This window comes from Siphateles boraxobius, unplaced genomic scaffold, assembly GCF_051911475.1.
Source record: "Siphateles boraxobius isolate OS27281-9 unplaced genomic scaffold, OSU_SipBor_1 31, whole genome shotgun sequence".
NCBI classification, from domain to species: domain Eukaryota; kingdom Metazoa; phylum Chordata; class Actinopteri; order Cypriniformes; family Leuciscidae; genus Siphateles; species Siphateles boraxobius.
Window position 1 is genome coordinate 5,280,781 of NW_027508931.1, and position 288,358 is coordinate 5,569,138.

The following is a 288,358-nucleotide window of genomic DNA, read 5'->3' on the forward strand; positions in this document are numbered from 1 at the left end:
AACCATACGCGCCAACCCGTTTGACTAAGGCTGTCGAGCCCCACTGGTGCGTTAATATGCAGTTTCAGTGGCAACGGTTCCGTATGGCATACCACCTACCGCAAATCACAATATCTGCCCAACCACCCGTCATTCACGCAATATACAGAGGAACGTAATGACTGTAAATACTATACAACCTCTACAAATAAACCAACAGTGCTGCTGAGACCTAACCACAATCTCACAATCTATCCGCAACCCAACCATACGCGCCAACCCGTTTGACTAAGGCTGTCGAGCCCCACTGGTGCGTTAATATGCAGTTTCAGTGGCAACGGTTCCGTATGGCATACAACCTACCGCAAAACACAATATCTGCCCAACATCCCGTCATTCACGCAATATACACAGGAACGTAATGACTGTAAATACTATACAACCTATACAAATAAACCAACACCCTTCAAGTTTTCAAGAATTCTACGAAACCGTAGCATGGTGGCCTGTCCTCAGCCAGCTAGAATCTTTCCGTCTCAACCACAGCCAGTTGCTGCCCCTTTCTGCTGCTTCAGATAAGTTCTTTACTGTGCGACGCAACTCTTGACCACTGAATCCGACGTCTCTGAGGAACCGGGTTGTAGAGTGTGCCACAAAACCTCGACAACCCACTACCACTGGATAAACCTGGACTCTCCATCCTCGCTGTTCTGCTTCAGTGGCCAGATGAGCATACCGGAATTTCTTCCTCTCATATGCCTCATCTACCGCATCCTCCCATGGCACTGTTAACTCTATCAGTTGAACAATGCGTGCTGATCCAGACCACAAAACAATATCTGGTCGTAGGTTAGTGGTGGCAATCTGAGGTGGAAAAATAAGCTGTTGATCAAGATCAGCCAGCATCTTCCAGTCCCCAGCAGCTTCCAGTTGTCCTGGGCGAGAATTGGTGTTAGCACCTTTTCTTGGTGGTTGCTCGCCTGGGCGGAGGAATATTGTGTAATGTTTTGCTAGAACAGGCGGCAACTTATTGGTCATACTACGCTTGCCTTCCAATGCTAAAGCCAAACATCGCAATACTTGGTCATGGCGCCAAGTAAACCGACCTTGGCTAAGAGCCACCTTACATCCTGTCAAAATGTGCCTTAATGTGGCAGGTGATGAACACAAAGGACAAGAGGGATCCTCTCCTACCCAGAGGTTTAGGTTCTGCGGTGATGGGAGAACCTCATATGTTGACCTAATAAGGAAACTGATCCTACTCTCTTCCATTGACCAAAGGTCTTGCCAGCCCATTTTTCGTTGTTCCACACTCTCCCATCTCATCCACTCTCCCTGCTTGGCCTGGGAAATGGCCTTTATACATCTCATCCTCTCCTCCTGCTTTCGCACCTCGTTGACTACCACCTTCCTCCTTTGAGCTGGGCCTGCCTTGTGCCATTTAGGAGGAGCTAAACTGAGCCCAAAACCCCCTCTTCCATGCTGTACCTGTCCCACGATATCCCCAATTTGAAGGTCAGCCTTTGCCTCTACTACAGATTTCTTTGCTGACCACTTTCTACCAGTTTTTACCACAGGGGCTGCCTCCCTTACACATTTGTCGCGTGACTCTGCTAAAGTCATTTCCAGTCTGACCTTGGCACACTTAAACTCCTTGGTTAAAGCAGAGACTGGCAGCTGCAATACTCCTTTACTATAAAGTCCCACTCTGCTGAGGCAGCGTGGAACTCCCAACCATTTCCTGATGTATGAACTTATTAACGCTTCCAGCTTATCCACTGTTGTCAAAGAAACCTCGTACACAGTCAGTGGCCACAGCAACCTTGGCAGTAGACCAAACTGAAAGCACCAGAGTTTTAGTTTGCCTGGTAGAGCACAGCTGTTTATGCTCTTCAACCCTTCCACTGCTTGTCGTCTAACTTCTCCCACTCGAACTGTGTCCTTTAGATCCCCATCGTACCATCTCCCTAGACCCTTCACTGGCTTCTGAGAAACTGTTGGTATTGCCTCACCATTAATGAAGAATATTTTATCTACTACCTTGCCTTTAACTATTGAGATGCTCCTTGATTTAGAGGGCTTAAATTGCATTCGTGCCCATTCAATATTATCTGTTAACTTCCCCAATAACCGATTAGTGCAGGCTACCGTTGTAGTCATGGTTGTCATGTCATCCATGTATGCTCTGATTGGTGGTAGTCGCATCCCAGAAGCCAAGCGCTCTCCTCCTACTACCCATTTTGATGCCCTAATGATTACTTCCATTGCCATGGTAAAAGCCAGTGGAGAAATGGTGCATCCTGCCATTATTCCAACCTCTAAGCATTGCCATGTAGTGCTGAATTCTGGAGTTGAGAAACTAAATTGCAAATCTCCAAAATAGGCTTTCACTAAATTTGTTATCGACATCGGTACCCTGAAAAAATCAAATGATGCCCAAAGAAGCTCATGTGGCACTGAACCATATGCATTAGCCAAATCCAGGAATGTCATGTGGAGCTCCTTCCTCTCCTTTTTAGCTGATTGTATTCGTTGCCAGATAACACTGATATGTTCTAAGCATCCTGAGAATCCTGGAATGCCCGCTTTTTGAACTGAAGTGTCAATGAAGCCATTCTTTAATAGGTAGGTTGACAATCTCTGAGTAATAATGCTGAAGAAAATTTTGCCTTCGACGTTTAATAGTGAAATAGGGCGAAACTGACTGATGCTTGTAGCATCTTTTTCTTTGGGTATAAAGACTCCCCCTGCTCGGCGCCATGATCTAGGTACAACCTGCTTTTCCCAAGCCACTTTTATCAATTTCCACAGAATCCTTAGAACTCCTGAAGCACTCTTGTACACTCTGTACGGAACTCCATTAGGCCCTGGAGATGATGAAGCCCTTGCCTTTCTCACAACCTGCTCTCTCTCTTTCCACTTAGGTGCACAGACCTCCATTTGGTATTCTGGTGGATTGACAGGTGGGATGTCTGACGGAATTGACATAGGCTCATGCCTTTTTGCATCTGTATGCGTTTCCTCCAAATATCTCTCTAGCTCAACCCTAGATGCTTTTAAAGTGCCATTCTTCTCACTGGTGAATAACTTCTTTATGAATTTGAATGGATCTTTATAGAAATTAGCCCTCGCACGTTCCTTATTTTTGTAGCGTTTCCGTAGGCGCTCAGCTCTGCGTAATGTTGCAAGCTTATCTTTTATGGCCCTTTGTAAGAGATTGAGTCCCTCCTTCTGACTTTGTTCCGCTCTTTTCCATTGCTTCCTCAGCTGTCTCCTTTCTCTAACTAACCCTTCAATTTTCTGCTGCCGTCTAGACAATCCAGGAGTAGTTTGTACTTTTTCCTTCCTTTTTTCCACACCAAACCTCTCACTTCCATATGCGTAAATGATGTCCCCAAATTTATCCAGCTTCTTTTCAACTGTACCAGTTAATCTTTCCAATGCAAAGCATAGATCTGTGTTTACCGTGTCCCATGCAGTTTTCTCACTAGCTCTTGGCCATCTAACTCCAGGCCTATGCCCGTTGAGGTTCTTTTCTCTCTTATGCTGGTTAGTCTGACCGGGTTCACAAGGATCAATGTGTTCATCACTAACTGTGCAAACCCTCATCTCCTCTATGACAGGGGTGCTGATATCCTGCGAACTGTGGTTTGCTTCCTGTCGCTGGATTTCATTCGACTGACTTGACTGACTCCGTAAGAAGTACTGATCAATGCGAGGCCCTTGTCCCTTCTCCCTCAAGCATTTCATTTTCCCTTGATGAATCTTCAAACCCCTGACCGTTGTCGCCTTGCTCCAGCCACAGACACAAGCTTGGAGTTCAATGGCTTTGCTAACTGCTGAACCTGAACTAGTCTTTTGTGAAGTACTCTCCATACTCATATCCGTTTCCATTCCAAAGTCGTTAACCATGTTGTCCACCATTGAGTCATCTTCCGCCCCTGCTCTCGCAGACTCTAGGGGTATTTTCCTCTTTAATTTTTCAGAAGCCTTGGGCGGGTGTCTCCAGCATCCTGTAAACACAGAGCTGGATACTGCCGACAAGGGTAGCTAACCCTTACTGTCTCTCCAGGCTGTCACAAGGTCTTTCCCTTGTTGCCAGCAGCACTATTCACCGCAGTCACTGGACGTATCCAGATCTTCATGATTTCCATTATTGGGGGTTTTATGCGCGGATACCTCTTGGGGAAAGAAGCAGAAGGAGAAGAGAGCGGTGGTTCAGGTGGGAGATACTGTACCGGGGCCTCTGGGTACTGCTGTAGGGGAAGAGAGCTCTCTAGAGAGATCTATTCTCTCTGAGCGCGATGATTTTCCCCTAGAGCAGTCCCAGGATGAAACGCTAAAACATGCATTTGATAAGGTCCGTTCTATCGACGGTCAGGTACTCCACCCGAATCAACCGCTCTCTTACCCCTATTTTTGCGTGATTAAAGACAGGTTGTATTGGGTGACCCAAGATGCCCAGTCAAAAGAAGATACAACACAGTTGTTAGTTCCTAAGAGCCGCCGGGAAATGCTTTTTCAGGCGGCTCATTGTAATCCAATGTCCGGACATTTAGGGCAAACGGCGACACTAAACCGTCTCATGGCCCGATTCTTTTGGCCGGGCATTCACGAGAATGTGCGCAGGTGGTGCGCGTCTTGTCGTGAATGTCAGTTGGTTAATCCACCGGCCAACCCAAAAGCACCTTTGTGCCCCCTTCCGCTGATGCAGGTCCCCTTCGAACGAATTGGCATGGACCTCATCGGGCCATTAGAACGGTCGGCACGAGGGCATCGTTTTGCGTTAGTCTTAGTGGATTACGCAATACGATACCCGGAAGCAGTCCCGCTTCGCAATATCTCGGCTAAGAGTGTGGCGAGCGCGCTGTTTTCATTAATCTCCCGGGTGGGGATCCCTAAGGAGATCCTCACCTTTCAAGGCACGACGTTTATGTCACGAATAGTTCGCGAACTTTATGAGTTACTGGGCATTAAATCGATTCGCACCAGCGTCTATCACTCACAAACGGACGGACTGGTGGACTGGTTTAATCGTACGTTAAAAGCCATGATTCGTAAGTTCGTTCATGAAGACGCCAAAAATTGGGATAAATGGCTAGAACCCCTGGTATTTGCTGTACGCGAGGTCCCCCAAGCCTCCATGGGGTTTTCCCCCTTCGAGCTTCTCTTCGGTCATCAGCCCCGCGGGGTGTTAGACGTACTGAGGGAGACTTGGGAGGACGGACCGTCCGTTAGTAAAAATGAAATTCAGTATGTCCTGGACCTGAGAACAAAACTCCACACATTGGGGCGGCTATCCTTGGAGAATTTGTTACAGGCCCAGGACAGACAGAGACAGTATAAAAGGGGGGCTAGACTTCGTCAATTCTCACCGGGAGATAAGGTACTTGTATTACTCCCCACGTCCAGCTCGAAATTACTCGCAAAGTGGCAAGGGCCCTTTGAGGTCACACGGCGGGTTGGTGATCTCAGCTATGAGGTAATTCGAACAGATCGGGGAGGGGGAAGTCAGATTTATCACATCAACCTTCTTAAAAAATGGGTTGAGGCTGAAGCAGTGATGCTGGCGACGGTCGTGAGCGGAGAGGAGGATCTCGGGCCAGAAGCGAATATAAAACCTCAATCACTCGCTCTGGCTCCTGCTGGAGATCACCTCTCACCCTCCCAGCTCACTGATATTAAGAAGTTACAAGCAGAATTTGCAGATGTGTTCTCGCCCCTGCCTGGTCGAACGAATCTCATTCAGCACCACGTTGAGACGGATCCGGGGGTCGTTGTGCGTTGCCGCCCATATCGTTTACCTGAACACAAAAAGAAAACGGTTCAGACCGAATTAGAGACAATGCTCGACATGGGGGTAATAGAAGAGTCCAACAGTGACTGGGCGAGCCCGATAGTTTTAGTTCCTAAACCTGACGGCTCGATTCGTTTCTGTGTGGACTATAGGAAGGTGAACGCGGTGTCTAAATTCGATGCTTATCCAATGCCGAGGATTGATGAATTGCTTGATCGGCTTGGTTCTGCTCGCTTTTATTCGATACTGTACTTAACGAAGGGGTATTGGCAGATCCCCTTATCTCCAATGTCCAAAGAAAAAACAGCTTTCACCACGCCGTTCGGATTACACCAGTTCGTCACTCTTCCTTTCGGTTTGTTCGGGGCACCTGCCACTTTTCAGCGTCTGATGGACAGTATTCTCCGGCCGCATGCTGCATATGCAGCTGCTTATCTGGATGACATTATCATCTATAGCAATGATTGGCAGAGGCATATGCAGTATTTGTGTGCTGTCCTAAAGACGCTGAGAAGAGCAGGACTCACGGCCAACCCGAAGAAGTGCGCAATTGGGCGGGTGGAGGTAAAGTATCTGGGCTTCCACTTAGGTCACGGACAGGTGCGTCCCCAAATTGATAAGACAGCAGCCGTTGCAACCTGTCCGAGTCCTAAGACCAAGAAGGGGGTTAGACAGTTCCTGGGGCTAGCGGGATATTATAGGAGGTTTGTGCGTAATTATTCGGACCTCGCTAGCCCGCTGACTGATCTAACTAAAAAGGGCGCTCCAGATACGGTCCAGTGGACAGAACAGTGCCAGCAGGCTTTTACCCAAATAAAGGCTGCTCTGTGCGGTGGACCGCTTTTGCATGCTCCTGACTTTTCTCTCCCTTTCATCCTACAGACGGACGCTTCGAACAGGGGTCTGGGCGCGGTACTGTCCCAGGAGGTGGAGGGAGAGGAACGGCCGGTGCTGTACATCAGTCGGAAGCTTTCTAAGAGGGAGACGATGTACAGCACCATTCAAAAGGAGTGTTTGGCCATCCGATGGGCTGTCCTCACCCTTCGCTACTACCTCCTGGGCCGGGAGTTCACCCTGTGTTCGGACCACGCTCCCCTTCAATGGCTCCACCGCATGAAAGATACCAACGCGTGGATCACCCGTTGGTATCTCGCTTTACAACCTTTTAAGTTTCAGGTGGTCCACAGGCCGGGGGCGCAGATGGCGGTGGCCGACTTCCTCTCCAGGAGTTGGGGGGGTGGCTGCAGGCCGGACGGCTCCCCGGCCTGAGTCGGGCGGTGGGGGTATGTGGTGAGGGGGGCGTGGTTCTCGCGGCGACTGTAGTGAGAGACGAGTCAATGAGCTGTGCGGTGAGTAAGTAGGTCAAGTGCAGATGATGAACACCTGTGTCTGATTGCAGTGATTGGCGTGGGGAGACCGATAAAAGCCACACAGTGGGAGAATGCCGGAGAGAGAGAAGGGACTGGAACTCGTGCGAGAGCTGTTCAGGAGAGAAGCTGATCGATACCGACGTGGAGAGAATTTTGTGGACTGAGTTGTGCTGTAGTCACGCTATGGTGAATGCGCTGTGTGCGCGCCTTTTTTTTGTTTTGTATGTTTCTGAATAATAAAAGCCGTACGAGTTCCAGTTTCGCCGACCCCGTCTTCTTCTTCCCACCACACTACTCTGAACCTTATTACAATGATGTAATAATATACTCTGCACATTTCCTACTGTATAAAAATTTTTTTTGTATTTATTTATTCCAGATATGTACAAATATGACCTACATACATTGCTGTTATTCGGTACAACCAGTAGGTCATTCGGTATAACCAAATTTTCGGTATTACCGAATGACACTTTTGGTAAAACCGAATGACAATATTTTCAAACAATGCTACAGCCTGATATCTAGCTAGCTATCTAGTTAGCTGACTAGCTAGCTAGCAAAAAGACAATCAAACATTTTATATTTAGTACAAGTTTTTAAAATATTACTAAATTTTCAATGTTTAATAGCGGTTGAACCGAATGACCTGATATTTCGGGACATGCGTATGAGCAAGTGAAAACATGATTTTTTCAAATAGTTAAGAGTGAGTTACTTACTTTGTTTGACCATGGGGTCCTTTGCAGGTGTCTGAATGATATCACATCCTGTCACATGATATTGACCACATGACTTTATCCAAAATGGTGCCTTTAAATTGGTTACTCCGAATGACATCAATAAAATTCATTTTTCCGGACATTCTTTCTCATAACAAAGCAATGACTTCTACACATAATTTTAATACCATTTTGCACTATGTTGCTATATAATGTTATAAAATCATGCCAGAATATAAACTATATAAATGTATTACATTTTAAGATATTTTAATCACAAATGAAATGGCTGTATTGGCCTTCGCATGGTTAAATCGAATGACCTTTTGACACTTCAAAATCTTTAAAATACCTTTAGATGTAGTAAAATATATATATATTTTTTGGTGATCAATTATTTATTCATTTTCTTACAATCATTATTTACATTATTTACACTAGAGAAATAGACTGATTACATCATCATTAAAAATATAACAGAGGCACAAAATGTTGCTTATTCTGATGCCAGTTTCTCTTCTCCTCCCCATATCATACCCAGCCCAAAACTGCATTTGCTCAAGGTATTGAACAGAAAAAAAAGAAGAAAAAAACCCTCACACACACACATACACCTCTCAACCCTTTCCCATTGCCACCCGTCCATTCTTCCTCCATCATTATGATATTCACAGAGATCCGCATAACATCATAGAACACAGAGCAGGACATTGGACAGTGAAAATATCAGGCACATCCTGACTTCTTCCTTCATATATACATTAGATGCAAATTCTAAAAGAAAAAGTCTGACCTTTTCTACATTTCATTTATTTTAGCTCTGACCAACAGTCAATATTAGCGGTTTTGGCATAATGTAAACGTGCTGTAGAGAGCTCTAATTGAGCAATTTCCCGGTAAGAAGAGGGACCTAAGTAGGACCTATGGATTAATCTATAATGTATCATTTGATTATCAGGGTTTCCAGATGATAAAGAAATGTTTGACCAAACCAGGCACCAATCTTGGTCCTGGGAGACGTTGTTATGTCTTCCAGAGTCTGATAAATGTGAAAGGCTTATATAAGGCTGTAGTTATAAACGGTGAACGTGATTTCACCAAGTACCACATGTTCCTGGATCAACATCGTTGTTGATCCTGGATCAACTTTCCAATTAACCAATCAGATTTGAGGGATAAGTTTACAGTTTATGTCAAGTTTAGGCTTACAACCAAGGTGAAGTACTTAAACATCAGTGTCATTCACCTATCATTACCCTCTGATTTTAGGGAAAAGTTATGGGTAGGGGTAGGTTTAGGGGTAGGGATTGGGTAAGGACTACATTTTGGGACAGGAATGTTGATCCAGGATCAACAAAATATGTTGATCCAGGACCATGTCTTTCTTGGCAAAATCCCAGTGACCAGTTATAAACTTAAATAACTCTAAGACAATACCTTTAATTTTACCCTTAGTGTCAAATATAATTAAAACCTTTTGGATTCAATAAAAGAGATAAAGTTGTACTACCTTAAATACTTTGGATGTCATATCTTTTTTCTTTATTATTATTATTAAGGCCTTTGGACAAAAAAAAATGGCCCGTCACATCATTGACCTCTCTCTCTCTATCTCTATCTCTATCTCTATCTCTATCTATATCTCTATCTATATCTCTATCTATATCTCTATCTATATCTCTATCTATATCTATATCTCTATCTATATCTCTATCTATATAGTGGGTACGGAAAGTATTCAGACCCCCTTCAATTTTTCACTCTTTGTTTAAATCATTTAAGTTCAGAGCACTCTGGAGAAGGTTTTCGGCCAGGATATCCCTGTACTCTGCCGCATTCATCTTTCCCTCGATTGCAACCAGTCGTCCTGTCCCTGCAGCAGAAAAACACCCCCCCAGCATGATGCTGCCACCACCATGCTTCACTGTTGAGACTGTATTGGACAGTTGATGAGCAGTGCCTGGTTTTCTCCACACATACCGCTTAGAATTAAGGCCAAAAAGTTCTATCTTGGTCTCATCAGACCAGAGAATCTTATTTATAACCATCTTGGAGTTCTTCAGGTGTTTTTTTTAGCAAACACCATGCGGGCTTTCATGTGTCTTGCACTGAGGAGAGGCTTCCGTCGGGCTACTCTGCCATAAAGCCCCGACTGGTGGATGGCTGCAGTGATGGTTGACTTATTATAACTTTCTCCAATCTCCCGACTGCATCTCTGGAGCTCAGCCACAGTGATCTTTGGGTTCTTATTTTCCTCTCTCACCAAGGCTCTTCTCCCCTGATAGCTCAGTTTGGCCGGACGGCCAGCTCTAAGAAGGGTTCTGGTCATCCCAACCATCTTCCATTTATGGATTATGGAGGCCACTGTGCTCTTAGGAACCTTAAGTGCTGCAGAATTTTTTTTGTAACCTTGGCCAAATCTGTGCCTTGCCACAATTCTGTCTCTGAGCTCTTCAGGCAGTTCCTTTAACCTCATGATTCTCATTTGCTCTGACATGCACTGTGAGCTGTAAGGTCTTATATAGAGGAGTGGCTTCTCGTGGCGGAAGACACGGCGGTGGCGGTTTGTTTGTATCTCCAAGAGATATTTTCTTTGCTTTTTTCTTTTGTTGTTTGTTTTGGTTTGTTTTGTTTATTTTTATTTGGCGGTTTGGCATAATCTGATTTGTGACTGGGTCTGGATAGTATAATGGAGGAAGATGATGAGAGTGGGGATTGGTTAAAAGGTCAAGAAGATTGGAAAAATCAAGGTTATGTAATCGGTAGAGGGAGAGGAGGAAATTATACTAGGTCTAATGGGGCTGAGGGAATGGGGAAAGGACCATCGAAGAGGAGTATTGAAGATGTATCTGATGAAGTAGGTAGAGATGTGAGAAGGAAGGTAAGTCAGGAAGATGATTTGAAAGTAATCGTTAAATTTAAAGAGGGGCATGATATAAACGAAATTGGTTTGTTTACATTGACGAGTGGATTGAAAAAGGTAGTAGGAGACATAGAAATGGCAAAAGTGTTACGAGATGGCAGATTACTAATTAAATGCAGGAACATTGAGCAAAGAGAGAAGGCTGAGAGATTACAGTCGGTGTGTAAGAAAGAAGTGAGTGAAGTACGAAGGTTTGTAGGTATAAGAACAAAGGGAGTGATCACAGGTATACCGATTGGGGAAAAATTAGACGATCTTAAAAAGAACATTAAGGGAGGAACTGTAGTGGACATAAAAAGACTTAAAGCAAACCGTAATGGAGAGAAAGTAGATAGCACTACAGTACTTTTGGAGTTCAAGGAGCAAGTGTTGCCAGATAAAGTGATGGTGGGCTATTTGAGTTTCAGGGTGCGGGAGTACATCCCTCCACCAACTCGATGCTATAAATGCCAAAGGTTTGGTCATATAGCAAATGTATGCAAAGGGAAATTAAGATGTGGGAAGTGCGGAGGAGAGCATGAATATGGGAAATGTGGAGAGGGGGTTGAGAGGAGATGTTGTAACTGTGGTGGGGATCATACAGCTGCGTATGGGGGATGTCCTGTAAGCAAAAGGGCAGTGGTGGTACAACAGATACGGACAACAAAAAAAATTACATATGCTGAGGCGGTAAAGGTCGTCAATATGGAAAGGAAAGAGACACAGGAGATAAATGCAACACAAGGTGGTGCTGAATGCAGAAGGCCAAAAGAGGATGTGTTAAGCTCAGAGAAATTGATACTGTTCATTGCGTACGTGGTTAATTGTTCTGATCAAGCTAAAACGAGAACTGAGAAAATAAAAATAATTGTTAAAGCTGCTGCAAAGTTCTTGAATGTGGATAATTTATCGTGGGAAAAAATACAAGCTGATCTTATGCAGGGTGAAACAAATGATCCATCATTAACACCTCTAAGAACTTATTGATTTTACAGTGGAATGCAAGAAGTCTTATAGCAAATGGGCAGGAGTTAAAAGGTTTTATTAATAATTTAGAGGTTAAGCCAGATGTAATTTGCATTCAGGAGACATGGCTTAAACAGTCATTAGATTTTGTTATAAAGGGGTACATAAGTATAAGAAGGGATAGAGTGGAGGGAAGTGGTGGAGGGTGTGCAACATTTGTTAAAAGAGGGATGCAGTTTAGAGAGGTTAAGAAGGGTGTGGATTTAGAATATATTGTAATAGAAATATGGACAGATAGTGGTAGTATGGGTATCATTAATTTTTACAATCCATGCAGACAACTAGAAGATGAGAATCTGGATGAAATGTGGGATAACTTAAATGGTAAAGGTATTTGGTGTGGTGATTTTAATGCGCATAGTACTCTTTGGGGGGATAGGGATGATTCTAATGGAAAAGTTATTGAGGAATATTTGGGTGAGAAGGGGCTAGTATGCTTGAATGATGGATCAGGTACGAGAATAGATATAGCTAGGGGATATGAATCTGCAATAGATCTGACTTTGGTTACAAAGACAGTAGCTGATAAATGTAGCTGGGAAGTATTGAGGGAAAGTAATATAGGCAGTGATCATTTTTTAATTACAATTAAGGTAGGAGTGGAGGTGATAAGAGAGAGTGTAATGAGGGAAGGTAGGTGGATGTTAGAAAGAGCTGATTGGGACACATTTAGAGAGTTGAGTGAATACAGATTGGTAGGTGTAAATAAGGATCAAAGTGTTGAGAATTTATGTAGGGAAATCAGCAGCAGTGTAATAGAAGCAGCAGAAGTAGCTGTACCTAAAACAAAGAATAAAAATGTCATCAAAATTGTTCCTTGGTGGACTAAGGATTGCAGTGAGAGTATAAAGCATAGAAATAGAGCCTTTAGAATTTTGAAAAGATCACACAACTTTCAGAAAATGATTGAATATAAAAGATTGCAAGCAATAGTGAGACAGACAATAAGGAAGGCAAAAAAAATATACTGGGAAAAGTTTTGTGAATCTATTGGTAGAACTACACCAATACAACAAGTGTGGGGTATGATAAAGAAAATGAGGGGTAATGGGAGAGAATATGAATATCCAATAATGTTAGATGATAATAGGATTATTACTAATAGCAGGGACAAGGCTGAAGTTATAGCAAAGACATTAGTAAAGGTACATAGTGAAGCAAATTTAGATCAGATAGAAAGGGAAGGAAGAGAAGCTACTAAACTAAGATATAGTGCTGAGTTGGGTAATGATAAGGAGGAAGGTGGTGTGATGGAGGTTCTATTTACAATGAAGGAACTGAATTGTGCTTTGAAGAAGGTGGGGAAATCTACACCAGGGAATGACAAGGTTTGCTATGCAATGATAGGAAATCTAACTGATAAAAGTAAGGAAGTAATATTGGCTCTTTTTAATAAAATATGGGTAGAAGGGGTAATCCCTTGCACTTGGAAGGAGTCAATTATTATTCCTATTAGGAAACCTGGTAAAGACGCTAAATTGCCTAGTAGTTATAGGCCTATTGCACTGACATCTCAGTTGGGTAAGACCATGGAACGAATGGTAAATTATAGATTAGCATTCTATTTAGAAACTAAAAATGCATTGAGGAATTACCAGAGTGGTTTTAGGAAAGGTAGGGGGACTATGGACCCAACTGTGTTACTTGAAGATGACATCAGAAAAGCTCAGGTAAACAAAGAAACAGTTTTAGCTTTATTTTTTGATATAGAGAAAGCATACGACATGATGTGGAAGGAGGGGCTTCTTATCAAATTATATCAGTTGGGAGTAAAGGGGAGAGTGTTAGTGTGGGTAAAATCCTTTTTATCTGGGAGGAAAATTAGAGTTAAAGTAAATGGGGTTTTGAGTGAAGTGTATGAGGTAGACAATGGTACTCCTCAAGGGAGTATTATTAGCCCATTATTTTTTTTCAGTAATGATAAATGAGATATTTATAAATGTAGAAAGGTCTATTGGTGTAGCTTTATTTGCAGATGATGGAGCAATGTGGAAAAGGGGAAGAAATATCAATCACATTGTAAATAAGATACAACAAGCAGTGGATACAGTACACACATGGACAATTGAATGGGGATTTAGGATATCTGTGGAAAAAACTAAGGTCATTTTCTTCACAAGGAAGAAAATAAGTCAGGAGTTACAGATTCAAATATCAGGTAAGGAATTGGAAAGAGTAGAGAGCTTTAAATATCTAGGTATATGGTTTGACAAAAGATTAACATGGGCAGTTCATATTCAGAAGATGGTAGAAAAGTGTAAAAAGGTATTGAATGTAATGAGGTGTTTGCATGGGGTGGAATGGGGTGCAACTAGGAGTGCTATGCATACAATATATACTGGACTGATTAGATCAGTTTTTGATTATGGGTGTGTTGTATATGGGTCTGCTGCTAAGACAGCTTTAAATAAATTAGACAGAGTGCAGAGTCGAGGTTTAAGATTATGTTGTGGAGCCATGAAGACAACTCCAGTGGCAGCCATCCAAGTAGAGATGGGGGAGTTGCCTTTAGATCTCAGAAGAGACCAGCTTAGCCTGGTTTTTTGGGCAAACCTTAAAGGTCATAGGGAAGACCATTTGAGTCAATCTACATTGGTAGAGTGTCAAGAGAGACAGAATGGTAGAAAAAGTAGTTTTGGGTGGACTATTGGACAGAAAATAAATGAGATGGAAATAGCCTTGTTGGATATAAGTCCCACAGTAGTATTTTCAAGAGTTCCTTTATGGATTCTTGAAGATCTTTCAGTTGATCTCAGTCTTTTGGAGGAAACTAAGAATGGGGATATAGATAGTAATATGGTGCAGGGGTATTTAGTTGAAAGATATGGGGATAGGATTATAATGTACACAGATGGGTCCAAAAGGGATGGGAGAGTGGGGGTGGCTTTTGTTATTCCAAAATTAAAAGTAGCAACACAAAAAAGAATTAATGATAATTTAGCAGTCTATACAGCAGAACTAATTGCTATTTTAATGGCACTCTCTTGGGCTGTGAGTAACAGGCCAAGAAGTTTAGTAATTGCTTCAGACTCAGCGTCAGCTCTGATGAGTATTCAGAACATAAATTCACAATCTAGACAAGACATTGTTGTAGAAATTGTCCAAATGGCTAGTACATTAATTAAAACTGGAGTCAATGTTGGACTTGTATGGGTTCCTGCCCACAAATGAGTAATAGGGAATGAGTTGGCTGATAAGTATGCAAAAAAAGGCAACAGAAATGGAGTATATAAGTTTAAGCATTAAGTATAGTAAAGAAGAGGTGAAATCAATCATTAAAAGAAAGATAAAGGAGAAGTGGCAAGTGTTGTGGGATAATGGTCAGACTGGTAGGAGACTATATAATATCCAAAAAAGAGTGGGGGTGAGTAGAAGTACTTGCAGAAATACACAGGAGGAGAACATCATTTCAAGAATGAGACTTGGGCATACAGGCTTAAACAGTACATTATTTTTAATGGAAAAACATGCTGATGGGAGGTGTAGTGTATGTAACACACAGGATACCATAGAACATGCTATTGAAGAATGTACTAGATATAGTAATGAGAGACAACAGTTAATCCAGCAGCTAGAAGATGAAGAGATACCTTTGAAAGTAAGAGATATTTTGCTAAGGAATTCGGGAGATTTTTGTTTTGGGTTTTTATTTTCCTTTTTTAGAAGAACAGGTTTAATAAAGATAATTTAAGTGTAGGGAAATAATTTATCCAGACCTACACTCCATTTCAGAAGGTGGCGGTAATGCAACCAGACGTTATTTGCCAACCGCCATAAAAACAAGAAGAAGAAGAAGAAGAAGAAGGTCTTATATAGACAGGTGTGTGGCTTTCCTAATTAAGTCCAATCAGTATAATCAAAAACAGCTGGACTCAAATGAAGGTGTAGAACCATCTTAAGGATGATCAGAAGAAATGGACAGCACCTGAGTTAAATATATGAGTGTCACAGCAAAGGGTCTGAATACTTAGGACCATGTGATATTTCAGTTTTTCTTTTTTAACAAATGTGCAAAAATGTCAACAATTCTGTGTTTTTCTGTCAATATGGGGTGCTGTCTGTACAATAATGAGGGAAAAAATGAACTTAAATGATTTTAGCAAATGGCTGCAATTTAACAAAGAGTGAAAAATTTAAGGGGGTCTGAATACTTTCCGTATACCCACTATATATATATATATATATATATATATATATATATATATATATATACACACACACATACACACTGAATAAAATTATCAACGCAACACTTTGCTGAAGTCAAAGATCTTAGACGTTTTCTATGCACACAAAAGGCCTATTTCCCTCAAATATTGTTCATAAATCGGTCTAAATCTGTGTTAGTGAGCACTTCTTCTTTGTCAAGATAATCCATCCACCTCACAGGTGTGGCATATCAAAATGCTGATTAGACAGCATGATTATTGCACAGGTGCTTAGGCTGGCCACAATAAAAGGCCACTCTAAAATGTGCAGTTTTATCACACAGTACAATGCCACAAGTTTTGAGGGAACGCACAATTGGCATGCTGACAGCAGGAATGTCCACCAGAGCTGTTGCCCGTGAATTGAATGTTAATTTCTCTACCATAAGCTGTCTCCAAAGGTGTTTCAAATGCTCACATTCAATGGCGTCCGGCACTTTGGGGAGGTGTCCTCAGTATGAATCCCGGTTTTCACTGTACAGGGCAGATGGCAGACAGCGTGTATGGCGTCGTGTGGGCGAGTGGTTTGCTGATGTCAACGTTGTGGATCGAGTGGCCCATGATGGCGGTGGGGATATGGTATGGGCAGGCGTATGTTATAGACAACAAACACAGGTGCATTTTATTGATGGCATTTTTAATGCACAGAGATACCGCGACGAGATCCTGAGGCCCATTGTTGTGCCATTCATCCACGACCATCACCTCATGTTGCAGCATGATAATGCACGGCCCCATGTTGCAAGGATTTATACGCAATGGAAGCTGAAAACATCCCAGTTCTTGCATGGCCAGCATACTCACCGGTCATGTCACCCATTGAGCATGTTTGGGATGCTCTGGGGCCTCATTTATAAAACTGTGCGTAGGATCCTTACTAAAAGTGTTCGTGCGCCAGAAAGCTAAAAAATGGCGTACGCAAAAACATATTCAGACTTATAAAACCGTACGTACGCAGAACCTGCGCAGAATTCACTTTATAAATCCCAGTTGGCGGAAGATTGTGCGGACATGCGTCTCCTCCCCAAACAACCATATGGAGCTTACAACGCCTAGTTTTACTATGCATATCCTCATCTGCATATCATTTGCATATGATTATTCATCCACGTGATAACTTGTTTAACGGTAGAAGACATTAGGAAAATATGAAATGCGGCTGTGCTGTCACATTAGTTAGCCTACATTAATAAAAACTAATAGGCTAGCCTATATCCTTGCCTTGTTTTTGAATAAATAAATCAAATAGTATAGAATACATTTCGGAGAAAGTTTTTCTTAATCTTTTCCACTGGCAAAAGAGTATTTTAATTGAATTATGTTTTTAATGGAAACAGATAGACCTTGTTGTGCATTATTTGCACGAAACCATTTTCTCAGACAATCTGCTATTATCATAAGCAATTATCTCTTAAGTTAAAACATTAAAACACAGCATGCAAGAGGAAAAGTGTTCGAAAGCATTGCATCCACAACAAATATTTCTATTTATTGAATATAAAAAAATGTTGTAACTTCTCAGTAATGATTTCATGTAATTTAAGTGTTTAACTACATTAATCATAATGGCATATTTAATCTAAATCTTTACAACAGAAGTAAAACAAAGTTTAAATCATTGTTTATTTAAACTGTTAATGTGAACATGAACTGTATTTATGATTAGGACTTATAATGAAGATTTACGGTTTTAGATGCGTTATGCTATGCGTCAGTTTCACTAAACAGCCAAACGCGCTCGCTGGCGCGGACATTTAAGATGGGACGGATGTTTGCTTCATGTGATAGGCTTGGTTTGTGAAATTGTATTATCTTTCTGTAGGCCTAGATGTATAATTTTCTTTAGATGTTCTGTCTAAAAGTGACCAAATAGACATTTAACTCCAGCTCACCATCGGTGTCGCCAAACTGCTCCATCTCCAATGTTCGTACGCATGGGTCAGAGTTTGCGTGCAGGTGCGCAAATTTTCCCGTCAAGCTTGTTTTTATAAATCACAACTTGTGCGTCGTAAGTGGCATATGCCTCTTTCAGGGCCTGTTATGTGCGTACGCAATGGTTATAAATGAGGCCCCTGGATCGGTGTATGCGACAGCGTGTTCCAGCAACTTCGCACAGCCATTGAAGACGAATGGACCAGCATTCCACACGCCACAATCAACAAACCTGATCAACTCAATGCGAAGGGGTTGTGTTGCACTGCGTGAGGCAAATATTACAGCAGATACTGACTGTTTTTCAGACTGTTTTCTTGAAAACAGAAAAAAATACATGAACAAAATGAGTACAATTCTATAATAGATTCTTGAAATGTACTTGTGCTAATGAAAAAAATAAAAATAATCTGGATCCATAAATAAATCCTTAAGTTTGTCCTGATAAAAAGTGCATTCTCATAACATTAAAGATTGGGCAGTCCAAATGAATATGTTTTACAGACAAGTTAGTACTACAGTATTGGCATTTCAACATTGATGTCAGCACATACCCAAAGATGTCAAACCTAAAATTTATAGACAGAAGACCAAACACAGAAGGTTTGGTAAAATTCTTTTTAATACGGTCTCAGCAGTTTATACAATGGGGGAAGAGGGGAAAATTTGCAGTCTCTGAAAACACTTCCTCACTGAGTCCACACACATACAGGGGAGGTATACTCTTAAGTGGCAAATTTCTTCTGTTTGATGGGTGCAGGCAACTGTTTGGATATGTCCACTAGAGGGCGCTCAACCACCACCAGAGACTGATCTGACATCAGCTCAACATGCAACATCTCCTAAAAGACAGAAAGAGAATAAGTAGTAATTAGTTATTCATCTAAAATTTCAGGAAAAGGAAAAAAAAAACATGTAAATGTTGCTCCCACACACCCTGAAGGTCTTGCAGACTTTGAAAGCATGGCTTTGAGATTTCCTCTTTTCCTTTGGGAGGCTCTTCAGAGTCAGCTGATTGAGGAATTGTGTCTTGACATCAGGCAGTGGCTAGAACAGACACATGCATTTTTGAAAATTCATAAAACAATTAATACTTTTAATACCATAAACTACCGGCATTAGAAACATTCAGTTCTCAACCATATAAAGATACATTATTCCAAAAATCGAAGATTCTAAAAATACAATAAATGAAAGTGTCAAAACAGAAAAGGAATTGAAGAATGAAAATGTTTAGTGCAAGGTTTCAAAATAATACCACTTGGTTTGATATACAGGTTAGACAATTACAGACATTAATGTGTGGAAAATGCTTTCTGAAGTCCCTAAATGTAATGATAGAGCATAAGTCGGTCTCACCAGGCTTTTATCAATGATGCAGAACATGTAGGTATCATGCAGGATGACATGGGAAGGATTTTGGGGATTAAACATCACGTTGAGGCACGGTGTGTCTCTTTCCAGCCAGATATAATGAAGGCCATTCCTCTGCACCGATCTGCTCCAGTCCGTGTATTGTTTCCGCTCTATGGAAAACTCAAACATCTGTGGTGAACAAAAACGCATCAAGAAAAACAATCTAAGCCACTTCAAATCATAGTTATGCAATTCAATGGAGGTCGCCATGAAAGCTCACTAATTACCCGTTGATCTGCATGCATCATGAATAGACAGTTTGTTGCTGGGTGGATGGCCATGGTGCTGACAGCAGAACTGTATATAGGGACTGTGCAATGCAGCTGAAACACATGAGGTCATCGTTAACCATCAATATATATGTGTGTGTGTGTCAATTCACCTTTATTTATATATAAATATATGTCAAGTCACCTTTATTTATATAAAACTATACAATACAGATTATTTCACAGCAACTTTAGTGTGATAAACAGAAAAATTACGATTCAATGACGCAAACAGAATTCAATTCTGCTGTAAAGCAGTCATTATTCAGTTGAAATCAGTTCAGTGTTCATTCAGTTTGGTTCAATAACTGTGTAAAGTAAAGTTAATCTATAAAGCAGCTTCAGAGAAAAAAAAGAGGTGTCATCTTCCAGCTCAGTTGTAAACAAACTGACATGTATGACGCAATACAGTCACTCCCCCAGATTCTCTTGCTCCAAATTAAAGGTAACTATAGATCTTTAGCGATGATTATTTATTATAATAATTTATAATACATTTTATTTAGTTATTATTATACCCTTAATCCATTACACATTAACAATTTTAGTTTAACAATTAAGCATTTAGTGTAAATGTATATAAATTGATAATATGTAATATAAATACACCTTAGAAAGAATAGATAAAGCTTTAAAAAGGACAACGTGGGAACCTTACATGTTCAAATCTCTGAATAATTAACTATATAAAGTCACTTCACAATTTTGACTTGCTCCAGTATAGCAACATATTTTAAGTAACTAGGACAGTAATGCATTATTTTTAAAATTACTCTTTCAAACAAGTAACACAAGTTACTATTTTTCCAATATATTGACCTACACTTCTCCTGTCCATGAGGCTTCGTGTGCTGTGTAAACTTGGTTATTGTAGTTCTAGACTAAATGTCAGGATTCAGTATTCCTTAAACTCGGAATATTACAAAAACCTGCAATAATTAAATATGTTAAAGAACACAAATAATTTATTAACCAATGTCTTTGCTGCTGACCTTAGATGATCCAATTCAACCATACTAATAAGAAAAAATGACTTTAGATAGATAAACATTGTTTTTATTGCTGAAGTGTGTTGAACATTCTTCTGTGTGCTATTCTTCTGCAATTCAGAATGGCAGCACAGCTAAAAGGTTAGTTTGAACTGCGCCCTCTACTGTACACATGTGAATTTGCATTTCCTTCAGCCTGAGGCTTGTTATATCACTTTTGATGTGAAAGGGTCCTTACATTAGCCGAAAACAGATCTTTTTTTGTTATTATAAAACAAACAAGCAAGCCCAGACCAGGTGAGGAAAAAGTAATGTAGTGAATTACTTTCCATAACTTTTTTAGGGGAGTAACACAATATTGTAAAGCATTTCTTTTAAAAGTAACTTTCCTCAACACTGAACACAAAACACACCTCCTTTGTATGCAGGTTGTAGACGTGAACCTCGTGGTCACTGTTCGCGGAAGCCAACCATTTGCCATCCTCGCTGGCTGCCAATAAGTGAATGGCCTGATGGGAACCTGGTAAAGGAGGATAATCTTGTTACATACACTTCTGTTTGTAGTTAAATTTTTTTTTAAAGGTTTTTACCCACCAAGGCTGCATTTATTTGATAAAAAATATAGTTAAACAATAATATTATTGTAATTTAAGGAAATCTTAATATACTTTAAAACACCATTTATTCCTGTGATGTAAAAGCTGAATTTTCAGCATCATTACTCCAGTCTTCAGTGTCACATGATCCATCAGAAATCATTTTAATTTGCTGATTTGATGCTCAAGAAATATTTCTTATTATCAACAATGTTGAAAACAGTTATGCTGCTTAATATTTTTGAGAGACCATAATGCAGGATTTTTTCAGGATTCTTTGATGAATATAACGTTTAAAAGAACATGATTTAAACTTTGTAAGTTTAATAACTTTTATAAATGTTTTTACTGTTACTTTTGATCAAAATGCATTCATTTGTGCATCAATTTTCACAGAGGCCTAAAGATAAATCCATATAGTCCTCACCTGATTTAGGTTTAAGGGTGCCCACAAGCTTGCAACCTGATTGGCTGAGCGAGACCAAATGCACTGATGACTGTGTGGAGGCGGAAAACAAATGGGAGGAGTCTGAGGAGAAGCAAAGCTTGGCTGAGCTGAGTACCTTTGGAATTTTGGATATCTGAATGAAGAAGAAAAACTACTATTTAATCAGTTTTCATGGGACCTTTATATAAGGCCATCAGACTTTACCATGCTTCAAATTGATGTAATGTGTTTTCATGCCGTTCTGTGGAAATCTACAGTACCTTGGTGATGCTAATGTTGCTAGTGTCGCAGTGTAGCCTGTAGAGCCCTAAACTGCTGGTTGTGGAATATGCAATCCATTCTCCACAGGGAGATACCGCACTGCAGCGGATGTGATCCTCTCCCTGCAGATAAACATCACAGTTCAATCACTTACTTCATTTCAGCAGCACTATGGATGTCAAAACTCTCACCACATACTGCAGAAAGTTATACAGATGACTATTCAATATGGAGGTTTTAATTTAAACCAATAGTAATGTATAAAAAATATTCACATCAAGCTTTAAAGAAAAAAAAAAAACATTGATTTTCAAAGCAAGAATTATACCTTCACTTTCAAATGAAGCAACTTCTCTGGACTTTTTTTTACAAGTAAACTGCTTCCTGGTATGCCTGAAAACAAAAGAAAAATAGATAATAAAACCGAGGAAAAAATCGACATTTCATGCCAAAGTCAAATAGAAATGATTTCATAGTACACTATCAGTCAAAAGTCTGGAGACGCTCGACTAAACTGCTTTCTCATTATTGTAAAATGTCTTTTCATCTAAAGGCTTAAGCCGGGGGTAGGCAAGTTCGGGCCTAGAGAGCCGTTGTCCTGCAGAGTTTGGCTCCAACACTGAAAAAAAAACCTCACCTGCCTATAGCCTTAGTAATACTGAAGACATTGATTAGCTTGTTCAGGTGTGTTTGATTAGGGTTGGAACTAAATTCTGCAGGACAGTGGCTGTCTAGGACCGAACTTGCCTAGTAGGGAGGTTAAGCCCAAAAAATAGGCCTTTGACTTCAAGTCATGATGCAAAGGTCTCCTTTGGTATGGAAGTACCTTAGGGTCATACAAATCAATTTATCCTAAGACACAAGTGAGATCACACTTTGTATCAGAAATAAACATGTTTTTTTCAAAAATGGCCGCCAATGCGCCGAAAATACTCTAGAGCCCATATCTTTGCTTCCGTTATCGCTATAATGACTCGTATGACTCATTAAATAGAAAAATGTTATTAATGTTAGATAACTAATAAATAGCTAGCTAGTTGACTATGGGAAAAAACCTTAGAGGGAAAACCTCTTTTCTCGAGAATACTGAAGCCAAAAATTATCCTTATAATTTTTATTAATTTAAAACACACTTGCTGCAGCTAGCAGACCTAGGCGAGGCAGCTCGCGCGTCTATTGGATGCTACGCGAGAGCAGCGTCCATGCACATCATAATATTCAGGATGCCAGGGACAGGCCGAACGGTAGGACTGTGTATTGATATGCCTGGCCCTCGAAGGCGAATCTCAAAAATCGCCTGTGACGAGAGAATGTCAGACTTGCTGTCAGATCCACAGAGACTTGTGCTCTGAAAGGAGTGGCAAGTACTTTGGGGACATAATCATGTCTTGGTTTGAGGATGACCTTGGAGTCATTAGGCCCAAACTCAAGGCACGACGCGCTAACAGAAAGTGCGTGTAAGTCACCCACCAGCTTGACTGAGGCGATAGCCACCAGAAAGGCTGTTTTCAATGAGAGATACTTAAGGTCCACAGACTGTAGAGGTTCGAAAGGGGCACCCTTCATGCACTCCAGGACCAAGGAAAGGTCCGAGGGGGGGGCGAGGAGGGTTCATCCTTCTAGCTCCCCTGAGGAAGCGGACTACAAGGTCGTTCCTACCCAGTGACTGGCCATGCGAATGTTTGACAAACGCAGCAATAGCCGCCACATATACCTTGAGCATGGATGGGGATCTACCCTTATCCAAGAGCTCCTGTGGGAAGGAGAGAACCTCCGACACCCCACAATCTTGTGGATCCAGGTTGCGAGCTGAGCACCAACCTGAGAACACTGACCACTTGGAAGCACAAAGCCGTCTAGTAGTGGGCGCTCTAGCTTGCGTAATCGTGTTTAACACTCCGTCGGGGAGACGTACGGGTACCCGTTGATGGCCCACACATGCAGAGCCCAAAGCTCGGGTCGTGGGTGCCAAATCGTACCCCCGGCCTATGAGAGGAGATCTCTCCTCAACGGGACAGGCCACGGAGGCAAGCTCTGAAGCTGCATCAGCTCCGGAAACCAAACTTGGTTCAGCCAGAACGGAACTACTAGAAGTACACAGGAACCGTTCTCCCTTATACGCTGGATTACCTGTGGTAACAGCATGATTGGAGGGAAAGCATAGAGAGGGCGGCTGGGCCAGTGACGGGCCAGCGCGTCCTTGTTCTTTGTAAAGCATATTGGACACTGAGTGTTGTCTTGAGACGCAAAGAGGTCGACTTCTGCTGTGCCAAAGGTGTCCCACAACAGCTGAACTGTCTGAGGGTGGAGGGACCATTCCCCTGGGGGAACGTTGTCCCTGGACAGCCTGTCTGGACGCACATTAAGATGGCCTGGCACATGCGCCGCTCTCAGCGAGAGTAGGTTGCGCTGAACCCATACAAGGATGCGTTCTGACAGTACATGAAGGTTCCGTGATCTCAGACTGCCCTGGCGATTTATGTAGGAAACCACCGACATATTGTCCGTGCGGACAAGGCCATTTAGAAGGGGAAGGAAGAACCGCAAGGCGTTCTCAACCGGCTTCATCTCTAGACAGTTTATGTGCAAGCTCTTTTCTTGGCTTGACCATAGGCCAAAAGTCGGTCTGCCTTCATAAAGGGCGCCCCAGCCATTATCAGTTTAGAGATTACTCCCAGGTTTACACCTGTCTGATACCAGTCGACCGCCTTCCAGGGCTCCAGAGCTGTGACACAGTTCTGAGTTACCTTGAGACGTAAACGACCGGATGCCCATGCTCGACGCAGGACCCGCGTCTTCAGCCAGTGCTGTAAAGGGCGCATGCGAAGCACACCTAAACGAAGAAATTATTAAGTTGTGAATTGGCATGCGTTTTTTAATAAAAAATTGCATACCTCACCTACAATTGTCATGTTAAGGACAACATTATTGTTGGAACCTATTTTATTGGACTCCTTGACCACAAAAATGTACCCGTTGATACCAAATTTGTCATTATAGCTATAATAGAAGCAAAGATATGGGCCTCTCAAGTATGGTCGGCGGACATTTTTAAAAAATGTGCGTATATAAGATACAAAATGTGATCTCACTTGTGTCTTAGGATAAATTTATTTCTATGGTCCTAAGGCACTTCCATACCAAAGGGGACCTTTGCATCTTGACTTGAAGTCAAAAGTCACTTAACCTCCCTACTACTACCCCTGGCTTAAGCTTACCTGCTTGATATTAGTTTTATAAAACGTGCCGACATTCAGTATACATGGGAACTCCTTCAATACTATATAAAATATCTTTGAATGCACCTCATGAAAGAATGAGCTTTAGACAGATGGCTACTTTGAAGCAGCTCAAATTTATGAATTTTTTACTTTTAACATTAGTCACTACACACTCTACCTTTCAAAGGTTTAGGGTTGGCATTATTTTATTTAATGTTTTTTAATAAATTCTCTTATGCTCATCAAGGCTGTGTTTGTTTGATCAAATTACAGTAAAACAGTAATAATGTGAAACAGTATTGCAATTTAAAAATATCCTTTTCTATTTTAATATATTTTAAAATGTCATTTATTCCTGTGATGGCAAAGCTGAATTTTTAGCATCATTACTTCAAGTTTTCAGTGTCACATGATCCTTCAGAAAACATACTAATTTGGTGCACAAATATTGAAAACGGTTGTGCAATTAATCTTTTTTTGGAAGCTATTTTCTTTCAGGATTCTTTGATAAATAGAAGGTTCAAAATTATTGTCAGCATTTATTAGAAAGGGAAAACATTTGTAACATTATAAATGTTTTACTGTCACTTTTGATCATTGCATCCTTGCTAGATAAAAAAAAAAAATCATCAAGCTTTTGATGACTTTACTATCATTCTAAAATGTGGGAAATAGTAATTGGAAAGAATGATTAGGTGTATCCAAACATCTAACTGGTAGTTATGATATGAATATCACATTGAGTAACATCTTCACCTTGTCCTTCACTCTCTCCTAGTCTCCAGAGCTCCAGATGACCAGGGTACTGGAAAAGCATCAGGCCTGCCTTTTTTGCACAGGACACCAGACTCCTCTGCAATGAAAAAGAGCAGAACAAGTCCCTCCCATTAAGAGTCAATTACAAACATGTATTCTATGTGTGTGTCACAATTTCACAATACTCACATGAGGAAAGATAATCTTCTGCAAGCTACAGGCCGATGACCTCACTTCGATCTTGTCTAATAAAGGTCTCACGACCAGCTGTGTGTCCATACCTGAGACGAGAAAGCTCTTTTAAACAAAAATACTTCAGTCATGTGATGGATTGTGTGATGAAGGCAGCTCTGTTCGAATCATCTAAGAGAAAAACAAAAACAAAAAAAAAACCTCACCCCCCGAAACCACAGCCGTTGTGATCTCCGCCACAGCTCTGACATCATGAGTGTGGTTCCTAAATGTTCTGGTTCTGACCCATTCTTTGTCACTCTTTTCCAGAACCGAAGAGATGAACTGGAACTGTACCACAAATCCTTCTGATGTCCCGGCCACAAAGCTGTCCTCATTCTGTCATTCAAGAGGGCACAATAAGAATTTTCCTATCTGTATTCTTGTAGTATGTTGTGTACTCTATATCTACACTAACCATTCAAAAGATTAGGGTCAGTAAGATTTTCGTTCTTTCTTTGAAACAAATTTATTTAGCAAGGATGCATTAAAATAATCGAAGCGACAGTAAATACATTAATAATGTTACCAAAGACGTCTATTTTAATACTGTTCTTTTGAACTTTAAATTCAGCAAATAATCCTGAAAAAAATGCATCATGGTTTCTACAAAAATATTAAAAGGCATAATTGTTTTCAACATTGAAAATAATGTTTGTTTTAAATTACAGTAATATTTTACAATATTACGCTTTTTGCTGCATTTTTGATCAAATAAATGCAGGCTTGGTAAAGACAAGAGACTTCTATAAAAACATTTTGAAAGCTAGTCTATAAAGTAATAAATGTGACTGCAGATTCGCAGCAATCTTCTCACCTGAGAGACTGATAAAGCCAGCACATCACATTTTGAGACATTATGGCTTTTGATTAGTGTACCAGTGTGATCATTCCACATTTTGACCATTCCCCCAGAGTCTCCACTGATGATGGTCCCATCTGAGAGGTAGACCACACACCACACCATGCACTCCTTACTGTGGGATGTCCCTCTGTCAGTCAGCATTCTGTGAATAGAATGGCCTAAAAAAAAAAAAAATTACACACGACTACATTAAAGTTCTCCAGCTCATGTACTCATTCTACATGACTGCAATAAGGTGTTTTAAAAGAAAGACAAGTTCTGTTGACCTGTCTCCAAATTGAAAATCTGGATCATATCTATCATTCCAGCAGCTATTTTGGAGCCTGATGGATGCCAGGACAGACTGATGATGCGACCTATGGAATTAGGTCGACAGATGTTCAGACGTTTTCTATTTTCTAATAAAGTAACAATTCAAGACATGCATCTGAAACTCACCTTTCTGCCTGTCCAGATTTCTCTCAAACTGTATTTTGTCTTCATTCACCGCAAACAATTTCACAGTTCCGTCTTCACAACCAACCTACAAAAGTTAAACCACAAAATCTGAACAAACTTCTTTTAATGAAATGTCTTGCATTATCTTTTCTTAAAATCACTATGAAATCAAAATTGACAATTGTTATTTATGGAATATAATATTTATTATACATTTACGTTTCATGTGCCCTCGTAGTTTTTAATAAAAAATAACTTCCCCTCCCTCTTGCACCAATAATTCTGATGATATGTTTACCAGCATAACGGCAGAACAATCGGTCACTCACATGAGATCACAGCAATAGCAAACCACAACCATCCAATCAATCAATTCATTGGGCAAAATCAAGTCCCGCCCTAAATTTTTTTCTTGTTTGAGAAGCCGTTTCACTCAGATATACGTCATAATAGGGAAGAAAAGATTATCGCAACTTCTACTTCATGCTGATTTTTATCACGTTTTAATCAGAATTATCGTAAATAAGAGTTACCTAGTTAAAAATTGGACATAAACATCCTCTCATGTAATATTTCTCTGGGATAATTTTGATACCCAAGTTCCCAAGATGGGCATTTAAACATGGCCAAGGGGAGAACGATTGCTGACTGCTATTTTTTATTCGTTTTTTTACCACAACAGCTACATGCCTTGTCTTGTCATTAAAGCAGTGGATTTTTAAATATAAGAATAATCATTTGAAGCATATTGTATGTTTTATACACAGCGAAAATAACCTGCGTTTGACATAAATTACAGAATTGTCAACAAGCTGATTATCTTGATAGCACAGTGAATGTTTATATGATTGTCAGTGAAGGGCACACTAAATGTCATTTTGGCTTCAATACGATTTTCCCAATAAATAGTGTCTTGTGTCCTTCTTTCCGACAACTAAGCACTTGAATGCAACAAGTGGGAAGTAGGAAATTTCCTATAGTACATGAAGGCAGCATAAAATAAATGCACTTGTTTTGATAATGAAATACAATGGCATTCATACATTAGGTGTGGGTGGTTTTTGGGTCACTGTATAAATGAAATGAAAATGAATAAAAATTATAAGGTTGCCCTACAAATAAAGCTTATCCGTCAGTTTGACTCAATGAGCTATCAGTTTTCTTTCACGTTTTATTGAAGAATTACATTCTTGGTATTTTAATGTTTTAATGTGACATGTTAACAAGAAAATCCATCCAAGAGCTCTTTTCAGTCACTGCATTCTTTTCATCTACTCGTGATTTTTTTCTTTTGGATTCCGCTAAAAAAGGTCAACATATACTGCACATTGTGGTCTGTTCTCCCGATTTAATTTACGATATATGCCATTAATAATTCACTGGAATGCACAAAGAATCTCTGCTTTTCTTCCCAAATCCTCACGTCTCTTTCCAGGATTGTTTTCACAGGTAAATACAATTTATCATCTGTCAAAATGACTGAAATCACTTTGAAATATTATCATGCAATGCTGAAGTAAATTATTTTTATTATTATTATTTTTTTAAATGAAGGCAACGTATGTTACATACAGATTTCCACAGTGATATTTAACAGTCCGATTTTGCTCTGGAAAGATTACGCTTTTGGGGTTATTCATGGTCTGTTGAAAGTACCTTGTTGATGCTTTTGCACTTTCAAATGTACTTTGAATGTTCAATAGTTGAAGGGAGGAGTAGAATAATGTAGTGTCATTGAACATCGTTTAATATATATATATATATATATATATATATATATACATATATACATATATATATATAAAATTGCGTCCATAGAGCTAGTCTTTCACTGATTGTTTACAGCTTAACAGAAGTTACACCCATAATTCGCACAAAGCGTCATGGGGCATAGGAATAATTTGGATACAACTAGGAGAAGGCTGGCTTGAGTAAATAATGGTATAATTTAAATTTTTGGGTGAACAAACCCTTTAAGGAAAGCAAACCTACCGCTAAGTGTGTTCCTTGTCGATTGCCTGTAATGGCCCAGATTGGCCCTCCATACGCATCTATGGTGTATTTCACTCTCTGGTTTGTCAGGTCATACTCAGTTATTTGACCGTTTAGTCCTGCACTGAACAGACGCTCACCAACCCATGTCAGGCCTTCAATCCCACACTGCTCTCTGCCAGGGATGATCTGTGGACATAGGAAACATAGTTAAGCATCTTTAACACACTTTGCTTGTCAAAAAACATTGCATCAACATAGCTCTGTAACCCAAACCTATGGACCAAACCCAAACATAAAGATGTCTATGATCACTGATTTAATAAACATGACAAAGCATTACTTAACGTGTACCTTTCCTTGGAAAAATCTGTCTGAACAGAGGAAAATCTCCACAGCTCCGTCCATCCTCGCCACTGCCATCGTTTCGTTCTGCTGGTTGAAAGCCAGGGCTCTGATTGCTGACGGCATGTAATCAAAGAACCGAACCCGGTGAACTTTAAACTCCCCCATCGCTGATCTGAAATATATGGACATCATAAGAACATTGTTTTTGTCAAGAAGAGTTAATATTTTGCTCAAGTAACGTTAGTTGACTCAGTGTGGACTCGTCACTCGTGATCAAAAACTATACGATGAGCCTATTAATATAACTATAAACGTACCTGTTTGAAGATCAATATTTGCTAAACCGTCTAATCGTAACGTTATTATGGCTTGTTTCCGAAATTGTCTTTCTGAAGTGACTTAGGTTAACCAACTTTTCTACTTATTTAGGTGGCACAGCCTTAATACCGTATGATCCGAGAAGAACGGAATACAATAACAAAATGACAATCTCTTTTCTTACCCTCTATTCGTATGTATTTTATTCTCTTTCAGATGTTTTTCCACTTAGAAGTAGTGCACACGTTGTGCGGCAGGATCCACCACGTTGGTTACTCTTGACCCCGGAACGGAAGCCCTGTCTGCACAAAACTAATTTCAAAATAAAGGCCCCGAAACAACATGAAACAAATTATAATAATTACAATAGGCTACAGGTTGATTCTATAATAAGAATATAATTACATGAATTAGATTATTAATGTTACAGGTTTAAAATATTTATTATATAATATGAACATTCAAGATTCAAGAGCTTACATCACAATGCATTCTTCAAGAAACAATAACATCACACTCTTTCATTCACTTGCAAATATTAAACATTATACAAATAAGTATGTATTAACCACTTATAAAAAAGTAAAGAAAGAAAGAAAAATTAGAATATAATAAATATTATATATACAGGCCATACTCTCTCTCTCTCTCTCTCTCTCTATATATATATATATATATATATAAGGTGCCAAGGAAGGACGGGAGATATAATAATTATTGCTTCACAAACTTTTATGTCTTTATAGCTTTCTTAGTCTCTTATACTGTCCTTGTACAACAGGGATGGACAACTCCAGTCCTGGAGGGCCACTGTCCTGAAGAGTTAAGCTCTAGTTAAGCTAAACCCTGCAGGACAGTGGCCCTCAGTTGCCCATCTCTGATGTAGCCTGCAACCCTACTCCAGTCAACAAAACCATAAAGTCGTATAAACTTGCCTTTATGAATGTGAAATTTGGTTAAAATATAAGTAACTTAATTAAAAGCACTTTTCATCTTCGTCATTATAATTAGTGAGGTAGCACTTTGTTTTGCAGTCCTGTTCCCCATGTAGATATACTGTATGTAGGCTACTTATAGTTATTACAATAACTGGGTAAGGTACCAATCCTGAATCTAGTACTAAGTACTAGGTACTAACCTTAACCCATGTAGACAGTTACCGTATATTAACCAGTACTTTTTAAAGTAAGCACACTGTAAATACACGTAGTGTAAGCGCACCTACTGTAAAATAAAATGTAACCATTAGTGAAGCTACAAAGTATATTTTCCCATAAAATTGAGAGAGGAAATGTGTATTTTACACCACAATATAACTAAAAAAGTATAACGGCAAAATAATGCAAGATGATTTCATTATAGTTATTACAGAAGATACTATTAATACTTATAGCTACCTTTTTAATTTTCTAAATAAAAATTTGCTGGATAAAATCTGTGAATAGAATTTGAAGAGGACATCTTTCTTCATTTCATTCAAACCCCGCTAGCACCATTTATAAAAACATTACACAACACAGATATATTTTGTCAAGTGTTTTATTTGGAATTACAATGGAGTAATATGCAGCATCAATTTAAATTTTTTTGATTTATTAAAAGCTGTGGTTTGTTCCACTTGTCAGACTCGTATAGCTTATCAGAGAGAAGTGGAGAAAACACAGACCTGGACAATGAGTCACAGGCTCAGTAAACAACAATAACCACAGTTATAGTTTGAAGCACCATATGAAAAACAAATATTTTACAGTGATGGAGCACAGCTAGAATTTAACTGTTGTTTTTGTTATGTTGAACTAGTCGAGACAATCACCGAAACACATGATTTAAAAAAAACAAGAGTTCAGACACAGCAGCATAAAAACGACACAAAGTATTATTCTCAAAACTCTCAAATAGTTAATTCTGAGGGAATGTGCTTTTTACCCAAAGTATATAAGACAGATATTATTGTATAAGCTCTTTGATCATTTCTGTGTTCTGTTTTTGGCTTTTGTAAGAGGTACGAAATGTTATTTTTCCATTTCTGTCTCCATATTAAGCAACCAAGAAAAATAGCACCGGATATGAACTGATCTCTGGTTTAAGCTGAAGAGAAAGGCTTGTCCAGTTGTTTTGAATTAGATGGGTGGGGTTCAAGTATAAGAGTCAGAGGTTACTGGTTACTACCGTCCCCTAAAATGGAACCCACATGTAGTCACCTAAATGAAAAAAATAAAATAATGCCTCTTGTAAAACAGAAATGACAAAAATTAGGATTCAAAAGTTGGGATTCATATGGATGCAATGGTTCAACCCAACTCACCTGTCTCAACCCAAGTGCTTGTGTGGATGTTTCTCATAGCTCACTGCATTGTTGGAGTTACTTCCTGATGAATAAAGATAAACTTATTGTCAGTCTATTATTAATGGCTGCTTTTATTCTCCCCTACTCCCCCTACAGCTGAAACACAAAATAAATTGGTGGTCATACTAACCTAAATAATCCTTGTAATCTTTGAAGGACTTGTGTCTCAGGCTACGTCCATCTAGAGGGAGAACAGTTAAATGTGTTTATTGTATGAATATTTGATTTAAATATATTAATTCTATCTGCTGTTGTATTTTGGATGTAATCTTGCTTAGGTGTTTACTGAAACAATGTTTATAACCACCATACTATAATGTAAAACACATGTTTGAGTGGACAGAGGGATGGATGTATGAATCAACAATTGGATGGAGGAGCCCTTTCAGACCTGAGTTTCCACGCTGTTTGATGCACTGGCCTCGGTTTGGGATCCCAGCAGAGGGGTTTCCTGGGTTGATGATGTGGCACTCGTAACCAGTTGGGCAGAGCAAAGGCTCATCTCCATCCTCTGTGGTGCTGCAGGCCTCAGCTACAGAAACACAGTCAAACAAGTCACTGGTTTGTGCATATCTGTGTTCAAACGAGTTAACAATGTATTTATGTTGCACAATAGGTCATTTGTATTATTATTGGAATATTAGTTTGAGCACTAAAATATTTTATCACAGGCAAAGTGTGCATGTAACCCCTGTTCTTTAATTTGTGATTTGGTAGTAGTGCCAGTAAACCACCTGCAGGTGGCAGTGCCACTGCTAGGGATGTATATATTGAGGGGTCAAGGTTTGGCTGGTTAGCATGATCCAGTTAGATAATCCTGGAGAGTTTTCTACAGGTATTATATATATTCTTAAAAAAAAAAAAAGTTAGCCAAACCCCTTTGACCCCCTAAAATTTTAAGTTAATATTTAAAAATATTTTACAAAACACAGTCATGTGATCAGGGTTCCAATGTCGGTTAATGGTCACATGACATGCAGATAAGCAAATACAATTTTTATATAACATAACATAAAATATTAAATCTAAAAAATGATTTTAAGAATAAATATAAAATAGTTTTATATAAAATAAATGTAGATATGTCAATAATATAAGATAAAATATATTATAAATTATATTTATATATTATAAAATTATATAAATATATATATATATATATATATGTATATAAGTAATTTATTATCATCATCATCATCATCATCATCCTCATCATCATCATCTTCTTCTTCTGCTTATCAGGGGCCGGGTCGTGGGGGCAGCAGTCTAAGCAGAGATGCCCAGACTTCCCTCTCCCTAGACACTTCCTCCAGCTCTTCTGGGGGGACACCGAGGCGTTCCCAGGCGAGCCGGGAGACATAATCCCTCCAGAGTGTCCTAGGTCTTCCCCGTGGGTCTCCACCCGGTGAGACGCACCCGGAACACCTCCCCGGGAAGGCATTCAGGGGGTATCCGGAACAGATGCCCGAGCCACCTCAGTTGGCTCCTCTTGATGTGGAGGAGCAGCGGCTCTACTCTGACATTCTCCTGAGTGACTGAGCTCCAGCCACCCTGCAGAGAAAGCTAATTTCGGCCGCCTGTATCCGGGATCTTGTCCTTTCGGTCATGACCCACAGCTCATGACCATTAGGTGAGAGTAGGAGTGTAGATTGACCGGTAAATCGAGAGCTTCGCCTTCGCCAGCTCATCTCCTTCATCACCAGGACAGACCTGTACATTGACCGCATTACAGCAGAAGCTGCACCGATCTGTCTATCAGTCTCCCGTTCCATCCTTCCCTCACTTGTGAACAAGACCCCAATATACTTGAACTCCTCCACTTGAGGCAAGAATTCTCCACCAACCTGAAGTGGGCAAGCCCCCCTTTTCCGACTGAGAACCATGGCCACGGATTTGGAGGTGCTGATTCTCATCCCAGCCGCTTCACACTCGGCTGCAAACCGTCCCAATGCATGCTGAAGGTCTGTTGGGACCAACACGACAACATAATCTGCAAAAAGCAGGCGAAATCATGCGGCCCCCAAACCTGACCCCCTCTGCCCCCTGGCAGCGCCAAGAAAAAATATAAACAGAACCGGTGATAAAGGGCAGCCCTGCCGAAGTCCAACATGCACGGGAACAAGTCTGACTTACTGCTGGCAATGCGAACCAAGCTCCTGCTCTGATCGTACAGGGACCGGACAGTCCTTAGCAAAGGGCCCCAGACCCTATACTCCCAGAGCACCCTCCACAGGACGCCGCGAGGGACACAGTTGAATGCTTTCTCCAAATCCACAAGGTACATGTGGATTGGTTGGACAAACTCCCATGAAACCTCCAGCACACTGAGGGTATAGAGCTGGTCCATTTTTCCATGACTGGGACGAAAACCGTACTGTTCCTCCTGAATCTGAGGTTCTACTATCGGCCGAATTGTCCTCTCCAGTATCCTGGCATAGACTTTCCCGGGGAGGCTGAGAAGTGTGATCCCCCTGTAGTTGTAACACACCCTCCTGTCCCCCTTCTTAAAAAGAGGGACCACCACCCCGGTCTGCCAGCCCAAAGGTACTGTCCTCGACCGCCACGCGATATTGCAGAGGCGTGTCAGCCAAGATAGCCCCACAACATCTAGAGACTTGAGGTACTCAGGGCGGATCTCATCCACCCCCGGTACCTTGCCACCAAGGAGCTTCTTGACTACCTCTGTGACTTCAGCTTGTGCGATGGACGACTCCATCTTCGAGCCGTCGGCCTCTGCTTCCTCAATGGAAGACGTGTCGGTGGGATTGAAGAGATCCTCAAAGTATTCCTTCCACCGTCCAATGTTGCTCGCCATGTTACAAGTTCGCTCGCTCTTCTTTCACGGTACGGATCCACTTTTGCGATACGACTGAAGCGTGGTGTTGCGTCGCCTCCCCTCATTTGTACGTTGATGGGCGTTTCTCAAGTTTACCGCTATGGGCGTGGTTTTTGTAGTAGGACGTCTAGAACAAATGGGACCCGCGAGAGACTTCCCCATGTGCTCTACTTCTCAATGTGCTCTACTTCTATTGGATAGACGTGTCGCGTTCAGCGGATTAATTTGCATAAAGATGGGCATCGGCCTGCTTTTTTGATGCGCAGAATTTTTCCAAATGCAGCGCCGCCTTCCCGGGATGTTTGTGGGTTCGTTAAAGTTGCTTGAGGTTTTCAAAGATTTTCATGCACTGCAAATACTTTTGTTATCAACGTCTTTATTTTTTGAGTTTAAAGAAGACTTTGTTTTTATTCTTTTAATTACAAAATAATTAGGTTTACTCTCAAACAAAGTATGTTTGGTTGAATAAAAAAGACACAAAGGAAACTCCATAGAACTTACCCCTAAACCTTACCTTAACCCGTTACCTTGTATTGCCTACTAATTTCTTAGGTAAGTACACTGTAAGTTTCCAACATGTAAGTGCACGTACTGTAAAATAAAGTGCAACCGGTTTTTGGATATGAATAGACCTTATTCAGGGTAGCGTTATATTAAATTGTTGACAAGAATGAAAACGAGGCTTTGAGGTAGAATTGTTCAGTTGATGAAACACCTTTCCAAAAAACTTTCAGTACACAAAAACTCCATAAAACAGGTTTGAAAGTTGTGAGTTGTGAAAATTACATGTGATCTAGGACCTTTATGCAGCACATGTACCTCGTTTTCTTTCACGTTAAATTCAATACTATTCAGTATTCTAATAAGATTTCTTAATATTGTTCCAAACAACAAATAATGGGGAGTCAGTCAGTGCACTGTGCACTAATTCATTGATTAATCGATACTCACCCTGCAGAACCTCCTCTGGTCCATCTAAAAGCCAGCCGTTCCCTCCTAACCACCGTGGTTTGGGCTGCACCAACCAGTCCAGCACTGACCAAAAAGAAATCAATACACATTATAAGCATGGCCAAAAGTACTCATGATTTACCGTACACACACCCTGCTCAGTAACTCACACCTCATGAGAGGATCAATTAATTGTAAAATCCATTTGCTCTATGCTAAAGCAAATGTGTGTGTCTGTGGGGTTGCTTGTAGTAATTACTGAGCATGCAGATCACAGTGTGTTTTCTCACCGGGTGGAGGTTGCACTGACTCCAGGCAGGCGTAGATGCAGCCGTTGTAACAGCACCGTTTGTGTCTCTCACACTCAGAATCTGACCGGCAACCCGGCACCTCACAGGCCCGCTCGGGCAGCATCTGGGGCGGCGGGGGACAGCGGTCGTTCTTCTGGTGCTGACTATTCTGGGGATGGTTGGGGTACTCATAGTCCTGATAGATAGACAACATATGTAAGAGATAATATGGAACAGGACCCATAAGAATTTTCTGAGAAATGCTGTTAAGAATGGATCGGACTGAGCACCATAACACACTTGTAGCCAATCAGCAGTAGGGAGCGTGTCCACTCATAATCGGGGAGGAGAGAGAGTGAGCAAGAGGGAGATTTGAAGACAGACTCTAGAGAGAGAGATGGCTGAGAGACATTACAATAGAGAAATATAACTGGAAAAAGAAGGGTTATGATCAGACGAGAGCTTTAAGACGCGCATTAATATTAGAAAAGCTTTCAAGCGCTGGAGAGACCTAAGCAGAAAGGCCAGAAAACGGACACAGAGTTTGGTTTGTTTCTGCTTCATACTGTCACGTTTCTGTTTGTGTTTGGACTTTCTCTGTGTTCATTGTTCAGTTTCTAGCCTTCATTAGTTCATTTGGTTCAGCTATGTCCTGTTAGTTACTATATGGTTACTGTCATTGTGTTCATTTGCCCCAGCTGTTCTCTGTGTATTTAAGCCCTCTGTTTCTCTCTGCTTATCTTGCATTATTTGAGCTCTATGTGGTATGTGGTTGTACTATTTCATGTTTATTCATGGATTAAAGTCTGTCAACCCAGCGGTGAACCATTGAAATTTCGAAGTGTTTCGAAACAGTTATAATGAAATTAAGCCTTGTTTACTGAAGTCACGTGACTCTGGCAGTTTGATACACGCTCCGAACCATTGATTCGGAACAAAAGATTCGTAAAGGCTTCTAAACTTCATGAAGCAGTGTTTTGAAACTGTCATCACTACCCATGACACATACGTGATAACATTGATTTTGCTATGTTTCACAGAACCAAAATATGCTGTTGTTGTAATGTCAGCTGTAGTAACAGGACAGTTTTGAGTGTCATTGTTTGTCTGGAGCTGGTGTCTGCTGCTGAATAAAAACAAACTCTTGCTTATATATACTCTTTGTGCGGTGTGTTCGTTTTTTGTTTTTCCTTGTCGTTCGTTAGGCATCTTTGCTTTATTTTTTGCAAAAGCATTATTTTGCTTCTTTTCAGCTAAGGAGACAACCACTTTTTAGATAATAACTAAAAAGAAAAAGAAAAAAACTTTGCAATTGGCCTAAGTGGTGTTCTAAGAGACACAAAAGTAGCACTGGTTTTAGTTCCCTGGAAGAGCTGTTGGAAATAAAATGTTTCCAAGGACAAAGTTTTATGTCTCTTATAACCGTGACACTGTTTTCTCTGATGTAGCACTGTTAATATAATGGGAACAATGTTCAGGAACATAATACCTCTCATACAGATGCTGGGTAAGAAAAAAGGGTTTTCATCCAAGTCTGGGCCTTTCTACTCTATAGTTTTCTTCCTCCCATGGGTTCTTCAATGGGCTCATAGATCTGCCTGAGCCAGGTTTCAGTTTGCACAAGAGGTACTCTTTAGGGGTGAACTCTATTCTCAGAGTCCTCCTCCATTATCTTGCACTTGCTTTTCTTTGTACACCCTTTCTTACCCTGGAAATGCTGCTGAAAATCCAGCCCAGAACTGTTTATAATGCAGACTTGTATGAGCTGCATGGCATTCAGAGCTTCATTCTTCTCCACAGTCTTTTATTACAGCCCAAATGTGCCTCTGATTTTGTTTGCTAATTAAATTATGGGTTTGTGAACTGCATGCAACTTAAAAACTCAGCATGTTCACTTGGCAAGTTTGGAGCTTTGCTTTCGAACAGACTTTTAAAATAAAAACAAATATCTGGCATGAGCCCATTGTGGTTGTTTTTGCAATTAGGTAAGATTGTCTTTTTGCAGAGTATAAGACCAATTACTGTACATGGGGTCAGTAAGATTACTTAATATTTTGAAAGAAGTCTCTTAAGCTCACCAAGGCTGCATTTATTTGATCAATAATGTGTGATATATTAAGACAATTTCAAATAGCCTAACTATTTTCTGTTTTAATATGGTTTAATATTTATTTAATTCCTGTGATGGTGGAGCTGCATTTTCAGCATCATTACTCGTGAACAGTGTGAACATGAACAGTTCAATTCTTATCATCAATGATAAAAACAACAGTTGTGCTTATATTTAGCAGTCACATTTATATGAAATATACGTAAAAGTAAAAGTCTTTACTCTCACATTTGATTCAGTTAATAATACATCCTGTTTAGAATCAGTCTGCCTTTGCTTATTTAATGTACAGATTATATTTCCTCAAGTGTCTCAGGATCAGGCAGAGAGGAAGTGGTAGTGTGCTCTTCCTGTCTGGAATAGGTCCCCCGATGCTATACTGTATATGTCTTTCTGCTTATCTCTCCCAAATTCTCTGTTCCTGCTTATGAGATATCACAACAGTTTGTTCCGGTCCTTGATCGGACAACAATGCTGATATTTCAATTAACAACACAGGATTTTTTTTACCATTTGATGCTGCTTTTGCTGGTGTTTTAACACAAATGCAAGCAAAATATTGTAAGAGAGGTGTGTACAGTAACAGTCTTTTATTTTAATGTCACCAATCTTGGGGTAAGCACTGCACAATTACACTCCCTCATCTCCCAGAGGCCCCAACATATCCTTAACTTCCCATTTAAATTGTAACTCCACCCTGTTACTGATCAACATCCTTCAGGTCCACTGAGTTGAGGCCCCTATTAGTATGGACAATAAGATTTGAACTAAATACATGTTTAGCACTCTGTAGTGTGGCCTTCTAAGGAATCATTAAGATAATTACGAGAAGAAAACTAAATAGCCCCCTTTCTTCTCTCTCCAAGTTGTTCCATTGTGCTGTGATTTAAGTCTAGACGTCTGCATGTTAATTTCCTGCTGAGTTCTGGGTATTTTACAGCGTCTTAGGTGCTTCGGAGGCTTGGCTCAGTCTTAGCTGAGCTGAGTGGAGTGAGCAGGATGGGGTCTGTATGATTGGCAGATCTGAAGATGGGAACCGAAAGCTTGATGAGAGAAAGGGTTAAGGTCACTGTTTCAGTGTTTAAACTCTTTTCCCGATAAACTCTTTCCCGATTATGGTGATCTCTAAGCTCTTTGAAAAAGTTTAGCAGTCCCTTTGTGATGTAGACTATTCTGGACTATCGACATGCCTTGAGGTTGGTTGAGGTAAATTGTAGATCAGCACGATTATTTTCCCTTCTCCTTAAACTTATTGTAATACTGTATGTATCATAATTAATGGTGATGTGCACCATAATGTCAATTGGAGTAGATTCTAGATCAAACATGGGTTTTGAACACCAGCTAAACATTCCTTGCTGTAAACATCCGCACCACATAAACTGCCTAACAACCACTCAAATCACCCTAGCAATGCCCTAGCAACCACCCAGAACACACTAGCAACTACCTATCGCAGCCACAAAGTAACTAACACCTTAGAACCAGCCACCCAGAACACTCCAGCAACCATATATCAATGCATAAGTAACAACCCAGAAAACTGCCTTGAACACCCTAGCAACAATTCCTTGTGCCGAGTTTTACCATGGCAAGCGCCACTCGCATTTTCTTCAGAAACTTGAGGTTTAATGACTATGGCCTGTTTGAAAATACACTGTAAAAATGATATTATCAATAAGTTATGACAAAAATGTTTTTATATTGCATCAACTCATCAAAATGTTAAGCAATTTTCTATTTGTTTTATGTTATACAAGATTCAACTCATTTTTATTCAGGCAGCATTTTTTTTTACAGTGTAATTGGTAGGTACAATTTAGAAATAAGCTCTTAATGAAAAGTTCGCGTATAGGCTATTTTATGGCCAGAAATATTTTATGGCCATGAGAATGTTTTTTACAAAGCCTCTGCATCTATAGATGTTTTTTTTTTTTTACTGTTAAACGTTTGTTTAATTTTCCAGTGTAACAGCTATTTCTATCTCAGCTGACTGGGATTACTGTTGAATGCTCTCTGCATCAGAACACATGACTGCTGTGCTTTAGCTTGAACTCATGTTGGGTATTAGCTGGAGTTGAAACACCACAACAGTCAAATTCTTCTTCAAGAACTTGTATACTTATAAAGATAACAATTCCTTAAATGATTGTCATGCAGTTAGCTTCTCTAACACTGGACAATGAAAAGCTTCCAAAAAGTTCCGGGGTGTTAATCAAATAGTTTAAGCTCCAAAAAAACTAAAAATGTATGATTACTCTTGCAAATGCTATTTATGGTGCAAAATATAACAGCTCCATCAAGTTTGAAATAACCTGCCATGCAAGCAGATACTGCACTGTTGATTTAGAGTCTACTGTGAGCAAATAGAACCTGAAAGAGGAAGACAGACACTTTGCATCTCCTGAGGACGTTGTTGACAGGTTGCTCTAAAACATCTGTCATCATCTCTGTCAGCTTTTGAAGCGTTCGCCCTTGGCTTGTTAATCGTCACTGTGGACCTCACATATTGATGGGGTTGTCAGGATACAGCAGAGTTGAGATGTGGTCATATGCCTTTTCATGTCCTACAGAGACACAGACTGAGCTCATATATGCTGTAAAAAGCTTTGATTCCTCATTATGTGATGGCTATCTTAGAAAAGATGAATGAGAAATGTTCAGCTTTATTATCATGCCATTTTACTTTAGCAATCCAACCCCTATGAAACAAGCTCATGGATTGATTACATTCTGATTCAGAGTAAAAGAAGCATTTTTAAGGACAAATGGTTTGAAAGGATAAATAGCCCATGGTTGTTCGCAGTCATGAGTGAGCTGGGAGCCAGCTGGACAAAGATGGCTTTTGGACTGCTTCAAGCCCACCCAGAAAATACAGAATGCTGGCTCAAACCCACTTTCCTCTACTCCAACAAAAAACAGCTCATGTACTTTTCTGACTCCTGTTATTTTTATTAAGAGAGGTCACATCAGTGGAATGATCTCAATTTCCCTCATTGTGAACCTAATTATGATTAATTGAACACTGTACTGTGTCTATACCCCTTCTTCATCAGTTCACACCAAGAAAGAGAAAGAGAGGACAGCTAGGGAAGATAGCAGATGTTACTTGTCATAGTGCCTAATAGAAAGATAAATTAGCAAATAAAAATGAATGAGCTCACGGTTAAAGACAAAATCAGAAAGAAGACCGCTCACATAACATGATACAAATATGAATCACTAGAAGGTTACTTTGAGCACGCTCCATTTGCTGTGGCATGTGAATGGATCCGTTTGTAAATCTTGTCAATCTTGAATTCCACAGAGGAGCCGTAATGAGAATAACTCTGGAATGCAGTAAGTTGGGAAGGGATATCTATCCACTGCAAATTCCATCTTGCCATCCCTTGTTAATTGTTATCAATCAAACACTTATCAGGACTAATAAGCAGAGGGCCAGAAACCTGCTGCCTAAAGTCCTTTTGTGCTTCTGTTGCACACACAATACATACTGTCTGCATTGGATCGTAAGCACAGCAACTCCACTGGAGTCACAGAAACACAGTGTATTCATACTGAATTACGGTCGGTACCAATCACTACCTTATCAAAATACTATACATGAAAATGGCAATCATGCAGTTATCACATTAGATTCCATATTGTATTTGAATTAATAAGAAAAAATACATAGAAAAATAAAAATATATTTTTCCTGCTCAGCATAATTTTTTTTCATTCCATTAAAAATGTACCAAAAAAAGTTACACTTTTGTAATGTTTTTGTAATGTACTTTTTGTAATTGTAATACCATGTTTTTTATGTTTACCATAGTGCCATGCAAATATCATAATAAATATGGTGAGTGAATAATGTCATTCAGTACCAGTATACCATTCAAATGTTTGTGGCAAGTTTTATGTTTATACTTTAAGACGCATTAAATTGATCAAAAGTAAAATACATTAATAATGTTACACATGATTTCTATTTCAAATAAATGCTGCTATTTTGAACTTTCTATTCATCAAAGATTCTGAAGCAAAATGTTTCACAGTTTCAACAAAAATAAGCAGCACAACTGTTTTCAACACTGATATTTATAAGAAATGTTTCTTCAGCACTAAATCAGCACATTAGAATGATTTCTGAAGGATCATGTGACTGAAGACTGGGGTAATGATGCTGAAAATTCAGCTTTGCCATCACAGGAATAAATTACATTTTAAAGTAGAAAACTAATATTGTGAAATAAATTTTGTTTCTGTAGTTTGATCAAATAAATGCAGCCTTGTTCAGCACAACTTCTTGACTTCTTTCAAAAACATTAAAAACATCTTAGTGTACATTAGTGTATATTTCTTTCACACACAGGAATCGATTTTAATTAATATTTTCAACAAGCGAACCGCTTATTAAAGGGTTAGTTCACCCAAAAATGAAAATTATGTCATTAATGACTCACCCTCATGTCGTTCCAAGCCCGTAAGACCTCCGTTCATCTTCGGAACACAGTTTAAGATATTTTAGATTTAGTCCCTCCATTGAAAATCTATGTACAGTATACTGTCCTTGTCCAGAAAGGCAATAAAGACATGATCAAAGTAGTCCATGTGACCTCAGTGGGTTAGTTAGAATTTTTTGAAGCATCTAAAATACATTTTGTTCCAAAAATAACAAAAACGACGACATTAATGACATAATTTTCATTTTTGGGTGAATTAACCCTTTAAATAAATGCAGCCTTGATGAGCATGAGAGGCCTCTAGTGTCCAACTCAAGTGCGTGCACACACACACACACACACACACACACACATTGAATCCTCACCTTTTGGTTGAGTCCCCTCTTCCTGATTATGCGTGCATTCCCTGAATCAGATGCCAACAGCAGAAAGAAAAAGATCAGCACAACCGGCACAAACCCAGTCCGGATCTGACAGCCCGGCATGGTCCCGCTCTTTCAGCCTGACGCTCCTTCTTCTCTCCCAGTAATCCTCAGACTTTTGAAGTTGCTCCCGCCGTTCAAAACTTCCTTGTTGGACGTGTTTATGTTGTGACTTCCTCCAGAGTTTCTGTGTGTTTAAGGTCTCTGTCCTGTTGTGGTTTACATAAATTCTTCTACAGAAGAGTTGCCATAAAGTGCCATAAAGAGGAAAAAAAAACCCTGCAGAGAATGAACACAAAGAACACCACAGCAGGAGTGAGCGAAGGAGAAGTCAAAGAAAAAGGAAGAGAAAAAGAGACAGCTGTCTGTGCATCGGTTATTCTGGGGAGGGGGTTAAATGTGTCTACTGACACGAAAAGCACATGGTTACACTGAGAGAGGGAGGGAACGAGAAAGAGAGGGAGGGTGAAAAGACAAAGTTGAGAGAAGAGTTTTTTCTTAGACTTTTCCTTTGGCCAGGCATCTTTATTAATATCATTTTATGAGCGTTTTCAGGCCTGATACACAAACTTGTGTCTGCTTCTGGAAAATACATCTGCAAAATATTCAACAAAGCAAAAGTACAGAAAGAACAAGCAGAGAGAATGAAAGCATGTGGTGAATTCGGAGCAAGGGGCCACTAGTCTTTGAAATTTCATGTTCCCTCCTAAAGTAGGACATCCCGCCTCCTGCCCCACACTCTCTGGCGTGTGTACCCCTGCTACAGGGGCTGGGGGGGGAAAAAAACTAAGGAATGCCAAGTCCATTTTAACCTTTTACACCACTGCTTTTACTGGATGCAGACACTTTTGATTATTTTAGGGTTTAGAAGACATATATGCTTACAGAATATTCCCAAAGTGGAAGAAAATGATTCCAGAAATGTCATTATATCTGCCAGGTAATCTGTTAAAAAACAACAACTAAAAAAAATCACAACTTGTCTGTTTATGCCATGTCTTAAATTTTAGGAGTATGTTGCTATATTAAAGGAACACAACAGCTTTAATACATAAAGTTGTTATTAAGAAGTTATTACAAGTGTTATTAGTCTAGTTAGGTATTTATGAACTTTACACAATGTACATTGTTTCATGTGCAGTCTTTTTCCAGTCCTTTTATGATATTTTTTTCCATACACAAATGAATTATTAAGCTATAAAGCTACTTAATTACTTTAATTACTTAAAATTAAAATTACTTGAATTAATTTCATTAATGTAAAAAACACTAGAATAGTATTAGCTGTCTGCTGACTAAATTTGTGTTGTTTACTTATGTTTGTGTTATTCATTTTTTTTTGTATATGTCTGTGTATGTTACTGTGATCTGTTTTTCTACATGTTTGTTTGGTAGGTGTGTAACCTGTTGGTTTGAATATTGGTCTGAATGCTTTATTTTATATGTGAAATTTGTGATAACTTCTTTTACTTTTATTTTAGACCGCCTTTTTTAATGAACTGGCAGGGACTGTTAAATTAATTAATGAAAAAAAAAATTCCCCAAAAAATTATTAAAAAGTTATCTCATGTAATTAACAGCATGTCAAAAAAAAAAAAATCGATTGATATGTTTTTAAATGTTCCATTCACAATTATTTGCTATGGTCCAGTCCCTTTACACTCAAGTTCATTTAAACTTGAAGGATTAAGGAATAACAAGCGTAAGAAAGAATGACTCGTGAAAAAAAAAAATCTGCATAAAAACACCTGCATGGCATGACAACAATAATTGAAGTGAATGCACAGTGTCATCTGATGCGCAGCTGTTCTGATTCTTTTGATCTATGATTTTTGTAAAGCTTTGATACAATCAGCAAAGATCATGAAGTCCAGGAACACAGCATGTTTATAATGATCATAGACTATAGATCTGAACTGCCCACCATCTTTCTCAGCATCTGTCGAGTAAACAACAACCACGGGACAGTAAAATTCAAGCTGTTGTGTGAGAAAAACCTAAGCAGTTTTCCGTGCTTTAATGTTGCTCGTACTTTAAACTTCCAATGTCCGTGGGGTTGTTGCCCTTTTATTATCTCTACAACATGATTGGCGTATTGTGGAAATAAGCTTTCATGATTTACGTGTGGATGAAAGAAAATAGGGGCCTGACCTCACTGTGCTCCGGAAAGAAAGAAGATAAATCTGGAAGAATGAATGCTATGTTTCTTTTTCTCTCTTTTTACGTCTCTCCCTTTGAAACAAATACCTTTTGATTCTTGCATGTTTGTGCATGTAAGTGATGTGGGCTTGAGTGTGTGTGTTGTCAGGCACTTGTAGACACTTGAGTGTCACACAACTCTCTAACAGAGTCATCCTGATTTAATATTTTCTCAAATATTTCAAAACTTTATTTCCTTATATATCTCCATTAGGGCCACATCAGTCTACTGGTTCTCATAGGAGTTCATACCAAACTTTCTACAGCTGTTCCTTTCACTCCTGTTTAGGACAGCCCCTCTCATTTGTCCCCATTATAGGCCCACCCAACAACCGAGAATGACAGAAAATGAGAGTTAGAGAGAGGTAAAGGAAAGAACTACATGCACCTCTTGGGTACTATCCTGTATAATCCCTCAAGCTTTCCAGATTTTTCTTCTCCAACTTTGATTTCTTGCTGCTTTGAAGTTCACACTCTCTGTCTCCCTTTGTCTGGCCTCACTGCATAGTACAACTGTTTCATTCATAATACATATAATATAACTTTCTATGAAACTTGAACTTCAAACGGTGAAGGTTGATAAAGCATAAGCATAAAAATTAGACACAGTGGCCTCAAAAGCCACACTTAAAGGATAGTTCCTCATGTATGACATTCTTTCCTCGGTGGAACATAAAAGAAGGCATTTGGGAAATGTAATTTTTTCCACATAATGGAATTCAATGGTCACCAAAATTGTTATACCAACATTTTTTTAAATATCTGTTTTTTTTATGTTCTATAGAATAAAGTATAGGTATTCAACGACATGAGGTTGAGTAAATAATGAGACTTTCATTTGTAACCTATCACTGAAATGCCTTTGCATTAGATACAAAACACATTGAATTCATCACCTTTACTTAATTTAATTGAAGTTTTTACACACAATTTAATTTAGTTCATTAAAAATAATTAAGAGAAGTTGTTAATATTTTATTTCATTCCATGGTGGAAAAAAGCTTCCATAAATATTTTATCTAATGAGGTACGGTATACAAGTTAAAATAAAAAAATTCTACCTCATAGTGTGTGCAGGAGCACAGCCTGTTCATTTTTAGTGCAGTATAATTTCATAAAAGTATTGTAAGCCTAAGTAGATTCTAAAAACCACTGGCTTATGATGCTTTTGGGAAATGCAGCCCAGGTCTGTCTGTGTTTGAAAGGTTGAGTTTGCTCAGTCTGTACAGTCTTTGTGTATTCTAGTTTCTTACTTTTCAAAAAGTTGGTACATTAATCAGGTGTTCTAATACTTTGAATTTTCTGTTCAGAGACAGGCAGAATTCCAATTTGTTGTAATTTCTGACCAATTTCTCAGGTATTTTCCTTCTGTCTTTGATATTAGATTCAGTCAAATTCAATTTTCATCCTGAGGCTCCACCGAACATTTCCATCAAGCAAGGTCAAACATGCATGATTCTAAATAGCTGTTTCTGGCGTTCCTGCCTAACCTGGACTACATGAAGGTCAAAGTGAAGAGGCCGGGATTTACAGGAAGGAGATATGTCTGGAGAAGTGGATCTGGGACCTGTTATTCCACTTTACTCCATCGACTGTTTCCAATTACAGACTTCAAAGGACTCATCGCCTCAACTGTGTTTAAAAGAAAGGATTGCTCAGGTCACATGAAAACAGCAAGAGTCCTATTTTCTCTCATTACAGCATTATTTCTTCTTCTCGTTGGGATTTACTGATGGGATCAAGTGTCAAAAACTATATACAGCATAACACCCTATTTCTACTTGAAGTAATACATCCACAGTGAATTTACAGTGAAATGTCGATATCATAAAGAAATATAAAATGATAAGATCAGTGTTTTTATTTGTTAATTAAAAATATAAAAAATCATTGTTTGGTATTTGAAAGAAAGACAAAATAAAATAAAATATAAATAAAAACATCCAAAATAAAACTAAAAGCAATCAACAAAAGTACAAAACTTAATTACTAAAACTGAAAATATAAAAATAAAAGCTCATTCAAAATACTAAATTACTCAATTTGACGATTATGACAAAAATATGAACTTATTTTGTCAATATCAGAATACACAGCTTATACTTTTCTTATTAAAACTAACATTAAGTCCATTGAGTGGCCTCTTTCTTTGTGTGCATGTATTTGGTTTACTGTTGGTATACATGTGTGAAATTAAAGGGAAATGAGGAAAAATAAAATATAACAAAATAATTGAATATGAGGGAAAGTGCAAACAGTGAGCCTGTGGATGTGGACAGACTAAAACGTCAACAACGTTTTCATTTGTATGCCGTTGAAGGCTCATTTTGTCTAGAGCATAATGTTTGCTTTCTCAGATTCATGGTAACAAGCATTGAAATTCATTGTTATTTTAAAAAACAAAACAAAAAAAAATCCCGATTTGGAAAGCCACTTGTCTGTGATACACACAGACCAGCATGCAGAAAACACATCAAAGTGCAGATGTTAGGAATAGATTATTGTGAAGGAAAGCATATGCTTTGATATGTTGTAAAGATGGTTTAGCTTTGAACGGTTGCCGTTTCATCACATTGTATAAACAGAAAAGATCTAGATAGTACTGTCTATCATGTGGTTTTCTTCAGCAGGATGTACCTCTGTTTTAGTCTATGCCTTTATATTTATCCCATATAAAATCGAGATTAAGGTATTTTAAAGCTTTTGCAAAACAAAACACACTTTAATATACTGTTTCCCCCTATTTTATGATCTATTAAACGGCTTTTAATAGGCCGTTTTAAAGCAGAACTAAGTAACTTTTTTACCTTAACCGAACAGCTTTGGAGTCATTGTAATGTTTATATTACTGATTTCGTGTTGAATGGTGGTCGTCTCGCACCCCCCTGGTGCCTGTGAGCCGCAAAACCACCCCTGCAACTTTGGGCCGGCGGACGAATTGCTTTACGGCACTTCACGCGTACACGCTCCCATCCAGGATACGGCTAGCTATAAGAACAACTATCGTCCCATGGCAAAGCTGGCATATAAGAAGCAAAAAGCTAGAAAAGCATTGTCGGAGGAACAGAGAAAGAGGAAATGGCAGACTGACCGAGCGAGGAGTCAAACACGAGTAAACATCGGACCTGCGTTTTCAGAATGGCGAAAAAAAACGAAGAAAGCGCGGTCGGAAGAGTCAAGAAAAAGGTAGCGCTAACAAGAATCTGGCAAACGAGGAACCGGACAAGAGTCCCACTCGCTCAGTCTTTCACTGTTAAAGTTGATTCCTGCGATTATCATGAGAACAGTTGTCAATATCTCACATAATTATCAGGACATAAATAAGCCTACATGTTGTAAATCGTGTAAATGAGCGCAAATTGCAAACTATTATGATAAATTGCAATACTCATGTCTAACAACATCATAACGGACGTTACGAAATCAGGGCTCTCAAGTGTCACGCATTGACCGTGACAGTCACTCATTTCTGTCTCATTTCGGTCTTTTGTCACGATCTCCCCCCACACATTGTATTTCTTACGCTGAAAAACTATTTGTAATATTTAATATGCCAAAACTCTGGCCGCGCCGCTCTCACTGTGGAACCAGCAGGAATCAAGCGCGTCTCCTCTGGTGTTGTTCGTCGAGCTACACAATAGCCAATCAGAAAATAGCCCTATTGTATCTGGGTAAGATTTAACGCAACAAACAATGACAAAAATGTATCTGTTGGCTGGATGTCACTCTTGCCTGTCTTCAATACTTGAGAGCCCTGCGAAATAATGCGACGTACATGATACACTTTATTGGTGTCATCTGGCATTTAGGCTCAGGTGAGCCTAACGCGGTAGGCTACTTTATTATGATGAAGTGCAGAGGCCGTGAGTGCAGATACGCTCTGCGTGAGTGGTGTTTACGACAGTAACGTTAAATACAAGTACTCTACAGCGACTCTAGGGATCGCTGTTTGACAAAAACAGAAATCCTGCATAGTGCCGCTTTAATTCCATGTGTCTAAGCATTTTTTAAACGCATGGTTTAAAAAATGTAAGGAGGAAAACAGGTATTTAAAAGAATTTCACTGTCAATCCAGCATTTCCCCTTTTCACTGTTAGAGGGCGATCAATGAGAATGTTTTCTGAAACTGTGGCACGTCCTGATTTTGCAGAGTTAGACGGGTTCCTTGAGTCAGCATATATTGTTGATCCTAAAACAAAATTCCTGCCTGAAAATGTAATCCTAACCCACTCATAATCTATCCCTGCACACCCCTAAACCTAACCCTACCCATACGTTATCCCTAAAATCACTGGGAAATGATAGGTGAACAACACTGACGTAGAAGCACCTAACCCTGGTTGTAAGCCTAAACTTGACATAACTGTAAAAATGTCCCTCAAATCTGATTGGTTTATTGGAATGTCGTTCCAGGATCAACAAAGATGATGATCCAGGAGCATGTTGAACTTGGCGAAATCAGGTTCTGCGAAACTGTGGGACGTATTTGACATCCAGACCAGTGGATGGAACTTTAACCTACATAAAATCTACGTTTCAAACCCAAATTTTAATTTGTGCAATTTTAAGCAGACAGACCAAAATACATTTTCATATTATTATTGCTGATATTGTTCTTGACTGTGAAAATATTTGGCTGTACCTAAACTATGAGTCAGCTTCCATTAGTCCATTAAGGCAGTGTCCATTTTCCAGACTTACTGGAGCAATAGATCTGATGAAATATTGCTTGCAATGGCATTATTATGACTACATGAGAAGACTTCCCAGAATGTTTCACTTAGGTGAGAAAGGTCTGTTCACTTTTCCTTCATAGAATGGACAGATCAGATCAGTTTACACCATCACTTACAGATCTCTAATTATTATCTCTGCTTAACCGCGACATGTGTGGTGAAACATGAATGCATCATATTTGTCCACAACATGACACTGCAAAATAAATGTGACCCTAAATGCACATTCCACTAAAGCCTCTTATTAACTTCTTCCAAAGTTGGAATACTTGTTTTCAAATCAGATCCTTGCATCCTTTCCCGTTGTCCAAGTTGATATCTTTTCCCTTTTCCATCCCTTTTTTGTTCATCTGATGTAATACAAGTAAAAACACGGCAGAGACGAGAAGAGCCACTCCTGCCATCAGGAAACCAGCACCATAGTCACTCATTTTGTCTATGAAGATTCCTGTGGAAACAGTAGGAAAAGTGATTTCATCATTGTCAATTATGAGTTTCACTTAGAATAAAGGAGAATGCACAAAATATAGCTTAAAAAGAAAAACAAAAAATTGAAATATAAAAATAATAAAAAATATAATCTAGATATGTAATATCTAATTGTTTTCTTTTTTAATAATGAGGAAAAATTGCACTGTTATCCATTCATCCATCCTGCATTTGCCCTTTCTTGCAATTAAAGGCAGATCAATGAAAATGTTTTCTGAAACTGTGACAACTGTGACATCAATATTTGACACCTAGACCAAACCCAAATTTCAGTTTGTGTAATTTTAGGCAGACAGACCAAAATTAATTCATAATATTGTTATACACGACAAACTGCAGTAGATATTGTTTTTGACTGCATGTGAACATCTTAATATATATATATATATATATATATATATATATATATATATATATATATATATATATATATATATATATAAATCTCAAATACATTAACAATGACAACAAAAACGTTATCACTAACGGCTTCCTTTTATCAAATTTTCTATGCACTCAAAAGTGATATCTTAAAATAATATCAAATCACATTTAGTTTCCCTGTAATACTGAAATCAAGGCTCCACATACTTGCCCATACAAAACTCACCTCATTCTAGGCTGTTGTAGGTGGTTGCAAGGGCATTTGTATGCGGTTTCTAGGGTATTCTGGGCGGTTGCTTGGGCACAATAGTGACGCTTGCCTAAGCACCACTAATTAGCCTGCAGTTGTTCGTTTATCACCCCACCTCCCATTTCTATGCCCAACCTGCTTTCTGAATGCACATTTTCCTGTACATTATTTTAAACAATCACTCAATTAAAGCACCAATGAACAGAGCCCCTATGAAGTCAGTGATGCAGTGATTATTTGAGTCATCTTTTATAATGCCACAGTAAAGGAGTTTTCCAACCCAATTAAAAGTCACTGAGAAAAACTGCAGCAGAGCTAATTTATGGTGTAATTACACCGCCGGTTATGGAGCCCAGCAGACTAACCTGTAGTGCCTAAAAAAAAGCGTTTCTCTCCTCCCAACCATTAGTCTGTGCTCTATTTAATGGACTAAAAACCCAAGAGATTCATATAAGGTACATTAGTCTTCCAGTATACAGATATGGACATGGTTTTGGCAGTTGACGCCTCTAAAAGGACAGATGAGGCTTTTCTGGCTGATTTAGTGTTGAACTGCCTATAGCGTGGGAGAGGTTTTTGGCTGCACAGGGGAGAACTCTTCCAACTTGTGCCATGTTTTGGCAGATGTTCTTAAGTGAAAAACTGTTAGGTAAGGGCAAAGTGTCATCATCTCCACATTACAATACAATCTATTTGAAGTTTCTTTCAGAGTTTATCATCTGGTAATCAATTACAGCTATTATATGTTGTTCTTGGCTGGTAGTTTGTTTGTTGATTCTTTGGCCCCTTTTGTAGCTCCGCTGATGTATTGTTGCACTACCGTTTGTGATGTGCTCTGAGCAGCGGGCACAGAAAATTACAGCCAATGAAAACAAATAAGCGGTTTAAATTTGGTCAGGGCAGTCAAAGCGAGGCTCGCTACTGAAAGGGGAAAATCCATTTATGTAGTGGCCAATAATCCATGAAATTAACACAATAGCCGAGTGCATTTCTTTGAAAGGCGATGCTTTATGAGAAGATAACAGTATTACTGTAAACTGAATCCTGTCAAGCATTAATGAGAAACCTCAAATATGATGAGGGAAGGGAAATGCATTAGGATGACTGATAAAGTGCTTTCTAAACAATAAAACAGGACATCTTAATGTTAGACTGTAGAGTAACTTCTGCAAGCAATCTGTAGATAGATGTCATAATAACCTACTCAGCATATAAAGAAACAAATAAATCCCAAATTTATCACAAATATAATATAATATAATAATATTTTTATATATATATATATATATATATATATATATATATATATATATATATATGTTTGTTGATTGTTTGTTTATAAATAACAAATATAACAATAACGAATACAAGTATTCATTATAATAATTATTAATAACAATTAATTACACATAATTTTAATAATATGTTACATTATATTTTTGATTTATTTAAATGACACAATCAACTAATAAAAAATCACAGATATAATATAATACAATAACATTATACATTATAAGAAAATACTATTATATTTTTGTTCTAAATATTTAGTTATGTGTCTTGAAAATATACAGTATATCTAACAAATATATATACATATACATACATATATATATATATATATATATATATATATATATATATATATATATACATATATATATACACACACACACAGTATATACGGTTTATAACTATTTAAATTATTTAAAAACAGGATAGTCTCTGCTCAGGATAGTCACTATTGATCAAATTCCTTTTAAACATCTCACCTGCTAAAGGTGGTCCAAGAAGCCCACCACTGCTGCGGATGAGCATGAAGAAACCCAGAGCACTCCCTAGCCTCTCCACCCCCACCACTTCCGCCAGTACCGTGATGTGAATGGCCACGGTCGCGCCGAACACCAGTCCGTAACACGCACTGAACAACGCTAGCTGGGTGAAAGTGGTAGCTAGTGGGCAGAGCAACAGAACAATGCCCAACAGAATCACTGTGACAGTCAGCTGGTGGACTGTCTTTACCAACCGCAGATTAGCCACCCACCCGAACAGCACCCGTCCTAACAGGTCCAGCACCGCAGAGATGGACATGAGAGCAGCTGCCTGGTACTCCTCCACTCCTTGACTGCGGGCGTACGGTACCAGAAAGAGAGCTGGAGCGAAGAAGCCAAGAGCAGCAAAGACACCAAACATTGAGTAGATCATGAAGCGAGCGTTAACAATAAGCGTGTAGTCCATGTAACTTATGATTTTGACCTTCAGTGGATTAGATTTTTTCGAGTCTGAACTGTTCTTTGAACTTTTAAAGTCTGTGTGAGTTTGTGATAACGGCTCCAGCTCATGATCGTCCTTCTCTACCAGCTCTTTAGAAGGAACATATCTGTTGAGTGGTCTTAGAAGAGCTCCGCACAAACACAAGTTGAGCTGCAGAGCTCCCAGGATCAGCATCGCTCCCCTCCAGGAATACCTATCCACCATGAACTGGAAGGATGGGGTCAGGACGAAAGTGAGGATGCATTCTCCTGCGCTGGCCAGAGCGTTGGCCACTGGTCGTCGCTTTTCAAAGTACCAGGCTAGCATGGTGACAGTAGGGGTCCAGGTCAGGGCGTAGCCGAATCCTGCAGAGGACAAAACGAAAAGGACATTCAGAGCAAGCATTTATTTCTTTGACAAATCATTCATTTTGTAGGGTAAAACGTTTTTTAAATGCCACTGGCTAAATGGACAGCAAGTATTGCAAGGTTATGTGTTTTATGAACATCTAGCAACACTTACTAACTGAATACACATTTTTTTTCAAAATATTGTGTTGCTAGCAGTCATGGAATATTTCTATCATTGAACTTGACCTGAAAGTTGTGCTGCTGCTGTAACTTGCACACTAGACCTTTAGCATGATATTGAGCCAGTGGCCGACTACAAGGCTTTTAAATTACCATTCAAAAATTTGGGGACAGTAAGATTTTTTTAATGTTTTTTTTTTTGTCTTTTATGCTCACCAAGGCTGCATTTATCTGATGAAAAATACATTAAAACAGTAAAATTGTGAAATATTATTACTATTTTATTTCTATTTTAATATATTTTAAAATGTAATTTATTCCTGTGAAGGGGAAACCCATTACTCCAGTCTTCAGTGTCACATGATCCTTCAGAAATCATTCTAATATGATGATTTGGAGGTCACAAAAATGTTCTTATTATCAATGTTGAAAACAGATGTGCAGCTAAATATTTTTTGTAGAAATTACTTTTTTTGATATAAGGATACTTTGATACTTTAAAAGATTATATTCTTTTGTAACAATGCAAAAGTCTGATCAATTTAATGCATCTTTTCCTGAAAAAAAGTATTAACTTTTTGTTAACATTTAGGGCCAGATATACTAACAGCTTGCTCCAGCGCAAACCCTCTTTTGGCGTAAAAAAACAACTACTGTCAGAATTTACTGAAGACACGCAGTGAAAAATTAGCGCTGAAAAGGCATCGACACATTTATTTTTTGCAGATGACCTAATTGCATATACATTTGTAGGAGTTTCACTTTCAGGCGCAAAATTTATGGGAGGAGAGTATTTAAATGAATTATGCAGGGTGATTTACTATGGTTTGCGCTCATCAATTTAATGGTGTTTACGCCATTGTTTAGTCCTACCGCCCGAAAAAAGCACGTATTAAACCAGACGCTACCTGCTAGATTCATAGACAGTAAAAGAAATGGACACAGCGACCCCCTTGATTTCAATGGAGAAAACTGAAGCCCACTAGAAGCACTCACTTCCTGATGGCTGAGCGTATTGCGCAGGCACAAACTGAGCTTGACGACAGTCTGACAGTTGTAAATCTTCTAGTAGCCGTGCCAAGACAAATCTGAATCACGTAATTCCTCAAAAACGTTGTTGAAATATTTTGTCCCATTGCTTTTATTGAGTCTTTATCTATGGGCTTCTCCCTTGACTTTATGCCTCTATTTCCCCCCGATTGCCTCATAGACAGTAAAAGATTGCCTGCGAGCTTCTCCTCCTGTCTATATGGTAATTTCTCTATTGTGCGACAGAAAGTCGCGTGGTTATGACGCAATCGTTAGCCTATTTTTACAAAAAACGGCTTCTACGGGGCCATAACGTAAGATACAAAGTAATGGAGCCTTTTATACGTTGTCGTGTTTCTTTAGAAATAAAAAAAGGACAAATGAAGTCTTTGGACGCCTCAGATGTAAAGTTATTCGCTGTCAAAGTGATGCCTAAATGAATGGGAGTCAATGGAAGGCTTACAGCAGGTGATGGTCTGCTAACATGGCGGCCCCCAGGGAGGCTTCAGTTTCCGGAGGATGGATTACCACCTTGGGTAGATTGCGTTGGTCATTATGGAAATGATCTGACTGTGTTTGTTCTTTAATTTGCGCATCGTCAGTAGATCACAAGAAGAACTTTTCACTCCAACGCTATCTCACGTCCAATTCGTACAAATTCATAATCCCAGTGATGGGTAGGTTTAGGAGCGGGGTCAGGGGTAAGTCATTCATACGAATTCATATGAATTGGGCAACTCGTAAAATATGTACGATTTACCCAAAATCTTACGAATTTCTACGAGTGAGGTAATATGAATTCGTACGAATTATCCACCTCGTAAAATACGCTGTTTTGGAATTACGTTATTTTTCACTGTCTAGTAAATCTGGCCCTTAGTGTTTTATTAATCTGACGAAACCAGTACATTTTTTGAGTTTGCAGCTTAGATTTTTTGCGCAAAATAATATAAGTGCATAATTAGTGCCTTATATTTAAATAGCCTAAATGTGATGACACACAGGGCAACTTTTTGAGCAATGTTGCTGGGCAATGTTGCCGTCAACGGCCAACCAGATGAAACACAGGGCCCATGACCAATCTAAATTATCTAGATAGAAATGTATTGCCCATTTTCAATGGGAAAGCGCCCAAGCAATAATCGCTCAGCAAGATTAACCAGCAATATTGCTCAAAAAATTGCCCTGTGTATCATCACCTTAATACTTAAGATTTAATTTAACTGATTAATAAATAAGAATAAAGCAAACCAAAATCAAAATAATTGTACATTAAATATATGTTAATACTTGTCACAGTCCTCGTCTGCACCTGTCTGTCCTTGTCTGCACTACACTTCCCAGAATCCTCCTTGTCTCCACACCTGAACTCACTCCCTCACTTACCAGCCTGTTCCTCGTTATCATCATCTGTGTCACCTGTCTTCACATCATTATGGTTCATTTGTCTCTGTATTTAGTTTCTTCTGTTCAGTCTGTCTTTGTCGGTTCTCGTCTATGTAAAGTTATAGTGTTTTGTGAGTGTACCCTCTGCCTGCCTGTACCTGTTTGTTGTTGCTTTTGAGTAAACCTTTGAATTGGAGCTTTTTTGCCTCAGCCTGTCTTCATCTACACCACAACCGTGACAGAAGAACCGACCTAAATATGGAGGACGCTATGGAGGCTTTGCTATTTAATCAGAATGGGAGTTCTCTGGAGGAATTTGTTGCAGTTTACCTGCATCTACATCAGGACGTTTACTGGGAGGAGGAGTTCTTAAAGCAGCGGTTCTGGAGAGGACTGGATGATCCGCTAACCCAGATACTGCTGCTAGAAGACTTAAATCTTTCTTTTGCTGAATTTATGGACAGAGCTCTGTGGGTTTGTGGATCCTCCCTCACTGTGGGCCCTGAGTCATGTTCTGCCGAGCCTGAGTCTGAGCTTTTTGACGACCTTCCTGAGCTTCTTCCGCCAGAGACCGTCCAGCCAGAGACCGTCCAGCCAGAGACCGTCCAGCCAGAGACCGTCCAGCCAGAGACCGTCCAGCCAGAGACCGTCCAGCCAGAGACCGTCCAGCCAGAGACCGTCCAGCCAGAGACCGTCCAGCCAGAGACCGTCCAGCCAGAGACCGTCCAGCCAGAGACCGTCCAGCCAGAGACCGTCCAGCCAGAGACCGTCCAGCCAGAGACCGTCCAGCCAGAGACCGTCCAGCCAGAGACCGTCCAGCCAGAGACCGTCCAGCCAGAGACCGTCCAGCCAGAGACCGTCCAGCCAGAGACCGTCCAGCCAGAGACCGTCCAGCCAGAGACCGTCCAGCCAGAGACCGTCCAGCCAGAGACCGTCCAGCCAGAGACCGTCCAGCCAGAGACCGTCCAGCCAGAGACCGTCCAGCCAGAGACCGTCCAGCCAGAGACCGTCCAGCCAGAGACCGTCCAGCCAGAGACCGTCCAGCCAGAGACCGTCCAGCCAGAGACCGTCCAGCCAGAGACCGTCCAGCCAGAGACCGTCCAGCCAGAGACCGTCCAGCCAGAGACCGTCCAGCCAGAGACCGTCCAGCCAGAGACCGTCCAGCCAGAGACCGTCCAGCCAGAGACCGTCCAGCCAGAGACCGTCCAGCCAGAGACCGTCCAGCCAGCTCTGGAGGAGGCAGTGCTCCTTGTGAGATCCATGGCTGTTTTGTGTGTGTGGGCAGCACACACATTCGTCACAGCCCATGAACCTAGCTCGAAGCCCTCTTCACCGCTGGTCCCGTCCAGCACAGAGCCTTCACCGCTGGTCCCGTCCAGCACAGAGCCTTCACCGCTGGTCCCGTCCAGCACAGAGCCTACACCGCTGGTCCCGTCCAGCACAGAGCCTACACCGCTGGTCCCGTCCAGCACAGAGCCTACACCGCTGGTCCCGTCCAGCACAGAGCCTACACCGCTGGTCCCGTCCAGCACAGAGCCTACACCGCTGGTCCCGTCCAGCACAGAGCCTACACCGCTGGTCCCGTCCAGCACAGAGCCTTCACCGCTGGTCCCGTCCAGCACAGAGCCTTCACCGCTGGTCCCGTCCAGCACAGAGCCTTCACCGCTGGTCCCGTCCAGCACAGAGCCTTCACCGCTGGTCCCGTCCAGCACAGAGCCTTCACCGCTGGTCCCGTCCAGCACAGAGCCTTCACCGCTGGTCCCGTCCAGCACAGAGCCTTCACCGCTGGTCCCGTCCAGCACAGAGCCTTCACCGCTGGTCCCGTCCAGCACAGAGCCTTCACCGCTGGTCCCGTCCAGCACAGAGCCTTCACCGCTGGTCCCGTCCAGCACAGAGCCTTCACCGCTGGTCCCGTCCAGCACAGAGCCTTCACCGCTGGTCCCGTCCAGCACAGAGCCTTCACCGCTGGTCCCGTCCAGCACAGAGCCTTCACCGCTGGTCCCGTCCAGCACAGAGCCTTCACCGCTGGTCCCGTCCAGCACAGAGCCTTCACCGCTGGTCCCGTCCAGCACAGAGCCTTCACCGCTGGTCCCGTCCAGCACAGAGCCTTCACCGCTGGTCCCGTCCAGCCCTTCTGAGCCTTCACCGCTGGTTCCGTCCAGCATAGCCGGGCCTTCACCGCTGGTTCCGTCCAGCCCAGAGACTTGTAATGACTCTGTCACTCTCCCCATAAATTTTTTTGGGGGGGGCCATAGGCCCTCGCCGTGGGTGCCCAAGGACCCACGGTCAACCGAAGGGGCTTCTCCGCCATGGCCGCCCGAAGGGTCCCCACCGCCATGGCCGCCCGAAGGGTCCCCACCGCCATGGCCGCCCGAAGGGTCCCCACCGCCATGGCCGCCCGAAGGGTCCCCACCGCCATGGCCGCCCGAAGGGTCCCCACCGCCATGGCCGCCCGAAGGGTCCCCACCGCCATGGCCGCCCGAAGGGTCCGCACCGCCATGGCCGCCCGAAGGGTCCGCACCGCCATGGCCGCCCGAAGGGTCCGCACCGCCATGGCCGCCCGAAGGGTCCGCACCGCCATGGCCGCCCGAAGGGTCCGCACCGCCATGGCCGCCCGAAGGGTCCGCACCGCCATGGCCGCCCGAAGGGTCCGCACCGCCATGGCCGCCCGAAGGGTCCGCACCGCCATGGCCGCCCGAAGGGTCCGCACCGCCATGGCCGCCCGAAGGGTCCGCACCGCCATGGCCGCCCGAAGGGTCCGCACCGCCATGGCCGCCCGAAGGGTCCGCACCGCCATGGCCGCCCGAAGGGTCCGCACCGCCATGGCCGCCCGAAGGGTCCGCACCGCCATGGCCGCCCGAAGGGTCCGCACCGCCATGGCCGCCCGAAGGGTCCGCACCGCCATGGCCGCCCGAAGGGTCCGCACCGCCATGGCCGCCCGAAGGGTCCGCACCGCCATGGCCGCCCGAAGGGTCCGCACCGCCATGGCCGCCCGAAGGGTCCGCACCGCCATGGCCGCCCGAAGGGTCCGCACCGCCATGGCCGCCCGAAGGGTCCGCACCGCCATGGCCGCCCGAAGGGTCCTCACCGCCCGGGATGCCCGAGGGTCCGACCGTTCCACCCTGGACGCCCGAGGGTTCGTCTGCTCCGCCATGGCCACGCCCACGTCCTGCTCCGCCATGGCCGCCTGGTCCATCCTGGAGTCCATCCTCCTGCACCCGGTCCGCCTTCCCGTTACAGACTCCAGGATGCCCACCCTCCCACCCCTGTTTTAAGGCGTGAGGTCACGCCTACCGGGAGGGGGGAGTAATGTCACAGTCCTCGTCTGCACCTGTCTGTCCTTGTCTGCACTACACTTCCCAGAATCCTCCTTGTCTCCACACCTGAACTCACTCCCTCACTTACCAGCCTGTTCCTCGTTATCATCATCTGTGTCACCTGTCTTCACATCATTATGGTTCATTTGTCTCTGTATTTAGTTTCTTCTGTTCAGTCTGTCTTTGTCGGTTCTCGTCTATGTAAAGTTATAGTGTTTTGTGAGTGTACCCTCTGCCTGCCTGTACCTGTTTGTTGTTGCTTTTGAGTAAACCTTTGAATTGGAGCTTTTTTGCCTCAGCCTGTCTTCATCTACACCACAACCGTGACAATACTAAACTAAGAAAGTGGCAATTAATGAATTTAACAAAATTAATAACTTACTTAAGCAAGTAATAAAGAATGACAAATTAGAGAGAAATAATTAGACAACATGTGCCAATAGTGATAATGAACAAAACAAATTTTCATTGTTTGTAACTAGTTTAACTTTAAATCCTAGTGGGCAAAATGTTTTTCTTTCTTTGCTCCTAAAACTTTCCTGTCTCATCATATGCTTTTCCCTCTCCCATACAGCTGCTATAATTGGCTTATGACCTTTTCAAGTTGTAAATCAACGATGAAACACAGGAAGCGTGAATGTGTGTGCGCTGGAGCACAGCCATATGCTCTACTGCTGGCTGTGCTTTTACCTGTAAGGAACCCCACAGTGATGTACAGCTGTAGCAGATCCTGGGCATACGACCCGGCCACCATCCCAATGCTACTCAGCAGACCCCCCGCCATGACCACTGTCCGATGGCCGAAGTACGCGCTCAATGCAGAGCCTACAGGGGCTGAATCAGACAAGCACACAGTTATGACATACTGTACCGCCAGTAGCCAAGTGCTCTGTCAGCCCATGTAAAGCTATCATTCTGGGAGACAGAAAAATGGAGGGTAACACAAACTCATATTTCTAGTCTCCTGCTCTGTTAGATATATTTCAGCCTCACAATGTTTAAAGGTCTGATGGTGCCGGAGAACATGAATGTGGCTCTAACAAATATTAAAACATTACAGTGAGCTTGTGTGTTGGCATGCATCTTAATTACAAATTAGATCAACAGTGAAGATCAAGTGTGACAAAGAGTTTTTACCACATCTTCATTTTGACATTTACAAACATATTAACATCAGCCAGTACATGTCTGCAGTTCAAAAGGCAAAGGTTACTGCGAGTGTAAGTGAAGGGAGCCCCCTGCTGGTTTAAACTGAACTTGGTACATACCCCCAAAATGTACCGTTGCCACAGAGATGGATGTGATCCATGAGCTTGCAGTCGCTGTGGTTGCAAAGTAGTACTGGATTTCTACAAAGAACACACCAAAGGACTTGATTACACCGAATGTCAGCCCAAAGACAAGGAAGGAGGAAAGCACAATGAACCAGCCATAGCCTCCATCCGGGGGATCTGCAGGCCGAACTATTCTTCTCTTCGCTTGTAGTTCCATTGGAAGCTCAGAAGATAAGTTCCTCATCTGCCATCTAAAAAAAGAAAAACACGTTTTTATAAAAATGGAAACGCATAAATTCACACTGCCCAGTCAGCACTGATGTTCTCTGAGCCCAGTAACACGAGACGAAAGTGATATAGTTCATCAATTATTATCTCTGTGTCAAAACAGCTGAAGAATGATTAACTACAACATGCCATAATCACATTGCACCAAACTGAACAAATGTTGTGTGCACATGTTTTTTTTTTGTATGAGGCAATGAATATGTAACCTCTGTCAATACCCCTACAAGAATATGAACACACTGTAAACTTGTTTTACTTGGCTGACCTGCAACCACAAACATTGAGATCAGTCAGTAAAAAAAAATGTTTTACTGCCAAAAGAAATGGTTAACATTCAGCCTCTAGCATCTGTAATATCAGGGCAGCTGACATATTTGTCCTGTTTAATAACCAATGTGTATATTGTAGGATGGTAGTTATCAGCAGTATTGTGTAAGATATAAAAAGTAATTAATTACTAGCCACAAATTACACCTTCAACAGTGTAATTAAATTACTGTACTATTTACTCAAAGTATTGCAATACATATTACTAATTACTTTCTAAATCAACCCTGACCAGTTGAACAATGCAAGGATAGACAGGAAACTGCGCTTTTCATTCTTTCAAATAAATAATAAAAATTGCGTAAATTATTGTTGAACTGACCAACGTATTTAAAGGGAGAAAGTTTTTTGTGGCCAGGTCTGTGGGGGTGTGCCCACTCGTTACGGAGCATGTAAAATACATCAATCAGCTCCTAACCGACACCTTCACGAAAGCACTGTAACTTCCCTGCCACCTCTGGTGATTCGGGGGGAGCGGTTTCCAGTGAAATGTTGGATATTCTGTCATTTCCTGTTTTCGCTGATTACACCCCAAGAACAGGAAGTAATTAAAATTGGTACCCCTTTAAAGAGACTTTGCCTGTGTGAAAGCTACTGCCGGGTATCTGTCCTTGGGTTCCGTGAAACCAGAGCAGAGCATCTGCTGTCACAGGAGAATCTCTTCTGGGGCCATAGAATATGTTCTATGAGAGAGAGTCAGGTACTTCCGGGTTCCCCCCAAAAAAAGAACAAAAAGGATGGGGGACTGTGTCCGGTTTTAGATCTCCATCAGAACGCTCAAGTTCAAGATTGTGATTGGTTTGTCACGTTCTATCGAAAAGACGCATATTTTCACATAGAAATATTGCAACAAAACAGGAAGTTCCTGAGGGGGGCCTAGGGGGGTATTTTTTTGTAAAATACAAACTAATTTTAAATAGATTAAGAAAGCCACCACTACTGGTCACATCTATAGTTAGATTGATTTGTTTAGATCCAGTGAAGTCCCACCACATTTTCTCAGGATCGATATTGTCCCCCGCCACTTTTTGAAAGATTGTGGCACGGATGTAGCTAATACAAACAAATAAAACATCTCCAGTTAAATAGCAGAACATTAATTTAGTTCACGGTTAAATAAGAGATCTGGCGCTAAAATGTTGTTTTTATTTAAATCATGCTGAGCGCTCGTTGCCGCGGCGATCGGCTGTCATGGATACAGTGTTCTCTTGTCTTCACTCGGATGCGCGCTTCAATCTATTGCTGTTGCGAAGACTCTCTACATCATTCCAGTGAAATCACAAAATAAAATGCAGTTAATGCACAAAACTTGTCCCTGCTTGATATAGACTGTAACCACTGATGAACATATTCAGTTTTGATGAGAGAAAAAAAAAACTTGTGGATTAGAACTCGTAACCTCTGACATGCTTGGCAAAATATCTACCACTAGACCATTTAAGAACTGAAAATGAATTTGCGGATCAATGCATTTATTTACGGGTTGAGCAGAGAGGCTGTACAGTTTGACCAGCGGGCAGCGGCCGCACACCAGGCCGTTGGATGGTGTTGCTTAGAAATTGCAATGTATAACTATTATCAGACCGGCCCTCGCGGCCTCGCAACACTACCGGCCCACCGGGAAAAGCCCCGACTCTCCCAATTGCCACTCCACCCCTGGAGCAGATCTACTGTCCAGACAGAGAAACTCCACCCCGAGGTAGTGAAACAAATCTGGGAAAGATTTTACGAAGCAGAGGTGGACCTCTTCGCCTCCCAAAAGACAGCGCAATGTACCATCTTTTTCTCTCTGAGTCACCCAGCCCCCCTGGGTCTGGATGCGATGGCTGCCAGTTAACTGCCAGATCGCTTCAATTTTGGGGTTCCTGCGGGAAAAATTATCAGCAGGCACATGCCCCGCCACTCTCAGGGTTTATGTGGCCGCTTTATCGGCTTGCCACACCTTGATTGACGGGGTGCCACTCTGGAAGCATCCTCTGCTCGCCAGCTTCGTTCGTGGGGCCAGGCGACTGAGGCCATCCGTTAAAACAAAGATCCCTTCATGGGACTTAGTTATAGTCCTTGAGGGTCTGGTTGAGACTCCCTTTGAACCTCTAGAGTCAGTGTCTGACAAGCTTCTCACTCTAAAGATGCTTTTTCTTATGGCTATCACTTCTTTGAAAAGAATTTGGGATTTGCTGGCTCTGTCTTTCTCGCCATCCTGCTTAGATTTTGCCCCAGGAATTGTGAAATCAATTTTGTATCCTCATCCTGACTAAGATTCCTTTCTCAACCGTACATCCATTTACTCTTGAGGCATCAGGGCTCATTCTACCAGGAGCGTTGGTTCTTCCCGAGCCTTGGCGGGGGGATGCCCCCCTGCAGCATGTTTGTGATGCGGCAGGCTAGTCCTCTCCACACAAATTCATAACCCTTAAGGTTTTACAGTTTGGATATTAATGCCACTTTGGGCTCACACATCCTTAAATCAACATCACAAGCACATGTCTGAGACCTTTTGAGCTTACACCATCGTGAGGGGTCCAGACACCCCCAGTGCGGCTTGGGTATTCTTATACCAATAGTGCTGAATCAAGCGTAGCATTGAGTGTAGCCTTTGAAAGGGAACGTCTCAGGTTGCTTGACAGGGTTGCAGTCAAGTAACCCGAGATGATTTTTTTTACACAATATTTTTTAATTAGCTTCAACCAATTAAAATATAATAAGGAACTATATTCTGAATCACAGCTGAAGAAGTTGCAGTGGTTCTAATTAGTATATTCACGATACAAATGTGATCTCACCTCTCATAATATTTGTTGGCTGAAAAGACTCCTCATTCCCATTTCCAAGTTCTGTCTAGCTCATCTTCAGTGACAATGCGTATCCAGACTACTGTACACAGAAATGCAAAGGTCAACACAGGGAAGACGCAGGAAGTGGGAGGTAACCTGCTTGGTTGTAAAGCGTTTTCATATGCATTATTGTACAATGCTTCCAGAATGTGAATAGATCTTTTCTCTTTATGCTGAAGGAGATACACAACTACTGTGGCCGAGCTTCACAGGTCCTTACTTGGATGATCTCTGGACCTGAATATAAAACCAGCTGTTTTGTAAATGGATTACCCGGGACAGAAATGTGTGTAGCACATCATTCTCTAGAGTGCATAATAACAAGATGTGCAGAAATGAACAATAATTATAGACTAAATCACCTTCATATCCTACCCTACTTTTAGGATAGTAAAATACATTTCACTAAAGTTAGCAACCACTTCAAGCAGAGAACCACAGCTTCTTTAATTATAGAATTTTAAACTTTCTTTATGATAAATAATGAGTCTTCTGGTGCATTCAGCATTGTAACGTTTTGTTAGATACACGGAAAATGTGCTTCATGTGATAGCATCTAAATTAACTGGTTTATACGAGTCAAACATATTATTTATGACTGAAAAATCCTGAATATATTAGCCAACAACAATAAAAAGCAATTTCTAAGGATCAGATAAAATAGAAATAGGTCACAACTGCACAAGAACAGGATGAGAAAAGAAAAGTACAGACATCAGCTTTTTTGATAGATTCCAATAGGATGTCACATAATTCCTTCTCATTTTAAGACCATGAGTTCCTTTAGTATATAATAATAGGAATTTGAAGATGAAATGGTAAAATAAACATTTGACCTCCAAGAATTTGTGCTGCTTGTAAGTTCAATACTCAGTAAACAAATCTATACATATTATGCTGCCTAACTGTGAATTAGCATTGTCCAAGGTCATCATATAGGATTTAAACTTTTTTTGGGAGAAAAAATCTTTTTTTATCAAGATGCAAACCTGTAATCTTGGGCTTGAACTACTGACACTCAACTAAAATTGAGGCATAAATAGTATTTTACCCCGAGAACCAAAACAGTTCAGTAATAGCCTGAATCTCATTTCTCAGCCACTGCTCTGAGTTCATTGATTAGCGAGGTCATTTAAGCTTCCTCTGATGTTTGATCTTCACTGCCTTGGAGTGTTTTGAAAAACAAATTAAAAGGAAGGAAAATTAAATAAGCTCAGGGGCCAATAAAAACCTTGCTTCATTTGATGTCCTCTTTCCCTTTATGCATGTAAAGTAGGAAGAGTTTCCTAAAAGGAAGGTTAAACTGTCAAATGTGCATAAAAACGGCAAACTTCAAATTCATTCAGCTGTAATTTTTGGCTCTTGGACAGGCACTAAACAATATTAATTATAAAATAGATGGCGAAAAGTATTACAGAAATACTATAAAATACAGTGTGCATTAAAAACAGGTTGTGGATACTAAAAACTGGACCAGACATGCATGTTCATAAGCATATAGAAGAATTACATCAACATTGTTTGCACTACAATACCTGTTAAACATATTAATGTGACACATAATGTAGATGATAGTCAAGGCTTGACATTAAATTTTTTCCTCACAAGCTACCGTGTCTAGTGGTTTTTCAAAGTTACTAGCCACTCACCATTTTCACTGGCCACAATTTTGACATCGATACCATGGGGAAAACCTGCCATGTAGGTATTTTTAATATGATCTCATAATTTGGCAGTAGGTATATTACGCTGCTGTCACTTTAAGACCTGACTCACAGATTCATAACACTATTACGGACGTGTTTTTTGTCTCAACTGTAACATAACTGTTTACGTGAATACTCGCCAAGATTACACAAGTATTTTGACATTATTTTGTGTGGATTTGTTGACTTTTTAAGTTCAATAAGCAGCGAAAAAGAACTCAATTTAGTACTGAGGGCAGCTTTATGTGCGTGCACTTTGGGCGTGAGCACAAAATCAGTGGAAATTAGTAAAATTATGCAAAATGCGTACAATCCCAAATTAGTTGACATGTAGTTGCAAAGTTACTTAGAGTTAGAAGAATGTCTAAAGTTGACCATCAAAATAAAGTATTACCAATCCTGTCTAGACTGGCAGTATACATTGGGAAAAAAAAGATGAGAACTCAGTTATTATGACATTGACACTAACATTATTGATTTCTACTAATGGTTAGGATTGAATTTATAATAGAATACTGAAAAGAATACATGCAGTGTAAAAGCATGAAAGCTTGATATTGTGAGTTATGAGTGAAAGTAATATTTATATTGCATAGATAAAATTACATATTGGCTTGGATCCCTTTACTTTACAATGCTTTTATCTACCAGAGCTTAATCTGATTTCAGCATTAAAAGTCTTAAAACACATGCATACGAAATTGAATCGTCATAATAAACTGCAATTAGACAGTATCCTAATAATCAATTTTACACACAAATTATTTTAGATACTGTAGAATTAGTAACGTGTGACAGAATAATGACATAAGTAGTCACTTATATCACTGACTCTTAAAATGAAAATCTGCAAAAGTCAAAAGTTGGTAAGAATTTTGAATGTATTCACCAAGGCTGCATTTATTTGATCCATATACAGCAAAAATGTATTAAAATTTTAAAATGTAATTTTGTCCTGTGATGGCAAATCTGAAGTTTCAGTAGCCATAACTCCAGCCGTCAGTGTCACATGATCCTTCAGAAATCATACTAATATGCTGACTTGGTGCTCAAGAAACATTTCTTATTATCAATGTTGAAAACAGTTGTACTGCTTAATATTTGTGTGAAACCATAATATGTATATATTTTTTAGGATTATAAGAACAGCATGTATATGAAATACAAATCTATTGTAACATCATACATTTCTTTAGTCTCCCTTCTGATCAATTGAATGTTTTTTTTCCGAAAAGAGATTTAGATTTAATTTCTTTAAAAAAATATTACTGACCCCAAACTTTTGAATGGTAATGTATTTCTATAGGATAACTTTAACTAGATAAACTGATCATTTTGGTTGAACAGCACTGAAAGAGAACATACATCAGCTTTAGGGTTAAATGTTGCATGTCCTGTTTAAAGCTTCATTGGTTGCATGTTCTCCAGTCTTGGATGAAATCCAATTAAAAAGGACCAACTGTCAGCTTGTTAGTTATCGAATATTGTGCAGTGCCTGATTAGCTGTGATCTTTTACTCTCTGGACACGCATCAGACTACCCATGTTCAACAGACCTTAGCATCTTGTTTAATGATTTCATCTTCCAGACATGAATCTGGACGTGTCTCATAATATAAAAACTGCAAGTATCTTAATAAGAATGATTTTCAACTTACTGGATATCACAGCAGGGATGAAATAATGCAGATTAATCTCTGTTTGGGTGCTGTGACCTGCAAGGTGTTAAACAGAAGGTTAGCATTAGCAGAGCAGGGGATCGTTCATCATAATGAGGTCTTTATGTTCAGGATCCCTCTGATAGGATGAAAATGTGAAGACACACTGAATTAAACCAATTAGATAATGTGGATGAACAGGATTAGATGCGTATTAATCCTCTGAATAGTTCAGACCAGTTGAGTTCTATGTTTTTACATTGTCATTGAAAGAAGGGCATCCTCTTCTGGCAGTCCTTCCACTCCAGTGGCTTTCACCCAAAAAGCACAGGTGTCTTTGCACTTACCCAGATGGCTTTGCTGTTGATTACAAAACCTGAGTATCACAAAAAGACGAGAAGCCAGCCACACAGGATTTCTTTGGAACATAAAGATCATCTAAATCACAATTTTACTGAAATTGCTTTGTTAGATTACTATCTCAGAAGCTTACGTTACAAGGCATATTCTTCCAAAATGAAGACATGATGTACATCCTTTTTTTTTTTTTTCGGATACAAAGTTGCTGGGATGTAATTTTGCAATTTTGGATATAAATCAATGTAATGTAAATTAAATTGAGGTGTTATTCTTCCAGGCAATACTTCTTTCTTTATTTTTGGATTCCTAGAGAGGAGCAAGTTTATCTTGAAATTAGTATTAGTATAAAACTGGTTTAGATATACATGCATACTCTTTTTTGGCAATTCAAATCATTCAAAATAATTTCTGTTTGTTGGAGTATGTTAGTTTTGATTTCAGAATTGAATTTAGAATTACTTTTAAATTGAATTCAATTCCTTAATTCAAATGGAATGTAAATAGCATTCCATAAAAAGTAACTAACACAATATTTTAAAAGTAACTTTCCCCAACACTGCTCATGTACTCATAAAAATTGGAAAAATCCAAGTCCAGGCACTCAGTAGGTTACAAAACTAAAAAAGCCTTTATTATTTAATCAAGGGCTAAACTATTAAAAAACACCAACGCATATTGGCCCACTGGCCTGCATCAGGGTGTTGGAGGCCATTAAATAATAAAGGCTTTTTTACTTTAGTAACCTACTGAGTGCCTGGACTTAATTTTTTATGAACATTTAACCCTTCCAAGAGCACCAGAGGATACAAGGGACACCAGCAGCGCTCAAGCTTCCTTTTGTTTACTGCTCATATACTGTTGCTTCTTGAAATGGACTTTGTGTCATTCAAAATAAAGTAATTCAAGTTGTCTTCTAAGAGATCTGAAGACTGTTGAGCGTGTCCTAATAATTATTATACTGCATATGTGTTTATGCTTCTAACACCAATTCTGTTCTGTTGTTTTCATCTGTATAAGGTGTGACCCCTCTGTTATCCTCATGGTTATGTTTTGGTGTCCATGGTGACCATCTGTGCTCCTCAAGAGGATTTGGTGTCACAGCACCAAAAACATCCCTTCCCCCTTAGGCCTATCTTAACAAAGCTTAGCATTACACACTGATGGAAAAATAATTTAAAGACTGAGCAAAGTTCTGGCCTAACATGTTATATATGCAGTATAAAATGTCTTACCTGTAACCATCAGGTGCGTTGTAGCACTAAGCCTCTGGTCTGCTGTGATAATGTCAAAACTCCATAGGTTAAACAAGATTATGAGAAAAGGGTGGAGCTTATGTAAATGAGACAGAACACGAAAGTTGGTGGGTTATTACATGGCTGTATATTCAGAGAACTGAGTGATGTGAGCGTTTGTTTTGCATGCGAGTGTGGCGAACAGGACGGCCGAGGGACGTGAGAGAACGGCGCGAGGCCGGTGGTGCGATTGCTAATGAGCAACACCTGTGAACAGGGGCGGATTAAGGTTGTCAGGGGCCCCTAGGCTGCTATTTGTGTGAGGCCCCCCCCCCACTAAAAATGTATTTAGTGCCATATATGGTCCATACGCAACTACGGTGAACTGGCATACACACACATTGAGACAGCTAACACTACAGTGTTTTCTTTACATTCCTTCAAGTGGTGGACCACAACAGTAAGATAATTACCACCACACCACGTAGGTAAAATGAAAAATTGAACATTACAAACAAACCACAAATACAAACAAGGCCCAGGGCTTAGAATCAACCATTTATGATCAAGAAACACTGGCAGTACAACCAAAACAGAGGTGTAAGTGGAAAGAATATCAGATATTATTATCTGCCACCACAGCCCTAAAACAAATGTAGGCTAACTATAAACATCAAAGCAACAAAATACCTTCACATTTCAACTCTCATCACTTGCTGTTGCTGTCTTGCACTTGACCTAACAAATTAGGTCTAGGCCTAATAGCATATCATTGTGCAAATTTACTTAATTTATACCTAGTCCTAGGTCAGACTCAGAGGTCATGAGGGCCAGAATACAACCAGCATCATCATCAAGAATGAAGCGGTGAACATAAAGATTGCGTCATTCACGTGCATATTAAATAGCCACAAAATCTGTTTGTTTTGGTCTTGTACATGCATAAATGTTCCAGCAGATGATGGATAGTTTAGCCAGCAGTTGATGATATTAATCATTGCTATATAAAACTAAATAAGCTATGTATTAATATTAATAATAAAAAAATAAAAAATTCTCACCATCGGCATTGGCGTGTTCCACCTCTTTAGGTGACGGCTTACAAAAGATATCTGTCAGCGTTCGTTTCATCTTCTTATGGAGACGATCACACGCGTTGTTCAGGTTCGATAACACAGAACTAGCAGTGCGCTGCGTTTTTTATGTTGCTATGCAACCACCGAAACAGCTGTCCTGTCAGTCAAGTAAACGTCAAATCAGCCTTTTAAATTTCGCGTAGTAGTCAGCGCCCAAATATATTTTTAGGTCGCACTGACTCGCACAGATTATATTTCAGGAGCATTTGCAACCAAAATGGCTTTGATTTCGAGCATTGATGTTAATTTCGAGCTTTGATGTTTCTTGTAATGTTAGCCATAGTTATTTATATCTTGATGTTGGTGTCTGCGTTTTTTAAAGCCATCTCCCGCGGACGCAGTGACGTTTTTAAGCACGAACCCGAATCGCCGTTGCTAGGAGGGCGCCAGCGCCTCTGCCTCTCAGCGCTTCTGCCTCGCGAGTGGATGATAGCCCTGAAGACGCCTAGCACCCGAATCGTCCCGCGAGCTGTTCGTTTAATAGTCGACTCGGAAGAAAGCGAACATTTTGACAAAAATAAAAAGCGAGGCGGAAGAAATTTTGCCATTGCGCACCGCCACAATAAAATAAACATAGAGGAAACACTGCATTGTGGAATAACTCCCCAAATTCCCTGAAATATTACCGAAAACATGATGAGCTAGCTGTAGGCGTTTCAGCTAGCTCCGTTCCGGCCAGTGGCGGTTCTAGAGGGGGGGCCACGGGGGCCCGTGCCCCTGTGACACCAAGCTTGGCCCCCCTTGTGGCCCCCCTAAATGTGGAGTGTGAAATAATTTTTTACAAAACTGTTTTTTGCTATCGTTGTATGCGTATTTTTTTTTTATTCTATCTTTGTGGATTTGCTTGTTCACGTGACAATTCGCATCACATTCGCGGGAATCGCGGCAGAATAACGTCTGTCTCATGCACGCGAGAGAGGAGAGAAGGAGAAAGCTGGTAAATGTCAGTTCAGTTGCAAGTTCATTCTTTATGTGCGTATCGGGTGTGCGATGTGTAGGCTATTGTCTATTATGATATTGTAGGCTAATCAATGTTTTAACTGTATACGAGGCACTGTGAGCTGACATCGCATTTGTCTCTCGTCCTTTCACTACTGTGTGCGGTTCATAGGTAGGCTATGTCCCCAAATTAGTTTATGCCTTATATTTATATCATATTATGTTCTTATATTAGAATATCAAATCAGCAAGAGTGCCGTTTTCCCGTGCACAACTGCAACTATGATATTGATGTTATACAACAGTTAAATTAACAATAAGTTAACATTGGGAGTTACTTTTTAGACACAATATTGTTTGTTTTCCCTTTATTTCGCCGACTGAATTTCAGAATACAACCAGCAGCTGATAGGATAACCAATTCTAGTCCACGGAGAGTGATCGCGGATAGGTCTGTCCTATGCACCGAAACCTTTTTACACTGCAACAAAATATTTAAAGAGCATCAAGCTATTAAAATCTATATTATGTATAGTCACAGATAATTTAACAGTATATTAGTCAGTAAATTTTATTAGGTTAAACAGTGATTAGATAACGTTTTTAATTTAACGTTCACAATTGGTCTGGGCGTCTGGCCTGTGAGGGGCGATGGGGGTATGTGGCGAACAGGACGGCCGTGGGACGTGAGAGACCGGCGCGAGGCCGGTGGTGCGATTGCTAATGAGCAACACCTGTGAAGCACACCGGTCTCGCATCTTTCACGGAGAAGCGGAAGCATAAAGGAGGAGCGACGACGTTGATGACCGAGAGAGGAACAGGCGTGTATTTTAGTTGAGTATCGTTTTTTGTATATGTGTTTTATTTTAGCCAGCAGTCGTCCGCAAGAGGCTACTGGCCGTTATGTTTATTTTGGGTGAGCCAGCAGTCGTCTGCGAGGGGCTGCTGGCGGTATTTTAGTTTGTTTGGTTTTATTTTAATAAAGTATGTTTAAATGTTCGCCGGTTCCCGCCTCCTTCTTCCCTGAACATTGCTACAGTGAGTTACTTACGTCATTTGTAATTCACAGTTTGAATTTATAATCTGATTAGAGGGTTTCTACATATTACGAAGGTATATGTTAGGCTACTAGAAGAAAGTACGTTTTGATGTAGGTATACATGCACAAAACATTATAACCCTCTCAGCAGCTAGTATCAAACTATATAGTTGTAATTGCTGTGTAAATGCATTTCTGCCACCTTTCTTTGTTTATAAATTTTTATATGAATTACATCAAATGAATCACTGTTCTTTGAAAAACTTTCAAGTGTGCTAAAAAGTTAATGACTGATGTCACAAAATATGATGTAAACAACACCATTTAAGGCTCAATCTTTTAGCGTTTACTTTGGTCTTATTTCAGACTTTGCAATCGCTGCACACTTGTGTGTTTTTCGATGTCACAAAAGAAACCAACAAAATTAACAAACCAAAAAACAATCTTGGTGCCCTCAATCAGATCTGTGTTTGTCCAACCTTTCTTTCATATTCAGATATACAGTATTCTCAAAAGAATGTAATTGATAACATCTCAGCCCAAAAACAAGACAATTTTTCTTTTTGCAAATATATATTGTAGTCACAAAAATATTTAAATTGAGCAATGATTTGACCCATGCTCCCAGTGCTTGCAGTTCATTGAATGTTCACAGCATCAAAGTCTATAAATGGTTTCCAGTTTGACTTGTTGCTGTGCACACAATGAACATGCCAGCACGGCTGTAGCTGTAGGGCCAAATGACTTCTAAAAGATCAGTAAGATAATAACAAGTCAGTCTGGACAAATTACTCAGTAGACCCCCTCCTTAGACCAGCAAATAAAATTATTTTTATTTTAATTTATAATATATAATCACATTGTAATATATATTATATATTATTAATCGCATGATGATTCAGAATTGGTTTAGAAGAGGAAAGGATGTTGAAGAAGAATAAAAAGAATCAGAATGTAGAAAGAAAGGTATGGAGCATGTATGGAGCAAGAAGGCAGGAACACTACTAGTGCTGAAATGGAGGGGAAAGAGACAACAGATTTTTAGAAAAAGAACTGCTAAGAAAGAAAACTGAATGGAAAAATGACTTCTTTACCTTCTATTTGTGCAAGAATCTTTAATGAGAAAAATCACAATGCCCATTATTTACCAAATAAAATGGTCAGCCGGATTGCCATATCTTGACTATCCATCCAAAGCCATAGGATGATTTAAATTTGATCTCATTGATCTGCAACCCAGTGACAAGGGGAGGTACAAGTTTTAATTTTCCCTTGCAACAAAACAAGTGGCGCAAGTGTTATACCTCTGGAAGGATCAGCTCACATGGGATTTGATCACGGAAGTTATTTTACTGGACATGTGAAAATGATTCCTTGACTTATGGAGATCTGACCTTCCCGTAAAACCAAACATTCAGCTTGAAGGTGACCGAGGACTTCTCAAAAGGTCAGTTAAACATCCTGGGGAGGACACAGATGTTTCTGCAAAGTGTAATGACACCTTTCACTGACACTTTCTGCTCATGCTGACCAACACAACAGACTTGGAACAACAAGTCATTCTACAAACTGAATACCACCATAACCAGGTGCAGGTGGAAGCAAACCCGACCAAGAGGATCACAGACATAATGTCCCGCTGCTGCAGCATCCACTCAGCACAGTACGCTGCAGGCACTGTGTGTCACAGAGGTGCATTTTGCAGAGCTTTCATCTTCAATGTTCAACCTGTCTTAATGCTGTTAGTACAGGTGAGTACTTGACTCCTGCACCCATCGACTAGCGCTGCTAACTACAGGTGTCAGCCCTATGAACACTCTGAAAATAACACCCAAAATGTGGAAACCGGAAATGTCCAAAAATGGCCCCTCAGGAACTGATCTGAATTTGTCCCAAGATGTTAGGGGAGGCCTGTGAGACTTGATTTTCCTGCTAAAAAAAAAGCTGAGATCAAACCTCCTACAATAAAACAGTAAAAGGCACACCTGGAGAGAAGAACTCAAAGAAAGAGCACAGGACATCGCCTTGCCCAAACGTATCTCCCTGTTTATATATGGATCCCCCATCTCCCTACTCCCTTCCTTTCCCCCTGATTCAAGTCACTAAACGTTCACTGAGAATGTCTATATGATGTATCTTGTGAATCTATTGTTTTTTCCATTACATGTTTGGTATGATTTTAAATGACTCAGTGTGATTGGTAAAATGGTCTCAATTTCATTGCAGTCATTGGTATTATGAGAAAGTTAGAAAACTTAGGATAATTCTGATAATTCTTTCCTCTCCCCCGTAAACAGGGGTAACCATTTATTTCTGAATTGGCTTCTAATTGTTTACTTGTGTAATTGGCATGGTACATTTTTACCAGACAAATAAAATGTTATATTCGATTTATTCTGGACTCTCCTGAAATCATTATGACCAGTAGATTATGACTGAGGCAGGTGCTACCGCGGATAGGTCAATACTAAAGGCGCTTGTATGAACGGAGCAGTAGAAACGTCATCTGAAGACCTTTTGATTTCTGTCTATAACTGACTTGGCAAGTTGTATGGAAGTGGCTAAATAAACTACACTTTTTTTGTACGAGTGAGCAGTAGGCAACCGACTAAAGAGGTATTAGCTAACCCTGCACACCAATATCAGACTGGAGAGTTTGTGACCATGAAATCCATGCAACACGGGCCGTGACTATGTGCGGCATTGGGTCCCGAATGAACAGATAATTGAAAGTATGGGATACCCAGAATAATCAAATATCTAAATGAATCAATAACCAATGTATATGATTAGTTTCTAATGAGAAGCACGATATAAATTTGATAATCATTTGAATTTGGAGTCAGATTAAACATGGAGCTAAAGTAAAATTGAAACTAAATTCTAATAAATTTATTGAACTTCACTGGAGCACGGAAAAGACATAAACACATCATACCTTCGCCCACGCCATTGGATTCCACAGTTAGGCTAATGGGTGGCCCTTACAGTTTACTCATGCAAACATTTTAAATTTGGGTAGTTTTTTATGATCGGTAGTTATAAATTTGAATGTTATATTCGTTTGAGCACCAAATTAGAGGTTATTTTAAGGGTGTTATTTTCACTACAGTCTGTGTGTTTCACTGATCTAAATTTGAAACCCTTGATTCATTACTCTGGAGTTCAACCTCACCATCTGCCTAGCGTCACAGATAGCACTCAAAGCCCCAAGCTTTCTAATTTACATGAGCAGAGAGATTTAGTCAACAAAAAACGTATACTATCTGTCCAATCAAAATGTCAGAGTGTGGACGTGCACACGGCATGCATATATGCGTGCACTGGGAGACTAACACAAGATGATGGTTTTCTGTGCATTTCCACCCATGCGAAATGAAGGGCCCATCAGGGGCTTATTCACAGTCTGTGCTGATAGTTGATGCTTAAGACTCAATCCAGCCTGGTCACAGCTGAGAGGACACAAAGTCTTCTTCTACCGCTTTTCCCTATCTCAGGATTGATCAAGAATTACACTGTATGTCTAATATAGGCATTTGGAAGGAGGGAGGGCCAATTTCAATCCAATTGGACTACTTTTTTTGTCCAACCATTGATATGTTTGAAGATAAATAGGGCAGTCATACTGGTGGCTTGATTGATTCTGTTGCACATGGAGATCCCTGTGGACAAGTTTTCTTGTTTTTTTTATTTGTGTTTCTTGAATGTGGTGTTCGATTTCTTGATTTTAGGCAAGCTAACATCTGGCAGTGATCCAGAGTGAGACTGATGATACTGATGATATCTCTGCTGGAGCTGCACATGAGAGATGAGAGAAAGGAAATGAAAGCCAGTTCTGCAAGCATGATATCAGACTAGTGACTAAAATTGAATGGAATGACAAGATAGCATGATGTATTATAGTTTATTAATATAAATTATTGTACAAACAGTTCCCAGACGTTATAATGATTTAACTCCATTTAAACATGTCTGACATAGGGCATAGAAACTCATTATATAGAAAGAAATAATAATAATAATAATGTGGTTAAACAGTATAAAAATAATATTATTGTTAAAAATAAATATAATATTTTAAATCATCATAAAGAAAGAAATACTGTTTTTTACTACAAAGAACAGTAATAAAATATTTTCTAGTTTGCCTCTAATCATGTCTTTTAAAACCAAAATGTCTCCTCATTACAGCCATTTTGCACAGTGCAGTTTTCCCATTCTCTTTTCTATGTGTGATTGACTTTCTCCAGTTCCAATGCACCTGCTGAAAATAAAAGGTAGGGAACTAGTGCGGAGTGTACAAACCCTTAGGCAAGGTGATTATAAATCATGAATGAAATCAGTCCATTTTTCTCTGGACATTTTATGGATTCACCACCATCCTTCATGAGGTCTCATGAAGCTCATTAATACATTACAGTCTCATAACTGATTCGGGGACATTTCTACATTCCCTGACATCACATCATTCTGGTCACCATGACCACTAGAATAGCTCATCCCTGTCTGTGGGCTATTTAGAGTGGGCTTTGATCTATTGGTTCTAGGATTTTAAAAGTTTGGACTAATTACCCATGGTGATGAAATGATTAACGTGGTCCTTTAATCTGCCCTTAAAGGCAATAATCATCAGTGTCCTGTGTCTTCTTACAATCGCGATATATGCTTCATCGAACCTTCACCTGTCTATCAGATCTTGTTCATCGTCGGCCCCTGTAGAACATAGAACAAGTTTTTTATAGCAAATACAGAATGTCAGTGCACTTCCACATACACCAGAAAAGCTATAGTTTATGAAGTATACACCTGTACTACCTAGCTTAAATGTGCAGTTTATAACAGAGGGAATATGGAATATATGTATGGGATTCAATGTAATGCACTCAACCTAACCTTCCATTCCAGGATGATGAATGACCTATACGTAATATCTTATTTAGAGATTATTTTAACATCTCTTTAAAAATGATTGGATGTCAAGTTATTTATTTTTTTACTCACATTCAAATAGCAAAACAACCATATTTATGTCAAGGGTCAAGAATTGTGAGGACTCAAGGGAGATTTGAAGGGCTTTATTTAATCAAAAAATAAACAAAACACAACTTAAAAACACAGTCCAGGGCAGCAGGCAGCAGGACTGGAGCAAGGCACGACAAACAGACAAGGCTTCCAAATGAGGAACATAGATGGCGATCTGGCACAGGACAGCGAACAACAGGAGAATAAAAAGAGAAGAAAATCAGAAGGGTAAACAAGAGAGAGCAGGTGAGGGAAATTAACCAATAATCAGGTAACAAGAGGGCGGAGCCAAGACTAGAGACTGACAAAAGAGCACATGCTACACAGAAACAAACAAAAATCGTTTGGATCATTTGACCGCAAAACAAACATGACAGAAGCAAAGTGTGCTCGCACAAACCCACATGACAGAAGAGACCATGGCAGACAAACACACTCGTCCTCAATGTGCCCAAACAGAAAACAAGACAGACAGAAGAGCACGGGGCATGGATGTCAGGACCCCGACACCGATCCAAGAATAGACCGATGTGTCAGAATCCATACACCATGCCCCGAACATGCAAGACACAGATATAAGAGCGCACGGCTTAGAGAACGCTCACACAAACAAATGAGAGTCAGGATTCGGTCACCAAACTAAGAACAAGACCAAATAAGGTGACAGGACCCTGACAATTTATTTATGAGAAGTCCACTACCTGAATTAAACATGCAACTTGGTGAGGTCATGTGACAACAATGTAGTATATTATTGTTTAAAATAATCATTTTATAATGCATAATGCTTCACATATGTTGTAGTGTTTTCAGTATATACTGTGCAGTAAGCCAATGCAGTAAGCTATTATTTCAATCTGAACATAGCCTTTGACATTCAATCTGTTTATGGGATAATATACTGAAATTCAATATCATAAATCACCCAGTTTAGCTATTTCAAGCACCAGAGTTGAGATTCAAAGCTTGCTATCAATGGTGCAATGCAGCGAAATTGTGATTTTGCAGTAATTATAGTCTCTATTCTATTCTGTTCATTTCAATGACTTAATCATTAGTATTTATTAGCATTATTCATTGACTCTCTTACTTCTGTCTCATATGTCAAAATACTTTTTTTCTTAAAGAGTATTGTAGAACAACAGATTTTGGTTTGCATCACCTAAAAGCAGTTTAGTATATTACAGTAAAAGAGTAAAAACGACTCATTTTTCACCTGTATATTACTTTGTCTGTAAGATGGAAAGCTTGTTACAGTTCGAAATCCAACAGTTTGTTGTAAATCTCTGATGGACACAAAAAGACACTTTGTACCAGAGCAGAACATCAAGCAGAACACCCGCTACACAAGTGGATCATTTGATGGCAGGATTAAGACAGCCACTATGCCCAAACACCTGCTTAAAAGAATAAGAAATTCCTTAATAAGAAAGAAAATGCACAAAGCATCATCAGCCTCTATAGAAATAGTAAATATATAAACAGTACTTTGCAGATAGTCCCTTTATTTGTGTGCAGTGCGAAAGTTACCAGGTTTATGTACATGTCAAGTAAAGTCAAATTTATTTGTATAGCGCTTTTCACAATATGCATTGTTTCAAAGCAAATCACAATGTTAATGTTTATAATATCTCCATGCCTTATGGTTGCAATTAGCAGATTCGAGCTGGGCGATATTTATATATTCACATTTTGCAAGGACACAAGCAATCAAGCATTTCAGATATGCTACATGAGTGTACTGTATGTATTCGAATAAAGTTGGACTTTATATAAAGAGTGATAATATAGATACATTTTTCAGTTAAGATTTGCTATACAGAATATTGCTTCACGTAAAACTGAATGTCTGGGGATAAAGTTGCAAACTGTATAATATAGCCTACATCCATCTTTATAGATAGAGCTGTGTGATAATGACATCACATAATTAAATCCAGCGAGTTTATTAACCTATAGCATATCATAGCACTCTTTAAATGAACTTGACTTATTCTGCATATGAATGATCATAGCATATGAATGCAGTGCTCAACCGGCCCTTCCTGCTCTTTCACTCAGGTTTGTGTGGTATATAAATAATACATGGATACTCACTGTGAAGTAAGCCTAGGAAAAAATGCTGAAAATGCCTCCTCCTAGAGTCTTTGATTCATTTTTAAAACTTTGCCTTTGTAGAAACACTAGGAATCAATCACAGCTGTCTGTCAAAAACTCTGAGGTCTCTGATGTTCAATAAAACATCCACCTAGACTGCAACTACTGCAATGACGACGCTTGTGATACAGAGAAGAGGAATGCTTTAACTTTCCAAGCCAGAGCCTTTCCAGAATTTCATTGCCACACTGCACTACATCTATGGTCAAGTTGTCAGCTAAGATTAATGGGAAGCTCACTGCCCCATTGAGGCTCTTACCATCATGACAGACAGAGGGGGAAAAATTACACCGCATCGTAGCCAGGAGCGATGCAATACGTCTGTCTACAGTGAAAGCAAAAAGAGCTATTTGAGGTCAATGAGGCTAAGTTTAGTTACATAACCATCTACCCTTTCTTTAATCCACTGTACGACTGTGTATTTGAAAAGTGTTTGTTAAAATCGGTGTACTGCTTAAGATGAGATTAGACAGTGCCATCTGGGTAATTCAGTTGCTGCAGTATATCTAGATTACTATAATGTCAGCCAAAGTTCACAAGATCAAACCTATTTACAAACAAAAAAGTCGGACAGACTGACTGACAAGCCAATGCCCAATTATAACAATTATTGATCAGATCAAAAAAGAACTGAATAGTGAGAGTGACTCAAACATCTGTTCACTTCTAGCACCTCTGCCAACAGGCAGCTAAGTGCAGTGATAAACCTAAATGTGATAAAGTGATAAAAAGTCACATTTAAGCCTGAAATATAATATGATGACAACAGCACAGATATGCTAATAGAAGCAGGGATGTGATGAGAAACTTTTCTTGATCCTTTGAAAATAGTATGTAAACATATTGGAACTTCAAGAACTGAAAACAGTTGCAAAAGGCCATGCAAAAAAACGTCTTGTTCCAAAAAATGTAAATGTCTGACATCAGAAACACACATTTATTAACATACAACCACCGACATTTTTGATAAAGTAATGAGGGGGAAGTATGCTAATACAAAACTAAAAGATAACATTCCAAACACCATAAGAACTAATGATATGAGTAATGTGTGCGGTTTCTGGCTTTCACTTTGCATATTATGACGTTAAAAACAAGTAACTGAATCTGAGTTAATTGATCATTTTAGACTGACCTTCAACAGTTTATGTGTCATATTTCAGTGTGGATTCCAAGTGGCTGTTATTAAAAGATTTGCTGTGCATAAGCACAGAAAAGTGCTGTTACTGACTGCTGAAATGCTCTGAAGTGTCAAAACCACACATGCACATGCATCATTGACCTATTGCTAAAATTGCACTGTAAATGGGTTTACTTGATGAGAGAACTAAATCTTAAATCTACCACAATTTGGAATCTCAAAAGCAACTTATTTATCGCACAGGAATCAATCTTACCATCATGTATATCTGATCGATGGCCTCTTAAACCCTTCTTGATGATTTCTACATCAATCACTGGTGCCAGCAGAAGACTGCCATCTAGATATGGCCTTCCTTGACAAATAATGGCATATGATACATCATTCAAGCCGTCCTTCAACAAGATTTCTCAATAAGCACTGCGGCTAAAAGCATCTTTATAGCTGAGCTGATAGCATATCTCACGAAACTTCCCCCATCTAATGCTGTTAAATGGTGCAGATGTTATTAAGTTCATATGAATTGTTATTGCAATAGAATACGTTCCATCAAAATAGTTAAGAATATGGTTTGCTCTTCCAGGTTGTTACATAACAGTTTAAGATCAGTATAACGGGAACACAAATTTAAGCACTGAACATTGAGATGCTGATGATTCAGTAAACTACAACACAATTTCAATCGTTCATTAAAATGTAGCTGGCATTTATTAACAACATCGCTGTGGAGAATGCCATGGTATCATTTGTTGGCTTTGTTTGTCTTCATTGAAGCTCTTTACAAGTACAGTACCATCATGAAATATATTCTTATCCTCCTTTTCGGATGACTTTAGAGATATAAGAACATATGATGTCATTTCTAGTAAGTAATATAGTGATTTTAACAGAAATTGTTGACTATCTGGGTAATGTACTTACTATGTAACTTGAGAGTGGACTAAGGGCTGATCCTGGCTCTGCTTGTGTCTATCATAAAATAAAAACAAGTGATAAACAGGTTTAACCTTTACATTAAGAACAAGCCGATGTCCATTTAATGATTCAACCAGCTGGTAAATACTGAGAAAAGATACACATGTAAGTTGATTGGTCCATCAAATTTGTTTCCTCTGTGCCTTTTCCGATTCATGACTCAACCATCTGGGTTTTCGGCACAGTAGCAATGCCATTTATGGAACAAATTTGTGATTTGTTGACAAAGCAAAGTCCGTCACAGAGTCTGACTCCAGAAGGACATTTTTATCTCTTAGTATTTATTGCATGTTTAATCCCCAGCATCATCAACATCCCCCATCAGCCCTGCAAGCACTGGGCAGTGGGACAATTTTGTGACCTTACAGAGAAGCTTTTCACCTGGAGGCATCAGACTTTCTTAGGGAGAAATCGGTAAGAAGAGGTGAAGATGACGAAAACGGAGTTGACCTCACTGAGGTCACGACATGTCTGAATCTCAACTCTAGCAATAAACACTAAAACAATCATAGATTTATTACTCCGTAACTGCTGCATGTCAGAGCTGGCAGATGGCAGGGGCACATATGTGCTGCTTCGTAAAACGAAGAGAAGAGAACAGGGTCACTGTGTCTAATGATTGAGCGTTTCAAATAAGAGGATTAGAAAATCCTTCTAGGAACCCTAAAAAACAGGACAAGACTCAGAGATTACTGCTGTTTTATTTGGAGCTGTTCAAGAGCCATTGCATGTTTTATAATATTAAGAAAATGATATGCATTATGCACATTTTCTGGAAGAGTAATTCTTGCATTTAAAACAGTCAACAAAAAAAGCACATCTTTGGATCTGTTCAAAAATTACTGATAATTAATTTGAGGAACGCAAATTTCTCTGCTGTATGTCTAACGGCGTGGAATAAGGCTCCAAAGGTAAACTATGTAGCCTATTTGTTTTATTTCTATTGCATGGATTTTCATAGAGTGCTAAATCTGGCATAAGTCCACAGTGTAAATATGAAGGAGATAGTACTTCAATTAGATGAAGTCAGCTTGTGGCTGATGGAAGACAAAATACTGTAGGTTCAAGGCCCTTTAACTCTTTAGACAGAGCCGTCCATGAAAATTCAACCAGTCCACTGCAAAAGGGTTCAGAATGAGGGCATGGAAGAACAGTTTTGATCTAGTGAACAGTACAGTGGTTGTGCGTCACTTAAAAGGCTCCAGCTGGTAACGGGTGCTTGTTATTCCCAGAAGTCTCTCCACCATTCCCGAGTAGAGAAAGGTCTTCAACAGAGCCTGGCGTCTCTGTGTCTGGGGTAAGAACTAGTCTAGGAGGAGGAAAGTCCACCCATCCTCCATCCTGCTCATCCTCGGCTCCTGTGGTAGCAGCTGCGGCTGCTGCACACTCCTCCTTAAAGAGCCTGTCGTGCTCCTGTTTCAGCTCCTGGTAGGAGCGGGAAAACATGTGGAATATTGAAGTGGCTGGGAAGGCCATGATTAGGATCCCGCTTAGAATGCTACTGAGCGCCACCACCTGACCGGGGATACTCCTGGGCACCATATCCCCATAACCCACTGTAGTCATAGATATTATTGCCCACCAGTAAGAGGCGGGAATGCTGCTGAAATCATGTACTCCGGTAAGCTCGCTCTCCGCCAGGTGCACCAGTGGGGAAAAGAGTGTCACGGCTACGCAGAGAAAGAGCAGAAGCAGGCCAAACTCGCGCATGCTCCGCCGCACCGTCAGCCCAAGCGTCTGCAAGCCCAGAGAGTGGCGTGCCAGCCGCATTACGTACAGGATCCGAAGGGCACGTAGGACCCGCAGTACCAACCCAAGCTTGTCCAAGTAGCCCTTCCCTCCAGAGGGTCGCTCATTTTCGTCAGTGGGGGTTTCTCCCACGACAAGAGACACGTAGTAGGGCAGGATGGCCATAACATCGATGATGTTCAAAGGTCCACGGAGGAACTCCAGCTTGCTGTGTGCCTGGACGAACCGTAGCAGAAACTCCATGGAGAACCAGCCCACACACACCGTCTCTATGATGAACATGTGGTGGCATTTCTGGGAGCACACACCCTGCGGAGAGAGAGAGAGAGAGAAGGAGAGAGAGAGAGAGAGAGAGAGAGAGGGAGAGAGATAGACAGAGGGAGAGAGAGAGAGAGAGAGAGAGAGAGAGAGAGAGAGAGAGAGAGAGAGAGAGAGAGAGAGAGAGAGAGAGAGAGAAAGAGAGAGAGAGAGAGAGAGAGACAAAGAGTGTAAGAAACAAATTTAATTCCCAATAAATTATTTTTAATAAAAAAGCTTTGGCTGTAAATTTAGCTTATTAGAAGTTAAAGTAGAAACAATTTTGTGAAAGGGAGATTTAAAATAAAACACCCCAGAGAGCAAAAGTTTGGTCAGTAAAAAAAGGAGGAAGGGAAATGGATAAGATAAGGAGAGTGCAGATAGCCACAACATTTTCAAGAAAATCTGTGTTACTTTTAGTATTCAAGTCACACTAACCGATAAGTCAAGCTGTATCAGTTAATTAGCCAGAGTCAGAGGTCAGATTGAGGCGGTGGGGGAGAAAGAGCTAACAGAAAAGAAAAACCAGACCACTTTGACCTTGAAATGCCTGAATTAAACACTCGATGTTCAGGCAACATGCTGGAAGAGACCCAAATTGGATTTTTCCCTTCATGTGACATGCCTCTAGATCTCCGACATGTTTGTTTGTAAATAGTTTTGATCTTGTGAACTTTGGCTGACATTGCAGTAATCTATAGATGTGAAACACTTAAAACTACCTGATGCAGTCAGATCTAAAATCACACATTCTATTGACATACGGTATGCATATCATCACATCGTTTTATCATGTTGTTATCATTCAAGCGCCTTGCTAAAATCTTAAAAACTGGGGGAGGAGCAAGCTGAGATACTGGAAAGATGCTGAGATAGCAGATTTAATTAATATTTGGTGAGATGCATTAGTTCAAGCAAAACTCAAGGGAATGTATCACAGTCGTTCCATGTTAGCAAATTAGCCGTTCAATTTGCAGTTGCTTGAAGACACTAGAAAATGTAATGGTTTTGTTGTTGTCATGTGCACAACACTGTATGCTAGTAAAGCATGTGATGTTATTGTTTCTGTATATGCTCACTCACAGGCACGTTAAGGTCAGCTGTCTGTAAACAATGATACATGTGTAATTTACAGTATAAACACAAATGTGAACAGTCAAAGAAAAAAAGATTACATCTCTCAGAAAATATTCAAAACAGTCCGGTAAGATCTATGATGTGAAACATAGCCTTAGAGAACAAGATATGCAATAAATAATTGATGATGGACTGCTAAACTTAGGGTGTACCACATGTATATGTCTTTATAATGTGTTTACCTCAAGACATCCAGTGGAAAAGTGAAAAATGGCAAATATTTCAACCTTAATATTTAACAGGCGGGAAATAAATATAATATATAAATATTTAATATATTGGAATAAATACTAGAACTACTAATAATGGTAAATAAAAATAGAATAATAATATATTTTGAATGTATAGTTTTTATTTTGTTGTAGTGTAATGATTATTAATTTATTGTTTCAAAAATAAAAATAAAACATTAATTTCATCAGTATTGGTAACATGAGAACAAAACAAGGGAGAAAGTGACAAGCTAATTGAATTCCCAATTCATTTATTATCAATAAAACCACTTTGCACCTAAATGTATTAAAATATTTTTAAGCCAGCTTAGCATATAGAAGTTAAAGTAGAAAAATTGTTTGCAAAAGGGAGATTTAAAATAACATATCCGTGAGAGCAAATGGTTCATCAGTAATAAAAAAAGAGGAAGGGGAAAAAGGAAAATATATCAACTAAACAAAACAACAAAAAAATCAGCCAATGTCTAGTTTCAAGTACAATCTGTGAAATACTTCATAGCAATGCAGTAGAAAACCCTCACCTTGAAACAGTCAGATCAAGAAACCAACTGAAATACTGCATACAAATGCTGCAAACCTTTCTCCACAAACATCCTGCCTTCCTATAAGAACGAATCACTCTGCCACACTTACATCTTTCAAAAACCTTTCAAAACTCATTCATGCTTTTGCTTGTCAAGTCTGAAAAGCCATTGTAAATTCTCAATCTTTCACTGGAGCCACAGACTCACAGTTAGAGTGGACATATTATCAAACTGCACTAGTGCTGTGTAAATTCAGCAATTTTAAATATTTAGCACAGAATTTGTCCTCCTCCATCCAGTACTTTGTCCCCTTTCCATCTCTCTCCCTTTCTGTCACTCTCCCCAGTTCTCAGTCATTCTCATTCCCTCCTTCTACTCCAACACCTTCCTCTCATCTCATTTCTCAGACTTTTGCTCCTCGACTCCCTGCGATGGAGAAGAATTGGCTGTGACTGCAGCTGCAGACATTATGCATGTAAAAGAAGCTGATTGTCAATTTCTCAGTGCTAATGCACTTAGGGTAACCTTATCCCTGTGCTGTCACTAGAAATGTCAATGATATCCCCCCTCTTTTGTGCCCAAAACCAATCAGCCGCAGTCCCAGCATCTACACAACCTGTACATTTAGAAATCACCTGCAGAGCGAACAAGCAGATTACCGAGGCTTATACCAGGGCTTTTGATTTCAGCATTCACAGCAGTAGGGCTGCACAATTAATCAAAATAAAACTGATATCATGAATCATCTTGTTCTTTAAACCTTAAAATCAAAGAAATATGAAATATTCATCATTTAACAATTCACAACACAATAGGATTTTCTGAAAATCAAATAAGATGGTTGGAATAGGTTTGGCTCAACCCAACTGCTGCAATCCCAGAGTAAAACAAAGAAACGAAACAACCAAACGCAGAACTACCATTGACATCTTGCCAGCATGCATCACAGTCACAGTCTTTGTTAGCACTAAACAGGTTATATGAACTGACAGCCATCGTTGTGGTATGCATCTCTGATTGAATGTTAGGTGGTCTGAATCTAGAGGGAGGGTCTGAGAATGCATAAATGGATGTATTGAAAATGAAATGCAGTTGGGATAATCTGTGGGAGCCGCTTAGTGAATGAGATATGTGGACCTAGGAGCGGGGATGTCAGGAAGAGACGAGGGGTTGGACAGAGAGTTGAATAATTGAAGCAGCACTACTGACACACACACACACACACACACACACACACACACACACACACACACACACACACACACACACACACACACACACACACACACACACACACACACACACACTCTTTTATCTGACTGTACACAATTAGAGGGTCTGATAAACAACTCCAAACACATTACCAGCATGTGCAGAACTCAACGCTTGTTATAGAGCAAATTCTCATTCATATATGTTAACATACAACACACAAACCCCCGGGGTCAGCTGTTTCCTAAAATTCCAATTTGAACCTCAAACATTTTCACATCTTATATTTTTTTGAAAATGCATCAGATATTCATCAAAAAAATATTATTCATGAGAAACTAAACCGCAGCAGGAGTCTAGCCCTAAATGCATAACTACGGCGCATATAGCAGAAGGCATGCTGGAAAACCATAAACTATATTACTCTCAATATCTAATATTAAAGCATTTATAAAAAGATTCAAATTAAGTTATGGAAAACACTTGCAACTAGGTTTCTACACTTTCAGATATTAGGACCCTGTAGGGCCTTGGGCAAATTCTTTTATTACTCAGAGTAAGAGCAACTGCATGATTGAATATTAAATGGACACAAGATGAAATGTCAGAAAATGTGAGGTATGGAGCTGTTCATAAAGTATAAACCGTGTTAAGCATGAAAAATCAAATCTTATTTCAGATTAATCAATGTTGTCACCCTTTTGTTTGGCACCAACTTCATGAGGTGCATCCTGGGATTATTTTCCAAAAGTATGGAAGGAGTTCCCATGTCTGGTAGGCACATTTGTTCACTCTCTAGTCTAGCTCATCCATTAGAAAAAAAGTTACCCATTTCAATAAATTACAATGTATCTTTGTAAAAAAAAAAAAGAAAAAAAAAAGAAAAGATAAATAAACAACCCATTGCTCCACCCTGAAACCTGCTGTTGTAAGTGAGTAACAGTGAGTAAGTGAGTCATCCAAGCTGATTCAATAAGACCAATTCACCAGTTGATTCATTAAACTGCACCAGCTAAGTAACTTGTTGGTTGTAACAATCTCAGGTAAAAGATGAAGGCGGCAGAAGAAGTATTTCCCAATAACAGCTAGATTTATTAAAACAGAACATGAAACAGTGTGCGACACACAAACAATAGACAATGAGTAATACAAACAGAAGAACTTAAATAGACAGAGATAATGAACTAAATGATAAGCAGCTGTGATGATTAAAGGTGCTCTAAGCGATGTCGGGTTGACGTCAATTCTTGTTGACGTTTAAAGTATTGTCAAACAAAACGGAGGCTAGCTAGACCCTCCTTCCTCCTCATCCGCACACTAACCCCCCAAATCCTTCTTGCCGGTTATTGGCTGGAACAGCTTGTTATGTTTCGTGGTGCGGGTTAGCCCAGTTTGTTTTTGTTGCCGTTTGTGGAGCCTGGGGTGTCTGCAGAAACCGTTTTTTGTTACAGAGTGTTCAGGGGACAGGCAGCTAGCGGATAGTGAGGAGATGTTTGCTGTATGTGACAAAAAATATTTTGGCCTAAAAAACGAGTGACATCTCTTAAATCAGTGTCCATTGAAACTAATGATTGGCCGGAGACTAAGACAAAGGAGAACATGTGACTAAAAATAACAAACTTAATGTCCATAAAAATGAAACTAAGACAGAAACAGCATCCAAACAGACCAGAACTGTGACATTGGCAAAGTTCACTAAGCTAATATAAATACATTACTGTTCAAAAGTTTGGGGTCACTTTTTAATTTATTTTTTTTACTTTTCTTCAGCAACTTTTATTCAGCACTTTTAAATTGCTCAAAAGTGACAGTAAAGACATTTATGATATTACAAAAGATATCTATTTCTTCATATTAATGATTTATCATGGATCATGTGACAATAAAGACTGGAGCAATTGCTGCTAAAAATTCAGCTTTGCTATCACAGGAATAAATTACATTTTAAAATATATTAAAACAGATATTTTAAATTGTAATATAATAATGATAAATAATAATAATAATAATAATAATAATAATAATAATAATAATAACAACAACAACAATTCAAAATATTACTGCTTTTACTGTATGTCTGATCAAATAATGAAGCCTTGGTGAGGATAATAGACTTTTAAAAACATACAAATTCTTACCAAACCCAAACTTATCTGTGTGTGTTAGTATATATATGTGGATGACACTGCAAATTTATGCACATTTCAAGCATTTAAGCAGAGAGAGAGAGAGAGAGAGAGAGAGAGAGAGAGAGAGAGAGAGAGAGAGAGAGAGAGAGAGAGAGAAAGAGAGATGGAGGGAGGGAGAGAGAGAGGCTAGCAGAGAAGAAGATATCACAAAACTCACAGACATTCCAAGACTGATGTCTTGTCTCTGATGTTTTCGAGCTTTGTCACAGAAGTGATAACATATGAGGCTGAGGACTCTCTCAGAGCTCTTTCTACAGGCAAGAGGGACGAGTAATGGCCACAAAACACATAAAAACAACAAAACACCTTGAAATAGAGGTAAATGGATGTTTAACACGGTTCTGCAGTCCTGCAGTGACAGTAGCTGTATAGTGTGATATGATGTAATGTGATTAAGTCCTCTCCACTGCACTGCTGCTGCTCACTGTGTCTTCCTGCTCTAACACATCAGCCTACACACTCTGTCTCTTGTCCATAATCTAAGCCTATTATTTATTCTCTGTCGTTGTCTTTTCCACTTTCCCTTGCCAAAATATGTGTTGTCGAACAATCCTGGCGCAGAGTCAATAATGCCACGTCATTCTGAGAGCTCCTAGAAAAAGGCCCCAGGCAGGAAATTGTTGAGGTCAGCATATTGCTTTTATTTAAATCGCTGTACTCTCGACTCCCCTGTCTTCTCTCTATTCAATATTCAGATTGAACGTTGTTTCAAAGATATAAAGGATAAAGTAAGCAAAAAAACCCGTAAAAGTGTGCTCAATCTGTCATGTTGGGTGTTTACCAGGCTGTATGTGCTGATGAAGGCATATGTCAAAATGACCTTGAGGTCATTGCCAGAGATTGAGAGAGAGGCAGAGCCAGAGATGGAGTGATTGGGACATTGAAAGAACTACAGTATGTGTGCTACATCGCAGTAACCCAGGAACCCTCACCCTTCTGGTGTGAACTAATACAGTCACAAAGGAGAGACAGACAGGAACATGACAGATGATCAGATATATCCACATCTGGGTCTTACTGGCAACCAACCTCCATTTTCCTCTCTGGAAAACACTCACACACACAAACACAAACACACATTATGGCCTCCTAGAGAAAATAAAATTATAAGTCAAAAGACATAAGGGTGAAGGGCGAGATTTTCTTAAAAAAACAAAAATCATAAATAATTTCTCCTATCCGAGCTTAAAATGCATTTACATATATATAACTAAGTCTCTTATTGTCAGCGGTGGTTGACTGAACACACACTTGACTGAAAAACACACTTGATAACAACCATTTAAACCTGATGAGAACAGACAATGCATACTTAAAGAAACAGAGTTGAAATAAAAACAAACCAATCAACGAAATGAATGACAGGTGAGCATGATCAAAATGTAATCAGTGAGAAACCATAGAAACGAATTAAAAACTGTAGGGAACAGAACTAAAACCCACCCAAAACAGACAACACAGATAACCATTACGTTTGTGGATTCATAACTAGAAAAAAAAAATATTTACTTCTGTCTTGAATGTTCCTTTTAAAATTCTTTAGAATTCCACAGAAGAGATACAAGAGAACAACAGAAACATGAGAGCTCAGATCATTGGGTGAAATGTATGAGTGCATATTGAAACCTTTTTTTTTTTTTTTGATTGCAGACTTTGGTAAAGTGCAAACTTACCAATGTGAGATTACCGCCTGTGTCTTAGCATAAAAAAAAATCCTCAGAAGATTTAAGTAGCAGCTTTCATTTGCTCTCCATTTTATCACACTGCTGTCTAGAAGAAACAGTTGAGATCAAGTCAATACAAAATCTAAATGAAACCCATTTCTTAATACAAGTTCCTGATCTTATTGTGCATCAGTGCATGTTTTTTCAAAGAAAGAATTTTCAAAGAATGTTTGTCATCATAATCTTTAATCAAAATGTAAAAGCTCTGTCTTAAACTTAAGACTTTGCTTTTCAGCTTACATCACCCTGCCTCTTAAAGTCTCTGTCTCTTTCTTTATCTCATCAGATCTTTCTAAACAACAAACGCACATACAGTTTTAGATGCTTTAATCTGTGTAATCCTTCAAAATGCACTCTACCCAATTTGTCCTCCTGAATAATTTCTCCCTCTTTCTCTATCTCTTTTCTTCCTAGCCCAGAAACCTAAATTAAAGCACAGGTTTGGATGGTACGGTAAAGCTCTGTGCTAGAAAAAGTACACAGTGAGATGGTCTCAGAATCTTAAACACCTGCCTCTCCATCTCCTGCTTGCTAAGCACTCCATATTTTCAACTGAGACATACTCGTTATCTTCTCCCCACTAGGCTTGGGCGGTATCCAAATTTTGATACCGTCAAACCTCCTCCCTATTTTACCGGGGTATACGGTATTACCGTGACTAATTAAAAATTATGACATAAGGCTCAGACAGCGTCACCAAACTGTTGGCTTGTGTCTACACTGTTCAGAAACGGAATACCAGATCGGGCATAAAAAAACACACAAAAAAAATCAAGGCCAACCCGTGCACGTTGTGTCTGATCCCTGTTGACGGCATTAAATGTAATATGAGCCGTAGCCCTATTTAGACTCGACTATTTTTAATACGTGGGCCGTTATAATATGTTGGCGCCAAATAATTGTTTAACCCAGGTGCTGAGGGGGTGGTAGACCATTTATAAATAAGCAAAAAGGGGACAATTAATAATATTTAATTATTTTAATTATGACAATTGTATTCATTTTATTAATTCATTTAAATTAAATTAACAAGCAACAAGCATGAAGTGCATTTGTAAATCCGGTGACATGCGTCCATTGATTTTTATTAATACAACCTTTCTGTCAGTGCTGCAAAGATTAAGTTGACGATCGCCATCTCCTAGTGAACGCATCATGGATTACATAATCAGAAGGTATAGGCTAGCCTTTTTCTTTTCGTTTTGAATTGTTTCGTTTAAAGAAATTGACGATTGATATCTCCTTGGTGAACGCGCCTATAGAGAGAAATGCACATCATGGATTAATCAGAGAGTCGGCTGCCTATATTTCTTTTCCTTTTTAATTGTTTCGTTTAAAGAAATTGACGAATCGCCATCTCCATAGTGAACGATAGAGAGAAATGCACATCATGGATTAAATAATCAGAGTAGGCTAGCCTATTTCTTTTCGTTTTGAATAGTTTCGTTTAATTTGATGATCGCCATTTCCGTATAGAACACGCATATAGAGAAATGCACATCTTGGATTAAATAATCAGCGAGTGGCCTATTTCTTTTCGTTTTGAATTGTTTCGTTTAATGAAATTTCAAGCTTTATTTAGATATCTGTCATGTCTGTGAGACATACACTGAGTTTCGGTTAATTTATGATGAGATTTCAATGCAAGTGACCGCGGCGCGCCAGCTCACGATCATGTCATGATTATGTTGTCTGCTATATTTGATTCTTATTTATTATTGGTTGATAATTTTTTTTTATTAAAATTAGGATACAATTTATACAAAACGAAATTCACTTTAAAGAAAGGCCTTTTACAAAATGAAACTTAATTAAGTGGTCAACGTCTGACTCCCGATGCATCCCATCTTACTCGTGCTGTTCAGTTTTCATTATCAACGTAAAAAAAAATAACATTATAATATTTTAACAAATATAAACGAATGTGCTTATTTAATGAACTCGCGGCAAAATGCATCCTCGCAGCACTGAGTGGGTGGTTGTTTTCGGAGATGCGACATTAGGTTAGAGGTGTTTCCATCTCTCGCGGTCACCTTTTTTATTGCAACATTTACAAATTGCCTAGTCAGTATTTACCACCTCTCCCTTCTCCCTCTCTCTCTCCTCGACACTGTCACTTGATGACAACTACATAAGCATTTTTAGGCATTGAATGAATTATATTTATTTATTATATATAAGTGCCGGTAATGACGGTATTGAAACTGATACCGTTGCTATTTTAAGACCCCGCGGTATACGATATTACCGAAATACCGCCCAACCCTACTCCCCACCTTATGTTCCTATAATGGAGAGTAATGAGGAGATAAAGGGATAAATGAGGCCCTAAATTGGGCCCCATGAAATTTGAAATATTTTTTCTCGAACTTCTGTTTTCCTTTAAAAAAATAATGATTCTGGAATCAATTTCAATTAGTTCAATTTGAATAATCAAAAAAGATGTCTAATCAACTTAATTCATTAGACTTTAACAATTTATACAAATTTTAACAATAATATTATCCTATGAAATGCTTTAGTTCTTCAGAAATGTTGCTGTCTCTTTTTATTTTCCTGAATTCTCTTTTATAATTCAGTACATATTTATTATTAAAAAATGTTGGCAATCAAGTGAAAGCATAAAACTTGAACAATTTAAACAATCTTTTAAAATTTATTAAATGAAATATTTTTTTTTTCAAATGGTGACCTTGTGTGATATTCTTTAAATGTGATGTTTTAATAAACTGTATTAATAAACGTATTCTTATTGTTATTATTATTCAGAGAAGTACATATTACGTAATGCGCAACAGTAACATTTCTGTCATAATTTATAACTTATGACCGAAACAGAACTAACAGGTTGTTGTCAAGATCTCTTAGTTTCTGTGTGCATATGACGATAGATTTATCAAATAAAAACAGTGAAATGCTCGTGAAGTGACTCTCAGAGCAGCTCTGGAGATGAAGTTCATGGAAAGTGTCTTCATTAAATTGAGAGGGCAAAAAACACCATGAGCTTGAGTAGACTAAACTTTCCAACTCATTCACAGAGACAAGCAGAACATGAAGATTTTGTTTTTAAATAGCAGTCCTTTAGCAGTTTATTATTCCCAGACACTAGTCTATATAGTGGTTTGATCAAGTGTACATTTACATTTATTCATTTAGCTGACGCTTTTATCCAAAGTGACTTACAATTGCTATATATGTCAGAGGTTGCATGCCTCTGGAGCAACTAGGGGTTAAGTGTCTTGCTCAGGGACACATAGGTGTCTCACAGTGGATTCCAACCCGGGTCTCTCACACGAAAGGCATGTGTATTATCCACTGCGCCATCACCAACCCACAAGTGTACAGCTTTATACGGTAAATTCCTTTTTTTAGGACTGGATTCCAGGATTCCACTCATTCCTTTGCATCATGGAAATCAAAAGACCGTAAATTGGGCAGCCTTCTCCACTCTGTGTCTCTTAATATGAGTGTGTATGTGTGTGTGTGTGTAGAGACTGCAAGGCTGCAAAGAGTTGTCCACTGCAAGAGAGCAACTCACTACATATATATCTAACACAAAAATAGAACCGCCTGCAACTATCTGTGACTGTTCCCACATGACATTTGGAGGCACTGGTCACATACCCACACCTTTCATCTAATGGCTCGTTTTCACCAAGCAGTACGGTACAGTACAGTACAGTACAGTATGGTATGCAACTCTTTACGTTTCGATTGTCAGAAGTTGTGAATGGAACCAAAATACGAACCATACCGTACCACTTTTTTGGGACCCTTCTGTTGAAGTACCTAGCACAGTAGTCACAGTAGCTAAAGGGTGGAGCTAGACTCACTGCAGAATGTGGGTTGGTTGACAGAGAATCTTCACTTGTGCGTGCCACAAGGGGAATGAATGACACCACAAGAGTCACCATTTTTTAATACAGTTGAAACACAATACCGTTGCAAAACAATGGTTTTGTGACAAACAGCCACATGCTAAGAAGCAAGAACAAGAACTGCTGTATGTTCTCCATTGTTGTCTACTGTGTCGCTTTCTTCTTCGCACGAGAATGACGTTGATCGCTACTTGCTGGCATGGCGCCTATCAAGTAAGGGTACAGCTGGTGTTGGAAGTACTGGTGGTTTACTCGGTGTACTCGGTGGAAACAAGCCATAACTGCATCGTTCTCATTCTGTTCACTTTCTTCAGTGTCCTCTTTTCCCCAGTCCCTGGACACCACTGCGGAACTCGGTCCATTTGATCTGTCCTTTATAGCAAGTTACTGCAAACCCTGTCAAGTGAGTTTTACTACCCTAGTCCTGCACCAACAGTTTTGTGGTCTCCATCTGCCAGAGCATCTCTACATCAGACAATAGAAATCAGAGGGAGCAACCATTATAACTATTAGAAATGTATTAGCTCCAGCTTCCTCTGCTAATTTAGAGATAGTCATATTTCATTTTGCTTGGCTGCAGTGAAAAACAATGACTTCCGCACCAAATTGATACATTTATAGCTAGCTACTATGGAGCTAGAAATGTGTCTTTATTACATGCGAGAAAATAAATGATCTGAGAGAAAAAAAAAAGTTTGAGAGAAAAAGTTATCACACTGATAGCAAAAAAGCATTTCATGAGAGAAAAAATAATATTTGAGAGAAAAAGTGATCACACCAATAGCAAAAAATAATATTTGAGACTAAAAAAAGTTTTGAGAGAAAGTATTTTCTCATTGAACATAAAAAAATATAAATTTGAAATTTGTAAAATTATTTCTGAGAAAAAAAAATCTCAAAATACTTTGAAAAAAATCTCAAATATATATTTTTTGCTATCAGTGTGAAAACATTTTCTCTCAAAGTTTTTTTTCTCTCAGATCATTTATTTTCTCGCATGTAATAAAGACACATTTCTAGCTCCATAGCTACCTGTTGTAGCTCTCTACTTGTTACCATCACAGTAACATAATGCATGAAAAGTATATACAACGGAACAGTCTGCTTCCGCTGTTGACACGCATTCAAGTATGTTTCTGGCCTAAGTGTAAATGGCACTGTAACATCCTCTCCTTCCCTCTCAGAGGAGCATCTCTAGCTTTTAGTCAGGACCCAGGAGACATTGAACAGACATGGATACCTAACAGCCAACCCATAAACATCTCAGTGGAAAAATAACCAAGAGGTCAACAGATGGGTTTATTCATCATGCTGGTGGCCTGTAAAGAAAAAGTTGGAAGAAAATGTATTTACAAAATTTTGGCACGCAAAATGAACAACCACATTCAGATTTACCAGCCCGGCATGATGATTATGAACATGCACATCTGAAACCAATGCTACCATAATATTAGAACAAACTGGCTAAAAACTCTTGAATGTCTCTTAAAAATAAAATGCCATGAACCTAACGTTGGTAAATCCAGGGACTAGTTCATTCATGGAAGTATTATGGTAGCCTAGTAAATTGAACGTTGCTTCCCAAAAAAATGTATATCAATGGATTTTAACAGCTCTTGCCATTCAAATGCACATTATGGGGCAGTGATCTGAAAGAGAAAAACTGACAGTAAAAAGATTCAAGCTAGTGTTGCTATACTACCCCTTGTAGCAACTCTGGGAATGCATTTTCACACAAAAACAAAAAATTGAGCTAGCATAGCTAGAAGAGTCTGCATACTTGCATAGTAGGGCTGGGCGGTATGACGATATATATCGTTACCATGGTATACAATGTCAATTGTTAGAGATTTTCCTATATCGTGTATATCGCTGTATGTAAATACAAAGCACTATTGACACTTCAGAGAAATGCATGAATGAGAATATAAAGAGTAGGACGTGCTTGATGTTAAAAAGAGTTATAAGCACAATATATCCTGAAAAGGAAAACGGGCTGTGCTTGTGCTGACTGGCACACAGCCAAAGTGCATAAAAAAAAAAAAAAAGCTGCCTCTCTCAGAAGGCGATAGTGTATTTGGGACGTGCACGATGTTAAAAAAGCACAATAAGCATAATAATCAATAAGCACTATAAGCACTAAAAAATAACATTTGGTGAATGCGCGGTGTGCGTTCACAGAAAGCAGCGTCTCTCAAATTCAGTTTTCTTTCACATTTGAATGGTCGAATACACACGCAAATATGTCAAATTGTCCATCGTGTAGAGTATTCATGTAAACACAGACGGTTACTGTATGTCTCAAGTGAAAGTAAACAGTTGGGTGTAAACCGGATGTGCATCAGTATAATGGATCAGTACGTGCGTTTGGTCTTAAAGTGACAGCAGATACCTTCTGCTCTGTGTCAATATTGTGAATCCAACAATAGAGAAAAATAAGAAATAAATTAATAATTTTATAAAAATATAACTTACTGCTATTGACTGATTAACTTTTTTAGCTTTCATAAGCAGTGCATATTACAGTGAGTGAAGACTGTTATTCAATTCATGTACTTATTCCACAACTACATGTTAAATAAACCTACTGTGCATAAAAAACTTAATTTGGTTAATTAATATTTTTGTTATATGGTATTTGTACTATTGTTGTCATTTCAAATTAGATAAAATAACACAAAATAACTATATTGTGATATATGTTGTTGTGAAATAAAAAATTGTCGTGAAATGGAAGCTTTAGCATAAGTTCTGCCGGGAAGACTCAATTGCTACGTCACTTATTACCTTCTCATCTATCCAATCGTGCTCTAATACTCGTGGTATAAAAGATCGGTACTTACACATGTCACAACCACCAGGATGGCCTACGCTAAAGAACTTTATATTGCTTGCTGGGCTGTGAATAAATGTATAATTGTTACAGTATTTATTCTCCCGAGTCTTTCTGGTAGAAATACAATTGCTCATATCGTGAAATAAGAATTTGGTCATACAGTATCACCCAGCCCTATTGCATACAGTATTATTCAGGCCTTTGAGTAAAGCATAGTGACGGCTGCATAATGCAATGCCTGTCAGCAGGGGCTGAAAACTCATAGAGACACAAAGAACAATGGATAAAGCTGAGAACAAGAAAGTCCTAGGAGAAAAAATGTTACTGTCCTCCACAGCACTAAGACTTCAAGGGTGATTCATCTTGAAACAGGACAGATACCTGGAGCATACAGCAAAATACACACTTAAAACCCAAAACAGTAATGTTCTGGAGTGACCCAGTCATTCTAATTAAGCATCTGTGAAATTACTTAAGCACTGCAGTTTTTAAACAGTTTCTGCTTAAATTAATAAAGTCGAGGCATCGGTTTCTTTCCATAGACAAAGTAATTGCTGCCAAAGTTGACTCCGTGGCACTAACTGTTATCTGTAGAAAGGGAGGAAAATACTATATATATTTTAAAAGAGAATATATATTTTAAGATGCATATATATATATATATATATATATAATATATAAATATAATGATATTTTTATTATAATACATAAATAAATTCTTACAAAACTTCAATAAATAACATCGCAAACATGTTCTTAATGGACTCATTTAAAACAAATGTGGAATAGTTCAAAAATGTGATTGTAAAAAATGTGTTTGTATGTCTATGCACAATAAAGTAGAAAGAGAGAGAGAGAGAGAGAGAGAGAGAGAGAGAGAGAGAGAGAGAGAGAGAGAGAGAGAGAGAGAGAGAGAGCACCCACAAAGTGTGGCCTAAAACAAGATGAGTTGTATACATCTGAGTATCTTGCAAATTTAATTCAAGAAAATTATAGGGGAAGATAACAAGCAGACGGACATTAAAAATGCATCTTTTACTCTGGGATGTAGCTACTTGTGGAATGAACCTTTTGATGGATGACACTATTTACTCCATTTACGATCTCTGCATCTGCTGAATCAAAAATGAGTATGCAGCACAAGTAGAAAAATGATCAAACATGCACACATCCTTTAAAGGCCTTGCAACACCACACCATGCATCCTCCCACTGTTGGTTGCTTTTGCTTCTCTTCTATTTTATTAAATTAAAAGCAAAAAAAAATCCAATAAAATATTTTTGAAGAAAAGCCTAAACAAAATGCTAGGCTTTCAGAACAGGATTTTTTTTCTATTTTGATGCAATCTAAGCCAGTGGACTCCTCTTGAAGCAACCTGGGTTTGAGTGACTTCTGGTTACCCTAAGCTTGTAACCATTTCCCCAAATAAAGACAAGCACCAGTACATAGATGCAGCCACGTGTGTGTTTGTTTATACTGTGGTGGAAAATTTAAACTGAATATTAAGAAAACCATGTTTTAATATTTGTCCTTGTTTAACCTGCTAAATCTCTAAAAACCATGTCCTAAGACTTTCTGTATTTTACATGAATGTGTGTGTGTCGAACCCCTGACTGTGTGTATAAATAACAAATATGGGAAATGAAACTAGACAGATGACTAAGTTAGAACTTGTGATCAATGAAGTAATCGTCAAAACATATTCTTCTCTACCCAGTAACAGAAGAGACTGTAAATGAATAACCAATCAAATTAATGTCATTATGCCATACCTCCCTATTGTATAAAAACTGTTGTTTCCGTGTTTTCGGTGGGATTCTCAATGGAAATTGTCTGAGATCCTCCGGCCTTCTTTATTCTTGGGAGATTCTCTGAGAAATGCTCGAGAACTCCTGGCCGTAATAAAGAGCATTCAAGGGACATCTACTGAAGTCTGTCTGTCATTTAAGCTGCGCAGCATAGGAGTTGTTAGGTAAAGGAAAAACTCGAAGCTAAGACGTCGATTGGGGACGTAAGAGAGCTTGAGTAGAGTAGTTTAGCAAACTCGAAGCTAAGATGTCGACTGTAGACGCAAGAGAGCTTGAGTAGAGTAGTTTAGAAAACTCGAAGCTAAGATGTCGACTGTAGACGCAAGAGAGCTTGAGTAGGGTAGGATTAGAAGAAAAACTCAGCGGTTGTCGATTGTAGACGCAGGGAGCTGGAGTATTACAGAGTGAGCATTTTAGGGAAAGCGGATAGTCAGATTATAGGTTAGCATTAGGAAAAAGGAAAATTCCACCACAATTTGGCGAGCCACAGGAGCCCAAGGATTGGTCCCTCCATCGGCGAGAAGGACGTTCCGGAAGAGCGGACAAGATATAGGTTCTGAAAAAAGGAACTTGTATCTCTCATTATTTTGATTTAATTTCTGCCAAATTTGCAGCAGATCCTACACCGACGGAGGGACCATCCTGGACGGGCAGAGAAAAAAGAACTTAGGAAGGTAGGATATACAGACTTCAGTTTTTGTTTTCCTTTTGATGTGTAAAGTAAAACATTTTTGTGCGTATGAAATTTTTTTTAAGATAAGATTTTGGAACGTGTTTTGAAATTAAAATGTTCCAGATCTGTTGAGAAAAAAAAGAGAAGAGAAGAGAAAAAACTGGCTGAGCCCAGGTTTAAACGGTGTATCCCATTATCCTATGGAGAAGACGAAAGTCAACTAAATTTACCTATTTAACAATATATAGGCTACATATGTACGACGACATATAGAATTGAGATTAAGTGGCCAGATAGAAAAAATATTTGAAGGAAATTGGTGATCACATTTAAAAAAAAAAAAAAAAAGTTTTTACCTTGTCTATTAAGGGCAATGAGCAATGATTATGGTTAAATTCAACCAAATTGGTATTTGTTGAGTATTGTATTTGTTGTGTCAATAAAACTTCCAAAGAGAGCAACTTTGTCATGCTGGAAATCAGATCCGGGAGGGAAAAATGCCCCGAGATGCTGTAGAGCTGCAATTTGCTTTTTGTTTGAAGTTTTGTTTGAATAAAGGTTTAATTCTGAGAGAATATAAAGATGCAGTTGAAAGAGTTGAGACAAGATACATGGATCAATATTGTTAACATTTATGAATTTTTACATTTTGAAAAAATTACAGAAATTGTTAAAGTTATAAATCATAATAATAGAAATATGCACCCGTGAAACATTCTGAGATAATTAGGAAATTTTGAATCATAAAGAAACTTTTGTGAGTTAAACTTTGATTTATTTATGTTGATGAGATATATAAGACTGAGCAATTAGGTGCTCTTAAAGTAATAAATAAATAATAAGATATTAAGAACACGTGTTTAAATATTATACTTTCTATCTGAAGGTGTTTAGATTTTGTATCCCGTTATTCCTGGGAGACAGTGTGAAAGAACTTGAAAAAAAAAATTGATCCATTGCAGAGATTCTAAGAGCAAATGGTTTATGTTTAACTAAGAGAATTTTTGTGCATTGAGCATTATATGAGAATGAGATTGGGTGACCAATTTAAATATAAATTGTGATTTGAACAAGCACATAACAGGCATCATATAGTCATTTTATTTTGGTTTCTTGAAGAAAAAGAAAGAAGAAAAGACAAAAGAAATTCTCTTTACAATATACACTGTATTCTGAAGAGTAGTTTTCTTGCTTTTTTCCTGCGTCTTTGCAACGAAGAAACGCTTGCTTTTTCCCGCAATGAAGTACGCTTTTTGATAAAATGAGGAACTGCTGTCTTGATAACCAGATGAGATTTTTAGTTATTAAACTATAAGTTTACTTTGAGTTTTGCGGTTCTCTTGAGTGTTCAAGAATTTCAGCTCCCCAGCTCCTGAAAGAGGAAGTGGTGCCCTCAGCTCCCCAGCTCCTGAAAGAGGAAGTGGACCCTTCTGAGGGGTTCAACTCAAGACAGTTCACTTGAGGTGACAATTCACTTGAGACTTTTCCTAAAGACAATTTTGCCATACATTATGGAATTTTGTGCCAGGGTGAATCAAAAGCCAGACCGAGAGTGCCATCGCAGCCTGATGATCAAACGTATCAGCCCAACAAGTCAACTGAACGACAATCCACACAGAAAAGAAAGACCTCCATCCCCTCACTTGTGGGCCAGGTGCTGAATTTTCAATGATCACTACAGAGAACGTTTCAAATTTAGTTAATTATCATATTAGCTTGATTATTGTTTTTGATTATCCACTGGTTTCAGCAACTCTTCATATTTCTTAAACTAACACTTTGAATCTGCTTCCAATAGGACCAGTCCAGCTGCCCTACTACAGTAAGTTCAATAGCAATAGCAGAAGTGAGAGATTGACTCACCAATCAGTTAAAACACTGGGGCTGGATTTGGCACAGTGAGGGTTATCACTCTAACCAACTAGTGGTAAAAGTATGAATAGGTTATTGACTATGCAGAATTATCTGGAAAGGGAAATATAGGGCATAAGGTGTCTAAAAAGACATGGCTAGAAAAGCAACAATATTGGTCACTCCATTTCATTTAAAGGTAATTCTCTGGATTCAATAAGAATAATGAATCTAAAATTTTAAACTTTTGAAATCACATGCTGTCATCACCAGGGGTAGGAGATATAAATGTATGTTTTATTTTTGTCCAAAGATTGAAAATTGTGTGAAGATTTCCAAATCTTCTTTTAAATAGCTTAGGAGCAACAACAAAAAGTTTAGAGAAATTGAAATTGTGTAATTTAATGACAAATTGCATTTGAGGGATTGAAGCTGAATCTCTCAACTGCAACTGAAGGTCTATATTATTATTATTTTAAAGTGTTTAATCTATTTGATTTTGAGGTTTACGTTCACTGTGTTTAAACTAAAACACATTGTGACTGCATCGGACAATTGAGAATTAATATCCTAACGTTTAGACACTGTCGCAAGGGGAATGCCACAGTGTTTCTACGTTCAGTAGCTTCTGTCGTAAAAGTTGTTACCGTTCGGATTTGGTGGTATTCCACTCCTAATAAAATATATATTCCTCATTCAGTTCATAAACTGCTATGGCAGACAAAAAGGTATGATTCTCTGGCCAGAGAGGGGTGTGTGTGTGAGAAAGTTTGTGAATGTGAATGAATGGAAATTTTAATAGATAAGATTAATTATGGTGCTAACCATAAAACTCTGATTTTATATTTCTATCTTATGGTAAACTTTATCATACTTCCCATTTTCAGGTCTGATGGTGACTAACTTTCCATTCTAGATCCAACAATAGAGCAAAATAAATCTTACTTCCTTTTATTTAGGATGTAGCTTTCAGACAAACTTTCGATATGATCTAACCATCTAAGAAACTTTTGACTCGATGTAACCTTGATCAATGGAACTTTGAAAATGGACTAAACGTTCTGTTCTTTGACTGTATTGAAAAATGATTGACTGAAATATTAACCCCTTACAATGTTTTTTTTGAAGATACAGGATATTTTTTGCTGATGTCACTAACAGAGTAAATTATGCCCAATAAAATAATGGCCATGGATGATTTTGGCTAATTATCCTGAGATGGGTTATTGTTGTGGCAGAAAGAAACAGTGCCACACCTGCGCAGCATATAACTCTGGGAAGGCAGAGAGCAAGGATGCTTGCCCTGTCCACCCCACGTTAACTTCTTCCTTTTACAGGATGTCATGATGGATCCAATCGAACAGAACTGATTCTGTTCCAAATGTATAAAATATTGTCTTGTTACTGTTTATCATGAAATTTCACAGGTCTGATCAGAAAGGACGACCAGCGAGACAAGCAGATTATGTTAATACATGTTGTCACTAACAAAAATAGTTAAGGTCTCCCTTAACAGGTCAAAGCAGCCAGGAAATGGCTCACTCCACAAACAAGGTCCTATCTGGGGTGCGGTGACACCTCTGTGCAAGCATCTAACCTTTAAACTACACCAACCAGGAACCAGCCCTAAGCAACCCCAAACACCAACAACAACGCGACGACCAGCACACCTGGGAGCAAATGTGGTCTAACTGAGTGTTCAAGTGCAGCATGTGTGTTTTTATATTCATAAGTGATGCTTTTGATCATATTGCTGTTTCTGTTTGAATTTCCTCCAGGATGTGACCAGGGTAGAAAGAGAAGGGAAGTTTGCCTGTTCATCGTGACTACTCATCTGACACTGAAAGAAATCACTATGGGTTAAATTTGTTATGAGGAAAGCCGTGTAATTGCCAAAACATTTCAGTTTTGGAAGGTTTTCCTTATCCATAATGCTGTAACTGACTAAATGAACTGGATTAATAGAATCCATTATGAATTATTCCAATTTGCAAACGACACCCAATTGGTTTTAGAACTCTTGCGGAGAAAGGGGAGTTTTGTGTTAAATGTGGAAAAGAATGTTGTACTTTCATTCCAGCTTATGATGAGGATGGGAGTTCCATCTCAAAATACTGGACGATATGACAGAGGTGCGGGATGATCTGTGGCAGGATGAACAGGCAAAGAACAAACCAACAGGATGGGGGGTTAGATTGGATCACTGATGCCTTCCGCAATGCTTTTGCTTAGGAAGCAATAATGTGATATTTATTGATGTTTTATTTGGTTCAATCAAACTGTAGGACCGAGAATTTAAATATAGGGCTGAGATTTGAACAATTACTGATTAATTTGAAAATATTTTAGGTACATATAAATTAAGAAGAAGAAAATCTTTTAATTTTGTAGATTATAGGGACTCTAACTAGGTACATTACTGAAAAATAAATAATCTAGGGATTACTTTTGAAGAAACTTGAGGGTTTTACAATTATACTGAAGACATTACAAAAAAATATTAATAGCAATAGTTGTTCTCTAGTAAGAGAGAATAGGTGATAAGTTACTTTGCCGGATTAGGTCTGAATAGATAATTAGGTAAACTTCTATAGTGATGAACTAATGACTACATTATATATATATATATTTTAGATGTTTCCAATTGCTAAAATAGAGAAAAACCTTCAAAAGGGGATTGATTTTGGGAAACATATTTAATTTATGGATTAATTATTAGTTGAAGAAGTTACCAGTGTGATTACTGAAATGTTCCTTTAATGTATTGTCTAATGTCTGTATTTGATATCTGAGAGGTGACTGCGGGTCTAGTCTAAGCTAGGAATACAGCAACAGTGCTTGCTTATTAGCTCGGCTTCCAGAAATTAAATATTGTGTTGTTATTGTTTTGTTGAGAAAGGTCTTCCATGTGTTAAAACAAATTATGTAGGGGACACAGTTGAAACCTAGAGAAAGAGAAATATTTGAAACAAAATAATACAATTATGGAAATTTGTGTTAAGGATAAAAAATGAAAGATTATAGAACCTTTTTGGCTAGATTTTATTACACAGATCCTTAAATAGATCTGACTAAGTAAAACAATCGCCTGCTTGAATTAAAAGCTAACAAAATATGATTAAGGAAAATAGTTAACAACAGTATCGGCCTGTTAAGGCCTAATAGATCAATGTGATTCGAAATGTAGTAAAAGATGTTGATGAAAATGATTAGAGATAACGGGTGGTGTTAAAGTCACTGACTTATAATGTGATGATTCGGTGGAGCAGGTAAATAATGCAGGTATGGACAATTGATTAGAAGAATTAAATTTAATATTGGCCATTGTTTTATGGCCAGAGAGGGGAATGTGGTGGAAAATTTAAACTGAATATTAAGAAAACCATGTTTTAATATTTGTCCTTGTTTAACCTGCTAAATCTCTAAAAACCATGTCCTAAGACTTTCTGTATTTTACATGAATGTGTGTGTGTCGAACCCCTGACTGTGTGTATAAATAACAAATATGGGAAATGAAACTAGACAGATGACTAAGTTAGAACTTGTGATCAATGAAGTAATCGTCAAAACATATTCTTCTCTACCCAGTAACAGAAGAGACTGTAAATGAATAACCAATCAAATTAATGTCATTATGCCATACCTCCCTATTGTATAAAAACTGTTGTTTCCGTGTTTTCGGTGGGATTCTCAATGGAAATTGTCTGAGATCCTCCGGCCTTCTTTATTCTTGGGAGATTCTCTGAGAAATGCTCGAGAACTCCTGGCCGTAATAAAGAGCATTCAAGGGACATCTACTGAAGTCTGTCTGTCATTTAAGCTGCGCAGCATAGGAGTTGTTAGGTAAAGGAAAAACTCGAAGCTAAGACGTCGATTGGGGACGTAAGAGAGCTTGAGTAGAGTAGTTTAGCAAACTCGAAGCTAAGATGTCGACTGTAGACGCAAGAGAGCTTGAGTAGAGTAGTTTAGAAAACTCGAAGCTAAGATGTCGACTGTAGACGCAAGAGAGCTTGAGTAGGGTAGGATTAGAAGAAAAACTCAGCGGTTGTCGATTGTAGACGCAGGGAGCTGGAGTATTACAGAGTGAGCATTTTAGGGAAAGCGGATAGTCAGATTATAGGTTAGCATTAGGAAAAAGGAAAATTCCACCACAATACGTACACTTGTGAGACACTCCAGAGTATCTTTTTGTGAACTCTGTAACCTTGGAACTGAAAAGATGTTAGTGCTCAGAATAGTAAACAGCAGGCAGGCATAAGCAAAGAACATTTTCTTTCAAGTCATGCTGCTCATTTAAGGAGTTCAAGCAAGTCAATTCGTTCAGGACTGCAGCTCCAGCTTTAACAAAGGTGATTCTGGTGCAATAACAATTTTGACCTACACTGGCACTTTGTGGCTTGGAAACTCCTGCTGTTGAGTGTCATATAAAAACCTATTCTGTAAGCTGCATGTGAGGACAATCACCTCCCAATTTCTCCTGCATCAATATTGGAGCGCCGCAGGGTTGCCAGCTCTCTTATTTCCTTCACACTTTTGATAAAAAGCACGTAGGGCTACAAAAAAGTCCAATTGCAGTAGAGAGACAGTCTGCATTCTCGTAAAAGAGAAAAACTAAAACTCAACTCTCTCAAAGCCATGGAATTAGTAATCAACCTTCCCAACCCACTTAAGCAGTGTTTCTTGCACCATTATTCCACTGCTGAAAGAGAAAGAATAGGTTCTGCGAAATAATATATAAAATGAAATGAAATTGTTTTATTTATTAATAATATGATATAATATAACATAATAATAGTCATGTTAAGATGAAATATAACTTCTTGACACGATTATAAGGCCACACAGAGAAAGTGCTTTTTGTGTACGTGCGTTTGCAGTTGTTCCTAGTTATCAGAAATTTAGATTACATTTTAGTATGAAAGTTTTTGGTGAATCATGATTTGTTCGTGTAAACGTTTCCATGCAGATTTCACGAACAAAATGGAGTCAATGAGTTGTAATTAAGGTTTAAAAAAAAAAAAAAAAAAAAACAGCGCAAATGGAAAGAGAAAGGGCGATCTATATTATTTCTCTAAATGAAGCATATGTATTTAAGCCAAAAAACAAACCTATTACTGAAAAAAGCACAATACAAAATTTCCTAGGGTGAAGTCACTTAAAATATATTTGGAAAACTATGTGAGGGATGCTTTCAATGAAACAGTCAAAGAGATTCATAGTCTGAATCAACATCATGTCTAATCAGTTTAAATAGTTGCAATAACTCACTGAACTGAATTTTATTTCTGTCAGTCATATCTGGTTAAGAATAAACCAACAGTTCTCAACCGAGTCCCACTAGGGGGTCTTAGCAAACTTTCAAGGGGGCCTCAAGACTTACATGATTTCAAATTAGACAAAAAAACATTAAAATAAGTCCAAACGACTAAAAATCCATCATGCATACAGTAGCTGTAGTAGCAGACAATGACGAAGAAGATTAGGTTAAAAGTCTATAATATCAAACTCAGACGGTTAATCCAACAAAACCAGACGAGATATTTCAACTGATGCATTAACGAGAACAGACAACAGAACACTGAAAAGAGAGCAACTGAATACAAAGCAAATGAGGGAAATAATGATGAACACCTGTGGAGATCAAATTAATTACCATGACAATTGATAAAGTGGCAGGAAACTGAACAAAGAAACACATGTGACTCTAAATAACAAACTAAAAGTCCATGAAAATGAAACTAAGAATGAGAGTCTGTGACAAAATGAAGTTATGAGGCCTTTGAATATTGTTGTTAACAATGGGGGTATCAACTGGAATACACAATCACTAGCCTGGTTCCCATTACAGATTTGCACAAAACTTTTGCAATATTTCCTAAATGTCAATAAAAAACTATTGCGAAATTACGGTGTTTCCATTAACCGATGTTATGCAACTAAAAAGTACATTTTTCCCTTCGCCATAAGTCAAAACAAAGCCTGAGGCTAACGTCCACTTAACTTGCACTAGCCTGGTGTATTTTAGTTTTACTAGCGCTCATCGATGTAACAATTCTGGCCAAGTATTTCATCCTTCAGATGAGATGTTAAACCGAGGTTCTGACTCTCTGTGGTCACTCTCTGTCCATCATGGCCTCCTAAGCATCCCCATATATATATATAAATGATATAAAATGCTGGATGACGTGTAATTTCCTGCTATTAAATTCAGATAAAACGGAGGTACTACTTATTGGTCCAAAAAACTACCCACAAAATCCCTTACAATACAACTTTAATTTAGAAGGATGTCCTGTTACTTTATCCACTACAGTAAAAGACCTGGGTGTTATACTAGACCGCAACTTGACTTTCGAAAATCATATTTCATATATTACAAGAACAGCCTTTTTCCACCTTAGAAACATTGCTAAGCTACGCAACATGCTATCTGTTTCTGATGCAGAAAAGTTAGTTCATGCATTCATGACCTCGAGACTAGATTACTGTAATGCTTTATTAGCTGGCTGTCCTGCATCCTCAATCAACAAGCTACAGTTAGTGCAAAATGCAGCTGCTAGAGTTCTTACTAGATCAAGAAAATATGATCATATAACACCTATTTTATCATCTCTACACTGGTTACCTATTAAGTTACGTATCAATTACAAAGTATTCCTACTGACCTATAAAGCCCTAAATGGTTTAGTTCCTGTGTATTTAACAGACCTTCTATCGCCATACAATCCATCGCGCTCTTTAAGATCACTAAATTCGAGGCTTCTGGTCATTCCTAGGATATCTAAGTCCACTAAAGGAGGGAGGGCGTTCTCGCATTTAGCTCCTAAACTCTGGAATAGCCTTCCTGATATTGTACGAGACTCAGACTCGCTGTCCCAGTTTAAAACTAGATTAAAGACGCATCTCTTTAACCAAGCATTCACTTAATGCTTAACCTTTGATACTACTGCTGAATCAGTTCGAATGCATTAACATTATGAACATCAGCTATGCTAATTATTTCCCATCTGCCTTTCTGCTGTTATCTCGGGACGCTAGTCCCGAGGTAAATAGCGTTCGTCAGCTCCAGTTTGTATCCAGCCTCTCACGGAGACTTCAGATGCCCCAACGCCTGTGCAGAGACGACTCGACGCCTGTGAAGAGACGACTCAAAGCCGGCGATATGTTATGCCATAAATTAATACTTGATTAACTAACTGTATTTTTCTATGTACATTTCCGAAATGCAATTTCTGTAAAGCTGCTTTGAGACAATGTGTATTGTGAAAAGCGCTATACAAATAAATTTGAATTGAATTGATTGAATTATATATGGAAAAGATTAATCGCGATTAATCGCATCCAAAATAAAAGTTTGTGTTTACATAATATATGTGTGTGCACTGTGTATAATTATTTTGTATATATATATATATATATAAATACACCCACATGCATGTATATATTTAAGAAATATTTGCATGTATATGCTATGCTGTATATATTTATTTATAATTTATATTATATATAAATATAAATATTTTATATATAAATACAATTTTTTTTCTTATATGTATACATGCATGTGTGTGTATTTATATATACAAAATAATTATACACAGTGCACACACATATATTATGTAAACACAAACATTTATTTTGGATGCGATCCCCAGCCCTAATATATACTAATTGGCTTCATCAGTCTGTCTCTCCTCCACCAGTAAGCTGGTGTGTGGTGGGCGTTCTTGCGCACTATGGCTGGTGTCGCATTATCCAGGTGGATGCTGCTCATTGGTTGTGGTTGAGGAGATTCCCCCTTCCATGTAAAGTGATTTGAGTGCCTAGAAAAGCGCTACATAAATGTAATGAATTATTATTATTATTAGGTTGAAATACATTCCCTATCCCACCAGCACTGCTTTAGCAGAGGTTTCCAAAATATACTTTTGTTTGAGAGCTTTCCATTTGGAACATAATACTTTCCAATTGCTTCTGGATGCTCTTCTCCCTCGTATTGTATCTGCTTCGAGGTCTTGATAAATTGTGGCATTTCTTTGTTGTTTAGAATCCATTATTGCCGTAATTATTTTGTTTTTTATGATTTTAATAAAGAACTATGTGTTGTCTTCTTTTCAAACATACTGCACCTTCTTTAAAGAATGATTTTGTGAATTTAACGTTCACGTTTCCATTGCAGTTTTGAGAAACCACCTCATGCGATATATTAGAGATCTATTGACTGTTTCCATTGGGCATATTTTCAATTCGCAATTTTAATTTTTCAGTTTGAAGGGTAATGGAAACCCAGCCACTGTCTAAGATGCACATTTGTAAACCAATGTTAAAAAATTCAAATTTGTATGTTCTGCATTATTTAAATCAATGTAATTAGCAAAACATTTCTAATAAAAACTACAAGGTCCAATTATATGGAGGTACTGGTTTGTTGTTAATGTTGCTACTTAATTTATATGGGTTTACAAAACTTGGCATCAACAGAACACTTCTACAAAAGGCACCCAATCTTCCCTTTTAGTGTTCCCTTTTAATTCCATTCTGACTGTGTGACTTTGGCCTCATTATGCTGAGTTTGGGTGGTTTCTGCCCACTCAAGGGGAAACCTGCGGCACATTGTTCAGATTGAGCTGTGTATTGTTCGCTCTCTTCTGCCTTATATTAAGGACCCAGGCCAGATAACAGTGGCTAAGGCCATTGCTAACCCTGCAACACCACCTGTTCCAGGAACTCCCCTTCTGGCAAATCATACAGCCAAAATGCAAAACTGCAACACAACACCGAAACCACTCACTACTTGCACCTGTACCGACACCATCTGGCCCTCTGTTATACCCTGTCCAACATAGCATGAGCAGGACATGTACAGCATTAGCTAGTCTGTCACTGATGGGTGTGTGGAGACTATGATCGGTCACGAGGAAAATGAAACTAACTTTGGTTTGAAGTCCAAGACTGGCTAAATCTCATGAAACTCAAAGAGATTAATGTGATGCAGAGCTGTAAAACGGCTTTAAATGTTCCATTACTTTATGTGCTTGAGCACAGTCAGAGGATTCATTTATCAGTTAAATTTTTCTTTTTTTTCAGCACTTTCATCTAGCATATGTTAATGATGAGCTCAACTTTCATTATCTCTTTATGCGTGTAATCAAGTGAATACACCTGCAATATAAAATAATTCCAGGTAAAGCAAGCTCTTTTTAGAAGGTTTCCATCAAATAACAATGATTATGTTGCCTTTTTTTGTTGGAAACACAAATCTACTCTTCGCTTGATGCATTGGCTGGAGACTTTTAGCTAAATTAAAAACACTGAGTTCATGACATCATACTAAATATTTTATTCCCCTCTACATTTTTTTCAATTCAGGCCAATTTCTACATGCATTAGCATACATTGTATAATTTTAAATGGATAAATGTGCCAATTAATCTTCTCTCTTGGCAAAACAGGTAAATTTCTTTTGTGTAGTCCGATGCCAGCTCTTTGGAGATCAGGGCTGCGTTTCCCAAAAGCATCGTAAGCCTAAGTTGATCGTAAAAACGATTGTACGACTGATCTTAATATTATGGTCTGTTTCCCAAAAGCATTGTAACTTAAGTAGCACTTGAAAATCTTCGTAGAACTACGAGTGCTCTGGAGTAATCGTACATCCCCAAGTGCATCGTAAGAAGACAGAGTTATGAGGTCACCTGCAGGACAACCGGCAGATTACACTTTTATCTAGATTTAACAGATTACACTGCAACGTAAGTATAATATACAGGTTTTGATTGTACTTTATTGTACACTTTGTTGTACTCGTGTTTTGTTTAAATGAATAAATTAAATAATTAAAAAGGGAAGAAAAAAAATAGAAATACACATCTAAATTAAACGAATGAACAAAAAACAAAAAATCATAAAATAAGTAATCTGGGAAATATGCTTTAAAGACCGGGCAAAATAGGGATGAATTCAAAAAAATCTGTCAATGACTTGCTGACGTGCACGAAAACCAGCCATGTATTGGGCATTTCTTGCGGACCTCCTTCCCTGATCTTTGAAAACGGTTGCAGTTAGTTTGCAATGTGACAATGTCCTTCCAGATGTTTTGTTTTTCCTTATTTGTATGGTGTCCTTTAAATCTGTTGAAAATAAAATCTTTGTTTCCCTCTATCTCCTCTAAAAGGACATTAATTTTATCTTTTTGAATGGTCTCTTCTCTTGTTTTTTTGTTTTTGTTCAGCCATTTTGTCAGCCTGTATAGGTGTTTTATATCCATATAGACTTGTCTTGATTTCGAATCCACAACAAATGACGATTATTAGGTTAAACGTTCAAAATACGATTCCATTTAAGGTTATATTTCAGCACTTCGCGAATGGACAGCGACGCTTAAGTAGCACGTAGAACGCGTTCTCGCGCGTTCATGTTAAGTGCAGTTTTGGGAAACGCACGTGGAATTGCGGTGAGGGTTCGTAACCTTGCACGTAGAGAGCGCTCTTAAGAGCTAAGATACATGGTTATGGGGAAACCCGGCCCAGATCAGTACTGAGTTTTGGACTCATATGGACTAGGGATGGGTCACAATGATTGACTGCTCATCTAATCTTCCACCTATGACAAGTTTATTATATATTGTCATTATGTGTTATTTATTTTAACATTCATATTTTTAGTACCAGTGATTTAAATGGGTCATGGCATGAGAAATCAAATGTTCCTTGATCTTTTGACATATAAGAGGTCTTTTTAAATTTTATTAAAAAATTACAAAAAAATGTAGGAACAACTGAAACCACATGTATGCAAAAATCACATACTCCGGGGGGGGTCTTATAAACGTGTCAAGATTAAATTTTATACAAACATATTTCATCTTAAATATATTTCACAATTTTATATATACAGTTGTGGTCAGAATTAATGGCACCCCTGGTAAATAAGATAAAAAAAATGGCTGTAAAAAATTAAATGTGCATTGTTTATCCTTTTGATCTTTCGTAAAAAAAATTCCATTGAATTGAGAGTTGGGGGAAAATCACATTATGTAATAAATGTTTTTCCCCAAAACACGTTGGCCACAATTATTGGCACCCCTAAATTTTTTTTACGAGTAAAATATCTCTGAAGTATATTTCCATTAATATTTACCTTTTTTTAGCACACTAAATGGTCTAGCTATAACTTCTTGTTTCACAGGAGTTCAAATATGAGGAAACACAAAGGCAAAATTCCCTCAGGCCCAGTCCCAATTCGCATACTATCTGTCCTAAATAGTATTCGAAAATAGAATTAGTACGTCCCAAATCGTAGTATGTTGAAATGAGTATTCCAAAGATACCCAGATGGTCTACTATTTCCGGTCAGAATCCGAAGTGCAGATCGATGCACACTCTAACGGCTAATATTGCCCAGAAACACATCGCAAGTTGGACGAGGATTCGGTTAGAACTACAAACACGAGTGAAAAGTGTTACAAAACTACAGACATGGAGGACGCGCGAGTCTGGCGGTTATGTAGAGAGGTTTAGATAAAGGGGTTTGAGTGATTAATTATCAGTATCTGACCTGACGAAAATTTATAGATTCAACGATGTCTACATTATATTGCATCTGCAGCAGCATTGTGAACTTTTGTAAAAATTTGTTTAGCCATTACCTTTTAAATGCATTATTATATTCAAATTGCAAACACATGAGGAGAGTCTCTGTATGAAAGACCCACGACTGGCAGATGAACTTACTACTACATTTCTCTCCGAAACGGTAGGAAATTAAATTAGATTGAATGGAGGATTTTAACTGTGACAAGATGATTGACAGGGCAGTTTACGGTGACAGGATGCACGCAACAGATAGTAAGTAAGTAAGTAAGTAAATTTTATTTATAAAGCACATTTAACCATAGCGAAGCTATCCAAAGTGCTGAACAAAGTAAAGTAAAATAAATAAATAAAAACACAGAAGCATAACACCAAACAAAAACAAAACATTGAGACAGGATATCAAGTATCAAACGCCAGGCAATAGAGATATGTTTTCAATTTTAATTTAAAAGTACAAATGGAAGGTGCAAGGCGGATGTCCAGAGGCAATTGATTCCATAGACGGGGGGCGGCAACTGAGAAAGCTCTGTCTCCCTTAGTTTTTAAAAGGGAGCGGGGAATTGATAATTGTAACAATGCAGCAAGGAAAAAGCGGAGAGAGAATCCAAATGCAAGCACTTTAATAAAATGAACAGGTACTCCAATGGACTCAGGACAGGAACACGGAACAGCTACCAGCAACATCAAAACAACGACCGACAAAACACAACTGAAGCACAGGGGTTTAAATACACAGGCAAACAAGATAACAAGGGGGCGGGGCTAATTAGAAACACCTGGAGAGACTAATAAACAAGAAAAACTACAAAGGACTACAAAACATGGCACAGGACAGGAAATAACAAAAGTCCACACAAGACAAGGAAAACATAAGACAGGAATCGTGACATAGCCCCCCACTTAAGGAGCGGATTCCAGACGCTCCTCATGAACAGTCCAGGAGGGAGGTGGAGCAGAGGCGGACCCGGGGGCGGGATGGAGGGTCAGGCCCATGGAGCGGAAGAGGAACTGGAGACTGCGGCAGGACGGAAGGCCAGGGTGGAGCAGGATGTGCAGGCGGCCAGGGTGGAGCAGGCAGTTCAGGCGGCCAGGGCGAAGCAGACGACCCATTGGGCGGCCAGGGCGAAGCAGACGACCCATCGGGCGGCCAGGGCGAAGCAGACGACCCATCGGGCGGCCAGGGCGAAGCAGACGACCCATCGGGCGGCCAGGGCGGTGAAGACCCCTCGGGCGGCCAGGGCGGTGAAGACCCTTCGGGTGGCCAGGGCGGTGAAGACCCGTCAGGTGGCCAGGGCGGTGAAGACCAGGGCGAAGACGTCCACTCGGGCGGCCAGGGCGGAGACGACGCCTCAGGCGGCCAGGGCGGTGAAGACCCTTCCGGTGGCCATGGCGGCGAGGATCTTTCTGGTGGCCGTGGGCCCCTAAGTTGCCATGGCGAGGACCTACTGCCCCCCAAAAAAAATTTCTTAAGGGTAGTTACGGGGTCATAGGCAGGAGCAGTCACCGGCTCAGGAACAGACACCGGCTCAGGCTCAGGAACAGACACCGGCTCAGGCTCAGGAACAAACACCGGCTCAGGCTCAGGAACAGACACTGGCTCAGGCTCAGGAACAGACACCGGCTCAGGTTCAGGCATGATTTGAACAGTCTCTGGATCGGCAGACGTGACTTTGACAATCTCTGGATCGGCAGGCGTGACTTGAACAGTCTCTGGATCGGCAGGCGTGACTTGAACAGTCTCTGGATCGGCAGGCGTGACTTGAACGGTCTCTGGATCGGCAGGCGTGACTTGAACGGTCTCTGGATCGGCAGGCGTGACTTGAACGGTCTCTGGATCGGCAGGCGTGACTTGAACGGTCTCTGGATCGGCAGGCGTGACTTGAACGGTCTCTGGATCAGCAGACGTGACTTGAACAGTCTCTGGATTGATAGGTAGCACAGGCGACGCCGGCAGGGCAAGGAGCTTGGGCGGTGCCGGCAGGGCCAGGAGCTTGGGCGGTGCCGGCAGGGCCAGGAGCTTGGGCGGCGCCGGCAGGGCCAGGAGCTTGGGCGGCGCCGGCAGGGCCAGGAGCTTGGGCGGCGCCGGCAGGGCCAGGAATATGGAGACGGCCTCTGGGCTGACAAGAGGCTCAGAAATGACCTCCGGGCACTCTGGGACGCAGGAAGTCCTCTTCCTCCTCCTCCGTCTTCGAGAGCGAGAGGGCGCTGGACTGGACGGGACCAGCGGTGAGGGCTCTAGGCTGGACGGGACCAGCGGTGAGGGCTCTGGGCTGGTGGGACCAGCGGTGAGGGCTCTGGGACTGGACGGGACCAGCGGTGAAGCTGCTGGAAGCTTTGCTGAGACGTGGCGAGGCTCTGAAAGCTCTGCTGAGACGTGACGAGGCTCTGAAAGCTCTGCTGAGACGTGACGAGGCTCTGGAAGCTCAGGCATGTCGTGGTGAAGCTCAGGCATGTCGTGGTGAAGCTCAGCCATGTCGTGGTCAAGCTCAGGCATGTCGTGGTGAAGCTCAGGCATGTCGTGGTGAAGCTCAGGCATGTCGTGGTGAAGCTCAGGGATGTCGTGGTGAAGCTCCTCAGCCTTGTCCACCAAACCCACAGTAAAGCCGCTGAGTTGCAGGGCCAAGTCAATATAAAACTCAAGAGTCCAGCTAGGGTCATGTAATGGCATTAAGGAGCTGAGCGGCTCAGATAGTCCTCCACGAAAAAATATCATGAGACATACCTCATCCAAGTGATGACTGCGGAAGACCCAGATACAAAGAATTACAATAATCTAAGCGTGAGGTAATAAAAGCATGAATAACCTTCTCCAAGTCTTGTGCTGACAGAAACGGTTTAATATTTGAGATAATCCGCAATTGATAAAAACTATTCCTAACAACAGAATTTATTTGTTTAGTTAAGCACAATTCTGCGTCCATGATGACGCCAAGGTTCCTAACCTGGGAGGAAACAGAAGGAAAATAATTGCTTAGCTCCATAATAGTACTGCTCCTCAATTTTGGGGAACCAAAAACAATAGTTTCCGTTTTGTCCTCATTAATTTGGAGAAGGTTAAGCGCTAACCATTTCTTAATGTCCCCAATGCATTCCAACAAAGGTTGAATTGAATCACCAGCTTTCAACGGCAGGTACAGCTGTGAATCGTCTGCATAAAAATGAAATGATACATTGTGCTTCCTAATAATATCCCCCAATGGACGCATATACAAATTAAAAAGAAGGGGACCCAAAATAGAGCCCTGCAGAACTCCACTAATAATAGGAGCAGAAGATGAAGAAAATTTACCCATCTCCACTGAAAAAGACCTGTTTTTAAGATAAGATCTAAACCACTTAAGGCCGTAAGATCTGTCCATTAAAGATAACGTGATAGTATGTCCCAAAGCTTGCCTACTCTTTTGCTACACACTCAAAAGTGTGTACTTTTTCTTCACAAAAACAGTACATACTTTTCACATACAAGTAGGTGAATTGGGACTGGGCCTTAATCATCCATCACAATGAGTAAAACCAAAGAATATAGTTCTGTGATGTGCAAAATAGCTAAAGAATTGAAAATATCCATTTTGAACATCAGGACAATAATTTGAAGTTCCAATCAACTAAAGATGTAACGAAACTGCCAGGAAGAGGACGTGTGTCTATATTGTCTAAATGCACGGTGAGGAGGAAAGTTTGAGTAGCCAAAGACTTGGGCTGGGCGATAAAGGCTGGGCGGTATCGGTATTTATCGACGGTACACCATTGTTCGTAACGATATAAAAAATGTTCGATGTAGTGCTCGATATTTTCATTAAAATGCGCGCGTATTGCCCGTAGATCTTAGCTGTTTACATAGCGTGTCTAAAAATGTGCGGAAGGCGCGGCTATGCAGCTTTCTCCCCCTTTCCAAAGCGATTGCGCTCCCCTGGCGTCGTCGTTGTTATGCAACAATGAACTGCGCACTCCACATCATGTAGACTGAAGGTGCGTTCAATTCGACCGTGATTCTTAAGTGGACTGCGAAGTTAAAGATGGCGCTGACGTGGAAACCAGGAGAAACATTGTGTCATGAATTAACTAGTTATAGGCTTTAAGTCCACAGATTAGCAACATTCACCATGGATTTAATGTAACACTAACTATTACCATGGAAGTTTGGAAGGAATAGTAAAATGCTTTCAAGTACGTGTACATCTTTTTCCAGCACTTCAAAACTCAAATATTATCATGTTTAAACATTATTTTTAATAACATTAACATTTAATAACCAAAACATTATTTGTTCATCCTTCAAAGATTACTCCCATTATTATGTCCGCAAACCATACTCGGGCTGGCCAGTATTGGGATACCAACAGTAGACTGACCCCATCCCGGCGAACCCTTTCCAGAACTCCTGGGAGCAGAGCAATCGGGGGAAATGCATACAGAAGTGACCTACGCTGACATTGGTCCAAACTGAACGTGAAGCACAAAATAACGAGTAGCGTAGTTTTCGTTCCGCTTTCATCACGTTTGCCATTTAATGTTGTGCAACGTTGTGGTGGTCGCGCCATCTTTAACTTCGCAGTCCACTTAAGAATCACGGTCGAATTGAACGTACCTTCAGTCTACATGATGTGGAGTGCGCAGTTCGTTGTTGCATAACAACGACGACGCCAGGGGAGCGCAATCCCTTTGGAAAGGGGGAGAAAGCGGCATAGCTGTGCCTTCCGCAACATTTTTAGACACGCTATGTAAACGGCCCAGGGCTAATATCTACGGGCAATGCGCGCGCATTTTAATGAAAATATCGAGCACTACATCGAACATTTTTTATATCGTTACGAACAATGGTGTACCGTCGATAAATACCAATACCGCCCAGCCTTTATCGCCCAGCCGAACTCTTTGGCCACTCAAACTTTCCTCCTCACCGTGCATTAAGACAATATAGACACACGTCCTCTTCCTGGCAGTTTCCTTACATCTTTAGTTGATTGGAACTTCAAATTATTGTCCTGATGTTCAAAATGGGGATTTTCAATTCTTTAGCTATTTTCTTACAGCCACTTTCTATTTTGTGATGCTCAACAATCGTTTGATGCACATCAGAACTATATTCTTAGTATATATTAAGTATCTACTTAGTATCTTATACTTAGTATCTATATTCTGGATGACTGAGGGAGAACCACAGACAACATTGTGATGTCTCCTTGGAAGCAAATAGGTCCACCTCGGCATGACCGAAACTCTCCCACAGGAGCTCCACCACCTCTCCATTCCCCGGGCCTCGGCCCCTGCCTCGACAGGAAGTCTGCCCCCTGATTTAAATACCCCGGGATATAAATTGCCCTCAATGAAAGAAGCTTCCCCTGGGTCCATAGGAGGATCCTGCAAGTCAGCTTGTATAACTGGCGCGAACGCAGACCCCCTTGATGGTTTATATAAGAGACCACTGCTGTGTTGTCTGACCGGACAAGCACATGATGGCCCCTCAGGTCTGGGATGAAGTGTTTTTCAGAGCCTGAAAAACTGCCAACATTTCTAGACAATTTATGTGCCATGAGAGATGATGGTCCTGCCACAGACCTTGGGCTGGGCGACCATTCATGATCGCCCCCCAGCCCGTGAGGGACGCATCTGTCGTTAGCGTTACACAACGACAAAGAGCTCCCAACACTGGTCCCTGGGACAAGAACCAAGGTTCTTTCCACAAGACCAGAGCACGAAGGCAGCGCCGCGTGAATTTGATCATGCGGAGTGGGTTTCCCCTCGGGGTAAACCCCTTGGTCTTGAGCCACCACTGTAACGGTCTTATGTACAGAAGGCCGCAAGGTATAACGTTGGACGCTGCTGCCATCAGACCAAACAGTCTCTGAAACTGTTTTACAGTGAGCAGCTGGCCTAGCTTCACTTGTTTCATGGCTGATAGAATCAAAGCGATAAGAGCAGGGGACAAGCACGCCTGCATCGTTGTCGAATCCCATATAACGCCTAGAAAAGAGGTCCTCTGTGATGGAGATAGCACACTTTTCTTGGCATTTAGGCTCAACCCCAATATTTTGATGTGGGCGAGGACGACATCTCGATGCCGAACCGCCTGATGCTCCAATTGAGCTAGAATCAACCAATCGTCGATATAGTTTAGAATACGAATGCCCTGGAGGTCGCAGTGGAACTAAAGCTACATCCATGCACTTTGTGAATGTGACGCAACCCCACATTCTTTTTTGGAACGATGAAATATCGGCTGTAATAACCTGACTCCTGGCTGGGAGGAGGAACCCGTTCTATAGGCTCCTTTTGCAGGAGCGTTTTCACCTCTTGATCCATTACTAGAGCCTGCTCGGGGCCCACCACTGTGGGCAGGACCCCTATGAATCGAGGTGGACGAGACCTGAACTGGATAGCGTAACCGTTTTCAATTGTTTGCAGGACCCAACGAGATATTTTTGGAAGGCTTTTCCACTCTGCCAGAAAATCTACTATTTGACTGCTCTAAGTCCCTCCTCAGAGGGAGCGAGCCCCCCTCGGGAAAACGCTCACTAGGACTGTCTACGCCCCGGCATAAAGGCAGGGTTGGCAGAACGGGCCCCTGAGGGCACCGAGAGAGAATGGGCACCGTGTAATGCGGTGAACTCCTTTCTCTCACGGTGGGGACTACCCTCAGCATCCTGACGCTGGTGGCATCAGGATTTCTTCTTAGACAAAGCCTTCTTGGCCATAAAAACTGTCCTCAGATCAGTTTTGCCCGAAGACTTCGGTTCAGAGCGCCGCACCGAGTCCCACTCTCTAGGTGGGGGAGCGCGAGACGCGACACTCTGCTTCTGCTGCGCCCGATGTGAGAAGCTTGTCGACGGCCGGGACTGCTCCCGCCCAGCAGTCCCTGGGACATGAACTCGGAGTGGCAAGAATTTCTGGAACGCCGCCGCCTGCTTTTTCTCTTCTTGGAACCAATCGATGACCGTATTGACTGAGTCACAGAATAGGCCAGCAAGGGAGAGAGGGGCATCCAGAAGGAAGGTCTTTTCTTGCTCCTTCATTCCTGAGACCCGAGCCGTCGGGATCGCGAACCGAACCACTCTCCTTGAAGAGTGTTCGGCGGGAGCGGAGCGTTCTTAGAGGCAAACACTCGCAATCAGCCCCCTCGAGAGCTGGCTGGGCATGCTGCACTCCCAAACAAACAACGCATAGTTGATGTGTATCTCCACTCGTAATGAAGCGAGTGCAAGGATGAACACACTTCCTATAGAGTTGTTCGCTTGCCATAATATATATATCGTTCTCTTTTTTTTTGTGAAAAAACTCCTGCCTAGTAGCAACAAGGGACAGACAAAAAACACTTTTTGGACAATGATTCACACACAGAGCACTTGCTGAAGGCACAGAAGCTGACGCGGTTGTGATTCTTGGGTGCTTTATAGTTTCCTGGTCGATGACGTCAACCGCCTATGACATTCCGTCTCTCCATTGGACTGATTCCATACATGCTTCAGGACACACTAACGCAGGGGCGTTCCCACAGCTTTTGACGCAGCGTCTCGTTCCCTAAAAGGGAACTCACTTATTTAAAAATAATTTCTTTTAACCCTTTCACACGGAAGTTTAAAATATTCTAACTGACCCCCCAGCGTGAGTTTAAGGCGACCGTTATTTAGAATTTGTCACTTTAATGTTTCCATGGTGACGCGTCATTGCTTGTCACGTGACACCACGCAACCACAACACAGCGCTGAATGAATGATGATCTGCTTTTGTGTAATTTTTCATTTTTTATTAAAAATATTCACAAATGTATTAGCTATAGCATGAAACACTGATATTCCGATTGTCAAATATGTGCAGGTGGATGCGTTTTGTTGTGTGGCGAACAGGACGGCCGAGGGACGTGAGAGAACGGCGCGAGGCCGGTGGTGCGATTGCTAATGAGCCGCACCTGTGAAGCACACCAGTCTCGCATCTCTCACGGAGGAGCGGAAGCATAAAGGAGGAGCTACGACGTTGATGATCGAGAGAGGACCAGGCCTGTGTTTGGTATTTGTATTTGTATTTTATTTTAGTCAGCAGTCGTCCGCGAGGGGCTGCTGGCATTTATATTTATTTTCGGTAGCCAGCAGTCGTCCGCGAGGGGCTGCTGGCGGTATTTTGGTTTGTTTATTTTATTTTAAATAAAGTTTATTTGATTGTTTGCCGGTCCCCGCCTCCTTCTTCCCTGAACATTGCTACACTGGTGCCGAAAGGGAAGAGGGAGGAACGCGCTGTCAGAGAGTCTTTGCCGCTGTGGGGAATCCGCGGTGCTTGGCGGTGACGCTGGGTAGCCCTCGGTGGACGGCTCGACACTCCTCTGCCGCCCGGTGGACGGCGGCGGCTCCTTGGGCTCTAGGGCAGACGGCAGGAGTCCCCCGCTCCCTGCTCCTCCCCTTTACTGGTGGACGGCAGCAGGCTCTGGCCCACGGCGAGCGGCGGCGACTCCCCCGCTCCCTCCCGGACGGCAGCCGCCCCTCCAACTCCCGGCAGCGAGCTCGGCCATCCCCCCGGCAACTCACTCCAGCGCACCGCCTCGAGCGTCCATGGCCGCGAGTCGCCCGCTCCCTGCTCCTCCTCTGCCCGGCGGATGGCAGCAGGCTCCGGCCCACGGTGAGTGGTGGCGACTCACGCACCATGCTCGATGGCACCGCGGATTCCCCACAGCGGCGAGGACTCTCTGTCAGCGCGTTCCTCCCTCTTCCCGGGTTTCGGCACCAGTGTAGCAATGTTCAGGGAAGAAGGAGGCGGGAACCGGCGAACAATCAAATAAACTTTATTTAAAATAAAATAAACAAACCAAAATACCGCCAGCAGCCCCTCGCGGACGACTGCTGGCTACCGAAAATAAACATAACTGCCAGCAGCCCCTTGCGGACGACTGCTGGCTAAAATAAATACAAATACAGAAACCAAACACAACTAAAATACAGGCCTGTTCCTCTCTCGATCATCAACGTCGTCGCTCCTCCTTTATGCTTCCGCTCCTCCGTGGGAGATGCGAGACCGGTGTGCTTCACAGGTGTTGCTCGTTAGCAATCGCACCACCGGCCTCGCGCCATTCTCCTACCTCCCTCGGCCGTCCTGTTCGCCACAGTGTCGTCTTATTATAATGGAAATTATTATTGCCGCTTCCATAGACATCAGTGTGTATTTTACATACTCAAAATCATTGTTTTGCTAGTAATTATGTGTATTTATACATAAACATTATTTGGTTGAAAACACTCAATAGTTGTGATATATGACAGAACTGAGTGCGTCCGTCTTTGGCTCAGCGCCAGCCAACGCGCGAAAGGACGTTTGAATTTAGCAGTTGATCACGTGATGCACTGACCATTCTAATCACACCGGTGTGATCATACGCTCCAGGGACCAGCCAAGACTGATCACACCGGTGTGATCGAACGTGCGAAAGGGTTAATAAATAAGAAAAAAAAAATCAAGGACATTTCTCTGGCATTTCTTTCTTTTTGCTGTATTGAAAAATGAACCGAACCGGGACACCACTGGATAGAGAACCGGGACAGAACTGGATATAGAACTTAGCTGGATGATATGGATTTCTGTTTGCAGAAGGTGGAACAGGATAAGACAGGTTGATGATGGGAGACGGGAGACTGGTGATCGGAGATACGAGGGTGAAGTTCAGGTAGGTGATCTTCAGGTGAGTAGAAGAGTCTGTACGTCAGGTCAAGGACGAGACCTGACAAGGAAGTGTAGAGGAAGTGTCTCTTTATAGTGTGAGTGGTTGATGATGTGCAGGTGCGGTGAATCAGAAATCCGGGGAGAGTGAACGAGAGGGCGGAGCATGCTGATCTGGTGACTGCGTGACATAAATATCATAATATTATATCGTGATACTGTTTTAGCTATATCACACAGCCCTACAAAGACTCTCCAAGGACACAGATGGAGAATAGCAGAGATTACTTGAGTATTGGGGGTCAGAAAGCCTAAAAATGTATATAAAACAACCCCTATATCACCACATATTCTTTGGGAGGGTTTCAAGAAAAACCCTCTCACTCCTCCAAAAATAAAATCCAGCATATTCAGTTGTCAGACATGACTGGAACTTCAAAATGTCCTGGAGTTTTTGTTCAGATACATGGTATGATGGATTCCAGGAAATACCAACAGATAAAAAATCAAAACCTGACTGCCTCTGCTAGAAATCTAATAATTGTCCGTGGTTGGATATTCCATCAGGACAACGGTCCAAAACAAATATCAAAATCAATCACAAAAATGGGTAATTGAGCACAAAATTAAGCTTCTGCCATGACTGTCCCAGTTCCCTAAACTGAACCCTATAGAAAATTAGTGGGGTGAACTCAAGAGTAGGGTTGTAACGGTATGAGATTTTCACGGTATGATAATAGTCTCAGAAAATATCACGGTTTCACGGTTTACGGTATTAAACAATGATTATTATTATCAGCTGCAATGAACCTTAAATTAATGAAAACTGATAGGGTTTTTTGGTTGAACATATGGTTTATTAAAACAAACTTTTTTAATCTACCTTTTGAAAAAATAAGAAAGAAAAAATAAAGCTGCAGATCTCCCATTTGAACAAACATGTTTGATCAATTGAATTAATAAAATTCTTAATTTATTAATTATTATTTAAGATAATTTTTATTTTGACAGGTTGTACTAAACTCCTATGAGTTTCAGTCAGAGTGTATTTGACAATGATTATTTTCAACAAAATTATGAAATGCTTATTTAGTTCTCTCAGAGCAGCTCTGGATATGTTCATGTGTTCACGTCCTTATATAGTGAGTGAGACGGCAGACGCTTTAAACACCATGAACGTCCCACATACTTGAGTATATACTCGGTGAAACGGTGCTGCTCATTCACACAGACACGCTGAACAAGCAGAATATAGATTTACAGTTTTTTGCGCTGTTTAATAGACACACTCATATAGCGATTTTATTTATTGCACAGCTATATTTTAGATTTATTCATCCATCTATCAAATCGCGCATTTTACGTGACATCTGCGTTATATTGTAAATTCCCTCAGCAACACGTAAATAATATGGACTTAAGTTATAAATGGAACTTTATCTGCAGGGAGGGAAGGTGTTCGCGAATATGGGAGAACATATTTGACATATTTCCTCATTTTGCAGCCACTCTTCGTCCATATTTCTGGACACAACTGGATATCAATCTTCAAGGAAAAACGTCTCGGTTACGTATGTAACCCTCGTTCCCTGAGTAGGGAACGGAGACGTTACGTCGGATGACGACGAATGGGGTTTCGCTTAGAACACCTATCAACTTCGAGTATTACAAAACGAGCCAATGGCAAAGAAATGCCATGGGTCTGCGGAATTTGCATGACGTAACTCCGCCCCACCTCGTGGGTATAAAAGGAGGACGCCAGCAACAGGCAGATATGTTTCTTCGCTGAGGAGCCAAGACTGAGCTCAGGCGATCCCCGCGGTACAGCGGAAAGTGGCAGGCAGACGTAACGTCTCCGTTCCCTACTCAGGGAACGAGGGTTACATACGTAACCGAGACGTTCCCTTTCGTTGTCACTCCGAGTTACGTCGGATGACGACGAATGGGGTTACCAGTCTAATCACGCCACCTTCTCAGCTGTCTTCCAGTGCCCTGCGTAAATCTGAGATCCCTGTCGTGAGACTGGCACGGACGAAGGACTCCTATTTAGCACAGGAATACCAAGGTACACTGGGGAGCATATCCCAAAGTTTAGGGGAAATATGCAATTACTGCCAACCCAGAGGGGGGGGACTTAGAGAATACACATATGACCCGAAGGAGACATATGGAGAACACTGGGGTGTCCAGCCGCAGGTGGAATATTTCAACCCCAGGGGTGGCAAGGTGGCTTGCCAAGGGAAAGACACACGCTCAGAGAGGCTTACAGTGGAAATACACATGTGGGGGTCGCTCAGAGGAGGGACCATGCACACGGGAGGCACCTAGCCGACGCACAGGCAATAGACACTGGCGCCAACGTCAGGAGTGCTGGAGGAACTCAGGGCTTTTCGGGGAAGCTCACCTGAGGAGAATATCGCACGTATCCAGTCCGTGGAGTGGAATGGCGAGCAAGCGAAGACACCTGAGCGGGTCCAGTACTAGCTGGTTGAAGCGAGTACATGAGAGGACACTGGCTCCACTCGGAGATTGTAGAATCTGGCGAATGTGTTAGGTGTCGCCCAGCCTGCAGCTCTGCAGATGTCTGTTAGCGAGGCGCCATGCGCTAGAGCCCAAGAGGATGCCACACTCCGGGTGGAGTGGGCGGTCACACCAAGGGGGCACGGTCGACCTTGCTGCTGGTATGCCAAGGCAATGGCGTCCACTATCCAGTGAGACAACCTTTGCTTGGAGAGAGCCTTTCCCTTCAGCTTCCCACCATAACAGACAAGAGCTGGTCTGAGGTCCTGAAACACTGCGTCCTGTCTACATAGGCGCGGAGGGCGCGTACTGGACAGAGCAGTGCCAAGGCTGGGTCTGCCTCCTCCGGGGGCAGCGCTTGCAGGTTCACCACCTGGTCCCGGAAGGGAGTGGTAGGAACCTTGGGCACATATCCAGGCCGGGGTCTCAGGAACACGTGAGAGTAAGCCGGCCCAAATTCCAGGCACGCTTCGTCAACGGAGAATGCATGCAAGTCCCCCACCCTCTTGATGGAGGCCAATGCAACCAGGAGCGCTGTCTTCATAGACAGGAACTTAAGCTCCACTGATTGCAAAGGCTCAAAGGGAGCACTCCGCAGGGCAGTTAGAACCACTGAGAGGTCCCAAGAGGGAACGAGAGGAGGACGAGGAGGATTCAGTCTCCTCGCTCCTCTCAGGAACCTGATGATCAGGTTGTGCCTTCCAACAGACTTACCTTCGACTGGGTCATGGTGTGCGGCAATAGCGGCAACATAGACTTTCAGGGTGGAGGGAGACAGCCTTCGCTCCAGCCTATCTTGAAGGAAGGAAAGCACGACACTAATCGAACATCTCCGGGGGTCTTCTTGAAGAGAAGAGCACCAGTTGACGAAGAGGTTCCACTTCAACGCGTAGACGTGTCTCGTGGACGACGCTCTAGCGGAAGTGATGGTAGCCGCCACCGTAGGTGGAAGGGTACTCAAACCTGCTTCGTCCCGTCCAGGAGCCACACGTGGAGGTTCCAAAGATCGGGACGAGGGTGCCATAGGGTGCCCCGTCCCTGAGAAAGGAGGTCCTTCCTCAGGGGAATCGGCCAGGGACGTGCTGTCGCGAGGAGTACTAGTTCGGAGAACCCGGTCCGGGCGGGCCAGTATGGCGCGACCACAATGACCTGCTCCTCGTCCTCCCTGACCTTGCGCAGGGTCTGCGCAAGAAGGCTCACTGGGGGAAACGCATATTTGCGGCCCCGCGGCTAGCTGTGCGCCAGTGCATCCGTGCCGAGCGTGCCCTCGGTCAGGGAATAGCACAGGGCGCAATGGGTCGAGTCGTGAGAGGCAAACAGATCTATCTGTGCGTCCCCGAACTGGTCCCAAATCAGCTGAACCGACTGGGGATGGAGTCGCCAATCTCCCGGGAGGGGCTGAAGCCGTGAGAGCTCGTCGGCTGCACAGTTCAGGGCTCCGGGGATGTAAATGGCATGAAGCGACCTCAGATGCTTCTGACTCCATATGAGGAGGTGGCGGGCGAGTTGTGACATACGGCGGGAGCGTAGACCACCTTGATGGTTGATGTACGCTACAGTGGCGGTATTGTCTGAACGGACTAGTACGTGTTGGTTCTTGAGCACGGCCCGGAAGCGGCGCAGAGCAAGACGTACGGCCAGCAACTCGAGGCAATTGGTGTGCCAGAGGCGACGGGGTCCTGTCCAGGAGCCCGCGGCAGCACGTCCATTGCACATGGCACCCCAGCCCGTGGAGGAGGCATCTGTCGTTACAACAACATGCCGCGAAGCTCGTTCCAGGGGCACTCCGGCCCGTGGAAAACTGAGGTTCGACCACGGGGTGAAGGTCTGACGGCAGGTCGGAGTAACTGTTACTCGGAGGGTGCCGTGTTGCCATGCCCACCTCGGGACTCGGTCGCGAAGCCAAAGCTGAAGCGGTCTCATATGAAGCAATCCGAGCGGCGTTGCCGCGGCTGCAGAAGCCATATGCCCAGGAGCCTCTGAAAAAGTTTCAGTGGAACCGCACTCTTGCCCTCGAACTGTTCTATCTTTCAGGCAAGTCAGCAGTGACTGCGCGCGCGCTAGCTCGTAAGCTGCGCGGACATGGCGACCGAGTCGATATCCATACCGAGAAAAGAGATCCTCTGCACGGGGCAAAGTTTGCTCTTCTCCCAGTTGACCCGAAGGCCCAGACGAGCTAGGTGCCGAAGCACTAGGTCCCTGTGTTCGCAACCTGAACTCGAGAGTGAGCTATGATCAGCCAGTCGTCGATATAACTCAGGATGCGAACCCCGTGTTCCCGAAGGGGAACAAGGGCAGCCTCGACGACCTTCGTGAAGATGCGAGGAGACAGGGCTAGCCCGAAAGGGAAAACCGCGTACTGGATGCCTGCCCCTGAAAGAAAACCGAAGGAACGGTCTGTGTCAAGGAGAATAGAGACATGAAGTAGGCGTCCTTCAGGTCGATCGCTGCAAACCAATCCTAGGCCGTATGCATTCGAAAACGCGTTTGAGCATCTTGAACGGCATCCTGTGAAGGGAGCGGTTCAGCACGCGCAAGTCCAGGATTGGCCGTAACCCACCGGTTTTATTAGGGACAATGAAGTAGGGGCTGAGAAGCCGGCTGACCTCATCTCGGCTGGAGGGACAGTCTCGATTGCGCCCTTCGCCAGCAGGGTGGCAATCTCTGCTCTCCTGATGGGGGCATAGCCACCAACAAAAGTGGAGCGGACTCCCCAAGTGGGGAGGAGACCGTGCGAACTGAATCGCATAGCCGAGCCTGATGGTCCGCGCGACCCAGCGGGACAGACGGGGAAGCTCTAACCAGGCTCCCAGGAACTGAACCAGCGGGATCATGCGACCACAGGCGTCCCCCCGGAGGGGCAGCGAAGCGGAGTAACTGGCCCAGACGTGGACGGCATAGCGGCCCGATGTGGGGGCACAGTTAGCAACCGCGCCCTGGCAGAGGGGCCAGGGGAGGACCAGGCTGGTCGTCCCGCGGGGGCCTGCTCTGCCAGGGGTCTGGCGACAGAGGGGGACAGGGGCGAAGCGGTCCGTGGACGGCACGCCATGTCAACCACCTCTGGGACAGAGGGGGACGAGGAGAGCACGGCTTGTGGGCGGCGCTCTGTGACGTCCGAGAACTCTGTGCTCAGAGACGGGAGAATCAGCTCTTTGGAGAATAAGGATTCTTCCCCGGCCCTCCCCGGGGAAAGGAGTGGTCCTGCTACCAACTCCTGGAAAGAACTGAGTCCCATCTCTGAGGAGCCCAACTCAAGAGCGCCGCTTAACCCGGCGTGTAGCGGGGTGCGGGGCTGGAGAGGACTGTGGCGTCCGGCCGCGGCCCCCAGAGCCGGCCCGTGAACGGGCGGGGTGGGAGCCGCGGGAGGGCGCCCTCGGCGGTGGGCAGACCGAGGGATCTGAGCGGACGGCGGGGCCGTCGGGACAGAATCAACCTCAGTCTGCTCCATCGCCGAGGTGCCCGTCTCACGAGCGCCGCTTAACCCGGCGTGTAGCGGGGGGCGGGGCTGGAGAGGGCTGTGGCGTCCGCCCGCGGCCCCCAGAGCCGGCCCGTGAACGGGCGGGGTGGGAGCCGCGGGAGGGCGCCTTCGGCGGTGGGCAGACGAGGGATCTGAGCGGACGGCGGGGCCGTCGGGACAGAATCAACCTCACTCTGCTCATGGGCGGCTGAGAGCTGTTGGGCAAGCCCTCAACCGCACCGCCGAAGAGGCCGACCTGGGATATGGGAATGTCGGACAGACGGGTCCGCGCGACATCCAGCACATCAGACAGGTTCAGCCACAGACTGGTGAGCATCACCTGACCCAGGGAGCGTACGGCCACTTTCGTCGCTCAGAGAGCAAGGTCAGTGGCGGCGCGCAGCTCAGTGAAGAGCCCTGGGTCAGTCCCGCCCTCGTGCAGGTCCATGAGCATCTGGGTCAGGTGGACCAGCAGAATGACCATGGCATGCAGTGAGGCGGCTGCCAGTCCCGTGGCGCTATAGGATCTCGCCACAAGCGTAGACGAAAAACTACAGGCCACGGGCGGGTGCTTAGGATTGCGCCGAGAAGAAGCACTCTGAGGACACATAGCATCGCAACAGAGCGTTCAGCCGGGGGAACCCCAGTGTACCCAAGGGCAGCGGCCCCATCGAGGGGAGGAAAGGCGGATGAGATCAGCGAGCGGTCCTGAGAAGACAAGGGGGTCTTCTAGGACTTCGAGATCTCATCATGCACGTCCGGGAAGAGAGGTATTGGGGTTTGCCACGGACGAGGGTCGGCGGCCTTACCCAAAACCAATCGTCCCAGGAAAGCATGGCCGTCATCTCCGGATCAGACTCAGGCACAGCCGTATGCACACCGGAAGGTGGCAGCTGTGACGAGCCCTCACTTCCAGAAGACTCAAGCCCACCTAGTGATGCTGCAACAGACATGGCATCTTCCTCTGTAGCTTCAACTGAAACACGCGGGCCACCAGAGGGTAGACTCGCGGGAATCAGCAGTTCACTAGCGGGCACCGTCATTGAAGAGGGGGGCTGGGGTCACGGACACATAGTCGGCGCCTTGTTCCAGACCGTAACCCTCAGGTCACCCTGGCCACCCGCCGAGATCGGGGGGTGGATGAGGGGACTCTCACTCTGCGAGTTCACCGAGTCTCGACCTATTTATGACGCGATGATCACGTTCCCTTGCGAGAACATGAGTCACCCACGAGCGCTGTTCAAGCATGATCAAACACACTAGACAGCGCTCGTGCCCATCAGAGTCCGATACCAGTCCGCTGCAACCAGAAATGCACGGGCGAGCCGTCTTTAAAAAGACATGCCGCGTGCGAGCTCTTTTATGAGAGGAGAGAAAAAACTCCGCGATGTTGAAGCGCACAGGGAGACACACACATACTGGCAGATTACTGCACAGATCAGCAGGCACTGTGAGCTCGCTGCAGATCGCCGTCACACCAACACCGGAGAGAGAAGCTCGTCTCGTAGAGCGAAGTCAGAGATGACTGTGGAGTGAAGAAATGCTCTTGGCTCCGAAGCGAAAACATATCTGCCTGTTGCTGGCGTCCTCCTTTTATACCCACGAGGTGGGGCGGAGTTACGTCATGCAAATTCCGCAGACCCATGGCATTTCTTTGCCATTGGCTCGTTTTGTAATACTCGAAGTTGATAGGTGTTCTAAGCGAAACCCCATTCGTCGTCATCCGACGTAACTCGGAGTGACAACGAAAGGGAACCCACGTTCTTTTTTCGGATACCCAAAGTATTCCCACACTGCAGATTTTAACTTTTTTTTCGAAGAATTCGCAGCCTCAGTCTCAGACATTTTCTCCAGTGCACATGTATGGGTGGAGTAGTCAAGTGGAAATAAGTTGCATATGCGCATTTGAGATCTGCTTTAATTTTTTTTCCAAAACCGTGGATAAGCAAATGTTCACGATATGATAATCGTACAAGTCAATATCGCGATAAACCGCCATACCGGTATACCGTTACAACCCTACTCAAGAGAAGAAACACCAACATGAACTTGGTGATCTGAAGGATCTGGAGAGATTCTGTATGGAGGAATGGTCTCTGATCTCTTGTCAGTTGTTCTCCAAACTCATCAGGGATTATAGAAGAAAAATCAGACTTGTTATCTTGGCAAAAGGAGGTTGCAAAAAGTATTTAATAACAGGGAGCCAATAATTATGGCCAGTGTGTTTTGGAGAAAAGCATTTATTTCAAAATGTGATTACCCCCCAATTTCAATTCTTTTACTTCAATGAAAGGTTAGATTTTTCCTTTTTTTTAATGAAAGATCAAAAAGATAAACAATGCAGATTTATCTTTTAAAACCATTTTTGATCATATTTACCAGGGGTGCCATTAATTCTGACCACAACTGTATATTATATATATATATATATATACACACACACACACACACACACACACACACACACACACACACACACACACACACACACACACACACACACACACAAACATTTAATGTATATATATAGTAAGGATTGAGAAAAGGTGTGATATAGCTCCAGCTGCGGGTTGCCACTGCATAAAGATGCAGATACGAGGATGTACAGCTGGCTAATCAGAGGTCTGTGACCGGTCCTACTCTACCCGCTCTGAGCGGGATTTGAACTAGGGTCTCCAGCGGGGAAGCGGGCGCGCTAGCAAAAAATCTTATTTGTGTCCTACAGAAGAAAGGCATTATGTCATGCAAACTTGGTATGAGAAGAGGGTAGGGTTGCGCAGTATGGGCTACCCAAACTAATGCGAAACCGGCAAACGTGACAACATATAGGAACAAAATGGATAAAGCAGTTGAATCTCACTCAACACAGCCAAAACTAATCAATAAAGAGGGCAGAAGAAGTGAAATTTGGAATTACTTTGGAATTTTCTGCTTATAAAACTGATGAAGAACCATCAAACCTTGCCAAACATCTGTCACTTGCCCATCGTGACTTGTATAAGACATTTAGAGATGGACAGGTGAGTGCATCTAATTTAGACATTCATTTTCTTTTAACACTGATCAACGCAAATACATAAGATCATATCGTTTAAATAACACAATGTTACAGCGTGCGTTTGACACGCTAGAACCAATGATGTTTACACCTCATAATATTTGCACTTAACTTTAGGTAGGTCTAACAGAATAAAGTAATCAAATGTAAAATAACACCGGATAGTCTTCACTTTTAATACATTAAACGAGTAAATCCTTAAAATTAAAGTTAGAAAAGTTATTTAGTGACAGACACCAGAATGTATTAGGCTGCTGCTGTCACAGATCCGATATACTATATGCAATGACGCATATACAGTGCTTACACTATTTACATTCACGCAAGACATAACCGACTGTGTTTATGTGAATACTCACTAAGACGGACAGTTTGACAATTTTGTGTGAATTTGACCGTTTGAGGAAAAACAACTCACTTTGGAATGCGCAATCTCTTTATAGGTGGCTTGTGTGTGTGTTGTTGGTATGAGTGCAAAGAAAACCTTTTGTCTTTCAAAGAGCTCCAAAGTACTACTGAATGATATAAAATCGCTTGGATGTTCAAATCGGCAAGGTTTAAAAAGACATGGGCAAGCGATTTACATCATCTGTCCCTAAACGCAAGCGAAAGTGTTGTATTGGAGCGCCCAGCTCGTTGACAGTGCAGGCGCAATGTCTTTTTAATTTGCTCATTTTGAGAGATAGATAGGGAAGACTCAGTAGACTATTGCTGAAATTACTTGTCACAAGAAAGTTTTCAAATTACTGATTTGATGTGATAATCTATGTTGATTAATTTGTTAATAAACATTTGCGGTACTTTCCTGCTTTATAAACGCATTCAGACCCATATGGTATCGTTTTAATATCAATACTACGGTATTAGGTTGTACCGAAGCCAAAATTGTGGTATCGAGCCATCCCTACATGAGAGTGTGAATAAATTTATGGAAATTCAGGAAACCCACCTACTAGTCGATTTAAAAAAAAAATAATTTTATTTTTAAGATGTTTAGCTTCACTTTCACAGGATACTGTGAATAAGTGTGTTTGTCTCACCAGCACTTGGTGAGTGAGAGTTTGCTGGATGCTCATGGCATACAAACACCCTCGGTTCTGAGTCCTTGCTGACTCAAACAAAGGAAAATTTACACCTACAGCCCTGGGGAGGAGAAAAGGGGAGAGTGTATAAGACAGCATGGCAGAAGGACGGGGCAGAGAGAGGGAACAAGAGTAAAGGTGAGAAAAGGCAGAGAAAAGAAGCTCAAAAGAAGAAAGCAAAGGTTGAAATGAATATTTAACTATTTCCCCTCCATCTTTTTTTTTTCAAAGTTGCCACTGCTTGCATTTTCACAAAATTTCCAATGGCCCCCAAAATATTTTGTAGTATGAATATCTGAACATGCAATAAATCAAAAGAAAGAACAGTGTGTCTTTTAAAACAACAACAACATATTATTCTACCTTAAAGGTGCTGGGAAAGGATCTGGGAAAATGCTAACTTTAGCCTGATAGCAGTAAAAGCTTACGTCCCACCCTCCCTGCAAATCGCTATCCAAAGCCACGCCTCCTAAAAGCATGAACGTGCACAGCCAAGAAGACCGGAGACATTGTTACTGCGATTCCAATATCATGTGTCATTCACCGGTGAGAAAACTTTATAGTACAGTTAGTAACACTACAATACCAGATGTAAATAAATTCTTAAAAACAGATTTAGATGCTGCAAGTTTTCGGTTCGTTTAGCTAGCAAAACTTGTCAGTGTGTAATAATATTTCTTGCATGACAGGGTTTCCACAAAGAGAGTCTGCTTGGCTCAGATGAAGATATATAGATGGTAGATCCTTTGCCAGTGCCACTTGTTGTCGGTTCAGAAGGAAAGTTAGGTAGTTGCTGCTTGCTTGCAGTTCTCGCTCTGTCTGCACAGCTAGGTGAACGCGCTGACTTATTATGTCTGCGTGAACAGCCTGCGCAGTGATATGCAAACAAACACACATTGACCGAAAGGGAACACATGCTATAGGACCGTTCGGACCGAACGATACGATTGAATGAACATTTTATGATCCCACACTTCCACAGACAACATATATTTATAAAAATACATTTCGACCGTTTAACAGAGTGATTGCTATCAGTATATGAGGAGACTTTAAATCGGCATAACAAAAAAAATTCTGCAGAGAATCACCAGCGGCACCTTTAATACATTCTTTTTCAATCATCCCTTGAATGTGGGTTAGTTTTATTTTATGCAAAAAGCTGAGAAAAATGCATTTTTGTCAAAGATTACATCCAGATCGGATTCATAACAGATAACCTTATAACAGTGAAAACACAGAAAGACGGATATTCCATCAATGGCGGGGAAAGCGTTAAGAAAGCAGAGGGAAAACTAGAAAAAGCAGGGCTAGATTACATGTACTGTAGGACAAGAGGGAACAAAAGTTAAATATCTATCGGAAGGAGTGATGCACAGATCCATAGGGAAGATCCTGTGGATGCTCAGATTCTCTTGACTATCTGACGTTTTATCCCGAACTAGTAGAATGAAGGTTAGTTATTTTTTTAATATACAGTATATAATAAACTGTTACAAACCTGCAGAAGGTATACCCGTCCGTACACATAATATCATTCTAGGAGCACTGCTTCAGACTTATCTAGCTGGCGCAAAGATAAAGGGTATTAGGCCATATGAATCCAGATAAAACTCATCTTATCACCTTACAAGAATGTATTTATTGTTATCTAAACAATATAAAAAAGGTGCTGCTTGGGATTATAAGAATACAGCCTGCTCTCAAACACACAAGATACTTAACCTCTCTGGATCGATTCACAAGGTTGCCCGATTAAACAAGTTCAGATGCTACTCCATAAATGTTTTGTATCTCATATCACGCTTAAAACACAAAACACAATTTCAATTGCGCTACAGAGTTCAGGATTCACAATGATAGTGTGTATACAGAGGCCCAAAAAGTATGCGGACACTTAAATCACACTTAAAATGCCTGAATGATGTAGCATTCGATTCAAATGATCAAACCAAGTGGCATCTACAAACAAATTATGCTAGACCTTGCGATAGCTTTTACTTCACTTTACTTCACCAATGACTTTCAGTGGATGGATTTTCAAATAGATTTACATAGTTGCACAAATATGGGCATGTTCCATTAATAATTGATAACTAGAAATTGTCAAAATACTTGATTTTGAACAAAACAATATATCTGTTGTTTTATAATTACAAAACCTTTTGGGAAACATACGTACTCTGGGTTTGGGCCGAGTTCCGAGCTCGAAGCCCTTCCCCCGGACAGCACGCCAAATATGCATTAAACTTACTCCCTCTAATTGTATGTAAGTGTGAACTAGTGAATCTGTAAAATGAATGCTACATGGTTTGATATTTTGTTGTCTAATGCAATGTCATTCCTATATATTTATGTATTCCTCAAGTGTCCAGTTAATTTCTGAGACCACTGTACATTCATATAGATTATTTTAGATCTAGAACTTAAGCTGCATAAGTTACAGGGTTAGGTCACACTGATGTCAAAAGTTCAGACAAGCCTGTGGGTTGTTGAATTTATTCACTGTTTTTTCTCTATTAGCTCATTGTGAGTTTGCTCACAGTGTTTCTCACTTCTGTTCATGTTTCCTGTTTACTAGAGATTTGCGGCCTTGTCTTTCCGGATCTGATATTGAGCTCTAAACTAAAGTCTTGTTGTATATAATTTATAGGGGAATAAAACAAAATAAAAAGTTTTATGCCTGTAAACATACAGAAGTGTGAAACATCAATCTGTACATCTTCACATTCGACTGCACACAAAGAATTGAAAGTGCTGTGAGAGACAGAGGAGGTCATCTTATTATCACTCAGTGAACACATGCACACACACACACACACACACACACACACACACACACACACACACACACACACACACACACACACACACACACACACACACACACACACACACACACATACACAGATGAATGACTCCATGCTCAAGCCATTCCTTTTCTACCATGCTGGTGACACTGACAAACGGCCCGGCAGTGTGAATTAAATATGACAGTCCTGCTGCTTCCAGCGGGACTCTGCCTGTTGGATGCTATGCTGGCGTAACTGTATAGACACTGCTAGATCTTACCTTGACATATACACAAGCACATCCAATCACACACAAAGTACTACATTTTCCATTCAAAACACATGGAGCGAAACTTCAGGCAAATGAAGCTGCGGTCAGCGGCCTACCCCTTACACTTTGGACAGTGTGAGGTATCTGCCTAAGGGCGATTAAAATTCATAGTCATTTAACAGCCAAAAGGTCTAGTCTTCTCAAGCGGGACCCCCTTGTGTGCCTGCTGACATTCCAGAAATCTCTATGGAGCTGGTTCATTATTCTCTATGTATGTTTGCTGACATTGTGGAGGCATTGCTGGTCCAGTTCATTACTCTCAGGGTATTTACTGACATTGGGGAGCCCTGCTGAGGTGCATTCATTATTTCTCACAAGGAACAGCACACACAGGTCTGCTTGAAGACCAGAAACTCACCTCCAATGACAAACTCGCGTTCTACCTGAGGAGAAGGGGGTCTAAGTGAACGGCTGAACATGTAGTGTGCTTACATCTTGTATAACGAATCAAAGTAAAATGTAGAGAGAATTGCTACACATGGATTTACATGTAAATTACTCTATTTCCAGTGTGTTGGCTCGATATGAAAGCTAGGGCTGGTCCGAATACCATTTTTTGAGCTTCGAAGCTTCGGTAGTAATGAACATCGAATATTCGAAGCTTCGGAATCTCTATAGCCTATGTCTGTCTGTCCGTTGCATTTTGATTATTTCGAGAACCGTTCATCCAAACGACTTCACAAGGGAGTGCAGTGTCGTATTTGGTGCAATATAGATAGACAGGTGAGACGCGACACGTTCAGAATTAATAAACTTTTAATAAACGACAGAACAGTGCGAGCCGGATGCGTGCGCGCCTCAAGCGAGCAGAGCTTATATGCTCAGAGAATGGACACTGCACTAGTGATATAAAACACACACAGGTCTGTTAACTTAAGCAATATTTTTAATAAGGTAGTCTAATATTTTTCTCACTAACAAATTACTGACAAAGTAGGGTAGATTTAAATAAAGAAGCGGCGCACCTCACGCATGCAGGGCTTATATGCAACACACACACACACACACACACACACACACACACACACGTCTTTTAACTTAAGCAATATTTTTAATAAGGTAGTCTTATAATATTTTTCTCACTAACAAAGTAGGGCAGATTTAAATAAATAAAAACGAAATTTAAATAAATAAAAACGAAATTTAAATATGGAAGAACGAAATTTAAATAAAGAAAAACTAAATTTAAATAAAGAAAAACGAAAAATAAACGTGACGTCCCAGTAAAATCTCAAAGTCTCCTATATTTAGCTGTAGATTAATTTAGATTGATAAGGGTAAAAAGGATAAAACATTTTGTTTCTATCATTCTATGTTCCACAATGTCAAAGCAACGCAGCTTAACCCAAAATACAATCTCATGCACGCACTTCTGTCCATACAAACTCCGCTGTTCTGCGCTCTAGTCAGAGAATACTCCTGTTGCAGGAACACATTTAGTAGTCCAAGAAGAAGCAAATATATTTATTAAGTAGATATAACGAAGTTATATGTTAAGTATTATATTTCACCAGATTTTATAGTGTAAAACATATTCAAGCGCGAATGAGAACCGTTTCGAGGGGGGTGCCAGGTGTGCAAAAAAAAAATATATATATACGAATGTCACATTTTCAAATCGAATACCAACACACCGAACGAATATTCGAATATCCGGGTCCAGCCCTAATGAAAGCATCTATGCATTTCAGAGCATAGAATTTATTCAGATCACATAGACTTAAGGGTTTAATTCAATCCCAAAAGTGAACATTGTGTCATCATTAAAATTAAATCTGTGCGTAAAGCAATCATATCTCTTCATAGGACTTAAATTGTTTGAGTCATACATTCATTTTATGATGCTTTTATGACCTTTTTGGATCTTCTAAGCTTTGGTTACCTGGACTTTCACTGGAGAGACAGAAACCTCACAGGTTTCATTAAAAATATCTTACGTTGTTTTTCAAAGCTTACCCAACAAGAGGGTGAGTAAATGATCATCACTTGCTCAACCCTCATGTTGTTTCAAACTTGTATGACTTCCTTTCTTTGTTGGAACACAAAAGATATTCTGGAAAAAAAAGTCATAATGGTTTGGAACAACATGATGACAGACTTTTCATTTTTTGGGTGACCAACCTCCTTAATCAGGTTAAGACATTTTGTATGCACTCACCCTATTCTCCTCCTCTCTGAGGTCCGGCATGGTGCTGATGCACAGGCTGATCACTGTCACCGCCACCATCACCACAGACAAACAAGCAAATATCTTTCCTGGCAAGCCCGACTGAGGGTTCTCCACCATGTCCCTCAGATCGTTCATGAACTTGCGGAAACGTGTCTCCACTACAGGTGGACGCAGCTGCATACCGCGCTGACGGCGCTCCTCTTCCCGCCGCTCGAGCTCGGCGACCTCCTCAATGCGCGTGTACATCTTGCGCTTGCAGCAGCGTTCCATGTAGGTCATCTCTACGCCCCAATAGTTGAGCTCCTCGTGCAGCGATAGTGCGCACATCTCCCGTAACATACGTAGCTTTCCTGCTGCTAGGAAGTTAAGGATTACACGAAATGCACTGGGGCTACGGTCGAAGAAGAATTCACGGCAGGCCTCGTCGTAATCGTCACAAACGCAAGCGATCTCCTCAGGGCTGCTGCAGGGTTTTAGACGTCCTAAGCGTGTCAAGGGGAACTGCTCCAGCGTACTCCAAGGGAATGTGTAACGGTTACCCCCCACGTTGATGAGGGCCTGCAGGCCGTGGTCTACAGAAATCAGATCTTCTGATCGGCGGATGAACTGAGCGCGCTGATAATACTCTCCCTTGATGGTCTCAGTTTCTGGGATCTCAGTAAAGATGTGGTCCAAGCTGCTGTCGTCACTGACCGAGAGGTTGCTAAAGTCATGATTGGCGTTGCTGATGATTGGCATGATGGCATTGAAAAGGAAAGTTGATCAAAGTGATGGACAAAGCTCAGGTCGTTTCAGTGTTAGCCTGATACCTGGGTGCTGGGCATTGAGGTATTTTTTGAAGGTAGATCCCATAGGATCTTGTGCACAGTCCAGTGAAGAGCCAAACAGCCCACATCATTTGCACCCTTTTGGAGACAAAGAGACAACAAAACTTCAACAAAAGTCAAATAGTTGTGTTCATAAAATCAGTTTGATATAGAAGTTTGCAATAGTACTATAACTTTGTTAAAATTTACAGCCTTGCTCTTCTTATTTCAATAAATAAGGACACTATAGTGTCTGGAGGTTGGGTGTATTAGCAGAGACCTCCAGACATCCCACAACTCTTAACAGAGATTGAATAATTTGCTGTTGTCAAGGTGTTTCATTATGCTAGGGTGGGAGTGATAAACTATTTATTAATAGAAGCATATTCCCATTGGGAGCGAGGCTTGCTTTACTGTGTGGAAAGTTAATTGAGGAAAGTGTGGTGAGCAGCCCAGTGCAGTGGCTCTATCAAGAACATTCTCCCCAGTACAGACTGATGAGCAGAAAGTGAGGGGAGCAAGATGCTTCATAATCACACATAAGCAGGTGTTAAAATAGGGTGGAAATAAGGAAGGATGTGAACCAAGCAGACAATGCATGATAATTGCAAACATGTCTAAACAATGGCAAAATAATGGGTACACTTTTATAACAACAGAGAGCATGCAAGAAGGGTCAGGGGCCACTTATTTTGCCTTTAAAATGCTTATTCAAAAATCCACTACACATGTGAGTGATTTATTGACTTTAGTCAGTTTAAAAAATCATTATACTGTAACTTTAACCATAAAAAACAAACACCAAAACATTTCCACAATGTCTATTTCTGCCATCTGGTTGTAAATAGCATTTTTGACAACAAATCAAAATAGTTTATTCCAACAAATCCTTTTGCAAGCAAAATTTTAATCCCTATATTTTACTACATTATAGTAGGCCTAGCCTTTATTATTTTTTGAAGAAAGAGCCTGTTCACTTAGGCTACTGAATTTCACTGAGCTATTTGCAAGTATTTTCAATCAATATATGCCGTCAATAAAAAGTTAATGTAACACCGTCCATAACATAGACTTAAAAAGTCTATGTAACACATTTAGCAAGAGATATATTAAGTTTCTTACTTATATGCTAGGCTACTGTATGTTGAAATCTGAAACGATCTCATCATTTGTTAACAGACTGCTGAGGGCAGCACAAAACTGCATTTTCAAATATCTCTTCCTCAAAAGTAACCTACCAAAAGAATCGTTCGTGGAATTGTAATCGTTTACAAGACTAATCAGAATCGTTAAGACGAATCGTTACAATTCTAATAGCATATATACCCATCCTATCCCATAAATACATTTATATAGGCTAAAGAATTTATGAAAATTCCTAGCTCACTCACAACCCATAATATAAAAAATGATCATACAATATGATAAAGTTCAAACGCTGCTGAATTTAAACGTATTATCTCAGATAATAGCCTACATAAAAATGTTCAAATAACATTATTCTGAAGATGTGTAGCTAAGACTGTATGTCAATGAAAGCACGGACATCAAATAAAGCGAAACCAAACGCACATCTGACATCCTAAAAGTTGATAAATACGCAATATATGCGAAATGTACAATGATTCTATAAGTTTAATAAATAAAATCTACAAGAACAAAGTAGAAACTCCCTATAGCCTACTCACCGCTCGCCACGACTCCGGTCCTCACTTTCTTCAACAGAGACATTTTCTGTGCATATTGCTCCATAACAGGATCAACGAACTCACTTTAGTATTTACTTAACGCTTCTTGGTGGAATGTTGAAGTTAGTGCCGGGAAAATGATCACAGCTCGAATATTCTTCGCTGACACATCATCACTGTCCCGCGCGCCGCTCAGAGTCACTATCACTGCATAGACCCGAGCGAGCGAGTGTGTGTGAACGCCGGTCGGTCGCGCGCCCCTCTCGAGCCTTGACAGAGGCACTGTAAGTTTAAAGGGAAGTATAAATCATCGTGGGGATGTACTGAAATCAAACCCTGGTCAGGAACTGTTCGCACTTCGACAACAAACAGCAGATTATTTCATTGCAGGTTCCTGTTTTAAACTAGTTTTAGATGTGCACGTCATTGAGCGTCAACACTGAGACATGATGAATTATTACACTCGCAATGCACACTTGAACCTATTCCCTGGTGACAATGGCGTTTTCAACATATTTCTGAATCCAGTAACTTTATATGAAGATCATAAGGCAAAATAACATTTGTTTCATGGCTCATGGGGTTGTTTCATCAACCGCAATATTCCAGTTCATAGCCTATATCCACAGGTAAGTGCATATCTGTGTTTGCTGAAATTATTATGTCTAGCATTGCACACAGTGCAAACACCCCGGGGAAACCCAATTAGTTTGATTCAGTATTTGCATACATGCTGTTCACCTGGCAGCACTATTATGGAGCTTACAAACAGAGCATACAAAGTGTGCATACTGTACTCATTAGGTTGGGCATGCATAGGGAAATACTAAAATAACTAAGCAGTTTGCACAGGTCCTGGTGGCATATGAATGGAAAGTGAGACAGCTGGCATTGTGCACTCAGTCTCTCCATCATTGTATGCCAAGGGTCTGCAGCACACATAAAACCCATGAATGATTGCACAGATATGCACTGCTGATATGCATATCCACCCACCCTCCTGACTGTCTAATATTTGTACCCCTTCAATCATACATATATGTATATTTGCCACAAAATAAAAGCCATTCTGAGGTTCAGTGTATTTTCTAATATCTGTGCACTAAAAATTGAAACAATTTTCACTCTAAAATTTCTAGTAAATAATGAAATAATTACAAAGAAAATATGGCATGTACAAAGACTGAAGTAGTATTTTTTTTTAAACAGACTGAATTATTCTTTATTTACAACTTCAAAAATATCATTTTTCTTACTGCTTTTAGTACTGCTTACTGCTATTTTCTTCAAACAAAGTACATAATGTATGTATAATGTATGCTATACGTTGTGTTTGCGTTGTATATATATATATATATATATGTATATATGTATATATATATATATATATATATATATATATAATTTTATTTTCCCTGCACGCAATGTGAAATGCATATAATATATGCTGGTTGGTCGTATATACTTTAAAGTGCTGTATACCCGACAAATCAATAAAGACATTAGTCTTTGATTATTTCCATTACTGATGTTATTGATTTTATCGAGTTGTTGTTCCAGCCCTACTCTGTATATGTCCCAATTCAGAGGCTGCATCCTTCGAAGGCCGCAAAGCTCGGACTGAGCGTTGTTAAATGTGATGGTCTAGCCTACGGATGATTTTCTTGTGCTAGCAACTATGACAGCTGCTGTTGAAATGCGGTGATGAGGTTTGTACTGGACTTTTTTGAAAGTGATATTCAACTGTCTCAAAACCAAAACTGTCAAATTAGTTTTACCTTGGTCTATTTCTGTACATAATAAAGAGTATAAACTATATGAAATCACATCTTAGTAAGATATGTCAACATTTGAAACACTTTAAAGTTTTTATTTTTATTTTTACATTTGTATCATTAGATATTCGAGTAAGTTGAAACCATATACTTACATTTAAAAGTGTAATCGTCACCAGTGCGCAATATATTCTGGGGTTGGCTAGCCCGTAAAGAATCCATCTTTTCTATCCTTCATTGCCCAGGAAATGAACGATGCATTTCAATGCTGCAATTGAAGAAGCCCTTGAATTGGGATAGCTTATAACTTTTGAAGTTATATCATTGTGAACCCCCTTGTCAAAGGACAATGTTCCTTGTTGTCTGCCAGACGACACCCTTGTGTGATTTATACACACACACAAATGGGTGGCTTCATCAAGGATACAGTGGTTGAAGTGATGGCCCTACAACATTTAACAGAGACAGAGACTGTTTGAGAATGAGACAGAGTGGGAAAAGTACAGGAATCAGTTGGAGGATTAAACTGTAATCCCCAGCAACAAAGGGATGAGGTTAAACTGATGAGAGTGTCAGGCTGGGGGACGGGACCTGGAGTAGCTCTGGCATCTGATGGGCAGTTGTGTATATGTATATCCAGTGTATATTTTGATCAACCTAATTGCTCCTGTGTGTGAATAGCTAGATTTCTGCCAATCAGTGGTCTGCCAGAGTGGAGGAGAATGAGTTATAGAGCTGTGAGACTTTCTCAATCCCAATGTAACGCAGTTCAGATGTTATGGGAAGAAGGATGCGGGAATTGATGAATGTGATTAATTCAATTTAATCAATATAATCAAAGCCTTGATTTTTGTTGTGCTTAAAGCACCATGACCAGGTGAGATGGAGCAGGAAATGCTGGTTCGTCATAACCATGCTGTTTTGCCTATCGGACAGCAATCCTAATCCAGGACGATTTACATAACATTCAAATTTGAAATCAAATCCTGAAGGCAGCTAAGGGAAGCAGGTTAAATGAGTTTTCTCCTGGGGGATGGCAGATGTCAGTCAACTGGAATTTTGGGCTGGTTGTAGTGTTTGAGATTTCTAAAGAGAAATATATGCAGTCTGAAGCTTTTTATGGTGTTCTGTACTAAACATTAATGCTAGAGGATGGGATGTATAGACCTATCCCTTTATGCAGACATCAAACCTCCCTTTGAGCTTAAATTGGAATTTGAGAACAGCCAGGAACGTAGAACTCCCTCGCAGTTACACCACCTCTCTGTGTGTGTGTCTAGTGTGCATATGTGTGTGCTTGTGAGAGAGTGAACTGCAGACCGGATATCCCCATACAAGAGGGCCAAAAATAGAATGGTCTTCATCATCTGCACAGGGTGAAGAACATCTGAGCCTTTCCTGCGCCAAAAGCACCCCGTCAGCATTTCAAGGAAAACCTCATGTTCTATAGAATGAATCCATCTGCCTATCAATTAACTCAACATGCAACTCTAGAAGCGTCCACTTCTTGTCAACAACATCAAATGATATAGTTTACAAGGACACATGGCATTGCCAATAACTGCAGCCAGCAGTGAAACTAAAGGGACCGCCTGTCTCACACCGAGGGACTTTCTGTGGTCTCTGCTGTGCGTGCAGTGTTTTATTTCCACATTAATTGAGCCTATTTACATCAGAAGCCCTTACCCTGCTGCTCAGGTTACCTGGATAAGAACTTGAGCGCTCAACCTGATCATCTCACTTCCCTGATCTCTGATCAGTTTACAGACGCTGCAGCTCAATTTCCCAGCCCATCATGAATCAAATCAGAACACTGGGAAAACTTATCTGTTTTTTCTTTCTTTGAATGAAAGATTATCAATGTCTCATCTTCTTTATGTTGAAGTCCGCATAAAACTGCTTTTCCAATCCATTAAAATTGAAACAGGATTAGGGAAAAAATAGGATCACTGATTTAATCTATCAGAAACTGAATACAAAACTAGATACTGAGGGTTTTTACTTTACTGAAGCACCACCAAAAACCACTTTTGAGGATGGTTTTTCGACACTGAAGGTCAGTTTTTTTCCTTCAAATTAATTATCTTCTATAAGCAATGACCTTAATTACATAAAATTACTGCATGAAATTACTGCAATCCAACAACAATTGATATAATATTAATATTTGAACAATGGCAATAGACCATTTCTTTGGAAAAATGTGCCTCTACCGAAATTTGCTTGGTAGCTCATCTGGTACAGTATTCCACTTACAATGTGAAGCATTCGGTCACAAGTCCCGTGAAACATGAGTCACGATAAAAGAGATAAAAGACTTGCAGAAGCAAGCTAAAATAACATGGTTTCTTTAACTCATTGTGTTTGCTTCTGTTAAAGGAGTTCTTCGCTAGCAAATTGGGCTTTCAATAAAACTCGACTGCCTGTACAGTAGAAAGGGAAAACATTTTTTGAAATCAGTGCTATACCTGACTAGAGAAAAAAGAGAAAGGAGGCTTTTGTCTTCCCTTTTGCCAAATAAGTAAGAAAATGTCAACACCCATAATGCACTAGGCATGTTGCCATCCAAGACCACCCCTGCCAGTCTGCTTTGAATACTCTTACCAGAGTCCAATATTGCCTTGCTTTAGTAGGGAATACTTTTTAGCAAACTTGTATTGTTCGTCAGGTGCAAGTGTTCAAAGAGTAAATGTTTGATGGGAGTGAGTTACGTTAGGTTTCCAGTTAAGGATCCAGCGCATTAGGCAGTGGCTAAAGGCTGCAAAGAATTGTAATACAGAGCGAACGCTGCAATGGAAAATCTGAAAAACCTCTGTTTGTAGTAAACATTTCAAACTGAATAACAATGAACGCAGTGTTTTAAGACAAATGGAAGGGAAAAACTGAAAGAAACTCCGTGAAGCAAAAGCTGTCACGTTGAGGTAAGAAAGCTGTTGCCATAGTGTTCCATTTAACCATAATGATGTTTAAATAGTATATAGTACAATACGGGATACAAAAATGTGGAAACATAATCAGTATTTTCACAAAAGCACTAGAGCTCTCAGAAGTCTGCATCATTCGGATTTCACTATCTGGAACGTTTACTTGTCAGCAGTAATTCCTCAGTCCAAGTAATACAGAGAAAAAGTAATCATTGATGATTTAAATACCGACATTGTAACAATACAAAAGTGGGTTTAAAATCTGCGAAGGTACACTTTTACACTATCGGTTAGATTTATGGTAGGGTTTATTGTATGTGGTACGTTATTTTCAAACACGATAGAGCATTAACGTATAGAATTTTAAATATAGAAATCACCTAGTTAGCTAACAAAATTAAACAAAGTATTAATTTAAGCCAAAACAGTAAGCTCATTAAAGTCATGAATACATGTTGTTAACAAATTATTAGGATATATAGTAAATTTACCATTGGTGATTGTTGATTCAGAGTTTGCTTAATCTGAATTCCTTGCAGGTGTTGGGGCATCTGAAATCTTTATATGAGGCTGGATCCAAACTGCAGTTGAAATACTCTATAGTTATCCTGGGATGGGCATCCCGAGATAAAACAGAAAAGCAAATGGAAAATAATTGTACGTACAGAGCGAATTCAAATGCAGTAATGTCGCCACAGAAAAGTTTTTCAGTGAGCCGGGGTTTGCGTAAGACCTTGGTTGTGTCGGATGAAAAATAATGTTTCAGAGGCAGACAAAGTTATTACATTTTGATAAAAACTTAAGAATAACAAAATTTTCCTTTGGAATAATGTGCACTGATAAATTGTACATAAGACTTGGAAAATGTGTACAAATAGTGTACATTCTGATTTCATGTTGATTTTGAAGACAAGAGAAGACCAATCAGAGCCTCTCAACAATTCCCAAATACCCTGACCTGTCAACATGCTACAAAGAAGGAAGAATAGACAAAGACAGGACACGAGCGCAGTCATGGAGATAACAGCTTCCAGCAAAATAAACAGAACATGAAGCCTAATATTTTTCTGTTGCAACTCACTCACCCAGAGGCTATACGGGTGCCTGTGGACTGAAGGGCCACGCAATCCTGGGACAGATAAGTCAGCTATATCTGGCCTCCCTACAGACAATCATCCAAATTGAATCGCCATTCCTGCAAACAGTGCAAATAATCATTAACTCATTAAAATGAATTCCAGCTTACAAAAGAAGTTGCTTCTACACACCAAGCAGCCATCGACACGCATCATAACAAAACCAATAGAGTGAATCAGTCAGCCTCTCTCCTCCATACCTTTTCATGCCCAGGGGCAAGAGAAAAAAGAGGGGAGGGGAGGGGGAATACGTTTTCAATAATTAAAACCCGGCAGGAATTATATATTTTAATTTTAAGGGAGAACAAACTCTGATAAGCAAACACGTGCTGGGCTGTTACATTGCCTGGTCCAATTAATCATTACACTGCAACTGAATTCAGTATTCTTGTCAGGAAGTATTTGCTAGCTAGCTGAGTTAATAGAGCTCTTTCTCACTCCTCTGCCAATACACTGCTTACAGCGGGAATATTTATAACATGTTAGCACATCACAGCATCAAACACGGGGAGCAAAGCTTAGTTCTGCCAGGTCAGATTTATGCTTAATGTGAAGTTGCATTTATATGATCATTATATAAAAAAGAAGATATTTAAAGTGTTGGTTCACCTGAAAATATAATGTTTTCACTCTCATTCAATCTTGATTGACTTTTTATTACATGGAACAAAAAGGAAAACTTTTGCAGAATGTTTGATATAAACATACAATGACCTAAAACTATCAAACTCCTATACTCCTAAAGACTGTCACGGAAGGCTCAGGCTTAGCTTCTGTTGGAATGATGGATGTGGATGGAAGCTGAATTCTTCCCCTCTCTCACAGATGGTAGACCCAGTCTACATACTCTTTAAACGTCCCTCAATGTCCTTCTTTGGGCAGGCACGCTTATGTCTCCGCATTGAGACCTGCCCAGAAAATAACACCCAGGCTGTTCTTGTCATATATGGACGAGATGGTACAAATCCAGGAAGGCCTGTACGTGTCTCTCTCTCTCGGACTGTATTTTCACTGTTGCCAAATCTATTTTGCTGGTCCGTTTTTCTGTCGGAGCTGGTTTCAAACACAATGAAATAAAATTTAATCGCAAGCAGTGCATTTTAAATGAAAACAAACTCAAAATAACACTTATCAGAATACTGGATACAAAAACACGTAGAACAGAACAACCAACATAATATTGACGAGAACGGACAATGAACGGAATGAATAAGGTATTAAATAATACAAATTAAACTATTCAACGAAATGGAGAACAGGTGCAGATCATCATCAATCAATGAAAGAACAAGGAAACCAAATTCAAAAGCCGGAAACTGAACTAAAAAAAAGTGCAAAACCCACCCATAACAGACATTAAACCCAGAAAACCCGTAACAAGGATCTAACTAAAATACTAAAACCACACTTTTTGGAGCTGCCTCAAACCTTATTATAAATAAATAATGCTCTGGACCTTTTGTGAAATATCTTTGTTTTAACAGAACACCATGATGATGGTTGTAAATGGTGAACACACACATACACCACACATACACTGTAATCTCACGAAATGATAGCCTTTGTATTCCTTTGTCATCACTACACAGTCCATGCTGAATGCCATAGAACTGCCATAGCCTAAGGAGAAAAGTTCAAGACAAACAGAACAAGGCTAATGAATGACCTCTAAAGTACATGACAAAACTTCAGAACTCATTTAAAAAGCATGTGCCATTGGCTGAGTCATGTTCTCTACAGCAGTGTACAGTTCAGCCCTCAGTGATCAAACAGGAGGGAACAGGAATGGACGGTCTACTAATATAGAGGGAAAGGATCAGTGGACTCAGCCCTGCTTGTTGAATATGGAGCAGCTGCCTCATGCTTGAAATGTAACGAATCCTGTCATACATACTCCAAAATACACAATGACAACAAATAGGCCTAGAGTATGAACATAATTCAAGCTCTTTGAGGTCACAGAAACCAAATCAAAACCAAGTAGACAGATAATATTGAAGCTAGTATTAAGTATTAACCTAACATTTCAATGTTAAGCACATATAATATTAATACATACACTGTATATATAATAATCACAAATACCAAGCAGAACATGAAGGTTATCAGGATGGGATGAAATGTAGCCATCATCCATCATGTCTGCCCTCATTACAGAAGATTCAGTGATTGGTACTAATTCCAAAATTGCTAATTTCGTGATTCTCTCATTCAGCATATACTAGGCCTATGTATAACCATGATATTGTTTCAATGGCAAATAAATGTTGAACATTTTCTGATTAAATGCTACTACACAAATGCCGAATTAATGAAAGTCTCTAAATATTGTGAGTGTAAAGGTATCTTTGGTAAACATTTCAAATCACCTAAGCTATAATTAGCTGAGCTGTATTGTGAAACGTGGTTAGGATAACAATAAATGATAATGCCTTGTATTTGAGGTACATTTGGAGTGTAGCAGCCAGATTAAATGCAGGCAAACAAAAACATACTATACCACACCACACCATCTTAATCAAATACAGGTCAGAATTGGCCAGCATCACTGTTCTCCTTTCATCATGGGTTGTTCATGCTTCCTTTCTCTTTTAAAATCTCTCTCTCTCTCTCTCTCTCTCTCTCTCTCTCTCTCTCTCTCTCTCTCTCTCTCTCTCTCTCTCTCTCTCTCTCTCTCTCTCTCTCTCTCTCTCTCTCTCTCTCTCTCTCTCTCTCTCTCTCTCTCTCTCTCTCTCTCTCTCTCTCTCACACACACACACACACACACACACACACACACACACACACACACACACACACACACACACACACACACACACACACACACACACACACACACACACACACACACACACACACACAGAGTAAAGGAGTAGTTCATCCAAACAAGAAAATTCTGTCATTATTTACTCTGAACCAAATTCCTTACATCTTTCTTTCATCTGTGGAAGCAAGACTTTCTGAATAATATCCTGGTCATTTGAAGTAATGAAAGTGGATGAGGACATGTGCTGTCAAGCTCTAAATAAACACCATAAAAAGTGACTCATAAGACTTGTGTGCTAGTGCTATATTGCAAGTCTTCAAGTCATACTGAAGTCAAATAATAGCTTTGAGTTAGAAACAGGCTAAATTTAACTTCCATTCCTTCTTGCCTTCACAATTTGTGAACTATAATCATTCTTTTGAGTCAAACCTTTTGAATTAATTGCTTGATTCACATGACAGTGAGTTAGTGGTTAAAGAAATATTTTTGGGTAGATTATCCTTTTTAAACTCACTGGATAGACACATCTGCACACACAGTTGGCAGTCTCATTCGCACACTCAAACTGAAAACACTAATTATTTTGTATTTTGCCTTACTGAGTGAAATAGAAACTAAATACTGAATATTCAACATCAAAGTGTGGGTCTAAATAAATAGTTGAAAAATAATAAATAATAATAGGTCAGAAGGAACCTCTATTGATAGAGCTTTATATCAAAAGTAAATGAAGGAATTGCAGCTCAGCTGGGTGAAGGATATGTAACTGACCTTTAACTAACTAAAGTCTTCGCTTAAACTTAGAGCCAAATTTCTTATCCACAGAACTTGACAAAACTTTATTTTAATGGTTCTCACCCTGGTCCCTGGTTTGCTTTGAAATGATGGTCCAATGAAACCCATAATTTTTTTTGTAATCTACAGTGTATTGTTGTGAAATCAGATCTAACAATGACCAAGTGAAGAATGGTCTATAGCTACCATTAATCACAGGGTATACTTGAATGCATAGTCAGTAATAATAATAAACAAATATATATTTATACATATTTATATATTGTCCATACAGCAAATTAAGAAAAAGAGAAAGTAACATTTGATCTCCAGTTTGCTCCAATTCAACTTCAAGCACTGTACAGTACATTCAAGTTAATGTATGACTGAATTAAATCAGATGTGGTCATTATCCGTTACGTCTGTACATCACAACCAATGATGCTGATGACAGACTCCTTCTTGTTGTGATTTGCTTTTACTGGAGTCTTTGTGTTTCTATGGATGAAAATTGTTCTGGTAGTGTAGCATGAAGTAAACTCTCTAAATGGAAAATAACTTAAATCCACTGCTCTGAGTCTCAAAGGGCAGAACTGGAGAGCTTTTTCTAATCCATTGCTGATATGGTTACAGTGCATTCGCCTCCACTCTCAACACAATTACCACTATCAAATGTAAAGCTGGCCCATTCTGACATCACGACAGGAAGACTAATGCATAGTGGACAGAACTTAGTGCAACACATATATTGGTGAAGTGAACATTGCCTACAGATATTGAAGGGTGTCAAGAAAGACACATATGGTTGGTCAGAAAGCACATAATAGCCAGCTGTTGTCATGGTGGGATCCAAAAAGGAATATATATATATATATATATATATAGAGAGAGAGAGAGAGAGAGAGAGAGAGAGAGAGAGAGAGGGAGAGAGAGAGACAGAGAGAGAGAGAGAGAGAGAGAGAGAGAGACAGAGAGAGAGAGAGAGAGAGAGAGAGAGAGAGAGAGAGAGAGAGAGAGAGAGAGAGAGAGAGAGAGAGAGAGAGAGAGAGAGAGAGAGAGAGAGAGAGAGATGGGGGCTTTTAATGACATCTCTCATTTTCAAAAGCTCATTTTCCTCTTTTTATCCTTCTGGCCTCAAATTAATCCCCTCATTGGTATTCTCAAAACAAAAAAAGCATAACAAACAGATATAAAGAAACAAGGTGTATGAAAACAGCTGGATACTCTACAGCTACTCAATATTATTTTATTCTATTATTGAATGAATAATAAAAACTTTGATAAATAAATATATATATATTTGCCATGCTAGTTAACAATACAATAAAAAATAACTACATTTCCCATCATCCTCTCTGGCTACCACTTGTTCACAGTCAACAATCACCACAACTGCCTGCCATCAGCCTCATCAGTTCCTAAAAGCCAGCAACAAACACGCAACTTGGTCTGGTCTCGTCATTCTACACTGAACCTGTACCGGACTACCCACCTGTGGAAAACTTTCTCTCTCGTCTCGTCTCGTCTCGTCTCGCCTCATCGTCTGCCAGTCTTCAGCCCACCAGCCACTTCTCTTCACTAACTGCAACAAGTGGTACCTGTACCTTCTGTTCCGTGACAAAAAATTCTAGCAAGAACTTTTTACAATGTATTATTACACAGCTCTCATGAATACATGACTTTTGAATTACTCCACAGCTTCTTTTCTCAAAAAATAGTATCATTTCAGCTTAAATCAATAATTAATGTGCATTTATTTATTTATTTGAAAAATGGAACAGTCCGTTTAATGTACACTCAGACAATCATTTCAATCAATCATCACAAAATAAACTCCTTCGGGATGATACAAGATACAAGTTTATTAGTGATAATGACTGTCTGACTGAACATTATACCTACATACATTATGTACTGTACGTATAAACTCGCATTAGGATTCTACATGTTTAAATTGGAATACAATATACTCTATATGTATATAATATAATATATATGATCACAGGAAAAGACGCTTGAGATCTTACAGGAGTTACCAACAACAACCACAGCACTGTTCAAGTGGAGGATCCAAATGCTTTTTCACATTCCACTACAAATAAAAACTAAAGAAAGAGGGAAATTCAGAGAAAGGACACTGAAAGGTCACAACTTCAAAGGCTTTATGTTGGTGGTCCCATCAATCTCCCCTTAGATGCGGGAGACTCTGAGTGTCACCATAGGTCAGCCTGTGATAAATCACTGGGTTTATTTAATGCGTTTTCAGTGTTCAGGCTGCACTGTGAAGAGGGTCATGGACAGGTGAGAGGATGTGGAAAAAAGAGAAGCCGCCCATCCCATGATCAATTTCAAGAAGAGAGGAAAGTACTCATGGTTTTTATGATCATCTCTGCCCGTTTAAAAAAAAAAAAGTCTGCTATTTCTAAAGTATCACTTCTCTGTCTGTCATCACAAAGTACTAAATAACTCTGTAGCTTCCTGACAGAACATTTTTACAGTTTTTCTCAATTGCTAAAACACTAAAACCCATTGGCTGAACAAAGTTCTCAGTTGCCTGAACTCATTTAGCTAATTGTGTTGTCAATACCTTAAACTATTTCACATGGCAAAACACAATTTGCAGATGTTACTTAGACTTTTCAGCAAAACGCTAAACACATTCTCATTCTCAAAACATATTCTGCACTGTAATGCACACGTCATCCATACTGGTAAACACAAGTGGCAATGATCAAATACAAATAGAGAACACATGTCATTGATTGAACACAACCACTCAAAATTGATTTAACCTGTTTCAAATGATGCCCAAAGACAAGAAGAAGCACACTGATCACGTTTACTCCATTGATTTTTGTCGCTTTTAGTATTGTATACTGTAGTACAGTGCATTGCTGTATACTGTACAATGAACAAATTATATGGCCCCAAACATCGTTACTGTAACAGTACCATTTGTTACAGTACTGAATGCTCAATAGATTTTACTGGTTGCAGGTTCATATCAACAAAGAACAAGAATTACAGTATCAAACAATAGAACTGACAAAGGAGAAGTTTGTGAGATGCAGGGCACTGTACTGTAAAAATAGAGGTACAAGGAGGAGGAAGAACAAATAAAATTACAAAGAGCAAAGCAGAGTAGTAATTTCTGATCAATTTTGCGCTACTATTATGTTTTCATTCATCAAAAGACAATGACGGACAATTATGAAATTTGCTTTAAGATTAAAAATGTACTTCTCCCTGAACTTTTGATGGCACAGTAATGTGTCACGGGTAAGTCTACAAACAGAATAGCTGATATCTTTCGAGAACTGTATGTTTTGAACAATGTGTTTTCTATTTTTTGGTGTATTGTTTACTGACTGCTTGATAGTGTATATCATTTTGATCACTTTGTCTATGATTTGAGAGCAGTGTTTGATTTTGAACACAAGTAAAACTGTTTTGAGGCGAAAGTTTCATTTTGCAAGAAGAGTCAGAGGTTTTGTAAATAGTGCTTGAAGATGAGGTTTTGTGTTTAATGTTTTCAGAAAAAGGAGCAAGGATTCAGAAATTGTGTTTTAGCAATTGAGAAAAACTGTAACAAGGCAGTGAAGGCCACTGTGGTGCCATTGCACTGCCTGTGAGGGAAGGAGAAAGAGAAATGAAAGATAGATGGTGCATATTATGCATATTATGTATATAATATACTTACACACTCCTGTTCAAAAGTTTGGGGTCAGTAAGATTTTTTTTCTAAAGAAATGTATACTTGTATTAACCAATGATGTACTAAATTGATCAAAATAGGTTGTTTATGATGATACAAAATCCTGATTTCTTTTAAAAATATTATACAGCACAACAATGATTTCTGAAGGATCACGTGACAAAGATAGGAGTAATGATGGTGAAAATTCAGCTTTGCCATCACAGGTATAAATAAAATTAAAAAATGTATTAAAAAAAATTTGATCATATATGTGTCAGGAGCCAATCAGATCCCTCACATGTCACCACGCAAAGATCACTGTCCCCAGATTACTGATCACCTGCACCTGTTTCCACTCAGCACTCACTTCCCAGCCAGCACAAAAGCACCCGATTCACTCCCAGTCATTGTCAAGCCTCCAACAGGAACGACCCTTACCAGTCACCACTTGTCTCACTCTGAGCCATCCTTCAGCAACGGACGTAAAGTATACTTACCTGAAAGAAACTAACCTTGTTGTCCTTGTTCTGATGTTCCCAGGATCCGCTCCATGACTCATGTTCTCCGTTTCCTGGAATCCGCCACGAGTCCCGTTTCCCACTGGATGAGCTGCAAGAGAAAGGGAAAGTATCACTGAACTGGTGAGCTCATTGTCAAGTGCACTTCAAAGGATCTACTCACCTGGAATCCTTCCCGAATCACGCCTATCCACGAACGATCTGAAAAGAGAGAAAAACTCAAGTTATTGATCTGTGTTACCCGCCACGTTATTCCTTAAGAAGAGGATTCACTCACCTGGATGCATTCCTGCCACATATATCCTCTTCGAGATCACCGTTGAACTCCCGAAACCCTGCATACTTACCTTGAGTTAAATAAAGATACATTTATGTTTATCACTTACCTCTGTCTCCGAGCCTGAATCCTGACAATATGCAAGACTCTTACTTAAAAAAACTCTTACTGGCCGGACATTTTTGAACAGTACTATTATATGTACACAATTAAATGTATAACTAATTATAGATGTAATTCATCTATAGAATATGGGATGTCAGTAAAATAATTTCTCTCTCCAAAGTCTGAACACAGCCAGAGATTCTGTACCGAACACTCATTACCACTTATGCCGAGTTCACACTGCACAATTTTCAAAGTAGTCAGGTCACTGTTCTTTTCACACTGTACGTCTATCTGGGGTAACATTCAGTTGCTGCTGTGTTAACACTGCACGATGCTTCAGCGACAGGAGGTTTCACACTGCATAACTTTACAAAAGAAAGAATCACCGACAACTTCTGTCTGGTCCACAAACTACGTTTCACAACCAAACACACACGAGACTGAAATTGTTATTATAAAATGATAGCCCGCAAGAAGCTTGCGATCCTAATTGACTGTGCGCTGATTTGCAGCGAAAAGGAGAGAAAAAAAAAGATTATGCAGGAGGAAATGGGGGGAGACGAAGGGAGCAAAGAATATCTGCAGGCATATCACCCTGTAGCCCAAGATTGGTTGCCCACTGAAGCTAAGCAGGGCTGAGCCTGGTCAGTACCTGGATGGGAGACCTCCTGAGAAAACCAGGTTGCCGCTGGAAGATGTGTTAGTGAGGCCAGCAGGGGGCGCTCACCCTGTGGTCTGTGTGGGTCCTAACGCCCCAGTAAAGTGATGGGGACACTATACTGTCAAAGAGCACCGTCCTTCGGATGAGCGCTAAACCGAGGTCGTGACTCTCTGTGGTCATTAAAAATCCAAAAAGCCAAATTTGCCCCTTGGCCTCTGTCCATCATGGCCATCTAAACATCCCCATATACTGATTGGCTTCATCACTGTCTCCTCTCAACCAGTAAGCTGGTGTGTGGTGGGCGTTCTGGCGCAATATGGCTGCCGTCGCATCATCCAGGTGGATGCTGCACATTGGTGGTGTTTGAGGAGATTCCCCCTTCCATTTAAAGCGCTTTGAGTACCCAGAAAAGCGCTATAAATTTAACAAATTATTATTATTATTGTGTGTTCTGTAAAGAGAGTTGGGGGTAAATAAATCATTTTCCAATGTGCTGCTGTTGCTGCTGGTCAATCAAATGTTTGTGCTTTGTTTCTGTTTTATATAATTGTAAATATATCGGTAACGCTTCCTTTTACAGTCCTGTTCCATACTTTGTACTTATTATAGTAATTACAATAACTTGGTAATAACTGGGTACTAACCCTGAACCTACCCCTAAACCTAACCTTAACCCATGTACTTACCTTATATTACCCAGTACTTTCTTAGATAAGTACACTGTAAGTACACGTAGGGTAACGCACTGTAAAATAAAGCATTATTACCCAGTACTTTCTTAGGTAAGTACACTGTAAGTACGTGTAAGTTAACGTACTGTAAAAGGAAGCGTTTCCAATATATCTATTAAAATACTGATATTCTGGTATTGCCTATAACTCTTCCCGCTGCCCTGTATCTTGCTCTCTCATTGGCTCTAGGTCATTGCAGATGTAGTTTTCAGTCAGAACACATTCACACAGCAGAATTTTGAAACTTCGACAGGTCCAGATATTCAGCATGCCAAATATTTCACGGGCGTCTGCAATTCTCTCAGATCGTGTCTTTGATAATTCACACTGCGTGATTGTCACTTGCGTGAACGAGCACCGATTTGCCTATGATTTCGGGCATTTGTAGGCGATCTCCCAAAACCTGTCGGCGAGCTAAAATCGGGCTTTAAATCGCTCAGTGTGAACTCTGCATTAGTTGTTACTTTTCCTCTGCCGAGCAGTGTTTAAAACTGCACGGAAACGTAACCCACAATGCTCAGGATCCCTTTCAATGATCTCAGTCTTTCCCAAGCTCAGATTCTCTTACACAGGACATTCATTATTTAAAATAAAAAAGGGGGAGGGACAAAGACCGAAGAAAAAGAAGGAAGAGAAAACAAACCACTTAACATTTCATCTATTCGAAGTAACCATCAGCAGAGGACTGGACCTAAAGAACAATCTGCAAAGTGAGTCAGGCCCACTGAGTGAACAAAATAGCATCAACCACCGTTAATGTTTCATCATGTCACAGTTATCTGGATTCATTCATCTTTAGTTTCACTTTCATGGACTTTCAGTTAGTTTTCATTCATCACATGTGTTCATTTGGTTAATTTTCTCACCACTCATCAGTAAACATGGACTCTAATCATCATCACAGCTGCTCATCATTCAGTTTATCACCATCATGTATTTTAGTTCCTCCCTGTACACCCTCAGTAGTTAATGTTTGCATGTTGTGTGTGTTAATTGTATTATTATTATAATCACTTCGTATTGGATCCTGTGTACCTTCGTCTTCATCTTGTGACACATGAGGTGTCCTGTATGGGCTGCAAAGAAATTGTAAGTCCTCTGAAATCTGAAAATGTACTCCATTGTCTGTAGGACAAAGGGGGTTAAAGTTTTGTTTAATCTTGGCAAGATTTTCGCCTTCTCTCCCCACCTGTCTGACCCAAAGGATGTCTACAATACCTGTTAAAAGCTATCGGTTAGCAGCATTCCCGTTAATCTCAATGGCAGTTTGCCGCCAGAGCCAATCAGAATACACAGGCTGTCAAATGAAAAAAGTTGTTTTGCCCTTCTGCCAAGAAGAGTATAAGAAGGGTGAATATACAGGTCCTTCTCAAAAAATTAGCATATTGTGATAAAGTTAATTATTTTCCATAATGTAATGATAAAAATTAAACTTTCATATATTTTAGATTCATTGCACACCAACTGAAATATTTCAGGTCTTTTATTGTTTTAATACTGATGATTTTGGCATACAGCTCATGAAAACCCAAAATTCCTATCTCAAAAAATTAGCATATCATGAAAAGGTTCTCTAAACGAGCTATTAACCTAATCATCTGAATCAACTAATTAACTCTAAACACCTGCAAAAGATTCCTGAGGCTTTTAAAAACTCCCAGCCTGTTTCATTACTCAAAACCGCAATCATGGGTAAGACTTCGACCTGACTGCTGTCCAGAAGGCCATCATTGACACCCTCAAGCAAGAGGGTAAGACACAGAAAGAAATTTCTGAACAAACAGGCTGTTCCCAGAGTGCTGTATCAAGGCACCTCAGTGGGAAGTCTGTGGGAAGGAAAAAGTGTGGCAAAAAACGCTGCACAACTAGAAGGGTGACCGGACCCTGAGGAAGATTGTAGAGAAGGACCGATTCCAGACCTTGGGGGACCTGCGGAAGCAGTGGACTGAGTCTGGAGTAGAAACATCCAGAGCCACCGTGCACAGGCGTGTGCAGGAAATGGGCTACAGGTGCCGCAATCCCCAGGTCAAGCCACTTTTGAACCAGAAACAGCGGCAGAAGCGCCTGACCTGGGCTACAGAGAAGCAGCACTGGACTGTTGCTCAGTGGTCCAAAGTACTTTTTTCGGATGAAAGCAAATTTTGCATGTCATCCGGAAATCAAGGTGCCAAAGTCTGGAGGAAGACTGAGGAGAAGGAAATGCCAAAATGCCTGAAGTCCAGTGTCAAGTACCCACAGTCAGTGATGGTCTGGGGTGCCATGTCAGCTGCTGGTGTTGGTCCACTGTGTTTTATCAAGGGCAGGGTCAATGCAGCTAGCTATCAGGAGATTTTGGAGCACTTCATGCTTCCATCTGATTTCATTTTTCAGCACGACCTGGCACCTGCTCACAGTGCCAAAACCACTGGTAAATGGTTTACTGACCATGGTATTACTGTGCTCAATTGGCCTGCCAACTCTCCTGACCTGAACCCCATAGAGAATCTGTGGGATATTGTGAAGAGAAAGTTGAGAGACGCAAGACCCAACACTCTGGATGAGCTTAAGGCCGCTATCGAAGCATCCTGGGCATCCATAACACCTCAGCAGTGCCACAGGCTGATTGCCTCCATGCCACGCCGCATTGAAGCAGTCATTTCTGCAAAAGGATTCCCGACCAAGTATTGAGTGCATAACTGAACATAATTATTTGAAGGTTGACTTTTTTTGTATTAAAAACACTTATTTTATTGGTCGGATGAAATATGCTAATTTTTTGAGATAGGAATTTTGGGTTTTCATGAGCTGTATGCCAAAATCATCAGTATTAAAACAATAAAAGACCTAAAATATTTCAGTTGGTGTGCAATGAATCTAAAATATATGAAATTTTAATTTTTATCATTACATTATGGAAAATGATGAACTTTATCACAATATGCTAATTTTTTGAGAAGGACCTGTATATCAAATGAAGAAATTATGCAAATAAAGCAAGATGCTCATAGATTTCTTTTTCTGTCAAAACGAAGTGAAGACCCTTTCACTATCCAGTGTTTTGAAACAGACATATCCCCAAATGCATATTTCCAGCTAGTGATTCTGCTATGCCTGCCAGAGTTGGATTTGTTGGAATTAATTGAAAACTAACTTTGCAGAAACAGTCTTGGTTTCTCATGATTGCCTTTCCTCTCATTACTATATTGAACAAACTTGTTCGCAAATCCGTAAAGGGCTTTGACTGATGGCCAGTTTAGAGGTTCTGGCTATGCTGAGCTTTTTACACGCTTCTTTAAATCAGTTTATGTTTAATGATGCATATTTTGTTTTGGAGACAACTAAATCTTGCCTTAAGTCAGAGATACAGATCATACAAGAGCCCTATTGAAACTAAGGTGATAAAATGCTATACCATGTAATGAGAACCCATTTCTATTTGAGACGGCAACATGACACGCAGTGAATATCAATGCTATGGAGACTGAGAATGAAAGATAAAGCACCTCACAAGATAAAAATAAATAATTAAGTAAATATATATGAACAGAGCCATATGAAAATTATACATTTGGTAACTTTATATCTTCATCCTAAACTACCAAATAAAAGAAGCTAGCATCACTGTAATGTAGAGTCAGAGGCGTTGAGATCCATTCGCAGTATTTTATTCACACATGCAATGAAGCAGAGATAGGCAGACATAAACTGTGCAGGTAAAGGGGGAATCCAAAGTTCGTAACGATATTCCGGCTAGGGTCAGGGTAGGCAGCAAAGGTTCACAAAACTAGAGTCCAGGCAGAGATCAAAGTACCAGATAACTAGAGACAGGAGAATAACGCTTGGAACTGACAGCTGAGCAAATCAAGACTTCGCAAAGTCACAGTCAAAGACAGAGTCCATTTAAAGGGAAGGTAAAGATGAACAGGTGACGTGATGGGGATAATTAGATAAACCAGGCAGGGATGGGGATGGATAATACTCGGAGGGAGAGATGGGAAATGCAGTCTTAATATTCCGGAGATAGGGAACGGATGAGGCCAGAGGGAGGCGCTGCTGAGCACTCTGTGACAGAGCCCCCCCCCTGCGAGCGGCTCCGGAAGCGAGGGCCTGGCCGACGACGGGGTCTTCCACGGGGTCTTGGTGCGGGTTGATCTGGGTGGTCCTGATGGTAAGTGGAGAGTAGCGAGGGATCCAGAATATCCTGAGATCTAACCCAAGAGCGTTCTTCAGGTCCGCATCCCTCCCAGTCTATGAGATACTGTAGTACCCGCCGCGGCGTCTGGAATCCAGGACCGCTCGCACCCGGTATGCCTCCTCGCCGCCAACCTCAATGGGAGGAGCCTGGACTGGAGCGCTCTCCCTCTGGACCACCTCTCCCCTGGGAGTAGTAGCGGGTCTGAAAAGAGACACATGGAAAGTGAGTGAGATGCGGTAATGAGCCGGTAGATCCAAACGAAAGGAAACTGGAGTGATCTGGCGGAGAGTTTTAAATGGACAGATGAATCGAGGAGAAAGTTTTCTGCAGGGAAGTTTGAGACGAAGATCCCTGGTGGAGAGCCACACTCACTGGCCAGGTTTGTACTGAGGTCCTCTGCGCCTTCTACGATCCGCGTGTTGTTGATAGTGACGGATAGCGCGCTGCAAGTGGACGTGGGCGGCGTCCCAGGTGGCATCGCTGCACCGTAGCCACGCATCTACTGCAGGGAGATCAGATTGTTCTCCGGCCCAAGGAAAGAGCGGGGGTTGGAAGCCTAGAACACATTGAAACGGGGTTAATCCTGTGGCTGGTTTCAACAGGGAATTCTGGGCGTACTCAGACCAGACCAAAAAGCGACTCCAGTCGTGTTGATTCTGGTGGCAATAGGTGCGCAGAAAACGGATGAGGTCCTGGTTGAGTCGTTCCACCTGACCGTTGGCCTGGGGATGATAACCCGATGTGAGGCTCACGTTGATGTTCAGCTTGGTGCAAAGCTCCTTCCAGACTTTAGATATAAACTGGGGACCGCGGTCAGAAACAACGTCGTCAGGGAGTCCGAAGAGACGAAACACGTGATTTAACAGAGCCTCTGCTGTCTGAAGGGCGGTAGGCAATTTTGCCATAGGGATGAAGCGGCATGACTTGGAAAACCGGTATACTACTGAAAGGATTGTAGTGAATCCCTGAGACTGAGGCAGATCAGTTACAAAGTCCACGGCAATGTGAGACCAGGGACGCTGAGGAATGGGCAGTGGTTGCAATAGACCAGCAGGCTTGAGATGTGAGGATTTGACGGTATTGCAAACAACACATTGGTGGATGAAAGTGATGACGTCGCTTTGCAATGTAGACCACCAGAAACGGTTGGAGACGAGCTGAAGGGTAGCAGCAATGCCAGGATGTCCAGCGCTGGGGGTGCAGTGAACCCATTGCAGGACACGATGGCGGAGCTCGAGGGGAACATTCCGGTGGAGCAGCGTGAATTCGCTGTGAAGCAGTGACCTCCGCTATGATATCCCATTGTACGGGTGCCACGACCAGTGTGGAGGGAAGAATAGACTCTGGTTTGGAGGGTTCATTGGGACTGTCGAACAGTCGAGAGAGAGCGTCAGCCTTCCCGTTCTTAGACCCCGGTCTGAAGGTGATCTTAAAGTTAAATCTGGAGAAGAACAGAGACCAACGGGCTTGACGCGCATTCAATCGCTTGGCGGATCTGATGTACTCTAGATTTCTGTGGTCCGTAAGGACAGTGAAGGGCTGACGTGCGCCCTCCAGCCAGTGCCTCCACTCACCAAAGGCTGCCTTCATGGCCAGGAGTTCTCGATCGCCCACATCATAATTACGTTCTGCTGAGTTGAGCTTGCGAGAATAGAACACACAGGGGAACATTTTGGCCGGGTTGCCATGGCGTTGTGAGAGAATAGCACCCACTCCGGTGTTAGAAGCATCCACTTCCACGATAAATTCCCTCTCTGGATCAGGGTGATGAAGAATGGGAGCTGAGACAAATCTCTCCTTCAGCCGTTCAAATGCAGAAGTGCACTCGGAGGACCACCTGAACCTCCTCCCTTCCCCCTGAAGAAGGGATGTGAGGGGAGCCACGATAATGCTAAAGTTTCGTATAAATCTGCGGTAAAAATTGGCGAACCCCAGAAAGCGTTGCAGCTCCTTCACAGAAGAGGGTTGAGGCCAATTAACCACAGCTTGGACCTTGCAATCATCCATAAGGACCCCCTCGGCGCTGATAATGTAGCCCAGGAAAGAGATTCGTGTCTGGTGAAACTCACATTTCTGGATTTTGGCATATAGCTGATTGTCGATTAGACGTTTCAGAACGGTTCGCACATCCCTCACGTGCGCTTCGAAGGTTTCAGAATAGATCAAGATGTCATCAATGTAGACAATGACGTTTTGGTTGAGCATGTCTCTTAAGATCTCATTGACAAAAGCCTGAAACACGGAGGGACTATTGGACAGTCCGAACGGCATAACCCGATATTCATAGTGACCTGAAGTGGTAGAAAACGCCATCTTCCACTCATCGCCCTTGCGTATGCGGATAAGGTTATAAGCATTCCGTAGGTCAAGCTTGGTGAAATACCGGGCTGTGCGAAGCATCTCCAAGGCAGCAGGGACTAAAGGCAGAGGATAGCGATATTTGACCGTCACTTCATTCAGACCCCGAAAGTCAATGCAAGGCCGGAGACCACCGTCCTTCTTCTTCACGAAAAAGAATCCAGCTGAAGCAGGAGATGTAGAGGTAGTAGTGAAGCCCTTGGACAGTTGTTCGTCGATGTAAGCTCTCATGGACTCAGTCTCAGGCTGAGATAATGGGTAGACTCTCCCGCGAGGTGGTACCGCCCCAGGTAGGAGTTCAATGGCACAATCGCCCGCTCGGTGTGGAAGTAGTTGATCAGCTTCTCTCTCGCTGAATGCCAGACTCAAATCATGATAGACAGCCGGTAAATCTTGAAGATTCGATTCCTTAGAGGACCCAGAGCATGTTTCAGGACCTTGGACAGCGGGTATGCAGGTCTTGTGACAAAAAGGAGACCACTGGGTGATCCTCCTCTCTGACCAGGAAATCTGTGGATTGTGATTCTCCAACCAAGGAAATCCCAGTATCACCGGATGAAGAGGCGAATTAATGGCAAGAAGCTGTATAGTTTCGGTGTGCAGAGAACCGATGTTGAGAGTGAGGGGTTGTGTGATGTACTGCAAGCTCCCTGTCCCCAGGGGGCGCCCATCCAGAGCTGCCACAGCCACATGCGAGTCACAAGAGACGAGAGACAGACGGTTTTGGCAAAAGAAAGATCAATAAAACTTCCTGCCGCTCCTGAATCAATTAAAGCTTTAGTTTTAACACTCTCTCCATTAGAATATAAGGAAACCTCCAAAACAAGGTAGTTTAAAGTTGAAATCAGAGAACTCACCGCAATAGGAACTGTAGAAGTGGGTCTCCCCGGAGGTCTCACAGGACAGGAAGCTCGCAGATGACCAGGTTGAGCGCAATACATACAGAGATTATTCCGCCTTCTTCTCTCCCACTCGGCTGGAGTGATATGCGTGACGCCGATCTGCATGGGCTCGGGTTCTGTGCTGACAGAGGGATTAACAGGGAAGTTAGTCATGTACGATGGGCGACGAGCCCGGATGAGGTGATCGAGTCGGATGGCGAGATCCATGATCTGATTTAAAGTCTTTCCATCATCGCGGCAGGCTAGCTCTCCCTGAAGCTCCGAGATGAGACCCTTTCGGTATAAGAGCTTGAGAGGTTCCTCGGTCCAGCCCGTCTGTGCAGCGAGCGTCCGAAATGTGAGGGTCAAGTCAAGTCAAGTCACCTTTATTTATATAGCGCTTTTTACAATACAGATTGTATCAAAGCAGCTTCACAGTGATAACATGAAAATAATATAACAGAGTTTGTTTCTAAAAGAAAGAGGGTGTAATCAGCCGCCGTTGAGCTTCCCTGGCGTAACGAAAGAAGAAGTTCCCCCGGATCCTTTCTACTCGCCGGGTGTTCGAACACCTCTCTGAAGTGAGTAACAAACGTATCGTAAGAGAAAGTAGAAAGCTGACCTCCTGACCACATCGCCGTTGCCCACTCCAGCGCCTTTCCAGTGAGCAGCAAACACACAAAAAAGATACGGCTCTCGTCGGTGGTGTGTTCCCGTGTCTGTTTAAAATAAATCTCACACTGCATCAGAAAGCCTTTACAAGTGATTGGTGACCCATTGAATTTTTCGGGGAGTGACATTTTGGGATTGCTGAAGGACGGACTCTCAACTGGTTGAGGAACAGCAGGTGCAGCGGGTGTTGGAGCCTGATTAGCGACGGTGAGTGTTTGAACAGATTTCACCAGTTCCTCCGTGAGATTAGTTAGTTTAACCAGCTGCCGGCGATGTGCAACCAACTCCGATGCTTGTGAAGAAACTTCGTGGGTTAGGCGGAGAAAATCTGCTGGATCTTGTGGCGGTGAAGTCTTCTGTAATGTAGAGTCAGAGGCGTTGAGATCCATTCGCAGTATTTTATTCACACATGCAATGAAGCAGAGATAGGCAGACATAAACTGTGCAGGTAAAGGGGCAATCCAAAGTTCGTAACGATATTCCGGCTAGGGTCAGGGTAGGCAGCAAAGGTTCACAAAACTAGAGTCCAGGCAGAGATCAAAGTACCAGATAACTAGAGACAGGAGAATAACGCTTGGAACTGACAGCTGAGCAAATCAAGACTTCGCAAAGTCACAGTCAAAGACAGAGTCCATATAAAGGGAAGGTAAAGATGAACAGGTGACGGTGATGGGGATAATTAGATAAACCAGGCAGGGATGGGGATGGATAATACTCGGAGGGAGAGATGGGAAATGCAGTCTTAATATTCCGGAGATAGGGAACGAATGAGGCCAGAGGGAGGCGCTGCTGAGCACTCTGTGACAATCACAAGCTGCTCAGTCACCTTCAGCGTTGACAAGGAGGGTCCCATACATGCACGGTAATGGTTTTGACCCTGTTAAATAAGTCTGTGTGGGATTACAGCCCAGGGGATGGGCAATAATAATCGCCAGGGGGGAGGTGGTTGGAGCAAGCCATGAGATTGACCAGCTTGCCCTTGATGTCCCTTGCCATGGAATGAGAGTCATGCCTAACAAAGGGGGCCTATACCCTGGGGGAGACCATGTATAGCATTATAGCAAGGACACATTCGGGCAGCCAGTCACCAAAGAAATGGATTTGAAATGAGGGGGCATAAGGAACAAGCATGGTAGAGGTGACAGAGATGGAAGCGGTGATTAATAGAAGAAGATAGAGCTCAGCAAGTGGGGATATAAATAAGTATTAGCCTTAGAGCTACATATATTTGCATTTCCTAGAGGCTTTGGCCATAGCATGAGCATGCCTTCAATGCAGGCAAATGCAAGCGGTTTCAAGGACATTTGATTAATCTTTCCATTCATGGAGACGATACACACATCGTCAGAAAAATAAACACACAGCTGCTCATAAACGTTCATTAGGTAAAACAGAATTTCAAAATGAAATGGAAGAAAGTATAACTAAAATGAACTGAAACTGAAATGCCCATTGTAATTTTAACTAAAATAAGCAAAGTTAATAGAATGATAGCCAGAGAGAACAATAGCTAGCTAGAATAGCAAGACAGAAAATTACAGACAGACATTTGACAGACAGAAAGACACACAGACAGACAGATAATTTCACTCTATTTAATGCAGCAGTGCAATAATCTGTAATCATGGGTAACTCGGCAGATCGTAGTCAGATATATACATAAGATCCTTCCAGCACTGCTGTTCATGTCTTTATTTACAGTAGGCATGGGAACAGATTGGAAATAGAGCGCTTGGTGTTGTTCCTGAAATCACTTTTTTTTATGTGATGTGAGGGAGGACACAGAGACGCATGGGCCATTTCTGAGCTGGGAAACACCAATGTGACTCAATGTCTTCTCTGCTGTTTGAGCAAACTTCATGGCAGGTTAAGAGAGTTCGATCTTACCCTAAAAAAAAAAATCAAATAAATAATTAATGGTCTATTCTTCAATATAGATTATAGCACACTACGGTACTTCTTTTTTGTCATTTATAGTGCTTGACAGCCCCTGTCCCAATTGTATGGAAAAGAGCAGTGCAGAAAATCCGCAAAATATCTTCGTTATAGAACACCATGAGGGTGAGTAAATATTGACAGAACATTACATTTTGGGTGAACTGTCCCTTCAAAAGCTAGAATAAGGGTGTGACCATAAAAAAGTGATTTTCCTCTGTTTAATCACACAGATGCCATCGAACCATAGTTACGCTCCATTTCCAAAGCTTTCCCATGACTTTTTGCAATTCCCCAGTTGGATATTTTACCCGGTCTGCCTATAACATGGATGAGAAGACAATGACAGTTATGATCTGTATCAGTATTATCTGTATACAGTGGTAATTTAAAATGACTCATTATTACCTGTGAGCAGAAAATATCTCCACTGCCAAACAGCCCGTCAGTGATTGTTTCATTTGAATCGCCAGTAATGAGAAAAAGTTGTAATCGTAGGAGAGAAACTGATATTGATTTAAATATGGTGCAGCACAGTGATTCAGGTTGGAGATGGAGATGGAGACTGCCCTCAATCAGATTGAGGGCTAATTGCTCGGGTAAAGGAACCCAGGGGCATTCAGAGGAAGTCATTCAGGGAAGTCCACGAGTGCAGCCACTCTGATAATCATTTGGAACCGCAGTAGCAGTGCACAGTATGGGTGGCAGTGAGTGAGTCATTCTGATGACTACTGTTGGTGCTGCAGTTTTGTCTGCAAGTCGGTGTGCGCTGACAGTCTGACTTTACATAGAAATGAATGAAAGAATGAAAAGTACAAGGGAAACAAAAGTAAAATGACATGTCTAATAAACTGTTAATCACTGCAAGTTACCGTACCCTATAGTGTGTGTGTGTGTGTGTGTGTGTGTGTGTATTATTATTACACACAGTATATTAGGGATTTTATAATTAATCGACGATCAATTAATTGTTAATAATACATTTTATCAATAAAACGTATTGATCGTCGATTAAGCAGGATCCTGCTCAAACACGAAACATGTAAAGCGGACACGAGGAAAAATTATGCGAGTGTGCCGGAGTTATGTTTGGGACCATTTTACAGCTATAGTTACACCTTCACCCTAACTAGTTTGCATGTGCATTCGCAGCCTTTTGTTTTCAGCAAATGTAAATTGTAATATTGTTTTTATTTTGTGTAGGCCTATCTATATCTGATTTATCTCATGCTGGTGATCTTCTTCAGCTTCAGTACATGCAGCTTAAACAGCAATGCACGACTAATAATGGCTATGATTGGGACTGTCATATTGCATAAAGAGAACATATTATAAAGAGAACAATACTGTAATAAAACATTGAGAATTATTTGGGTTTAGTTCCCGTGTTTCATCTCGTTGAACAAACGTTATAAATACACTTTAATAAACATATAATTAAACAATAATAAATGTATTACTACACTGTAACAAATATATAATTACACCAACCAATGTATTATTACACTGTAACAAACGTCAAAATTACACTGTAATTACACTGTAACAAACGTTACAATTACACTTTTACATGTGTGTAATTATACTTAACTTTAACTGTTTTACAGTGTAAAAATTATATAATTACAAGTTAACAAATGTATTATAGTATAACAATTGTATAATTTCACTGTAATATATGTATTATTACACTGTAACAAACATATTATTACAATGTGACAAACGTTACAATTACACTGCAATAAATATGTATTATTGCACTGTAACAAACGTATAATTACACTGTTACAATGTATAATTACACTTAACTACTCTAACAATTACAACATAACAAATGAAGAGTTGCGACGAACAACCGTATAAGTCCCCCCCAAAAAAGAGAGATAACCATGTGACATGAATGTATGTGTGCCACTTTGTATACAGAATAACTTTGGGGTGTGTTCGCGCGACCAATACTCTATAAAATAGTCTCACGTGGAAAAAACGTTCATGTCCACTAACGAAAAATGGAGACGCCGGTTGCTTTCATGTCCGCTGCGGACATTAATAGGCAAAACCTCAGCAAAAAAAGGAGAGCAAACATGAACAAATGGACGGACAGAGCAAGGAAGTCTTTGAGGGATGCTGGGAAACCATATGTGAACCGGAGAGGAGAGCTAAAATGAGGAAAAAGTCCACCAAAAGAGGTGAGTGTAAGAACCGTATATGTACAAAGTATCTACCTAACGTTAGCGGTTACAGTCAGAGGGGCGTGTAGGCTGCTGGGCATCGTCTACTACAGTTCATATAGCTCACTCTGTTTAACGGGCGATATTGTTTAGGTTGTCTGTTTATTTGCACAATTATAAAAATTAAAGGAACCAAAAAAAGGAAGACGTATATGGTAAACTACGTAGCATGGAGGTAGTATGGAACCATAGCATGGAATGATAGACAGACATGTATGTCTGTATTGTAAATATGCATTGTTTACCATTCTTACTGTACTTTATTGTTTGTATGTATTGTTTATTGTAAGTAGGTACGGTTTATTGTTTGTACTGACATTTATTCTCTGGACTATAAGTAGGCCTATGTATTGTTCATTGTTCATATTGTACTGTCTGTATTTGTTCTGTGATTTACGTTATCAAAAAAATAAAAAAATAAATTGAAAGAAGGAAATGCTTAATATTTTCTTTAAGGTTCTGTTACTGTATTAAAACAGATAAAGGAATCAGATCTCCAGTGGTTTAAAGTGATATGATGAATTGGACTTATACTGTTATTCCACATTAACTGGACGTATACCGTTCTTCCACATGCCAGAAATGTAAATTACTCTAACAATTTATTTTTAAGATTGACACTGAAAAATCTTATCTCATTAGAACTGGGAAGCTTTTGTTGTCTATCTTCAAGTAAAATAAAAATATATAATATAATGTTCACAGTCCAAATAAAAAAAAAAATATTCAAAATGTAAAAATATGCACTTATGTGGTTCTTCGTCTCAAGGCCTCAAATGTATTATTACACTGTAACAAATGTATAATTACGCTGTAACCAATGAGAACATAATACGAACAATTTACATCAATCATCCTGTTCAAAAGTTTACACCCCCTGGCTCTTAATGGATGTTTCCTCCTTGAGCATCACTGAATGTTTGGAGCATTTGTAACAGTTGTGTATGGGTCCCTCAGTTGCATGGGCGTCGGAAGCAAAAAAATTTGGGTGGGTCATCCTCCAGATTTTTTGTTTTTTACTGGGGTAGATTAGGGGTGTTGTACGGAACCCCTGAACCGCAATGTAAAAAAAAAAAAATCCGTAAAAAAAAAAAAATCTAGCATTTCGAGATTAAAGTCGAAATATTTCGAATAAAGTCGAAACACTACGAGAATAAAGTCGTCAGTTTTACTCACGGATTTGTGGCCCGCCCTCATTTTAGAAGAACACCAAGCGGTATGTTAACGAATCATATTGTATATTGTTTTATTGCATATTGTGTATTAAGTGGTGTAAGGAACTCAGCTTTTTGGAAATATTAATAATCAATAATATCTTGTTATTATTAATTATAAATATTTGGGTCAGTTAATTGGATTAACTTGATGTGGCTGAATTAATATTACAATCAATTAATCAGTTCTTCCAACGAACTCTTTTGATTATTAATTTATTCTAAGAAAAGGGTATCTTCCATGGCCACCGAAGAATAATTATTTCTTCGCCTGTACAGTAATTTGAGCCAGTAGCAAAAACCGTGATCGTAAAGTGACTTGTATTGCAAACAAAACAGAACCAAATACATATTATGTACAAGTTTTATTAACTAAATATAGATACTTATATGAATATAAATAAACTAAACAACATACACACATGAAACATAAATAGGTTAGTGATAGGAATAAATTGGAAACCGGAAGAGGGTCTATGAGAAGAACCATCAGAATTTCATTTTCACATTTCATTGAATTGAATACTTGCATTTGTAATGGGAACAATTCTTGAAGTTGTTGAAAATTGAAGTCGTTGATGGTTCCGGCAGTGTCAAGTGGAAGTTGGTTGAGCGTTCTCTTTCTCCAGGAACGCATGCCTGGTTTGGTCAAGGCCTGGGACTCTGTTGAGGCCACACCGAGCACCCAGGAGAAGTGAGGAAGTCGGAAGGATGGGTGATTGGAGTCGTTGTTGGTTGGAGTCTTTGTTCCAAAACTCTTGAGATTGTCCTTGGTTCTTTGTGAGAGAGTCATCTCTCTCCTGCCTGAGCCCATATCCCCGTGGAGGGGGAGGGGGTTCCCCAGAATCACCAGAACAGTGTTGCGGCTGGATGAAAGAACTAAGAGAGAGAGGTCACATGTGGACTGTCTCTAATAAGGCCTGGAGAAGATCCTCCCCTAAGGGTTGAACTCGACCAATCAGAAAGGGGACATGTCTGAGAGGGAAAGTGGCTCTTAGTTGATTTACGGATCTTTGTCCCTAGCATGATTATACCTTCATTAATGCTAAAATAGCTATAACACATCCACACTGCATTCTAGAAGAAGGTGATGTACATCAAAGTGTGAGTCATTAAATGAGGATTAATTAGGTAGGAGGCATGATACAGGTGAGGTTACATTGATCGTTAGTTGGTTGTATACCAGGATACATACCATAATATATACCTAATAGTACATGAGACAGTAAACCATTTACACTGTTTCTTTCACAGTTTTATGCATTTTCATTTATAGATCAGTTAGTCTATGATTAATGCAGCAAAGTCTGTTTTAAAGAGGGTTTCTGTTTCATAGTCTCTCTCTTGAGTATGTGGCCACATTCCTCGGAGGTCGTAAAATCTCCTTATCATGCCCTGTAACATGACACTGTTTCTGCCCTTGTGTTTTTTCATTTGGGCTGTGTGAGGAGTTTCATAAACCTTTGTATATAATGAATAATTAGTATGTGTCTGATTGGTCCATACCCTATACATCAAAATGTCTGCTTAAAGAGATTCTCAATTGTTGCGGGAATGGGGTGAGGTGAACACTACGTGGGGGCCCCAGGCAAAATTAATCAATGAGGCCCTTTTTTTTAAAAATAGCCTATTAAGTTTTAGATTTTTTTGTTAATATAAGATTTATTTTGTTAATATACCTTACCTATAGAGATATAATTATACAAAATACAAAAAGTATTCAAAACACATCTAACAGAAAGTTGTTTATTTTTTACAACATTATGTGTTTTTTAATTTTTTTAATGTCAATCTTCATCTTTATAACAGAAGATGGGTCCACTTTTGGTCTGGCAAGATGTCTTAAAATTTATTTCTTTTTCTAACATTTAAACTTAGACCACATTATTAGATTACCCTTTGACTTTATGAATACACATAAATGACAGCTTAATGATTTTTTTATATTTTTTGTGCATTTATTTAAAGACTGCATGCACCATTTTTTTGTCACTGGTGTTACCTTCCTTCTTAGGCAATATTAAAGGTTTTTATGAAATATTATTTCTCTTATTTTCCGCACATGTATTCAGAGTTACAGAAAAATAATAATAAGGCAACAAATAAGGAGATTATGCTTTTATTTATTAATTTATTTTAAAATATAAATAAATTGTAACCCTAAAGTGTTTTTCAAGTGTAATATTTCTGTAAAGGCTAGGGACAGAAAAATTGAAATTTCCTTAGAATGACAGATACAATACAATACAATTATCTTCAAGATACAGTACAATCTTCACAATCTTACACAAATAAAAGTGGATGTGAATGATGTATAATTCTTTTCTGTATGACCAGAAATTATGGAGTAGCCTATTTTAAGTTGTTTCCACTGTTGTTGATAGGAGAATGCAAGTGAAAAAAACAATCCAGTTAGAATACAGATCATACGAAGTTTAAATAGACCAAATCAAGTAGTAATAAATTAATGTATATTAAGCTTTGTTGATTATTGCTATTAGAGCTGGTTTGGTTGCTGAGACAGAGACGCGAAGAGATGGCAATATAAACGCGCTGTTTGATTTGTGACCATGCTGTGCTTATTCCATTAATTTGAGTAGCCTATCATATTGTACAAGGCTTAAATCATTTAAGCTCCGGTTCTGTGAGACTCACGCTTGGGACAGCACATGCGCATTGGCTCGTCTGGCCTAAAAAAATAAGTGTTTGGTGGGACTCTGAATGAACCAAGTGGAATAGATTTGAGCAGCAGCGTGGAAATCAACGCTGTAGCTAAAACACGGAATGGAGTTCAATTTAGGGCTTTTCTCAAGTGGAATGGATTTGAGTGACGGCGCTCTGAAAAGTGAACAGACATATGTGCTGAATTAGAGATGGTAGAAGTGAGTGGGTCCAATATCATTGGTCTTAAAAAGAGGGTGGGTCTTGTCCCACCCATATACAATGGTTCCGACGCCCATGCTCAGTTGTCACCAGTGTGAAAAGATGTATCTCAAAAATCATACAATCATTGCTAGTGAAGGGTCAAATATGCAGAAGATGACAAACAAGAGACTCATGTCAATGTCAATGTCAATGTCACATTTATTTATATAGCACATTTCCAAGGCCAAGGCCTACCAAAGTACTTCACAGTAAAAACAAAAAGATATTAGTCGCAGACTGATACAATAAAAACACAATAAAATAACAAATGCTAAAAACAAAGGTACACATAAAATATAACATTCATAAAGGCAGCTCCCCTGTGCCAAAAGGTACTTTCAAACAAATGAGTCTCCAGCAATGATTTAAAAGTGGACAAGCTACTAGCAGTCCGCACAGCTACAGGCAGTGAGTTCCAGAGAGTGGGAGCTGCCACTGAAAAAGCTTGATCACCACTGGATCTCCGTTTCAATCTAGGAACCTCTAGGACCATAAGACTGGCTGAACGAAGGTCTCTGGAGGGCCTATGCAACGTGACAAGGTCTGTAAGGTACTCTGGGGCTAACCCATTGATACATTTAAAAAGAAATAGAATAACCTTAAAATCAATCCGACACTTTACTGGAAGCCAGTGAAGCAATGAGAGCACTGGAGTAATGTGCTCCCACTTCTTCCTGCCACTTAAAAGACGAGCTGCTGCATTCTGTACAAGCTGCAGATGATAGAGCTCAGACTTCCCAATGCCTGTATACAAGGAGTTACAGTAATCCAGGCGAGAGGTAATAAAAACATGAATACTTTTTCTAGGTCAGCCTGTCTCAGATACGGTTTGACTTTAGCTATCAGTCTGAGCTGAAAAAATCTAGCCTTAACCACAGCACTGACCTGCTTATCCAGTTGAAAAGAACTAACAACAATCACTCCAAGATTCCTGGCATGGGATCTTAAGTGAGGTGCTAGTTGACCAAGGGCGCTGAACCGTAAGAACCTGAACCAACTCTGGACGACCAAACAAGACAACCTCCGTTTTATTCTCATTAAGTTTTAAAAAGTTTAGGTCCATCCATATCTTAATATCGCTCATGCAGTTTATCACGGCCTGCAAAGATTCTTTAGCTGGAACCTCTAGCGGTAGATACACCTGCACATCATCAGCGAAGCAGTGGAAGGATGCCATGCTTCCTGAAAATTAATCCCAATGGTAGCATATACAGGGTAAATAGGAGTGGACCCAAAACTGACCCCTGCGGTACCCCACAGGTCAGAGGGGCCACTGAGGATGAAAACTGTCCCATTTGTACTGAAATTGATCCGTCTGTTAAATACGACTCAAACCACTTTAGGACAGTGCCTTTTAAGCCAACACAGTGCTCTAAGCGCCACAGAAGAATTTTATGATCAACTGTGTCGAAGGCTGCAGTCAAATCAAGCAGAATTAAAACGGCACAGTTGCCAGTATCAAGGTGTAAGAACAGATCATTAAAAACTTTTAATAGAGCAGTCTCCGTACTGTGTCGAGACCTAAAACCAGACTGAAACTGTCCGTAAACATCAGCTGTTTTAAAAAATTCTTGGACCTGAATTAACACAACTCTTTCCAAAACCTTTGAAATAAAAGAGAGCTTAGAAATGGGTCTAAAATTAGACAAAACCATAAGGTCTAAGTTCTTCTTCTTCAGAAGAGGCTGAACTATGGCATGTTTAAAAGAAGATGGAACGCAGCCAGAACTAAGATACAAATTAATAAATTTCAAAATAAAAGACTCCACTGAACAGAAGACCTCCTCAAACAGACATGATGGAATACTATCCGTTTGACAGTTAGCAGGGCGCAAATGTGCAACTATCTCATTCAGTTCAGTGGGGGTGACCGGTTCAAAGCTGTCAAAGACAGCTGTGCTTGCTATAGGAGCTGAGGGGACCTGAGCAGACCGAGATAGTGGGATTCTAATAGCAGAGATCTTATCTGTAAAAACTGCAGAAAAGCCTCACACAAACTAGAAGAAGGGTCCATACAGACCGCATCACCAGAGTTCACCAGTGAATCAAATACATTAAAAAGAACCTGAGGCTTATGAGCATTTTTTGACACCAGTGAGGGGAAATAATCAGTTTTTGCAGTTTTTACAGCCTGCTGATTATTAATAAGACTGTCCAGAAGGAGTTCCCTAGAAATTTGAAGATTGTCCTTTATCCATTTTCACTCCGCCTGTCTACATGTGCGCCTGAGCGTACGAGTGGACTCATTCAGCCAGGGCTTCTTCTGTGGCTTTATGCGCTTTAAAGTCATGGGTGCAATCGAATCTAAAATCTTAGTACAGAAAGAATCAAACATTGCTATGCATTCATCCACACTGCGGTCATTAAGATCACCCAAAGAATATAAAAAATAATCTTTAAAAATAGCACAAAACAACTGTGGAGTTCCAGAATTAAAAACACGAAGACGGTGCAGAGGAGCTGCGCTTAGAGAGAGAGCAGGCACAGAGATGGAAAAAATAAAACAGGTAAATGGTCAGATAAAAGTGTGCGGCCGATCTCAGTTATCTGTATGTCCAGCCCATATGACAGCACAAGATCCAAAATATGACCCTTTTCATGCGTGGGCTCCCGAACAGACTGCATAAGGTTAAAAGAGTCAATTACATTCATAAAGTCTTTGACCAGAGGTCTGTTCTCACAACACACATGTATATTGAAATCGCCAACAATTAAAAAGTGGTCATATTTAAGAGTGACACCCGATAAAAAGCCTGTAAAGTCCCGAACAAAGTCTTTGTTGAATTTTGGTGGCCGATAGACCAGATAGATAGACGACAGACGAAAGTTTCCGAAAGGTTTACCTCAAAGAGTTGCAGCTCAAAGCTGGAGTAGCCTGCAGTTGAAGATTATTAAAAGGTACTCATAAACAACCATTACAAAAAAAAAAAAAAAAAACAGTTGTGGATCATCTAGGTAATGACACACAATATTAAAAATCAAATATATGTATTTTGTCGTGTATTTTGTGTTTGTATTTTGTCTTGTGGACTAGGCTATACTTAAAAATCTGTTATGTGAAAAAGCTTTTTCAGGGCAGTACTAAAAAAAACAATTAAAAAAATAAATAAAAATAAAATTTTGGAGGTTCTGCAAGATGTATGTAAACTAAACTTATGACTAAAGTGTAAATCAAAAATCATAAGATTATTAGACGCCAAAATGTTGCTATGGTTATCATGTTCTCATGTTGCTATGGTTACTATGTCAATCATCGCAATTTCATGACTCACAGGACTAAAATTTAGCGGATTCACTCCCACATTTAAATGCAGTTATCACTCCTTACACTTTACAGTGTGAACGTAACAACTGGTCCTCTAGAAGCATGAAAAAAAAAATTATTTAGATCAATAGCACTCCCTTTAAGCTATCACTTACGTATCGCGTTCTGCACTCTCACTAAAACTCTAGTCATAAACACTGAAGTTGTCCGCATCTGCACAGTGAATCTGTTATTTACATCGCGTCTAGACTTGATTATATACATGTCTGTGATTGGCTACAACACTGAAACAACACAATGCAAGTAGTTTCGTTTCATTTTTGAATAATAATATATTGTGTTGTGTCCTCCAGTGCCTGGACTCGACTGTCCTTGGAAAATTTCCAAGTCTAAAATGTTCGAGTCTGTGTCAAGTCCGAGTGCAAATTCACCCGTGTGCATGACAAGACCAAGTTCATTCAAAATTAGACTCGATTCCGAGTCCGAGTTCCCTAACTCTACGTATAACTGCTCTGTAAAAATGTATAATTACATGGTAATAAATCTATAATTACACTGTATGAAAATCATGATTACACTGTAACAAACGTGTAATTAATTGTAAAAAGTATAATTATATGGTAATAACCTATTATTACACTGTAAACAATTATAATTTCACTGTACCATACATTATAATTACACTGTAACAATACATGTATAATTACACTGTAACAACGTTATAATTACACTGTAACACATTTATAATTACACCATAGCAAACAAATGTATTGCACTGTAACAAATGTATAATTTCACTGTAACAAATGTATTTTTAAAGTGTAACACATGTATTATTATACTGTAACAAACATATATTTACACCATAGCAAACAAATGTATTATTGCACTGTAACAAATGTATTTTTACAGTGTTACAAACATATAATTACACTGTAACAAACAAATATATTATTGCACTGTAACAAACGTTACATTTACACGTAATAAACGTACAATTACACTGTAACAAACATATACTTACACTAACAAATGTATTACACTGTAACAAACATTATAATTACACTGTAATAAACATAATTACACTGTAACAAATGAATTATTTCACTAAAACAATATATAATTTCACTGTAACAAATATTATAATTAAACTGTAACAAATGTATAATTACACTTTAACCAATGTGTTATTGGACTTTAAAAACATTATAATTACACTGTAACAAACTTAAAATTACACTGTAACAAACTTGTAATAATAATGTAACAAATGTATTATTACGCCTTAAAACATGTATTATTACACTGTAACAAATGTATTATTCTGTAAAGGGTATAATTACACTTTACACTGTAGTGTAAACAAATGTGTACACTGTAACAAACATTTAATTACACTTAATACACTGTAACAAATGAATGCTAGAGATGCACCTGTAGCAAGTTGGGAAGAGATAAATATTTATTTTATTTTTATATTATGAACTTCCCAAAACCATTTTCCTATTAAATAAAAGATTTTCGGTTTCATTTTGTATTAAATATGAGTTAGTCATGCAATGTTATTGTGGTTAGGAACTATCAATTAAGGTGTTCGTTAAGTGGGGCACATATCAGATTTGGGCGCTATGCTTTTAGAAAGTGCGTGAGTTACGTCAGCTTCAGATTGCAAATGGACGCTGGCGAGGCAAGACGCACTTGTTTTCTTCTCACTCGTCCCACTTAATATCGGTATGTTTAAAAGTGTTTACTCGGTTAAAGTTAATTAAATATTAAGCACAATGTGTTACTGAATCGATTATACACATGCATGTTGTGGATTGTGAGTTTTATGTGACTTTTATCTGACGCACATTCAGTTGACTAACTAGTGATTTGTGCACAGTGTATATAACGTGGAAAGAGGTTGGCGCAACGGAAATTTTCTGATCAAATTGTCCCATACGTTTCCAGGTATGTTCAATTTTTCAATTTAACCAGTATAAGTGATCTAATTCATGTCTCCTAATTTGGGTCTACAATGTATATGTGTATTGTGTTTTTGAACAGATGTACTCTATCTTTATTTCTTATATTCTGTAATACATTCTATTCTTTAACTTCCATCTATTACGCTGGCCTTGCGGTTGTATAGAGTATAATGTAAATGTGCCTGATGTTTTGAGGGGATGTTTGTTTGTCGGTCTGTACAAACATTATTCTTATATCTTATTACTGATATGTTTGAAGAATACACATCCAGTCATTTTATTATTTACTAATTTTTTTTCTTTAAACAACAGTAATGCTTTATCTGCTTTAATGTGTAAGCTACTACATAGTGTTAAACCTTTATACAATTTTTACGTTAGCCTCAGATTGTAAATGGACGCTAGCGAGGCAAGACGCACTTGTTTTCTTCTCACTCTTCCCATTTAATATCGTGTATATAACGTGGAAAGAGGTTGGCGCAACGGAAATTTTCTGATCAAATTGTCCCATATGTTTCCAGGGTCAATAAATTGAGTCGTTTTGAAGCCATCCTTCTGTCTGCTGTGTGGAATTCCTATGTACAGAACTGGATCTGCTACACACTGTAAAGACTCTGGGCGGATCTAATCCGTGGGGAATTTGCATATCATAATTAATAATTGGTAATTAATAATTATTCATACATGTTTGGATTAGATCAGTCTTACATGTTAATAAAACTCCCGATAAGGGATGATATGTAATTTTACCTGCATGCATGCTTGTGTATCCTTGCACTTAACCACAAGTTGATTGCAATTACCTGCACGGACCACGTTTTACAAACCAGGCAAAATTAATTAGCTCAATTGTCAGACTAATATCTGTGGGAATCCACAATATCATCTTACTTTATAGGATTTCAGGAAAAGCAATTCTGTGGCCACAAGAATTGGGTTTCCTGCCCTATAAACACATACTCTTTAAAGTATCTTTAATTTGTAAGCTTGTTGCTATAAGATCTTTTGGCACTTAAGGGACTTAAATGAGCAAAAAGGCAGTACATCAATCAGATGAATATAATGAATTTAATAAGGCAGAACTACTTATGTATTTACTACGGTTACATGGGATATATGTATTTACAAACATAATAAACAACAATACACGATAAGGCATCGATGAATGAGAAATGCATAGAGTGTGGACAATGGAAACACGTGTGAGAGAGAGAGAGAGAGAGAGAGAGAGAGAGAGAGAGAGAGAGAGAGAGAGAGAGAGCATTGGTAACATTCCCCTGACAGTCCCCTGCCTGTGACAACACAAAAACATCATCTTAATGCTTCTTAGAAGCTCTATAAAGAGATATACTTAAGTTTCTGGGTCTCTCTGTGTCGCGGCATTCCTGCGCGTGCGTGAGCGGAGTCCTTTAGGAAGCGTCACTGGGTGCTGCTTGGCGCGCGTTGAACGGAGTTTCCAAGTCTTTGGGGTAACATTACCAAAGGAAAATAGTTCGGCTAAGTTTGTTTCACTTTGTGGAAGTGAACAGAGTCGACTACGGAAAACAAAACTTTGACTAACAAAGAAAAGAAATAAAGATCTCTACGGGGAAATCACGCGGAGTTAACGTCACATCTTCGCATGGCTGGTGAAGAAGCGTGTGTGCGTCTCTCGCCACATGGTCACGTGCGCGTGTTTATCCTTCAAAACGAGCGCGCGCTCGTTTAAAGGTCCCTTGTAGATGGATTTGCTGAAGAGATATGTCACGCGGTGTTCTTTTCACTCGTCGATTGGAATTAAACACGGAGACTTATCTAAGACTGAAAAACACAAACTAAACTAGAAACAAATAAAAGAAAGGCGAAGAGCTCGCCCGGAGGCGAGACCCTACATTTTTGACAGTCAGAGTAACAGAGAGACGAGCGGAGGGGGGAAGCGTCATTTATCACCTTGGAGAAAATCCGGCCTCTTCCTGTTGACTTGGCCAATTAGAGGGTTGGAATTTCACAGGCGGGACTTTGGTTTTTATTGCTCTTTGTCTAAGAGAGAGACATTTGAAACCGACGAAATTAGGGTGTTTAAGAGCAGAATCTTCACAATTCTTATAATACTAATGTGTCACAAGTTTAGCAAAATGTAATGTAAATTAACAAATGGGGAATGAAGATTGGAGTTTATCAAGACCAAACTTGCCACAAATGGATTTGGTTAAACATTAGTTGGCCAAGTTTAAAACATTATCGCATTAGAGTTGTCGAGAAACATAGACCAAACCACAAAAAGGCAACTCATGAAATAGGGAACTTAGATACGTTGTTCATACAATTCTCAAGTGGATATATAATAGCATATACTGTATATATATGAATACAGGATTCATTTCTCCTCCTTGGTTAGAATTCAGAGAGGGTGGCAGTTCTGTGAACATTCCTTTGGGTCGTAAACGCCGTTATCTAAGAACACCAGTGATGTTAGTTTTGGTCTCTTTTCACTCCAAAGATGGAAAACATAGTAAACTATATTTTTCATTAACTTCTTACATATATTTGGCTCGAGCAAGTTGAGCGATTTCGTTTAATACCAATCACTCCGTGTTTGTTACGCATACAAGGATATATATAAACTCTTAGACCTTTATAGAAGTCCGCAAGGTTCAACTACATAACTAACAGTCCTAGATAGACAGGATACAGTATAAACTTCAAACGTACAGGAATACATCATGTTTACATTTCATAATCACTCATTTCTGGGTTTTAATGTTATAGATGCATATATGTGTGTGTGTGTGTGTGTGTGAGTGTGTGTTGTCCATTTGCGCATCTGGCATTCCTTCCTCGCTGGGGGGGGGGTTTGGAGATAACGGTCTTCTTGGATGTTGGCTCGCGAACAAATCAGGATCGCGCGAGGATCTCTGTGGGGACTCATTACGCTGTAAAGGTGTCACAAACTAATCTACCCTCCAGACTGGCTGGCGCTAACGGAAGATTTAGAATTGGAAGAGTCATAGGTTGGGGCTTTAGAAACCCCTGTTAACGTGTGTTTATTGTGTTAAGGAATGCTGACTCCATGATTCTGCGCTCATACCCTACACACCGATACTAAAATTCTTCACCAATAGCCGATTTTTCATAATGGTATTGGCCGATGTCCATAATTAGATTTTTCTTAATGAAAAATATCTCTCCAGTAATGCTGCAAACTATACAGGGAACCGTCTCATTTGGTAAACTATAACCAAGTTATAACTGGAGGCCATTGCTCATTAGGAATGGGCTAAGATTCTTCAGAAACACTGGCAGAAGCTGGTGTCTGGTTATACATCTAGCATGCAACAGGTCATAATTGGAAAATGGTTTTCTACTAAGTACTAAAGATGCTTGCCATGAAGGGTGTAGTGTCTGGACCAATCACACACACACACAAATTATTCATTATATTTAATGAATAGTCCGGCAAACCCACTTTCCCAACAAAGATCTGTGTAACTTCCCCCGAAGCTAACACCACTGGCAGAACTCAGACACTCACAGTGTCCTGTTACATAGATAAGAACATTTTCACAACCTCAAAAAGGGAATTGCTGAGAGATGTGACTCTTAATGAATTCTTACTGAGTAGGAGAATTAAACCCTGCTAATCCTATATATTCCATATATATAGCCACTTGAGAAATGTATAAACAAGTTTCTAATTTCCCATCTCATGATTTTCCTTTTATGTTGTTTTTTTTTCTTGTAAACTCTAATGGGTTAATGTTTCAGACTTTGCATACTATATGTGTGGCATATTTGGTCTCTATAAACTCCAATCTTCGTTCCCCATTTGTTAATTTACATTACATTTTGCTAACTTTGTGACGCATGGGTATTATAAAAATCTTGAAGATTCTTTTTCTTAAACACCCAATGAAATTACAGATTCAAATGTCTTGATCAAACACAAAGAGTCGTAAAATCTCCCTCCAAAGGGACAACTTCTGATTGGCTCACACGCCCCAAGAGGGTGTGACATCTTCACCCTTTTAAAAATCACTGATCAAGATCAGTCTCTCTCTCTGGATTCTCTCTCTCTCTCTGGACGCTCTTGGCTCTCTGAGCCCCCGTTGACTTTCTCTTGGTCCTTCCTGAGAAGTCCTGATGTGAAGATGATGCTAAACTAGAAGATTTCTAAGGACCCCAAGCTTGTGCCAGGCTGCGGCCTTGTCTTTCCATTCACCAAAGATCCTCTGACTTCAACTGGTTCTCTCTCAACAAAACAACATCAACAAAGATCAACTGGAGCCTCAACAAATTGCATCAGGACAGTTTAATTCAAATGGGCGAGACATGCAAGTATCAAACTTAGTCTCATTATTTGAACATTAAGTATCCTTACACCTTTTAAAGGACGTGTTAGAACTAAACTGATGCTTTGCTCAAGGCTGTTGATCTGCTGAATTTCAAACAATGCTATAACTTCTTGCTTTCCTGTATTCTTCTTCAGCTCTCTTTCCCTTGGTAAACTGTATGCATGTATGTATGGGTATGTTAGAGTAGTTTCAAATGTTTGGTCTAGTTAATAAAGTCTTGTTCATATCACACGTAAAGTTGTCCGTGTCTCAAGCTCATATTCTGAGTCACTAATCATATAAGATCTTGTCTATTTGCTCTTATAGTACTTAGTAAGAAAAACATTTCCCATGCCCCGGAAATGAACATTTCTATTAATTAATTAATAACCAATATTGAGGGTTCACAGAATAAACTGAGTAATTGGTTGTAATGGTAATGTAGCTACATCAAGTTAATCTGATTAACTGACCCAAATATTCAAAATCAATTATAACAAGTTATGATTGGTTATTAATATTTCATAGAGCTAATTCGCTACAAGGGGACTGAATCATTTTGAGACTGCAGAAGTCGCATGTTTAGTTGAATTTGGAGAAACCACTTGAAAAATTTGTTGTGTTGAGCAATTTAAATTACTTTTGTTTGATCTGTTCATTGCAAACAGCTGAAAGTCTGTAAATTTTGCCAATAAACCTGATTTCGCCAATTGCTTTCCCTGCAGTTAAGCTGAATGGTGCAGTTTTCAGCCAGGTGTAATGCAGCGACAAGGAAGATATTTCTACCTCTTCTGGTGCTTGAGACCTTCTCATTACACTAACAGATTGAATAATTCTAGACTGAAAGAGGCGTTTATGAACGATTAAAACAAATAGGATCATAGGGCCTCTCCATCACACAGTGAAGCCAGTCTCCAGTGTCTAATCAAGTCATTGTTCACACACAGGACAGGAATAGAGGAAGATAGGGAAACTGATAAAGTAATACAAAAGGATGCAAAGACAACAAACTGACAGTACTAGTTATGGGCTTTGCATTATTTACATTTGAGAATAATTTAAAAAATAAAAAAAGGTGTGATTATCATTCTAAACATGTATGACATCATTTATTTTGTCTTCCACAGAAGAAAGAGTGTTTTTTATCCATAAAATGAAAGTCAGTGGGGTCCATGTTGTTTTGAAAAGCACATACACAATAAAAATAAAAATAAATCAATTAGGTTCTATAGAAACCTAGGTTTCTTCAGTCAATTTTAAAGAACCCCAAAAAGGTAATATGAGAAGAAATGTCTTAAATGTTTGCCTAATACTTTCATGCTAAACAGGTTATTTATTTATTTATTTATTTTTCGACTGAAAGAACCTTTTAAGGTTTTGGAATGACATGAGATTGAGTAAATAAGGACAGGTATAATTTTAAGTTTTGAGTGAACTACCCCTTTAAAGCTTACTGTACATCATTAGCAATTGCAAAATTACTAAATTTGTTATATTTCATACACATTTATACCATAGTCTGTCAGAATAATTGATTCTGATTGGCTGAAAGGTGTGCAATAAAACCGTTTCATTGATTTAATTGAAGCGCGCACACACACACACACACACACACACACACACACACACACACACACACACACACACACACACACACACACACACACACACACACACACACACCTCGCTGACTCACACTTAGAGATCAGAGATCGTGCTACACACACACAGAAATATTCAGGAGCACAGAAACTTCTTGTCAACGCTGCCCTATTACTTTTATTAATAAATTAACTTCGCTGCTACTGAATCGCTGAATTACTTGCCTCCACATCCTGCATTAAAATAGTTTAATGCACTGCTAGTCTGGGATTATCCCTTACATATTCATTCTGCATATTAGTCTGATATAAAAACATTCATATTATCATTGATTTTGTAAAAGTGCTCCACATTGGCTGAGTAAACTTGAAAGCACCCAAGATATTAAGAATACTCATCTTCACTGACGATTGATTATCGATTATCTGACCATCTGAGGAAAAATCCTACAGAGCTACAGCTTGTCTGTCACGTGCATACGTGTGTAATGATACCTGTAATGGTATCTCAAGTGAAGAGCTAAAGTACAGCATGACCCTTTGACCCCATTAGCTGATGGTTTGCATCCTGCCCACATACATCACCCACTGCCATCTGAATCTAGACACTGAACGCTTTAAGAACCTCAAACAGCATTGCATTATTGTACAGTACACACTTTCTGACATGCTGACCTTATCAAAGTAGCTAATGTCCCGTGATATATGACACCTGCACTATTGTTAGGTAACATACACATCATGCTGAAGGATGGTTCCCTTGGCAACATTTCTGTGTCTACAAAAGGAAGTTAATATAAACATCAATTGTTTCACAGATGACACAAAACTGCCTTTTCTCTCACGTAACTGTATATAAATGGGAAAAATTATTTGAAGGTAAAGGACAAATGTACCATAACTCAGGTCAGATCATATAATGTCAGGTCAACCCACCTATAAACAAGCAATTATCAGGACATCTCAAGAACAGATTTAAATCATAGCAGAGATGTTCTGAATCTACATGACATAAGAAATTCCATCGAAAGAGTTGAGCAAGAGTCATTTATCAGTGGATATCAGAGAAATCAACCCGATTCTTTTCCCCATAAATCTCCATGTAACACAGGTGAAAGTGGTAAATCTCATAATGAAATCATGCCCAGGTCACATTTCGCCCCAACATCAGAAGAACAAAAAAATATTAAATACATTTTTACAAGAAGAAAATAAAGTCTATTTTCCAGACCATTACATAGTGAAATTATTTTCAAGACAATTAAGCACATTTAAAAAATTCTCAAATTCTCACTATCATACTGTAAGGACTGGGCTAAGTGGGTGAATCTGAATAACTAAATACATTCTGCTAAACACCAAAAATCTCTGAATGTAAATTAACCCAAACACACACACACACACACACACACACACACACACACACACACACACACACACACACACACACACACACACACACACACACACACACACACACACACACACACACACACACACACACACACACACACACACACACACACATTCCCCCACCAGTGAAGACCACACTCAGGACAGAGCATGGTGTCCGCTTACAAGACATTTTATGTCTTTATCTTTATGTCTCCCAAAGGAAGTGGATTCCAAAGCGAAAAGGAACTTCTTTTCTTTAAAAGACATTTAACCAGATATATTCGATGTGTTTTTTTTGTGTGTCCATTTGCCCATGTCACATTGGAATGACTATGATTTTATCGTAGCTTAAGGTGAATTATAAATACCTTCATTATGCATTTTAAATATAACTGTCTATTCCCATAACTTGTACACATAGTTCTGGACACCTCCAGAATGCTTTCGGTGTGATCAATCAGAATACGTACAGTAATATCCAGTAAAATATAGTTTACTATGTTTTCCATCTTTGGAGTGAAAAGAGACCAAAACTAACATCACTGGTGTTCTTAGATAACAGCGTTTACGACCCAAAGGAATGTTCACAGAACTGTGGCTCTCTCTGAATTCTAACCAAGGAGGAGAAATGAATCCTGTATTCATATATATATATGCTATTATATATCCACTTGAGAATTGTATGAACAATGTATCTAAGTTCCCTATTTCATGAGTTGCCTTTTTGTGGTTTGGTCTATGTTTCTCGACAACTCTAATGCGATAATGTTTTAAACTTTGCCAACTAATGTTTAACCAAATCCATTTGTGGCAAGTTTGGTCTCGATAAACTCCAATCTTCATTCCCCATTTGTTAATTGACATTACATTTTGCTAAACTTGTGACACATTAGTATTATAAGAATTGTGAAGATTCTGCTCTTAAACACCGGCGAAATTAGGGTTTCAAATGTCTCTCTCCTAGACAAAGAGCAATAAAAACCAAAGTCCCGCCTGTGAAATTCCAACCCTCTAATTGGCCAAGTCAACAGGAAGAGGCCGGATTTCTCCAAGGTGATAAATGACGCTTCCCCCCTCCGCTCGCTCTGTTACTTCGCCTATCTTTGTTTCATAATGTAAGGTCTCGCCTCCGGGCGAGCTCTTCGCCTTTCTTTTATTTGTTTCTAGTTTAGTTTGTGTTTTTCAGTCTTAGATAAGTCTCCGTGTTTAATTCCAATCGACGAGTGAAAAGAACACCGCGTGACATATCTCTTCAGCAAATCCATCTACAAGGGACCTTTAAACGAGCGCGCGCTCGTTTTGAAGGAGAAACACGCGCACGTGACCACGTGGCGAGAGACGCACACACGCTTCTTCACCAGCCATGCGAAGATGTGACGTTAACTCCGCGTGATTTCCCTGTAGAGATCTTTATTTCTTTTCTTTGTTAGTCAAAGTTTTGTTTTCCGTAGTCGACTCTGTTCACTTCCACAAAGTGAAACGAACTTAGCCGAACTATTTTCCTTTGGTAATGTTACCCCAAAGACTTGGAAACTCCGTTCAACACGCGCGCCAAGCAGCACCCAGTGACGCTTCCTAAAGGACTCCGCTGACGCACGCGCAGGAATGCCGCGACACAGAGAGACCCAGAAACTTAAGTATATCTCTTTATAGAGCTTCTAAGAAGCATTAAGATGATGTTTTCGTGTTGTTACAGACAGGGGACTGTCAGGGGGAATGTTGCCAATGCTCTCTCTCTCTCTTCCTCTTCCCATCTCACACGTGTTTCCATTGTCCACACTCTATGCATTTCTCGTTCATCGATGCCTTATCGTGTATTGTTGTTTATTATGTTTGTAAATACATATATCCCATGTAACCGTAGTAAATACATAAGTAGTTCTGCCTTATTAAATCCATTATATTCATCTGATTGATGTACTGCCTTTTGGCTCATTTTCAAGTCCCTTAAGTGCCAAAAGATCTTATAGCAACAAGCTTACAAATTAAAGATACTTTAAAGAGTATGTGCTTATAGGGCAGGAAACCCAATTCTTGTGGCCACAGAATTGCTTTTCCTGAAATCCTATAAAGTAAGATGATATTGTGGAGTCCCACAAATATTAGTCTGACAATTGAGCTAATTAATTTAGCCTGTTTTGTAAGACGTGGTCCGTGTAGTTAATTGCAATCAACTTGTGGTTAATTGCAAGGATACACAGACATGCATGCAGGTAAAATGACATATCACCCCTTATCGGGAGTTTTATTAACATGTAAGACTGATCTAATCCAAACATGTATGAATAATTATTAATTACCAATTATTAATTATGATATGCAAATTCCCCACGGATTAGATCCGCCCCAGAGTCTTTACAATAATGTATTATATTGTATGTGAGTAAAGTAATTATTGTATATGGTTGATCATTAAAATCGCCTGGAATAAAAGACAAATACTACCATGATGCATTAGTAATCAACAATTTAAATAATAACAATATAAATGTTGGAGAAAGGAGCCCAAAAGCAAAGAAGTAGGTCCCAGCTGGGAAAAATCATCAATTATGAGTACTTTCACCTGTTCACCCTTCAAACATGGAACCACTCACAGCTGTAGCTAATAATGTTCCAATGGAGGCAACTATAAATCTGGGATCTGTGCTTCACTCAAAAAGAAGATGGTCCTGTGTGCAGACAACCACAGGATGAGTAGAAGAAGCACAGGGAGGCCTAGAGTGAGAAGCACAGGGAGTCCTAGAGTGAGACTGGCTGAAGAGTAAAAAAAGACACAGTTAACCTTGTAAACTCTGCTTTACCAAATTTGCCTTTTGTTTCTTCTGTCTTTTCTCTTCAAGGAGGCCTAGTGTTCAAGCGGCCGGTGGGAACACAGCTGTCACAAGTACCCCAGACCGTGAAGAACCTTTTTATTTATTTATTTAACCTTTATTTATCCAGGTAAACTGTTTGAGAACCACTTCTCATTTACAAACATGACCTGGCCAAGAGGCTACAGGAATAAATAAGAACATACTGTACAGCTGTACATAGTCAAACACATAACACATAAACAAGCAACTAAATTAAAAAAAGATAGACAACAAAGGGGAAAAAGAAAAGGAATAGAGTGCTTAAATATGTGTGTATAAATATGGTTCATGATTGTCAGCAGGAACAAGAGTCAACTATGTAATTTTCTAGGTTTTGCTTAAAGGTGGAGATTGGGATCAGAGATGTAAGTTTCAGGGTATTTTGTAGTATGTTCCAGTCATGTACTGATGCAAAGCGGAAGGCATTACGTCCAAAGGTAGTAGAAGTAGAGGGGATACTGAATTTAATCAAATTACTTGCTCTTGTGTGATAGGTGTTATGAGCGGCATGAAGTAGGGATGACAAATAGAGAGGTGCCTTGCCCAGAATTGTCTTGTATATGAGGAGAAACCAATGATGGAGCCGCCGGGTATAAAGGGAGGGCCAACCCACCAGTTTATACAGGTCACAGTGATGAGTGTGAAAGGGTGCATTAGTGGCAAAACGGATGGCTGAATGATAGATTGTGTCAAGTTTTTTTAGAGCTGTTTTTGGTGCCATTCTGTAGATAATATCGCCGTAATCCAAAATTGGCAGTACTGTCGTCTTAACGAGGGTGCATTTGGAAGCATGGGTAAAGGAGGCTTTATTACGGAAAAGAAAGGCTAGTCTAGCTTTGACTTTTGTTTGAAGGTTATTGATGTGTGTGATGAATGACAGGGATGAATCCAACCAGATACCTAGATATTTACCTAGAACCTAAGTTCCAGTTTGGATCCCTTTTGGCCATCCTACATATTTTTTGATTATTTGATTACATATTTTAGGCAGTTTCTGTTAACGCTGCCCCCGTCTGTTTTGTGGCAGCTGAAACCTCTCCTTGCTTTGGGGACATGTCACAGTTGGTGGAGAATGCGGGCATAGGATAAGCATCAAAGTGTGAGATTTCATTTAATTTTCTAAAATCATTACAAAATCGTACACTGACATCAGGCTTGGGAACCAGGGGCTTGACCATGCACTGTTGGATTCCTCGACGTTCAAGTCTAACCTCTTCCTTACTACTTCATTCACGATTGCTTCTCTTCGGGCTTCTGTTATGCGATAGGGCTTCAGTCTCACCTTCTTCCCAGGCTTTATGACTATGTCATGGTACACCACTGTGGTCCAACCTGGCAGTAGATAGAATGTATCTGAATGTTGGCTTACCATCTCTCTGAGGTCTTGTTTCTGGTTTGGGGTTAGTTGGGCTACCATTTCCACTTCCATGGGTACTTGGGATGACAGGGTGGAGAGCAGACATTGTTCTGGGTCATACTACTTCTTGAGTAAATTCACATGATAGGTCTGGAGGACCCTGAGCCTGCCGGGCTGCCTCACCTTATAGTTCACTGGACCCACTCGTTCAACCACTTCATACGCCCCATGCCACTTGGCAAGAAACTTGCATTCGTGGGTGGGGACCAACACCATGACCTTTTTTCCTGGTTGAAACTCTCTTAGTTGGGGCCCCCCTGTTGCAGATTCGTGCTTGGGCCTCTTGAGCCCGTTTCATGTGCTCTCTAACAATTCGCCTCAACTGAGTCCTCCGCTGGTGCATCTGCTCCACGTGTTCTACCACAGAGCGATGTGGCGATGGTTGGTTCTCCCAGACCTCTTTGGCAATATCCATCAACTCTCTGGGCCTTTAGTCCATAGAGAAGTTCGAATGGTGAGAATCCCGTGGAACTCTGGTTTTCCTAATGAAGATTAAAACATAGGGCAGCAACTGATCCCAGTTTTTCCCATCCACCTCAATCATTTTCCTCAACATTTGCTTTACGGTCTGATTAAACCTCTCAACCAACCCGTCTGTTTGAATGGTGAACAGGTGGAAGTACTCATAATTGATTTTTCCCAGCTGGGACCTACTTCTTTGCTCCTGGGCTCCTTTCTCCAACATTGGCCTGCCACAACATACTATCGTTCAAAACTTTGGGGTCAGTAAGATTTTTTTTATTACTTGTATTCAGCAATGACACATTTAATTGTTTTTTTTACTTCCTGCTCAGCTACTGTTCGGACTCTCTGGCTTACTGCTCCGCACTTTGCTCTATCGCTTTTATATTTCTATATTTTATCTCCTTTTATCACCTAATTTTAACTTCAGCAAATCAGCACAGTGCTCAAACGCTTGGATTACTACAAAAAAAAGCAGAATTATTTTATTCGACCAGCCTCCCACTGAAAGCTTACATTCCGGGGAAGAGAAAACACAACTGCCTACATTCATAAGGATAAGATAATGCCTCCTCTGGAATCTACTTGCTGCTCCAACTGCCACAGACTTTTACAAAGGATTGCAATTCTTGAAACAAAGTTAATTGCGGGACCACCAAACCACACGGAACACACAACAGAGCTTCGTCATGGATGTCCTCAGCATACAGCCGGTGAGTCCCATGAATCTAGTGCTTCTCGACAGGCCATACTGAGTGTAGAGAAACAAGCCAATCGACTTACTAATCGATGGCACAAACAGGGTGGGAGACCCAAAGGCACTCGAGACATCAGATTGTCACGAGCATCACATATTACTGCAGTAGCATCCTCTACCCCAGATACGGCTCTGACAAGGACTGCAAACACTGGTCTCCTACCACCGCCTATACATCTTGAGAACAGATTTGAAGTATTAATGAATGAGGAATCCCCAAATTTGATGAATGTGATCGAACACAGACTGAATCAGCGAGTAGCTAACACTGATGCTAACTGGGGCTCAAGGTCGAGCAGACAGCGGCACTCAGCTCAGAGAGCAGCCGGGCCCAGGACTATGATAGTGGGCGACTCCGTAATCAGAAACATTAATAGCAGGGTTACAACAACGTGCTGCCTTCCACAAGCAACAACATCTGATGTAAACAGGGAACTTCAGAACATTCTGATGAAACATAAGACTGCAAATCGACTCATCATTCATGTGGGGAAGAATGATATTCATAAAGAGCAGTCGGAACTTCTTAAAAAGGATTTCAATAAACTTTTTGAAACACTTAAAAGACTGAAAGTTCAGACATTCATCAGTGGACCACTCCCAGCAAGAGGAACAAACAGGTTTTCACGGTTGCTTGGGCATAATACATGGCTGCAAAAAACCTGCAATATAAAAGGAGTGAACTTTATTGACAACTTCAATCTTTTCTGGAGTCAGAGGCAACTGTTTCAACAGGATGGCCACCACCCAAACAAACTTGGTTCAAGAGTGCTAAAGGACAATATCTACTTCTCCCTCCGTCATCCTTCTGCAATGTGTGCCAATCCACTCAACCTGAATGGCACACACACACCTGGATACAGTATGAATGACCACAGGATTTCACTTCAGCACCTGAATGGACATGCGGTTGACACATCACACAAGGACAGTGATAACACCACTCAGCCACAACAACCTCTGCTCACGGACACAATCTCAGCTGAGCCCTGCCCACAGAGCTCACCACAGACAGACTGTGACTTACTAGCACTTCTCCAAGATACAGCACCCAAGGACGACTTTCTGGAAAACAGCCAGGGAAACCAGGACAGCATATTACAGCCTCCAATAACACCAGAGCAAAAACCCCTCTCACCGGAAACGTTATCACTCTCTCCAGCATCTCCACTTCTGTGCTTCTCAGAGAAAATGAAACAACTGCTGCATGCTGGAACTAGACTATCCCACTCTTTTGCTGCGAGCCCCCAGATGCCAACCAAAAAACGCCAGGCCCCACAACCACCAAAGCCTGCGGGCCCAGCTCGCCCTCCCCCTCCTCCTGTGAGAGCTCTTCGGCCTCTGCCACAGCGCCAGGGCCCACACCCTCCTCCGGCGGCTCGAGGTGAACCAAAAACAACTGATACCAGCTCTCAGTGATATGTGTCGGGTCCCCGCTATGATAACAATAACTTTCTCATATGTTTACAGAACAAGCGGGAACCCAGTGTGCCTGTATCTTTTTCTATTGCTGTTCGATTACATGATAGAAAGTCTAAGGCCTTCAAAAGCCGTACAGCAAACCCATCTAATCTGGTGCCTATTACACGACATACCAAGATTGCTGTGGGGACAAAAAGTAAGACTGTTAAGTTAGCACTTTTAAACATCCGCTCACTTAAAAATAAATCACTTATAGTCAACGACTTAATAACCACATACAACCTGGATTTTATGTTGCTAAATGAAACTTGGCTAGAAGAAAGTTGGAGTGCAACAGTCCTCAATGAAACAGCCCCTCCTAACTTTACTTTTATGAGTGTCTGCAGAGCTGTCAGAAGAGGCGGAGGTTTAGCTGCTCTTTATAAAGATGTCTATCAATGTAAGCAAATATAATTTGGGAAATACCCGTCTTTTGAATATCTGGGTATTGTGTTAAAAGGTGTTCCACGCATTTTACTTATCATTGTTTACAGGCCTTCAAAATATTCTCCAGCTTTTGCTGAGAACTTAACAGAACTGCTATCAACAATTTCCTCAGAGTTTGACTGCTTTGCCATTGCTGGAGATTTTAACATTCACATAGATAATGCAGAAAACAATATGGCAAAATAAATCAAAACTGTTTTAAAAACTTTTGATCTGACTCAGCATGTACATGGACCCACACATAATATTGGACACACTCTAGATTTACTTATCAGTAAGGGTCTAAACATTTCATCAATTGTTATTAAGGATGTAGCACTGTCTGATCATTTTTGTATTTTCTTTGATATATTGATCTCTCCTGCCATTGAAGCTAGATCTGTGTCTGTCAAGAAGAGATGCTTAAATGAGAACACGTGTACTATTTATGAAGGCTATATCTTTAACACCAAGCTTATCTGCTGACTCTGTTGATTTTCTCCTTGATTCTTTTAACTCAAAAGTTAAGAGTGTAATTGATGATATTGCTCCTGTGAAAGTCAGGAAGAAGAGTGGCAGACAAAAAGTACCTTGGAGAAACTGAACAGCAGTGCAAAATATGAAAAGACAATGCAGAAAAGCAGAGCGCATGTGGCGGAAGACAAAACTTGTAGTCCATTATAACATCTACAAAGACAGCATCCATGCTTTCAATAAGGAACTAGGTAAAGCTAGACAGACTTTCTTCTCGAATATTATAAACAGCAATATAAACAACACGCGCACTCTTTTTGATACTGTAGAGAGACTGACAAACCCCCCAAGCCAGATTCCCAGTGAAATGCTCTCAGTGAGAAAGTGCAGTGAGTTTGCTTCTTTCTTCTCTGAGAAAATCAATAATATCAGAAAGGTGATCAGCTCATCCTTGAGTTGCGCTGGGGTCAGGTAGATCAGACAACAGCCTGAGAAAGTAGCCACTATGTCTGATTTCGAAGAAATTGATGGCAAAATTTTGGAAGAAACCGTACAGCACCTAAAAACATCAACCTGCGCCCTTGACGCACTTCCCACATCTTTTTTCAAAAATGTGTTACACAGCTTAGAAGCAGATCTCCTAGAAGTGGTAAATGCCTCACTTCTCTCTGGGAGTTTTCCGACCTCCCTGAAAACTGCTGTTGTCAAGCCCCTCCTTAAAAAGAGCAATCTGGATAAGACCATATTAAACAACTATAGACCGATCTCAAATCTTCCTTTCATAGGCAAGATCATTGAAAAAGTTGTCTTCAATCAGCTGAACAAATTCTTAAGCTCGAACAGATACTTTGACCATTTTCAATCTGGTTTCCGACCGCACCACAGTACAGAGGCCGCGCTCATAAAGATAATAAATGATATTCGCTTAAATACTGATACAGGCAAATTATCAGTGCTGGTACTACTCGACCTCAGTGCTGCATTTGACACTGTCGATCACAAAATACTTCTTGACGGGCTGGAAAACTGGGTCGGGCTTTCTGGGATAGTCCTAAAATGGTTCAGGTCATACTTAGGAGGCAGAGGTTATTATGTGAGTATAGGAGACCATAAGTCTGAGTGGACATCCATGACATGCGGAGTCCCTCAAGGCTCAATTCTTGCGCCACTCCTATTCAACCTGTACATGCTCCCAATGAGCCAAATAATGAGAAGGAACCAAATCGCTTACCATAGCTATGCAGATGACACACAACTCTACTTATCCCTATCGCCTAACGATTACAGCCCCATTGACTCCCTTTGCCAATGCATTGAAGTAAACAATTGGATGTGCCAAAACTTTCTTCAGTTAAACAAAGACAAAACTGAAGTCATTGCGTTTGGAAACAAAGATGAAGTTCTCAAGGTGAACGCATACCTTCAGTCTAGGGGTCAAACAACTAAAAATCAAGTCAGGAATCTGGGTGTGTCTCTAGAGTCAGACCTTAGTTTCAGTAGTCATGTCAAAGCAATAACTAAATCAGCATACTATCACCTGAAAAATATTGCAAGAATTAGATGCTTTGTTTCCAGTCAAGACTTAGAAAAACTTGTGCATGCTTTCATCACCAGTAGGGTGGATTATTGTAATGGACTTCTCACTGGCCTTCCCAAAAAGACCATAAGACAGTTGCAGCTCATACAGAACGCTGCTGCTAGGATTCTGAGCAGAACCAGAAAATATGAACACATCACACCAGTCCTCAGGTCTTTACACTGGCTGCCAGTTACATTTAGGATTGATTTTAAAGTATTATTACTGGTATATAAATCATTCAATGGCCTAGGACCTCAATAAATTGTAGATATGCTCACTGAATATAAACCCAACCGATCACTCAGATCATTAGGATCACATCGGCTAGAAATACCAAGGGTTCACTCTAAGCATGACGAGTCTGCTTTTAGCTATTATGCCAGCCGCAGCTGGAACCAGCTTCCAGAAGAGATTAGATGTGCTCCTACAGTAGTCATATTCAAATCCAGACTCAAAACACATCTGTTTAGCTGTGCATTTACTGAATGAGCACTGTGCCACTGTTCGTCCGACTGTTTGCACTGTATTTTATTTTATGTTTTAATTAGTCTGATTTCATGTGATTATTTCTGTATTTTATCTTTTATTCTAAACTGTTTTAATTATTCTGATTCCTTTTGATTATTTTAATTTCTTCTATGTAAAGCACTTTGAATTACCACTGTGTATGAAATGTGCTATATAAATAAACTTGCCTTGCCTTGCCTTGCCTAATTGATTAAAACGGAAAGTAAAACTGTTTTCAACATTGAAATGAAATATTTTTTATCAATAAATCATACCAACCCCAAACTTTTTAAATCCAGTTGGCCTATATAACCCCCTTGCTTGTCTTTGTGCTACTGGAGCATTTGAAACCTGAAACGTCTGCTTTCATCGTTGTAATGGACTGTGTCTACAGAAGGAGATAAAAATGATCAAATGTAGTAACTCAATCCGTCATTTCCCTATCCCTGCATCAGGCTTCTCCTCTGCCCACCGAATATCCCAATTCCTGGGATTGAGCAGGAACACCGATTCCCGCAGTCATCAATGTGACATCCTGTACCATATCATTAATGTATGGAACTTCGATTAATGGAGGTATGAGGTAATATACCTGCAGGCTTAGACTCATCTATAATCCAGTCTTCCCCACAAACATGAATATTTCATACCGAGTCTCTTTCACTGCTGACACCAAAGGAATGTAAAGCCATGTAGAGTGCAGTACTGTCAAATTCAGGACCGTGGGTCATTGAGGTGCGGTAGAGCCGAAAACTTTCTGATCAGTGATGCTGTCTGTATTATTAATAATGATCATTCACTGTCTCCTGTCACACACACTTAATACAGAATCGGAAAAGGAAGGAACTTGGTTTTTTAATTTTACACCCCACTACACTGGTCACACAAGCAATTTACAAGTGATTTAAAATGTGCAATCATGCATCACATGTTATTAAATCAAGTATGTTGCTGTTGCAAGTTGCTTTGCAAATACAAATAATGTAGTAAATAAAATGAAAAAAATATTTATTCAACAAGCAATTGTTACATATCATGCTGACATTGTGGGTTCATTAAGATGCAACAGGATAGCATTTGCAGGTTTGCATATTCATCATGACAGGTTAAAAATTTTCTTGTCATGTCACTTTTTAAGGCACCTTTTTTAAAAAGAATGGCAAAAATGTTCAGACCATTAAGGCAACATTAAATGGTCATTATCACACAACATTAAACACATAATAGACCGTTATCTTGCTCATCAGTGTGATTTCCTCACTGATGATGAGAGAATTACAAAGCATGGCAAAGCTATTTACTGTACCAGTCATGTGCAACTAACAAAACAATGAAAATTGGAAAAAAATAACACACAATAGAAACATATGTGTGATTGTTGAACAAAACAAGAATGTCTTTTGATGTAACAACCATTTTTTTCAGCAAGATTGTAAGAAGTTTAGAATGGTCATACGAGTTGGCCCAAAAGAAAGAAAGAGCAAAGAAAATCTATGATATCTCAGTTATTTCTCCTAGACACCAATACGAAGAAATGGAGAGCAAATGAAGACTACAGCTTCTCTAATGTTTCTTCTGAGAAAAAGATAAATTTTCATAAGATATCTCAAACTAAAGTAAAACATCCAGGAACCAAAGTCAGTTCTCATAATTGAGAAATACATGTATGAACTCAAAAAAAAAATCTCTCAACCTCTGATCAATTAAAATTTTCTCACAAGGAGTGTATTGGTGTGAGATGGGACCGTTTGATTGGACAAAAATCGTGTACACTACCATTCAAAAGTTTGGGGGTCAGTATTGTGAAATAATATTACAATTTAAAATAACTTTTTTATTTTAAAGTCCCCCTGTGGTGAAAATCAAACTTTTAATGTTGTTTATTTGTCTATGTGGTGTTTTTAATATGCTTTAAGACAAACCATGTGCAAATGTATAATTCAACACCACTGCTGAGTATTTTCTCTTTAAAACAACAGTGAACCAAAGACAGTCTCAAATTCGCGGCTTGAAATCGCTGGTGTTTCTGGCGTCACAAACTACTTTGTAACCGTTCCCAACAACGCGTTATCGTCAACAAGTGGATCTCTGAGCTGGTGTGAGTGAGTGGAGGCGGGCTAATTTGCATAAAGTAGAACCATACTAAATGAGGCAAGGGTGTAGAGTTACATTTAAGCTATTTTAAGGCATGAGAACAAATCTTTTCAAGGAAAAAACACTTAAATATGTAATTTTGGTTATCAAAGATGAGTTTTAAGGGATACAATTATTGACTACAGGGGGACTTTAAATACATTTTAGAATGCAATTTATTTGTGCGATGGCAAAGCATAATTTTCAGGAAAAACATTTCCTTCAGAAATGATTTGTATACGCTGATTTGCTGCTCAAGAAACATTTCTTATTATCTTCTTATTTATTATCAGCTGCTTACTATTTTTGTGGAAAAAATCCATTTCCACGATATATTTTTTTTCAAGATATTTTGATTAACATAAACTTCAAAAGAAAGTTACTTTCTTTACTTTACCTAATCAATTTTAATGTATCTTAGGCATCCTTAAAAAAAAACACTTTTGAATGGTACTGTACATTATCCAAGAGGCCACCTTAACTTAAATGTAAAAAAGTACATTCTAAATGCAAATATTTCCAAATGACATCCAAACATATGTCTTGCACAGAATTGCAATAATACAATGTATCTGTTCTGTATTTTCCTGTGAATTAATGTGTCAGTGGCTTTGGCCTTAGCTGGGGTCAGATATGTTGACGTGGTGATTAACAGCACAACAGAACAAAGATTTACCGCAAGCAAAGTCTCAGCACAATGAGGACTAAAGCCAAAAAACCTGCCCATGTAGGGAGAAAACAGCTGAGAGGCAGTGGCTTTGTGACCATCTGTAATAACCAACGGCTAAACTTTGACGTTCAACTAATGCTAAAGGAGCCACCAGGCTTAATCAGTCTATCGCAGTGTCAAAATCCCTACAGTGAAACATGGGGCGGGAGGTAGAAAGAGAGCCAAAACTGAGATGGAATTGGAAAGTGCTTTTTTAAGGCCACATCTGTAGTCCTCCCTGAGTAGCCTGGCGCTATAGTGGGATTTAAAGTTATAGTGACCTTTTCTTTGCAGTGATAAATAGTACATAACTCAAGTGCTGATGTGAACGGTAACTTGATAGAGTGGAACTCTTTTATGATGAAGACTCCTCATTGCTGCAGCAGCAGAATTGAGGTGACTGCATTTTTTCCCCCACCAGTCCCATCAACTCCCATATAAAAACAGTCCAAATGTCAATTATTTGCAGGGCATGACTGCTCTTCAACTTGGCGTGATGTGCATGGATAAACATGGCCGATATATGACTGGTTGTGGTCATGTGGAGAAGTAATCATTGCCATCTTTACAGGATATAGCAGACTATCAACCCAAGATGGCTCAAAAATTGCCCATCAATGGCTTTGTGTGGTTACGATGAACTGCAACTGGTTTTTCATTGGACCATTACGCATTACCATTCTACTTTCTGAGTCAAAAACTTTGGGTAATTTTTTTTTTTCCATTTGCAAAATGCTGGTAAGAATAGTAAAGTGATCCTCTAGCAAGATGACTTTGCTGAAAGAGGCTATCGATCTGTGATAATTAAACAGAACAAATCCATCTGTTTTTCTTGTTTGCAATGCAATCATACATGATAAATCAGTTTTCCATTATATATTTATGGTATACCATCATGCTGTTCCACTGATACAGTTAGGTAATTAAAGTTTGGTAATAAAATCATTCATCAGCAACTGGTTTTGACTCAAAGGCTCAGGTTTAAATGTCTAACATTAATCTGCTGCTTAAAATATGGATTTTCGTGTGCAACTATGCAAGTAACAATCATTTAAGTGCTCTAAAATGAAAAAGGACCACAATTGGTTGACAAATGAGCTAGCAGTTTGAATTCAGTTTCTAGCAGATGCATTTGGCACATGCATTTCCAAGCAATTTCATTGCACTAAAAGCATATTGGCTCTCACAAAAGCTAGCAAAAAGACAAATACTATAAAAATAACAAAGTGAAAGGTCATTCATTTGTCAGGTTGTAGTAAATGTGCAAACTGGATTAGTTAAATGTTTGTTTTTAAGCAGGTTCATTTAAGGCCTGTTCACTCTTCTTTGGACAGACTTAGATGTGAAAAATCTTGAAAAGAGAGAGGAAAAAAAAACATGAACTCAGGAAAGATATAATAAACATAAATATGCAGTGGGGTTTAAAAGACTGACCAAAATGAAAATCTGGCAAAATGAAAAATAAAGCTAGATTTTTTTTATTTATTTTTTGATTTTGAATACAATTAAAAACACATTGTGACATAACTTACAAAACAATAAAAATTTGACAAAAAGTGACAAAAGGTCAGATCATTTCCATTAACATTTTTTCAACTGAACTTTTTACTTTAATTGTCATGCTATAATAAAGCGTTTTTCGTTTAAAAAAAGTAATTAAAATGATAGATAAATATATGATTTAATATCATTATTAAATTAGTAAGTTATATTAAATAAAAGAAAAGCAGAATAGAAACATTTCCATAGTAGTCTCAGACTTTTGAACCCCACTGTGTATTTGTACAAAAATACTGGAAAAGTAAGAGCGTGTAGTTTTGTATAGGTATGCAGCATGTAGTATGTCCTTGTTTAGGGGTGTTGATGACCATCATTATTGTAGTGAGTTCAGCCCAATTTAATTCTAGTGTCCTGGCCGTAGAAGCCCACCTGGAGCAGAATGGCAATGTCAATTAAGATCTGTACCGCACCACAGACCAAGAACTGAGTGGGGCTTTCATTGATCACAAAATACATGGTCTTAAAGATGTCCCCAGCGGTCCACAGGAGCACCATCTTTATGCTGAAAAAGAGGGAGAGAGACAAAGAAAGAGAACATTTTACTGAAGCATTCAGAAATATATAAAGTCTCAGCAGTTGGATAGATTCCCACTCAGCTATAAAGTTCTGATAAATTAACCTCATTCAAAACCTTTTAAAGGCGTCACCAATACATTAGACTAATGCATCGTACAATGTCCTGTCCTCCCACTTGATAAAGTCGTACATCTGTATATCTCACACATTTGCAAGTCTCTGAAGTCTTGTGCAATTGAGTCCAGTGGGGCTTCACTTCATACAAATCTGAGGATGCAATTATTTCATTTATATAACAATGGGAAGAGGTGAGGTAACACGTAGAGTCCAATGGTCTAACTTCTGGTACATAACAGCTCGTAAAATCTAAAAAATAGACCCATTTGTGCATTTTATGCTGAAAAATTTACATTCTACAAAATTTCAATTTGACTGTGGGAGGTTAAGCGACAGGAGAAACAGTGCATCCTGGGATGTAACCTGCTCTTTACTAGTCAGAGAAGGACCAAACCACCTGCAGGAAGCTTGGGGGACCACAAAAGCACAATATTTTGTAAATGTCAATCCTCCTTCCTTTTTGAAAAGCAGAGAAAAGTGAAGCTTTGGAAACTTCCAGGAATCAGCTAAAGTGTTCTTGGGCAAGGAGGGTGCTGCGTTCTCAGCGGTATTTATGCTGAATGAGTTCATTCTTTTCATTCAAGCTCAAAGAGAGAAAACTGGTCTAAAGATGAGCAGACAATACATCAGCTGTCACAGATGGAGAAGGATGAGAATTTGGACTTCTTGTGCTCCTGTCAGTCATACAAATGTGTCTTTTACACAATGTGAGGCAGCAGAAGCAGACCACTACAGTAATGAAATGGTACATTCTTCCAACTTGTCTACTTGATGATACAAACCCAACCATCTATTTTTTGTGCATTATTTTGGTATCACAGGAAGATTGTGAATGAGGATGAAGGAACATTTGCAAGCAGGAAGTGCAATGTTTGCTAACATCAGTGTGAAATACAGTGCTAAAACAACCTTTTATAGACACTTCCTTAAATGTTGTCCACAAAACACTCATAGTTGGTGCAAACTAAAAAGTACTATGTGATGTGGTTGTGAAAATGATGATGAACTGGAAAAGGCTATCCTGAAAGTTATACTTATGAAATACTTTACATGAAAAGGAACCTTTCATAGATGAAAATCTTCCTGTTTAAAGTGCTTTCAGAGAAAACGTGTCCTCTGTATCTGATCTCAAAGTTACACCCCACTCTTTTCTCCTCCTTCACTTGTCTTCTACATTAGTTTACTCTAGAGACCATTCTCAAACATCATTAATGGGGATGAAACATTAATGAGGTAATTAAGTAAGGTGGGTCATCTGTACAAGAGCACTGACAACAGTGGTGTCACACAATAAAATACACTTAATGGTACTTCATCTTCCGCTCAGAGAACAGAAACTCATCTAATTGTTCCCAAATATTCATTCTAAGACAAACTGCTATCTTTCCCCCCACTCTCCTTCCCCTCCGAGCACTTTGCGGTTTGACAGCAGATGAAAGAAATGCTCAGCAAACAGCGAGCAGCGCTTCAGGGCCTGTGAGAGAGGTAGAAGTGATTATTGCATTGATTAGGAGAACTGAGGCCACGGTTACAGCACTCCTGTCCACACTGAACAGCCCTGCACTCAACCCTGACAAGCCTTCAATTGATCCTCTTCAACCTGACACTCTCATCCCTATGCCGAAAGGAAAGAACGAAAGAAAGAAAGAAATATACAAGTAGACAATGTTAAATTCATAGATTGACAGATAGAATTATAGAAGGACAGACAGACAGGGAAAGGGAAAGAATGTTAGATAGAACAACAGAAAGAAGGATAGGATGATATAATAAAATATGACAGATATAATGACGTGTTTTAGCTAGAACAACAGATCGACAGAGTGCCATGTAGAACGATAGAACAATGGAAAGACAGAATGATATAAAAACAGAATTATTAAACTATAGAAAGATTGATACATGGAATGATATATAGAATGATAGACAGAATGACAATTATAGAAAAATATTTAGAACAAAAGATAGAACTATATGACAGAATTAGAGTATATATAGAATGATAGACAGATAGAGTGATATAACAATACTATAGGGTTAGGGTTAGGAATAGGGTATGGTTTAGGGTTGGCTGCATGTAATTATGCATAATTCATAGTTATTACTACAGTAACTATATGTAACGTAACAAGGACACTGTAAAATAGACAGAAAAATGGAATGATGAAATGACAGAAAAAATTAAAATGGTATAAAATAGAATGATATAACATTAGAATGATAGATAAGACCAGTGGTTAAATTGGGCCGGGGCTCTCCGGGGCTCAGCCCCGGCACATAAAGGCAACTCCACGGCGTAGCTGCGCCGTCACTCCTACGGCGCCGTGGCTGTTTTATGGTTCTGCGTCAGGTTGAGTTGCATCGCGGTGCATCTGACCAATCACAGCCCTTGGGGTCTGCGTCGCCTCGACGCGTAATTACATTTTTTTGGAGGTACACGTCGAGCTACGGCGGAGGGGTTCGCGGCGACGCAGAGGGGTCTGCGGGGGTACGCCGTCGATTCGACGCAGAAGCATAAAACAGGCTTAAGCCTGTTCGTTTGCAGTCAGTTGCCTACTGGAAATTATGTCACATAAAATTTGATGAAAGTGATGCTTTTGAAAACATATTTCTGACAATAAATGAAAATTTTTTGAAATGGCATGTCTATTTTGTCTCGGCGGAGCTCTGAGAACAATCGGAACACGGTCGTATTCTTGTTAGCTGCTTAATATCGTTGTCAGCCGACCATGATCGCGCACCGCACGCGCATCTAGGTGACACGGATAAATGAACGCAGCGATATATAATATTCCTGGGAGATCCGTAGTTGCGCCGGATGTGGAAGCGCGCAAAAGTTCCAGAAATGTACAAAAAGTGCCCTGGCCTTGAATGACAAGGTAAGGAAAATAAGACTAAATCAAAATTAAATAACCAAGACTAGGTTGACCATGTGATCTTTCTCAGGAGATGTTTTGAGCATTTTACTTCAGACACCGGAAGCAAACTGCCAAGAGAACTGCTAGCTGGCTACTCAAAATAAACTAGCAATCTATTCAGTCAGCATTTTTGTTTTTGATCTGTGTGAATTACAGAAATATAAGACTTGCTAGACCTACATTTAGCTACCAAGCAACCTTTACACAAGGATAGATTGATTTTATTTTTGTGACGTGTGCATATCTTGATGAGAAATGATGCAGAGTAGGATGTGTGTGTGTGTGTGTGTGTGTAGTAGTAGTAAAGAGAAAGAATGGGAGAAGGAAGTGTGTGTGAGGTGGACCTGGTCACCACAGACCCAAATCTTCTCAGCTGTTGCTACTGTCATATTCTGCACTGTCTCTTCATGTGGCACATTATGTTTGGCACATTGTATGGGTCACTATATCATAACAAGGTAATAAAATGTGTAATCAAGTGATGACTGATTAACAGTAATGTAAATGCTAAATGTCTAATACCTGTTGATACTACAACAATGCAAAGTATATACCTTGCAGTTTTTCAGATATCATGTAATACTCAATTTCTCCATTTCTTTGCACAAAACTCTCCAGAAAGTGCTATTTAATGGTTTATTTTCATGCCCCCGGACCCCCCTAGGGAGAGGAGAGCACCCCCACATAATAAATCCCAATTTAACCCCTGGATAAGACTATAGAAAAAAAGAATGGTAAAACTATATAGATAGAAAAATAGAAAGACACAGAATGATGGAATGACACACAGAACGATAGAAAGACAGAACAGCAGCAATAGAGGCAGAATGATAGAATGATACATGGAATAAATGACATTGATATAGACAGGGAGGTAGATAAATATATAGAATGGCAGACATAATGTTAGACAGATGTCCAAGCAAGGAGTAATACCTGAAGATACTCCAGACAGATGTATCGACACACCGGCCTCTTTCTTCTGCACAGTCTCTCCGGTTTCTCTCTACTGAGTTTACATCGATGGAGGGATAAACTGTGACCAGCGAGAAGCCTCTGAAAGAGAGAAGGGCACCAAAGCTCCCACATAAAAACCCTCAAATGCTCACAAAGGGAGTGAAGAGAGCTGATTAAACCAGTCCTTCTCTACAAACAAAACCTTGAGAATCCGTCTGAGAAAGGAAAAGTGGGCTCGTCAAAACTTTGGCCAGCGAATTCAAAAAGGTTCGTGAGAGAAAAAAGAAGAAGAAAGAAAATGAAATATGTATGTAGATCGGTCCATCCGGCTCAAACACAGGAGAGTATACACATTTTCTAAAAGAGATCAGTCTCCACCACACAAAAGCAAAAAATACAGAAAAACCTCCAAGAGAAAGATAAAGTGATGGGAGACATTAAAACCCTAGAATTGAATTATGTTTCTCTACCATATGGCTAACAAACAAGCTCACACAGATCATTGTCTTACAAACAAAATGTAGCCAATCAAAACAATCTAGAAAAACATACAGCACAGCTGCGATGTGCTCTGGATGGAAATTGAGTGTTCCAGCAGCCTTTAAATCAATTCAGTTGGACATTATAATGTCCCCTGTGATGTATTTCCTTTTCTGTATACACAAACCCATTAAGAGCAATGCTAATGTCATACAAAGATACATGTCAACTGGAAAAAACTGATGGTTTCTACTTTCCCTTCTTTGTCTTTCCCTCCAGAATGCCAGCACTCTGTTCTCTTTAATTTTCCTTTTAGCCTCCTCCCCTACTCCGCTGTGCTTTGCCCTGAAGGGAATGTGAATAAGTCGTGGTACTGGTCCTGGCAAGCCGTAGCTGCTAGCGGCTCATCTAATTCAATTACACGGCTCAGTTTGATCAATGGGGACTGTGCTGGAAGCCGGCGTACCTCTGCTCATCCTGGGTCAGATGGGGATTCACTCCACTGGCTTTTTCTTTTCTAATTAACCCAGACATGACAGCCAACAACTGTGAGGGCAACAACTCTACTGACGGTGGTCTGTATGTTTGCGTGCCTCTAAGCGATAGCAACTCAAAGATCGAAGTGTGTCAAAACATACCTTGTTTAATATGTGAAGAGGTGAAACATCACTTTCAGATTTCAGAAAGTCAGTCACTATGTCTAGAACTGAATACTACCATACTATTTCTGCAGTATGCATCATGAATACTTTGCACAGTATTAAGGATGCACAATAGGCAACATATCGGTTATCAGTTTTATTAGTTTTGGGTATTTCATATCTGGTTTTATTAGTACTGGGTATTTAAATATATTTGACTGTTTTTAAGATTTATTTATTTAAAATTTATTAAGAACATTTTGACACCATTTAAGGGCTCATTTAAAGGGATAGCTTGGGGTCAATCAATACGTTTGTTTATTTTGGAAGGATGCGTTAAATTGATCAAAAGTTACAATAAAGACATTCATAAATTTGGTAAATTTCTTTTCAAATAATTGCTGCTCATTTCAGCTTCCTATTCATCAAAGAATCCTGATTTTTTTTAAAGTTTCCACAAAAAGTATTAAGCAGCAATAACTGTTTTCGACATTAATAATAAGAAGAAATGTTTCTTGAGCAGCAAATCAACATCAGAATGATTTCATGTGACACTGAAGACTGGAGTAATGATGCTGAAAATCCAGCTTTGCCATCACAGAAATATATTAAATTTTAAAATGTATAAAAATAGAAAATAGCTATTTCAAATTGTAATACTATTTCACAATTATGGGGTATACTATATTTTTAATAAAATAAATGCAGCCTTGGTGAACATAAGAGATCTCTTTGAAAAAACATGAAAAAAATCTTACTGACTAAAACAGTAATAAAAAACAAATACAAATAAAAAAATAAAAAATGTATAGTTCACACTTTTGAACTATAGTGTACACATCAATATTTTTTTCTCTTGTTTTGCAGTAAAATTATCAAAATACATTCTAAAACAATCCTAAATTTCACTTGCAAAGCGAAACTGTGTAAGATATTTTTTTCAGAAATTAAACATTGAATGCTTAAAATAATAGAACATATTGGTAAAGAAAAATGTGCAATGTGGGTAGTTAAATTAAATCCAAATATGTACACGAAAACAAGCATTATATACAGTATTATACGCATTACCAGTACAACCAGTATACAATGATTTTATAACATCTCCATCTTGACTAATTTTATCGGATTACCAAAAATGATGACACTTTGCACCAAAAAGGATTAAAAGTCCAATTAATTAATTATTCAGGTATGCATAATTTTTCTAATAATTCAATGGCCCGTTGTCAATTATTCCTTACATAATGCAAACTGTTTCACATATTTTTTAACAACAGTAAGTATATAATATAGGCTACAAATATACAATTGTATACTTTGTGGCAGTACTCTCCATTCAAACAACAGTATAGCTCATGTTCTTGTTGGCAAATAAAAAAAAAGAAGAAACAGGTTCCCTCAGTATTGTTGACTTGTTTAAGGTTAATAAAGCATTTCTTTCACTCTGCTTGTGTCCATTTTTATGGATGTTCCTTCGCTACCTATGATAAATGAGTTTTTGCCACCTGGGTGTTTTGCTGAGCACCATTTGAAGCATATAGATCACATGCACAAACAAACCACAGAAAGACAAATAGCTCCCACCAGTTGTCATAACAGTAACCACAACAAAACAGAACTGCATCTATGTTTGTGAGGACACTTTCCGTTCCCCAGATACCCAGTACAGCTAATTTAAATCCACTGCTTCCTTATTTTTATAAACATGGGAAACATTTCCTATGAGTGTGAAACTCCCAGGGGTAATCAGGGCCGATCAGGGCTCTGTGTGAGCAGCAAGGCCCATGGCGAAGCTCGGTCTCATGGGAGAATCTGGCTGCGTGTCCCTGCTTGTTAGGGAGACAGATTACAGTGCACTTGGCTTCATCAACACAGCAGGGTCCTGATGCTAACTACGCCCTCGACTTAGCATGGAGCCCAAACCCCAGAAACTGGTTTCAGCCGACATTAAAGCTGAGTGGCTCAAACTTTTTTGGTTAACTTTTTTAAAATATGTTTTAGAGCTTGTGTGGAGGTGTCTTAACTGGGAGAAGTGAGAGACGTCAGGTGAGAGACAGCAGGTGAAAGACAGTGGCAGCAGTGTGATTCTTGTTTGCAATCTGAGTATAGTTGGGACTTATAAAATGTAACTCCAAACAATAAAGATAACTAGTGTCCATATGAAAGATGATAATGTTTTGTTTATTATATGTCATCTACTGCTTTAAATGCTCAAGCTATTTAAAGTCGACATGGAATGGAAGTTGTGATAGTCTTTTCTCTCCAATTATGACGTATATGCGAGTGAAACGGCTTCGCAAACAAGAAAAAATGTAGGGCGGGAATTTATTTTTGTCTGGAATTGACTGGATTGTTGGATCATTGTTGTTTGCTATTGCTGTGATCTCGTGTGAGTGATAGGTTTTCCCGCTCTCGCCCCATAAACACGTCATCGGAGAAAAGATGAGAAGAGATGTCGCTGCAAGAGGGAGGGGATACAATTTTGATTAAAGATTACGAGGGCACATGAATTTAAAGAATGATGTGCATGGATAAATCATTTATAATAAACAGTGCAATATTCCATAAAAAAAAAACTATCCCTTTTGATTTCATAGAGTTGTATGGATTCCGATTGCCTATCAATGTTTTTATCGTACATCAGCATGAAACAATTGTTCTGAAAGTGATTCCAATGATATCGTTCCTATATATTTGTTATATAGTTGTGGAGTGTAGCCTATTTCCCTTTTCTCTTAGAATTAGAATGATTATTAAAACTTTATAGTTATCATTCACGTCCCTTTACAACCTGTATGTAAGGTCCTTAAAAGGTTTTAAAACAAGGATAATGAGTGTTAGTCTGTAAGAGAAAAGAGGATTCGCAAGGTGAGAGTCCATGTCCGCTGGGTCATTACATCTCTTTAATTAAAACCAATATAAAACAGTCCACCCCAAAGCTAAAAATAATATATTCATAACATAATTCACTGAATATGGTTGTCAGACGCACACCTGATAGTGTGAGGGATAACTTCAGATAAAATAGGATGAGCTCCTTTTGCTCACATAAACAGTTCCCTCAGGGACCAAAATCTAAAATGAAAATGATAAGGAATCAATTTTAGTAAAAATACAAATTTGAACTCAAAAAAAAAAAGCCACTGTCAAGATTTTTGAGGACCTTTTAGAAGTTGTAAAATGGGACAAAGGCTCATGGGAGAGGGGAGTCAGTGTGCCGCTGGGTACCTGGTCCATTAATGTCAGTCACAGGCTGACACACACGCTGCTACTTACATCTGTGTTTCGACCAGAAATGAACACATGAATTTAAACAGCAGCAGAAGTGGACACAGGATTCAAACAAGGAGAAAAAAGGTCAACAAGAGAGATGGGTGCATTGAAAAAATAGCAAGGGGAGATGGGCCATTTAAATCCTTCAGGTTCAATAAATGTCTGGCTCAAGGGCACAGTGTTGGACCCTCCCAGCTTTACTGGCCCATATTAAGGACTGTAGGGGGGTATGGGTGGTTGGTTTTGTTAAAGACAGTACTTCACGTGTCATTGGTGAAGATACTGATGTGGAGACTGTCACGATACCTCATAAAACTCTGTCTAAAAGGGCATGGCAACACAAACACAAGCTCTGTTCCACAACCTAGAGTTGTATGCAGCCCACAGACAACATTTTACAACCTAGGCTCATTGAAAACAAACTCCCAAAACTTACCTATACATACAATTCACACACTTTTAAGCTAAAATGAACACTAGTAGCAGTTAAACACCAACTATTTTCATTCCTTTTCACATGTATTTCAGAGACAAAAATGACTTATTTTTGAGTGGTTACTTGTATAATCCTATGTGATGACATCGAAACACTTTTACCATATTGCATGATAGTAAACTAATATACAGTGCCCGGCCGAATAAATAAATAAATAAATAAATAAATAAATAAAATTTGCTGTTTGGACCTGATTAGGCAAATGCTTAAGAGTCGATGACTGGATCATTACTGAAGTGATTATTAAGTGTCTAGCAGGTTATATGTTTGGCAACAGTTCTTCTAAACCTAATTGATGGAGTGTGTATCTTTTAATTTCTTAAACAACCATGTAAGAAGACACAATGTGGCCATATTCCAGGACAACAATGCCAAGATTCATCAGGCTCAAATTATGAAGGAATGGTTGGGAGGGAGCATGAATAATAATTTTCACACATGCATCGGCACCACTGAGTCCAGACCTTAAATTCATTGAAAGTCTTTGGGATGTGTTAGAGTAGACTTTCCAGAGTGCTTGACTCTTGTATTGTCAATACAAGATCTTGACCAAAAATTGATGCACCTCCTGATGGATATAAACATTTCTAAAGCAAGAGGTGCACTCAAGTGCTCTGTAAAGAGATCACAAGGGCGAGAACCAATTATATTAAACATGGCACAACACATACATGTACTTCAGGATGAATAAATGTTGACAGAATTTTTTTGTTTGGCAGTGTGAACTAGTATTGTTAGTAGTAGCACTACTAAAATCCAAAAATGTGTGGGTGCAGCCTTCTGAGGTTTAAAGGTTCATTTCATATTAATACACTGATATAAATGCACAATATAATGTACAGTATATACACACAAACACTGGCATACCGTCTTGGTGACAGTTATCTTCCACGGATATATGTGGATGGACAGCTTCAAAAATACACTCTGAACCATGTTTCCAAAGGCTTCACCAACAATAAATTCACACATGCATATGTACAAAAAACACAGATGTCAGTGCAGTGATCGGTCGAGGGCCTTTAACGCCTGCAGACACTGAAATCACATCAAAGGCAAAAGCATTACACACTATACGCGACGGTGGTGACACATTCATTGTGTTCACAAAAAGATGGATTTCCGGAGAAACACCATTTACATTGGCTTCCATTTTCCCTCTCTCAGCCTAAACTGTCCTCACAATGTTTAATTTGGCTCATAAAGAGGAGCCTGGAGCGTGTGTCACATCATGTTCTATGGAACAGACCGTGAGATTAAGGGCTTTTTCCCTTTATTTAAAAGAAAAAGAAAGACAAAAAAAGTGCTGGCTTCAGCTAAGGTGGAGCTGATATTGTGATTATTTTGCTGACTGTAGCCGGAGGCTAAAGATATTAGCTTTACTCTAAATTCTCTCTTGCTCTCATTTTGGGCTTTTTTCAAAAAGTACCAGTAAGGTCAACTTTGTTTCACCAAGGAGTCTTCGGATTTGAGCAGTGTGGGCTGTAACATCAATTAACAATCTCATTAGCCGTCTAATTTTAATTATCTTCATTATGTGCCTTTAATGAGGGATGTCTCGAGTGAGGCAAATCCTGCAAACGTGAATTTAACCTTCTCTCCTTCCACCTGCTATGGCACAGTTGACATTAACACACATTATGGCAACCAATGGGCAAAAACTGTAAAACAAAAGAAAAAAGAAAAAAAAGGTTGTGTAGCATAGGCTGTACCATGTTTTGAATGCTACAATGTTTTAAATGCTACATAACATGGAACCATAACATACATGCACAAGTGTTGAAGTGATTGTTTTACATGGGCAAAAGTTCGGTGCACACAGAAGATTGGATTTCATTATATTCACCAATACTGGGTAAATAGTCAATTTTCAAGTAGCTTGAAATAATTTCAGTACTGAATGAAATATAACTATATATTTATTAGGGATTCACCAATAATAAAAATCAGACAGATAAGCCGATAAGTGGCAATATAAAAAAACTATATTATTTCGTCTAATTAAATCAAATATAAAACACTGAAAACTAAAATCAATTATTAAAAATAGTACAAGTGAATTTAAGCATCACAACATTACAATGTACAGTATGAAAAATATATAATCATTTTGAGATTTTTTTAGGATAGAGTTGTTAATAAATGATTATTGTTTTTAAAAATTAACTTTACCTACACGTCATCATCTACACTTACATGAACAATTAAGTATCAAATATTGACTAATACCTCTAATATAAGCTGATAAATTATATAATAATGGTATATTGTGCATCCTTGATATTTAGTCAATATTACTTTAAATGTATTTATCTTACAATTCATTCTGGGTTTGCATTTTCCACAGGGTGTGTTCACATTTAGCAGGTTTGGTTTGATTAAAATTAACTTCAGTGCAATATCTCTGTCAGTGCAGTTCATTGGAATTCATGTGAAAGCTGTCATCCAAACCCTAATGCGCACCAAACAAGCAGACCGAGACCCACCTGCGGCGCAGTTCGACTGAAATATGAACACAACACATACTAAAGACATCTAAACAAACCAAAAACAGGATGTGAAGTCAGAAGATGTGATCCTAAAAAGGACAGAACGCTCAAGAATACCTGGTTTTTCTCACTGCATGAGCGATGTGAAGGAATACAACTTTGTAAAATGTTTAATTTAGTTTCATATATAAACTGAGAAAGTTCTGTAACTTGAATTTAGCATTCAGCTGTGGAGCACGAAACTCCTGTTTTATTCTGTGTCTCTATATACAGCTGTCAGACGGGTTTTCTTTCTATTGTAAGTTAAATGAAACATGTTAATGAAACTCTTGGAGACTCTCGCGAGCTTTTGTCTTAGCAAGAGAGAGTCCTGTCACTCCTGTTCAGGAGTCTCAGGGTTTGAACAAGTTTTCCCCTCTCTCTTTTAATACAGGTTCCTAAACCTGTATATGAGTTTCCACCATCACAATGTAATCCCTCCCTCTTATAATGTGTATATATTACAATGTTTGACTCAAGAAGTCAGACGATGTTGGAATGACTGCAGCTACCTACAAGCAATAAAAGAACTTCTGCTTGGAAAACTTCCTCCGTCTCCTGGTCTGAGCTTCTAACTTTTCTACAAAGAAAAAGTTCACAACAGATGGTGCCCTGTGACCCGGATGGAGAAACTGAAACTCAACAAAGAATGAACTTTTGAAACTTCAAAGCTCAAAGATCTCAACAAAGATCTGACTTTCCAGTTCCAGACTGAATCTTTTGAATCCAGAAAGATCTCAACAAAGCTGACTGTGTTCCAGAACTGAATCTCAACAAAGATCTCAACAAAGCTAACTGAGTTCCGAGACCAAGCTCAACAAAGATCTCTGACTGAGTTTCCAGACGGAATTTTTCCATACAACAAAAATTTGGTGAGTTTCAATCCATTCAAAGAACCGTTGAAAAACCAGTAAAAATTATCCTCTGTGCCATCAGAGAAGAAGTTAACAGACAGCTGTAGGGTTTGTTAACTAAAATTATCCTTTAAAGTTGCTTTAGAGATGAAATGTATCCTCTGTTTTTCAGGCAGGGAAGATTAACGTACATGTTAATACTGTTTACCCTCTGCTTTGCCAGGGAAGTGTTTTATCCTCTATAAAATTAGGGAAGATTAGCATCAAGTGCTAATATATTGTACCCTCTGTTTTCAGGCAGGGAAGGTTAACATTACATGTTAATATTGGTGAACCTCTGTTCAAACAGGGATGTGTTTATCCTCTAAAAGTTAGGAAGGTGAAAGATCCTTTGCATTTCCTTTTAGAGAAGATTAGTGTAACGTGCTAATATTTTGTGTGTTACCCTTTGCTCTGGGCAAGGAAGGTTAACTGTGTTATCGAGTGTAGCCTCTTTTGATCAGAGAAGATTTAGTGTTTTTGTTTGTTTTATCCTTTAAAAGTTAAGAAGGTGAAAGATCCTTTTGCATTTTTTTAGGGAAGATTAGTATACGTATTAATAGTTTGTGATCTGTTGGTAACAAGGAAGTTTAACAATAGTTGATTTGTGTTAACAAGCATACCCTCTGTAATCAGAGAAGTTTAGTGTTTGTTTGTGTGGTAACAAAGAAATCCACAAAATGCTTAAGAAAAGTGCTAGACTAATCTCCACAACTAAAAAAGGTGGTCTTGCGACCCCTTTGTGGTCAGATAGTGAATTTAAAACACTGTTAGGAGAACAAATGAACCTAATAGTCACAGCAAAAGTTAGACAAGAACTAACACAGAAATATGAGATTCATCCAGACAAGATTTGGTCGGTAGATGAGTGTAAAAAGGTGCTTGGAGCAAGTATCTGCAAAAAAAATGTGAAAGGGATATTATGCTGCCATAGAGAATTTGGTTTAGCAGTAGCTACACAACAGTTTCAGCATAACTCAGAACTAGAAAAAGAGAACAAAGAGCTACGTGCTAGAATTTCTTCTTTGACTAAGAAATTGAACCGCAACAAACCTATAGAACAAAATGATGTAGAAGAAGTTAGTCAGCCGGATAACATTTACCCTGATTTACGAGCGTTCTTTGAAACAGATGCGGCTCTCCGCCCAGGAACTGATGTGCCTGTAAATTCATTAAATGTGTGTGGTGCTAGAAAGAGATCGCAGGGAATTGAGGGAACTGAAAGTGTTCCTCCCAACTCTTCTGTTGTCCAAATCCAAACTGTTGCAAAAGCACTTGGACCTAAAGACATAGAGCGACTGTCCCAGAGCCTACCTTCAGCACGTAAACAGTTTTCTGAATTTAGAAGAACATTAATCAGCAAAATGCGTCTATATGACATGTCGTTAACAGAGGTCACACAGTTAATGTCACAAATTTTAACTGAAACTGAATTCAACAGTTTTGAATCTGCCGTGACTTCTGAACTACAACATGCCAGTAGAAGTGATATGAGAGAAGGTGCCACAGTGGATTCATCTGGTTGCTGGACCAAAGGGGGAAAGTATGTCGCTCCCGAATCACTGCTGCCATATTTGGCTCAACAAATACACAGTTTAGGTCACAGTGGTCCAGCAACGATGAATCACAGGTTCTCAAATCAGTGGTGGAATCCAAAATTCAGAAATGTAGCCACAGAAACAGCCAAGAGGTGTGTTACATGTCAGAAGAATAACGATATATCAGCAGCCACTACACCAGCAGCACATACCCCAGCTCCACCAGGACCATTTCGTCACCTGCAAGTTGATTACATATCATTGCCTTGTTGTAAGGGAAAAACTGATGTTTTGGTAGTAATAGATAAGTTCTCAAGATGGGTAGAAGCTTATCCAACAGGGCGTGCTACAGCTGCACATACTGCTAAATGTCTTGTCACTGATTTCATTCCCAGATGGGGATTACCAGATTGCATTGACTCAGATCAAGGTACACACTTCACAGGACAGATACTCAAGGAAGTGTCTAGAATGTTGCAGATTAAGTGGAACCTTCACTGCCCATACAGGCCACAAGCATCAGGACAGGTTGAACGATCGAACAGAACAATCAAAACCAGACTAAGCAAAATGCATCAGGAAGGGGTACCATGGGTCGAAGCACTGCCAGCAGTACTGTGTAGTATGAGAGCATCACCTAACAGAGCAGTAGGACTGAGCCCTCATGAGATTATTACTGGACGCCCCATGCAGATGCCAGGTGTGATTGATCTTAGAAATGCTGATGTACACATTGCCTCAGATGCCCTGATTGCTTACTGTGAAAACCTAACAAAGGCGGTACAGAGTGCCAGAGGGAGAGTTGAGTCATGTTGGCAGACTCCACCGGAAGGTGGACACACAATCATCCCAGGTCAATGGGTCATGGTAAAGTCATTCAGAAACAAGCCGTTAGAACCTAAGTGGCATGGGCCACATCAAGTGATGTTGATTACAGCAGCTGCAGTATTGTGTCAGGGAAGGAAAACCTGGACTCATGTGTCACACTGTAAGGTTGTTCCTGCTCCAACTGGGACAGGATAGGACACGAATCAGTGAGGAGCCGAGGAGAGAACCGATTGCAACAGGCGTCGGGGGCCAACCCTTCGGTGAAGATTCCCTCATAGGCCCTATCCTAGTCCATCCTTAACTCACTGTTCCTTAGGTGTCAAACAATAGCAGCAACAACAATAGCAGACTCGGAAAATTTACCACCCTAGTGTTTGAACCAATACTGCTCTACTGTCGAGCAGACTCAGAAAAGTACAACCCTAGAACAAATACTGCTCTCCTGTCTTTTGTTTTCTTTCTTACTCTGTGCAGATACCACTGATGACTTCCAGAGACCCATGCGCACTGACCTCGTCATCTGCGTATGAAGCCACAAGAAAACCTCAAGAAACAACTTGACCCACTTCCGAGCCAACTATCACAAAAGGATAAAGAAAAGAAAAAAATACACAACGCAGAGACTACGAAACCTTCAGTCATCCATCGATATGATCAAGATTGTCCTACTACTACACATCATGAAGATCGCACAAAGTCCGGACTCCAGAAACAACATATTCTTAGAGCTGATGAATGTGTCACAAATGCCTTGTTTGCTGGAAAGAAAGTGTGCATGTCACATCCGAAGATGACTGCATTCCAGGACTCACTTGTGCACAAACATGTTGGTCCAACAAGACATTCTTGATCTTTCAGCAAAATTACACCAAGATGACTGAAGATAATTCTTCATGGTTCAGAAACTTGATTGATCACGAGAAAATCACAGTTCCAACCAGAAAAGACTCACGGACCCTAATTGCATGTTTTGTTTCTGTGTCAACATGCAATTACAGAAAACCAAACACAGAACATGCCTTATGTGCCTGTAACTATCACAAGTTGCAAGAATGAATTTTTAATTGTTTAAATTTGTATATAGTGTGGTAGTTATTTAGAACTCCCAAAGGGGGAATTGAAGGAATACAACTTTGTAAAATGTTTAATTTAGTTTCATATATAAACTGAGAAAGTTCTGTAACTTGAATTTAGCATTCAGCTGTGGAGCACGAAACTCCAGTTTTATTCTGTGTCTTTATATACAGCTGTCAGACGGGTTTTCTTTCTATTGTAAGTTAAATGAAACATGTAAATGAAACTCTTGGAGACTCTCGCGAGCTTTTGTCTTAGCAAGAGAGAGTCCTGTCACTCCTGTTCTGGAGTCTCAGGGTTTGAATAAGTTTTCCCCTCTCTCTTTTAATACAGGTTCCTAAACCTGTATATGAGTTTCCACCATCACAATGTAATCCCTCCCTCTTATAATGTATATATATTACAATGTTTGACTCAAGAAGTCAGACGATGTTGGAATGACTGCAGCTACCGACAAACAATAAAAGAACTTCTGCTTGGAAAACTTCCTCCGTCTCCTGGTCTGAGCTTCTAACTTTTCTACAAAAAAAAAGTTCACAACAGATGTTACCCATTACAGTTTGGTACAGGCATCAAAACCGCCATCTCCTTGAAGTACATCTTTATTTGTGTGCAACGGTGGAATTCCTGGCTCTGTTTTGACTCCTTTTGGCTCTTCGTGAGTTCTCAGGTGGTAAAAAATATCATCATATGTGCACACATACAACAAGCACATAAAACACAGCATTGTTTTGGATGTTTGGTAAGATCCGTTGCAAAATATACATCATAAAAGTATTTTTTATTTTATCTTCATGTTCAGTGTTAAAAATGACAGTGTGAACCAGGACTAAATGTATCATTTTCTTTTTTGGTTCTAGAACAAAAGAACCAAGAGAACCAAACTACAAGTTTAAAGGTATTCACAGGTCCACATGGATCCGAAAACCAGTGGTCCGACCCAAGACCTGAGCAGGTTTGGGTCCAAAACTTTTACCTTGGATACGGGTCAGGTCTGATATTAGTAGCCTCGGGTCTCCGGTAATTTAAAAAAATCTGCTTTTACCAAATGGACCCAAGAAGATCTTAATTATTTTAAAATATGCCAACTTTCAAGCTGAGATTTTGACATGCTACATTTTCCGCTCTCCCTTTTCCTTCCCCATATTTTACATACCGCCTTTATATGTATGTGTATGTATTTTTTGTTTGTTTCTTTTCTTCTTTGTTTATATGTGGGCAGTTTTCATGACATCTGGTTGTATATAGTTCAAATGAGCTTTGATATGATCCTGGTATGGTAAATAAAATAAAATAATTAAAATATGATCAAAAAAAAAAAAAAAAAAAAAAAAATATATATATATATATATATATATATATATATATATATATATATGCCAACTTTCCACTAATAGTTTCAGGTGTTTAACAATGTATTATTATTTAAAACAAATGCATATTAAATAACAGTATGACAATGTTATTTTACCCCTTCTCTGTCAATACACACTTCCATTTATAAATGACGAAACCCTCCAGGATACTGGTCCATGCAACAGTGGCGCTCACTTCCCAAAAAACCAAATACACAAGCCATTCCTGAGAATGAGTTTGGGGATTTGCTTCTTAATATTAAAATATATATCAATTTCCTTGTCATTTGAGGTGAAACATAATGCTTATGATTATGTTTTATCTACTTGGAGGTGCTCGCCCAAGTGGAAAAACAATGTACTGTTGCTAGATAGTTTGCAGAAAGCCATCTAAATGCAGGCCAAACTTTCGGGTCCAATCGGGTCTAATTTTACCGGGTTTGCCTCAGGTCGGGTTTTTCTTTTTAAAAGACCTATAGAACACACCCTTAAAGGGATAGTTCACCCAAAAATGAAAATTCTGTCAGTAATTACTCACCCTCATGTTGTTCCAACCCCGTAAGACCTTCGTTCATCTTCGGAACACAAATTAAGATATTTTTGATGAAATCTGAGAGCTGGATCACTCCTCCATACTCCTCCATAGACTTCTAAGGGATTGAAACTTGCCGGCCCCGAAAGGTTATTAAAGACATCGCTAAAATAGTCCAAGTGACTACAGTGGCTCAATCTTAAGTTTATCAAGTGACGAGAATACTTTTTGTGCGCAAAAACAAACAAAAATATAAACTTTATTTCAACTATTAATTTCCTTCTCTGTGGGCCTAGAGTCAGTTCACGTAGTGGCTCACTATTTGTGAACAGACTCGCGGGCCACAGAGAAGGAAATGAATAGTTGAAATAAAATTGTTATTTTTGTTTGTTTTTGCACACAAAATGTATGTCGGCGCTTGATAAACTTAAGATTGAGCGACTGTAGTCACTTGGACTATTTTAACGATGTCTTTAATAACTTTTCTGGGCCGGCAAGTTTCAGTCCCTTAGAAGCATGGAGGATTGATCCAGCTCTCAGATTTCATCAAAAATATCTTAATTTGTGTTCCAAAGATGAACGAAGGTCTTACGGGGTTGGAACAACATGAGGGTGAGTAAATACTGTAAATAGTAAATAGTGATTTTCAGGCCACGTCCACACGAAGCCAGAGCTTTCCCTATCCAACTTTTTTTTCCTCGTTCTAAAAAAAAACTCCGTAAACACGGCGCAGTCTCAAGAAATATCTGCGTACACGAAACCACTGAAACCGACTCAACCCGATGTAGTTAACATGCCACACCAGTATGAGGCGCTGTAATTCTGACACAGATACACTAAAAACAGATAAGAAGACTTGCGCATAAACCTTTCGCGCTGTATAACCTACAATAATATACAGTAGCCTATGTAATATTAGGCACAGTAGCTTATTTTCTTTTTTACCAAGAGCTTTATTGAACAATATGAAAAACCATAAATGGCCTGGTACAAAATAGGGATGAGTCACGATATTCGATTAGTTAGCTAAAGCAGACGCATAAAGCTTGCCACAAAGAACCGGCAAATAGCCTAATCATTATGAATGTGTCAAATATAGCAAGGAGACATTTTAATTGTTTATTAATAAACTAGTGTTTTCTGTGACAATGCTGACTCGCCACCTTCGCACTGTTGTGAAGGTGCCTATAGAGGGAAATGCGCACTTCATACGAATTATTAGAGTTGTCTTTTTCTTTTCGTTTTGAATTGTTTTGTTTGAAAGTAGACATTTCAAGCTTAGATATATTTCTGAGTTTCTGTTCATTTATGAGACAAGCTCAAGTTCACGTATGCAAGTTATATCGGCGTCAGCGCCTCCATGTCCAGATTACAGGCTATTGTCTGCTATATGCTTCTTATTTATTAAATCCAGGAAAATGGTTGATGAAACATTGATTAAATTAAGATACAATTTATAAAAAACGAAATTCACTTTAAAGAAAGGCTTTATACAAAACAAAACTTAATGAAGTGGTCAAAATGATGTGTCTCGATATTGCGCATCTTATGATTAGGCTACTCACGCTGTTCACTTTTCATATAATCAACATATGAAATGGAAAAAAAATTACATAATATTTAAACATAAATATGAAACTAACTTTTCTTTAATGGCTACAACATGTAGGCCTACTACAGTACAGAGAAATGTAATGTCGGAGCGAACGCCGTGTCACCGGTGAGCATGAGGGGGCAGAGGTAATTTTTGAATAATAATAAAATAATTCCCAGCGATCGTCGAAATATTAGTTTTTGCTTGAAATGCCCATCCCTAGAAAATACGAAATGTCTTAATCAGACAAAATACAAGCATCATAGCATAAGAAAGAAATATAAATAAATAAAGAAGTAAAATAAAGAAATAAAATAAAAATACATGAAAGTAGGCCTAAATAATAAATAAAGAAATAAAAGAGGCTCAGTAGCTTCTGAAGCACGAACACAAGCATGTAATCGCAGTTGTTGTTGCTGTTACTGATTTAGCGCGTCTGACTAGTCGACACGTGGGGGGATGACATCATAGTTTCACAAAATATACGGATTGGCCGTACATACGAAAACGCAAGGGTGTCGTTTTCAAATTTATCCAATCTGGGACCCAGTTTCAAAAAATAGTGGTTTCAGTCTCCCAAAACGCCGGATCCGTCTGGACGAAACACCGATCCGATAAAAAATTTGTACGTATACAGCAAAACGCGTCTCCGTGTGGACAGGGCCTCAGTTTTGGGTGAACTATCCCTTTAATGCAACATTTTAAACATAACAATTAAAGGGCCCAAGTGAAGCATCTTAAAGAATGATCAATAATAGTTTGGCCCTTGTTTACCTCATGCCTCTGGTGGAGCGGTTGTTGTAGTTCTGCAGCAGCTGAGGCAGGCCCAACATGGCTTCAAACATCACTGCCAAAGAGCCCAGGGCCTCCACAAATAGGACCCAGTCCAGAAAGAGGAATGTTATGAAAGCACAGAGCAACATGAAGGCAAAGCAGAACACCAGATAATCCTCAAAAGAACTCCAGCTCCAGAAATACCGAAAGTCCAAATCTGGAAGAGAGACAAAGAAAGAAACCGATAAAAAGAATCATAAAAATGCATTCAAAATATTCTACAAATATTCTCCAAAAAAGGGAAAGGGAAACTTTGAAGCATTTTATCATTAGTATGCATATCACAATGCTCAACACCTCACACAAACTCTCTCACACTATGAAAAGTTAAATGAGCTTTGAAACCTGTATGCCTCTCTCTGCAATTCTGCATTATATAAAGAAACCCATTTACGACAACTCAACATTTCATTTACAATTTTCCTGAGAGCCATGAAATAAATGACCAGGCTCTACAGGGGAACACAGCCAAACATTCAGCAATGAAGATTAAGCACTCACATAAAATAAAGACACAAAACCATGAATGTAATTGAGTCCAAGGCAAAGAAAGCCATATGTATTACATATATACTCCTGTTATATATACATATATATACAAAAGTTTAGGGGCAGTACGATTTTTTTTTTTATTATTGTTTTGGAAAGAAACACTGAAGTTTGAAGTGATGGCCACTGAAAATGTTGCATCGCCATTGTAATGTAACATCTCCATATACAGTATATAAAGTGAAAGTGATGTAGATGATATAATAGGACATCCAAACGCAAGAGGTCATAGGAGACATATTTAATATGTGTGATAAAACCAGGTGAAAATGGTAATGTGTCTTGGCTGATCATCACCATCTTAATACCAAGTGGAAACAGTGTTTTTCTCTCGCACGCTCGATTTTGGGGATGTGTTTTATAATTTGTAGACGTCAGGGACCCCCTATCAATATTCTGGAGACTCCCAGAACTTCCAGGTGAGGTGGGATGTCTATGGATAGATTATTTTATAATATATACAATTATAAGATATGTATATATATATATATATATATATATATATATATATATATATAGAGAGAGAGAGAGAGAGAGAGAGAGAGAGAGAGAGAGAGAGAGAGAGATTATACAGAGACTGCAAACTAGACAGACAGACCCTATTTTAACGATCAAAGCACATGGTCAAAAGCGCACGGCGCAAGTGCACTTAGGGCGTGTCCGAATCCACTTTTGCTAGTTTAATGATGGGAAAAATGGTCGGCGTGCACGGGCGAATGGTCTAAAAGGGTTGTCCCTATTCTCTTAATGAGTAATGGGTGTGTTTTGGGCGTAATGTGCAATACACCAATCAGAGTGTCATCTCCCAGTCCCAGTTGCGCTCGCGCCATAGCGGAAAGACTGAACGCTTTTCCAGAGAGGACACGGATCTGCTCGCGTTAAAGTACGCAAGCAGACCATCTACGGGACAAGCCGGATTCCACCATATCTTTATGTACACAATAATAATCTTTTACATTGTAGTCCGTTTATTTTTAATATTTGGCATGTTTGTGTACTGCCCGTCACTGTGTGTGTAATAAGCGGAGTGTACGTGCGTTGTGCACCCGCCTATAGGCTCATATTATTAATGAGCCCTTTAAAGAACAAGAAAAATATTGCGCCATTGACTTTAGACCAGGTTTTTGTTGGTCAATGGCGCAGTCTATTTCAGTTGCCTTAAAACAGCAACGCGCCAATAATGCACCTGAACACACCTCGTTTTCAGACCAGCACACCCATGTATTTGTATGCCACAAATGGATGCAAATGCATTTGCTATTCGACGAATGAACAATAGATAGATAGATAGATAGATAGATAGATAGATAGATAGATAGATAGATAGATAGATAGATAGATAGATAGATAGATAGATAGATAGATAGATAGATAGATAGATAGATAGATAGATAGATAGATAGATAGATAGATAGATAGATAGATAGATAGATAGATAGATAGATAGATGTCCTATTAAGAGTGTAGTAATCTTCTCTAATTTTTATCAAAATGGAAATGTTTTCAGAATAAATGGCAAATGTAGGATGTTCTGTTCAGTCCCTCAAATACCAGTGAGGAGACAAAAAAAGACACAGGATAGTGAAGACAGGCTTCTTAGGTCACATTGGTCATCTCTACATTAGTGATCACGCACCATGTAAGACATCCTGACATGATCAACGACTACCTGTCTCTCTCCCATACTGATAGCACAGGATCCTTAAATGAGCTGACATCAGCTCCAGAGAATTGATAGCTAAATAATAGCCCTATTTGTTACAGCTCTGACTGGAGTGTCACGTTGAGTGGTAGAGAGCCCACAGACCACATGCTGTCATTTAGTAGGTTTTATGCTCTGATTACTTGTATGCATCTACCTGACAGGCACCGGTACTGTAGTGTGGCTGCCTAGCCATCCGCTGCTCGGAAACATTTGCATGATTGTGTTGTAAAGGACATCTCAATGTGTAATTAATGCATCATTATCAGATAACTCACAGCTTGAAATGAGAGTACAGATAGGATCAGGAATTAGAAAGCCTCGGAAATCACATAAAAGTTAAGTGCTAAGCTAGGAAGGAAAGTATAAGAAAGAAAAAGCAAAGCCACAATCGTGCTCAATTGTACATAACTAACAGATCACTGCTTGTTCCTTGAGGAAAGATTTGCTGTTATTTTTATGAAAAAAAAAGAAATGACAGACAATATAACAGGCACACGCACGCACGCGCACGCGCACGCGCACACACACACACACACACACACACACACACACACACACACACACACACACACACACACACACACACACACACACACACACACACACACACACACACACAGAAATTAGAACAGAATTACACAGAACAGGTCATCCAACATACATAATTTTGGACCAGAATGTCATAGATCCTTGCTTTTATTTTTATTTTTTCTCGACCTGCAAACAACCAGAACACCCTAGAAACCGCTTATAAAATGCCATCATCCTTCATCCTGGCTGATGTGCAAGCTATAACCTGTCATGCTCCAGAACGTCTTGTTATCCGCTGGTGGCATTCAACGGAACGGTCACACTTCAAAACAGAGTATAAAGGTGCAAAAAACAAGAGCAGAGCCTTATCTTCTCAGATGTCCACAGATCAAACATATCAATTACTATAGCATCTATCAATGTCGGAAGTTTGGCTTAACCTTTGTATTTGCAGTGGCTCTATTCTCTGAAAAACAAAACAAAAAAAAACACATCAGTGAAGCTTTCAGACCACAACAGGGGGGGGGGGGGGGGGGGGGGGGGGGCATCTTCTTTCTTATATTCTGTCCTGGCCTGGATGTAGAGGTTAAACCAAGGGCCATATGTCCAATTTTTCTGTCTCTGCCCATAAGCTGCACACTCAATGCCATTCAAGGCCATTTAAGGTAGTCCAGTTTACAGAATTCCATAAGTGTTTATTTATACACAAATTCATTTTGAATGCATACATGATCATGCATATTAATTTGCAGATGCACATGTATCTATGCTATGAAAGCTTGATTATGTGCTACCACAAAACAGTGAATGCTAAAGCAATAAATACGTAAGACTGAAAAAACTGGAAGAACTGGGAGAGAGGGCAACTCTCTGAGAAAACAGGAAATTAACATTTAAACTCTCTCTTGTGAAGTTAGCATCACCATTTGAGATGCAAGTCTCACCTCAGAATCATCCTAATTTACATCTCTTTTCCTCTTCTCCCATTCCTTCTCTCTCTCTCATGCTGAGATCACCAAAATTCTAAGAGTTTAGAGATAACTTGCACACAGAAGAAGGTGCGTCTTCCTGTCAAATGGCATCTTGCACAAAAGGTGTATACTCTGAATGCAAATTCCCATTGTTAGCAAATGTTTCCATGTGAAATAAGTTTCTGTCTACGTATATAAAGAAATGCAACGAGAGGCTCAGCTCGATTTCTAGATCAAATTAGCCCATGATGCGGAGTGTGGGCAAGACACTCAGCATCATGTATTTTCTAATGTCAGGTTCACATCTTTTCTCTTTATTCCAGAGCATTTGATGTTTTGTATTTATTATCTTTGAACTGATTAATAAATTGGCATGATACTTTACCTGACATAATCAATTGTAAAGATTTGATTTTATTCTGACTGACTCTGAAATTGTTTTCCCAAGTAGATTAAACGGATTCATATGTTACCGCAAGTCTGCATCAGATTAGTGACAACTAATATTTGGCACTAATTCAAATGTACTTGGTTCGACAAAGACAAAGACAAGAAGTGAATTTCTGTTAAGAACAGCAAAAATGCTGCTTGACCAATCTAAATTTGGGTGTGTCTTACCTCTGCTTGAATTTAATGTTACTTTTGATAAGTGTACGTGGGAAAATACGGCATGGCCAATCCAAATCTATTATAAGAGAAGTAATGTTGGCCTACAAAACTACTGTTTTAAATAAATAAATGCAGTCCTGGTGAGCATCTTGATAGATAAGCAAATATAGTCAAAATTATGTATGTATGCATGTATGTATATCTGTGTAGTATTTCTACTATATAGTATCGGTTCTGGCTAATCAGGCATTTGCTGGCAGTGTGAACAGGCCTGTAAGCATGTCAAGTGACGCGACTCACGCGACAAAAGTTCCGAAATTTTAATTAGTCACCGTCTTAATATGCATTTTAGATTAACATTTGTTGCAATAATACTTCAGGCATAATAAATCATCTTTCAGACGGAATGAATACATTTGTTGGAAGTTTCATTTTTAGGCTTTTAAATGGCACTTGCATTAGTTTCATACTTATGAAAAGAGCCTGATGAAATGTGTTGGGAATGATTTTTCTATGTCCCTGCCAATGGTAGATGCCATCTATGGTGATTGCACTAGGTTTCTGGGTTTTGAGAACACTAATTAAAGTAGGCATGCTTAAGAACAGATGCCCAGAACTGTTTAGAAATAGCATGTTTAGCGTGCACACACACACACACACACACACACACACACACACACACACACACACACACACACACACACACACACACACACACACACACACACACACACACACACACACACACACACACACACACACACACACGTCAGTCTATCAATAACCTACATCAGTCTTGACTCCACCTCCTAAATATAAATAAATATTCAGTACAGCTCTTATTTTCTTAAGTGTTTTTGACCGACATAATCACAACTACTCAGACCTGATGCATGTTATGAATATTTATACAACGTGGTGATACTACTACTTTGCATTGATGCTTAGTATGCATGTGTTCAACATACTTTCTGTCAAGTGCGACCATTCTATTTATATTAAGCAGTTCTTACTCTCTCTCTCACACACACAATTTATCCATGATAAGCAGAATGAGTCCTAATGAACCTTCTCATTCTGTGTTTTTGACTGACACAATCAAAACTACTCTGAGCTGATCCACTCAATGAATATTCATGCAATACAGTGATACGCACACTACTTTGCATAGGATTTCATGCATGTGTGCCCATAGCATGCACTTAATTCCTGCCAAGTGTGACCAGTCTATCTACATTAACATCCATGTGGAGCTCTCTGAATTTTAATTAGCAACCTTGTGGGTTAATAAGTGAAGCTGTTTATAAAAGTGAAAAGTGCCTTTTACATACATGTGTCAAATTTGTTGTGAAACAGCTTGACGGGATTATGAGGAAACATCTGGAACAGGCAGAGGTCAAGCACAAAAATCCCACTTCGAACACCCGACCCAAATGTTTCCACAACCTACAGGTCACCTTGGTGAGCTCTGACAGCCCTGATGCACTGATGCAACTTTACAGCAATACATCATTGAGAAAACTATGATAGTGTGATGGGTCGCCTCAAGGTTCGCCCTTGGCTGGATAACATTTCGTGTTGGAAATAGGTAATCGATCCTACCTATAAGTGACTTTAAATTAGATGAAAAAGATAATTAGGTAGGGGATCAGGAGGGGTAATTAAGCATTTAATCCCAAGGGGGAATGACTAAAACAGCTTGTGCTGAGAAAATACTTAAGCATCTAGAGGTTGAACATCTGTGAAGATGCCTGACAATACAAAGTCGAATGATTAATTTAACCTTAGTAATTCACAGCACTACAGTGTGACCTTTTGTGAACCATGAAGGTCGATGCTTTTCTCTCACAAAGCACTCTTGGGATAAAGAGGGTGGTGACACTTGGATTAACTTCGCTCGTAGCATCGCCCACAACCTTCCGGCATTGGAACTCTATCACAACAACCAAAACTAGAATATACTGCAAACACAGCACAGCAAGATTACTCTAGGTAGACAACAGTGATGCTTGAAATAGGAGAGCTGATAATTCGCTGATTGTGATGTCATGGAATGGCAGTACTGCAACTCATGAATATTAATAAGAGTTACTAAAGCAATAAAAAAAGAGTAATTAAAGGTACACTATGTAACTGTTTTATGTTTAAAATGAACCGAATTTTAATAACGAGTCAATACATCATCAGTCCTTCATCCAAAACATATTTTTGCCTTGCTCTAATTCACTATGGGAAGCCTATTATTAGTAATTATTTTTTAGACCTGTCAAGGTTTTTTACTGGAAATTACGTACAAAAGTCACTCGCCTGTGCGTGTCTTCATATCTATAAATAGAGAAAAGTTGCCCTGGCTACTTTGACGCTTGTGGTAGAGGTAAGTTGTCACAATGACGAAGAAAGTTTGACATGGAATTTCGAACCTCCAGGGAATCACTGGCCCAGTCCTAATTCGCCTACTTATACTACGACCTAAAAGTATGTACTCTTTTTGTGAAGAAAAAGTACATACTTTTGAGGTTGTAGGAAAAGAGTAGGCAAGCTTTGGGACATACTATCACGTCATCTTTAACGGACAGATATGTTGCGTGCACCGTAAACTGCCCTGTCAATCATCTTGTCACAGTTAAAATCCTCCATTCAATCTAATTTAATTTCCTACCGTTTCGGAGAGAAATGTAGTAGCACGTTCATCTGCCAGTCGTGGATCTTTCATGTGGAGACTCTCCTCATGTGTTTGCAATTTGAATACAATGATGCATTTAAAAGGTAATGGCTAAACGTATCTTTACAAAAGTTCACGATGCTGCTGCAGATGCATTAAAATGTAGATAACATTGAATAAATACATTTTCGTCAGGTTAGATACTGATAATTAATCACTCAAACCCCTTTATCTAAACCTCTCTACATAACCGCCTGACTCGCGCGTCCCCCATGTCTGTGGTTTTGTAACACTTTTCACCTGTGTTTGTAGTTCTAACCGAATCCTCGTCCAACGCGCAATGGGTTGTGGGCAATATTAGCCGTTAGAGTGTGCATCTATCTGGACTTCGGATTCTGACCGGAAATAGTAGACCATCCGGGTATCTTTGGAACACTCATTTCAACATACTACTATTTTGGACGTACTAATTCTATTTTCGATTACTATTTATGACAGATAGTATGCGAATTGGGACTGGGCCACTTTGATCATCTTTGATAATTCACACTGCGTTATTATCACTCACGTGAACGAGCCGAATTGCCTATGATTCAGGGGCATTTGTCGGCGATCTCACAAAACCTGTCAGTGAGTGAAAATCGGGCCTAAAATCGTTCAGTGTAAACTCAGCATAAGGTTTCTTATTGAACAGATAAATTGCAATATGTAGCTCTCTAACAGAGTTCATTGTAAAGCGTTATCTATTGTGAAGGGTCATTATTATGGGTTGTTGTAGCAATGTGCTGGAATATATTTTCAAGGAAGTACCCTGTCTATTATTGGATAAAAGCTACAGTAACGCCTTCAGCTAGTCAGTTTAAGATCCTTTCTATCTAAATATCTCTAAGTAGTGAATGTTTAATGAGCAGTAGGATAATTTCTCTCTTTTTTTCGTTATGAGAAAGAACCACATTCATCCGCAGAGTCGAAACAGCCAAAACATTGTTCTTCCGTAAATTGCATGCATTTTGTTTGTTTTTTAACCAATAGAGGGACCAAAATTTACATATACCTCTAACTAGGAAAATTATAAAATGGCACATCATGACAAAAAGGTTGTCGACCTCTGGTCTTACATTTGGGTTAACGGGCTATCAGACTGTACCATGTAACTTGGCATTGAAATTCAATATACTGGTAATCTTGCTTTACGTCAAATTGTCACGATTCCTGCCTTGTGATCCCCTTGTCTCCTGTGGACTTTTATTTCCTGTTCTGTCCCATGTTTTGTAGTCCTTTTATAGTGTTTCTTGTTGATTAGTTCCTGATTGTTACCAGGTGTTTCTTGTTTGCCAATCTCTTCTTGTGTGTATATATACCCCAGTGTTTCCCATGATCTTTGTCTGGTGTTGTCCTTAGTGGATGTATTGAGTGAGTTGTTTTCTTCAGTTATGTTTTTACCCCTTGTTTGGATAAAAAGTTAAGTTGGACAAACCAACTTAACACAAATTTAAGTTTATAAAAAAGCTTTAACATGAATGGTTTTCATCTTAGTTTTAACTATAATTTTTAGTACACAATAAATTCCATGTTAGGTACAGTACACCATGTTTTTAGATACAAGGTCAGTCATTGTTCATCGCAAACTAAACAAATGGAAGAAGGTCTCCCAACCACATCAGAGAGCACGTACACTAGGGATTATCAGTCATTTAAAGCTGCCTATCTTCCTCTCAGCTCACTTGTTGATGGTGTATACTGGTCGATATTTGAAGCCATTATTGAACAGAGGCCTAATTTTCTTCAGACCGTCTCTGCTTATCACACTTTCCCCCTGTCCAGCTGCTTTGCCACTGATGGTCATACAGATCACCTTCACGCAATGTGTGTGGATGTGTATGGATTATCCTACAAAATCTTAATCGTTCTCTTTGATAAATCTAAGTGGCCATAAAATGAGAGGGGTTAAGAGAGATTAGTTGTTTGAGTGTGAAAGCATTGTCTCAGACTGTAGCCTGCAGGTCAATTCTGTTTGAGTTCACTAGTCATCCTTAACCATTCTCTAACCTCAGGTAATGACATCGAGATCGCTTTGCAAAGGCAATTATTTAGGTCCACCTGTGCCTTCAGTCATCTTCCAGCTAAATGCGGTAAGTGTAGGTGGCCATGGAGGGAGGGCTCATGCAGAAAGCTCTATCACTTTTCCCAGCTGTGCTGAGAAAACAGACGTTTATCTACAGTCATGCCCCCTGAGCCTCCAACAAACACACAAATGTTTATAAAGCAAAGAGGTTAACCATTCATAGCCATCAGGACTTCAGCTTTGAATTAATGATGTACAATATATTTGTACTGAAACACGGGTGCACTCAGAGATGAAGGAATGCAGATAAAGGTATGTAATAGCCGCGTTTCCACTGCCCGGGCCAGTGCAAACCAGGGCTTTAAACGGGCCGTGCTGGGCTAAAGGCCTCGGACCAGAAGCACCGAGCCCAAAACCATTCTGCGTTTCCACCGTCGGGCCAGAAGCTCTGCAGCTCTTCACTAAAACCCGCCCATAATACGCCTCTCTACAACGTCACACAAACCCATCATTTCACAAATAAATGAAAGTTTTATCAGAAAACTAATCAGAAAGAAATCTATGGAAACTAGCGAGATCGCAAACTAACATGATAAAAGCGATCGTTTGCTGGCATTTTTGTTGTTTACTTAAAGATTTAAAACCCCAGCATTGATGTTTCAAAACGGTAAAAAAAAAATGGTAGCTGAGGTTGCCAGAAATCTACCGTAAAAAAAACAGTAGCAACATTTTAGGTTTTACAGACTTAACTTAAATTTACAGTAAAAAAAAAAAAAAACTTTTTCATTATCTGTATATAATGTTAATTTACCAACCTATTGAAGTACTAATATCTGTTTTGTACTATTGTAATACACTGACAATCACCAATCACAGTGATGATGAGTTACATGATGAATCAAAGCTTATCTCAAGCATCTTTTCCACAAGAAAGATAATAGTAAGTAATTGAAGCTGCACAGTTTCATTCACATAAACACTAAACACCATCATGGTAACACACATGAAATTTTAAAAATGCAATAAACATCAATTTAACAACATCAAATGTAACATAAACCCTAATGTACATAACTGATTAGAAAAAAACTAAGAAAAAGTATGAAGAAACAGTCATTTCAACAAAAATACATCACATGCGAAGTGTCATGCAGGGAATTGTGGGAATGTCAATTTACGCTTTTTCACTGTAAATTATGAGTTGTTCTTTTTCACTTCCAAAAACTGTAAATTTAACATTAAACATTACTGTATGGTTAGATAAAATAAAAAATAAAAAATAAATAAAATAAAAACATGATTATGATAGCCTATATGATTTGTCTGATTTCTTCAAGCGATCATATATACCATGTTTACTATCGCATAGTCTTTTACATCGCATATAACTATTTCTGCATTATATGGTGATCAGAATCCACATCGTATCACAAACAGAAGGTATTCAAACATGAAAGTGAGTTTTGAGCTAAAAATGATTAAATTGAATACATTTCTAGTTTCAACATTATTTGTTCTTCAGAAAATGTGCGACCATTGAAAATGTATACTAATTTACTAATGGAGCCACATTAACATCCCTATATATTGGGACTTAAAATTAACCATATTCGGCCTTAAAAATTAAGAAACCAAAAGAAAAGTGGGTTAAGACTTAGAATGTAAAAGGATATTAAGATATTTTTAATATTAGTTACAGGCATGCAAACTTTGGGCAAAAAACAAAAGTAGTGCTTTTTCCCGTTTTTAAAATGCCGTTTGCATAGCTATAATAAAACAAAGATGGCTAAAGTCAACCGATTTAGCTAAATAGACCTAACAATATCTGTGTAAAAGTAAAATAATGATGCAGTTCTAAAGTCATTTTAACCCCCCTGTAATCTGACTCCAAATCTCAGGTGAAAATTGTTATTTTTACCCATTTTAGAAAACTGTAAATTACTCAGTAAATATACACCTAATATTTTGGCTTTCTTCTTCATTTACGTTTGTCTTTCTTCAGAATATATAAGAAAATCAAAAATTTGAGCCGGGAAAGTTTCTGAAATTTGGTTGATTTTTCCATGAAATGACCCAAATGTGTTTCTCTGAGAACCTTTTATACATCTTTTGTACACATATTTAACTGCAGATGCTGAAATCAGTGGTGTAGTCTACGTGATACGCAGGTATACGCCGTATACCCACTAGAAAATGTCAAGGATTTCCGTATGCCCACTAGGAAATGTCAAAGATCTCCGTATACCCACTTTAAAAAGTGTGAGGATTCATAACAACATCGTTTTGTGAAAGAACTTTCATTCATAAATTCACCCCGCCGTGATGTCTGTGTTTGCGCAGCGACACGGATCGAATCGCGGAATCCAGCAACAAATGTAATTTAGCCTACTGCAAAGCGGAACATCACGCAATTTGGCCATTTTTTATGAATAAATCAAAAGTAATGATACAATGAATCAAATCTCGAAATGTACTACTATGAATATTAAAGCTCAAAAAGACTGCTATTGAAATAAACTCTGAATGTTCTGCGTGTTTCTGTGAATGAGCGCTCAATGTGTGCTCTAGCTACACACTGACGCGCGCGTGACACTCGTGGTGTTTTCAGCGTCTATGAGGAGGACATGCACACATTTGAACTTCATTGCAGAGCTTTTATGAGAGTCACTTCACAAGAATTGTATCATTTCATTTGATAAAACTATAGTCATTTATTCGTATCATATACACACTCACAAACTTTAAAGTCTTCATGACAACCTGTCAAAATCAAACTTTTGTATAACTTGAAGAAAATATAACAGAAATATATTACTATTGCACAGTAGATTATACTTCAAGTAGGCCTAATAATAATAATAATAGTTTATTAAAGCACAGAAGCTCAAATGTCTTTAATTTACAACCCACCAAAATAAAAGTTTGTAGAGATAAAGTAACTCGAGGGAATTATGAAACAAATTGCATAGTAAGATGTACTTTTTAAAATAATAATAATCAAATCTATTAAAACATAATTTTAAAGGAATATCACACAAGTTTTTAAAAAGTAAATTTTTATTTGTGCTTATAATGTTTAAGTCTTTTAACTGTCAGCTGATAAAACCTGTGCTTCAGGGACCATATTCATATAACATCTAAGGCTAAATGTAGATCTTTACTGGCTGAGTAAGATGGCGAGTAGCACTAAACAGTAGAAAATGGGTGGCGGTGGCGGCGGCGGGCGGGCATTTAGGCGAGGGGGGGGGGGGGTTGGGCTGGTACATCACATTATACTCACTACAAAAAACTAGACTACACCACTGGCTGAAATGATATGTGTTGTACAGTACAAATGATATGTGTTGTACAGTACAAATATTTTGAGTGAAATATTTGAGTGAAAAAACACAATTGTCCCTTATTTTCCTTTCCATAAGTTGGCAACCCTAGCCACCGGTTCGGGAAAAAATTTGTGCAGGACAGTCGTGCCGTGTACCAGCTGCTTTGACGCAATAATCAGGTACGCCCACATGGAACACTAGGAACAGAACTGGGAGCAATGACCCACAACCATGGAAGAACAAGTCCTGACCATGAACTCAGGAAACAGGCTTATATACATACAATTCAATGTTAGATATTTAATTGTGCACATGTTAGATATTTAATTGTGCACACCTTCCCAAATTTCTGCTATTTTTAGATTTAGATTAAATATCAGATCATTAGTAACACTAATCAAACTGTCACTTAAAGTTAATCTTTAAAAACACTTATTATTTAATAACATTACGTAAATATAAAATAAAGTATTTTACTTATTTAATATAAAATACTAATGATTGCATATCAGATATTTAAAGATCGTCCGCCATAAGGGAAATTTAAGGTATGTATAATTAAACTGGTCAAACCAATATAAGAGGCCACAGTCCACTTTCAAGGGATGTGTGAGGTCACTCAAAACCAATTAAGTAACTCTTAACTCACGCGTCCACACTACCACATCAATGTCAAGTGATGGATTCTCTGCTGCATGATGAAATCTTACCCTCATGTCAGCGATTACCCAGCCAAAAACACAAGGGACGGCTTGTCAGCACTAACCAGTATTTCATCAGGGATTCTGGAGTTATGAGGAAGCATTAGGCATGCAGGAGAGGGAGAGAAAGGCTAGATGAGAGAGAGGAGAGCACTAAAAGCAACTCAGATACGGGTTATATAAGACTACGCAACACACTGACGGTGAGCCAAGGACACAGCATAGAGAACACACATACACAGGCGCTGCAGGAGGGATTCCCCAAACAACAAAGCTGAGCCAATGCAAAATTTACCTGCTATGACAATGCAGCCGTTTGTGCCGCACCATGAATGCGTAAAGACTCCAGAGATCCAGGATGTGCTGCACAATTCATTCAATTACATAATTCACAGTGAAAGGGAAGGGCGTGAAACTCGTGTTAATGAGATAGGAGAAAAAAGTGCCACCAAGATCAAAACGGACAATGTACAGATGGAGGTGAGAGAGTGGGTGTGGAAAAAAAAGAGAGAGATTAGAAACTCATTTCAAAGTCAGAGCAGAAGAATTCATTAACAACTACAGCAGGATGTGGGATTATAATGCCGGAAGGTGAATCTGTCTCTTCATAAATGTGGGTTTCTTCAAATACGGGAACTTTTGTGCTCCAGGAGGAGTTGATTTTAAGGTTTCAAGAACCTTGTTGTTATATGAAGGTCACACATTTCTCAACATGACTTTCAACATTTATTTTTATCATTTACATTTTATACTTTCATTATTAATGAAATCATCTAATCAATGCATTTAATTTTTAACTTCAAGCCTTAACTTCAATATGTAGTGTGAAAATTACGCATAATCAATTTTGTCAACAACTGTTTCTCAGTTGTAGCATCATTTCCACCATGACAACAATTCTGCAAAAAGAAACAAATCATGCAAATAATTTGGATATATTTTGGATAGATATTATGTCACCGATGAAATTATCCATTTTATTCCAAAAATGTTTAAAATGTTATTTCCGCCACTGCCATTTCAATACAATACGTTTAAAAAGTAAATGAATAAAAAAAGAGGAAAAAATGCTAAAAAGCGTGTAAATATTTATTTTTGACCAAATAACTGTGTCTACAGACTTACCACTAAGTGCTCCAATTTCTGATATTTAAGCCAATTAGTTATTCTTCCGCTGCTGTGAAAAGAGACAGACCGCAGAGTGATACAAGCAATATAAAAGTAGCACTGCATGGGCAACAGTGATATACATCTTAGCAGTCATTTGTCAAAAATATCTGACCGCTCAATGCCACGACTCAAGTTTTCAAGAGAGCTGTATAATAAAAAAGTAGGATGTACAGCCACAGGACTTGAATTAATTATTTAGTTTGACCGTCTCTTTTACTGCATCTCTCTCTGAATTAAGATATGCTGCAGTGTAGCCTGTAGGAGCTAAGATCCCACCACTGTCAGCTATTTGCCCCCACTAGACACAGAAAGAAAAGGACAGGACTACAGAGCCATGCAACACACACACACACACACACACACACACACACACGCGAATGCACACACACACTCTCTCACACACACACAAGTTGTGTTTTCATGTTTTATGGGGACTTTCCATACAAATGCTTTTTATACTGTATATTCTATCATTTTACACTAACCCCCTAACCCTAACCTACCCATCACAGAAAACTTCCTGCATTTTAACATTTTCAAAAAACATCACTTAGTATGATTTATAAGCTGTTTTTCTCATGGGGCCCAAAAAATATTCCCACAAGGACAATAATTTTTTTGATATTGCCATCTTTGATTTTGGATATTGCCATTACTAATGTAGGGTTTAGCAGGCCACATGCACACACGCGCACACGCACACGCACACCCACACCCACACGCACTTTCAACAGTCCATCCCATTAACAGGCTGTGACTCTTTTTAGCAAATGCATTTCAGCAAAGCTCTTCTTGTTTTCTGTCTGTCATTCATTTTTAATGTTGATGCTTTACTGTCGTATTCATCTCACCATCTCACCACAAAGTCAAGAGGGTGAAAGGTCATACGTACACTTTAACTTAATGCTTATAACTAAGTGTATAAAGAAGGACACAGATGACCTTGTGTCTTCAAGGATGTCATAATGATGTAGAAAATCAAGTGACACCCAATTATGGGCACTTTTGGCCCTGTGGGCTTTTAAAAGAAAAATCTAATCTCTTAAAACTACTTTTTTTACACTAGTTTATGTCTCCTAACAATGTCCAACAGTGAATATACAAAACATAAAATATAAATATAAAGAATATTTATATTCTACAGTGAATATACATAAAATCTTTCTTTCTTTTTTTTTATAGGAAAGTCATGAAAATTCCTACCAAAAGTGTCACTTCCACCACATCTCAAATTATGTATTCTGTTTAATACATTTCTGTGGTGGAAACGACATTTTGAATATTTTAGGAATTAAATGGCTTGCTTTGTCTTGCTAAGACTAATTCCATTGGTGACATGCAGAGTACTCACAATTAAATAATTTTTTCATCCTTCTTTGCATAATTTCATAAAATTAAAGCTTGAGCGGAAACATATTCTGATCACAAGTGAGATTTACCTTGATTTCTCCTCAAATAGACAAAATTGTTCATTGTGTCATTTTCACTACAGATATAAAACAATACAAATTTGCTTAAAAGAAGTACCCAGAAATGGTTGATCTAGAACACACATTTCATGTGAAGTGGCTGTGACTAGACAAGAAGTTGATCGACAGGACAAATGACAGCCTTCACACTCGGATACACAATTAAAACATTGTTGGTAGACAAACAAAAGTTGTCTTCTGCTCATGTAGCTCGGTGTAGCACAGAGCAGTGGGCATCTTTTATCTCCTACCAAATGAAATAGGTGGAATGTGTCTACACGCGTTTGATGGATGATACAGATCCGGTTTTAATGGGCCTTGAGAGAGAAAGCAAAGAAAATGAGAAAGGGATAGAGCAAGTGAGGAAATGAGAGAAACAGCCGAGAGAGAGAGAGAGATAAAGATGGAGAGCTAGAGTCCGAGTGAGAACGAGAGACTGCAATCAAAGGAAAGAATCTGGGCTCACTGGAGAAAGCAAAAGGAAGAAGTGAAGAATAGTGGGGATCCATAAGAAATATGCAGTGGTGCTAACAGTAAGGCAGAACTCAACTCCGAGGTCCGAGTGGGCATTGGAGAGATGTATCTGATGCCGGTCATTTTTAATGAGGCAGCGAGGGAACTGAAGTCCAGAAAGCACAGCATGATACGCATGGTCAGGGTAGAACAAAGTCCAAATGAAATCTGGAAAGTTAATTAAGTTAGTGCCATATATGGTGAAAAGTTGGGTGAAATTTAACTGTAAAATACTGTCAAGTGTATTTTCCCTTATTTTTGTTAATGGTGTTTTGTATGACCCTGTGCACAATATATTATATTGGCCATGTATTTAAAGGAGCTGTATGTAAGAAATGTATTTCAATTAATCATAAAATGGCCCTGATATGTCACTAGACATTAAGAAATCATGTTCATTTCAAATACTTATATCACTGACAAAAGTAGTCCGGCCAGGATATTGTCATTTAAAAAGTGAAGTTGCCGCCCTCAACTGATGTTGATGTTGTCATGTTGGGTTTTGGTCTGATGCGCCACCCTCCACCTATCTACCAATCACGAAGTCAGTAGTGTTGCGGCATCCGGGTTGCCAGCTCTGCTCTAGTTACCACAGCTGCAGCTACACACGTGTCGGAATCGGATAAAAAAATGTCTAACGTTGCGAAGCCAAAAAAAAACTCGTTATGAATCCGAAATACTTCGTGACAAAGTCCGAAATTAAAGTATAGGAGATGCCTTTCAAAGATGGAGACGGCTGAAAACAGAGAAGAATTTGAAGACAGACGCCAACGTTGCTAATTTTCTCCTGGACACGTAAGATTCATCTATGTTTGGCTAACTTGTACTTGATGTAAATGGACATTTCAAATATTCATGACAGACGAACAAAGTTATGCATGTTCGTGCAAAGTAACGTTACGTTAATTCATATGGAGGAGGTGGGTCATCGAATTGAAAAGGTAAGGAATTGTTTGGGTAATAAAAACGGCGAGTCGTCATTAACGTACTAACATTAGCAATGCGTTATCAGAGCCCGTTTCTCTGTCATTATGATGAGACGCTGAGGAAAACAACATTAGCACGCCCATTATTGTTTATCATGCAAGTTCTACAGCCAAAAATAATAGAATGACACGTAATCTTTCACATCACATATTTTAGCGTTATGGACGTGTACTGCAGGGTAAGATAAAAAATACAACTGGTCGCTTTCACTTATAGCGTCAGCTAAATGAATAGCTGTATCTTTGATATCGGTTACACACAGTGACAGAGGCTTGTGCTTGTACTTACGTTAATGACAGACACCTACCGTTACAAGTTAAACTAACAGCTACAGTTCTAACAATGTACTGTCACATACGAGCGTACATCTTTACGATTATAGTTGGCTAATCGCCATTAGTACATTTTTGCGATATATAATTACTTTGCAAAACATCTCTCATTTGAAGCATAAACATAATTAACAGAAAAAGGTTCTTGTAGCAGCCTACGTTCCTGCTGTATCCTGCAGCCTATCTAGCAACGTCCAGTCATGGAGGAGGGAGAGGGGATACACCGCTCTACAGTAATTTGAAAGTGATTGCAGTACCAGTTTTGGCCACATTCTTACATACGGCTCCTTTAAGTCACCATTAAAATTAAAATCAACAATTCTTGTTTTTTTTATTGCAGTATTTATTATAAATGTTTTTTTCCGTGCACATCATTATTTTTTTTTAATTCATGTGTCCTCATAGGCTGGGACGACCTGTCAGTCACTCACACAAGGTCACAGCAAACAACAACGATCCAAAGATCCAATCAATTCCTGATTGACAAAATCAAGTCCCGCCCCAAATTTGTTTCTCATTCAAGAAGCTGTTTCACTCAGATATATACGTCACAATAGCGAAGAAAAGACCATTGCAACATGCTTACAATTAACTCGAATTTCTACTGGCTTTCTATTGTGTCAACTCCATAATTATGGTGGTTATCAGTATATTTTAAGATAAAAAAGAGACTAGCTTGGTATATTAACATTATATCACTTGAAATATACAGTTATAAATTGTTAAATAAACAGGTACCAATATTCCATTATGTAATACTAAAAAAATTGTCACAGGAGTTTATTTTTTTATATAGTGAATTTTTGGCAACCACAGCTTCCAGCTTTCTACTGTAAATTGAACAGGATTTTTTTTTCTTACAGTGCTGGGTCTAAGTGAACTCTCATTAATAATAGAAATGAGGCAGGCAACATGTGGAATACAGGCTCCTGGGGGTAAACGGGGACTAACCAACACTCTCATCTATCATCCATCTGGACTCTGTCACCAGAGCTCTCACATCTACAGTGTGAAAAAGAGGGAGAGTTTAGGAGCCATTGTGCCGTCGTCAACTGTACATCTGTCATGGGTTGCGTGTAGCTAAATCCTGACAAAGCGTGATGCGTTACGCAGAAAGACGATATAAACACTTTTAATGAACACTAAACACTACACAGTAACATAACTTTACCACAAGACAATGAACAGAGGAGAACTGCGGGCTTAAATACAATGAAGGAAGGCAATCAACAAAACAGGAAACAGGTGAGAACTAAAGAGAAACCATGACAACTAATGAATGACTAGAACTCAGACAAAAGGTGACAATGAACACTATGACTATAAACTAAACAAGCATGAAGCAGGTGAAGCAGAAATTGATCATGACAACATCGCAAGTTGCATACTGTTTAGGCATAATAGGTGCCAGTATGCTGCCAAAAAGCATCTTTGAAATGTGAAACTTGATTGTGGGTGTGAGCTCATGAGTCGTCATGCAATGTGGGCTGCACGCCTTGAACAGTAATTTAAGTCAAATGTAAATGAAAAAATTGTGGGATCACCCGGATCAGAGTTTTATGAGGGATCTTGCATCAGGAATAACCAATGCACCAGCCCCTATAAAAGCATTAATGAGTGTAACAACTCACTACAAAGCGAAAGCTAGAGGGGTGAATCTCATTAAAACATGCCCAGGGTCACATTTCACCCCAAAAGCAAAAGGAAAAAAAAATGCATAAAGAAAATGAGGCCTAATTATTTTTTCTTCCATTTTCATGAAATATAAGCATGGGTTTTGTGAGATTCATCCATCTAGAGATAGAAAAAAAGGTAGAGAAGGATAGAGTAGGAGCCAAAGGTATTATGGAGATAAAGTTTGAGAAAGAACAGCAAAAGGGCAGCAGGAAAATTAAAGAATTAGACTCACTGAAGAGCTCTTAAAAGCGATCATCGGAAGAGCTAGATGATGACCCTGCTGCACTGCTTCAAGCTCTGCAAGACTGTCCCCTTACTTAGCTTTTACCTTGTTACATGCCATTGACTGTTCTGTCAGAGCACAGAGTGATTGAGGGATTGTTAGGGGACTTGCCTGTCAGAATACACTGCTGATTCAGTGAGTGAGAAGCCCCTGTTGAGACCACACTCGAGAACCGAGGGTCAAAGATGAACGGCTCACTGAATATATATAACTATAAAAGCGGCTCACACATAACCAGCAGATACAGCCACAGTCAGACACCAAAGAACTAAAGAGCTTTTTTCAGTAGTGTTAAGTATTTGAGTAAATGTAATTAGTTACTTAAGTATCTTTTTGGCTACTTTGTAGTTTTAGTGTCAAAGATATTAGCAACCTCTATATTTGATTAAATTTTTGAAGTATGCGCACTCTTTACTCCAATACATTTGTACCGAGAAATGCTATTAATTGTTACATTTTGCATGGCACCTAACTTTTTCTGCAGTTTATTTCTGCTATAAAATAAGTAATATCACCATCTGCAGGGCATTAAAGGTACTACATCTTGGGAGTTGTGCCCTTCCTCAAACAAACTTGTCAACAAGCCTACATTACACAAATGCGAATGAATGTTTATATATTTGAGATGAGGACTGGACTGCAACCGGTGATGAGGCCGAAACCAGTGTCCAGTGCAATTACTTTGACTATTTCATTTTATTTAACATTATTTTATTTATCCGTTATGTTCAAGGAAACTTTTTTACTTAAACCCTTTTTGAGCTCTTGAGCTTAACTGAGACTTGAGTGTTTGAAGACGTTGTGTCGACCTTGATTTATTGCAAATTTGAGGTGCTTGGTTTTATTTTGATCTTAGAAAATAAACATGTGATTCCTCTCCTAACAAATCAACTGTTTCTTGTTTTCCCTGCCATGTCTCTTAGGTGTTGAGGAAAAGAGCAGCCTACATTCAGTATGAGTAAATTACTTAAGTAATTAAAATATTAAAATAAGATACTGTGAGTAGTGCAAAGCATACAAAAGTGTGAGGATGTTGTGTGTGGTTTCCAAGGCGTTTCAATGGGGTTTCTGGTTGCAAGGGCAGGAAAAATCCAATTATAAGTTTCAAATCTTAGTTTTTTTGTTGTCTAAACAAAAAGTCAAATAAAAAAAGCCTGAGTAAATGATTAAGTCTCACATGATATATGACAACTGAAGAAAAATTGCTGACAAAAGTAAAAATAATTACAATTTGCCTGACTTAGCAAGAGGATGGAAATGTGAGCAGATTAATTCCTGCCATCTGATATCATATATCACATAATCTGACATGTACACAGGAACCAATATAAAAACATCAAAACACGTTCAGTGGGAGGGAAAATATGAGGCAGAGGTTCTTCCAAGGATCCGTGATATAATCCATGTAGTCTTAATTATTCATAAGCGTCTTTACAGCAGAAGTGTTAAGCTTTCACTTTAAAGTTGTCAGGTATACCATGTTTACAACACAGCGAGAGCTTCAGTTATGCTTTTCACATAAACATGAGTCAGTTCACACTGCTGTAAAACTGAAAATGTGCACACAACACACACAATGAAAATGTAATAAAATACATCAACTGAATTTTGAACATTTAAACCTATAAAACCATGTAATAGACAAAAAAGTATACCTGAAAAATTTAGTTTCACTCAAAAATATCAAACCAAGTGACATCTGCAAACAAATTATGCAAGTGTGTTTCTTCATTTTAACTTCATATATTTCCCATTAAAATAAATACATAAACATTATTACTGCTAAATACATTTGGGGGCACTGTCCATCAAACTTAAGTCATGCACCATGTGTCTCCACAAGAGGGCTCTGCTGTTCTGGTTTTTAATATCTTACCCCCTTAGACACTAAACGTGGCACCTTTCACTCAAATACCTATAAGTCTGCAAAACTGCAAGCAGATTATCTGTGTTACACTAAGTCTGCAATTGTGAAAAACGTTTCGCAAAACTCTAAACACGGTTCTTTAAAGTAGACAAATCATTCAAAACGAACAGCTCTTGTGTATCATCTGGAATCAATACAATTTAAATGCAACTCTCATTTATCATACACCCAGTGATCATGTGTGAAACATTTATACCTTATTTGTTCACTTAAAAATCATAACTCAATGTTTTGAGAATAAATCAATTATTTTTAAACAACTTTTACCCTTGCATTTCCGTTTAAAGTGTAAATAAATATACCTAATTTGATCACATAGAAATACAAACTCAATGTTATTTGAGAGACAAATAAAATTTTAATCCTTGCATTTCTGTTTATTTTGTAAATATGCAGAATTATGCATGCAAATCAAGTCAACTTTATTTCTGTAGCATTTTACACAATACAGATTGTTTCAAAGCAGCTTCACAATCGTAACAAATTTAAACTGGGCTGTAAAGCGGCTCTAACAAGCCAATGGTGTCATTATGCAGCTGAAGTCGGTTCAGTGTTGATTCCGTTCAGTAAAATAACTGTAAAGTTAATAAATTGTGCATACATAGGCCTACATATATAGTTTTTTTTGTGCATGACAAACTCCTGTGTGTGCCACTGCACACTGAACATGCAAAAGCCAAGAGTAGTGTTTTACATTATTCACATCTGTGTGTAGTTTGTGTTGTATGTGGCTAAGCCTTTGCTTTGTGCGTAGAGTTACTATGCAAAAACACCATTTTAAATACTTGTGAATGATGTGCTTTTGCAAGAGATGTGTGACGTTTTGCATCTTGTGTGCTTGTTTTGTGTTTAGAGTTTTAAGAAATGGAGCCATAGTTTCAGAAATTGCGTTTAATTTTTAAAACTGTATTACTTTAATTTACTAAAATGGTCATCTTAATCTCAGGGATCTACTTTAACATTGATATAAACATAATAATAATAATAATAATTAAAAAAATAACCCAAGACATGCATGTGATAGTCATAAATACTTGCTGTTAAATACTGTTTTTGGGGTGAGTTTTTTTTTCTAAGAAATGAATGCTTTAATTTAGCAAGGATGCATTAAATTGATGAAAGAAATGTATAATGTTACAAAAGATTTCTATCTCAAATAAATGCTGTTCTTCTGAACTTTCTATTCATCAAATAATCCTGACATGTATAACAGTTTCCATAAAAACATCAAGCAGCACAACTGTTTTCTACATTGAAAAGAATTTTAAAAATTTGAGCAAAGAATTAGTATATTAAAGTTATTTCTGAAGGATCATGTGACACTGATGTGCTACTGAAATTAAATGCTACTGAAAAATCAGCTTTGCCATCACAGGAATAAATTACATCTTAAAATATATCGCATTAGAAAAGCTATTTTAAATAGTAAGAATATTCCACAATATTACTGTTGTATTTTTGATCAAATAAATGCAGCCTTGATTAACAGAAACACATAATAATTGTGTAATCTTTAGCTGCAGGGTAAATTTCATTTAGCTATATATTGACGTAATAAAACTGCTAATTATTGTGAAGCAGTGACACAGTTGCGCAGATATACTCTGAAAAGGCCACTAGATAGAAAAGTAGGCTGTATGAAATAGAACTGACACAAACTCCAGGGCAAAGCTCACTGGCATTTAAAGCATACTCTAAAACAACAGATGAAACAAATATGGGACATTGGCTTTCTTAATTCAGTCTCCTAAAGGTCATGCCATAACACTTTTCTCAACATCAATAATTTAATGTCAAAACAACAACCGTGGGAATCTAATGAACAGCCTGAGAGCAATCATTGTGAGCCAATGCAAAATTATTCATTTCCTGCAGCGTTAAACAGACCTGAGCTTTACACGTAACAAAACCTTACATGTTACCCATAACTGACAAATGAAACGTGTGAGGGCACGTCATACATTATGTATACAAAAGCGTATAGGTTAATTGGTCACTTTGAGCACACCTTCACAAGTGTACACGTGTGTGTTTGTGTGTTTTAAAGATCTGTTTTTGTAGCCTCACACTCACAGCTTGTGTGTGTGTGTGTGTGTGTATAAGTGTGAAGTTATACAGGGGCAGGTGGGCTGTAGGTCACACATAGCCAGCGGGACAGCCAGTGATTAAAGAGGGTCTCATTTGATGTCTAACTTTCAGAGGTAGGACCCGATGTTCGTACTATTCTGGGTCCAGCACACACCCTTCCCTTCTGTTCCTGCTGTAACAGGACACCTTAACTGCCATGAAGGCAAACCTGCTGACACACACAGTTCTCTGTGAAACTGAATTTTCAGCCCTGAACAGTCTGCTTTATTGAACAAAAACCAAAAAACTAATAATGTGAACATTTCCAAATGTTATTTTTTAGTTGGAAAACATTATTTTACAGAAGCTAACTATATCCTTTCCCACACATTATAAAAGTAAAGTTAATTAAGTAAAATCATGAATGTATTGTTAAACTTAATAACAAATTGTGACTGTATTATTAGTATACTGGGGTGATATTAGGGCTGTCAAAACATTAAAATCAGTCTTTCTGTCAATGACAATGACACTAATAACATTACTTTTTGATAGCCTATCCCATCTGATTTTCATTTCTAAATAAATTCACCATTAGGAAAGTCTCTCTCTGAATTTCATCAAAACTTTCAAGAAAGTTTCACCATTTTCTTCCACAACTGTCAAAACTCTCAGTCAAAGCTCAGGTGTCTCATTAAATAGAGAAGAGGGAAGAAGCTTTTTACGGCTTCAGCTTTAATGGTTTTATTTCACAAGTTAATCATGGACTCATTCAAAAAACAGTTTGCTGACTGTCCACATTAAAACGTATTTTTATTACAAAAGTCCAACAATGTGTGCTGGTCAGCATTCACACAGGCTTTGCACACTGCATAACAAAGTGAAAGAAAGAGCTATCGCCTCCAGCTTAATCAATCAACATGGCAGGTGATTTAGGGCTCTGTCTGATTTATCATTCAATTTTCTGAATATTACAACATAGCAAAATGTTATCATATAAGCTCCCTCCAAGACAGCGATCTAATAAACTCACTTGAGATTGAGTTTTAAAACCAGAAAAAGCCAATCAACTGAAGCCTAACTTTATCATAAATCAATTCTGCGGAAGAGCAAAAAAGGAAATTACACACAGTTTGCACCCTGGTCCACGTGATACCAATATTCTCAGACATTTAAAATCTTCATTATAAATTAATATGTGACTAGACTGGCGCCCCAGGCAATGAGTAACATTCATGCTCTTTTAATCCCATCTACATGACAGCAAGAGAAAGATCCGATATCTGTTTAGTAATGTTCTTGCATATATATTCCATATATACCATTCACATCACCACAGGCGTAAATACAACACTTGAATACGCCAAGGCCTTGTAGCAATCAATATAACTGGCACTTAACAAATTTCTACTTTCATCCAAGAGATTATCCCTATACTTTTCAACGAGTTATGTCTTAATATGATCCCCAAGAATATTGGACACTTTAACCACACTTAAAAATGTATGAATGGTATTGCATTGAGATGAGCACAGCTTTCAAGGAAACGATTTCACATTACCGCTGGATACGGCGTGTTGTTTGATTTGATTACCTGTGATGTGGTGCTGTTTGGTACTGACACGGTTGCTGCTCTGGATGGAACAGCACAAATGAAGCATAGCCAACATGGTGAGAATCATCACCACACTCTGCAGGAGCAAAGGCAGCTCAAACTGTTTGCCTATCCTGCAAAACAAAGCAATAAATACTTAATTTAAAGGTAAAGTGTGTAAAAGCTGTGCATAGATAAACCAAACAGAACTGCGAAAATAACAACTGTTTTCAAACAGGTTTCCCAGACTGTCCAGCCATTATCCATTTGTCAAACAAACTGAAAACTCTACCCAGAAATCCCACCATCGTTTGAGCCATTGCTGTTATGTTGGGCTGGTTCGGATTCACAAACAAAGCCAATTTTGAAGCCACCGAGCTGAAAATGTTTATGCCTTTCAGAGAATACAACATATGAATGGCTAACTTATGGCACTCTTTTTATATTGAAGTCGCAATGTAATGAAAGCAGAGACTTTTCTCCCACATTTTGACGTACATTTGAGTGAAATGGTTTATCAAAAATAAAAATGAGCTTGTAGTCGATTGTAAAAATGGGGCAGATGTAAGTAGACTAAATGACTGTAGACATCCAGCCGACATCATACGCCTTTTCGCTGAAAAATAAATAATGACATTTAAAAAAAAAAAACGCATGTATGGATGAATTGTTTGCAATAAGATCAGCAAGATACATTTGGAACATGCACTCTAAAAAACTAAGGCTTCTTTATCGGCATCTGTGGTTCCATTAAGCTTTAACATCCATGGAACCTTTCCATTACACAAAAGATTCATTATAGTGGAAAAAGTTTCTTTAAGGTATTAAACTTTTTTTTTTTAATTTATTTTTTTAAGAAGTTATTTTAAGAACTGTTCACTGAAAGGTTCTTTGATGAAGGTTTATTTTGGAACCTTTATTTTGGGTAGATAGGGTGAATTTCCATTTCATACTGAGTGTTGACTAAAATAATTTTCATTTTAATGTTTTAATTTTTTTTTTTTTATAAAAAACATAAATGAGCTTAAAACATGCATAAAACTGCACAATAAAATAATACTTTGAGAAGAAAGACTATTCTCCAAACAAAAGGGGGAGCAAATAAATAAAAAAATAAAAAAAATAAAAAACAAGCCTACAAAATGACACAAAAAATTCAACCTTTATTAGTTAAGCTTTGTTCCTGTTTATTTCACTTCGATTTCCACATTTGGCCATGAACTCTAACTGCTGCTGCTCTAACATTAACTCTCCTCCACTCACCAGAAGAAAATGCGAAGTATATTAGCAATGAGCAGCACCAAACAGACTCTTGTGGAGAATCCCTCAGCATTATTGGTCCTCTGGATCTCCTGGTACTGGGGGACGTAGGGTACCGCACCCCCAAACACCAACACACCAGAAGCCAGCCAGGATAGCAGAGTCCACGAGCTCTCCATGTTCTCTTCTGACCCCTGCTCCATCACTTAGTCCTTAAAAAACACTCTCTTTACACTCATATCCCCTGCAAGAAGAGGTTAGGACACTTTTACATTTGATCACATACATAATACAATGCAAAAAAAGGCATAGGCCTATATTGCAGCAACATACCCTTACATCACAAATAAAAGCAATAGTGCCACCTTCAGTATCCTTAAAGCTCTCACAGGATCAACAATACCTACAATATAAACACATTGTAAAGGATTCATGTGTGTCTTTCTAAAAATGAAATCCTATGAGGGATCATTTTCATAGTAGTGAAACAGTAACAGTCGACTATACACGCTGCCACCCAATCTGACGGTATCTCAGCTAAACAGGACGTTTGTGCACCAAAAGATAAGGCTTCTCTTTGTCTCTGACCTGACAAACATCTCCTCAAAATGATATAGGCCTAGTCACAAGATCTAGAATACACTGCTGAGAAGTTTCAGTTATGACTGAGCATATGTTGCAGCATTAGTTCCCCTATTCAGCACAATATATGATTTCTGAGGGGGTGAACATTCTTTAAAGGATGTAGAAAACGGAAGAATTTGTAATCTAAGCTAACACAAAGCCTGGAAGAAGCTAATCTTTAAACCAACATTGTGTTATTGAACACTTGACCCCTATACATTTCCCCCAGTTTATATTCCATTGGATTATATTTGTTTTTCAACTGTAATTAAGATTTCTACTTGCCCTGCCAATATATAAAACTCCAAAACAGGAATAAATAAATCCATAAACAACATTGCTGGAAAATATGGCATGCATGGCAAAACATTACTGCTTTTACTAATGTTAGACTATCAGTTTCGTTATAACTTTATCTTTCTTAGCCAAAATCTATTACCTTGTTGACAAGTGTTGATGGTTGAAAGGCAGAAAAAAAAAATCAATCTTAATTGCCCTGCAGCATTTTAAAGTGGATTTTAAGGGTCAGATTAGTAAAGAATGCATAATCCATATAAAGTCAACTAGAACCAAGAACTTTCACATTGCTTGTGATAGTGGAGGTCTATCAGTAAAGTATATTTTCTGAGAAGTGCTACTGTACAGATGTGTTGCATAACTTCTACATTCCGTGGGGGGTTGGGCTTTTCTGACATGTATCTCCACCTCTCTCTTTTGTGTCTCCTGCATGAACACAGGTGTTTACACTTAGGCCTACAGCAAATAGATTTAGATTCCTGAAGAAAAAAAACAGACAAAAAAAAAAAAGAAAGAAAGAAGAAACTATCATTTTCTGGAATGGCAAACATGGCCATAAAACACGTTTGGTATGCTTTAGGCACTTCATGCAATGTGCACGTCTGTGTTATGGTATTTAGAAACCGGATAGCACATTGGGACAGCAGAGAAATTCCTCATGGGGTTCCAACCTGAAGAGTCGGTTCACACAGAACCCGTTTTTGCGTTCCACCACCGAGCAGCTTTTAAACTGTTTTCTTTTTCTCTGTATGGACATGCGATTTTTGACAGTAGCTCCAAAGCTGCTCGTTGCCAGTAGTTCAACCATAAACGTCTCGAGAGTCGAGACCTCAATTCAATGCCGTCACGCGCTCAGCAGACAACCGTAGTGATGGGAAGTCTGAATCATTTCCGCTAGTCGATTCTTTTGATACATTTGTCAACCGATCGGTTCCAAAAATGATTTAGTGGTTAAAACTTATTTTACGTCATCGTTGCTGTTTATTACATTTTAAATTAAGTTTTAGTTGTAAGAGAATTTAATTGTAGCTACATCCAGTCAAATTCGTCACATTTATGCTTCAACTCATAAAATATAGCCTAAATTAGAAGAACCCAACTAGGATGATTTGAATTGACAATAAGCCTTTTAAAAATTAATTCATCATCAGGTGTTATGTAAAAGTTATTTAAAACAATATGATCCACATGCATGCTGATACCGTCATACAGTCGAGTTAAATAAATAGTCACTTTATTTTATTTGCCAATTAAAGTAACTTTTCGCCTTACCAGTAGGTCTACGTTCTATAATCTCACTCATTGGTTCTCGAGCCATTACAAATGGGACAATGGCTATCCGGTTTACGAAAGATTCACTAATTTTAAATCGAGAACCGCATTTACCGAATCAGTTCGAATCGTTAACTAAATCTGTTTAAACGATTCATCGAAAAAGATCCGACTCAAAAGAACGATTCGTTAAACTGAAGGAGGATATGGATAAACGACTCAGATACGCTGGATATATAGCCTAATTTATCTGCATGTTTTGTCTTGGTCAAAAAAGTGAACCTGATCAATCAGAGTGAACATTATTAATTCAGTATCGCGTTTTATGAACCCTCAGATCAGCAATATCATGCATGCACCGCGAAAGATTTAAGCACTATAGGCTACTCAAAACTCTCTGCATATTCAGCAGGTTTCGCTTTACTGTAACAGCTTGATTAAAGAAGTTTAAAAAAAAAACGTAAGTAAGCATACCTTATTTCGGGCGAAGACTTGTTTGACAACTTGCCTTATAATAGCAGCACACCCATGAGCATAATGTTGTCTCATCTAGTCTAAATCAGGCTGATGCGGTTTGGAGATGTGGGTTTGGCCGCGCGCAGCTTTCATCGGTCATGTTACAGAGGAAGAGGGAAAAATAAATAAACAGGGAGAATACCACTAGATCTTATCAAACCAAATATAGCGCTACCATTGTTCTCATTTTGACAGTAAAGTTTAACGTCACAACAACAAAACAGCGGCCCTTTTAGGCTATATCCTTTATACACTGAAAAAATATGACAATTAACAAATGCCCACAACGTCTTTTAGAAAAATAACTTATCGTCCAATCTATATTTTTTTATTTCCCCATTTGCATAGTCTTCTTAAGTTTGACTTTAAAACTGCTTAAAGGCCAACATATCTCTATCAAATAGCCTAAAGACTTTGGTAATCTCATGCCTCTCCTACACCTAATGTAAAAATAAATAAGTGAACAAAACAACCATTTTTGTCATTTAGCAACTAAATCAGCTGAATCATTGTACAAAATTCTGGCATATCCTGCTGTAATTTGTCGCTGGTTTTATTAGATGAAATGACTGGATCTTTTGGATGAGCAGGCAGCTGCCCTGCTTCTGCGCGTCTGTCTGATCACGCCAGAAGCAGAATTGCGTGCCTGCAGCTGAGGTAATCTCTCACCGAGAGGTTTCTAAAATCTCGCGATATTTGTCACGATTCCGTGATTTGGCCAACAGCTGATTTTTTAGAAAGCAAAGAGCTGCGAGGATACACAATTTTAAGAAGAATAAACATATTTTGCTGTTGTACAACTCTATTTATTAAAAAATAAAAATGGCCGAAACAGACCCGAAATCGGTTCAGGATCTCACAGCAGTGGTAGGTTTGAAAATGAACGAAATTGTTATGGTTTGCGAAGCTAGGCTAATGCTAGGCCATGTTTATCTGTTCTACTTAATTATTTTGATGCGATACAAACTTCGTTTAACGTTTCGAATTAGATATTGTTTTGGATAATATTATTGATGTGTTTTAATGAAGCAGATTTATTTGTTATAATATTTTATTTGAACATATTTACGTATCTTTGTGCATTTATACACGCTAGATTAAATGCATGTTTTCCCTAACAGGTGCAGACGTTGCTGCAGCAGATGCAGGATAAGTTCCAGACAATGTCAGACCAGATCATCGGAAGAAATATCCTTTCCTGTTTTTTATAGAGCTATAGAGTTTTTCTAAATAGGCACCAGTAAGTTAGTCTCCGATATACTTCAAAATTTAAGATCACAGTATGCTATTTAGAGGCGTTTAAGTGAGGTTACTTCATATTTAGCATATCTGCTTTATTATTTAAATGGTATTGGAAGCTCATTTCCCCCACATAAGAATAGAAAAAGCAAGCTTTTGTAAATCATAATGACATAAGTTATAATTGAGATGCAGTTTAAATTGTCAATGAATCGAAATGGTGACTTAAAAAGTAATGATTAAAATTTAAGTTGAATGTCATATTTTGAGTTTGGGCACAGTTTAGATTAGGGTCCACTTCTCATTATTTACGGACTACTTTTGCCTCAAACTCCTAATTACTGCTCATTGATAGTTAGTGGGGTAGTTGCTAAGTTTAGGTATTGGGTAGGATAAAAGGATGTAGAATAATGCATCAATATGTGATTTATAAGTACTAATAAACAGCCAATATCCTAGTTATATGCATGCTAATAACCAACTAGCCTAGTTGATAGTGAGAATTGGACCTTAAAGTGTTACCCTGAATTTTACTCTCTTAATGACTTGCGTGATTTTTTTTTTCATCTTATAAATATCACTTACTATGTCTTATGACTTTTAATGTCATAATGAAGATTTACCAAAGCATGATTGAATTGGCCTTATTCACAGCATCGTCATCTTTGATTTTTAACAGGAATAAAAAAACGAGGCTGTGAGGGATGGACATCTCTTCAATGGGTTGTACTGTTATTGAATGTTTTTGGATTTGTCTGCTGAAAAAACACTGCAAATTTATCTTAAAAAAAAAAATCAGTAGACAAAAAAACTCCAGACAACTTGAGCTGTGAAAAATAACTTATCTTGGAGCTTTATACAGTTTTTTACAGCGGACACTACAAGTCTATCCCCCTCAGCCTCGCTTTCATACCTGTCACGGCGCTGCTCTGAAAAAGATCTATACCATGAGATTTATTCTGGCTCAAATCTATGTGCCAGCATGAGTTCACGGTGTTATTCAGGGTTCAGTATCTAGAGCTCAGAGACATTTTATCTTACCACTACTAAAATGAAAGTAAAAGTTCTTAGTTAAGATTTTTTTCTTAAAACTTATTCACAAAGCTACTGAGACTAGCTTTTACTAAGGAATAGTGAGAAGTCTTAAGCTAAGAGTAAGGGCAGGGTTGACCTCGTTGCTATGGATGATGTCACCACACTACTAACTATGACCACGGTGATTGGCTGATAGAGTCGTCGTCTCTGTCATAGAATTGGGTCTCTGTCATTAATCAGATATATTGTAGAATTCAAATAAAGGTTTTAAAATAAAAAATGTTGCCATATTCAAATTAAGTGTCACTAATTAAACTAGTCAATATTCAACTATTTGTCAGCATCTCACAGAGATTGCAGAATTCAAGTTATGTTTTATAAACAAAATTCAGGAGGAGCATGTTCAATCTAAATAGCTTGAGAGGAGGTGTATATAGATATACACACACATATACAGACAGCTGACTCACCTGTTCCACGACTGTTTTCTGCATCCCTCCGCTACCCCGTTCCTCACTCTCGGCTGGGGATATAATGGGGAGAACTCTGGGTTTGGGCAAAATTTCAAGCTCGGAGGCCTCGATCCCCTTAGACAGCACACCAAATACGCTTATATATTTACTTTATTCGATCACTTTGTGTGAAATCGTACAAACTGCCACTGGTATTCACAATTTATTTATTTAATAAAGATTTATTTTTGGTGTTTAATCGTGGATTAAAATCTATAAGTAAAATTTTTTATTGCATTTATGAAAAAAAAGTTCAGCACCCAAGGCTCAATGGTGTACAGTGTCTTTGGGCGGATTGCCAGCAACAGCCATTAAGATTGTTTGTGATTTTGTCTTAGTGACTTAGGAGTCCTCTTGACTACTAACGTGTCATAGATTTACGGGCTAGTTTTAACACTAAAATGCTTTGTGAAATACTCTTAAAAATAATGGGTGTGTCGGTCCTAATTTTAGAGTTTCTCTTAAATCTGCAACTAAGGAGCTACTTTTAGCCTTCCAATGTTTTGTGAATACGGCCCCGGGTGTATAAATGTGAGGCAGGTCAAACTGTCAATATTGTATAGATTAATCCAGGTTTTTAACCATTAAAATGCCACAACCACCATTATTGAACAGGACGGTCGGCATCTTATGCTAAATCTCTGCTGAAAGCTCCACATTTTCACAGAACCAGAATTTACAGCATTTACAACAACCACATTCAAAATCCTATCGCCTAAAGTCCACAAAAATACAAAATGCGTGAATGTTTTAATTCAGTACTATTAGATTGGAAGTTCAGAATACACCCTTTTGTTTACAAATCAAAATCATAAGCAAATATTCCTTTAGCCTCTCACTTAATATGTGGGTTAATCACCTGTACTAGTTCCCATCTTCCTTAACAAGATTCACTTGATGAAATGAGCACTCGCATCGATGATCTAGAGAAGAACATAGCAGACCTGATGACTCAGGCAGGAGTGGAAGAGAATGAAGGAGAGAACAAGGTCAAAGAGGGAGGAGAGGCCTCCTAGTAGAGGTAGTTTAATTTGATTTCTATTGCTTAAAAGTACTTTAGGTTTGATGTGAATGTTTGATTCTAAATGGCCTTTAATTCTGGCATACTGTAGTAAAATGCACTTATCTTTCACAGGGTGCCGAGAAGACACTATACACACTATTCAGGAGCAGCAAGATTTTCTCGATGGTGACTAACATATTTTGGTTTGATGTGATGCTTTTTTAAAATATTTAGCAGGAATTCAAGTCAGTCTTAATGCTGTGACTGTATGCTACCCTTTTTTCCTTTTTGCTTAATGGACTGCAAAGAACTTTTTAACATGACATCCAACTGTAGAAACGAACCCTGCGTTACTGTAATAACAGCACTAGCCCGAGTGCCAACCTAACACCATTCCTGTTCAAATAAATTTCTTGTTGAATTAAAGTTGTTTCTAAAAACCTGTGCCCTCATCTCTCTATATTGGTAGATTAAACCATTCACTATTTTACCTATATTTATTTACTGGCAGGGGCAAGATAGATATGTCGAAGAAACATCTTGACATGCAAATGATAAAATGTAAGTGAATGCCTCAAATACACTAACAGGGTGAATTCTTGGAAATGTAAAATTACTATATTATAATTGGTCAATATGTAAGCTGGGTAAGTTGATGATTAATGCCGCAACACCTTAGAAATTATAGTCAAGTCACCATTATCAAAGACAATCACTTTTAGTTTTTTTTTTTTCCATGAAATATCTTATTTTAAATCAGGAAAAAGAGTTGTAGTGATGTATATTGGTGAATTACACTGGATCTAAACAGATCAGTCTCAAAAAAATCTGTCTGGGCATTTTGCCCCAAGATAATAAAAAAATAATATTTTAACTCAATAATTCAATAATAGTTCACATTAAATTGAAAAGTATTCATACATCATGCCAGTATATGTCACAGAATTTAATGGTGTTTTTAATAATAATAATATACGAAGAACATCTATTAAAATTAATTCTGGACCAGAAGGCTTTCATTACTGTATTATTTTTCACATAATTATAATTCGAATAATTGTGATAATGTCACACTGCAGCAACAACAACAAAATATACTTATGGTCAAAAATAACCTTGTATTTTAATTTCTTTCTGATTTTGAGGTTAAATGTAAAAAATTTTGTCTCCCAAAAAACTGTTGTGGTCATTTACATAAAAAGGATTTAAAAGGTTTCCCTACAAGGAATGAACATTTATTGAACTCTTAAAATAATATAGAACAGCGGAATTTGATTAAACAATATATATGTATATATATAAAAAAAAAAAACAATACAAAAAGTGCCAACAATATCACCAAAGAACATGGCTGCAAAATTCAGTTAACGGTTTCGATTAAAATATATGTTTGCATAAAACATTGGGTTGAATTGAAAATGAACAAATCCTACTCAGAACACAAAGTCATGTTCAGTCATGTCGACAGCCCAGGCAAACTTATCCCTTAGGGTTTTGTTGTAAATTTTATCCAGCGTCACCTCCATGTTCTTACACCTAGAAGCAGAAAATAAAGTAAAACACTGAAATAATAATCTTGATATAATATATAACAAAACTATCAGTATAGCATGTCTGAGTGTGACATCATCACCAGGCCACGGTGATGCGTGGATCCAGGTAGTTGAGTTTGGAGGTGCCCAGGGCGATCTGTTTGTTCTCCTCTCTGTCTGTAGCCTGAACCTCCATCTTCAGCAGCTGTTCCTCACACCTCTGCACAGCTTTCTTCTTCTTCTCCACCACACTGAACACAAACACAGTATACCATACTCATGTATATAAACCATTCCAAAGGCTGGACGAGCAAATAAATGCTGCTTTTCTGGAATGAGATACTGACATGAGCAGCTTGTTGTCTGAGCTCCCTTTGGCTTCTTTCTTGGCCTGTTTTAGCTCTTTCTTAGCCAAGTCCAGCTGCTCTTTCCTGCTGTCAATCTAAAATGAGCAAGAGAAGAGAGGAAAAACAAACCTAATACAACAGCATTATATTTAAACATTTCTTTCATGTTTTTTTAAATGTTTCTTATTTTACTATTCAGTCTCATATCTCCAGTACCTTTGCCTGCAGGTTAGCCATAGATTGATCGAAGGTCTTTGGCGGCGCCCGCTGATGGTTACATAGAATTGCAACCGCACGGTTTGCCCTGTTGTAAGAGAGCAACTTCTCCACCGCATTATCCTTCACTGTAGTAAGAATGACACATTAACACACACATACAGAACGAGAGAGAGTGAGAAGATATGTTGAGAGTCACATATGCATTTAAATGTTAGATTCCTCCTTCAGAGTAATCATGTCATCTATTTGAACAAAATAACGATTTAAAACAATTACTCATTAACATTACTACTAGTACTAAGTACAATGTAACTACGTCAACTTAAAATAAAGTGTAACCCAAAATGATACAAAAAAAAGAACATATCATATTTCACCCCTCCCAAAAAGTAGTATTCTGTATAATTAAAAAGGTTATTTTTATTACTGTAATCATCCTATTCGAATCAGTGCTATTTTAGTTTAATTATAATATTCTTATAATAGTCATTATTAATTTTCATTGATTTTGTCATTTGCTTTTGTCAGTTGATTTTTTTAATAAGTATTGCTATTTAGGTATAATTCATTTTATTTCTATTTCAGTTATAGTTAGTTTTAGTTTTCATTAATTTTCATTTAATAATTTTAGTGCTTCAACTTTTACATTTCAGTTTATTGCCAAGGCAACATTTCTAATTTTCATTTTAGTTTTCAACTTATATTTATATTTTATTATAAATTTATTTAAATAAACAGAAATATTTTAATAGTTTTAGTTAATGATAATGACCCTGATTTGAATACAATGATTTTAAAATTAAAATGTAACTTAAGGCAGTACATAAAGTATTCATTTAAATATAATACATTTATCCCAGAAATCCCCCCCCCCCCCATTAAAATAAGAATGAGATATTCACATTATAGTAATAAATAATTATAAATTAATTCTTAATAGCTATAAAACAAGGCTTCATTCCCTTCAATACAATTTTTTTTTCTTTTAACTTTGGATTGAAATAATCACCTACACATTCTTAAAAAGCATTTATTATGTTCATTATAATTAACATTTTCATTCTAATAGAATATTAATAAGTATTGTAATGCTTCTAACGTGAAAGAAATACAGAGCTGAAAATGGTTCAATTGGATAATTCTAGGTTTTTAAACAAGCGTCTCTGTGTAAATGTGTAAATTACAAGCCAACATGCGGACCACTTCCACACACAGCACTGGGCACCTGATGGGCGAGACCCTAACACACACTGAGCTGATTTAATTAGAGCTTGTAGCGGATGCAGAAAACAGATTCCCTCCCAGCAGCGCTCAGACACCTCAGCAATACACACACATCACACCAACCCCAGCATTACACACACACACACACACACACACACACACACACACACACACACACACGCTCTAGAGATACTCAGATAGTTACACTACCCACAAACAAACATAAGTCTCATTAGCGCAAAAACACAATTCAGTAATTAATGATGAGAATCCTATTTACACAGCTAGAACATGTCCGTCATCCAGCGATCTCTTCCATGTTAATAAACAGTCTTTGTTCTAACAATTTATGACTATGGCAAACAAAGAAAAACAGCTCGTTTTGCCAGACAGTAATATAATAATATAGTAAAAAAAAGTGATAAAAAATATGGTGATTTGTTTTTACAGTTGTATATGTATACACACACACAAACAATATATATGTGACAAGTCCCAGTCCGTCTAGCACAGTCTAGTTTATATATATACTGTTAAATAAGGATTATATATATATATATATATATATATATATATATATATATACATCCTTATTTAACAGTTAGTATATAAACATAATTATTTAACAGTTAGTTTTACTGTTAGTAATTTGAACGAGTTGTTATATATATTGTCCACATCAGATTAGTGGTTCAAATAATTTGCACTAAACACTTATATATGTAAAGTATTTTGCAATATAGGGTTTTCCTGAACAAACATAAAAGCATTTAAAACTTTCTAATCTGACAAAGTCTGACTGAATCCAAATGTTTGAGCAGTTTATAGCTTAGACTTTGTGGTTTGGGCTCCATGCATCTGATTTATGGGCAGTGCCATAGGAAAAACTCAAACAAAACTCAATGTAAACATTTATTTTTAGTTAAGCTACTTAAACTAAACTAAGTTTAACTGGGATTAAACTATTTTCACGACACCAAAGCTAAAATAAAATAATTCAAATTGTTTTAAATACATGGTATATTACAAAAACTCTCCACAGCAATAGCACTAGACTGTGCTGAGAAATGGATGAACATTAACTTAAGCAGCCCTAAAATATTAAAATTAAAACTAAAATAAAAACGAATTAAAAACTAATCAAATTAAGCTAAACTTTGAAAATAACAGGAATAAAATAGTTCAATTGATTAATACAAATAGAAATGTAAGTAAATTAAAAAGACTGTATAATAAATGCATGTTAAAACTGTATAATAATTAAGTTATACAAAAAAATGAAAACTATAATAACCCTGATGGACAATCAGTGAGCTTGCAATGAACTCCAGACTCAAACACTGATGTGAAACTGCGGCCAGTCACGCTGCACGCTCGCAGACTAGAAACTTGGTTGATTATAATGTCACTCGCTTGAGTTTAGACACATTCATACTAACAATATCCATATGTTCCTGTCAAAATGTAAGTTTTGTTTTTCCAACACTCTGACAGCAATCCATATTGGCATCATATTTGAGTTTTTAGCAAATGTCTCTAATTCACATCCATACTGACGGCATGGCCAAACATCTGGAATTTGTACAAGTTGTCTTGAAGCTGAATATTCACTTGAAGTTTGACTGATAGAATGCTAGAAGAAAAGGGGAGAGAGAAAGAGAGGCAGAAAAACAAGGCACTCACTGTTGCTGAGTTCTTTCAGCTGTTGCTGCAGGGTTATAGAGGCGTTGTATGTCCTAAAAACCTTTGCAGTCAAACCTGGCATGAGGGAACTCAGGTGTTTATTCAGCACTTGAGTCTGTGTAGACAAAAAAAAAAAGATATTAAAAGGTAGTGTTCACACACAAAAGCAGAAATCACAATATTTTACTAACCACCTTCACTCGAAACCCCTAGATGGCGCTTTTGCCTTGATTGTCTAGAAATAAATATAATACACACAAAACAAGAGCAGTTCTCAAAAGAGCAAGCTCCCCCCCACCCCCCACCAAAGACATCAGAAATTCGTACCAACTTTAATGGATTTATGAGTGCCGGAGCATGGGCTGTATGTTCCAGACATAAAGAAAACATATCCATTAAATCTGCTGCTACATCTTAAAGATGAGCGTCTTAAAAAGGCCTCGCAGACAAGCTCCACGACCAACAAGTGCATGCACACTTATAGGATTTTTCAATTTAGAGTTTGAGTCTGATATCTCACTTTTCTTTTAAAACTCAAAAGTACTGAAAATATATATATTCACTCCTGGGTCACAGAAATTTTGTGTGACCCAGGGGAAGGTGTCACACGCATCTGCATTCTAAATGAAGCAAGATGTGATATCTTTAAAGGTACTAAATGCTAATGACACCAGTTGTGTGCTAGCATGTCAACCACTGCTTGGGAAGGCACTTGAAGCACGTTGAACATGTCGGTCTGTTCAGCTCTGTACACCAAGGTACACTGTTACATTTGGGTTAGTACGCCCCATGGCAAGCCGTTTTAACTTAATCATTCGCAGGATATAAATTTGTGAAATGAAATTTTTTTATTTTCTAGGGATGCATAATACATCGGCCACCATATCAGCATCGGCCGATATATGTTCACTTTTAATGTTATCGTTATAGGCCCAATAAGAAAATTTGGCTGATGTATTAAATCTGATAAATAATGGATCATTTCCTTCAGCCGAAACACTTCAGATGCACACTGTTCACCATGATGGTTTTGAATTGCTTGAAAAATTATTGGAATAATTTCAAAAAAGGAAAATAGAGTTAAGTGAATTATGTGCAGCGCAGGTCTGTCATATAGGCCAAGACTATTATTAATTAATTAATTATAATGAGAACATTATTATAATTGTGTGTTTAGGACACGGATTTAATGTTGACACTTTTGTTTTTATTATCAGGCTCTCAAAAAGTATATGACAATTTGGATCTAGATTTATTGGCCAATATATTGGTTATCGGCTTTCAATTATAAATAATTATCAGTCATCAGCATCGACCATAATTTTTATATCGGTGCAGCCCTACAATTTTCACTAGTTAAAATGCTGATTCTTGATATCAGAAATTGGAATTTACTAGTAAACAATGGCCATTTTTGATATCAGGAATTACATTTCCACTAATAAAAACTTGAATTCTTGATATCTGCAAATTCCAATTTTACATATCAGAAATACAATTTTTACTAGTAGAAACATTTTTTTATATCAATAATTACTTACTTGTTACTAGTAAAAATATAAATTCCTTATATCAAGAATTAGCATTTTAACACATTTTTTAGATAACTGTATGTTTTGTATATGTATATTCCTGAAATACATAACTTAGGCAGTCACCTCTGATAACAGATCACTCTGAATTGTAATGTGGACTCAAGCATTTTAAAGCTGCTTTGAAATGATGTGTATTGTGAAAAGTGCTATACGAACAAATGTGAATTGAATTGAATTAATTAGTGAACACTGAATTGTTGATATCACAAATTCATATCCTGCAAATGATTTAAAGTCAAAACGGCTTGCCATAGACACCCAGTGACTCAAAGGAACTCAAGCAAGGGTTTGTGTGTGTGTGTGTGTGTTTACCCTCACTATACTTCAGGGAGCACATCTGCACTAATATCCTCCAATGTTAACTAAAACTGACAAAGTACTTTTGGGGACATTGGCAAAAAAGGCCAAAAATATTTGTAAAAAGGCAAATAGAGAGATCCAAAACAATACTGGAAAGAGAAATGACTGACTCAAGCCCTGTGGCCATGTCTCAAAGGAAGCAAATAACAAAAAACAAAACATCCCATGTTATGGTATATTTTCTTCTGTTTTATGGTACGCTGGGGAAAAAATCTTTAGACGACTCACCTACGCAAGTTCCCCTTATTAGAAGTTACAATTGATGTAGCTAGAAAAATTAGTCTGATTGTATGGAATATATAAAAATGGTGAAGGTTCAGCCAAGTTCAAGATTTTTTTTAGCAGCATATATAAACACACACACACACACAAACACACACACACACACACACCAGCTTAAAAGCAAAGCGGCATGTAATAAGATTTGCAGCACTTTGTGGAAGAGGGCCAGAGTCTCTGCCGCATCCTCCCTCGTTCACCCCTTTGCTCTGCCTTTCGCCATATCAATCGGAAGAGCCCAAAGTATAGATTAACTCCCCCTCCATGATGGCCCACCATTACCAACCTGACCTCATCGAGGCCACACATTTTTCTCTGTCACTGTATCTCTCTCTCACACACACAGTTTTTCCAATTTTCTCTCACAATATGTCTCTCTCTCTTTTTCTCGCTCTCTGTCCTTCAGCGAGGGCAGAATCCTTTGTCTGCAAAAATTAAGACTGAAATATTTTTTTTTAAACGAGCTGAAAAGAAAAACTACCATCCTTTAGTGTGAGCCTGTATGACGCAAGCCTCTCGAGAATCGTATCCCTCAGAATGAAAAATCTATGACTGTCTGCCGCTGTTTCAGAACATTACACTCACATTGAGTCGATCAAAGAGGTCGTCTCCTCCTTGCTTGTTTTCCATGAAAAGCTTAAGGTTTTTGAAAACCTAAAACAGAAAACACATGTTTGCTTGTTTATCATATGCATAGAACAGAGGTTGAGAAAGAAAAAGGAAAGGAAAGAGAGAGGGAGAGGCACTATCAATTATATTTGACATTTCGCAGAAGTCCTGTTTTTCTCCACTCCTACTAAATAAACCAGCTAAAATATGCATGAAACTAATTAATGGTAGCAGATGTGGTGCTTTTAAATCAGTCTCATTTGAATAACAATTTATCCTTGAGCCAAATGCATGAAGAAGAAAGTAAACAGACCGCTCGCCAGGCAATGACAGAATTTATATTTCTGGAATATTTTCCCACAATTTAACACTGCCGTATGTTAGTAATGATTGATTCATATGCTGACCTTCCTGTCTAATAAGCACACAGAGGGGAGATCAACACTTAACATGATCACATATTCAACACTCCAAATATGACCAGATAATGTGGGTCCAAAGCTCACAGATTATTAGCGAAAATGCTTCTTTTTGCATTTTTCTAATATAGCTCAACATTTTTCATTACAAATTACATTATCAGCTAAATAGTTTAAGTGAAATGAAATTAATGTGAATTACAGAAAGTCTCTTTTCACCCTTTTGCGTTCGTTTTTTCAAGTTTGCGAAAAACCAGATGATCATGTTCCCAAGCATGATTCAAGACGATACAAAAAAATATCTTGTGCTTCAGTGGAAGTAAATCTGACCATCTTTGCAAAGGTTAATTTCACAAAATATAACAGTTTAATGTCACAGAATATTAAATAAGTTATTATGTGCTATTCACTTTCACACTGTTGCTAAAATGTTACTTTGTACTCTATTCTTATCCTGCAAAGAAAACATCATTTAATCGCAATTGCTGTTAATCGGCAAAACATGAGCGCGGTTGCATTTTAGACCAAACATACAATGGTGATTAAGTGCGAATTCAGTGAATGGTGAGATTTTACTAAATAAAATGACCCTGCCAGAAAAATAGCGTTTCAGTGTGGATGAAAACTTTTGGAAGTGTGGGCAGAGAACCGCAACGAAAACGCTGTTTTAATATGTATCTGGATTAATGTAAACGTAACCTTAATTTCTAAAATTAGGTGTTGAATGCCAGATATTTCATGTGATTTCAGACTTCGAACATGGATACATTCATACAAAAAGTTTATTCAAAGAAACTTGTTATTCTATAAAAAAGGAAAATGAACAGAAGCATACTGATGGTAATGCAGCTCCAGACCATGTGGCATCAAGTTCCAAAGGCTTTAATTGTTATTCATTATGTCGTAATGCGGTGATGAGAAAGTGGGGGTCGGTTTTCACAATACCTGCAATTATATCTGACATTTCTGCAAAGTCTGCCTGACGCCAAATAAACTTGCAAGATATTCAGAAACTAATTAATTTTCACTTGATGAGCTTCTTTCAAATGTTCTCATTTACATTTTGAAACCTATGCAAGCAAACAAGATCTAGCGGCTGAGTACAGCACACGTCTCGCTGCCCCTCTAGCCTGACCTGCGCGCTAGCGAACAGTGAAGAAACCGTACTTTCTACAGCTACGAGCTGTGTTAAAATAACAATAACCCACCTGTTATGACTAAAATTATCATACATGAGGTAATTGATAAATGCCATGAATCCAATTTGCACTTGATTTGCATTTCCAGTTGGAAGCGTTTTAGTTTAGCTTGTGTTGTTCCAGTGTTAATAGATGTAAGAAATGTAAATGTAAGCCAGCACAATCTGTCTACTTTTAAAATGTGCTTACCCTTTTGGCCACAGGAACCTTGTTGTAGTAGCGGATGCAATCTTTACCCAGGAAGTCGAACTCTACCACACACTTTTGCCCATCTAGTGTGTCGTGTAAAGTGATGTGCTCCACGCGTAGTGAGCAACAACCCACGGTGTCTGCCGTCTCACCCTCTTCCTTTTCATTACCTGCTCTCAGAGCCAGCTGAAGAGTTTAACACACACATACACCTGCTTCATACAGACATGACACTGGATCTTCAGAACATCTTAGAGTCAATGCTCAGCTGCTTGTGAACATGTTTGGACATGACAGTGGACTGAAAGTTGCAGTATGGTATTGAGTGTACTGAATGATCCAGTATCTCCACACAGAACTAGGATTTGTGTGAGTGTGTGTGTGCACGTTTTTTTGCGCGGAAAAGATGTTTGCGTTCCAAAAAATTTTCACTTTTTTGAGAAAAAAAAGTTTCATATATATTTGTCACACTATAAGATCTAAAAAAAAAAACCTATTATGAGATACTCAAATTTACAAGAAATATTTTTAATTCTGAGATATGTAATATTCATATTACATATCTCCGAAAATATCCAAAATATTCATATTGTGAAATATAATTTCATTGTGACAAGTCACAATTGTGAGAAGAATTCACAATTAGGAAAAAGTTGTAATTTGAGACATTTGCTATTATGAAATGATGGAGGGGCGGGACACTTCCAGAATACGCGCTACGCGGTGCCAATCATGACACTGGGCCAGCTAACCAATCACAGCACATTTCGTATTTCGGAAGGGGTGGCTTCATCGAAATTGCTGTGTTCGAGACAGACTGGGAGAGAGAGGAGCTGTAATGATCTAAAATATGTGAAAGATAATGTGTTTTTTAACAATCAAGCATGAAAACATTCTAGTACACCCCAAAAGCCAAATCAAGACTTCGTAAAAGGGCGAATAGGACCCCTTTAAATTGACATTAACATAAATAATTCATTATATTATGAAAACATACTGTAACTTTCAGAACTTAGTATACCTGCAGAAATAGCAAATGCACCACGCTGTCCTCTGTGAAATCTCCTCACTCTCTGCTGTATTTATTCTCAACAAGCAGCTTAATTGACGTGAAGTGATTACCGGTACACTCAAACCCTTTGGTCTTTTTCAAAATAAAGCAGTTATGATTGAAAGCCCTCTAATGTGCACAAATTATATCTGAGCAGCTTGTGTGGCCTGACCTTGTCTATAAAGTAGAGGGCAACGGCTCTCTGGCGTGTGCCCATCTGTTTGGACTTGAGGTCCTCCTGGTACTGGGTTCGGATAGCATCCACACACGACTTCAGTCTACGAGCCACCTCATACTTTTCCCAATCCTTCTCACCCTAAGGGAAACAAAATAAATCAACAACGTAAAGCAAGGAACTAAATGACATGACATGGGGCAGCTCAGCCTGACACACACTTCATGAGTGATCTGTCTTCAAGTACCATCTTAATCCAAAGGAACTGATTGAAATCTGAGGTAGTGAACAAAAAGAAAAATGATATCAAGAGATTTAGAAAAAATAATCTTAAAGAGTCCACGAAACAAATGCAAATTTCTTGCCATCATTTCAGTGCAATTTTTCTTCCTGCTGATCCAGGAAGTTGGGTCAGAACATCTAAGGGCTTATATTTCAGCTAAAAGTTTAACGTTTACAAGTACATTACTTTAATATAGATTAGGACTGGGGAAAAATTTCTCAATTTGAATTGATTCTCATTTAAATGAACCGATACCGATTCTTAAATTCCAAGAATCAATATTTTTCTATATGCTGTTTTCAGTTGATGATGAATGAACAGAACATTGTAGCCCACATCGCATCTAATAAATCCTGAAAACAGGCATTTAAAAAACCTTATTGCATGTTACGGTCAGGTTGTCTGATACCAGCGACAAGCTCTTTAATTTATACAAACAAAAAGTTACTTTGTTGTCACAGCAACAGCATAGTGGGCAACATAGTGTAGAATAATTTAACCTTCACACACTAATTCAGTACATAAAAAGTAACAGATGAATGGACTCGGTTAGGAAAGAAAAGCAAAGTAATGAGGTGGCTGGGAGATGGTGTAGTGAATTTGTTTAGATTTTTAGATTTCTTGAGAGGTGTCCATCACTAAGTTCTAATGAAATGGACTACTTTTCTTCCTAATTTAATGTAGCGAGAGGAAGTGAGTGGAACGAGGGTGAAGATGAGGTGCTGAGCTGAAACTAAGTGAGCGTGATTCGGCAGAACGCGAGAATACACATCAGATCTGTTTGATTGGCCCAGACTCAGTGCTACAGGGCAACATCAAATCACATCTATTATTAACGAGGTGACAGAGACAGACAGTCATGGGGTGAAAAGGACGTGAAGATGAGTTGTAAATGAAGGGATGTACAGGCAGAGAGAGAAAGGAGAAGGCAATGATAAATTTTAATCAAGTCAATGGTAAGGAAATATTACCATCACAACACCAGACTTTTGACTAACAGCATGAAGTTGCATACAGATTGCAGCTTATTCTGACCAAGAACCGCCAATTTATAGAATAAAACAGTCGGGTTGTGGAAGTAAATCTCCATTCATTTTCTCCATAAGGAAATAGATTTTTAATGATAACTTTTAAGCATTTAAAGACAGACCTACTGCGAGTTCCAAGCTTTTGTTAAATCACACTAAAAGAGCAGGCTGGAAATGCCCACTCCCATGAAGCATCATTTTCAAATACTTTTTTGCTTCAAATAAAAGTTTGTAATGTCATTATTTTCCTCGTAGCTGGTTGGATTGGTTTAAGGCTTGTAACTCTTTAACAAACACTAAAAATCCTAATGGGAAAAATGAATGGAAATAAAACAACTACTACTAACCAATGCTGCTAAAAAGTGGGCGGGCACTAATGTACTCTATGAAGGGAAAGATTGTCCCACCGACATTAAGTGACCGATCTCAGTTTTTGTTTTGTTTTTATATGTTGTTTAGTGATGGGTTTATCTGAATTAGTTTATGTAGGTAGATTATACTGAAGTAAGTTTCTAGATCCGGGGTTTTCAAATTGCGGTCCAAGGAGTTAGTTAATATAATAATAACAACAATAATGGTAGTTAAAATCTACCGAATTTGACCTTATACTTAATTTTCCATATATTTCATGCACATTTATAATAATTTACGGGGTTCCCTGCAAAGTTAGAAAACCTGTGATCTAGATCTATGGTGGGTTGCAAAAAATCTGTTCTGATAGGGTAGCAAACAGGTAAAAACAACAAAAAAATAAAATAAAGATACAATAGTAATAATAGTAAATTAAAAATATAAAGTAAAAAGGTAAAATGCAATTAACCATATACATCCACTAAAATTGTGCATAGTTAAATAGCAAAATAAATATATAAAAATAATAAATACACAAGTGCTAAAGCTTTGAATCTGAAGCGGAGACTATAATATATACCTTAAGTTTGGAGTTGGCATTGAGCATCACATATTTGCAAGATCCTTGTACGTTCTCAGTCCAGCTAGCTAGCCAGGTTACAGTGTTGTCATGACGAACTTCCTTCCAACGGTGTCCAGCAGGAGGTTCTGGGATACGAGAGTCTCTGTAGGGTTAAATTCATACCTTATACTTCCTCTGAAAACGAAATACTGATAGATGAAAGAAATATCACTTGAAACTGCATATATATGGTTTTTCAAAAGAGATATTGAAGTAAAAATTGCTTTTACCAATTTGCAAACAACTTTTTATCAAATATATTAGCAATGTGCTTTTGTTAGTCTTCACATTCATGCCACACTGCTACAGCAACAATCCCACTTCTGAACATATAATACGGCTTAATAAAGCTATGCTGACTGCGGAGTGTTACGCCTCACTTGCTGCAGTTGATAATGACGTCTTCAGGTCGAATCTTCTTCTTCAGCATTCCCTGTTTGGGATGGTCTCCTCTGCCTCGGAAAAGCCCTGGAGGTTCTATCTTAAAGTTCCCAATGCGCTCACGATGGTGGTCCAGCACACAGAACCCATACTCCTCAACAATTTTTTGATTGACCTCTTTATTAACCTGGAGAACATTCATCAATTCAGAGGAACATTGGTTACCTAGTGTAAGGGATGAGGCAGTCCATTCAAAGATTGTAACTTTGATTTATATTTCAAACATTTAGATGTTCCGAAGGACACCCACCAACTTCTCCTCTTTGCTCATGTTCTTTCTAGCTTCCACCTTTTCTTTGTGCATAGTATGGAGCTCACCAAAATCACACTTGTTCAGATCCATGATTAGCTGTCTCTCCTCCAAAGTCATCTCCTGTACACAAGAACATGCATAAACCATCAAAACCATCAAGGAGGAAGCGTTTCAAAACGAAGCCTAAATTCAATCTGTTTATCATATACAGTAATCAAGTCTCTTCAGAAATTTTAAACTAAACTGCTCAATTCATATGGATTAGTTTTACCATCTCTTTATGAACTTTTTGAGGCATCAAAGTGTCATTTGCGTAGCTGTCTATGGAGGGACAGAAAGTTCTCGAAGAGATAAAATTAAAAGATTAGAAAAAGATACATTTGTATTACGAAGATGAATGAAAGTCTTACGGGTTTGGAGCGCCATGATGGTGAGTAATTAATGACGGAATTTAAATTTGTGGGAGAACTATCAGATTAGAACACACACTGCTCTACAGTGACCGTGTTCTCAGCCGTCTGTAACTTTCCTTATTGATTTAAATCGGATGAGATGTCAGCAGTACTTGAACCACCAACTGTTACTTTAACCAAAAAGTTGGCAAAAAGTCCATATTAAAGACTCACCAGGCAGTTTTTTTTTTTTACTTTAGGCCCAATTTACAATGCAGGTCTTGATTCCCACACCCAATTCCAATTTATTGACCATCTGATTTTTTTGATGACCAGTTTACTACATCTTTTAAAAGTGACACATATCCAATATCTGCATTTATACTATATACTTGGCGAAACAACCCGAGGTAGACTTACTGACCTGGAAAAGCTTAGACCGAAAAGGAAGCGATTTGCAATGGACACAGATGAATACAAGCTTTTGCTTTCCGTACCATCTTTAAAAGGTAAGCAAAACATTGGGTTTAACCTTCGTCCTCCATTGCGGCATTGAAAAGAGTTCAAAGAACTGTGCCACATGGGAGGGGGAAAAAAAATTCAGAATTGGGCCACTTGAAAAATGTGATGTAAATGCAGCCTTAGTGGCAGTATACATTAGGAGAATCATTGTCCTAAAATAATACACAGCAATCATAAGCCCTATTCACACTGGATTAGTATTATCTGGGGACCTCGTGTGATTTAGAAATTACCCACCCACATCTGAATTTCGTTTGGCGCATTCGCACGGAATAAGCGAAGCCTGTGATTTTACTCGAATTTACTGACTTAAATCTTGGAAATGTCTTGTCGTTATAGGTCTAGCTGTATGATATATCATAAACAAAATAAATGTTCCTTACTGCATGCTGCTATACATGTCATCCATCTCCATACAATCATTCTTTTTGTTTTCACTCTTCTGATGATTTTCAGCCTTATCTTTCTGCAAATTGTATAGTTGTGGTGTAGGTATAGCGATATGACCCAGCACCCAAATTACTATCAAAACACTCCAACGCAGCCTCCATTCTTCGCGAAAGATGGATAAAAAGGCGCACAGGAAACAAAAACCTTGAAAAAATTATATACAACCCTGCCAAATCACAGAGATGCCGATTCACACGGTACTAATATTATCACAGGAATTTTTACTTTACAAATTACAGACATGGCCGATTCGTACGAGATTATTATTATCCGCAATTATTACAAATGACTAGAGGTCACCAGGTAATACTAATCCAGTGCGAATAGGGCTATAGACATCCCAATCCAGAAGTCATTTACTGTTTCTCAGAGGACCCCAGGGTAGACGAAACACAGTAGACAATTTGCACCAGAATTTGTCCCACGGTTAGGTAAAAAAAAAAAAAAACAGTTTGGACAGGATTAAAATCAATATGAAAGGCTGTGAAACAGAAATTTAACTTAGCTCCTCAGGGAAAACAAGTCCCATCCATGCAGGGTTTTAAGATAGTTTCTGCTCGCTGAATACGTCTACCAGACATCTTATAAGAAAGAAGCTGAGGGTGCTATTTTGTATCCACATAGGGTGATAGACCAAGCACACATTTCTTGAACTGAGTGAACTTTAGCTGACCTTGGATAAGTGTATATGTGTGAAGATCAGAAAAGATTAACAGCCTCATGTTTTTTTTAGCAACACATACATACTTGACTGCAAGATTTTCGCATATCAGAACATTGCCTTTTTCTGTAACAGCAGCAAAAACAGCTACAAAGAAGAATATGTGAAAAGAAATTGATGTGAGAGAATCAATGAAACATTATCCAAATTGTCTTGTAATAAAAGGCTTTGAATCATCACACTCGGAGTAGAATGATGGACGAAAACAATTCATGACAGCAATCAGTACATCTTCAGGTCAATACATCTTCCATGAGACAGCTATTACTTTGGAGAAACCTTTAGCATGACCTTATCTTTCAAGGGTAGATGTTTTCTAATGTTTCTTGAGCACCAAATCAGAATATTAGAATAACTTATGAAGGATCATGTGACACTGAAGACTGGGGTAATGATGCTGAAAATTCAGCTTTGCCATCATGGGAATACATTTTTAAATATATTAAAATAGAAAGCAGTTATTTTAAATTGTAATACCATTTCATAATATTGCTGATTTTTACTGCATTTGATTAAATAAATGCAGCCTTGCTGACTAATAAATAAATAAATAAATAAAATCTTACAGACCTCAAACTTTTAAATCTTTATCTACATCCCTCTAAATTTTGGGGAAAGGTTTAAATTTGACTTTGACCTTGATTAGGGGTCAATATCTTGAACATTTACAGCAGGTTTTTGAGTTGACCTTGCATTCAGATTTATTGCAATCGGCAGTCCTGTCATGAATTGCAACTTTGTAAAAGGGATTTCATACATTTTACTTCAGACTAGGCAAAATATTCAGCTCACTGGAAGTGCTTTAGACTTTTGTGACGTTTAGCAGCTATTCTGAAGGGTAAATTACTCAAAGAATGGCTGTCTGATCATAAATGCCTAGGCTGTCTTTTTCAGAACATTTCTCCTTTTGCTCGCAATATTTATGCCAAGTCAAAATTGGTTTTGTTGCCTTGTGCTGCTTTGAAAAAAAAATGCAAGAAAGTCTACCTCAGACAGAATATTCAATGACATATATAAAGCAAACAATAAATTGATAACTAGAGCTCCATTTTGTTTATTCAAAGATTTACTCATCTCTCATAATAATGTCTAAATCATCTCAAATGATTTACTTTTGGGAGCAAATACTGAAATATGTCACTAATTAACTGATATATCATGTGAAGAAGCCCTACCTCAAAGTTAAGTCCTTTAAGTGAGCCACTTCTGATGTTTTTTTAGCAGTTTTATATATCTCAATGACTAAAAAAAAAGGGTGCCTTCTGATCCTTTGCACTGATATTGTTTCGGGATATGGCCTGTTTCATGGCATTCAATAACAACAAGCACTTCCTACAGTAGAAGACCCTAAAGATCATCAAAACAACACTAGGCTAGACGACCGAGATCCCCTCACCTGTGATGATCACAGTCTCCCATGGGGCACAGGAAAGGAGATAGAGAACAACCAAAAAATGAGAGGAGAGAAAAGTAAGTATCGGATGGAGGGGTCACAAAGGACTGACATACGCGCTTCCCTTTTGTCGGCTTATGATTTATTCTTGCACTTTTGCGGTGCTAAATGTCACACTAACACTGATTCACTCTAATCTCTCCTCCTGGGGCTGGTGAAGAGAACTTGCGCCACGGGACCTCACACAAGCAATTTCATCTGACCTGCCCCCCTCCATCTCCCCATTCTGTCACACACATACACACCCTACCATAAATGGCACCCCTGGGCCATTAGCCAGGGAGCAGAGCCCAGAGAAAGAAAAAAATAAAATGAGAGGGAAAGGGACAAAATTTCCCTCCAAACAATGGCACACAAACAGACGCTCTCAAACAGAGGTTCTGCACTTTTTGAAGTCAAATGTAAGGCTTTTTAAGACCCCCAGAAATCAAAATGAATACTGTGCATTAGGGGTGTGCAATATTGCCTAAAAATGTCTCGATATTTTTTACGTTTTGTTGATAATATTTAAGTAATATTTTACTGATTGTGTTTTTGTGCTTGGTGCCATTGCTGGTTTAGGTCTGTTGTTTACAGCTGACTCACGAAGATGAACATTTTTTATATTCTATGCAGTGGTCAGTTCACAGCAGTGACAGAAATTATTTTTTTTTTATTAAGGGGTAATATTTGCCACCTTAAATAGATTTCCAGGGGCATTTTCACCTATATATGGACATTTGTAGATGTATGCATCACCTTTTATGTCATTCTAACATTCAAATTAAATTATATTAGAATAATATAACAATACCAATGTTACCAGTCAAATTAAATAATTAAATCAAAATCCATCTTTGCAGTGCAGAGGTGGCACAGAAGCGGCATCAGAACTGACAATATATTTACACTCCATTTACAATTGCATAAATAAAGCTATGAGATTGTTCTTTTTTAAATTCAATATTTAAATATGAACTGATTTCTAATTTTAACTTTCTAATTAAAGGATACTTTAAATGTGAAACTAAAACCGCCCGTAGGTGGCGGCAAGTCACTGTCTTAAGTGAGTTGAGGGAGTCATTCATTCAACCGATTTGTTCAAACATCTGATTCATTCGGGAAAGAAGCAAGTGATTGTTCATTGAATCATTAAATTGATCCGTTCAAAACTTAAGTATCTCATGATAATGAGATATTTTCTCATAATAATAAGACATTTTCTGATAATAATGAGAAATTCACGTAAAAATGAGAAACTTTCTCTTAATAATGACTTAGCATCTCGTAATAATGAGAAACTTTCTCGTAATAATGATTTAACATCTCGTAATAATTAGAACTCACAATGTTCATTTATTGTTCTTTTAACTGTTATATAAAATAAATATCACATTTGCAATTGTGCAAGGGTAAACGGCACTCTTGCTGATGTGATTCAGTGTCTTCTTTGCAAAATTCAGTGTCCTCTTTGTGAGTTTTTCTCTACGTGAGAAAATGGATGTGTGGCGTGAGCGTGAAAAAAGTGACAATTGTGTGTCTCTCAAAGTGAATTCATGAGAGTTGGCAGCCCTGTGAATTCAATTTGTAAATGTTTTTGGCGGATGTGCTTGTGCTGCTGCTGTCTTGTTCATTTGCCGGAACTACGGAAGCCCAGACAGGAGCGTTGGCAGATGTTAGAGAAAACCGATTTTCATTCAAACAAATTGCCGTAAACTACACATTCAAGTTAATCGATAAAATCGATTTATCGCCCAGCCCTACTGGCCAGAGCAAAAGTAGGTGGATCTTTCATTTTGATTTCCGCGCTTGTTTGGATGCCCCGTTTTTATTGGCTGCGCAGGTAATCGTCACAAAGCGCAGCGGCAAAAGTTGAACGAAAGTTGAACGGGGTTTTAACTTTGACGACGGCGTGCGCTCAAGCTCGCCAATGCTGCGCTCCGCTTTGATCGACGCAGCAACAAAACGTCCTCGCACGGCGCAAGCCATTGAAATAAATGGGTTCCATAGCGCAGTGTATTCCGTGTCCTGACTGAAAGGGCCATTAGTGACTGAGAGTACTTGCTGTGATAATGTAATGTTAGTATTGCATGTCAGTTATGGCACGCTCATTTGTGGAATATGCAGTGAACATAGCCAAAGTTACAGCACAGTAACTGTAATGTTAACTACCCGCAAATTAAAACCTGCAAACGTTAGCCCAGTGCATAACAACAATAGTTGATTGCTGAACAGAAATCGTGTCAGATGGAGTGTCATACAAGTAGCCTACTGTAAGGTTGAGGATGACCTTATGCAATATTTACACTGCTCTATTCCAGTAGATAAAGGTAGCACTTTGTTTTACAGTCCTGTTTCGCATGAACATACTATGTACTTATTGTAGTAATGACACTAACTAGGTACTAACCCTGTACCTACCCCTAAACCTTAACTTAACCCATGTAGTTACCTTACACTACTCATTACTTTTGTGGTAAGAACACTGTAAGTACATTGAAAGTGCACATACTGTAAAATGAAGTGTTACCGATAAATGTACCTATATGTCTTGGCAATGAAATAAAAACAAAAATTATTTCAATTAATATAGGCTATTTATTAGGCAGGTGCCTGTGCACTGTCAAAGTCTTCTGGGTTAAAATGGAATTACAGTTGTTGCACTGTCTCAGATTTTTTTATATCAAGAATGTGTCCCAAAACCAAGGCCTGTAAAATATTTCTGTTCAAATCCTGTCTTCATATTTCCAGCCCTTGAAATTACTTCAGTTTTACAGCCTGAAAATCACATTATTTTTTGAAGCAATATTTGGACATTAATATAATGAAAAGTATTATTCATAGGCATTATCTACTTGGACAGTGATACGTTTTGAAAAATAAAACTTGTAATTTGCTTAAATATCTGATCCTTCTGCTATTACGAAACACAATTCTGGCTGTTTATATCATTAGGCTATCTCTTTTAATGTGATAAAAACATGGTGGTGTAAGGTGCTGGAAAAAGCTTTAAAATGGACCTTGAAAAGTGCTTGAATTTGATCTTGGAAAAGTGTACGAACCCAGTCAATTGTAAGTTCATTCATTATGTGCATAGTGGTGTGCGATGTGTGTTGTCTTTTGATATTGTAATCATTGTTTTAACGATGGAGCCGTTAAATCTCAGCCGAATATCGTGTATCGTATGTTTAGTGTATCGCTACAGCCCTACGTGAGACCCAAGCTCTTCATGTGACTGAGGAGCACAGTTCTGTGAGATAGCAGTTCTGTCTCTGACTGTGCCAAATCAGCCAGTCGTCCAGATAGTTCATAATTCGCAACCCTGATTTCTCAAGGGGGCGAGAGCTGCGTCCATGCACTTCTTAAATGTACGGTGTGCCAGGGACAGGCCGAACGGCAGGACGGAGCATTGATAAACCTGACCATCGAAGGCGAATCTCAAGAATGGCTTGTGACGGGGTATTATCTGAATCTGGAAATAGGCATCTTTCAGATCGAGAGAAATAAACTAGTCCCTCGGGAGAACGTGTGCGAGTATTTTTCTGGTTGTAAACACTTTAAACGGCCTTTCATAAGCACCTCGTTCAAACATCTCAGATCTAAGATGGGTCTGAGGGCTCAGTCCTTCTTGCATACGAGAAAATAAAGGATATAGAAGCCTGACTCGCTCAGAGAAGGCGGTACGAATTCTATGGCCCCTTTGCACAGCAGCTTCGCTATGTCTGCGCGAAGTAGATGTGTTACTTCTGCATTCACAGTTGTCGCGGTCCGTGCTTGAAAGCGCGGAGGACGGCGAGCGAACTGTAGCGAATAGCTGTGCCTTATTGTGCTCCACACCCATTCTAAAGCCCCTGGAATGGCTTCCCATGCTTTTATATATGTAGCTAGGGGGCGAATGGTCTCCAGGTTCTGATCGCCGTGCTCTGCGGGGTCGAGAACTGAACCGGATGTGTGGGCGTGGCGCGCGCCCTCTGTGCATGCAAGCGGCAGCTCGCTGACAGCCGTGACAGGCTGATACATAAGAGGCGTCCCGATTTCCGTGAATGGGAAGCGCCCTTTATCACTTTGTGATGCGCGAGCGGAGCCTTGGGCAGAGTGTTTATTCGTAAGCGTTTTTGTGCGGGCACAAGACTTACACATAACTTTGACGTCCCGATCGCTTTGGATGAGGAGCGTTTTATGATAGCCCTGTGACGCGCGCAAGGCGCTTTGGGCAAAGTGTTTATTAGTAAGCGTGAACGCTTGTGAGCGGGCACGAAACTTACATACATATTTGACGTCCCGATCGCTTGGATGGGGATCTTTTTATGATAACTCTCTGACGCGCGCTGCGCTTTGAGCAGAGTGTTCAGAAGTAAGCGTGAGCAGGCATGAGACTTACAGTTATATGTGACGCCGTGATGGGCGTTGTTTTGTGACAACTCTGGAATGCGCGGGCAGCGCTTGGGGAGAGATGCGTGTTAGTAAGTGTGAACGCTCGTGGGCGGGCACAGGACTTACGTTTATATTCTGGCTGATATGAGTTTTAATGGCCGTGTGAAAGAGCGGGCAGAAAGTAGGCGTGGGCACGGACTCGTGGACACATTTCCTACGTTTAACACTCTAGCGGCTATTTACCGCTTTATGGGAGTGGGCTCTTTGAGTGACACGGGAAGTGTTGTGCTTGTGTGTAGGGGTGAACACTAAGGTGTGGGCACCTTTTCTATACTAAAACACCATCGGCGAGAGCCGGATCTGAATACGGCAGCTCCCTGAGGAGAGCCGCATAATTTTTATCTGCTGCGGGAGCCGGGATCAAACACGGGTCTCTGGCGCGGAAGCTGTGGATTTCGCAACTGAGCCACAGGGGGGAATGACATCAACTTCAGTTAGCGCGAGCAGATAAAGAGAGTGTCATCACAGTTTCTGTGTGTCGGCGTTTGTTTGCAGGCGTGCGTGTCATGACAGGCTCATGTTGCAATATTGACATTACCAGCCGCTCAAATTAAGAGGAGCTGAGAAATTGAGAAATGGGGGATAGTCCGGCCTCGGCGGGACTAAAACACACTCTTTCCTCATTTCGCTCACTCACAATGTGTCCATGTGTCCAACTTGCTTCTCCTTCTCTCCTCCTGGCAGTTTAGCGTGCAGGAGACAGATGTTATATGCTGCCGCGAATGTGACACGAAATGTCACATGAACAAGCAAATCCACAAAGAAAGAATAATAAATAAAAAAGTACGCTAATAAGATAGTTTTCATTTGGAAAACATTTAGATATGTCTAAGTCAAATTGCCATCGAAAATTTTCATAAGTAAAAATAAGACTAAGACTTTTATTAGGGCTGGGTAAAAAATATTGATTTCTCGATTTTAATCAATTCTCATTTTTACGAACCGATATCGATTCTTAAATCCCAAGAATCGATTAGTCATCCTGTTTTCAGTAGATGAATTAATGGAACATTGTAGCGCGCATCCTATCCAATAAACGCAATAATCTTTCTGCTTTGTTACTATTGATATGAAAAAGTCTCAGATTTCAAATTTCGTCCATTTTCTTACGAAATTCAAAAACAAATCCGTTTTGGCGCTGTGGCATGAGATCGCTCTGGCTCACACGGGACGATTTTAAAATTGTAGGCCGATTTTCCAAACCTGAGAGACCCCACACACGGCGATAAAAAAATCACGGGTCTAACAGTTTTGGTCGTACAGTGTGTGGTGCGCAGCCACACGGCAAAATCAACACATCACACACGAACCGATTTGACTCCCGAGCATTCCCAGGTCAGACGGAAAATATCGCAAAATCCCTTTGAGATCAAACGTGACTTCAGAGTAAACAATCATGGCGGACGAAGAGGCTGCAGTGGCAATAGTTTGTAGTTTGTTTTTAACCAAAAAAAAAAAAAACTTTATCAAAAGAAAAGGCGATAGTCAAAGAAGTGGAGACAACGCGAGCATGGACGGCTGTTTTGATTTTGTTTCCCGGTGCTTCCTCTGCGCCTCGTCACCTCGCTTTCTGATTGGCTACACGCCACAGTCCACAGGCTGCGTGCTCGTTTGTCCCCGGGGGGCACCACACACGAGGAGAAATCGGGCCAAAAAAATCCACCATGTTGGATATCCCCGATTTGAGATCGGAGCGGTCCCGACGTCCTTCCAGGCAGACGAGAGCACTCTTAACACACAACACACGGCAGGAATGTCTGATCCGATTATTTTACCATTCTATTTTTACCATTTTACCATCAGAGCATACTTAAGATTGTCGGAAGGTGTAAATCGGTGCTAAAATCGGCCTAATTATCCTGCCGTGTGAACCAGGCTTCAGCTCAAGAGAAGCAGCAGCGCCGAGCACACATGATCTTCTCTTCCGTCTTAATAATACCAGTTACAGCGTGAAATAAACAAGAATGAGCATCTGAATGTGTGTTAAAAGATAGAGTACAACTTATCGAAATCCTTATTGTCACATGGAATCGCTCAATCAGTGTTTTAACCGTGGAAAGACGTCAGTGAAACAGCTTGTATACAATGTCATGTAACGTCACATTTACTTCAGAAAAACCCTATCCAGTGACCATAAACTCGTTAGTCAGCTAGAAAAATTAACTCTAGAGAGGAGTATTTTGCTAAATATATGCACCATAGTACATATTCATTATAATTTTTTATGTTCTTAAATATTTAATGCATGTTTGAATAAATCTGGCAAGTTTTTATGACAGCCACCATTTAAATGTTTATATTTCATATAACTTTATTATTAGAAAAATAAATAAAAGTGTTAAGTGTTTTAAGTGTTTGTATACAAATCGGTAAATCTTTACCTTCAATATTAGGCTATAGTAGGCTAATGAAACAATTTTAATGATACAACTGACTCCCATAGTTTACAGCATTGGTTAAAAGATTTGTTTTCCTTGAGAAAATTTGCCATGTATTGTACCTGATATCCAAAATAATCAATATTGAATCGAAATCGAATCGAAATGCAAGCTTGTGAATCGAAATTGAATCAAATTGTGAAATTTGTGTCAATACCCAGCCCTACTTTTTATGGCCTTAAATTTTAAAAATCTAATTTAAGACTTTTTAAGGATCTGCGGAAACCCAGTGAAACCTCAAAGACTCACAAATTAACTACATTGGTTAGGACTAGAGCGCAGCATGACTCTATAGACCTTATGTAGCCCTCCCCTTTTCGGCGCTGCGCTCGTTGTCTTTTGTCTTCCGGTCTGTATTTTCACAGCGATCTTGTGTATTTATGAATGAACGGCTCGTTTTTAAATCTTCCCGGTCTATTGACATTTGTTAAAACATCTGCTTTAAACACTGCAATCCTCATGATAACTTTCGTTAACTTTACATTAAGTAAATCCACTTCAAAAGCGAATTACTCCTGGACAGCAATGCCATAGAAATATACAGAGTGACCGCAAAAACAGAAGTTCAAAGACAATATTCTAAAGATGGCTGTGCCCTCGTTTCTCTGGTGCATAAGGTCTTATAGATCTTAAGCTATGCTGTGTCCCAATTCGCCTACTTGTACTACGCCCTAAAAGTATGTACTCTTTTTGTGAAGAAAAAGTACATACTTTTGAGTGTGTAGCAAAAGAGTAGGCAAGCTTGGGACATACTACTTCGTCATCTTTAATGGACAGATCTGTTGCGAGCATCCTGTCACCGTAAACTGCCCTGTCAATCATCTTGTCACAGCTAAAATCCTCCATTCAATCTAATTTAATTTCCTAGCGTTTCGGAGAGAAATGTAGTAGTACGTTCATCTGCCAGTCGTGGGTCTTTCATGCGGAGAATCTCCTTGTGTGTTTGCAATTTGAATATAATGATGCATTTAAAATTTATATACAAGCACTAGTAACAAGTAACTTGTAGTTATATATGCACCAGAGAAACAAGCGCATAGGTGTGAAAACATCCTAAGAAATGCGATGAAGAAAACTTAAGTCTGATTGTTTCAAAAGTAATCACACAAATAGATTTAAGAGATAATTCAATGATAGCTTCCAAAAACAGATTTGACCAACACTGGTGTGAAGCTAGTAGGGACCCACATATTGGCACCATGATGGTTATTGTGTTTTTTAAATTAAATATAACCATGGTAATGGATATTTAATTGTCTATTTTAAAACTGAAATGGCTTTTGCCATCATCTAGCACTAACATTTTTTTTTTTTAAGTGGTAGATTATTGCAAAGATGTTTTTTGTTTTTTTCAGGTACAATGTAACCAGTAGCTCAAAGGTCCCTCCTCTATTATAATGATGACATTCATTTAAAGGGATAGTTCACCAAAAATGAAAACTCAATCATCATTTACTCACTCTCATGTTTTTAAAAAACCTATGAGTTTCCAAACAGTTTTGGTGTTCATTGGCTTTCATTGTATGGATAGCTTATCTATTTTTCATGCTGTATATATTGTTGTGATGCCTACATTTAATACAATACCGCTTTTAGTGTATTATAAAACATCATAAAGCATTTATTTTTTTATTAAAGTATTATAGATTTCTAGGTTACCTGCCATAATGTTATATATATATATAATCAGTATCAGCTAAAATTTCAATATCACTAAGACAATCAAAGATGAATCCACTTAACATGAACACAGTTTTGTAGCTAGACAGGAGTTAGGCTGCTCTCCGATTACATCCTGTGGCGCCCAGTTCTGGCGGGTCTCTAATGTGCAGTAATTGCCAAATGCTAAGTAGTACATAAACACGCCTCCTCCCTCTCAGCACACTTTTCGTCGACCTTGTTTTTATAATTGCTGTCAGCACTGCACAGTCAATGAATGTGGGCACAACTGTGGGTGGCCATATACTGAAACACAAGAAATTCATTATCCACTGAACCCTTAATTGTATTCAGAGGTTTAGTCTCCATTAATGAGTACTAAATGGGTCAAAAGGTCATGAAACATCTATATGAACTTTTATAAACAACCTTTTGCTTTGCTACATGATGCAGATAACTCAGAAGAATACAGCAAGCAACAATCAGGTAGAGACGAAAAACACTCATACAACACTTTTCGAAAGCACTGTAATAATAGAGCCGATGTCACATCACTTGAATTCCTCTCTCGCTCATTCTCGTGACTGACAGTTGGGGACGGGGCGGAGACTGTGCTCAGTGAAGCGAGCAGGGGCTTCCGTGTTATAATAAAACAGTTAAATTGGATTTGTTCATATGCGGGAAGCGAGTTGTCTGGATTAGCATATCAATGCCTTTACACAAATCGTATTTTCAAGAGCATTGAGCACTAAGCAGCACGAAATTAATTCGGCATGATACGCCCTGAGGCCTTCTGGGAAGCTGCAAGCTTCATAACTGTTCCATACTCATAACCTGACACCCACTGTAAAAGCTACTGGTTAAACATTGAGCTTGGCTTACATGTTGAAGGAATGGTTTACCTTCCTCCAGTCCCTGAAGAAGTTATTGCGGAAGACCTCTTTTGTTGTGTATTCATGATCCAGCATCTGAGCAAAGAAAAGTGCCACTTCCTCAGCTGGCAGGCTGAGTTTCACTGCCTTTCCTGCAACAGAAAGAACATATTCACTTACCATAAGGACATGTGTGAAAAAAAAGCAATCAGCTAACAACCAATTATGAGTTGTTTTGAGTTAAAGTATGTACTGAACAACATACATTTCATACTGTTAAACAAAAATGTAATATAAATATGCATATGACTTACCACCATCTAGTTTTGGAATGAAAAAAAATCATTGATTTTATTTTAAACTAATCATCCATGCACATCTTTCACTTCATTTAAAAAAAAAAATTGCCTTGTAATTTAATCAAAATGTCATAACTTGATCTTCCGATAAAAACCTCAAGACTTCTCTCTGGTAACCCATGCAGGACTTCTCCAATCATTTATTCGGTTTAAACTGCCCCTGCAAACTCACATTCATCTACCTCTGTTTTTGAGTGCAATGCCCTCATTTCTAAATCCAATCAACAACTGATTGTTAGAACCAAGTACTCACCCTACATTTTTTTTTTCCTTTTTCGATAATGTTACATTTAAATGTACATCAAAATATGTATGAAAAGATTTATATTTATATATATTTATTAAAAGAAATAAATTTAATAATGCTGTTAAATGTAATCTTTAGCATATCTCAAATAAAAATGTTCATTTTGTACTTTTAATAATAACAGTAATGTCTAAAATCACTTTTTAAACAGTATATTAAAAAAAAGAACAGAATATAAACTTTAGCCATTTATCTGTAATCTGCCATAACATCAAAATTATTGACATACATTTTTACTAAATCCATAGCAAATATAGTGATTCCTCTTCCATGGTCTCATGGGATAATAGTGTCCAAAAGGAAGGATGCGCCAAAAGTCTCAGTCTGAACGACCTGATTGGATTTCGCGTGGTTTATGTGACTTTCTCACGGCACATAAAACGTAAACGTCTGACATTGCAACTACACAGCATTGTTTTTGCAGCAACTTTTAGCATGTTTCCTATAGCAAAGTGCCGGACAAGCAGAAAATGACAATATAACGGAGACATATTTTGAAACCGAGGAGACAACAGCGTACCATACCACCCTCCGGTTCTGCCGCTGCCTCAAAAGACGCAGTAGTCCAGTGCACGGCTACACATTTCCATGTTGTAAAATTAAAATAAGACAACATCTCTATATGCAAACCCCTCCATGTTGTGGTTGTTGTTGTTGTTGTTATTGGTGCATGACTACCAATGCAATGTCATTGCCATAGAATTAAACCAATACAGATATTCCGGAAAACGGAAGAGCTGCATGGACACACAAATCGGATCTGAACAGTTGCGATACACAGTGTGGACATCAATAATTTTAGATCAGATTCCAATCGGATACAGAAATAATCAGATTTGGACTGACAGTCTGAACGAGGCCTAAAAGACATCATTTGAAACTGTAAAGAGTCTCTGTTAATTTCTTTCTGAAACCCGTCACAAAAACTGAACCGAAACTCAGCAAATACTTGCCAAGCAAACATGAGAAACATGTCTATAGAAAGCTTGAAATGTCTACTTTGAAATAAAAATGGGAAACAAATAGTCTCTGATTATGTAATCCGTATGAAACCAACGAGAGATACAATCTGTTATAAGTAACTGAAATAAGCACAAATATCAGGGCATGTCAAAACATCTCTAGGGTCCAAAACCCCCCTCAAACCCTAAATATGTAAATAATCAACATCACTAATGACTAAGAGTTTGGAGTTTATCTGCAAATAAAGTAGATAAACATTATTATTAACTTAATTTATCACAAGATAACTGGTGACAACAAAAGCACAGAGATAAATGAGATATAATTTCCACAGATCTCCAACAGAACGAGTGAGCAATGAAAAAATAAATTTTAACCACAAAAAATGAGTCTTCAGACACACGTTCCCAGAGGACTCAACAACAAACCCCTCAATATAGGACTTTAAATGCATCACGGAGAATCATGGCCTAGGACAAATATAATCAAAACTGCATTTATAGCTTACCGTTCAGGGAGTCTCAGGTACAAAATCCAAATACTTCCCCCTCAGGCCTATTCTACCAAGATTAATGGTCTGGGCCTTCCGAGACGCACTTATAGTTTAAGAAATGCCTCTCTACGGTAAATGGCAGAGTGGATATTAATAGAAGAAGCTGACCTTAAAGTTTAGTGAAGAGATTAAAGACTCTTCCTGTGCTCTCTGAAGTAGGCCTGACACCAACAGAGGAACGGGTCAACCTTGAGCTGGGCTGTGTGCCCAGACCAGAAAAATGAATGGGAACAGCATTGACCAGTGAACTGACCCCCTCTGAACGAAATCTCTCTTTTTTTTCTTTTTCTTTTTTTTTTTACACGTTTTGCTGTGAAACGCTTCCACACGATGCATCATTAAGACAGAAGCAACTAGATCTCCATAATGTCCTTAACACATACCGTTATAGTAAAACTTCACATCATCAGGAAGGGGTTGATAATCAGGGGGGAAATACGGCCCTTTGTGTTCAAGAAATTTCCATTTAATTCCATGCTCATACTTCTCCTCTTCCCACCTGTGAAAAAAGTCAAGAAAAGTAGAAAAGTGTCATAACAAAACTTCAAGGCTAAAAGAGATGTCAAGAAGTTGCATGCAGAGAGCATACCATCTCCATCTTTGTTTCTCTTCATCCTCTTTCTTCTTTATCTTGAGAGCCCTGGCTGCCTGGATCTCCTCCTTGTTTTTTTTCTTTTTAGTGGAGACAGAACCCCCTCCTTCTTTTATCACCTTTGAAAGGGAAAAACCAGTCATCACTGCAAATTAGTAGAAAATTTTCAAAAATATGGCCAGTTTAAACAAGCACTGCTGGACTCAAAGCCACCTGTGGAGGATTGACACTTTCAATTTCTTCATAATTTAAGTTTCTCTTTGTGTGGTACTTAAAATCCTATATCCTGAAAATTAGATTTAAAATTGCTGCTTACTTTCAAATACAATCATAAAAGCTTTGATGCTCTGAAGCACATTTTAAAGAGGGCTCTAGTTAAAAAAAAAGAAAAAGAAATTATATATATATATATATTTTTTTCATTGAATCCTCAAATTATAAAAATATTTACATTTGCAGAATTCCCAACAATATTCAAAATATCTCAGAGATTTAAATGAGTCCTGAAAAGATTTTCACAGCTTTGGCACAACATTACATACAAAAAACTAACAGGATTTACACTCTACAATCAACAGGTATGATCTGTGAAACTGTAAAAATAGAATGTACGTATAAACATGATTAACTGCTGTTGACTATTTTGTCACGAGTTCTTGGTGTTCAGAGAGTTTTTCATGTAAAACTTTCAGGGCATCTCTAGACATGACTTTTTTGTTATAATGGAGGAATACAATAGCGTCAATAGTGGCTATCCCGATAAAAAGCTTTCCTGGTTGAAATGTTGGTGGATCCACAGGAGACAAAAAACATTTACTTTTACAAAGATCAAAATACTTGGATAAATTTAAGCACTCAGAAGTCAAGTCTGCGGTGGGAAAATAGACAACAACTGACCAAAATGAACTCCTGAGGGGCAGTGTGGACAAGGACAGCATCTTTTCACAGTAAGCCAAAAACAAAACCGTAAACGGTTTCTCCTGAGAATAAGATTTTGAGCTCTGCAAGAGAGAAATGTTCTTCAAAACTCCTCTCCGCAGCACTAAAATGAATATCAACAGACAGTTGTTGAACAAAATTATGGCTTTTCAGCACAGGGAATCGCTTTGTGACATGGTCTTTTAAATCCATCAGATTGTAGGGTGACGGCAAAGGACAAGCTGCGTTGACCTGCGGATGGCAGTTTAGCTGAATAGCAAAAGATGAATGAAATGATTTGTGAGAAAAAAAAATAGAAAGTGCTAACATGCCTTTTCACCATGTGAACTGAAGTTTCAATCAAGACTATTTTCTTTTCTTTCTTTTTTTTTTTTTTAAATCACTGTTTTACGCAAAAAAAGTAACCTGGTGGAGGCATTAATATAAAATCAATTTGTAATAATCCTAAACTCACTAATGTACAGTACCCCATAAATTTCCGACTGTGCCTTTATGCAACTCATCTCAGCATGTGTCTTTATTAAAGATTTTTGGTTTTCAATACCAAAATTACTAGCATTTCAGCACACAGTCGCTAAGTTCTTCTCTCTATAATCAATGTACCACTGCACTCTGGTTAAAACCCACCTTTTCTTTTTTGTCCTTATTTTTCTTCTTCTTTGCTGTTTCAGAGTTTCCCTGTCCCTCTTCTGCAACTTTCTTCTTCTTCTTTGACCTTTCAGGGACATAAAGTAAGCAGTCAATACATGTAAAGCTTTTTCGTCTCTTAATTTCATTCAGTATGATGACAAGAAATGTTTCTTGTGCAACAAATCAGCATATTAGAATCATTTCTGAATAAGGACCATGTGACACTGAAGACTGGGGTAATGGCTGCTAAAATTTAGCTTTGCAATCACATGAATAAATTACATTTTAAAATAGGTAAAATAGGACAGTCATTTTAAATTGTAATATTTTAAAATAATATTACTATTTTACTGGATTTTGAATAAAATAAATGCAGCCTGGATGAGCATAAGAGACTTTAAAAAAAAGAATACCAGCCCCATCATATACAGGTGTCTGTGATTGATGCAAATTCTCTTTTTTTGCTAAAAAGTTTCAGCATGTTTTTAAACGGCTTTACAAAAAAAAAATCCTTTAAAGGGATAGTTCAACCAAAAATGAAAATTACCCCATGATTTACTCGCCCTCAAGCTCACCAAGGTGTACAGGTCCTTCTCAAAAAATTTGCATATTGTGATAAAGTTCCTTATTTTCCATAATGTAATGATAAAAATTTTACTTTCATATATTTTAGATTCATTGCACACCAACTGAAATATTTCAGGTCTTTTATTGTTTTAATACTGATGATTTCGGCATACAGCTCATGAAAACCCAAAATTCCTATCTCAAAAAATTAGCATATCATGAAAAGTCATAATAGTCTCTAAATGAGCTATTAACTTTATCATCTGAATCAACTAATTAACTCTAAACACCTGCAAAAGATTCCTGAGGCTTTTAAAAACTCCCAGCCTGTTTCATTACTCAAAACCGCAACCATGGGTAAGACTGCCGACCTGACTGCTGTCCAGAAGGCCATCATTGACACCCCCAAGCAAGAGGGTAAGACACAGAAAGAAATTTCTGAACAAATAGGCTGTTCCCAGAGTGCTGTATCAAGGCACCTCAGTGGGAAGTCTGTGGGAAGGAAAAAGTGTGGCAAAAAACGCTGCACAACGAGAAGAGATGACCAGACCCTGAGGAAGATTGTGGAGAAGGACCGATTCCAGACCTTGGGGGACCTGCGGAAGCAGTGGACTGAGTCTGGAGTAGAAACATCCAGAGCCACCGTGCCCAGGCGTGTGCAGGAAATGGGCTACAGGTGCCGCATTCCCCAGGTCAAGCCACTTTTGAACCAGAAACAGCGGCAGAAGCGCCTGACCTGGGCTACAGAGAAGCAGCACTGGACTGTTGCTCAGTGGTCCAAAGTACTTTTTTCGGACGGAAGCAAATTTTGCATGTCATTGGGAAATCAAGGTGCCAGAGTCTGGAGCAAGACTGGGGAGAAGGAAATGCCAAAATGCCTGAAGTCCAGTGTCAAGTACCCACAGTCAGTGATGGTCTGGGGTGCCATGTCAACTGCTGGTGTTGGTCCACTGTGTTTTATCAAGGGCAGGGTCAATGCAGCTAGCTATCAGGAGATTTTGGAGCACTTCATGCTTCCATCTGCTGAAAAGCTTTATGGAGATGAAGATTTCATTTTTCAGCACGACCTGGCACCTGCTCACAGTGCCAAAACCAGTGGTAAATGGTTTACTGACCATGGTATTACTGTGCTCAATTGGCCTGCCAACTCTCCTGACCTGAACCCCATAGAGAATATGTGGGATATTGTGAAGAGAAAGTTGAGAGACGCAAGACCCAACACTCTGGATGAGCTTAAGGCCGCTATCGAAGCATCCTGGGCCTCCATAACACCTCAGCAGTGCCACAGGCTGATTGCCTCCATGCCACGCCACATTGAAGCAGTCATTTCTGCAAAAGGATTCCCGACCAAGTATTGAGTGCATAACTGAACATAATTTTTTGAAGGTTGACTTTTTTTTAATTTAAAACACTTCTTTTATTGGTCGGATGAAATATGCTAATTTTTTGAGATAGGAATTTTGGGTTTTCATGAGCTGTATGCCAAAATCATCAGTATTAAAACAATAAAAGACCTGAAATATTTCAGTTGGTGTGCAATGAATCTAAAATATGCAAGTTTAATTTTTATCATTACATTATGGAAAATAATGAACTATCACAATATGCTAATTTTTTGAGAAGGACCTGTATATGACTTTCTTCTTTCAGACGAATAGAATCTGAGTTAAAGTAAAAAAAATTCCCGCCTCTTCCTATCTTTATAATCGCAGTGAATAGAGTACATTATTTTGAATGCCAAAAAAGTGAACCCATCCTTCATAAAAGGACTCAACAAGGATCCGGTCTTCTGAAGCAAAAATGTGTTTTTGTGAGAAAAATATCCATATTTAAAACTATCAACTAAAATAACTTGCTTACGACAGATTTACAGCGAAAGAGTAACCCTTGACCCATTGGATGATGCATTGACAAACGCAGAAGCGCAGGGGATAGAGCAAAACAAAACACCAGTCACAAGCTAGAAATCTAAAATGAAAATTTTTAAAGAGAATGGCAGAGGAGCTTGAGTTTGTTGCCCAGCCCCATTTGTTTGAACCACGAGAGGCATCAAAGCTTACGCTACTCCGACATCCTACGTGATACATAGTCAAGTGTTCCTCTTTTGGCGTAAGTCGACTTGCGTAGGCCGTCTGGCGGACACTAGTTATTTTAGGCAATAACGTTTTAAATATGGATATTTCTCTTACAAACGCATCGCTGCGCTTGAGAAGGCCTTTATTTACCCCTTGGACCCGAATGGATTACTTTTATCTAGGGCTGGATGATTAATCGAAAAATAATTGAAACCGAAATTCAGAGCCTAGAACCGCTAATTTTACCATGTCGGTTATTTCGGTTTTTTAATCCTATTAATATTTCCGCCCACTGTGTGTTAATGTACTTTCCCCTTAAAACATATTACCGCGTGTGTAGTCACGTAACTCCGCCCCGTCCAGTCTGCGACATTGAAGCAACGTGAGCCCCTTTCACACAGCGCGTTGATCCCGGGAAATTGCCAGAACAAACACCTCCTGTGAACGCAAACATGACCCGGGATTGATGCCAGGTTGGGGACATAGTAACATTGCCGTGTTCAGTCCCGGAACGCGCGCTGTGTGAACAAAAGCCATAATCAATGCCGTGTCGTAATGATGGCGCTAAGCCGGGATCGTTAGCCAGCGTGAAACGGTTCGTAATGCGCTAGTTTATGATCGATTCAGAGAAAAAAAAATGCACAAGCGTGGTTTCTCGAGAGAAATCGCAGCTCATAAGCAAACTATAGACGCCGCTGGGACATGTCACGTGTCTTTGCGGGTTGTGCGTGTCTGTTTGAACGCATTCTGTTGATTCCGGAAAATCACTGGCAGTGTGAATGAATCAAAGTCAAACGAACCCGGGTCAAATCCCGGGCCACTTTATCCGTATATTTTCCGGAATCTCTGTGTGAAAGGGAACTCAAACACTGAGTCAACTCAGCAACAGGAGCCGCTTGTACCAAAGAAACACGCGAAAAAAGAGAGAGACTGACAAACGCCCAGCAACAAGTGCCTCCACTCCACAAAGCAGGTTTCGATAACACAAGCATTTACAAATGCTACACAATATGTTTTATTTAGTTATAAAACATTTAGTTAGTTAGCTTTATACAAGGTATATTTTACTTTTAAGATGGCAATATTTACAATAAT

The 288,358-nt window shown here is 39.3% G+C and overlaps 7 protein-coding genes across 20 annotated transcripts in view; 1 reads left to right on the top strand and 6 right to left on the bottom strand.

Annotated features, from left to right (window-relative positions):
• Positions 1-18,540: 18,540 nt before the first annotated feature.
• On the bottom strand, positions 18,541-30,392 carry utp4 (UTP4 small subunit processome component). 2 transcript variants are annotated; one of them, XM_077193525.1, is made up of 17 exons: positions 30,269-30,392; positions 29,773-29,938; positions 29,419-29,607; positions 27,427-27,511; positions 27,255-27,344; positions 26,941-27,146; positions 26,291-26,462; positions 26,082-26,173; positions 25,893-25,989; positions 22,244-22,308; positions 21,915-22,037; positions 21,634-21,787; positions 21,024-21,130; positions 19,580-19,675; positions 19,296-19,481; positions 18,873-18,983; positions 18,541-18,778 (listed from the first exon to the last, which is right to left on the bottom strand). In XM_077193525.1, exons 2-17 carry the CDS (start codon positions 29,929-29,931, stop codon positions 18,662-18,664), a joined length of 2,049 nt encoding a protein of 682 aa, XP_077049640.1. In that variant the 5' UTR covers positions 29,932-29,938; positions 30,269-30,392; the 3' UTR covers positions 18,541-18,661. The 2 variants fall into 2 exon arrangements, with proteins under 2 accessions (XP_077049640.1, XP_077049641.1); XM_077193526.1 differs by lacking the exon at positions 30,269-30,392 and adding an exon at positions 30,084-30,213.
• Positions 30,393-31,609: 1,217 nt separating this feature from the next.
• wfdc1 (WAP four-disulfide core domain 1) lies at positions 31,610-43,921 on the bottom strand. Its single transcript, XM_077193991.1, has 7 exons — positions 43,432-43,921; positions 36,509-36,704; positions 36,219-36,302; positions 32,823-32,963; positions 32,562-32,612; positions 32,390-32,453; positions 31,610-32,285 (listed from the first exon to the last, which is right to left on the bottom strand). Exons 1-6 carry the CDS (start codon positions 43,549-43,551, stop codon positions 32,395-32,397), a joined length of 651 nt encoding a protein of 216 aa, XP_077050106.1. The 5' UTR covers positions 43,552-43,921; the 3' UTR covers positions 31,610-32,285; positions 32,390-32,394.
• Positions 43,922-47,512: 3,591 nt separating this feature from the next.
• LOC143696813 (monocarboxylate transporter 13) lies at positions 47,513-69,872 on the bottom strand. 3 transcript variants are annotated; one of them, XM_077193528.1, is made up of 7 exons: positions 69,740-69,872; positions 68,148-68,204; positions 64,734-64,824; positions 61,330-61,586; positions 60,752-60,895; positions 53,319-54,164; positions 47,513-50,871 (listed from the first exon to the last, which is right to left on the bottom strand). In XM_077193528.1, the coding sequence occupies exons 4-7, from the start codon at positions 61,577-61,579 to the stop codon at positions 50,699-50,701; spliced, it is 1,413 nt and encodes a 470-aa protein (XP_077049643.1). In that variant the 5' UTR covers positions 61,580-61,586; positions 64,734-64,824; positions 68,148-68,204; positions 69,740-69,872; the 3' UTR covers positions 47,513-50,698. The 3 variants fall into 3 exon arrangements, with proteins under 3 accessions (XP_077049643.1, XP_077049644.1, XP_077049642.1); XM_077193529.1 differs by lacking the exons at positions 68,148-68,204; positions 69,740-69,872 and having other exon boundaries at positions 61,330-61,410; positions 64,734-65,009; XM_077193527.1 differs by lacking the exons at positions 68,148-68,204; positions 69,740-69,872 and having other exon boundaries at positions 64,734-65,009.
• A 12,958-nt stretch (positions 69,873-82,830) lies between these two features.
• kcng4a (potassium voltage-gated channel, subfamily G, member 4a) lies at positions 82,831-141,766 on the bottom strand. The gene is made up of 3 exons (XM_077193530.1): positions 141,394-141,766; positions 138,888-139,804; positions 82,831-84,206 (listed from the first exon to the last, which is right to left on the bottom strand). The coding sequence occupies exons 2-3, from the start codon at positions 139,635-139,637 to the stop codon at positions 83,340-83,342; spliced, it is 1,617 nt and encodes a 538-aa protein (XP_077049645.1). The 5' UTR covers positions 139,638-139,804; positions 141,394-141,766; the 3' UTR covers positions 82,831-83,339.
• Positions 141,767-196,457: 54,691 nt separating this feature from the next.
• On the bottom strand, positions 196,458-249,928 carry LOC143696818 (solute carrier family 66 member 2). Of its 9 annotated transcripts, none has more exons than XM_077193546.1 (7): positions 249,669-249,928; positions 247,341-247,404; positions 247,005-247,245; positions 245,742-245,875; positions 220,547-220,763; positions 200,399-200,531; positions 196,458-199,820 (listed from the first exon to the last, which is right to left on the bottom strand). In XM_077193546.1, the coding sequence occupies exons 3-7, from the start codon at positions 247,202-247,204 to the stop codon at positions 199,806-199,808; spliced, it is 699 nt and encodes a 232-aa protein (XP_077049661.1). In that variant the 5' UTR covers positions 247,205-247,245; positions 247,341-247,404; positions 249,669-249,928; the 3' UTR covers positions 196,458-199,805. The 9 variants fall into 9 exon arrangements, with proteins under 9 accessions (XP_077049661.1, XP_077049660.1, XP_077049662.1 ...); XM_077193545.1 differs by having other exon boundaries at positions 247,335-247,404; positions 249,669-249,927; XM_077193547.1 differs by lacking the exon at positions 247,341-247,404 and having other exon boundaries at positions 249,669-249,927.
• Positions 249,929-250,379: 451 nt separating this feature from the next.
• On the top strand, positions 250,380-253,939 carry hsbp1b (heat shock factor binding protein 1b). Its single transcript, XM_077193548.1, has 4 exons — positions 250,380-250,577; positions 250,832-250,898; positions 253,391-253,517; positions 253,632-253,939. Exons 1-3 carry the CDS (start codon positions 250,533-250,535, stop codon positions 253,510-253,512), a joined length of 234 nt encoding a protein of 77 aa, XP_077049663.1. The 5' UTR covers positions 250,380-250,532; the 3' UTR covers positions 253,513-253,517; positions 253,632-253,939.
• A 779-nt stretch (positions 253,940-254,718) lies between these two features.
• LOC143696815 (DNA topoisomerase I, mitochondrial) overlaps positions 254,719-288,358 on the bottom strand; it is a 39,168-nt gene continuing 5,528 nt past the window's right edge. For 2 of the 3 annotated variants that reach the window (XM_077193531.1, XM_077193533.1), the window contains 15 exons: positions 284,603-284,706; positions 283,050-283,158; positions 282,844-282,959; positions 280,309-280,430; positions 267,356-267,478; positions 267,045-267,232; positions 266,623-266,767; positions 264,378-264,521; positions 263,155-263,340; positions 261,324-261,392; positions 258,505-258,619; positions 255,595-255,722; positions 255,379-255,473; positions 255,133-255,282; positions 254,719-255,035 (listed from right to left, as the gene is read on the bottom strand). In XM_077193531.1, the coding sequence (XP_077049646.1) occupies positions 254,933-255,035; positions 255,133-255,282; positions 255,379-255,473; positions 255,595-255,722; positions 258,505-258,619; positions 261,324-261,392; positions 263,155-263,340; positions 264,378-264,521; positions 266,623-266,767; positions 267,045-267,232; positions 267,356-267,478; positions 280,309-280,430; positions 282,844-282,959; positions 283,050-283,158; positions 284,603-284,706 (1,897 nt within the window). In that variant the 3' untranslated portion in view covers positions 254,719-254,932. Of the gene's footprint in view, positions 255,036-255,132; positions 255,283-255,378; positions 255,474-255,594; positions 255,723-258,504; positions 258,620-261,323; positions 261,393-263,154; positions 263,341-264,377; positions 264,522-266,622; positions 266,768-267,044; positions 267,233-267,355; positions 267,479-280,308; positions 280,431-282,843; positions 282,960-283,049; positions 283,172-284,602; positions 284,707-288,358 lie in introns of all 3 variants that reach the window. The other variant, XM_077193532.1, reaches the window with a different exon arrangement.

Bases quoted from the DNA above. Each gene is read 5' to 3' on its own strand.
- utp4 (XM_077193525.1), bottom strand. From the start codon at position 29,931: ATGGGGGAGTTTAAAGTTCACCGGGTTCGGTTCTTTGATTACATGCCG. The intron at 19,676-21,023 runs GTGTGTTTTGTG...CATGTGTTTCAG, and splicing joins ACAACCTGCATACAAAGGAG to CTGCATTGCACAGTCCCTAT. The intron at 18,779-18,872 runs GTGTGTGGGAGC...TCTGTCTTTTAG, and splicing joins AAGTCTGCAAGACCTTCAGG to GAGATGTTGCATGTTGAGCT.
- wfdc1 (XM_077193991.1), bottom strand. From the start codon at position 43,551: ATGCCGGGCTGTCAGATCCGGACTGGGTTTGTGCCGGTTGTGCTGATC. The intron at 36,303-36,508 runs GTGAGAAAACAC...CTTTTTGGTCAG, and splicing joins GTCAGTGCAACCTCCACCCG to TGCTGGACTGGTTGGTGCAG. The intron at 32,454-32,561 runs GTTAGTATGACC...TTTATTCATCAG, and splicing joins AGATTACAAGGATTATTTAG to GAAGTAACTCCAACAATGCA.
- LOC143696813 (XM_077193528.1), bottom strand. From the start codon at position 61,579: ATGAGGAACTTATCTTCTGAGCTTCCAATGGAACTACAAGCGAAGAGA. The intron at 54,165-60,751 runs GTAAAAGCACAG...TGTCCTCTGCAG, and splicing joins CACTGTGGGGTTCCTTACAG to GATTCGGCTACGCCCTGACC. The intron at 50,872-53,318 runs GTGAGATGTTTA...CTGTTTCCACAG, and splicing joins TCTTGGACCACCTTTAGCAG to GAATCTTCATAGACAAAATG.
- kcng4a (XM_077193530.1), bottom strand. From the start codon at position 139,637: ATGCCAATCATCAGCAACGCCAATCATGACTTTAGCAACCTCTCGGTC. The intron at 84,207-138,887 runs GTGAGTGCATAC...CTCTCTCCGCAG, and splicing joins TCAGAGAGGAGGAGAATAGG to GGTGTGTGCTCCCAGAAATG.
- LOC143696818 (XM_077193541.1), bottom strand. From the start codon at position 247,204: ATGGAGCAGGGGTCAGAAGAGAACATGGAGAGCTCGTGGACTCTGCTA. The intron at 245,876-247,004 runs GTGAGTGGAGGA...TTTGTTTTGCAG, and splicing joins ATACTTCGCATTTTCTTCTG to GATAGGCAAACAGTTTGAGC. The intron at 200,532-220,546 runs GTAAACAAGGGC...CCTCTTTTTCAG, and splicing joins CGCTCCACCAGAGGCATGAG to CATAAAGATGGTGCTCCTGT.
- hsbp1b (XM_077193548.1), top strand. From the start codon at position 250,533: ATGGCCGAAACAGACCCGAAATCGGTTCAGGATCTCACAGCAGTG. The intron at 250,578-250,831 runs GTAGGTTTGAAA...TTTCCCTAACAG, and splicing joins TTCAGGATCTCACAGCAGTG to GTGCAGACGTTGCTGCAGCA. The intron at 250,899-253,390 runs ATATCCTTTCCT...AACAAGATTCAC, and splicing joins AGACCAGATCATCGGAAGAA to TTGATGAAATGAGCACTCGC.